This window comes from Argiope bruennichi, chromosome 7 (genome assembly GCF_947563725.1).
Source record: "Argiope bruennichi chromosome 7, qqArgBrue1.1, whole genome shotgun sequence".
In the NCBI taxonomy this organism is placed as follows: Eukaryota; Metazoa; Arthropoda; class Arachnida; order Araneae; family Araneidae; genus Argiope; species Argiope bruennichi.
This window is the reverse complement of record NC_079157.1, coordinates 90,635,778-90,905,370: the sequence shown is the minus strand read 5'-3', so window position 1 is coordinate 90,905,370 and position 269,593 is coordinate 90,635,778. Positions and strand designations below refer to the sequence as shown.

Genomic DNA, 269,593 nt, shown 5'->3' with positions numbered 1-269,593 from the left:
TTTTAAAATAATATTGGCAATTTCATGAGTTATTAAGAGTAGATATTTAGTTTGTAATCTATTCTAATTGAGCCTATCTCATGTAATTTTGCAGTTTGATATGAATTAAACAAAAAAATTAATGGAATTCGTATCATTATTAATTGTTGAATAGAGTGCCCAGTTTTTTACCTATTTTAAGTTGTACCTGTTTTTGTTCCATAGAAGAATAATTATTTTTGGCATAATCATCAATTATAAATGGTTATAGTTAATTTCATTTTTAGAAAGACCAATATTAAAAGAATGAGTGAAATATTAGAGAAATGAAATAAAACAAATTTCACTTTAACATTATTTTGCTCCAAACTTATGTTAATAATTTCTATTGAAATCAATTTACGTGGCCTGACAATATGTTGTCCAATGTGTAACTATATGCGGTGCTATATGATACTCCAAAATGTGTCTGCATCTAGTGCTATATTTATATTTTATTTACATTTATTATGTGCTGGATACACGGTCTAATTGTTTATTATTCTGATTATTACAATGAAAAAGAGAAAGACTATTTTTCTATAAATATATTTTTTAAAAGTCCACATTAATAGCCTATATTAAAAGTGACGTAGAATGTGAAAATTAAATAGGAAGCTTTTAATTACTTCACTTTTTATACTGTGTTCTTCGTGGTATAAAAGTTTTTCCTAGCATTCTGGTTACATATATTAATTATTTTTTTAAAAAACAATTAAACTGATTTAATAGATGATTTTGCAGAAATATGTTTATTGTATTAAGCATTCAGAATATCAGCACCGATGTCGATTATAATAATTCCAATGCTAACAAGGTAATTTACTGACAAAAATGCAAAGGGAGAACACTAATAAATAAATAAGCAGAATTTCAAAATTTATGAAAAAAAAATCCACTCCACACAAAATTAATCCGAATATATGAAAAATATATAAAATTATTTACTGTAGAAATCATTGAACAAAAAATGTATTCGTCAGTAAAAAAAAATGTTTTCATGTTATATGCAGCGTTTGCAAATTAGATTCTGGATTTAAATTGGTGAAGAATTTTTTTTCTGTCTTTTATATGAAAATAAAATGAATCCATGAAGAGATTTATTCTTATAAAAATCTTTGAAAATTCATCCTGTTTTTGAGCATTGCTACTAGACAGTTATCCAGCAATCATTTTTTAAAATTAATTTAATTATTCTTAACTGACGAATATGCACAAAATATTTTGAATAAGAATTATAGAAGTCAGTATTTATATAATTATGTCATTTAAAAAAAAATTATTGTTTGAAATGTTGAGCACTATTGTTAAATTTTCTATGAAATGCTATATATTTATTTTTATTATATTGAAGTATAGTTGCATGAATGAACAAAATGTATAAATAAATTACATTTGATTTTTCTGCTATGTTATTTTTGTATGAATGTAAAAATTGTTTGATTTATTTATAAATAAATTTTGTTATAAAAACTGCACAACTGCTTAATTTCTTCTTTGCATTTAGTTATGTATATACTAAAAATTGTGTCTGCTGATGTGCATTTGAACACCATAAATAGAAACAAAACAATTTTGGTTGATGTAATTAATTTAGGAGAAAAATTTATTTATCTGTACATTATAGTGCTCATCCAAAGAAAATATAGCATGAATTTTAAATTATTATGAATGACTGTACACACATTGTGACTTGTCTATTAAAAATATTGAACTTATTTATATGCATCTAAATTAATAATAAAATGTATTTAATTTTTTTTATAAAATTGTTATAGTCAAAGTAAAAAGAATAAAATAATGAAGCTAACATCATTGAATATATACTTTTTAAAGATGGCTGTTGTCCTACTATCCTGAAATAATAGCTAAGTGTGTGTGGGGGGGGGGATCGAATTTACGAAAACAAAAATGAAAAATTGTCAGTTAAAGAATGGTTCTTTTTGCATAGTTTAATGATATTTCCCCCTGATGTCATTTTAGCACATTTGATTGCAGAACATGTAGGCGTAATTATCCTTCATGGTACACTTTGTGTGGTATTCTTATCAAAATTTATGAAAAAGTTGATTAAAAATGCTCTTCATTTTTAGATTTTATTATTTTTTTTATTCCATTTACACTCTTTTCTTGAAAAAATGAGATCATTAATCTACCCTGCCTTTAAAAATATCCAATTAGATTGTGTCAGCATATTAAAGTTGTACTCTGTAAATTTTTATAAACACAACAGTTAATGCCAAAATACAAAAGTGATGCATGTAATTTTGTAAAACTAGAAGATGCGTCCATTTAGAAGGGCTATTCTATTAACAATATTTCGTATATGATTGACATAGATTAATTAATGGAAGTTGTAATAGGAAATATCATACACATTGGCAGAGTAATTTAAAAATTTTTAAAAATTCAGATCTAAATATATAATATTAGAAGTTTTGTTTCCTTCCTAGCGGATATTTTCTATCCATAATGGTTATTGCTATTGAAAATATTAGCAGTAACCATCCATTTGGAAAGCGATGGAAATATAAGAAGTCAGTAAAAATATAAAATAATAAAAATTGCTGATCAATTGACCTTTGCTGTTTATTCATGTTTAGGTTTATAACGTATACCGATAAATCAGTCAACTGAAACATTAAAAAAAGGAGCATTTCCATCTAAAAATAGATGCTGAATTTTTGCATTTGATTATATTGGAAAAAAAGACATGGGAATATTTTTATCTCCTTCCGTCGTTACAGACGGTGACGGAGGATTATATATACTGATACGGATTATATATACTTTCTGTATCATTTGTATCTTTTACACATTTTTAAACGACTAATATCTGTGGAATGTTTATAAAATTTTCTTTACAGTTTGAATACAATAAATACAACAAATGCGTATAATGAGCAATAATAATATTTTATTAAATTATGTATTTTAACAACAATTAACAGTATTTTTATATTGATATAACATTTTATGACAAATCAATCGTAATAATTTGCTTTTTATTAAATTTTTTATATAATAAAATCTTTTTATTAAATTTTATATTATATAAAATAAAATATTTTATTATTTTTGACTCCCGATTCACATATAATTAATCTCACATATAATCTTTTTGAATTTACATCAAGTAGGATTTGTTATTTTAAAAGGTGAGTATTTTTATCTTTAATGTTAGTAACGTTTAATGTAGTTAACGAGAAATGGTGCCAGTGGCGTAGTATAATTTCTTCGCCTCGGAGCGTAATTTTATTTTATTTATTTTGCCCCTTTCTCAGAACTGATTTTAAAAAATGGCATTGACACTCTAAGGGTTTGCTTCTATCAGGCTGGAAATATCTATATTTGCTTTGCCCCATACCCTCGTATATACGAAAACGACATATCTTCTGCTTAATATTTAACTTGTTGAATCGCTACCAAACTGATTCCAGAGTATTCGACACATTGTGCGAAATTATTGCGACGTCCCCCCCCCTCCTTCCCTCGCCGATATATACCGTATATTTTATCGTATCGGTTTAGTTTAGTTTAGTTATATTAACGTCCCGTTATAAAGCAACACTAGGGCTATTTTGGGACGGACCTCGTCATTTTGAACCGCGGTCAGATGACGAGGACGACACCTGAGTTCATGAAAAAAATATAATATTTCATTCAATTACGGTCTTATAACTGGAGAAAATTTTCAAATTTATGATTAATGATGAACACTAAATCATGAATTATAATAAATAAATAAGAACAATTTCATTTTCGCGAAGTTACAAAAGTAAATAATTTACTTAATATAAATCATTAATGAGTAGATTAAATAAAAAATGTAATAAAATATGAGACTAAACTAATCAATTTATGAAGCGAGGGGTCTCGTATCATAATGTGAATTATCCAGGATCACAAAGCACCTAAATCCGTTATAGCAGCCATTCAAAACTTTGGGTGGTAAAGAAAGTCGAGTTTTTATCGACTGCAAGAGGGCTTTATATCATGAGAATTCCTTTAGCATATTTATAGTACTGAAAATGAATAGTGAAGTCCTTTAATGCCTATATGTTTTGGCAAAACGATAGCGATCAGAAATGTAAACGATATAGTCATGGGTTTCCATCACGATGATGCGCCAATTCATAGACTCTTCATGGTATCTAACTTCGAGTCAAAACGTCGCATTTTGTAATTTTTACAATCCACTAATCTCCTTCATGTCATGTCGAATGATTTTTTTCCCTCTCTGATGAAGAATTTGCTTAAGAGACAACGATTCTCAAGTTCCGAGGTAGTACAGCGACAGATCCGGATTCAAAGTTTTGCTTGAACGATGACAAAAATGCACATTCGTTAAGGGTAATTACTTCGAATAAAGCACCATATAAATATATTCAATCTATACTAATTCTTCCGTCATAAAATTTAAGGAACTTTTTGAAAAAAGTGGTATTGATTCAAATTTTTTCAATAAATCTTTAGGTGACCTTAAAAGTGTTTTTTTTAATTTTTTTAAATCTAAATTATGCAAAAATTGGATATTTTGCAAGTAACTGTTATTGAAACTTTGCATAGGACATCTGTATGTGATACAAAATATTCTTTTATCATCAAGTAATATTATCAAAAGTATCGACCCGCCATTCACAATCACACTTACGTCACGTACATGGCGCGGTGACTCTCTTAGCCATTTCTATCGGCGTAATAGCGTCATTTTTGTATTTAAGGGGAAAATTCTTGCCAAATAACAGTATAGAATTTCCTTAGTTTCGCATTCCTGAAAGAACCACACACTCAAAATCTCTATCCCCATACTATCCATATTCCTGCCGAATATCCATCAAAAGCGGCAGCACTCATTTCAGATGAATGAAATTTTGGAGTCAATGCCACGCCACGCCATTTCTGACTGGTTTCTACATTTTCCCCCCCTAGAATTGTTTGATTTGCATGGTGCAGTGTTATTGTGAATAACCGACAAAAGAATAGATAGAATAAACATTGAAAAGCATTACAAGTAATAATCGCTTCATGTTGGGAATGAGTGATTCATTTAGTGAAATAAAAGAGAGTATTTAATTTTCAATTTCTGTTGTTTTGAAATTCACCAACTAGGGTCAAGAGTACATCTTAGCTACTCACGCATCACATTCTCTTGCACAACTCCTTTTTACAGAAAGGCACATTCACACATCTCACAGATAAAACAGATGACGAACAACCATGCCCGAGCTGGCGCTCAAACCCAGGACGCCCAGGTCACGGCGAAGACGAGCTACTCCAATGCCAGAACGCCGGCACATTTCAAATCTAGATTGTGGAAGACGAATTCCAAATAAATAAATAGTCCTAGAAGTTACCGATAAGGGAAATACTGGTGCTGTGGAAGTAAAGTTATGAATGAATTCATGAAACTCACAGAAAATAATCTTTTATTCATCAATATTTGGGCCTCCTAGACGACGTGCAACATTTTCAATATGCTGAAATTCTCTGATTACAACATATTTCATACGTTGCATGACGTTCTCTACTATTGCATGTAAATTGTCAGTTTCGATGCTCATAACAACCCGTCTTATGTTCTGTTTCAGGAAAGCAGGTTGGCTTAAGAGCAGCCACGGCATTACACTGTCTGGTGCGGAACAATTTTACCAGTTAAAACATGCTGAGATAAGATAAGGCCCATATTAAGCACACATCAACAGTCAAGAACACATCAGCAGTGAAGAAAGAACAGCTAACAGGTCATTTGCTCTTTCCTTTTTACAGTGAATGCATGTTGCTGCTGTCACGCAAGCACTAAGAATTTTAAATAAACCATCTCGATATGAAAATTTCCTCGTTTGTACGTGACAGCAGCGTCGATATTTCTCCTATCGGCAACTTTTTAAACTAATTTTTTTATTTCTTTTTCTGCAGAATTTCTTTCTTTTCCCATGCCTTCCATAATCTGTATATGAAATGTGATTTATATATATATATTACTCATAATATTTCAGGTTATCATATTACGGAATTATTAGCTTTTTAGATTTCCCTACATTGGGAGAAATAAATGCTAAATTAGCTTTCTTTATGGAGGGATGAAATGCTATTTTTATATTTTCTTTTTATCAGTAATTGAAAGCTTAGTGTAGTCAGGGGGACATTTTGAAGAAAACAATGGCTTTACACTTAATCTTCATTATTAACATACAATCTGAAGTATGTATATTAACCCGTTATATTCAACGTCCTATTTATAGACAATTACATTACACTTTCGCAGAGAAAGAAGGATTATTTGATAAGTTTCTTTTATTATTTGTTTAATAAGTTATATGTATACCCCCAAACTTCTAAATAGATTTTAACACACATATACCATTCATTAACCAGTTTTTGAAGACAAAATGTAGTCATTTTGAATTTCTTTTCTTTGATTTATTTTCAAGGCAACACGAGTAATTTAAAGTAATTTGTATGCACGCATTTCTGATATTTTACTGCTTTTTAAAAATCTTTTATTTTCTAATTATGAATTTTTTTAAAATGATCTTCCATCAGAAAACCAAACCAAAAGCTAGAAAAAGAAAAACAAAATAAATTAATGAATAAATTTTGCTTCTACACTTATTTTCATCACGGTACTTTTAATATAATTAAAGATAGGTTTATTGAAATCTATGCTTTTAATTAAGTCAGGTGTTAAGGGTTCAAATACATAATTGGAGATGATGAATTACCAACAGGAAAATGGTTGAAGTATGTTCGATAGGATTATCGCATGCTATCCAATCACTGAATAAATTATCATTAAGGTCTTGCCATTGAGAGAGATTTAATGCCAGAGAAATTTCATTCACATTTATTTTTAGTAAGAATCGTACTAGTTCATTAGAAGCATCGTAGAAAAATCGCAGCCTTAAACTATTCGTAGAATTAGTAGTCCAAGGCTGAGATTGAATACACAGGTTATCAATATTTTAGTATGTTCCATCCTTTATAATGATACATTCAAATAATCAATTTCTGACTGGTTTATATATTCTAAAACAATTAGAAAAAGATTATAAATCGACATTTTTCAAGACAGAGAGGAAAAAAATATCTCAGATTCCGATTGTAATCGAGCTGCAAATTCTTTAATAGAACCCAATATAATCGTCATGCTTATATTACATGGCATTGGTACTAATTTATTGGAACGTACGGAAGTAATGAATAATTTTTTTCTGTTCAAATAGAAATATTATTTAGTACGCACTTAAATACAAAGGAATTTTTGTTTGATTATTTGTTAATGTAAACTTATTTTTTAAATAAATTTTATAGTACCAAATGTACTATATTATGAATAATATAGTACATTTGAATATGAATAAAGTTCTTATGTACTTTATTATGAATAAGTATGTTTTATGATTTGTTTTTCATATTACAATACCGTCTTTTAATTTACAATTTGAATAAACATAAAAATATTCCTTTTTTTTTTTTGGAAGCATTTTAATTGTTCCAATTCTGCTTCCAATGTTCCTTTATGTGAGCTTCTCTTCATGACAAACAATTTATTTATTATTGTTTCATATATTTTACACAACCTTGCACATGCGCTTTCGCAATAAATTTGTGTTACAAAATTACTTATTTTCAACAGGCTCCAACAGTAAAATAGAGATTATTACAGCAATAACAGCAACAACAAAAAGGGTTTTAATTTATATCAGCACTATAAAAATAATTAGCAGTTTGTTTCCAATATCTTAATTAGCGAAATAAACGGAATTGCGTGATTTTAATATAGTTATATAATATAGGGTGTTCATTACTTATTGTCGGGGTTTCCGTACCTCATAACTTTCGAATAAAAAATATTACGCAAAAACCGATTACATATTCGTAAATTACAACTCAAAGAATTTTATTAATGATAGTAAAATGTAAAGCTTGCACAATTTGCACTTTGTAGGCATTCAGTTGAAGGCGGTTTTGGAGAACGTTCCATATCGTCGTATGTGCTCGGTCTTCCCGCTCCCTTTCGGTGTAGAACGCTACCAGTTTCCTGAAATTGTGTTAACCAGCGTCTGATAGAATTATCCGAAGGAAGATCTTTCTTGTACGTGGTCCTGAAGCGACGTTGAGTAGTTATGACTGATTTAGTTTCGAAAAACCACAATACACACATTGCTTTTTCTTGCACGGTCGCCATTTTTATTTATGACGTCATAATTACTCAGACTGCAAATGCGCTAAGATCGCATTGTTGCCACGTAAAATTCTTTGAGTTGTAATTTACGAATACGTAATCGGTTTTTGTGTAATATTTTTTATTCGAAAGTTATGAGGTACGGAAACCCCGACAATAATTAATGAACACCCTATATATTAATATAGAAAAATCATTTCCAAAATGGACTGCTTTTTCTATATTAATTTATAATAATTTCCAAGGCAACTTTGGTTTTTCTGCTATAAATATGACATTCCGTTAGTGGCAATATTTGATAGATAATTATGCTACGGTCTCTAAAAGGGAAAAAAAAAAATCTTCTTTTTATATGCGAACTTACCAAATATGTCAATCCGCACAATTTCTATAAAACGAGATTGATTGTTTATAGGGGAAAATCATTTTTTCAGGCAATTCAAAACGAATATTATTTGGCAAGCATTTTAACAATTGGCGAACGTTTTGCGAACCTGGCCGTTCCGTAAACTTAAGTCTAACAAATGATTGCTACTAGCGGAGGAATAGAGATTGATATACTATAAGGGATTTATTTTCTAAGATAGTATTCAAAAAATGTGTCTATAACTATTAAGAATTACCTCTTAATTATCTGAGAAAATTCTTTTTCATTGACTGGTAAAATGTTCACACAAAGCAGTAAAAAAAAATTGATAAAACAAAAAATCTTATGCTATCAAGATAGAATTATTCTTTTTATGTAAAAAATAAGCAATCATTTAAACGTATCTCCGAAAGATAAACATTTAGGCTTTTAAAATGCTCCAGTAATATATAAGTATGAAATATTTTTTTCATTTTAAAATTTGAGCCTTTGAAATATTTCTTCAAAAACAATTCTATAAACAGTCTCTTATATTGAATTTCTTCTTCAACATATTAACATACACGTACTTCTTTATAAAATTTTAAAATCTCATTTCTATAAGCAGTAATTCCTTGACACAAATGCTTAAACTCTTTCTTAAAAATCTCCAAAATCCCCACCTCCAAAATCGCCACCGCCAAAATCACCCCCAAAGTCGGCATCATAGTCAGCTCCATCAAACATACCACCCCCAGCATCTTCCATTGGGAGGTACTCTACAGGTTCTTCCATTGGGAGATACTCTACAGGCTCTTCTATTGGCAGATATTCTACCGGCTCTGCCACTGGAGCGTAGTCTGTAACATCTTCGGCTGGGATGTATTCCTCTGCCATTACGGGTGCTACTTCAGGAACATTTTGCTCAATAGTATTTTGTTCAATAGCTGTTTGTTCCACAGATGTGTTAGTAGTATTCTGAATATTATTGTTCATCGTTATAGTATCATTGTCATAATAGTTATTGATGTGAATATTAGTGTCTTGAACGTTAGGGCCATGCCCCCAACCTCCACCGGTACCCCACCCGCCAATGCCGTAATGATGATGGTGTGATCCCCAAGCGGTGCCTAATGCACCACCTAAGAGCATCCCCATGGCAAAATCTCCTCCTCCTCCACCGGCAATATAGCCCGGGCGATCTTGTTGGACAACTACTGTTGTGGGCCCACCACCTCCAGCAGCATATGGTTGTGGATAAGGACTGACCGAATTGTTGGCATAGTAAGGTGGTGGTCTGTAATTTGTTTGCTGAGGATACTGGCCAGGTAATCCTGTAAAAAGAATTTTTTGTGAGAAATAAGTGCAATGAAATACAAACAATTGAAAAATAAAATTGATTTAATTTGATGTAGAATATTTTGCTGATCCGATCTTCTTTGGAAATAAGTTTTACGAAAGCGAATTTATAGAAATATTAATAGGAAAAAGTGTTATCACAAAAATGTGTCGTCTGTGTAATTAAGAAAGTTGATTGGAATAATTTTTGCCAAAATGGAACACAAATTTCTTTAAGCAAACATGTATTTTTTTTTAATTCACACCAATACACAGCTTATGAACTCAAGCATGGTATTTTATGCACTGTCATTTGTTCCTACTTTTTTTCATCAAATATAATAAGAAATTCTCTAGTCTTAATTTTTTTAAACCTTTTTTGTTTTATTTTATGTTTTTAATATGCAATTATTATTCATATATTTTTTTACCTTTAATTTGTTCTATTTCAAATTTAAGAAGACTACTGTCAATTTTTACTGTTTTTGGGCCTGTTCCCTTGTGTTAAAATAGTAGCACAGTTGATATAAGTAATGCAATCCATGCAACTGTTTGTGATCCTTCGGCGCAGTAACTTAAAGCATTCACTTGGCTTTATCCTTAAAATATTTAAATAAAATTATTATAGCAAATTGCAACCAAACGAGTCTCTTTGAGAATAAAATAAAATATTTTGTTATGCATTTTAAAACAACGGAAAGACTTTTTTTCATCTCTCTTTTTTTAAAATATAAATACTAGGGTGATTCGCTCCCTGCTTGCTTGCACTCGTCAACCCCAATAATGTTCGATACTGTACCCAATGACAATATACTTTTGTCGATCGCCTTACTTCCACTTCAAAACTCAAAGTCCCACAATGAGAGCATTCTTTCATCATATCTCCAATATCTAAATATTGATCCATTTTTCCATAGTTTACCGCCAAAGTAGCAGCTTGGCGATCAGCTGTTCTCTTCTCAATTGATAGCTTGTAGCTCGACCTTTCTTCGTATTTTTTTGTATCTCATATCTCTGGACTCTCCTCTAAGGCTCAATGTTTACATAAAAATATTTACATGGTAACTAAACTACAGTTTTGTGTCAAATTTTAAGATAGTCGGTTGATAAAAAAAAAAAAAAAAAAAAAAAAAAAAGATGCTCGAAATGCGTATTCGGTTTTCTTCATTTTTATTATGCACGAAGCACATATGCAGGACTTTCAAAATAAAAATTTGAGCACTTATACTCAAGGCCAACAATTTTATGCTGAGAAAGGGGAGGGCGATGTAGAAAAAAAAACGAGATAAGACTTTTATTTAAGGGATAATAAAAAAGGTTCGGGGAGACTATTTCCACTATAAAATATAAACCTAAATGACTTTTAATATACAATGTATATGATGCCTTTTCCTACCTGCTGCCTGGGGCCTGTACTGGGGCGTCTGTTGCTGGTTTGGCGTGTACCGAGGCGGTGGTTGCTGGGGCTGATATTGAGGCGCTGCTTGGACAGGATTAAACTGTGGGTTTGATTGTCCAGGAGGATATGGTGATGTTGGTGCTTGTTCTTGGTTCGAATTTGGTGGAGCAGATGGAGCTGGCATTTGGGGTGGTGGTGGAATTTGAGGCGGAGCAGGTGGTGGTGGTAACTGAAATAAAGCTTATTTTACTACATGGGGAAATAACAAACATTACAAAATACGAGAATTATTGTTATTTTCAGATGTATGTGTTATTTTTAAAAGTTTCGTTTATTATTATTTTTGATGTAATTGACAATTTAAATATTTGTTTATCAAATTGTTTATTGTTTGACATAATTAGAATTTTCAAATTTTGATTAATAGTTTATAACTTTTAGACATAATGTATTCTTGTACATAAAATGCAATAATTTGAAATAGTAGGTAGATTAAAAAATAAGTGAATAATATAAAATGAATATTTCAGTCTGTAAGTGTGCAATCAACTGTATGAATACTCACAACGACAATAAACTGCCTTAATATTTTCTGATCTTATTATTATTAATACATTCAATTAAGTAAATATCAATTTCATACTCGTGGCTCTGGTAATAAACTTAAATTCTAGATCTCTTTATTATATATTACACATTAAAAATAGAAAGTAATTAAAATAAAGAACTGTATAAAGTGTTTTTAAAAATGTTTTCCTATATCAATTACTTTTTCCAAATGTCAACAAAGAGTAATGCGTTTTTAAATTAGTGAGCAATAATAGAAAATTCGAACTGCTAACCCTTGATCATTAATTCGTGTAGCTCCGAATCTAACATAAAATCGAACTTTAAACGAGAAAATAAAAATGTCATTCGTTCAAGCATAAATTCAAACACAAAAAAAAAGATAATTAAATGGGCATTGCTTGTATTTGTTATTGTTTTGAAATAAATACAAAATATTCTTTAACTTTCTCAAATTTTAGAAATAAAACTATATTATAATATAAAAGGATCTTTTAAAATTATTTCGTAGTATGCATTATACTTGTTCTGAGATCTTAAAATCATTTCCTGTTTTTATTCTGATAAAAAAAATCCATTAGTTAATTTCCTTAAGAAATTATTTCACTTGATTGAATATTTATGAGTAAACATAAACGTGGCTCATTGTTGGATTAACTTTATCAAATTGTTTGATCGGTTGCACGATATTATCCACAAAATGATCCTCAAATGAATATTATTTGTTTCAACAAACAATTTAGCTTCTATCACATGCAATATTTATTGAAAATTATTTTTTGTGAGTAATAGCAAACGATTTTTATTGAAAACGATTATATTGTTGTCTCTCTCTCTCTCTCTCTCTCTCTCTCTCTTTTTTGGACATGCTAAATTCTTTTTAGATCTTTTTTAATTGTATTATTTAAATAGTATATTGGGGTAACAGCAGGATAGTATTCTATTTGGCGATAAAATCGCCTTTATAAAAGTTAATCAGTTTAATATGCTTAAATTATAATAAATAAGTTTTATCGCATATTAAAGCAATTTAAGAGAATTTTATGGATTTATTTTTTATATTCTTACAAATATAAAAATTCATTTATTTGATTAATATTATAGATAAATTCCAGACTGCTGATTTTAAAATTTTAAAGGTAAGATTCTTTAAAACAATTAAAATGCATTATCTTTTACATCATATTTTTTATCATTAATTCTGTATTTTTTCCCTTTCGTTCTAAGCTATGTTTCTAAAAAGAAAAGTTGTAAAACTTTCTCAGTTAGCCTAATTATTTTTTTAGTTATTTAAAATTAGCATTAATATTTTATCGTTATTTCAAGTTAGCATTAATATTTTATATTCACAAAAATTATTCATTAAAACCATTTTGGAATTCAATAACAAAATTTTGCATTTTTTGAGCTAGTCATTAAGTAACAATTCAAATTGACTGTACGCAGAAAGCTACAAGCATCCACATTACATAGTGGATGACTTTATAGTGTTTTTATTGCGGTTAAAGTATAAAGAAACTGTTCCATAAATTTAAAAAAAATTTCCATTTAAATAGATTTTTATGAAACAAAGTTTGTGTTTCTGGTATTTAAAATTAATTCTAACTACTTCAAAGCTTCTTTTGAAAAACTTTAGAATCATGTTCATCAGGATTCTTTAGCTTAGCATAAGAATACTTTATTAGTTCTTCCTATACTGTCAATTTGATTTGTTTCAAACTATAGTAAATCATGAATTAAAACAAATGTTCTGGAAAAGGATGAAATATTTGCAAAATTGATCTTATTTGAAATATGTATTTCTAAAAGTACAACTCCCAATAGTAAACCAAAAGTACAACTTGTTTATCCAATTATAAAAAAGCTAAATATCGTTAAATCAATAGATATCAACCTTTAAATACAAATACCATGCAGATATTAGAAATTTATAGGTTAAAATGAATTGGCAGTAATAGTTATTATGAAAAATATATGGAATCATTTCATTTTTCATTATATTTTTTATTTCGCTTTTATTTAATTTTTCTCTACTTTCATATTCTGTAGTTTAATATTTTTACCTTTCAAGATATAAATTTAAATATTGGAATACTAATGGAGTGCTACCGCATATGTACCAATCTTATTCATTGCAAATATACAGGGTGGTAAGAATTAAAAAATCTTTATTGACAACACTAAAAAAAATAAATATATAAAAAAATATGCAAAATCTGTTGATCAAACACCAAAATGTATTTACCACAAACAAATTTGAATTTATTTTAAGGCAATTTTTAGTTAAAATGTTATTAATAAGAAGTTATAATAGGAAGTTTTTAGGATGAACTTACTGTGGAGGCGATAGCACCCATCCAGCTCCTGAAATAATACAAAAAAGTTCATATGATAAAATCAGAATTAAAGATTAAATTACATTTTTCTGAATAATAGAATACATTTTTCTGAATATATTTCCTATACAAATAAAAAGTAAAAAAAAAAAAAATTAAATAATATTCTTAAAAAGACTTTATGCCATTTCCTCAACAGAAAGAGTTCCTTTCTTATTGCATTGTGATTTGTATTCAAACAAAAAGAATAGTTTTTATTTTTTTATTACTAGGATCTTTATTATTTATCTTTCAATACGAAATGTTTATCATAATTCGTATTACAAAAAACACATCTGAAACTTATTCATTTATCCATTAATACTATGCATTTTATTCGATGTTAGGATTCTTATCCAAATAAAAAGAACCAACATAATATTTATAAGAAAAAAGTCGTTGCCACAACTATTCGGATATTTTTGTACATTTCGTGATATTTGCTTTCAGAGCAAATGTCTTGAAATAATATCTTCCTCACAAATTTCAAAGCTGCTTTTTTTAAACTTAACATCATGTTTTATTTATATGATTTTTATCTATTTTATCGTGTATTTTGAATAAATAATACGTGAGACGGTTTGAATGCTTTCTGAGAGCAGATTTAAAATAAAATTCCAGAGTAGTAGAGAATAGAATTCAGAGATTTGAGTAGTTTATGATTTCCCCATTCAAAATCTGTAACTTCTACACCGAATTTTGGAACACAAATTATTCATTTATCTTATTTTAGCATGTAAAAAGTCAAAGTTTCTTATTAACACAAAATCCTAGGTAATATTGCCATGCTATGTGAGGAAATAGAGTCAATCCAGCACTACATGCGTCGTATTCAAAAGAAATTAGAGGAAGACTCATTATGGATAGTGATTTTAACATAATATTACAATACTCTGGAAATTTAAAAATATTAAAAGAAATTACTGAAAAGATTTCTACACTTTTACTAACAGTTTAAAGATTCTTTGAACTTGTTTCTTATACAAAAGTTGGAAAGTCAATGAGCATACCAGCCAGGCATAAAATTCCCTGTTTATACATATTAGTTCTGTAGTAACGGAGTGACTGGCTGTAATAAATAAATAAATAAATATCGGAATGATGTCTTCTCGATATTGATCACATTGTAAAATACTGAAAAGTATTATGGAGATAGCCTACAATATCTTGTTCTAATGTGACAACTTTAAATACTGTTTGAAACTATTCGGATCTGCAAAAAGTGCAAAATCAACGATCTTACTTTGGGCTTCTATTTGCATTAAAAGTTTAACACATAATAAACAATTTTAACATAAAATTGGCAATAAGAAGATGGTATTATCAACTATTTCATTCTCATTCATGTCAGAAAGTCAAATTTGTATCTAGGTACCAAATACAGATAGACTCTTTTTGGAATGAAGAGAGCGAACTATTTTTCTAGCGTAGGAATATCTGTATGATTACGCTTCTGGCTCTTCGTTCCGAGGCATTCCTCCCGCGAACTGTTTAACATCATGCTGTGTGCGTAATTGTCAATACCTGTGTTCGTTTCTTTTCGTTTTCTATGTCTAATAAATGTGCTGTCGTCAAGAACCATGCTGAGATTTATTAAAAAGTAACAACAACTCTGAATACGGAATACTTACGTCACTTCCTCCTCATTCGGACATAGAAACCAGTACACCGTTTTTGTCCCCCTCACGCCGAAAGCAAGAAGCTCTTTGGGTTCATAGTGGTCAGGTAGGTCAGGTCGGTCCGGCACTTGGGATGTGTAGGTTCCAAAAGCGATCAGTTCGGGGGCGTCTTTGAGTACGACGCCACCTTTGGATTCTTGGCGAGATTTGTCCTCGTACCAGATAAAGGAACTATCATTGTACAGGACGGAGTGGACGTCTCTCCAGTTGCTTCCGAAGAAACGACCTGGGGAATGGAGTCAAGAGAAATATTATTCGGTCTTGAGATGCTAATGTTCATTAATAAATTCAAATTCTTGTTCTTTATGTCAGAGGTAATGCTCTCTGGTATAAATATTTCGTTCTATTGCATGTTGTAGCACAGCATGTGCGATCCTAAAATGAAGCTCACAAAAGAGTTAATGCTGATCCCACTGGACGACTACATCAAAGACTTTTCCGGAAAATTCTTTAACAAATTCGAACCCAACGAAAATACTTACAGTTAGAGAATAAGTGCAAAATGCTCATTGAAATGGAAAGTATGGCTACCCATACATTAGCAGTACCAAACAAACCGTCCCCCTGAAACATTCATAGTTAATCTTTGATTCCTCGCATTCATAATAACTACTTCAAAACAACGGCTTTGCTTTCATAACCTGATTTTCTCAATCCATTAAGCTGCCCTGGTACATTTCCCATGAATTTCCACTGATTCAGAGTTGATGTGCAAAGGCACTATAATTTCAGTCAGTCAATAGTATTTTATATATACTGTATACATTTGACATATAGCTCGTAATAATTAAATAATACGTTCGTAGTTAAATAGATACTAAGTACTGCTGAGTAATGTACATTTTATAGTCAAAGAAAAATATAGACTACATGTTTTGTTTAATTCCCATATCCGAAGTTAAATAATGCATTGACGTCTGTGCGGCAACAGCTGTCTTGAAGGCATCAACAAATATCAGTGTGACAAGTTTACGGCCTCTTCCAGTTTGAACTCCTAAGGTCCCCGTCGCTTCAAATTTCTTTATCATGGCCCGAATACCTTTAGCAGACATTGATCCACGTCATAGGTTCTTTACACGACGAAACTCACGAACTGCATTGATACATTCCCCTTGTTTTCGTAAAACAATTTCACCAATAACGCACGTTCAATTAAAGATACCGTCATCATTATAGCCGGAAACATCGACATAAAACATGACAACGTCTGCAAACGTTTCATACCTGTTTTTCATAAAGCTTTCTATTTTTCACAAGCATGCAAATCTCGACATTTTTATCCTAGAACTCACAAATTTTCCCGGTTTTACATTTTATTACTAATAACACTGGTTCTGGATTGTTAATATTGTTTCTGTATTCCATTTTGGTCGTTTATTGTGTTAAATTTAATATTTTTCTGGAAAAGGCGCCCTCAGGTGGACAGTTTGGAACTAAACTTTTTTTTTTCGAAATTCCGTGAGCGCATCTCGTATATAATCAATATATCCAATTTCGTTGCAATCCTTTCACCCGTTTGCGTTGTAGGATGCTGTTTATAGGGGAAGTTTAATTATAACCACCCTGTATATTATTACAAAAATATGATTGGAATGAACACATAATTGGACATGCTGAATACCTTAAAACTTTTTATTTTTCATACTTTCAAAGAAAAATGTTCCAATTTTTACCTAATATCACGATTTCTTTATTCTAGCAATGGCATGAAGTGTTTCGAGGACCGAAGGCACAAAGCAGGAAAGGGAGACCGAGAGAAAATAGTCCGAATTTATATAGTTTTAAAAAAGGATCTGCCGATTTTGATTCCGTGGGGGAAAATAATAGCTCGAGCAATTCAGAGGTCAAAGTTACAGTAAAGTCAGAGTTTGAATGATTAAAACATTATTTTTAAAACATATAATAGTTAGTAATTATATACACACAAAAAAAAACCTGCTCATAACATTAAAAACCATAAAATTCTTTTATATTTGCAATAATAGCTCTATGCGACTTTTCCTGTCTATATGTACACACAGAAAATGAGCACAGATGTGCCCACGTGAAATATGCGGAGTATCCTGATTTTGTCATCAACTGCAATTTTCTAAACGACGCATTAACTTGTTCATCAAATGATGAAATCAATGCGGATTGCAAAAGGAATTAAAGTATTTTTTTGCATATAATATAGGACCGTTAAATGAAATGAGACTGTCTTCCTTTCTATATGACTAATACTATAAAGATGGAAAAGTAAAGTAAATCTAAGATAAAAAATGAAATATAAAATAACTAAAAATGATAGAACAATAATATAAAAACAAAACTAAGTGCACAATATAACAAGGTTTAACAAAAATGAAAGTAAAGAAAAAACGAAAAAGAACTTAACGAATTTCCCGTGTGAGAGGAAAGTGGCTAGTGTGTCTGAACAGAATGAAATGTCTTTTGTATATATGTGTGTGTGTAAACACATTTTAACAGTGCTTGGCCGAAAAGGTGGAACCTTTGGAATTTTAACTCTGTTTTATTTCATCCCTTTAGGCATAATTTGTACAAGAAACAAACGATCCCAAAAGATGTGTCAGTCTACATCACGACACTAGAATGAAAGAAAATGAAATTTTTCCTTTCAGTATTTTTACTATAAGATTTTGATGTTTGATATAAGATTTTTTGTCACGTGTAGACTTAGGAAAGGGAACGTTAAGTATCTTTAAAAGAATGCTGGAAGCATTAAGAGTTTTTATCCCTTCACTCGGAGCGTGTAAAAATGCTGAAGTCTTCAATTTTCTATTGTGCATATAAAATTAATTAAATAAAAAAGTGGAAATTGGGTTAGGGAATAACCATAGTAAGTTCATTCTCTTATTTCCTGATCTAATTCCACTTTTGGTTAAATTAATTCCTTTGTAAAAATAATGCGCCATCAGTACTACATCAGTATCGAGTGAAAGTGATACTTCCGTTGCCCTTCTCAAGGTCAACACATGTTTTCAATTGGCGTGTGACCGGAAATCCCATGTTATATAAGGCTAGTGATCATTTGTTTCGGCCCTTTTGTCTCTTCTTTCTTACCTCTGCTTTTGTGCCGAGCTGCTTCTTCTTGTAAATAATCCATGTTTGCCTCCTGAGAGAGAATAAAACGAAATTAAAACTACAAAGTATCTTCACTGCTTCGAACCTGCATTCTGCTTCAACCAAAAAATGTTACATATATATATATATATATATATATATATATATATATATATATATATATATATATATATATATATATATATATATATATATATATATATATACATGTAGTATGAGCCCCTATGCTACTCCCCCTCTCTCGCCGCAGTTGGCAGTAGTGTTCCGACTAGACGGAGAAGCGAGGCAAACGGCAGAAGAGAGACGCTTGGAGTGAAAGTATGTGAGCGACGAATTTGAAGGATAACAACCATTCTATGTTTGCCTAAACTGCAACCAACCCTATACTTTTGTTCTTTTGTTTAATGTTTGTGTAGTCCTGTGTTCGTCTATTTAAATATGGAAAAGGCAAACGTGTAGTCTTCTTTCGATTGGAAACACGATCCTATATATATATATATATATATATATATATGCATACATACATACATATCAAATTTCATTCATCTAGCTCATTCCATTTTTTGGCTATCATGTTTGCAGAAAGACAAATACATAAGCAAACATAATTATGAGAAATATTTTCTTTTCCTTTGTATCGAGGGAGTAAGGAGAAACATCAAAATAATAATCGACTTTTTTTTACCATTACAATAATTTCTTTTATTTTTTATAAGTATAATTCGCAAACAAAAACATAACAAATATGGGTTTTGAAATCCACTACAACGTACTTGAAGATCCAGGAGTTCGCAAAAGTTATAAAAGTAATACAAAATTAATGCCTGATTCTATCTGAAAGTTGTTTAGCAACATGAAACAAGTGACAGAAAATTGGAGAGTTTTCTTTACTTTATCTGATGTTTATTGACAGGAATCTTTGAAAGCGGATCATTTCTTTTTAGGATTTCTAACTCGAAACAAAATTGACAGCTTCTTCTTTCAAAAGGCGGAGGGATAGAAACGCATTAAGTGAGGTTTTGATGCTTTTATCGGGAACAGTTACTTAGCGCAAACGATCAGTAAACAAATCGATCGATTTTCTGTTGCAGTTTTTCTTTTAAAAGAAAAAAGATAATGATGGCAAATTGTGAGTTAGGAGGTCATCAGTAGTTTTATAAAATAACAAATCAGAGTGCAATGAAATAGGATGCCCTTTCTAGAACATCGTAGAATATTCATTTGAATAATGTTAAACTTATTTTAATTCATGATATATATCCTAATGGCCTGATTTTTTTGTTATATGTACATTGTATACTTCTTATTTCCTCGTATATGCAGTTAGAGAAAGTATAGTAATTGTCAAAAAATTCGAACACAAAATTTTGAAAAATCTCGACGTTTTAGATCTCCTTGAGATCGAGGAACACATTTTTGGAAAATGTCCGTCTGTCTGTGACAAAGATAAATCAAAAATTCTTTGAATTAGAAATTTGGTATACGGTCATTATACCAAATTTGCCGATTTCTATCAAATTGTGTGTAAAATCTGTTTTGAGGAAGTCCTTTTGTCCGGTTGTTCGTATATAAGTTAACACGATAATTACTAAATGAATAGATATATACAGATAAAATTCGGTACATAGATTTAACTTCTATAACGTATATAGCTGACAAATTTGGAGCCAATTCCATCAACGGGTTGACTGTCTGTCGGTCTCTAATTTCAAACATGTCAATGTTATAACTCAAAGACGCAATGATTTAAATATATCAAATTTGACATCGGATTTTATGACTATAAATGCTATTTTGACTACAAATATGGGTCAAATTTTTGTTTCAATCAGTTGGGAAATACGCGTCTAAAACTCAAATTCGATTTTCAGATACCATTAACTAAAGCCATTGGTTAATCGCCAACAAACTCGCCAAGGATGGCACGATAGATTCAATAAAAAGGCTAAATTTCCGCCAAAATTATTTAACTATTATATGCCATGCTATGTAAGGCTTTCTCTGGTATGACAAATTTATTACAGAGTATGCGAGAAAATTTTAGGGAGACCACTCCCACTGGTTTTTAGGATAAGTTTTCAAAATTGGTGTCCAATGACTTGCTCCTACGATAGAATCCTATTTGTTCTTGGATCTTTTGGATTATTTTTTTTCTTCATTTCATATATTTTTTATCTATGCATGTGATATTCATCTTCAGATTAATATTCATTATTTGGCGCATCATAGCCATACGAAATACATTTGGAATCTTCTTAGCTAGTTTCGTAAAAGAAAAAATAATGGGTAACCCGACATAATGCCATATCGGAAAATAACTTTGCTGCACTTTTTCGGACATTTGCTCAGTTTTATTTCAATTCACGCCAAATTCAATTTTGATTGCCTTTGCAAAAGTTCCTTATTCTGCAATATCTAAATTCCTTCATCCTGATATTTTCTATGGCTTTCGACGCTATTTGCACAACATATAGAAATCCTTATTTTCGGAGTGTGGAAATCATTCTTTGCAAGTTGCAAATTTGATGGAATTCGCCCACTGTTGATTTCTATCACGAGATATTGCATTTCTGCAGCAATTTTTCTTCGGAGTAAAATTTCTATTATATCCTTTTTTAAAGTATGAAATCCAACTTTTTTTAAAGAAAAAACAAATATTGCTATATTTGAAAAGAATGAGATATTTTCATTTTTAAAGATTCAAATAAGAGTATTTTGTCTAATTACATTTAAATAGTTATTTAACAAAGACTATTAAAATTGGCGGAATCCTATTCAATAATTCATACAATAATTTTATTCATTAACTCAAAAGAAACAATAAGTGTATTGTATTGAATATTTAGCAAAAAAAAGGAATGTTGGGAATTAATCTAAATTATTTTCAAACAATATTCTTCAAAATAAAAAGCTTATTTTTTTTTTCTTAATTTTAAAAAGAAACTTAATTTTTTTTCGAAATAAATTGAAAAGCAGATTTTCCTAATAAAATTAGCCTGGACTAAAATATTTTGATAGATATTAATTAGAAATATTCAGTTCTTAAATTACTATGTCACAATAAATTAAAAACAAAAACAAAAAACAAATTCAGTACTTTAATTTAAAAATTTCAAACACGAATTATATATATTTAAGACTCAGAATACTGTATATTGTTAAAATATTTATTATTCTTTAAATCATAATTGAAACAAATGGTAAAAAAAAGCATATAAAATTTAATTTGAAATCTGTAGAAAAAGGATACTTACGCTTGTACCAAAGCATTGGTCCACTTTTTATTTCAAGTGCCATTTCTGTAAAAATAAACAATTAGAATGTAGTATTAATAAAAATTATGAAATTTTATGAAAAAACTTTTTGAATTATATCCCCACGCCGAAAAAAATCCATAAAAAAATACTAAAAGAGAAAAACCCTAATGCTGACAATGAAAATTAAAAATAGAGAACATTATATTAAAGTAAAACCAGCCCTTTCAATTTATTTTCTGAAAATGTGCACTTATATCTGCCTGAAAAAATAGCAAAAAATGATCAAGGGGAGTGATCAGCAGAAATGCATATAATAAGAGTTCATATATTGCAGAAAGTGAATGGCCTACGTACAGATGTACCAGGTGTATAATAATCCTCTTTCTATCTGTACTAATAATAAAGTAGAATATGTGTCTATATTTGTGTGCCTTCGTTCATGATTTAGAGCATAGGTTCCCAAAGTGGTCCAGGTGGACCCCCAGGGGTCCATAGGAGACCACACGGGGGTCCACGTAGACGTGAAAAGAAAACAGGGGTTCACAAGTTGTAAGTGGGGGTCCACGAAAAATTTTCTGGTTTTCATAATAAATAACAAACATTTTGGCTTGGATTTACCTATCAACGTAGGCAGGTAGCATCGGTAGGTACTCAAAAATATTCGCCACTCAGTTCAAACACAGAATTGAATAGAACAATAGATAATAGAACAAGTGTACACCACATGTCGAGACTTGCAAAGTGCTGCCCGTGCGCCCGCTCGTCCGGGATGCTTGTTTAGACTAGCAAAGGGATGAAATGCGACTTGCGCTGTGCTTGCAATCTACATTAGTATAAATACGAATGCCAAGAACAAAACGTTACTCATTTGTTTCCTGATATATTTAATGTCCTGACTAATTTTTTTTTACAGAAAAATCTATTCCATTTACAAACATTATTTCGGTGGCAGCAGATGGAGCTCCTGCCATGTTCGGGCGATATCGTGGGTTTATAAGCCATTTTAAAAGAATAATACCAGGACTAATTGCAATTCACTGTGTCATCCCCCGACAACACCTTGTAGCGAAAAATTTGAGTGATAGATTGCACCAATCGCTTCAATTTATGATTAACGCAGTTAATAAAATAAGAAGCAATGCTTTGAATACCCATTTATTTGCACTATTGTGCGATGAAAATGATGAAGATTTCCAACGACTGCTGTTACATACTGAAGTACGCTGGTTGTCGAAAGGTGCATGCTTATCAAGATTTTACTCACTTTTCAAATCAGTGATACAGAGTCTGGGAACTAAAGCGCCATATTTAAAAGTAAATCTGATCAAATATAAAACGGAAATTGCGTACTTAACAGATTTGTTCATAAAATTCAATGACGTTAACTTGCAGTTACAAGGGGACAAACTTAATTTAATAAAAACAAAGGGTGTCATTTCGGCTTTTCTTGGTAAATTGAAATTAATGGAGCAAAATATTAGTAGGCGCGAATTCTCCCAGTTTCCGCACTTGTCACAGATAGAATGTCTTGATGAGGATATTCAGACATACGCTCAACATTTAAATACCCTGCATGATGACTTCAAAAATAGATTTGAATATATTCTGACGATGGAAATTCCACCATGGATCATAACCCCATTTGATGAAACGGAAGAGGCGAATGTGTATTACAAGAGGAGCTACTTGAGCTCAGCACCAATGAGGAATTGAAGGTGAAATTTAAAAAAGGCTGTCAAACATTTTGGCTGCAGGCAGAAATCCCCGAAAAATATCCTGGGCTGTGGGAAATTGCGAGGAAATTTTGGATAGAGTTTCCCTCGTCATATCTTGTCGAAAGAAGTTTTAGTGCCATTACCAACCTGTTGACAAAAAAAGAGAACAGATTGAACATCACAGAACGGGGAAATTTGAGATTACTTCTTACAAAACTGAAGCCAAATATTGATAATTTGCTGTCAATTGATCAAGTACATCCGTCTCATTAAAAGTATGACTATTTTTTATTGTGGATTTCCACTTCAGAGTTCATTGTTGATTTTTTGTCAATTGTTGATTGTTTATAATAATAAATGTTTACAATTTTGTATAACCACAAGTATCATTTTTATAAATAGGACACAAGAAAATGTGCTACTTTTTTTTCTTCTCAACACCCCCAATTTAGGGTGATATTTTTTAGGAGTTTTGGGAATACAGTAGAAATGTAGCAGCAGGGGGTCTACGGAAAATAGTAAAACTTTGAAAGTGGTCCACGAGAAAAAAAAGTTTGTGAACCTCTGATTTAGAGCTTCCAAATTTGGTTCAGGTAAACTTTGGAGGGTGTAAATGCAACTCCGAGAGATTTTTTGAAATTTCAATCAAAATTTTGATTTAATTAAAAAATTTACCAGAGTTTAGCGTTTTTACGTAATAAAATTAGAGAATACTTTTTCACAAAACTAATTCTTACATCATTTCAAAATTTAAAAAGGTTTCCCTTTTAATATTATTTAGTCGTCAAGCCAATTTCTATTTAAAATTTTGATTTTTTTTTAAAATTTTGTATGATTTTCAACAATAGATTTGATTGCTACAATGATACTTACGTTTTTTCCATTTTTTTTCTCAAATATTCAATTGTGTTATTTTTTTTTCCTTTGTTGAAAATTAAAGAAGGACAATTTTTTGAACTATCAGTGCAATTTATAACAGAAGAAAATGAGTGTACTGTGAAAAGCAACATGCAATTAGAAGACAGATATGCTTTTAATGACACTTCAATATCATGGGATTTGATTCCATTAGGAAGTTTCGGTACACAATAAGCAGAACCGGTGGAAGGTTAATGAAATAAACGACTTTATATCTATTAAAATTTGATGCTTAGTTATATTTCGTTGAGGGAACAATGAATAGATTATACGTTAAATATTTAATTGAAATTAAACATTAGCAATATCTTGGAGAACCAATTGGTCACCAAAAACGGTTGGTATTAGTAGAAGGGGAGATATAAAGAAAGAGTTTTACCTTCTACCATTTGTATCCTTAAATCCATAGCGGCTGGCTCTATAGATATGAAAAAGTATAAGTTTCCGGGGTTTAGCGTTTTTACGTAATAAAAATTACCAAGAGTTTTCTTATAAGTAGTTTCATGCCTAAGTTAAAAAGCAATGTTTAAACCTCCTTTTAATTCCTAACTTCTAGTGAGGAATAAATGCATCTTTTCACAATTTTCAAATTTTTAAATTCTGTTGAGATATTTACTGCACATTATTATTAACCTCATGATTAATGGCCCTAATTTTATATGCAACATTACCTCGATTATCCGAGCTAAATGAGATTGTAATCCTCTTGGATAGTTGGAAACATAGCTAAAAGAAATTAAATTTTAAATAATGACAAGGTTATCTAAAAAATTTTAATTTGATAAGTCAAAGATAAGTCCTCAGATACTATCGCATATTATCATCTTAACTGTTAAATCTTTGTTTGGTTATAATACTTCTTACAAGAGAAAACAAGAATGTTATTGATTTCTGCTATTTCCTTCGCATTTTCCAGAAATTCTTTAGGAGCGTTCTCAAACGAAAACGTTTGACCTTTCGAAAAGACGGGAGTTCTGACCCCTTTAAAATGTCATTTTCTTCATGAAAGAGCATGAAATTTTCTCACAATACTGCTTAAGCGCCTAAAAATGGAACTGTGTTTTTATTTTTAATTCCCGCAAAGTGCACGAAGAGAAAATATTGTTAAAGTCAAAAAATTCAATCTCCAGATTTTGACGCATTTTCATATTTTAGATCTCCTTGAGCACGAAAAAAGGTTATGAATGAAAGGTTATGAAATTTTCGAGGTTATGAATGTCTGTCCGTCCATCTATTTGTAAACAAGAATTCAAAAACGCTTTGAACTAGACGGCTGAAATTAGGTATATCGATTTTAGGCCAAATTTGTAGTCTTATATCAAATTTTGAATGAAATCCAATTGGAGGAAATCTGTCCGAGTAAAACAAAATGTACGAAGCTAAATGTTGGCACCCTTAATGTAGATCCAAAATAAACCATCCGCCGGTTCATTATTTTGCATGCATGTAAAAGTGACCAGTCAAAACTCTCACTATTTATGTAAGTAAATTTTGGTTCACAGTTTCAGCATCTAAAATGTAAATTCTTATCAAATTTTGCAGCAAATCTGTTAAAGATATGAACATTTGTTGGTCCGTATTTTCTCATACTTCTAAACGTGATAACAGAAAAGAACAGTTAATGAAAGTCGGTGTGTGTTCCTTTGATTATAATTGTAATTCTATGACAAATTTTAGTTTTTTTTTCGGTAGGGAAAAAAGTCATCCAAAATAAAATTCTCTATTTTCTGGTATTTGTATATTAATCTCATGCCAAAGATTAATAGCCAAAAATCCGATACGAATACGTTCGGCTTACATCCAGTAGCAACAATGCAATTATTGTGTTAACCAATTCTAATAACATGCTAAACTAAGAGCATTCATGATTTTTTATTTAAATGACCAATTCATATGTAGGTAAGATTAAAAAATATTCATATGTAATCAGTATGTGATATGTATCAAAATATTTTCTCCAAAAAAATACGATTTTACAAAAAAAAAAAAAAAAAATGTCAAATGAAACTTAATCTTCCAGATACAGTTCTCAATCCATGCAAAAAAGTTTTCGACACTATCAGTAGGGGTGTAATCTATTAAAGGTTTGATATACCACCAGATGAAGTAATCAGGTGGGCAGGCAGAATTTCGAATGCCTTGAATTTTCCTGCGTACGGTAATGATGCTAGAGCGGCGCCACAGTGCACAGTGGAAGAAGAACACTTAGTATGAATACTTGAATTTTTTCTCCGTATTCGAGTGGGTCAGTCGCTGAATGCTGGTCGTTCAGAAAGGTGTTGTGTTCGTCGGATTTTTGATTTCTTTCAAGATGACTGAACCAGATTTTGTTGGATTAACACGGAATTCCAGTTGTCTCTCAACCTACTTACTCTCAAGATATGGCTCATTGCTGCTTCTGGTTGTTTCCGAAATTGAAGATGACATTGAAAGAATCTCATTGTGAGTAGAGACGAGATAATGCAGAACTCGAACACGGGGATGAACACCATTCCAAAGGAATCCAGGAGTGTTTTCGGCAGTAGAAGGATCAGTAGGTTAAGTGTACGAAGGCGCAAGGGACCTACTGTGAAGGGAATTAGGCTCCCAAATTCGTCACGTAAGTAATATATTTTTCCTGTGCAAAGGCCGGATGCCACGTGATTCTCAGCTTTCAAGTTTTTATCTCTCCCACTTTGTATATATTGGTACTGATACGCTTTGTATATATAAATTTTGCAAGATTTTGCATATGTATAAATATATATGCATTTAAAAAATTGAATTTTGCAAAGCAGATGTGATTTTAGGGTTTCAAAAATCATGATTAGAGAAACTAGGCAGAAAGTCATGTCCTGAAAACTACTGAAAATATTAAAATGAATACTAAAAAGAATCTACCTAAAAGGATTAAATTAAAATCTTTTATAATAAATACAAAAGGTGTTATAATAGATACAAATTATATAATAGATACAAATGGATGTAGATATCTAGTTACTTATGATCATCTAAGTGCTCGAGTTCAGATGTAATAGGGTTTAACTTTGAGTAACATTTTTTTCTGCATATTTAAATATATCCAAACTTTTCTGGAATTTTATAAACTTTTTACAGATATGAATGAATTATGCCATTTCATGTAGAGCAAACCAAACTTATCACGTGGCCGATTCGTTAGAAAAGATGTCATCCAACTGAAGCACTCACAGAATATTCGCGTAGCTTGTGATTATCTAAGTTATTATCAGACCTCTTTTGTTTAAATTATCCATTAAACCACCAAATTTTGTTACTTCTAAAATCTGTTTATTCCTCTGATTTCTTCCTATGTAACTTTTCTTAGCTCAAAAAAATCTGTTTTAGAAGCAACGATTCTCAAGTTCCAAAGCAGTGCATCATCGAAAGCTCTGAAGGTGACAGAAGGAAACTTATAAACTGCTTCTACAATTTTTTCTTGAAAAATGACAAAAAGTGCATATTTGTATAGATCGGTATAACTCAAGCAAATTGTTCTTAATATTATGAAGAAGAATCAGTAATAATAATCATAAATAATAAGTAAGAAGCGCCAAATAAACAGATTATACTCAGTGTTGAACGTAAAATTAATCCCGGAGATTTTTGAAGTTAATATAATCAGTAACTGATGAAGAATTCCTTTATCAAGCAAAAATAGATATATTCAACTTTATTTGAAGAAACCATATTTTCAGCATCGCAGAATTAAAAACTGCTTTTCAAGGTTTTTTTTTTTTTTTTTTTTTTGCTTAATAAAATGATTCTTGATTTTACAAACAAGAGTTAAGGAAACAGGAACAGTAAGTACCGCGTGATATATTACACGGCAGCACGAAATGCCATGAGGTGAGTTTAAAAATTATTAATCCGAGTCGTACGTGATTTGTTAACTAGGCGCTGTAAATTACATCGATTGTAACCATTTGAGGGCGTTCAAAGACCTTTTATCTCGAAAAAAAAGTAGATTTACGCCATTTTTTTCAAGAAATGCATCTACCGAATAAAAATTAAAGATCTGAAGAAAAAAAAAATACTTATATGCTGTTTAAAGCAAAAATCCTAGCTTGTCTGTTGATTATTGGCAACACTATTTAAAAAAAGAGCAAATGCTTCATTAATCTTTTACCTTCGATGGCAGCTATATTCGGAGAATCATTCATATCTTTTTATTAAAATACTAGCCGCCTTTGGCGACCAGCCGGTTCGCCAATCTTAATGTTCGTTAAAATTTTAATAATTAAATATTTTATGCAATTTCTACTTTAATAGCTTCTTCATCAAAATATTTTAAAACTTCAAATTTTGATTATCATATAATTCATTCATAATATTATAAAGGCCTTCAGTCATAACGTAATATGTATCTCTCTCATTTTCTGTTAGCACCCGTAGAATTTATGCTTTAAATTAAAGTGGAAAGAATTTATCTTCAATTAATAGAATAATATTTTTTACTGAAACAAAGCATTTTTTTATAATCTGATTACTGAAAATAGAGTCACTCAGCGTTTAAACTTTATGGGCACTAAAGAATATCTTTTTAAATTTATGTAATATCTCAAGAGTTGGTCAACAAAATTTTCTTAGATTCATTATGAGCAGATCGATTAATTAACAATGTTTAAATTTAAATGCATCAAACACTAAGAAAATAAAACGAATCGTTTAAAATAAACGGTTGAAAACGGTAGAATTTATGCTTTAAATTAAAGTGGAAAGAATTTATCTTCAATTAATATAATAATATTTTTTACTGAAACAAAGCATTTTTTTATAATCTGATTACTGAAAATAGAGTCACTCAGCGTTTAAATTTTATGGGCACTAAAGAATATCTTTTTTAATTTATGTAATATCTCAAGAGTTGGTCAACAAAATTTTCTTAGATTCATTATGAGCAGATCGATTCATTAACAATGTTTAAATTTAAATGCATCAAACACTAAGAAAATAAAACGAATCGTTTAAAATAAACGGTTGAAAACAGGTTTTAAAAAAACTACTTAAAAAACGATGTACTTAAAACTATAAGCATATACAAAAAATATATAACTAACATAAATACAATTTACTTACAAAAGCATGCAACTAACCCAAAAATAATTTAAATCATCCATTGATAACGTTGTCATGGCAACAATCAGAACAGAATGCGCATGCGTGAATTTTCTTCGCCGGTTACGTAACGCAAATACGTGATTTTTTCTACGCCAGTTGGGGTAACGCTATGCGGATTTGAAATTTTTAATTTCCTTTATTCTGTTTTATTTTAATTCAAAAGTACTTCAGAATGAATCTGAAAGATTGATTCATTAACAATGTTTAATTTTAAATGCATCAAACATTAAGAAAATAAACAGAACCGATTGAAATAATCCGCCGAAAAATTTTAACCCTAGCCTCATTACTGTTGGGAGAAAAAAAAACTGAAGCCTTTCTGGTTTGGCGCTGGGGATAATGGAAGATTTTTTTGGCGGAAAAGTTGGCGGTGGGGAAAATGGAAGATTTTTTTGGCGGGAAAGTTAGTTTTTAATTAATAATTAAAATTCTAATTAAAAATTCGAAAAAAGAAACCCCAGGTGCACATTCCCAACCTCCAAGGTATACATGTACCAAATTTGGTAGCTGTATGTCAAACGGTCTGGCCTGTAGAGCGCCAACACACACACACACACATACATTGAGCTTTATTATAAGTATAGATAATTTTGTGTATTTTTGTAAACAGTGCGTTGCTAGGGAAGGAATTATTTTCTTGCCTGTTAATAAGAAAAAGAAATATTTAAATAATTGTCAATAAAAACTTCATTAAAACTTAATTTTATACTTTTATACTTTACATTTTTGTAGTTTTTATAATTAAAAAAATGTTTCTAGGAACGGTTAGAGTTATCATGTATCAAAACTATCTTAAATGTAAAAAAAATCGTATAAATTATTGTCGCTAACAAAATCTTTTTTTCGTCTGCGTTTTCTTTTCTTATTAGAATAAAAAAAAAAATTGTTTCATCAAAAGTTTTAAAGTCAGCAATTGTACCAAACGATAGTTATAAACCGTAGAGTATTAATATTAAAAAAAATTAATTTTAGTTTTTAAAGAACGATACATTATTTAATTAGACAGTATGGAAAAAAGCGTTATTTTTATAGCGTAGAATATGAAGACAGTCGCTGTGAACATTAAATTTAAATCTTTATTGACCTTCAAAGAAGTAGTGAAGTTTAGAATGAAATTTCAAATAACAAGAAACTTCAAAACAATTATCAAATTCTGGAGACATTTTGCAGTAACAATAAGGTAAAAGAAATTTTTTTTAATAATCTTTTTTTCCTAACGTTTTTGTAATTTTAAATTCAATTTGATAAACAAATCTTGAATGCTGCCACATTGGTTTCTTGCTCAGTATTTGGCATGCGCAACTGTAATATAATTTTTAATGTAAAAAATTTAATTATATAATTAATTTTCAAGAAGCGTTTACTAAATACTATTTATATTTAATATTTCATAGTACTTGAGAAGAAAATGTCTTCAGTAATCTGATTTCTATATAGAATAAAAATGGAAATGTTTTGCTTTTATTTATGTATATTAAAGAATATATCAATTCAAACTTGCTTTTAGTTTATTTTTTCGAAAAAAAAGTAACAAAAAGTACAGATTAAAATTAAATAAATTTAAAGGAAATTCAAATCTCTAATCCGGAACATTATGGATTTATAACATTTTAGGCAAAATTCATTTGTCTATATAATATTTTAAAATAAATTACTATTAATTATAGCAACGAGAATGTACATACAATAAATGTATCTATTGTATATCAGTAATATCAATGAAAAATATTGTTGTAAAATGTACTTAAAATATTTTTATACATTTATTAAAATTAGAGAAAAAATTATATGGAAATAAAATTTTCAGCATTGAAAAGCTTAGGTCATAATTTCAAAATGGTTCAAAAATGGTTTTTATGTAAAATGTTCTCCAGTAATTAGGCATAGAAGTTCACAACTATTTCAAGTAATTTTTAATTAAAAAATCTATTTAAAATTTTATAAATCTATTTCTTGATAATAATTGGTAAATTGGTAATTAAAAATAAAATAATTTTATACATCGTGCAATTTCTGCTTAAAGAGGAATTTTTTTTTCCATAATTACCAAATTTTTATTTTTTGTTCTTATTAAAAATTTGAATTTAAGCTATTTCTAGAAACGTTCTTTTACACATTAAAATTTTTGGTACGAATCAAATCCAGAAATTTTAATTAATTTATTCCTTCATAAATCAATCGAATCAAATCCAGACATTTCAATTAATTTATGCCTTCATAAATCAATCAATTAGAAATCATACACACACATACAAGATTATTCGGAAGAAATCAAATTTTCATATTATTTTAATTTTCAATGCAGCTTTAAAATTTTATTAAGGGTCAAACATACAAATTTAAAAAACAATATCTTTTTAAAACCAACAATATTTACAAAAGAAAAAGAATCAATTTTAATACGATATCCAGTAAAGAAATTATTTTAATTTCAACTTTTTGTTATAATTCCATAATACGTCGAGTCAATTTTTGTCATTTTCTACGATTATTTTATACTGTCAGTTATATGTTGACTAGAACAAACATTTAATTGATTTACTCAATATATAATTGATCTAAAATTGTGATATCAAGACCACATACCAAATTTCATTTATTTAATTCATAGTGTTTTTGAGTTATACAGTAACTTAAACGCAATGATAGTTCTGTTCTTTAAACGACTATGATAAAGAAAAGCAATTTCAAAATAAATATAATTTACTATGTTCGTAGTATTTTTATTTTCTCATATATAAAGTATGCAAAGAGAAAGCATTGTAACCGTAAAAAAAATCCAGATTCGAAATCCGGAATCGCTATTTTTCAGATTTCCTTGAATCAGAAAAAACATATTTTTGGAACTACGTCTATCTGTCTATCTGTTGGCACGATAATTCAAAAATTCTTGAAGGTACATGAATGAAATTTGGTGTATATTTAGTTTAAACTTGTAGATTTCTATCAAATGTTGAGCGAAATTTATTCAGAGGAAGTCTGCCTTTCCGGTTATCCGAATATAATAAAAACTACAACAACTAAACGTTAAAAGCTAGATGGATACAATTTAGTACAGAGATTTAGCATGTAAAGTATAGACATCTATTAAATGTGAATCAAATCTTGAAGGATCTGACGCAATAATTCATAAACACAATGACTTAAATCAGTAAAATTCGATGGGTGATCTTGCGAACACAACTATCGTTGCATGTCACATTTTTCTTTCAATAGGTGAAGCATTCGAAGGTGAAGCCAAAGCATTCGAAATATGTATTTTGACGATAGATTCTGTAAAAATGCTAGATTAACGCCGAAATTTTATATATTGTAGCTGTTTGTATTCAATGGCATGCAAGGCATTAACAACCTTATTGAAGGCCAAGAATTTTATGACTGGAGTGATAAAATCTTTATTGGAAAGTATGCAAGAAAGTTTTGGGAAAACACTGATTAGGGCATTTACTTGCACTAGGATAAACTAATTAATAGACAGTAAGATCCAAAATTGTTGCATTGCTGCAATTCCAATGATAAAACAATGCGTTTTTTTTATCTTATTTTGTTTCTGTGTTAGTCATGTTCGCATGCAAAGTGATATACTTTTCTTTTGTCCAAATTTGTGTAAAAATTTACAATTTTGCAATGGATAAAAATTTCCAGTTTTGTTGATATTTATTAATCCAGATTTTTCTATTCTCGATTCATTGTATCCAAACGCATTGTTTAGGAAGACTCAGATATTATTCTAAAAAGGTTTTTTTTTTTTTCTTTTTCTTTTTTCATTTACGGTTAAAACACAGAAAACATTGAAATCACAGGGTCCATTTTTTTACTAATATTGCAGCATTTTCTAAATTTTGCACAGAAAAAAAAAAACTATTGTAATGTTCACAAACCGAAGAAGGGATGCGTTTTTTACCTCTCAAAAAATTAAATCATTTTTTCTTTCTCGTATACATAGTATAGAGAAAAATATAGTAGTCATAAAAAAAATCTAGCTCGAGATTTTGACAATTTTAAGACAGCCAAACAGCCAGACGACGTCTTTCTGTCTATACAGGGATAACTCAAAATCGCTTGGAGCTAGACGGTTGAAATTTGCTATACGATCTTTATACTAAATTTGTATATTTCTATCACAGTTTGAGCGAAATATGTTCAGAGGAATTCGGTCCATCCGGCGGTTCGAATATGTTAACATGATAATTACAAAACAAAGAAAGCTAGATGGATAAAATTCGGTGCACAAATTTGACATCTATAGTGAAGACACTGTCAAATTTTAAGCCAAATCCAGCTGCGAGGTGACTGTCTGCTGGTCTGAACTTTCAGAAAAAAAAAAAAAAAAAAAAAACGCAATAATTCAAATACACACTGATTTAAATATATCAAATTTGGTATAGAATTTTGTGACTACAAGTGCAATTTGGTGTCAAATCTTTGTTTGAATCGATTGAGAAAAACGCATCTAAAACACAAATTAGATTTTTGGATACTATTAACGTATGCAGGGATTAATGTCAATTAACTTAGCAAGAATGGCACGATAGTTCATTTAAAATGCTTTCAAGGTCAAAAGTTAATATTTCATAACTATTGTACGCTAATGTCAATTAAGTCGTTCTCTGGCATGACAAGTTTATTACAGAGTATGAGGGAAAGTTTTGGGGAAACCACTGCTATTGGTGGCAACTATCATTGAAAAATTGAGTCCAATTGAGTAAATATTTAGTATTTGACAAATATTAAAAGGAAAATGTAACGCTTCTACAATATAACCTCATCTAACTAAAAAATAAACTAAAAAGTCTTGACGTCAATGGAAATATAAAAATTCAAACTCCCAAAAAACAAGAGAAATATAGCTGCAATGGAACAAAATGCTGTTTGAATGAAAAGACTGATTCTCTCTTATTTTGTTTCGAGACAGTCAGATTTAATAAAGTATTTTATAAAAGAATCAGAACTTTCGCATCGAACCAAAATCCAAAATTCATGCATTGCGAATATTAAAGTACTTTTGAAATATATTTTACAGCGTCAGACAGCTATGAACAAATCAAAATTTCATTTTCGGATTGTTTGGTGGTTATTTGAAAGTCAAGGCATATTCAGAAATATCTGAAACCTCTGTCAATTCTATTGGACAATATATATTGAAAACCAGCTTTACATTTTGTTCCTATTGTTCTTTCTCCTACAGAATGGCACTTTTCTTTACATTTGTTCTTTATTCAGGGCATCGGCGGCCAAGTGATAAATGTATCGGCATCGGACTTTGAAGTTTCAGATTAGAAAACCGATTCCACTAAAGTTACATTATATATATGGACTTAGGGCACGCCGAATCTAAAGCCGAAATAGTTACTAAACATTCTCCTGTTAGTATGGCCCGTAATCTTGAAAAGATAGACGTCAGCAGAGGTATCATCCTCTTCATCTGACTTGGACTCAAAATTAGAAATTTCATCAGTCCAACTTAAAATGTTTTTGAGTTACATTTATAACTGAGAGACAGACATACATTTTCTGAAAATGTGTTTTTCGACCTTATGGAGATACAAAACGTAGAAATTCGTCAAAAGTTCAACTATTTTGGCGAACTTTTTCTATACTTTCGCATACGAGAAAGTAAATTTTTTTTAAAAAAATTGTTAATTTCTATCAAATTTCTGACGAAATTTATCTACAGGTATTTGTTTATTATATGTGTGTATGTAAAATTTATAATTTAACTAAATCTAACAAAACTGTCAGATAGATAAAATTTTAAATATGATTTCCCCTCCAACAAGAATTTTAATGAGATTTCGAACAAAACCTCTTAATGGACTGATTATATATTGATACGTCTGTCTACGCATATGTGAAAAAAAAAAAAAAAACTCAAAAACCTAACAAGTTGCAGTGAAGAATTTTAGCACACGGTCCCTCATAAAAATTGCATATCTGTATCTGATGGGCTAATCTGTATTAGCACAAAATGCCCAAAAATATTGTTATATCTTTAAGGTATTGAACGGCAATCGAAATATCGGATAACTTCGTTGAAACATCTTACAATATCTTTTGCTAATCGGCAATTCAACGCCGACGTCCTGACATAGGGTTAGCGCGTCTTCCCCGTGACCTGGGGGTTCTCGGTTTGAGTCGCGGTTCGGGCATGGTTGTTACTGTGTTCTTTCTGTGATGTGTGTGAATGTGCCCCCCTGTAAAAAGAGGTAGTGCAAGCGAATGTGTGTGTTTCATCTTCATGTGAGCTAGAAGTTAGACTTTTGCCCTCGGGTGCTCAGGGGTCTTTACTCTCAGAAGCTACTGCACCCCCTTTCCGTGGTAACGCGAACACGACATCATCATCGGCAATGCATTAATGGATAAACTGTCTCCCCGTTCATGTGAGAATAACGTTACTTTGAAACACAACGAGTTAAATAAAAGGAATTTAGTAAACGATTTTGTCAACAAAGGTCTGCATAAAACTTTGGGATTAATCGGACAATAGGAAGACATCGATTATTTTTCGTTCATCCTTTTCACTATACAATATATTTCAGATTAAACACAAAACATGCCTTATTGCGCAAGTGTATACAAAATAGAATATATTTCTTTCGATTTTTCATAATTGTTTAATTCTATAACTGTTCTAATGTGAGCCGTCTATCATTTAACAGCAAAAAAAAAAAAAAAATCAGTTACTAAAACTTTAATAGCTAATCAAATTTTTATTAAAAAAGATATAAAATGTTGCGGAAAATACATAACAGTAATTTGGTTAGTTTAAGTTGTTCAGCTGGATATCCTAAATAATCTCCTTTGCACTGGATATTTTACCGATTAAGAAAGGAGAGGGAGGGGGTCCAAACACCGGTTTTCGGCAGTGAAGTTAAATGAAAAGCTATTAAGATAAGACGAAAATTTTTAATTAATAAGTCGGAAGTGTTAAAAAAACTCTTAAAATGAGCTGTCAATGTCATGATAGCTTAATTAAGTTAGGAATAAATTGAATTAAGTGTAAATTTAGAAAAAAAAAATTTTAACATTTTTTTAAAGAGTAAAATTTTTGGAATAACGCTTATGTAGATGTGACTTAAAAGGAAATAATAGGTAAAAGTTTCAGCTCGATATTTGCATTATTTTTTGAAAAAATTCAGTTGTTGTTAAAACGAATCAGTATCATTCATTAAAAGATGTCAATAATAACTTTTTTATCAATCGAAATTCACAGATCATAAAATAATCCTACTCTAAAAGTGTTGTTCTCCATTATCGAATAGGTCAGGAAGCAAAAACGGTAAAAATTAAATTTGAAAAAAAAAGAAAAAAGAAAGAAAGGAGGAAATCTTACTTTGTATCAGTTGGTTCTCAAAAAATGGAAAATAGATGTGTTCAGAATGGTATGAGTCATTGAAAATGAGACAGCTTAAAGATAAGACTTCTAATACTATTATTAATATAATTCAAAAATATTTAAACAATTACAATTACAATTTTTACCTCTTTTTTCTAACTCTGCAACTAATCTAATTAAATTGCTATGCATGTTTCATCAACGTCAAATTGCAATTCAATTGGATTATAAGAAATTTTCCTAGTTGCAAAATATACCCAAAAATATTAAATACGCAGGAGGCGCAACAAAAGGCTAGAAACGAAACATAGCGTTTTCTTGAAGGATGCAAGTTCGAGTCTCAACTGCTTCCCTGCGCATAAAAGTTAGTGTATGATTTACCAGTCTTTAGTCATTGTTTTTCCACCGATGAGTTTGAAGGTTCGAATGCCGTGCCTTTGTTATCTGATTTTGGTTCTAAATGACGAAATGCACTCCAGCATAACACTTATATGCTGCTAACAGGCATGTTAATCTAATTAAATCAATTAAACTAAACTTTAGCTTCAATAAATATGATAAAACAACCAACATTATTACGATTTCACTAACTAACAAATAATTGCTACTTTATTCCGACAGTACTTTGAGAATCAATAAAAAAAAATTGTTTCGGAAATTGAATGAGTGCACTTTCACGTTTAACAAATGGAAAAAAAAAAATGTATAAAAGTGTTCCGTTATTCTTGATAGGTGTCATGGCATAAATATTAAGTAAAAGATCTGTATTTTTTTTTTTTTTTTTTGTCTTTGCAGAGTAATATAAAGGTAAATTAACCGAGACGTTTACTGTTCTTCGGCTGTGTGTACCATGGCAACATGAATTCGTTTAGGTCACTGCACGTGTTTCGCTTTTATTCACGATTCGTCTGAAAATTATTTCAGTTTACGAAGTAATGATAGCATTCATATCTTTTTAATAATAAGTTATGAATTCGTAGAAGATATGCTATTTCTATTTCAGTTCCATAGTTCCTATCTCGATTAAATGTTTCGTATTTTCATCCATCATTATTTACGGCTTGAATACTAACTAATTTCGAGACGGTCTAGAACAAGGGCTCCGAAATCCCAGGTCGCCATGATATATATATATATATATATATATATATATATATATATATATATAATGATATCTCTTAATCTAAATTAAATCCTAATTAATTTCCTAATTTTTATCTTAATGTAGCCCATATTAACGTAATCTAAAATGTTCTCTTATTTCCTGTTCTAATTCCACCTTTTTTATTTAATTAATGCTACATGCGTTCTGTAAAACACTTACTTCTGCATTTTCTCATGCTCCGAGTGAAGGCATAAAAAGAGATCCCTATTAAAATCTCATTGTAAAAATCACTGAAGAGAAAATTTCGTTCTCTTTTGCTCTTCTGGTCTTGTGTCCTGATTTAGATTGACATATTTCATCTTGAACATAAATTATGCCTCCCGGTATGGAATAAAGCAGAGTTTGAAAATTATCAAAAATCTTTCGAAATAACTCATATTATTCGGGTTTTTTTTAAAAAAATTCAATGTGTCGAGGATTGAAGAAAATCGATGTGGATTCGATTTCTGAAAAGTATATCGCAATGTTTAAAAGTCAGAGAATCCCTGCTATAGAACAATTCACGAATGGTGTATTAATTCAAAAATTTAATTTATAGTCCAATCGTACTGTTATAAAAATTGCGAAATGTGGAAAAATAAATAAAATTTATTGGCTTAATTTGTCCAGTTAAGGTATCCAAAATTGGCCTCTAAGTTTGTACCCAGATATGTTAAAGGATAAGGAGGCGGGGAAGTGGGAGTTTTAATTCCCGATATTTGGATTTAAATAAATAGTTAGTTGCTCTTAGAAGCAAAATGTAAACTAAAACAGTATTAGACATTATTAAATTCTATAAAATAAGTTGTAAGGCATAAATATTACTTAATTGTATCAGTGGTAAATTAAAATTTAGGCAAAATTTAGAAACAGATTTTTTTTTTTTAATTTCAGTGAAATTTTTCAAATTTTATTGAAATATATGTTATAGAAAGGGGAATAGCTTATAAAATTTTCAAATCAATATTTGCCTTATTTTTTAAAAAGAATTTTGTCAAAAAAACCAAGATTGTCGAAAAATACTTGTAAGCATTTTTTTTTTATTAATTGGAATCCGTAGAAAGGGGAAAAAACGATTCCAAAAAGAGTTGTTCTTTCGTTTCAAATGATGACTTAATAGTCAATTTAAAAAAAAAAAGTGGTGGAAATTAAATTTGAAAAAGTAAAAAGTCTCACTTTGTGGCGTTTGATTCTCGAAAAATCATTAAAGATGAGAATTAAGTAGCTCAGAAATCGAAAGTAACAGTTTTTGGGAAATAAACTCAGTGGTGATAACAAAATTAATGTTAACTTAGTAATTTTAATTATAATATCTGCAATATTTTTATTTACAATTTTTCCTCCAAAATTAATAGCTTTTTACATAAATGTGAAAAACCGGGATTAAAACTTCCAACCTCTATATCCAGTAATATCTCTAAATACAAACTTAAAAATTTGTTTTGGATAAATAATTCAGCAACTTGAGACAATAAAACTGCTATGAAATATTTTTTCTTAAAAAAAATATAATTCGACTGGACTATTAAACATCTTTCTTTAAAGATTATTTTTATTTGTTTCTGTGCTTGTAAAATTGATTGTTGTAATTCAAACGACCTTAAGTCGATCTGGCATGGTATTGTGGAGAAGAGACGACGACTCAGAAGTCGATCTCATCAGTTAGAAATGGGTGAAAAATATGGCATCAGTTTTCAAAAAATTAAGTAAACAATTATTAGCTTACTTGGAGAAACAAAATAGAAAATGAACAAACATTTGCGGATAACAGAGATACGACTTGCTACCATAATGTTGCTTAAAAATTTTATAGTTATCAAGTTATAAACAAAAGAAACAGGTTTTTCATTAAACCAACTTCTGCATAGCTAGGCCAATACGTTTTTCACAAAATTTTTATAAGCTGTTAATGGCAACGATATCTTCAATCATTCTAGATTTGATGAAAGCTATAGAAAATGTGTTTAAATATAAGAAGTATGTCGAAGAAACAAAATAAGACACTTTTTATATTTAAAGATAATTTTCTTATTATTGTCATTACTTTATAATTGATTAATATGATATTATTAATTTTAAAAACTTCAACAAGAACAGAAAAAAGAGCAATAGTGGGTTGTTCCAGACCCGTCTGTACAGATGCTATTTCTTAGCACACAATAAAAATATGGTTTCATTTCTTATATATCAACTCTTTCTGTACTTGTGTGTGTGTGTGTGTGTGTATATATATATAGATTCTAGATTTATTTATTTTATATTAAATGCACATATGCTTAATCAAATAGTTTATTCTAAAATTTCGGTGAAAACTTTTTGCATACTTTAGTATAAATAGCTTCTTCAGAGCATTATTTTTTAACTTTAAATTCTAATAGGCATTTATGTTGTATATTTCAAAAGTCTTATACCTTTCCTATCCATTGCTTCTATCTAATATTTTCTACCATCTCATTTAAAATTTTCTATATAATCTGAATTTTAAAAACTTTGACCAAGTATAACTTGATTACTGAATTTAGACATCTCAATAAAAATTATGCGAACATAAAATAAAATCATTCAACGTCGAGTTTTTTTATATACCAATATACTTCAAGGATAGCTTAATATCTTAGAGACTTTTATTTACTGATTTCATAAAAAAAAATCAGCGTAATGAAACACGAAATAAAAATTTCAGCCAAAAGAGAGATAATATACTTTTATATAATTGTAAAATATTTTTAAAAAATTTATAAAATTCAAAAAATTATACAATAATTAAATTGATATCATTGGAAATATAAATGTTTCAATTTTAAGATGGTGTAAAAATTATTCTTACCCGTTAATATTCTCAAAAATTAACGCTGTAATACTTTGAAATGTTATTTAGTTTTTAATCGCTTAAGTTACTTATTAAAATTTCAAAAATCTCTCATTGCTCATTCCCAAATTTCAGAGCATTTTTGTGCCAAATTTAGTAACTTTATGTTCAACATGACAGTATCGCAGATATTCGTTTTTATAATTCTTTCAAATAAATGTAAAATAATATATTTGCTTTAAATTACAATAATCAGGGAATTAACAATCGCTCTTATTTTAATTTTGTTACAATTGAATGTTATTTCCGAATGATTAGCAAATTAATGATAATTTATAATTTCCGCTCTGAGTTAACCTTTTCAGAGCATTTTTGTGCCAAATTTAGTAACTCTATGTTCAACATGACAGTATCGCAGATATTCCTTTTTATAATTCTTTTTATATATTTTATTGAATTAACCTTTTCAGAGCATTTTTGTGCCAAATTTAGTAACTCTATGTTCAACATTACAGTATCGCAGATATTCCTTTTTATAATTCTTTTTATTTATTTTATAATTTCAGAGCATTTTTGTTCCAAATTTATTGTAATTTATATTTCCGCTCTGAATTAACCTTTTTCTATTAATGATGTGATTTTGTAATGTTTAAAAAGAATTTAAAGTAGTGCTTTAAGATGAGGAAAATCTTTTTAAAAACTTCATTTTCCGGATATATCTATAAACAAACTTTTATGATTAGTACTATAACGATTATTATTACTTTCATTTTTCATGTAAGAAAATTTAACTAAAGTAGTAACAAATCTAAACACATTTTCCCGAAGATATTAAGAAAAGGCTTTTTAATTTTGAATAATTTATTCGATAATTTTATTAATTGTTCCAAAATTTATTTTTCTGTTTCCATTTTACGATAAAATTAAATTTTAAGTATAATTGTTTAATTTCGATTTACAAAGAATTTTCGAAAATAAATTTTAAAGAAACAAGTGATTGCGATAATACTGTAGATTGGTTTTATAAAATGAGATGAGGTTTTGTCAAAACATATATAGAGGGGATATATCTAGTAAAGGGATTTATCTAAGGAATTTTAGATAAATCTAAAGATAGTTGAAGGGATTTTAATGTAAAAATGTACTCCACAATTGGTTAATAGTAAGAAAAAAACCCAACAGTTTATAATACTATTAATTCCAACTAGGCCGATTAAACAAATTGCTGGCCCTCACTATTACCCAGAATATTTCTGAAAAAATAAATTTAAAAAAAATTACTGTCATATTCTTAACACACCTGGTGCTATTTCAACTCATTTAACAATAAAGCTTAAATATTATTTCAAATTTTTCCAAAAAAAGTCCGTAACCAGAAAAAAAAATTTCCCAAAAAAAAGAGAGAGAGAAAAGAGTTTCTGATGCAAATTTTTATTATTAAAGGTTTATATTCGAGCCGCATAATACTTTAAAATTATATTTAATCTTTAGCTTAATTTCTTTTCAATTTTAAACTTGGCTTTAATATGGTTAAATTTAAATTTAAAAATATTTATGACGAACTATTCGGTGATGGTGAATTTTCATATGACGTTTTGATAAATTTAGTATCAGAACTTCGAATAATTAATTTAAATTCAGAGAATGCAAAGATATGAATAAAAATTTAAATTCTTTTTATGAAATTTGATATTAAAAATAGCTTAATTTTTTCCTAATTAAAATATCTGATTCATATAAATACAGACGTTTTTAAATATATGATTATTGTATCCATTGTTTAAAATATTTAAAAATATCAAGTGTTTCATCATATCTACAGAGAAAAATTCTATTTTGCAGGTAATATGAAAAAAAAAACCTATCAGTTAATATTTTTTAAACATCATAAAATGTCTTAAGGACTTGATTAATTATAAATGTAAAGTCGATCTCAGCTATTGATTTTTTTCATTCAAATTCATTTGTATTATGTGTAAAATTTATAAATATTACACTTTAGAGGTATTATTATGAACATAAAATAAAACAAAAAACAGTTAATTTTTGGAATAGGCACACATTCTGAACTACATATTACCTAAACGAGAACAACTTTAGCAACCTAAACAAAAACTAATTAAAGAACAAGAATGCTTGAATGAAAAAGGACATCATGAACATGAATTAACCTTTTCTGTCATTTTGATTCAACAGAACAAAAATCATTGCCGTGAATAAGTAAAATATAGAACATATTCTATATATTTTCTTAATATGGATATGGATTATTTCACTTTTCTGAATATGCATTATCGTTGACATTTCTTATAAATCTTTACACCAGTCGCTGACATGAACACGTGAATTTGTCAACAGACAGGAAACGAAACATAACTTGCGCAGATTGAATGCGTGAATTATCTATTTTAATTCTAGAAAATAAAAGTTGTGACTGACCAAACAAATACTCACTGGACACCTGCACCGAATTCTCATCGCAACAACCCATTGTGACAGACTATCAGTCACGCAGGCAAATGAATCTTGATGCGAGGTCTTTTCATTACGAATCGACATACAGATCTGTTCTGATTCTGACGGTTGTGTGATCGCGGAGCGTTTTTTGCCGCGCATTCTTCCCGCCCTTTTTCAATCGATCCTTGATATCACGACCACCAATTCTGTAGGTGTGCTTCGGTCGATGGCTCGCTGGTGGCTATTCCGGTGGTGAATTGTTTAAATTCGCAGAAACAGAAGATTCAAGAAACAATTTTGATTATTAAAAAATGCAGGCAGTATATAATTGCGCGTTTTTCACTAATTACACGTCTCGATTCACTTTGTAGAGCACATTATTTCAAAATTAAAGAAAACGGAAAAAGAAACTATAAATTATGTTGAGAAAATGTTTTGGTAATTCTTATTTCTATATTTTATTATGCAAAATAATATAAGAAGTAGAATAAAAGCAATCTTAATCTACCATTTTGTTTAACTCTAGTAACTAGGCGTTCGGAATCAGAACAGCTCAGAGTTTTTACTCTTTTGCCCGAATTAAACTTAACGGATTACTTGTTTTTTACTTTCAAGTAAATAACTCGTATATTAAAAAGATTTGCTGGTTTGATTTCTTTTTTTTTTTTAATTAGCTTACAAAAAATTTTTCTTCCTAATTTTTTCACAGTTTTAGTTTTTTATACATTTTTCATAGTTTCATATATTTGTTCCAATATGATTAGTGTGAATCCTAATCCTCCCGAAGGAAAAGTAATAAAGCTACAGTAAAATAAATCATTTGTTATTCTTCATATCATCCAGCTTTTTTTTTTTTTTTTTGAAATTTTGTGACGAAATAAATTATTCTTTATATCGTTTCAATTTTTATTCTGAAATTTTTTTAGCAAAAAAATATTCTAATGTTCCTATGTTATTTTTATTTATTTATTAAAAATTTATACTTCATCAAAATATTCTTCACATCCTTTATTCTTGCATTTAACTTCTCAATTAAGGTTCCGGGTAATGTTCCCGAAAGTGTATTGATTTTATTATTAGTTTAAAGTTATGTTATTTTTTTCCGATTATGTTATACAACCAGATAAATTCAATTACAATCTGATAAGTTCTTATTATGTACAAAAGATACACATTTTATCTCTTACTTTGATTATTAGCTATTAGACAATTAGTGCTCGTTTTTTAAATTCACATTTTTTTTCTATCTTTCAACATTTATGACATATGCTTGATAATGAATTTTGTTATATTAAATTGATTAATACTAATAATAAGTAAATAAATAATTAGAAATATTTTTGTTTTATTTCTGCTGGCGTTTGCTTCAATTGATAAATGTAATTGGTTGCTTCAATTGTTGTAATTGGCATTTGCTTCAATTGATAATTGATAAATGTAAATATTGATAAATGTATCCATTGATTATGTAATAATCAATTGATAAATTAATTATTACATAAGCCAAGGATCGGAATTTTTTTAGAGGCTTATTCTTTTTGTTTTATAAAATACTTCATGAGTGATATCTAAAGGTAAACATTTACTCTGTAAATGCAACCACAAATAAAAATTATAAAATAGCGCTTTCTCTCAGTTCTATTCCGTTAACCAAAATGCCATTTTTCGAACTATTAACGAACTGCAGATATGATACTCATCCCAATGCGACAACACTTCTCTACATTTAGAAACATTAATTTAATATGCTTAATATACTTTTTGAACCGCATTACAATTTTAATTTAAAACTACACTATTTAACATAGATAGAGAGAACAAAACTTTCTGTTGACTTTCTCCAAGTCATATTTACCCCTTAACCGGTTTGCCTATAAACCATTGTTCCATCCATTTATTAGATTTTTACATTTAACTAACAACTAAGTCTTTCACAAACATTTTAATTTACCTCAAAAATTATTCGAATAGACAAGTATCTCAAATATTCTATGGATTCTCATTTAAACGATTCCCAAAATAGAAGGAGTACTCTAATTTGATAGCAGAAAAAATAAACCTATTAAGAGTTTAAAAACATATTAGAATTTTTTTTCCTTCAATTCTTTACCCATGAAAAAGCTTTCTTTGTAGAATTGAAGTCGACAGATAGTATAAATCTTCTTACTAAATTTTTTCCCAATAGTCATTTGTCCACAGACAATCTTTTTCTAATAAATTTTCGAATTTTACAATTCACGAACGTTCTGTGAATACCGGATATCAGGTGAAACATCAAATCTCTAATATCGATGCGGCCGAAAAAAAGATCTTGAAAGAATGGGATTATCGATGATGTATGAAAGACCTTAAATCATCCCAGGAGTAGATTAAGATTTTAACCTATCTCTGGTACGGTTTAAGATAACCTATCTCTGGGACAACACCTTTATAACAAAGTATGCGTGGAAGCTTTGGAGAAAACACTAGCATTTATTTTGCTTGTTACTTTCTTTCATAATATAATTTGATACCTTATGTCAAGATTTGAATTAAATATATTATTGAAATGAATTTATATACGAAATTAGATTGAATTTGTGTATTATTTTTTTCCTCTTTACTAATATTTAAGACTTGTACAATTTATATATATATGTTACGGCCAAAGCCCGAAATCGGCCAGATCGCGAATTGGCCGGCCAATTCGCGATCTGGCCAACGTTGCTGTAAACTTATCGGCCAATGTCCGATCTTTTCTTGATTTCGGGCTTTGGCCGGCCAATTCGCGAAATGGCTGGGGACGATCGGCCAAAGCAGAAAGAAAGGAATCAAGAGCACATTGTTTTACACCCTGTTAAAAATGAAGTATTTAAAAATGAGTACTTCTGTGTAGTGTTTTTTTTTTTTTTTTTTTAAGTACAATTGTTTCAGAAACGAGTTCAAATATAAGTGACACCTCTGAGTTAAAAATAAGCTTGTAATATATAAAAATATGATCTCGTGTTATTCTGTTCTCATATTAAAGCCATAATAGAAATTATTCAGTGAACGTATATACTTTAACAACGTGATAGCTTGAAGATTAGATTTGTGCCCTTCAAAATGAAAACATTATATCTTGAGCAAAGGCGTTGCGTATCGTGTATGAATACAAAGGCAAATTGAGTGTTCAGTTTTCAATTACCTTCAGTTTTCAATTTCAATGTCGAGAAACCCTGCAGAGGATTAGCGTATCTTCATTGAGACACTCGGTGAAGTGGTCTAAAATCGCCAGTTTTTATAGAAGAGTGATATTGAAATTTCATAAATCAGCCAGTTTTAGTGATTGATTTAGTTGGTTGGAGTTCAACAATTTTTATTAAAAATATTGGTGTCTCAAGAATATTTTGTTAAATATGATTCAAAGGGTAGAGGACCTATGTAAAAATTTAAAATTCCTGATTCATCGGAGCATTTATTGACTAAAGTTATATTAAATATAATTATTTAGTCAATTTAGACCATTTTGTTAACAAATGTATGACCCAAATTAGCTGATGGTAGCTGATTAGAATGATTATCCTAAGTATATTAAACTATGTTTGCCTTAAATTAAACTGTTTTATTGAATTAATAATATAGGTGTTGTCAAAGCTCATAGAAAACTTTTCCTCCTTTCACTTTTCAGAAAATATCTTATTTCATTTTTTTTTTTTCATTTTATACAGACACCTGCAAAAAATTACAATTTTGTTTATTAAATGTGCAATAATAGTTGATTTATTTTTTAATTTAAACTTCTATCAATGTGATGGCAACACGTTGATAAAAGCTATTTTTTTAATTTGACGTGCTCGTTCAGATTAAATTTTAGCATAATATAATCTAAGCATAATTTATAAATTAAGTTTTAAGCTTTAATTTAAGAAAGCTTTAATTTGATGCAAAAATCGATTTTGTGCTGTAATATTTTCTGGTTATAGCGACAAATCGCCGAAATTACGCTTAATTTTTAATTAAAATTCTAATTAAAATTTTAAAAAATCGCTCCACGGTGCATATTTTCGACCTCCAAGGTATATATATGACAAATTTGATAACTGTTTGTCAAACGGTTTGGAATGTAGAGCGCCAACACACACACACACACACACACACACACACGCGCGCGCGCGCGCGCACAAACATACATTGAGCTTTATTTATAAGTATAGATTATCACATCGGGCTTTGGCCAAGGATTCCCGGCCACTTCGCGAAATGGCCAGCCAAAGTAGAAAATACAACATTAATTGCAAGTATTTCGGACTTTGGCCAAACCTCTTGGCCAGTTCGCGAATTGGCCGGCCAGTTCGCGAATTGGCCGGCCAATTCGCGAACTGGCCGTATTTCGGGCTTTGGCCGTAACATATATATATATATATATATATACACACAAAAGTATTAGAATCAAGTTAATAGGAAAAACAAAAATCAAATAAAAATTAAACCAAAAAAATTATTAAAAAAATATTAAAAAAGAATCCGGCCTGAAGACTTTTTCAAGGGTCACCCTCAGGCAGGGATTCAAATAAAGGGATTTTTTCTGTGAGGACATACAGACATAAGTCTAATGATGATTCCTCGTGACCCGAAAATCCCCTGAAATTATGCTCAAGAGATATACCATTTTAACAGAAAGGAAATACAAAATAACAAATTAGAAAAAAATAACCACAAAGTAAAAATACAATAAAAACAATAACAATAAAAACAAAAACAGCATTAAAATTAAAATTAAAAACGAAAAGGCCAGAACATACCATCCAACAGTCAAAGAAACTTTAAACAATCGATTGTGATTTCCTGTTTTTAAAAAAGTTAACGGTAAATTATGTAAACAGAGGTAGGCACCCAGCGCCATCTATTGAGTGATCCAATATGCAAGTAAAGTTCTATTTTTATTTAAGCCAAAAGATTAATCCCAAACCATACCTTGTTTAATTAAAAAATTGACATTACAGTAATTTCTAGGAAAATCATTTTTAATTAAATTTTTAAGGAGGATATTTGATGCTTCAATATAAGAATTTTTATTATTGCAAACCCTTTTGATCCTGTTAACTTGTGAGAAAATTAGATTTTTGAAAATTTTAGAGTTTAGATTGGAATGGTAGTTACATAGTTTTGTTATTTTAAAGTTGAAATCATCCCTTTTATCGTATATACCAACTATTGTTTTATCATTAGCAATTTCGATTTTTAAATCCAGAAAGGTAGCCTCAAGTTGATTTTTATTTGTATCTTTTAGAATTAAATCTTTTGGATAGCAATTAGTAATAATATTAGTATTGTCGAAGTTAATCAAAAGTAGGTCATCAATATATCTCCACCCGTTTATTAAATTATATTTAATTATTTTTTTCTCATAGTAATGCAGGAAAATATTAGCTAAAGCACTTGAGAAAGCTGTCCCCATTGGAATGCCCTTGACTTGTTTATAAAAATTAATACCATTAAACACGTAATTTTCAGTAATATTAAAATTACATAACTATAAAAATAAAAATAGAACTTTACTATTTTGCAATAATAAAAATTCTTATATTGAAGCATCAAATATCCTCCTTAAAAATTTAATTAAAAATGATTTTCCTAGAAATTACTGTAATGTCAATTTTTTAATTAAACAAGGTATGGTTTGGAATTAATCTTTTGGCTTAAATAAAAATAGAACTTTACTTGCATATTGGATCACTCAATAGATGGCGCTGGGTGCCTACCTCTGTTTACATAATTTACCGTTAACTTTTTTAAAAACAGGAAATCACAATCGATTGTTTAAAGTTTCTTTGACTGTTGGATGGTATGTTCTGGCCTTTTCGTTTTTAATTTTAATTTTAATTTTAATGCTGTTTTTGTTTTTATTGTTATTGTTTTTATTGTATTTTTACTTTGTGGTTATTTTTTTCTAATTTGTTATTTTGTATTTCCTTTCTGTTAAAATGGTATATCTCTTGAGCATAATTTCAGGGGATTTTCGGATCACGAGGAATCATTATTAGACTTATGTCTGTATGTCCTCACAGAAAAAATCCCTTTATTTGAATCCCTGCCTGAGGGTGACCCTTGAAAAAGTCTTCAGGCCGGATTCTTTTTTAATATTTTTTAATATTTTTTTAATAATTTTTTTGGTTTAATTTTTATTTGATTTTTGTTTTTCCTATTAACTTGATTCTAATACTTTTGTATCAATTCATCTGTGTTTTAGAAGTAGCTGCAATTGCGCTCTCTAAATACTATGCAGTTCCTTTTTGGTTTTAGTTTAAATATGTAATAAATTTTAGTTGCGATTTCGAAACTGTTTTGTTTCGTTTTCATTTTAGTTTCGTTTTCAAACTTTTTCTTACTTTAGATTGGTTACTATATATATATATATATATATATATATATATATATATATATATATATAATGATATTTTAATTCTAATTTCAATTTAATTAATTTCTAAGATTTTATCTTAATTTAGCCCATAGTAACTTCATTCTAAAAAATATTCTCTCATTGCGTGATCCAATTCCACTTTCGGTTTAATTAATTCCTTTGTAAAAATAATGCGCCATCTGTATTACGTATCAAATGAAAGTGATACTTTCGTTGCCCTTGTCAGAGGTCAATACATGTATTCCATCGGCACGTGGCCGGAAATCCTATGTTAATATATATATATAGAGAGAGAGAGACAGAGAGAGAGAGTTTTCTATCTACATTATCATTGTTGCAACGGGAAACGAACAAACTTGATTTTTTTTCGTAGTTTCCTGTAATTCCTTTTTTTTTTATTTGCTTTTATTTTTTTATATGATGCATCTGTTCATTTCCGGTCTGGTGGCGCCAGAAGGGATCATTATTATATTGGTTTTTTCGGAATTAAATAGTTGTCGGTTAGAACTCCTAAAGAAGTGCTTGTATTTTAATAATCTGCATTAAAAATGTTGAAGAAAACGTCCTCACTGCTTTTGTCATGTGGTCAGTAGAGAAGTTATTGGATATTTTTTAGTGTAGGCAAGCTCTATTCCGGACTCTTTGATTCGAACTTTGTTCAGCAGAAAGGTATGTGGATTCTTTTTTGTTGATCAGTAGTAATTAAAGAACATTAAATCCGCAATAATCATTATTCGCATTCGTTAACTATACAAGATCAAATCATGGCTAAATTTGTCACGAATTTGTATTATTTATAACATATTTTGCTAATTTTACTTTAGTTATTAGATTCCTTTTTTTCGTAAGTTAGCTATTACTTTAGCCAACATTTTGAACAAATTTAATACCTAGATCAACGTACACATATATGATATATTCGAAGGGAAGACCGAACTTTACATTCAAATTTCCACCGTTTCTTTTATTTATTCTGGAATGTTTTTTAAAAAAAAAAACAATGTTTTCATGAAGCACTCTCTTTCCCAGTTTTTAATACAACATCAAAAGCCAAGTAATAACCATTTTTTTTTTTCCAATTAAAAAGTTATCTTCGCAAATTCTATCCTCATAGTCTAATGTAGAATTCCAAAAGATAAATATATGCACATGGCGTTATACAATGCGACATTTAATAACGCATTTATTAAGAACAATTGGGTTTATCATATGAAACTGTGATTTCATATGAATTTATTCTATTCCTATAAATCAAAACAGTAATTTCTCATAATACTAGAAATAACGAAATATAATATTTAACGCTTGTTTTTGTCTTAGAAAAAATATTATTCTATAAATTTGTAAAGTTAATATTACAATTGAAAATAAAATAATATAGTTAGATTAATTTTGTCTCAAAGTACCTTTCCTTACTTTTGTATAAAAAATTATAAATCCAAATCATATAAATTATAAAAGACTCGGAATTTAAGTAATTAAAATTCGTTGTATCATAATTTATTAATTAATGAAATACTATTAAATTAAATTTCTAAATATTTAAATTAATCGAAGCCTTGTTCGTTAATTAATCAAACAAAAAAATGCAATTTCATCAAAATAATTCGGAGTCAGAAAAAACAACTCTACTAAACCTTTAAGTTTCTGAAGTATCGCTCATAATTTATTTTTATTTACTCTCGAGACCGAAAAATAAGTCGAATGAATTTAATAGAAAAATAGCAGGCCACTGAACATTGTAGCGCCATCTATAAGACAAAACTTGCAATAAATTATGATAGCGATGCATTTTTATTGAAAAATGTATTGATGATAAAAAAAAATTATCAAGATCATCAAAATAATCTTAATTATTCTGGTAATTACTGGTTTCAAAAAATAAATAAAACTGCTTTTCGGGGGAAATAACCTTTATGGAAAAGAATATTAAATTTTTGTCAATCAATCTAGTAGAACTCGTATCTTTTATTCTACAAAAAGTATGCGCATGGTTCTATTCATCAAGTATCTTGCCTGGTGTAATGTGCGACTTTGAATGTCATTAGGCTGCCATCTATATTAGAAAATCTGCAATAAATTCTGATAGCGTATATTTTCATTGATAAAACTTCTCATCAGACGACATGAATTTGTGCAAACTTTTAAAATTTGTTGTTACACGTGATTATTGTTAATGTACATTAAAAAGGATAAGAGACATACATAGGTGTTCAAAATAATTACATTGATTGCAAATAATTTTATTTACAGTGGTAGGAAGAAAGAAAAAGTGAACATAATACAGAAAGAAGCCTACATTTTTTTTTGGGGGGGGGGATCATTAATAATTGTTACATATGAATTTCTTTGTCCATAGGCAACAATTGGAAGGTAGTTTATTTTCCTTCCACACATCACGAATTTGTTTTCAGACGCTTATGAGCATTTATAAATGTATGCATGATCTACATATTGCTATCTAAATTTCTGAAATTATTTCTTTTGTCTTCACGTATAATTGTAATACAATGTAACAAATACTAATTGCAATAACTACAAATAACTTTCTACAAATCCTTAAGTGAGTCAATCCCTTTCAACATGAGACATGCCAAATATTAACAGAAACTTTAATTACAAAATAAATATTTTTTTAAAAAGTAAATTTGAAGAATTTGTATCAAATTATAGAGTTAAATTAAGGTCTTAGACCTTATATTGTAGCAACCCATTATAAAATTAAATTAAAATTCTGTCATCAAATCAGAGAAGAAATAATCTCTTTTTCTTTCCTTAATTATATTCTTTAGTTCAATTACATCAAATGAAAACTAAAAAGGTAAATATTATAGGAAGACAAAAAATTTTATGAAATAGCAAAAATTAAAATGCACATATTGGTGATATTTTCCAATTAAAAAAAATCCAAGAAGACTATTAGGCATCTTTGATATTTAATACATAACAGCTTATATTCATTTGACACCTTAACTTAAAACACCGTTTGGGTGTTGTTGTTTTTTTGGCACTTATTTGATTTATAGTTTTTATATATTTCTTCCGAAAATAAATTTCCTCAAGCAAAATATTCATTTAAAAGATTAGTTTATGCAAAACCACAAGTTCTAATTCGAGACTTGATTGGATTCTGGATTCAAAAGTGACGAAGTAAATTGTCGAAGAGCCGACATCTTTTCCTTTCTAATATCTTATTAATGACAATCCATTGTTGGTAGCCAAGGCTAGTACATAAACACATGGTCTCAAGAACAAATAAAAATCCTCGCATCTTTAGCAATCAACAAATTGTATATTAATATACCTAGCTAAATGTGAACAATATGAATATAAAAAGTAAGAGTTTTTTTAATATCTTCATTGATTCTTCATTTAAATATCAAACATTTATTAATATATTTAAAATATACATGCAAAAATATAAATATACTCATAATGAAATTAATATTTGTTATTATAAAATGCTGATATAGTCTGGTTCTGATGAGTTGTTAGGCTTGTCGTAAAAAATGTGTGATATCAGATGAGATTACATTAGTAAGCCAAGAGACAATCATTAACCAAAATTCATTATATCTAACTGAAGATATATTCTTCATGGGGAATGAGAAAGAAATATGCTCTGCGTTCAATACAGTCGCATTTATTATAATATTAATTATCTACGAAACAGATGTCCATTTTATACTTCTTTCCCAACTTTTTAAAGGTCAACCGGCAAAGTCTCACAACACAACAATTCTGTGGATCTTTGCAAAATGCTTTAAACTGGAGCTCCGCTTCATAGTTATGTGAGAGAACATCATTTGTCGGATGTTTTAGGACTTTTTTTTAATACTAATTACATGGAATTCTTGTATATATTACTTTGATATGTCTAAAAATATTGTATTTAAAACATCATTCCTCATGGCACATATTTTAATTCGATTCATTTCTTTTATTACTCATACATACATGCAGGCTTAAATGAGTTGCTGGGAGGTCTATGACTTTTTGACATTAGAGTGGGTCGAAGTTGATTTTCAGCTGGTGGAAGTCCAACTGTTTGGCATTCTAGGGAATCTTGATGTAAATGAGCAAATTGATAGTCCTCAATATCGCACTTCGGTGCTTTGCTTCCTACATTACCTACCTATCGCATGGATTGCTAGGTGGCAGCCATCTTTTCCCATTTAGATTCGGCTTGGACAAATTTAAATCTTGTATCTCTCTATAATTCCAGTGAAATTGGATAATTGACAAGCTCCCTATTGTTGTAATGCCCATAAGCTTTTTTATTAAGATCGCCAAATTATAAAAGTGATTCTGTTTAAGGCATAAGTGTCAGTCTATGTAAAGAATCATCAGTTGCCCTTTCTTTTCCATGAAGATTATGGCTAATGAAAAAGCGCCTGATTGATGTGTCTCCCACAAGCTGTTGCATTAGAATCGCCAAGTGATAAAAATGATTTGTCTCAAGGTATAAATCAGTTTATGTAAAGAATGATGAGTTGCTCCTTCTCTATGAAGATTATAGCTGATGAACAAGTACCCGATCGTTGTGAATCCCATAAGCTGTTCCATTAGGAGCGCCATATGATAAACGGGATTTTGCTCAAGGTATAAATCCGTTTATGAAAAGAATCATGAGTTACTCATTCTTCTCTATGAAGATTATGGTCAATGAACAAGCGCCCGATTGTTTTGGTGCCCATAAGCTGTTGCATTAGAATCGCCAAGTGATAAAAATGATTTGTCTCAAGGTATAAATCAGTTTATGTAAAGAATGATGAGTTGCTCCTTCTCTATGAAGATTATAGCTGATGAACAAGTACCCGATCGTTGTGAATCCCATAAGCTGTTCCATTAGGAGCGCCATATGATAAACGGGATTTTGCTCAAGGTATAAATCCGTTTATGAAAAGAATCATGAGTTACTCATTCTTCTCTATGAAGATTATGGTCAATGAACAAGCGCCCGATTGTTTTGGTGCCCATAAGCTGTTGCATTAGAATCGCCAAGTGATAAAAATGATTTGTCTCAAGGTATAAATCAGTTTATGTAAAGAATGATGAGTTGCTCCTTCTCTATGAAGATTATAGCTGATGAACAAGTACCCGATCGTTGTGAATCCCATAAGCTGTTCCATTAGGAGCGCCATATGATAAACGGGATTTTGCTCAAGGTATAAATCAGTCTATGAAAAGAATCATGAGTTACTCATTCTTCTCTATGAAGATTATGGTCAATGAACAAGCGCCCGATTGTTTTGGTGCCCATAAGCTGTTCCATTAGGATCGCCAAGTGATAAAAATGATTTTGCGCAAGGCATAAGTCTGTCTATTTAAAGAATAATGAGTTGCTCCTTCTTCTCTATGAATATTCCAGAGTATATATGTAAAGAATAATGAGTTGCTCCTTCTCTATAAAGATTATAGTCAATGAATAAGCGCCCGATTATTGTGGCTCCCATAAGCTGTTGCGTTAGGATCGCCAAATGACAAAAGTGATTTTGAGCAAGGCATAAGTTTGTCTATGGAAAGATTAATGAGTTGCTCCTTCTTCTCTATGAAGATTAACATTCCAGAGGATCTATGTAAAGAATCATGAGTTGCTCCTGAAGATTATGGTCAATGAACAAGCCCCCAATTGTTGCTTATAAGCTATAGCATTATGATCGCCAAGTGATGAAAAGAATTTTGCTCTAGGCATAACTCAGTTTATGCAAGGAATGATGAATTGCTTCATTTTTCTCTATGAAGATTATGAGGAAAATTCTTTGTTCGTTTATATGATTTCAAACATAGTCGTAAGATTTGTGTCCTGTAATATGGTAATCAAAGTATGAAACATCCATGTATGATTTTCAAACTCTTTTAAATGATTTGTATAAGAGATGAAGCATTCACGCTGACTTTTCGTAACCTGTTTACGAAATGAAGATAATTTCCTTATAAAAAAGCACGACTAGATAAAGTATATTTACAATGGCCTCACAAACTTCCTGGTGACTTCCAACCTCCAAAAGCTTTTTCCAATTCAACAGCACATGCAATAGTCAAGGCATCATTATTTCTGCGACCAACAATCTGGATTCCATAAGGCAATCGACTTGAAGTATATCCAACAGGACACTGCGTTGATGGCAATCCCAGGACATTAAATATTGACGTATAGCAAGTACTTGGCAAGAAATAAAACATCTCTGTGTGGTAAGGTGCAGTCACGGGTAATGTAGGCATTAGGAGTACACTATTATCATCCAGAAGACTGTCGAATTCTTTGGCCCAACAATCCATCAATTCTTTATAGTGAGGTGCTTTACTCTTATCATAAAACATAGATAACTTTGACATATTCATGGCGATAAGTGGACCGTTGGAAAGAATAGATTTGCCAAAAAAGAACTTGACGAAATCTAATTTTTCATTGATGTGAGTTCCTTTTCCTGCAGTGAGCACAGCTTTCAGATCTTTCATGCCGTTCATTATGATATTAAGAACACATCTGCCTGCATCATATAAAGATGGCATGTTTATCTCTTTGGTTTTCACATCATATTTGCTCTTAAAGTATGTAATCGCCTGCAAAATATAAAAAATATTTTTAATAAGATTTTATTATGTGGTATAGTACCAATTGAAAAAATGCAAATCCATTAAAAATAGAATTTTGTGAAAGTTGGCATGAGATGATACTACTGCATAATCGACATCTAGGTGTTTCCTCATCTTCCGTATTCGTAAACGACACTCAATAACTGTGCAAATAGATAAATAAGTAAAATTAAAAAGTACATTTTCTATTAGAATGATAAGTCATTACCAAATTTTAGATTCACTTGGTAAAAAAGAGAAAGCCTGAACATTCATATATATTTATATTTTCTTGAATACAAAGTGTACAAAAAAAAATTGTTATCACCAAAAAATTCCAAACTTCAGGTTTCAACGATCTTGGATAAAGTCTTGAATGTTTTGAACAGCATTGGTAAACATTAGTTACGAAATATCAAACTTTGACAATTCTTTTTGACGATTTATACTTCGGAATGCAGTTAATACACAGGCACTCGGAAACCGAATTTGTATTCTAGACATCTTTTATCCTATCACTGCAATCGAAATTGGACACAGAAATATTATTATTGTCACAATTTCACATACAAAATTTCATTTACTTAAATCATTGCTCCCCCTTTTTTTTTTTTTTGATATCTCGTTTATATGCATGCGAAAGTACCGACCGGCAGGCAGTCCCTTAACAAAGTTGATTAAAAATCTGATAAAGAATCGACATTTAAGATCGTAAACTTGACTGCCACATTTTATTCATCTATCTGTTTTTATCTCGTTTTTATCAAGTTTGTCTGTACTCAGAAGCCGAACAGTCAGGTATCCTCACAATGGATTTGTGGTGAATAGCATATAAGCCAGTTAACAGCTACGCTACCCGAGCAATTGCTTTTATATCGTGGTCATGTTAGTGGATTGCGAACCACAAGGTCCCAGGTTCTATCCTCGCAGATCTCATTCTTCCACAGATTACATCCCAAATGTGATAGAAATCTACAACTATGGTGTAAAATCTATATAGCAAATTTTACTGTCCTGCTCAAAGTAGTTTTTAGCTTTTGTTTTTGGAGAGAGACATAATTACAAAAATGAGTGTTTCGTACTCAAGAAGGTCTAAAACATAAAAAATCGTCAAAATCTCGAGGTCAATTTTTTTTTTTTTTTTTTTTTTTTGACGATTACAACAGTTTCTCTTTACATGTTTCGCATACGAAAAAGAAAGAAATTTGAATTTATGCATTATGCAAGAGCACATTTAATGTGTGAATAAAAAAAAATTCAATCGTTAAATGTGCACTTGCCTCGATGGTTAATATTAGTTCAATGAAATCCTCAATGAATATAGCCAGAAAAAAAATATTTGGGCAAACCTCTCAAGGTTACCCTGAAACTTAGATGGAGTATTTATTGCTCAAACTATCTATAATTTTCTGCTTTTCGACATTTTCAAATTCACAGAATTTCATCAATTTTCATCATGATTTTGAAAAAAGTGAACCCTTCATCGTTTTTGCAGAGGCAGGAATTAAATCACTGAGGATAACTTGTAGTGAATAGCATATAAGCCAGTTAACAACTACGCTACCCGAGCAATTGCTTTTGTATTGCGGTTATGTTACTGGGCTGCGAACCACAAGGTCCCAGGTTCAATCCTCGCACATCCCAATCCGCCACAAACTCTTCGTACTGAACATTAACTGATGTTTATTCAAATTGAAAATGAGCATTCAATACAAAATTTAATGCAATGTGACCTATATAATAATGTATTTCATTAAATCAACATGGCGTTGAATTTTTAAAAAAATAAATCTGTGATGAAAGAATAAATCTCTCTTATAGATGTGTGCGGATTACTTCTTGTAATCTTTCTACATTCTCATATACGTAATATAGAGAAAATATAGTAATCGCCAAAAAATTCGAACTCGAGATTTTGACGAATTTCCATGTTCTAGACCTCTCTGAGTTCTGAAAACACATTTTTATAAAATGTCCGTTTTTATAAAATGTGACAAACATAATTCAAAAACGTTTTGAGCTAGATGGTTTAAATTTGGTATACAATCTTTACTCCAAATGTTTAGATTTCTATTAAATTTTGAGTTAAAATCCGTTGAAAGAAAATATGTCTGTCCGACTGTTCGAATATAAGTTAACATGATAATTACAAAAGGAAGAGAGCTACATAGATAAAATTCGGTACACAGATTTATCATCTATAGTATAGACATCTATCTAAGTTTGAACCCAATCTAACTGCCTGTCGGTCTGTACATCCAGAAACATGTAAACGCAATAATTCAAAAATGCAGTGACTTAAATATATCAAATTTGGTATGTATTTTGTGACTACAGGTGCAGTTTTGTGTCAAATTTTTATTTTAGTTAATTGAAAAAAAAAACGAGTTTAAAACACAAATTCGGTTTTAGGATATATCAACACATGCCCAGCATGAAATGAATCGCCATATAACTCGCCAAGAATGACAGGATAGATTAGGTAAAAATGCAATTAATATTTCGTAATTAGTATTCGCAATTAATATTTCTAGAATTAATATTTAGTTACTATTGTACGCCATTTCCATGTAAGGCATTCTCCGGCATGACAAGTTTATTATAGAGTATGAGACTATTCTCCCTGGTTTTAGTTGTTATTTTTCAGAAATACAGGATGTCTAATTTTAGCCCAATAATCAATTTCTTAACCGTTCGAAATAAGCATAAAATTCCATTTGGAAAAATTTTATTATATGTTGCTTCATTTTTTAAATGAATCCTTAAAAAATTTACGCTATTCTACTGATCGTATTAGTCATATTTAGTAAAATGTTCTTGACACACTAACATTTTAAACAAAGAAACGTATTTTAAAACCCTTATTTTAGGATCAAAACTTGCTGAGTTGTGAAGTTTCAAATATCACGATTTCAGATCATTTCGAAGATCACCTAGTTAACATACAAACTGTCCTAGATTGGTAGTTGATTGGTTTTAAAATGTTGAATTCTAATATTTTATAACCTGGTCAGTTTACTTTGCTGTTATTTTCTTAAATGATAGCTTGCTAAAAATATTTTACTAAACCGGACCAACAGAACAGAGAAACTGTATAAAAATTTAGTTTTAATTTTTTCAGATGTATTTTTACTTATTGAAACAAGAAAAAAAGTTAATTTTGCATGTCATTTAACAAATTTTCCAATAAGAACGCATATGTATGACTGATTCTAGTGGTTAAAAGACTTATTTAAAACTAGGTTATTAGACTTCAATTAGATTGAACTTCCGTATATTGCTTTCATATTTATATTTCTCGTACTCTATAAATTAGCATTTTAACCACACCTTATAGTTTAGAGTGTTTCATTTTATGTTCATATGCTATTCAGACATATCTTTACTGTGCCTTTATGTTGCAGTTTTTCATTTTACTATTTAAAAGTATATTTTAGAAATGATTCTAGAAGAAATTTTATGCAACATATTTGATGCAATTTTGTTCAATAACATATAAATAGACGTTAATACATTCTCTCTAAATACAATATATTTAATGACAGAGATCAGAAACAAAAAGAAGAATATGTGCCAAAAGCATACTCACATTTTCCAACCCTTGACTAATATCTTTATCAACAGGAACTATCATAGGGCCACGGATATTCTTCATGTAATAAATTTTCAAACTTCTAAAATCCGCCTTTAATAAAATAAGAAAATTTATTATTAACAAGAGCTAAATTGGATTAAATCATTTTAGAGTAATGTAGAGTGCCCAAACGGCCAATATGCAAATAAGAAAGAATTTCTAATTTTGTGGTACATGTAACAGAAAGAATTCGTAAAAAAATTTAATTAATTTTTTTTTAAATCATAACATTTTATGTATTTTAATTTTGTTTTTCTTAGAATTTTTATTTAAAGAATTTCAATTTAGAATTAGCGTATTTTTCATAGGCATGAAAATGAATGAGGCATTGTCGCTATATATATATAATTTTTTGAATTGTGAAATTTATATAAGTAAAGATTTTTACAAGTAAACAAAAAGCATCGTACATTAAGAGAATAATGCCTTCAATACCAATTCCCTTTTTTTTCTTTAATTCAAAAACAGTTACAAAACATTACATCCCTCAGAAAGAATGCTGTAAACGACCAGAATGAATGCTCATCTTCAGAAATGAACGGAATATGAGCAAGTTTTTGTATAATGTTGAAAGAAGATACACGTGCTGCCATCTATACGTTAGTAGAAGAAATAAAACATACGCTTTAAAAACACAGAATAAAACAATGGAGCACTAACTTTTTGTCCGAAATTGATTGGTACTCCACTTTCAGAAGACAACACTCTCATACTGACTATGAGATCCTCTGCATATCTGCACATTGGTCCCGTATATAAGTAATCAGCCATGCTTGGATCAGGTGCCGGATGGCAACCCAAATTTGGAACCAAACCTAAAGTTACAAAAAGTCAGTCACACTAGATAAGAAATACACAATTAAAATTTAGCTCAATATATACCAAAAGGGATTTATATGTGTTTATAATATGTTTCATTTTTTGTACTTCATACTTTGTATGAGCAAAAATTCCTGCCGATGCTCCTCTCCATATCAAAGAAAAGCGCATGCGCTCCTCCAATCAGAATAGCATCACTATGAGAAGAACATTTTGATGAGCCAGTTTGAGCCGACATATGAGAAAGTCAACATGTATTTAATAATTTCCAAAATAAAATTTTATTCATGATTAAATGAAATACAACAATCATACTTCGACTAACAAGCGCCTCTAGTAAGAAATGATTCGCACAATAAACAAAGCAAAATGTTAAAAAAAAATGACTCACTTAGCAAGCGATGTTTCATAAAACGAATGGCGAAAAGACACAGCGATGTCACACATATTGGTTTATATTTCTGATATCAGGTGTTATACGTCTCTTTGAAGAGATACTTATTTTTGTATGAGAGAAGCATAGGACGAACAGCGTTGTCGAACGCGACTCTGAGGGAATGCCTTTTAAGGAATAATTGAAAAGATTGTGTCTCAGACCAAAAGCTTGGGGCTAGAGATGGAAAGCAAGGACATCGATGAACTATAGTATGTATATAATATATAGTATGTATATAGCTATAGTATGTATATAGTGCATAGTATGTATAGTAGCTATAGTATGAGCTATAGTAATGTATCATTAGTTATAGCTACCAAAACATTTATGGAGCTGCATTCTCTGCTAAAGCAAAAAATTACGAATGAGATTTAAACAAAAGAGGGGGAGATAACAGCCTCAGCAGAGCAACAACATTTCCTTGAACTGAGAGAGATGTTAAAAGTATGGGAAATGATTGCAGCTCGCTCTAATCAGGAAGTAATACTATGTCTCATTTGCACCAAATTTTGAAGGAAAGCTAAAGACAAATGTCTTTAGACAACTTTCTAATAAAATAAAATATCCATTATAAATTATTAACTGCATAATTATAAATTTGTTTGGGTTTTTCTTTGGGAATGCAACGCATTGTCGATGAATTCCTATACATAGATTCCTATGGGGAAAAAATTGTTTTGCTAAAAGAGTATTTCACATTTCAAGTAAGATTTGGGAACAAATTATGTTCGTCAAATTATGTCCCACTATATTTAAGATACATTATCAAATGGTGGCATAATAAAAATTTTAATTATTTTTAAAACAACTAAACACATGTCCTTAATATTCCTCTTAAATCCTATTCAGAAATGTACCATATGTGAGTGGAAGAGATGGCAGATCCGAAACTCAGACAAGTCAAAACCATCAAAATATGGCAAAACATTTCGATATTAGATCGAGATTTTAATAAATGATCATTTCATGGAAATTACACACCATTGATACCTAAATCCTCCAAAGTCAGAATATTATTGGCAAACAAAATTTATATATCGACATATTGAATGCCAATGAAATCAAAATCACAATAGCATAAAATAAAACTATGAAAATTATTGATTTTGTACATTTTTTTTTCCTTGGTAGCAATGAAATCACCTGGAGAACTATAGATATAATGACAGTTCCTTCCGTTAGGGCTGAAATTATTTCAAAAGATTGTTTCTTCCGTTTTTAAACCTGCTTCGGTATTCTTCTTCATAAAAATTTCATTGACCAACAAAAATGAAAATAATAATAATAATAATAAAGGAAAGGAAGACAGAAAATGAATCCGTAAGTAAGAAATACTCATGCCGGGGCTGCTCGCAGATCAAGCCAGAAAGCTTCACAATTTGTTCCCTATGCAATAATTGAAGGCAAACACGAAATATTCCTTCTATTGAATTTAACAGTGACTGGGCCGTTTTGACTTGCAGACTAGATTTGACATACAACTAACTAGATGATGTTTCCTTTTAAATTTTTGTCTCACTCCCATGCATAGTCCGTCAATGCTATCTTCAGTGTGTTTCTTCGTTTCTTCCACGTTAGTTAATCTTTGATTCTGCTTTAATCTTTCCATTATTCTGGCGGAAACACATTAATTTTATTATTAATTTCTTATCATTTATTAAAAATCATTTACTGAAAAAAATAAGGCGATAATTTTATAAAATATAATGGAAAATCTTAGGCAATTTAGAGTTAAAGCTGTTTTTATAACTGTACTATTACTGTATTCACTTGGAAAATATTTTTTTTTTCAACTTTACTCACTTCTCTTCAGATAATCCGCCACCGTACAGACGATAAAATTCTACGCAAATGATGGAAAATGGAGCACATTCGCTGCAAACGATGTCATTAAAACTTAAATTATTTAAAAACAGTTTTTAAGATTCTTGATTTTCTAACTTAGCTATTTGTCAAATGAGTGAAGAAGTAAATATCCATCCCGCTTTCTGCTACGAATCAGCGACGAAAATCTCTGAATTCGCAAGATAAACAATTCATTAAATATAAATCAAGAGATGTATTATGAGCATTCTTGTTTGAAATTAAACAGAAATGTTTGAATAACATTCTCAAATAATTTGGGAAGAGATCAACGGAGTTAAAAATATCAGACGCGGGAATTTTTACTTTAATTTTCTAATATTTTTGGCGAAAATGTGAGTCTAAAATTCATTAAATTATATCTGAATTTGAAAACAAATTTCTTTCAAAGGGTAATTGTCTGTCATTTTTGATGAAGCACAGATTCTTATTCTACAATTTTTAGAAATGATACTACGGGCGAAAAATCATTAAAAACAGCACAAAATATTAAATAAGAATGTTCCACATTAATTTTTAAAAAATACTCTTCAAAGCGTTTTAAGACAGCATTACTAGTAGCTAAATGCCAAATTTTATAACCGAAAGCAATGGCGAATTTCCAGCTAAGCTACTGGAAAGGGCCGTTTGACTGAAAGGTGACTGTGGACAGGTCGAATTAAAAAAAAACTATATTTTTGTAATTACTAATTAATTTTAGCCTTATTTGTTAATAATATTAACATATGATAATATTAACATTGTATCAAGAATAATTCAGTCGATGGTAGTTTAAGTCATTTTTACTTATAAAAAAGATGGATTAAGATATTTTTGAAATTTAAATTATAATATTAATAAATTAGATAGGATAGAAGATAGGATTAATAAATGAGAAGGATAAATAACAAACACATTTTCATTGAATCAATAAAATAAAAAAAGTATTAATCTTAAAATAAATTTTAGTAACATGTTGAAAATATGCTGAAATGTGAAACGTGTTTGTAATTATACTAAATTGACCATCTTATGAAAAAAGGGAACTCATAATATGTATTGTCTTGAGTCGCAAATTATCTAAATCCGCCACTGGCTGTAAATGTGTCTAGATACCGTAAACTGTTACACACACAGAGACAGAAACACTTCTTTCGAAAATATTAATTATTATTTAATAGAAAATTAAATTGCATATTATTGCAATTTTATCAATTGATATTCATATTCAGTGCTGCAGAAATGTGATATAATTCATTTGTAATAAAACATGATGATTTAGTTCCTAAAATTATATGGGTAAATTGAAATTTAAAATAGTTTATATATATATATATATATATATATATATATATATATATATATATATATGTGTGTGTGTGTGTGTGTGTGTGTGTGTGTGTGTGTGTGTGTGTGTGTAATGATATTTTAATTTTCATTTCAATTTAATTAATTTACAAGATTTTATCTTAATTTAGCCCTTTAATACTTATAACTTCATTCTAAAAATATTCTCTTATTTCGTGATCCCATTCCACTTTCGGTTTAATTAATTCCTCTGTAAAACTAATGCGCCATCAGTACTACGTCTCAAATGAAAGTGATACTTCCGTTGCCCTTGTCAAAGGTCAACATATGTATTCCATCGGCGTGTGGCCGGAAATCCTATGTTATATAAGATTTGTGATCGTTTGGTTCGACCCTTTCTTTTTTCTTACTTCTGCTTTTGTGCCTCGCTGTGGTGGACGTGCCTTGTCCGCGCCTCTGCTTGTAAATAATTATGCTTTCACGAAATGGATATTAAAATTAATTTAAAAATATAACATGTCTCTTCAACGCCTTCGAACCTGCCTTCTGCTTCAACCAAAATAATGTTATATATATATTTTCAATTTTATCGGTATATATAAACCTTCAGTTTTATTTGTAAGTTGAAACGCAACAAAAAACTTCTCATGTTGAAGCATCATTGAATTGCACACAAAAAAATAGAAAGAAATGAAGGTGAATTGTAATATTATCCTTATTATTAATTCCTTATTTATAAAGTTGTATTATAATATGGGTATGGATGGATTTTTTTTTTCGTCTATACTTTAATCCATACTATTCTATTAGTATTTAAGAAAACTATTCTTATAATTTTGGTCTTACCCATGGTAGGCTTATGTCCAAACAACCCTGTGAAGTGGCATGGAACTCGGATACTCCCTAACAGATCATTTCCTAATCCAAGAGGAGAACCAGCAGCACTGATCAAGGCACTCTCTCCCCCTACAATAAAAAAAAGTAATATAAAATGAGCCTTTTTGTCGCCATTTCAACTTTTTATTGACAGGTCATAAACATGAAGAAGATTGGCTTGAGAACTTGAGTACCACGCTAAGTACTTTTGCTCAATTTTAATTGCTGATTTTTCATTACAAGATAGGTACGTCTCATTTGGAAAAAGAGATAAATGAAACAGAATTTCTTTTGGCAAATCGAAGGATGGGCGCAAGTTTAATTCAGTGCAATTAGTTATAAGCATGCTATTTATTTACTCGAAGAATCATCAGGTTCAAATCAGCAACTTTTCGTTCTCAAAGTCCAATTTCTACTAGGATATTACTGAATCTTCAGGTGAGCTAAGAGCAACAAAATTTAAATTAATATTTTTTTCTGTAGTAATGTTATTGATCCTTTACTTCTACAGAGTGGTAATTACGAAAAGAAAATTTCATTGCGACATTTGTTCGTTAGTATAAGGCAGTTTCTCGCCTAATTTGAATAATCTTTCTATTCTTAATAATTAAGGAGTTATAGAGAATTGGAAATTTCACCCGCCAATTTGTGCACCCTTTAAGCTGAATGCCTCGTCTACGAACTCATCCGAGAGTTTCATTTCCCAACCCTCGGCGATTGAAAACCAAGCAAGCGAACAAAATCGGTAAAGATTTGTAAAAATATCTTCCGGTGTCATGTCATAAGAAATATTCAGCCAGCTAGTACTCCTAAAGCCGGAGTTACATAATGTTACGACCACCTTTCAACATTGAGATATCTAGAAAATTTGTAGCATCTTCTGCCTACAAGATTCCAATGCCAAGCTTTGAGCATTCGCGTTGGAAGACGGCTGTTGGTCTTTTACAAGAAGGTGAAAAAAAAAACATTCATAGCAAGCCATTCGTTTTATGGATGTATGAAAACACGGCATGAGTGCCATGAATGAGATCTCGCTGTAACTAGATAATACCACAACTGCGATGCAGCAACTGCTTCTTCAGTAGAGCAGATGGATTTCTTTTAACCCCAAGTCAAAATGAAACAGTACAAATGGTTCATAACCCTAACGTCACCAAGAGAATTTTTTATAGGCACATTGGTTGATTCTGTAACGAATGTCATGCTTAGTAGTTAGTTCCTTAGCATTCACCTAGTAATTCAACTTGCAAATAATATAATTTTTTACAAGATATGTTCAATCTTGGAAATGTTTTGATAAATAAAGGTTGCTGTTATTTAACAAAGCTTTTAAAATGAATTAATCATACTGGAGCCGATGTCCTGACCTAGGGGTAGCGCGTCTTCCCAGTGATCTAGGCGTTTCGGGTTCGAATCCTGGTTCAGGCATGGTTGTTCTCTTCCTTGTGTTCTTTCTGTGAGGTGCGTGAATGAGCCCCACTGTAAAAAGGGGTTGTGCAAGTGAGTGTGTGTGTGCCATCTTCATTTGAGCCAGAAGTCAGACTTCTGCCCTCGAGTGCTCAGGGGTCTTTACCTTCAGAAGCTACTGTGCAAAAACTTGGCTTAAAATAGTCACACGACAAAAAAAAAATCATATTAGAAGTAACTGCATGTTTCCTAAAAAGATAGCACCGATGTCGTTTCTCTTCCGCAACTAAACATCTTAAATTAGTGAAAACTAACTTCTCGATAACATAACCAAAAGTTGATAGAAATTATTAAATAATTACTCACCGCTACTGCCTCCACTGGTTCTATTGGTGTCATAAGGATTGCATGTTGTCCCGTGTATAAGGTTGTTTGTCTCAAAATGCATGCCCATTTCGGCGCTGTTGGTCGTTGCTATGACAATGGCTCCAGCTTTCTTCATGAGGGCCACACTGGGAGAATCGTCTCCAGCTTTTAAATCGGCGAAAATCTTCGACGCACCAGTACATCGAAGCCCTGAAAAGATATTAGCTTATTAGAAGATTTCTTAAGATATGATTAGTTAACCCAAATGAGGTCCTATATTTTTCAGTTCCTTCTTCTTTTACTTATTAGCGTTGGGTTGTATCAACTTCATACTTTGTATAACCTGATACAGTCTGAGAGCATCAGACTTGATCACTAGACAGCCGACTCTAAATGGGTTAACAATTAACTAACAATTAATAACAATTAACAATTTTTACTGAAACCAAGCATTTTTTTCAAATGTGAGTTCTGAAAACAGAGTCGTTCAACATTTAAATCTTATGTGCACTACAGAATAATTTTCATAATTAATGTAATATTCCAAGAATTATTCAACAAAAATCTCTCGGATTCATCATAAAATTCAGTTTTGGGATTTACTTTCAAAAGAATTTAAATGAAGTCATTAACAATACTTCATTTTATTTCGGTCTATAAATATACTTAAAAAATTATGTAGTCTAAATTTTCTACAATCCTTTTGTCCTAAAGAATCATATTCTGTAAAATATTCTTGACACTTCAACTTTTAAATAAGTAAATGAACGTTTCTATCTTCTGTAATCAAATCTGATCAATATATGAAGTTTTGAATGTAACAGTTTAGAACAGTCAATATTTTCAAAATTTTAAGCATATCAATCTTGAGAAACTCTGGGCGCTGATTGAGGTATCATCTCTGAGACGGTCGATGAAGAATTCTAAAATTATCCATTTTTATTGAATAACTAGCCGCCTTTGGCGACCAGCCGGTTCGCCAATCTTAATGTTCGTTTAAATTTTAATAATTAAATAGGTTGAACCGGAGTTTAACCCCCTTCTTCGCCAAGTTGCGATAACGCACCAAAGCTGGCAATCTTTATTATGCACTATAATTGAACATCTGCTTCTTTGCTTTTGAACATTTCGCAAGGCCGTTGTTTGCGATTTTTAAAAATTTCGCCAAGCAGGGGATAAAACTCCGGTCGTACCATTAATAATTTTACGCAATTCCAACTTTAATAGATTCTTCAGCAAAATATTTTAAAACTTCAAATTTTTATAGTCATATAATTCACTCATAATATTATAAAGGCCTTCAGTTATAGTGTGATATGTATCTCTCTAATTTTCTGTTACCCCTCGTAGAAATTATGCTTTAAATTAAAGTATAAATGATTAATCTGCAATTAATATAATAATATTTTTTACTGAAACAAAGCATTTTTTTTTAATAATATGATTACTGATAATTGAGTCACTGAGCGGTTAAACTTTATGGTCACTAAAGAATATCTTTCTTAATTTATGTAATATCTCAAGAATTTGTCAACAAAAATTTCTCAGATTCATCATGAACAGATCGATTCATTAAAAATGTTTAATTTTAAATGCATGAAACACTAAGAAAATAAAATGAATCGTTTAAAATAATCGGTCGAAAACAGGTTTTAAAAAACTAAAAAAACGATGTATTTAAAACTATAAGCATATACAAAAAATATATAACTAACATAAATACACTTTAATTACAAAAGCATGCAACTAACCTAAAAATAATTGAAATCGTCCGTTGGTTGTCATGCCAACAATCAGAACACAGTGCGCATGCGTGAATTTTCTTCGCCAATTACGTTAACGCAAATGCGTGAATTTTTCTACGCCAGTTGGGGTAACGCTATGCAGATTATACATTTTTAATTTCTTTTATTCTGTGTTATTTTAATTCAAAAGTACTTCAGAATGAATCTGAAACATGGATTAATTAACAATGTTTAATTTTAAATGCATAAAACATTAAGAGAATAAACAGAATCTTTTGAAATAATCCGCCGAAAAATCTTAACCCTAGCCTCATTACTGTTGGGAGAAAAAAACAACTGATGCCTTGCTTATTTGGCGGTGGGGAAAATGGAAGATTTTTTTTACGGAAAAGTTGGCGGTGGGGAAAATGGAAGATTTTTTTGGCGGGAAAGTTAGTTTTTAATTAATAATTAAAATTCTAATTAAAATTTCAAAAAAAGGGACCCCAGGTGCACATTCCCTACCTCTAAGGTATACATGTACCAAATTTGATAGCTGTATGTCAAATGACCTGACCTGTAGAGCGCCAACACATACACACACACACACACACACATTGAGCTTTATTATAAGTATAGATGATATTCAAATATTCATAAATCAGTCAGTTTCAGTGACCTTTTTTTTTATTGCAGTGCAGCTCTTTTTATTAAAATACTATATAATTTAATTCTTTAAATATTAAATTAATTATCTTAAAAATATTAAATTAATTTTTTAAAAATATTTTACTATTTAAAATATTAACCCGTCAAGTCTATTTTGTTAAATATGATTCATAGATAGATCTGAATTAAAAGCTAAACATTTGTAATTTATTAGAGCATTTATTGACTCAAGTTACACATAATATAATTATCTACTTCAATTAAAAGCATTTTAATGCATGAATTTCTATTATTAAAGGTTTACAAATCTATTACAAAATGCCCCGAGTTGAAAGGATATATATTAAACTATGTTTGTTTTAAATAAGACTGATTTATTGAATTAATAATGTAGATATTACAAAAGATTATAGAAAACTTTGTCTTGCATTTATTTTTTAGAAAATTTTGTGTTTCTTACTTATTTAGTTTCATACAGGCACGTGCTAAAAATTACACTTTTCTAGATCTGTAGTAATATTTAACTTAATTTTTTATTTGATTTCTGTTAATGCGATGGCAACACATTGAGAAAAGCTAATTTTCCCCTATTAACGTGCTAGTGCAGATTAATTTTTATTTTTATTTTGCGCGAAATATATTGTTGAAAAATATGGTTAAAATGTTTCTTTAAAAATTCGTTAAAAATCGAAAGTTAATTTTTAGGTTAAAGCATCGGTATCACTAAAAAGATAATATTTTGAGCTTTAACTTGATGCAAAAATTATTTTTGTGCGATAATATTTTCGGAAGTTATGGCGAAAAAATGCCGAAATTTCATTTAATGTTTAATTAATTAAAATTCCAATTGAAAATTCAATGCGCACATTTCCAGCCTCTTAGGCATACAAGTGCCAAAGCTGTAGATCGAGCGGACTGGCCTGTAGACCGCCAACACCGAATGCCGAAATTTCACTTAATATTTAATTAATTAAAATTCCAATTAAAAATTCAATGGGCACATTTCCGGCCTCTTAGGCATACAAGTGCCAAAGCTGTAGATCGAACGGTCTGGCCTGTAGATCGCCAACACACACACATTCAGCTTTATTATAATTATGATAGATAGATGACTTCAGACTACCCGGCATCCATTTTTATAAACAATATAATAAAACTGATGTTCATTTTTATAAATATTTTAATAACTAGAACGAAAGATATAGAAACATGACCAGTTATACTCGATTAAGTTTTAGACCTTAACAATTTTATCATTCTTAGAATTTGTAATTTTTTATAATCTCAGAAAAATGAATTTTTTAATAATTAACATTTTTTAATTAATTAATTTTTTTATTAATCTGATTATGGTCCCTTCTCATCTTAGACGTATGCACCTTAGCACCTGCCTAGTTTTATCTAACTGGAAATCCATGTTAGAATAGGAATTCTGCTCCAGAGATTGTTAACCTTCTCATTACACTCCGACCTAAAAAGGCCCTGCAAGTATAATACTAATGGGCAGTTAGGGAGCCGGTTTCTGTTTTAAATGATTTGTGCAAGATGTGAAGCAAGCTATCACTAAATATGCCCTCACTTTACATCCAAATTCCTCGTTTAAAAAAGTACTCGGCCCCGAAATAGTCCATATGTATAGAACTTACACGGTCGGGTTAGTAGTTAGAGAATTAATATTAAAAATCCATTTATTTTATTAAAAAACTTAAATTAATTAAGAAAATTATAAAACAATCTCTCAGTTCCAAACACTGGTCCGATTTCATTAATTCTTGTTTCACATAAAAGCTCATGACCTCTAGATGATCAATGGTCACTTGAAAACATTTCGAAACTCAAGTAAAGAAAAAAATTCAAGGAAGTTGTGAATTACGAAATAAGGGAAATTTTTAAAAATCTAATATTAGGAAATAATGCAATTAAATTACCTTCACTTTTCAACTCTCCTTCGTTTTAAACAAGTGAATTTTCAAATGATCAACTCATTATCGTCCAATTAATCTATCTCGTACAGCGAAAGTTGTTCAGAGCTCAAGGTCATTAAGCAGTCAACGAAACCTTGCAGGACGTCTTTAATTGACGCTTTGTTCCAAATGAAAGAAGATATCAAATAAATGACAAGCTTTTTTTTTCTTTGATTTTTTTTTATTTTATAGTTTTCCTTGAGTATTATTTTCATGATATAGTTGCAACATTTTGTTTTTGATTCATTTGAATAATGAATTTAGAAAGCGACAGTCCGATGTAAACAGGGAAAATGTCAGCTGTAGACATATGCTCTGCCACGTGCTTTATTAGACGTAGTTATGCGAAAAAAAATCAATAAAAATTTCGCACTCTTTCTGGAACCCTATCTATCCGCGTGTAATAAATACGATACTGAAAATCGAACCCTGTTATTGCGTAGTAACATAATAAACAGGAAAAAAATGTAACGTAATATTTGAATTTGCGAGAAAATATTGTAATCGCCGTAAAATTCGACCTCGTGATCATTTGGATACCGAATCGATTTAGAATGTCAGAAAAGCAAAAAATTGGAATTATATCTGTTTGTCTACGAATACGATAATTTGAAAGCGAATTGAACTAATTGGATGAAATTTGATATGTGGTCTTACTCGAAATTTGTAGACTTTTATCAAATTTTGGACCGTATGAAATTACAAAAAGATTTTGCATCTCTCTGGCCATCGAGCATGATAAATAAAAACAAAAACTAAACATAAAAAGCTAGATGAATAAGATATCAATCATATTTTTATCATCAGGATCTTACGTTTGTATGAACCAAATCTGCTAAATGATTGAATGTCTGTATATTTGCCGATATATGAATGCAATAATTCAGCCAGGCGGCAGTTGCCTTCCCCAAAGCTTTCTCCCATACTCTCTAATAAACTTGTCGTGCCAGAAAAACGCCTTACGGGGCATCAGTGGACAATACTTATGAAACATTAAGTTTTCGCATGAATTTAGATTTGTTACTGAATCTATCGTCAAAATCTAGAATCTTGAAATCATTACAAATGCAAATCTTCTGACTTTTCACAGGTTACAATATTTTTCCTCTGTATACGTCGTATATGAGAAAGTTAAAAAGTGAACAATAACATATAATACATACCAAAAATTTTATAAGTAATTCGTGCATTGAAACATAATTATTAAAGGATCAATTAGCCTTCCGTAGATTAATTCTCAGAGGATAATAAATATTTCATTCTGCCATCGAATCATTACACCATGAAATTTGCGGAAAGAAAATGGCAAATACTTCATATTACTCTTTATGGCAGGCGTTTAAAAAGTTAAAATAAAAGAGACGTAACTCTTCGCCGAATTCTAAATTACATTTCCTTAAATTTCAAAAATATATAAGAAATGCCCATTATGCTGTATCAGGTGTGTATTTCTTTGGAAATATTTAAATGGGAGGAAAAATTTTTTAAATATATTTTAGAAACTTGCAGAACTAATTATGAATATTACAAACATGTCCACCAAAGCATCAATCATATTTTCTAAGTTTGGTTCGGCACAGTTGAGGATTATCTCTTTTTCTCATAAAACAATGGCTATATCATTATTTATATAGAAGGTGAAGGTTATTGGATACATTTTCTCCACTGCAGATAAGAAACGGGTTAAGAAGTATCCAAAACATTTCCTCGGAAATCTAAAAAGTGTTTCCTTAAGTCTCAACAATAGAGAACAAATATTCTTAATGCTGCATCAAATGATCATTTCTTTGATGCTATCTAATGTAATGACTACATAGAAGAAAAGACATTTGTGGACATGAAACACACTAACAGGTAACTGAGATCCGAGCAGATAAACATCGTTGAATTTATCTCTATAATAGAAATTATCCTTTTCTTCCTTTGCCATTTCTTCTTACTTCAGTTTCTGCTCAAAATAGTTTTATAATGACATTGAATAAATATCGATGTCAAATCGTATCGATGAAACTGAAATGGCCAATGGTAAAGAAGATAATTCATGAGCAAATTTATGAAGAAAAAAATCATGGATAAATTTACATAGTTTAGCGTTGAGCTAAATTAAAACACTCTTAGAAGTATTAACACTAAATTGAACAATTTATTAAAACAAAATAAAAAACTATAATTGAAGTAATATATTTATTAAAGCATAATAAATCAAAGCCGGCGTCTTGGCATAGGGGTAGCGCGTCTTCCCCGTGATCTGGGCGTCCCGGTTTGAGCATGGTTGTTCTTCCTGTTCTATGTGTGAATGTGCTCTCCTATAAAAAGGGGTTGTGCAAACGAATGAGTGATGCGTAAGTAGTCAAGTCGTACTCTTGGCCCTAGTTGGCTCTACGATAAAAACAACAGACGCTCCCCCTTAGGCTTAAATCGGCTGTCTGACTTCGAACAGCGGGCTTGTCCGTGGCAAGTGCCATAAGTAACAACAACAAGAAATCAAAATATTTAATTTTAAACAGAAAAGGGTTTAGATTTTCATCGAATATAATAAAAAAGAATGCAATTAAAAATGTTCGAATTAAATTAGAAGGACGGAATAAGGTGGATAGACAATATTTTAATATCATATTCGACTTTAACATTATAATAAAGTTGTCCCGAAATTGAAAATACTTGATTTAATTTACGAGATTTAAATGAATACATAAAAACAATTTATTGACATTTGATGTAAAATCAAAGAAAGGTATATTGCTATCTATAAAATCAAAATAATTATTTTTTAATGGAAAAGGTTTCGATTTTCATTAAACATGTTCCATTTATTTTTGAAGTATTGAATAACAGTGAAAAATATTTATTATTTATTTAATTTTTCATTGCTTTCTAATTAGATCTTAACATAACTCTAAAGTTATCCAAGAGTGAAAATTCTTAATTTAATTTGAATCGATTTACTAGGAATACATAAACTAGGCTAGATTGTATAAACATCATTTATAAAAAGTTTTGTTTTGTGAACATTTCTTAATTTTGAATCACATTTAGTTGTAGCAGACTATATTTAAACAGAATGTTCGACTTTCGATGTTGGATTTTACATGATTTTTTTTATTTGATTAGATTAAACGATTTGTATATTTACAAATAATAAGTCATTATTTTTGCAGAAGTAAATTATTTTTTTAAAAATACGCTACCGCCCTAATTTTACATGCACAGCAAACTAAAAGTGATATTTTCAAAGAAACGGAATCAATCATTTCATAAATTCTATGCACATGATAAAAACCAATGAGAGTAATATTTACAAAGGTGTCATTCAAATAAAAATTCTAACCCCTTCCCACCCACATAAAATTGCTGATCAAATGTTCTATGCTTCCAAGTAAAGTAATGAAACCGGATATAAACTCTGGACGCTTTTTAGAGATCGAATGATTTTAGAGAAAATTAAAACTTTAGTAACAAGACCAAATATGAAATTTCATTTATTTAAGCTATTACGTTTTCTAGTTATTTTTTTACGTGCATCTAAAATTGCAGACTGCAAGGGGGCCAATCCTTGGAAAGATTTGATTCAAAATTTGATAATAAACAGATGATGATAAAGCTGCATATCAAATTCCGTTTATTCAACTTTTGAGTCATCGTGTTCACGTGCAGGCGAAATTAATATTTGCAGACGGTCATCCTCTGGACTGATTTGATAGAAAATGTGACAAGGATATTATACACTTTAGATACTAAAACTATGTATAGAATTTTATCTATCTAGGTCCTCACATTCCTTAGTCATCATTTTCATTTGTACTCGCAGTTACTTTAACCATCTAGTCTACTTGTATTCTAAGCATATAATCTTCAACAGCATGGATTTCATTTCAAAATTCAGTTGAAATCTACAAGCTATTTTTTGTAAAGAATAAATCTCAAACTTCATTTGTCTCGCCCAAATGTTCAAAGTTCTCGCTTTCATGTTCAAAGTTAGGTAAAATTCCAAAAAAAAAAAAAAAAATGTATATGAAGCATAGAGAAAGGATTATAATCGTCAAAAAATTCGAACTCGGGATTTTAATGAATCTCCGAGTTTTAGATCTCCCTGTATTTCGAAAAACATTATTCTGTCTGCTGTCTGTGACAAAGATAATTCAAAAACGGTTTGAGCTTGACTAATGAAATATGGTATACCATCTTCAAATCAATTTTTTATATTTCTTTCAAATTTAAAGCAAAATCCGTTCATAGGAAATCTGTCTGTCCGGCTGTTCGAATATAAATTAATACGATAACTACAAAAAAAAAGAGAGTTACATGGATAAAATTCAGTAATCATATATAACATTCAAAATGTAGACTCCTATCTTATTTCAAGCCAAATCCAACGAGGTGTTGACTGTCTGTCGGTCTGTTCTTTTAGAAACATGTAAACGCGATAGCTGAAAAACGCAATGTTTTAACTTTATCAAATTTGGTATGTAATTTTGTGATCACAAGTGTAGTTTTGCATCAAATTTTTGTTCTAATCGATTTGGAAAAACACATCAAAAACAAAATTCGATTTTCGGATACTATTAACCACATGCCAGGGATCGTCAATAAAGTCGCCAAGGATGACAAGTTAGATGCAATAAAATTGCTAAATTCAATCCAAAGGTTAATATTTCTTAACTATTGTACGCCAATTCCATGTAAGGTGATCCCGAGGATAACGCCTTTGTTACAATATACGCAAGAAAGGTTTGGGAAGACTGCTTGTCATTCAGTGAGATCTGAAACTTGGAGAGTAGTCAAAAGCTTGAAATCGAATTTTCTGATTATTATAATACTTTCTATTCGTGTACACGAAAATAAATTTTTTTGGAAACCATGTTCAAATCACTTGTACTTACTAACTTTAAATCCAAGCAGCAAATCATATTTATAATGATTGCTTGCGTCTATTTTCTACTCTTTGTTCGTCCGAAACTAAAAACATAGCAAGAAACCTTTATTCAGAAAATTTACTCACTCAGAAATAATTTTCCTTGTAAACAATTACCTGTAAATTTTTCGCAATGTAAATTTTTCGAGTTGTTTCCAAACAGGATAACATTTAAACAAACTGTAGAACATTTCTACAGAAGTTTTATTTGGCTTTTCAATTCAAAGCCTCATAATGAAGCCTGTAATTGAAATTCAAAATCTGTATAATGAAATTCGTCATATGAAAGGAATTCATTTCTAAAGGACTCTTTCTATGTAATTAACTCACATATAGAACCATGCATTAAGCATTGCATTGATGATAATTGCATAGGTATACTTACTACATAATATTCTTATGCGTATACTTACTACAAGCTATATACAACTTTGATTTTCATACATTGGCAACGGACTCAGTGATGCAAAGTTCTTATTCGAAAAACGTCACCACATCTGTCATACAGAAATAATTCAATAACTTACGCACACTTACCTTTAACCAGAAGAAGGACTTTCACGGAGAAAGGAACACCTAAGAGAGGCTTCAGGTCTGCGAGCTGTTCTTTGGTGTATTGGCCAGAGGCAATGAGTGAATCTGCCATCCTCGCTTCCTCCATGGCGTCTAAAAAGCAGCGATCTACCGTCGCGTTGATGTACGGTTCGACTTCGAGGATTCTGTTTATGTAGGCTTGGACAACATCGACGGACTTAAGCTGAAAAGCAAGGGGGGATTCTTTTAGAATAGAATTTAACCCGTGGCTATTATCAGCTTTTATATTATGTTAATCCTTTCATGCATTCTATGTTAAAATACCGTCTAGTTAGAGAATGCTGTATAACTATGTAGCAAACTTTCAAATAAAAGTCCCCAGTTTTTCTAAAAAGAAAATTTGAAATTATTTCCAAAATCACATGTGCATATAAGTGAGAACAACAATTTATGTTGATGAAAAAGGGATTTCTATCATATTCAAAATTACTGATATTTATTTTGTGTGAATTTTGAAAGCAATCATTGTGAAAACTTCGAAGTATAAAGGATGACAGCAGAGAAGAGCATTTGCTCTTTAATCTTGTGTTTTTGAAACGCATTTTTATAAAAATTTATCTTTATTTATTACGGCCAACCTCAGCTTTGTTGTGGCTCATTTAGACTGAGCTAAGTATTTGAATTTGATATTATTAATGTAGTTAATAGAGATAAAGAATCTCACAATTTATTTATTTGGAATTAAAATCCTTCTAATTTCATTGCTTGTATACACGGCATATCAAAATTATCAAAATGTTGATCCTTCAGACCATGATGCTCAATTACTGCGCCGGCGTCCTGCCATAGAGGTAGCGCGGACGTCCTGGGTTCGAGTCCCGGTGTGGACGTGGTTGCTCTTCCGTTGTTCTATCTGTGAGATGTGTGAATGCGCCCTCCTGTAAAAAGGGGTTGTTCAAGCGACTGAGTGATGCGTGAGTAGCATAGTCGTACTCTCGGCTCTATTTGGCGCTACTAAAAAAATACGAGCCGCTCCCCAACCGGTTTAAATCGCCGTCTTCGTAACAGCGGGCTTTTCCATAGCAGGTTCCATAAGAAGCAACAACAAACAAACGTTACTGCACTAAAGTTGTGCCTTGAAATATCGCTAACATTTGTTAGATAATGTTATTCACAAGCCTTTCGGTGAAAATGAAATAGGAATATTTCAAATTCGCTTCCTCTGCTAGGAAAAGAGGCACTAGTACAGTAATGTAGATCTAGTGGATGAGAGTGGGTCTGTAAGACGTGACATCCGGGGTTCATAAAATATCGTAGCCAAAGCCATAACTGAGGACATCAAACTCTTTAGGTAACAGAAGATTAGGGTTGATATGTATTATGAGAATGCAATGACCAAACCACAAATTCATATGCCGAGACCCATTTTCAAATTGATATCGACTGACCTTATTCTCCTAGATTTCTGCCTATAAGATATGATGTCTGTGGTCAAAGTCATAACTAAAGCATTTCAAAATCTTTAGACGATAAAAGATAATAGAGCCATTACTTTATTGCTTCTTCAGAAACTTCATTAATTTCTTTCTAATTATGTCTTCCCGATTATTTAATAACTAAATCAGTCTTATATATTTTAGTAGATTTTAAAAAAATATCGTTGATATTTACTAGAGGCGTTATTCAAGTGCCTGTTAAACAATATGATGTAAAATAATTTCAAATGCACTTCCATTTTAAAGGAAAGAGGCATTAATATAATGATGCGGATTTGGTTGACATGCAAATAGAAAATAATAATGGACCATCCGCAGAATTCATACATGAAAAGTGATTCTCAGACACATACCTGACAGACCTTAACTGTCCTGGATTTTATCCTTAGAGATATGAAGTCCAGATAGGGTAATAATTAACGGGGGCCTTCGGGGCCCTAGGCAACAAATGACAACTCTTTATTATTTCTGCCAAACTTCAGCCACTTTACTTTAATTATGTCTCTCCATTTTCTTAATAATCAATTCAGTCTTATATATTTCAAACAAATGAAAAAAATTTCGCTTGTATATTTCAATCAAATGAAAAAAATTTAGATAACTATCTAGTAACATTCGTAATTGATCCTCTTTATTCAAAAAGATCATGGCACCAGAAGTTATTTGGCATTGTCTGATCTGATCAGCAATTGTCGCATTTGCAGATATGATTTTATTTATTTAGAAATAAACGTTATTACTAATTAGATAAAAGATTTCTGAGCTTCAAAAAGTGAAAATATAAATTTCGTTAATAAAGTTTAATTTTTAAATTTATTAAAATTAGAAAAATCGATATATCTTCCCTCTCAGTCGGGGCACTTTAAATTTGACACATTGAGGCAAAACACACAGGTCTGACAGGTAGTTATGACAGGTCTATTATGACAGGTAGATTTGACACAGGTCTGATAGTAGTTATGGTTCTGCCAGCAAGATGGTCTCGTTGTCATTTGAAGTGGCGGCATGAACTGGCGACATAATTGTACATTTTAAAAGGATCAATGAATTTATGCGTCAGTTTTCCAAAACCACAATGCGAAGAAAGTAAAGAATTTAGAACATCTAAAAAGTTTTTTTTTTCTTAATATTGCCATATTGAAGAAAGACAGTCGAATCTCCATGGCCGAATGGTCATGGCAGTGGTTTCATAATCAAGAGACCGAAGTTCGAATCCCGCTAGAAACAATTCTATTCGTAGTGTATTAAATATTTAATTCCTTGATTTCATATTTTAATTTATTTCATGTTCCAGAAGATACTGGACATTTCTTTAGTCTACCAGACAAGTGTTCTGGACTTTTCTTACTGTCTCCAGAAGAGTATTCTGGAACTTTCTCTGCTTGTATAAAAGCAGAGGATTTATCAGTCACTCAGTTCAGAGTTCAGTTAATAAATTGGTTTAGCTCTACCTCTTGTGTGTGCCATTCAGTTCTATACTATAGCATCTACGTGACAATATGACTAAAATTATGTTCCACAACTCTATTTGATTCTTAATTTGACACCTTGATTTGAAATGCAATTTTAAACTTCTGAATTTTTACTACTATTATATTTTCCTATACCACATATCATTATTTGGTCTTATGAATTATGGGACAGATTCATTCCAAGATCAGTCTCTGCTTGACTCAAAAATTCATAACCTATTTCACAACATTATTAGCTGTATTTTGGTGCTTATTAATTAGAGGTGAAGGATTAATGATTCATTGGCGATAATTTCGTTGGCGAAAGTACACAACAAACAAGCATCCATACAAAATAGTGATTGTTTGCTCAAGCGCACTCATATGGTTGTAGTACCAGTTTGGTTTTGGTGATACATTTGGCGAGTTTTGGCTCTTTCACAATTAATTAATTATGAGTATACGGCGCCAGATTAAGCGAGAAATGAATAAAAGATATGAAAAGTGCCATAACCGTTTGAGTTCTTTGAAATATTTCAAGTATTGTCAAAAGATGCTGAGGGCATGCCAAACTCGTCTCATTTTATGTGGAGAAATTCTCAAGCGGCGCGCGTGAAAATTATTGCTTTATTTATATTTAGAAAAATCAAGACACGACATTGTATCTTTAATACGCCATAGCAATGATTTCATAACTTCAGCGGAATCTAATTTATTTATACAATATCTTACAAATGGCGCAATATGATCCAAACTGACATTTCCTACTATACCCCTGTGGATACTTATCGGTTGCTACGGCGACCAAAAACGAGCCAAGAAAAAAATTCGCCAATTTAGCAATTTTAATCGTTAAACTATATCGCATGTGATTCGCACATTCAAAATTTTTCATAGTAAATAATTATGCAGTTTAGTGTGCTTTTATAATTTGGCGAATTTTTTTCTTGGCGCTTTTTGTTCGCCATTAAAGCCGAGCTGTGCCGCCTATGGAATAAAGAAACTAAATGTAGCAGTAATATCATATAAAAATCAAATGTCGTGGTTCTTTTCGACAGACATTATATAAAATAGTAACTTTAAATACGCTCTTTCATCAATAATAAAATTATTATTGATATTTATTAACATTTATGACCCTCTAACTTTATCGCCAAGATGGTTGCATTACGTATAATGAAGCGTGGCGCAAATTGAAAATCGCCAAGTAAACCGATGGTGGCAAGTATGCTGATAGTTTGCAGCTTTATGCATATTTCAAAAATATTACATTATTTACATTTTGGACACGCCACAAAGCATTTTTAAAGCACAGATAACTTATTTACTTACCTTGCCTTCTCTTATTTCTTCTGCTAATTTTGTGGCTGACTTTAAAAGTAAGGGATTCTCGACACTTGGCACAACTTTTCCTCTGCCACAATAAAATAGGACATAAATGCAATGTGCTATAAAGTGTACAATTCCCAAGCTTATTTTCCAAAACCAGTACCAAAATCTTTGCATTCTTGTCACCATTTTTGGATGTGGGGAATCCTCACAGAATCCTTCTAAAACCACCTGTTAAAGAATATTCAGCAGGATAAGTTTATTTCCACGGGTACGAAAACATATTTATTACAATAGCATCGACATGATAAATCTGCATAATAAAATGGCACAACCATCTTTATTGTGTATACATTTGCTATGAATGAAATCTAACAATTAAATGTGCATCTCTTTTCATTTACTTTTAATTAACATGACTTGCTTCACTTTTGTTTAGGCGAGATTTTATAATGGAGTGTTCGTCCCTTCTTGAAATGCTAGAATTTTGAAATTCTGTAAGTCATTTTAAAATACACCATTTTATTATTTTCACTGCCTAATTATTTTATTAATTTTAATTAAATTTTGATCCCGATCTTATAGTGAATCAGAGAAACAATTAATTGCAAGATTCCATAATATTTATCATAAATAATGAATTAGAAATGGAAGACTAAGTACTGGAAAATAATTAAAATTATTTTAAAAAATTGTTACTTTAAATATACTTTAAAAATTGTGTTTTTAAAAACTATCTTTATATATTTACGGAAAATTTTGTTTAATCTATATAATCCTTTATATACAAAATTAATCTTACAATTACGACAGATTGATTAAAAAAGAGTTTCTTGTTTTGAAATTATATACATGCATACTCAATGTTATAAGACAATCTAAATTAATATCACAAAATATCAACTTCAAAACAACTAAATTTGCAAATCATTCACAGACTTTCAAATTACTGTTTGATACAAAATATTTTATTTAAAACCTTTTTATAACAACAGCGAAATTAATCAAATTTCTTAATAAATTTTTTGCTATGACTACCGCTCAACGACTTCTATTGCAAATTTAATCACTTTTTAGTTAAGTTAAAAAGATTTTTACTCTGTCCATTTTAATCCCAAATTGAGGGAAAATGTATATCGTCATACATTAAAATGAATATTGCCAAGCAAAGAGATGATTATACTTTTTTACTGACTTGAAAAATAAAATCTCGTAATGACGAATATGTGTTTAAAATTAGAAGTTAAAGAAAATTGAAGAAGAGAAGAACCATTCGTAAGCAAATCCAATAAGAATTAAAAAAAACACAGAGACGTAAAAAGTTTTTGTGTTCGGAGTGGAATTTTCCGAACTACAGGAACAGAATCGTGAGGCCATTAGGACATGCACGGCACGTTCGTGGGAGAAAAAAAAAAGGACTCAAATTGGAAAATGAAGATGTGTTGCCATAATAAAAAAAATAAATAAATGTTTTAGAAAAACTGTTGAATTCGCCGGAAATGTCGAAGAATTTACTAACCGTCAAAATAAATATCCTTGGCGACGAAAATTGGCGAAACTGGTCTTCAGGAAAATTCATTACGTCCTTTGTAAAAGTTTTAAATGACGGATTTTATATTAATGTAAATATTTTTGATTTTCAAACATCTTAGAATAATATATTTTTACTTTTAAAAATTTGTATATATATGTATGTATATCTATACCAAAAAATTTTAATTTTAAAAATTGAAAATTTAGTTTTTAACATTTGATAAAAACACTAATATTTGCAGTTCATATAGTTTGAAATAATTTAAAATTATTTCGGTTAATAAACTGCATTCACAATTCTTTTTATTTTCTCGTATACGTAGCGTAGAGAAAGTATTGTAATCGTCGAAAAAAAATCGAATTCGAAATTTTGACCCATCTCCACGTTTAGTCTTCCCTGAGTTCGTAACACACAATCTTAGAAAACGTCCGTCTGTCTGTATACTAAGATAACTCACAAACGATTTGAACTTGATGAATAAAACTTGATATACAGTTTTTATATCAGAATTGTATATTTCTTTCAAATTTTGAGCAAAATCTGTTCAAAGGAAGTCTGTCTGACCGGCTGTTCGAATATAATTTAACACGATAACTACAAAATTAAAAGAACTAGATAGACGAAATTCGGTACACAGATTTAACCTTTATTGTGTTGACATCAATCAAATTCTATAAAGGATTGATCGTCTGTTGGTCTGTGCTTGCAGAAACATTTAAACGTAGTAACTCAAAAAAGCAATATCAAAAATATATCAAATTTGATGTGGTATTTGGTGCAAGTGTAATTTTGCATCAAATATTTGTTTCTATCGGTTTGGAAACACGATTCGGAAACACGAATTTGATTTTTGGATACTATTAACCGCCTTCCAGGGATTAATCGCCCAAAAAAAAAAAAACCCTTTCTAAGATGACACGATAGATTCATTAAAAATACTAAATTAACTGACATTGAGGTCAGTCTTTTTGTGACCCAGAAGAATCAAAACATTATTTAGAACATAAAATATTTATATGATTTCTTATATATTGAGTCCAACTTTTTTATGAGCAAAGAAAGTCTGATTATTGTGTTCAGAAAATTACTTTATGGTTTTGTTATTGAATTCTTTTTTTTTGTTGCTGTTGTTGATTTTTATCATAGTTTCCAAGTAAATTTCTGTCATTTTCAATTGATGCATTTATTTCGAATTATTTAGTATGTTATTAGAATTATTATAGTATAAATGATAATGCAACAATAAACGAAATGAAGAAAACATATAAAATGCTTCACAAAACCATGAAATGAACTGCCTCATGAATGTTGTCCGTGCGATATAGGAACAATTATTAGTCATATTAGCAAATCTTTACTACTTTGCTTCCGTATTGCGCTTAAATTCTTTTTTTTCTACCGTATTTCAAAATAAGTTATAGCCACTTATAATTCGTAAAATTATTTTACAGTTTACATCGCTTTTCATAATGCACCATAATAATCATTATGGAAAAATCTGATAATTTCTCTCAAATTCACTTCCGGATATAGTGTTTTTCAAATATAATCAAAATATTTAATTAAACTCAGTTGATTAATATACAGTTATTACGCCCGAAAACAATAAAGAAAAGTAATATTAGTTTTAGAATTCAGAAATCGTATAAAATTCCAAATCTGAAGTACATAAAAAATAAGAAGAAAAAAAAAACAGCGATTACAAAATTGCATCATCGCAAACCTTAAATAAACATAACGCAAATAAAAAGAAAAATTGCGTGAAAAAATAAAGAAAAAGCAGAAAAAATTAATTCTTTGTTCACAAGATATTGCCAAAACCAAAATTCCTTCTTTATAAACATAAAATAAATAAAAAGAAAAGTCGCGTGAAAAAATAAAAATAAAGCAGAAAAATTAGTTCTTTGTTTACAAAATATTGTAAAAATGTCATAACTCCTTTTAAATCAAATTTATTATGCTTAAATAAACATTTTAAATAAATTTAAAAAGTGATTTTTATTTATAAAGAATAAACTGCTTACCTGGTCCATTTTGGCTTACTGATCGTTTTAGAAATAAAACAATTTTTATTGAAAAGAAAAATGGCAAAAAATTAAAAACTTTGAGTCTACGTCCGTATCTTATGAAAAATCTTTAACTTATAAGACTTGAATTCCTCAAACATCCATCTGTAATGCAAATAAGGAAGCTTCTCCGGTAAATTAAAATCCACGATATAATTAATCCTTATAACAGATGAAAAATGACAAGAAAAAGCATGTTTCCTCACATATGCGGAATTCACATTTCATGGACACAGTATATCTTTTATGATCCGTATTGATTTCTACATAAATCTTTCTTTTTCCAATAAAGGAAAAGTTCATTTCTTCACCTTGAAACCAAGGTGTATCTTTCTCTTATTCAAAACCTCCTTATGATTATCTCATCTTTCTGTACTTATAATGAGACGAAAAAAATTCATTCCTAACAGGAAATTATTTATAATTATGTCATTAAATGAAAATCTAACATGTTCTGACAGAAGCGCGCATGCGCCCATAGAAGTTCTAAAACGTTGTCTCTTAAAGAATAAACTGAATTTAAAAGAACAGGACAGATTTTCTGATTATGTGATATCTTTTAATTCGATACGCTATGAAAGAACAAAGAAATAATGTATTGTAAGAGCGATAGATCTAAAACGTTTTCCTTCAAAGGACAATGAACAAAGTTTACAGTAATACAACGACTTTAAATTCGAATACGACAATATGATGTTATAGAAGTATATATGGTGAAATATTGCAATACAAATGCGACAGAAGCTCTAACGTGTTATCACCAAAATAATATTTGAATTTAAAATAGTGTAACAAATGTGAAGTGAATTTCTTCTTCTTATATTATATATATATATATATATATATATATATATATATATATATATATATATATATATATATATATATATATATATATATATATGTTACCGCTAATGTATATAATGCCGTTATTTCATAGAATACCTAGTTATTCCATGAAATAACTGATCGTGTCCGTTAAAGTGTGTAATATGTTATTCATTTGACACTTTAACTAGTTATTCTATGAAATAACTAGGTATTCTATAAATTAACTAATGAGAGACAGTTACAGTGTAAAATAAATAATCTATCTAAAATGAAATTAAACTAATGATGAACAATTAAAATGAAAAAGAAGCAATTTATCTAATTTATGCAGCGTATAAATGGTATTTATGTAAACGTACCATAAAATCATTTGTTACAACAAGGAATATTAAAATGACACTTGGAATTACAAAGAACATTATTTCTAAAACAAACAAACAAAAACATAAATGCAGTAGGGGTGGAAGGTAAATGTATTTGTCGTGCGAGATATATGATATAGATTATTTTACACTTTAACAGGCTGCAGATCGTTATTCTATGAAATAACTAGTTAAACCGTGAAATACAAGAGAGTTTTACACTTTAACGGACACGATCAGTTATTTCATGGAATAACTAGGTATTCTATAAAATAACGGATTCCATACTTTAACGGTAACATATATATATAGAAGCGGCCACGAAATGGCGCAGGTGGCGCTAGAGAGAACACTATGTCTATTGAATATTGAATGAGATTAGAGAGCGGGTGCTGGACTGTTCGAGTTGAATGGCTGTGAACTGTGGTAGCACGATGAGGTGCCTAAACCGTAATATGTACCAAAACTGTAAATATGTACAATAGAACCTATATTTAACCCTAGACACCGTTTTGTAGTGAGTCCTTTCAGAGGATGGACACATTCGCTCCCATACATAATTTTGGGTGATTGTAAATCCTAAAAATCTAAAATAATTTAATAAAAATCTAAATCAAAAAAACTAACTATAAACAACTTTTAAGAGTCACGTCGTCCTTGGATGATAAACAGGTAGGTGGTTGAAATACATTGATTAATTTTTCAAAAGTTTTTTTTTTTTTTTTTTTTTTTTTTTAGTAACTGTTCATTTCAGTCCTTGGTGTTGCTTGCTGTTTAATAATTTAATATCATACTCCCATGTTTGGTAAGTTTATCAAAACTTTTATCTATAAACAAGATTATCAAGAGGGTATATAAGAAGAGACATAACTTTAGTTTGAAATTGCAGTTCGATTCAAATAGACATTTCAATATGGCTTTTTTAATAGGATTTTTTGTCACCTTTACTTATAATTATTTTGATGATGGTGAAGAGCATCTTACAGAAGGGTATTTTGTAAACCTTTGGAATTTTTCTTCTTCTATTCTTACCTTTGATAATAGCTTCAGGAAGCAAACAATAGCCGACATGGAGAGAAATAATTTTAAAAATAAGTTCTCGAATGGATTAGGAGAATTTTTCAATGGAAGAAGTGTAGTAAATTATTTTCGAGCAAAGCTAATGCTTGCATATATGGAGATGGAGCAACAACTCGAACTGGCGGAAAGCGATGTATTCTGTATAGCGTGTGCAACTTTTAGAAATGAACAATTACTATTGGTAAGTGTAGTATTTATATTATGTTTTTTTTTGTTATTTTTAAATGGATTTTTATGTAAATATTAATTATTTATCCCACAATTTTGGGTGTACTACCGAATACATTTCAAGATGTACGTAACATGTGAGAGTCAATAAATAATTCAATAAAATTTTCAATTCAATTCAATAAAACTTTCAATTCAATTCAATAAAATTTTCAATTCAATTCAATAAAATTTTCAATTCAATTCAATAAAATTTTCAATTTAATTCAATAAAAAAATTCAGCATACTTCAAAAAGAGAGCAAATGCTAACCTAAAAGAATGACAATATAAAAATATTTTTAAAAAGTAGCGACTTTTTTTTAATTCATCATTTTTATTTTTGAAGTTAAACATTAGCTATAATTGCCACAATATACTGAAATTTTAATAAAATCCTTTAAACAGTAACTTACTTAATATAGAAAAATTAGACAATTTTCATACCTTAATCGAAATTAATGAAAGAAAAACCGGCATGAAATATTGGTAGTAAAAATAAAAACGATTTGAATTTCATTTACACCGATGAAAATATAGTTGTTATATTAAATTTAAATATTTTTGGAAGCACATTAAATATACAGCAGTTGTTGTAAAATTAAAGAATTTTACAACAAATAAATTTATATCATTAAAAAGATATATATATTTTTAATTTTAAGGTAATGTGAAATTATTTTTGCGAGGTAATATTTACGAAAGTTATCATAAAAACAATGTCAACATTTTGCTTAATTTTTAGTTAAAATTTTAAGAAGTCGTTCCGAAGTGCACATTCCTATCTTCCATACTATATATAACTGCAAAATTTTCAGCCCTAAGTCAAATGGAGTCTGTGAAGCTCCAATACTCGTATATACATTTACATTTTTCTTATTTTTTATAAGGAGATATAACCAAAATTAAAATTACAATTTCCTTGGCAGTCTGTAGTCTGATACGATTTTTTTTTGTTTGTTTTTTGTTTGTTTCAAAACAGCTACTTTTGAAAGAATAATGTCTAAAAATCTCGTTTTTTGCAGATAAAATCTAAAGGATCAAATAATTTTAAAAATACATTTAATATAATCAAAACACAACTACTACATAAATTTCAATACTTCATTTTATTGAATGTTAACTATTCCGATCGTAGACGAGTTGAAGATTATGATTTAAAATATTAACATGCTAAACCCCTTTTACTAAATATACTTTATAAAAAATTACCGGACAGAAGAACTGTATAATAATTTAAATTTCTTTAATTTTCAACAATGCATTTGCTCATTGAAATAATACAAAATATAAAATTATTTAATTTAAATCATTTTCCGAATTGGAACTAAATACCTATCTCTAACGAAAACTGTTCAGTCATGATTATATTTAAGAAAATAGATGAAAATGAACTACAGAATTCAATGTTTACAAACATGGAAAACGCGAAGTTAAATCAAAGGATGCAAAAATGTATCCATATAATCAGTTTGATATCTTTGTTTTAAAAATATTAAATCAGAGAATAATAAAAGCATAGAAATAAAAGTATATTCAGTTGCTCAAGAGAAAAAAAATGTAAACTTTTATTTACCACTAAAATTAATTGCAAATATGGTTTATGTTTAGTTGGTTTTTAACATGGGTGAAGAATATATTAATAAGCAGACGAATAACTTAATAGATAATATCTAATTAATATTTATCGGCAAAGAAAATTCTTACTATATGACTTACCCTTTCGTTCAATGGAACTAATGTTCTGAAGGTTTTTGGTAAAATAAATCCTTGTTTTGATAAGATAAATAATCTAACTTAAAATAAATAGCTTCTGATAAAAACATTTCTATTTTCATACTATCTATCGTTTTTATCTTGGTTTGTTATCAGTGGGTTAAAGTTTAGATTATGCTGTACAGAGAACGATTAGCATAACAAAAGAAAATAATTTTACTACGGCCATTATTTTCTCCCAAACAGACCAAATGGCAAAATAATTTCTTTAAAAATTGAGAAAAAAAAGAATTTTTTTCCCTTAGTAGTAATTATAATACATCAAATCGAAGTACAGAAAAAAAGAAAGAAAATAAATAAAAGAATAAATAAATAGGAAATATTATGAAAAGGATAAATAATAAAATGAATAATAAGTAAAATGAATAAAGAAAATAAAAATTTTAGTTTGAACCAATCTTTTTTTTTTTTTTTTCAGAACAAAGGAAATAAAAATTCCTCTCGGCAAGCTAGAAGGCAAAGGTAGATAGATTCCTTTGCATCTAAGTTACTATTTCAAATACCTTTCAATCTTTAGACAAAAACCAACAGGAATGGTCTTCCTAAAACAGTGTCAGTAACCCCCCCCCCTCCCCTCATCTTCCCGCAAAAAAATTTAGGACTTTGGATAAGATCGCGAATACTTTGTATGGCGTGGGTGAATGCGATGCAAAGGAAATACATATTACAGATTTTTGGCACGAATCTACCATTTTTACAAAACTTATTTTGATAATACGTGTCTTGGATGTCTTTATGCCGACCGATTTGCGCCAAAATTTGGCGCAGAACTACAATTGGAGTTAAAAGGAAACATAACGAATTTCATTGATTTAATTCATTACGCTTATGAATTGCCGCATTTACAAGAATGAGAAAGTATGGATCGACAAATAATCAACCGCTTTACAGAGTTGCAAATCTATATATTAGATGCTAAACTTGTGTACCAAACTTTAATTACCTATCTCCTTGTTTTTGTAATTAATGAGTCTATTTATACTCAAACAGCAGGACAGACAGACTTCCTCTGAAACGATTTTGCTCAACATTTGACAGAAATTTACAAATTTGGAGAAAAGACTGTATATGAAATTTCATTTATCTTTCAAGGTGTTTTTTAATCATCTTTGTCACAAACAGACTGACTGACAGACAGCCATATTGCCAAAAATATTTTTTCGGTCTTGTCAGGGAGACTTAAAACGAAGAATTGCATCAAAATCTCGAGTTAATTTTTTTTTTTTTTGGCAATTTCAATATCTTATCTATACTTCGTATGTGATAAAGTAGAAACGAAATATTACTTATTAAATCGACCATAGGTAATTTTTATCTTGCTGTCCAGCGATTCAATATTTTTTGTAAAATAAGTAATAAATATTAAAGTGTAAATATTATAAAAATAATATACAAATCTGGGCTTGTTTATATTATTGAAAAACTTTGAAGTTTATAACAAGCGTCAAAAGTTTGTATTAATCGTCAAGATCTGAAAGTTTATCGCTGAATTTTAAACATATATAAAGAAATTAACTATGATTTGCAAATTTTTTTTCAATTAAATATAAACAATAGCGTTTTATGATAGAAAGAACGGATTTATCGTTTGATTTTTCTTTGATATTGGATGTAAGAAATCTTTTGTTTTTCTTCATTGGAACTAAAGTCTTATGATTTGAACTTAGATCTTAAACAGAAATTTATAATTAGATTTTTAAAAATAATATATTCTTCGGCATTTGTGTATTACTTATATGCCATAGGTAAATTTCAAGCTTAACCGCATGTCATTTTCGAATATAGTCAATAGGCTAACATATCTTTGCCGATTTTTTTTGTCGAGTAATTAAATAATTAATAAAAGCACCCATATTTGGATTAAAGCCATAATGATTGTTTTCATTTTTATAATATTTTTCAGTAATTAGGTGCCCATTAAATCAAAGAGTATAAACAAAAGCTCCCGAATAGCGAGGTTCAATTTAAAAATGTATATATAAAGAACTAAAAATTACGCAACTTCTGGAAATTTTTAAGCTGATCGTTTTTACGTAATGTTGCAATAAATCTTTCTGCACTTTTATTTTTATTGAATTAGTTTTTTTTTTAGTTTAATCTTTACTCCACGAGCATTTAAACAATTTCAAACTATAGAAATTAAAAGAAACAGACACTTTATTTATTTATTTATTTTCCATAACTGACAGCATAAATTGTTGATGTTAAAAACAGTTAAAATTTTGACTTGAAAATCACTTTACAACCCTTAATTTTGAAGCAATTACAGCTATTTAAAATTTTAAAATACAAATGTTACTTGCCTTAAGACGGCACTACTAGGCTAATTTAATTAATTTCTTTTTATCTTAAGGATATTCAGTATTATAGCGAGATTAAAATTTCAATCCCACACTATTTCTACCCCCTTTGAGCTCGAACTCATCCAAGGTTTTTACATTTCTTACAACATATTCCAAACTAGTTCAAACAAATTACACCAGTTAACTTGGTCACGAGATAACATTGGCAAATCGTTACGAGTACACACATACAGTGGCTCAAACAATTGAGAGTACACTTTACTTTTCCTTGATAAATCCAACTTTCAAGATAAATGACACATTACCAAGAAATGTAAACATGCTTTTATTTTTACACATAACAAATGGTTTAATTTGAAGTAAAAATAAAGAACAATCAACGAAAAACTTCTAAACTGAAAAGTTTCAGAAGCATTTTAAATAAACATATGTAGATTTTTGTCTCAAAAAATTAAGAATACACCAATGAAATGTTTGTAATATCTCGCATAGAAAGAAAGTGTCAATATTTAATTGCATGTATTTTGGCTTTTATAATTTTTTTGGCTCTAAACGTCGTGGTAACGATTCTATCAATTTTTGGTGGTATCTGAAGATATTTTGCCCCATTCTTTTTGCAACACTTGTTTTAAATGGATTTCGTTTCTAATTTCGTGTTTTTGGACCACTGTTTCAAGTGTGGCTCACAGATATTCAATGACATTTATATCAGCGGACTGTGATAGTGTGTGTAACTGCTATTTACACTAAAAAAGACACCACATTTTGACGTTACGTAGCGCGTGTTTGCGGTCGTTGTCCTGCTGAAAAATAAAATTTCCATCTAAACACAAATTTTTAGCACTTTCCATCAGACGGCTGCGAAATATATCCAGGTAAACCATATGTTTTAATGTGCCATCTATAAGAATTGAACTTCCTACTCCGGAGGAAGCCGTACAACCACAAATCATGACGGTGTCACCATCATGTTTAACTGTAGGACTTAAATTTTTTGGATTCAAAGCGGTATTAAACTTTCACCATGTGGTGCGATGGCTGTCACTGCCATCAATGTTGAGTTTTCCTTTATCACTAAATATAACTTTCTTCCAAAAGTTATTTTTCTTCAATTGATGAGTTTTTGCAAACTTCATACGCTTTTTCTGAATTTGCAAGCTGATGAACGGATTCTCTCTTACAATTTCAGATATATTTATGACTTTTATATTCAGCTTGTCTAATTACTTTTCGCACAGTTTCAACAACTATACTTCTGCCTATGATTTGAGAAATTTCTACAGCAAGTTGGATGAATCATATGGTTGCAGCAATCTAAAGGAAATTGCTAGAAATTTGGGTTTAGATGGAAATTCCATTTTCCAGCAGTACAAAAACCCCAAACAAAATGCACGTAACGTCAAAATGTGGTGTCTTTTTCATTGTAAATAGCAATTACAAACACTACCACAGTCCACCGACATCAATGTCGTTGAATATTCTTGGACAACACTCGAAAAGGTGGTCCAAAAACACAAAAAAAGAAACAAAACCTGTTTAAAATAAGTGTTACAAGAAGAATGGGATAAAATATCTTCAGATACCACCAAAAATGGGTCGAATCGGTACCACGACGCTTAGAGGCCATTATAAAAGTCAAAAGACATGCAACTATATATTGGCATGCGAGATAACACAAAATGTTTCATTGATATATTCGCAATTTTTTGAGACAAAAATCTATGTAAGTTTATTTAAAATTCTTCTGAAACTTTTCAATCTAGAAATGTTTTGTTGATTGTTCTTTGTTTTTACTTTAAATTAAACCATTTGTTAAAAATAAAAACATGTTTGCACTTCTCGGTAATGTGTTATTTATATTGAAAGTCGGATTTATCAAGTAAAAGTAAGGTGTACTCTCAATTTTTTGAGCCACCGGACATTTGCTGAATATGATTGCAGAAATTTTTCCTCATGAGAACCACTGCAATAGGTAGTCTTCCTATAGAAATCTACCTATTGGTAGACAAGAACTGAAAGAAGAAAATGATAAAAAAAATTGTAATGTGAACAACAAAATAATAAATAAAAACAATGGAACAGAATACAGTGCTTAAAATTTTCAGAGCACAGTTCTCATTTGTCTGTTTAATCCAAGCGGAGGGGAGACTGTGCTTCAGAATCTAAGTACAAAAAAAAAAAAAAAAAAAGGCAGGAATGATTTTACATCGAAAGAAACTTTTAATAAGGAAAATGATAGCTCAAAGCAGAACACAAAGTATAAAACAAACAAAATGTAAACCGAAGTAGTAGGATGATAATTCAAAACAAAAGAACCGGAAGAAAAAAGCAATTTAACGACTAGTCAATTTTAATTTAAAAAAGGAATGCTAATTTAGAATTGAAATATAGAAAAAGAGAATTAGAATTTTGCTACGAACAAAATTTTTAACCGAAGTAGGAAAGACGATTTTTTCAGAAAAAAAAGAGTAAAAAAAGCGAAAGAATCCTTACATTGTACTTGATCCTTTTTTTTTTTTTAATTCTATATTCTTTTTTTTTCAATAAACCAATATATTTATTCGAAGAATTCTATGTAGTTTTATTCTCTTATTATAATTGTAACTTTTTTTTATTTTGATTGCATCAGCCTTTTAACCCTTTCTAGGGCCGTGGGAAGTATGCTTCCCACCAAATTTATCAATCTTTGTATGAAATTATGTAGGTTGGCATAAGTTCTGACAAATTTTTTTAGAAAGACACAAACTTAAATGCTTCAGTTCTTTATCTTACACAAAATGATATGTCTTGATTTGTTACTTAATTATTAATTAATCAAATTAAATTTATCTAATAAATTAAATGAATCCCTTTTCATATTCTAATTTCAAGCCTAAAAATATTTTAACATAATATGACTAGAAAAAAATGGTCCTTTAAAGGATTAAATTAGAAATTCATAATTTATGGGATTGTATTCCACCAGAACAAGTTAAAAGTCACCTTAAAAATAATATTCAGTTTCTAAACACTTGTATTCATTTGTCAGTTTGATCAAGTAATAAAAATTCTTGCAATGAATCAAAAGCACATCCAGATTTCGCAACAGCATTGTCCACAAAATGAAAGAGGTAAAAGAATTAATTTATCTTTTTCCTCTTTCCTTCCTATTTACTGTAACTCATTTCACTTTCATTCTGAAAGCGTGCAAGGCATATTAACGAGAGATTAATTCCTTTTCTTTGGTGAAATAATGCTCCGATTGCTTGCTGTAAAAGTCAATGTCAACATGGGAAAAAAAAAAGTGGGAAAAAGACATCAGAAAAAAATGACTAAATGTCATAAATGCTCGTCTATGCTTTTTGCGTAATTAATTGTGTCAGTGCCCTCTTGTACGCAAAAGGCCAACTCTCGATGACCTTGAAAGAGCGGAAACTTGGGCAACTGAACTCTAGCTGGCTACTGTTTCGGCCAACGCTATACAGATTGCTGTTGAATTAGTTTAATTCGATAATTTTCCATTCGTATTCGTCAGTAATTCACATTGTTTTAACCGATTCCTTGTAATTACGGTGAACATGAAAGTAAAATATCTTTCATAATTAAAATTTATGTTGATTGCTTGTATTTATTTTGTTTTGGTCGAAACTAAAAAATTTTTTCGTTTCTTAAATACAGTACACTCCCGAATATCCAGCCTAATGTGGTGGGAGGGCAGGCCGGAGTTCTATGAACTCATTTCTTTGCCCACCAGTACCCGAAGATAAAATTTTTACACCAAAACTCTCTGTTACAATAAGTATTTTCTCGCTTCTTATTGAGTACTAAGCCCTCCATTTATCTCAATGTGACCGCAGCCGCGGCCCTGTGTGAAACACAGAAGCATTTGCCGGTAACATGTCAAATTAAAATAGAAACGCTCTGTAGTGGTTGTTTATATACGTTTATATACTGCACTGCAAGAATTTAGTAGAGAAAAAGTAAGTTAAAGGATATAAACTGTTCACATTTAAAATGAATTCTGTACATTTCACTGTGGTAACTTAAAAAACATAAGGTATACCTCAAGAACAATTTACGAATCCTATATGTACTGTGCAGTTATAATCAGGAACAGCGACAATATTTGAGGTCCTTACACACTGACGAAACAATGAACAACGAGCAGAACGCTGCTCTTTTCCTGTCACAACTTGTATATTGCACAGCAGATGTCCGCTCCCAATGCCTTGGCAATGTTGCCTTGCCTTCCTCAATTAATTACGATAAAGAAAACTAGACCAGATAGTACGGAGGCCGGATAGTCACGAACCGGATACTTGGGAGTGTACTGCACATCTATAGAATGGAACTTCGTTTAACTAGCAGAATGAGTCGCTTCCGAATCTTCTTCGTTATGTGAAACACTCAGTAAACGAAATAGCTTCCCCCCCCCCATAGGAATCCATAAGAAATCGGACAGTGCGTTCCATTCGGTAAAAAGTACTCAGATAATAATGCATGCTTTTTCTGCAAGAAAGTTATTTTCAGACATTTGTCTTAGGCTGAGCTTCAAAATTTGGTGAAAATGAGACACAGCATCATACCGTTAAATGAATTTTAAGAGCGAATTATGCTGCCTTATCAAAATGCTGCTTTCAACATCTCCCTTATTCCACTGGAAGGTTGCTGCTCTATTTCATCTATTATTTCTTTCTTTCCTGACCAAATCTCCTCCGTAGCTTTTTGCTGTGACACAAAATGCAGCTCCATATACTCTTCGGTAGTTCTGGTGATGTTCTTCCACCATTTCATCGATGTCATTACTATCCATCTCTAGCCCCACAATACTGACCAGAAGCAAATTCTCATCAATTAGGGTTCCATAGCACTTACTCAAATCCCTCGGAGGAACGTTCTACAACGCTCTCCGGCCAAAAGTTTATATGGGTGTGTGTGTGTGTGTGTGTTCTTTTCAAACGAGGACTCAACATTCACTGGTACAAGCCTACCTAGAATGTGACGCCGCTGTGTCGTCTTTCAAATCATTCTGCAAAACATCTCTCCTTAAATGAGCCACTTTTTTATATTTTGTCTTTCTCATTATGCAAATTAGTCGTTATGTTAACTTCTTTTTGGGCGAGGTTTCACTGTATCGTGTACTTAATGGAGAATTTAATCATTTTACGACGCTAGATGATGCTCATTCTTAGACTCCTCTTTTGTAACTCGTCAATTTAGTTTCACAATTGCAGAACATTTTTAAATTAATCAATATAGTAATGATTTGTTTTTCTCAATATTTTTATGTTAATTGCTTTGTAGAAAATTTGTGGGGTTTTATTTATTTATTTTAAAATTATTTATATAAAATCGAAATAATAAAATTATTCACAAATTAAACAATTAGAAAATTAAATTTCAGTCAATGATTTTCTTACCTACAAATAGTAGCATTTAATTATTATAAATAATTATAAATATCTTTCTATATTATAGTTAAATTAATCTAAATAAATTTTTGAATAATTAAAGTTTGAATACATTTTTCAAAATAATTTCTTAAAATTGTTAAATAATATTGCAAATGATTCAGTATAAACGTACATTGTAATCCTGACATTGTGTAATTCATATTATTTCTTTTTTCAGAAATCCATTTATGCGGCAACTCGGATAAATATTTTTTTTATTGCCTACGGTGCCCTTCAGTACAGCAACCTAAGGCAGCTGCTTTGTTTGAAATCCGTCACTCGATGAGACAGATATATCAAATATTCTTGACACCATTACTAGAGATGCATAATCCACGATTTTTTGAATAACAAATAATTTTACTATTCTTATTTTTAAATATTTGTTATTTCAATCATATTACTAATTAAAAATTTTTACTTAGTATTAAATATAAAATTTATTAATTGTAATTAATACTTAATTTACTAATTTGAGTAACGTGTAATTGAATTCATTTATCTATTTCAACTTACTTCTTAAATTTGATTTTTTAAAAACTATTTATTTAATTTCTTTATTAGAGTAAACCATTTTCTGAAAAATTTGAATTAAATATATGTCATTTCTTTAAAATGTTTACTTTAGTTCTATATTCTACCAATAGATGGCGCCAGCATAAACAGAATATATGCAAAGTCATGTCACAAGCAATTAAAAATGATTTGTATGGAATAGTGCATCATCAAGTGCGAATATCGGAAAATCAAAGTCACTCTCATGAAGTGGAGCAGCGACTTCACACTTTCCAGTGAAGTCACCGCTCCGATAAATTTCAGTGATATGCAATTCAATTATACCATAATTCCAAGAATAACCGATCCGTTCACTTTTCAACCCATTCACAGATTTCTCCTTTTCTGTTTTGTTCGAGAGTTTCCATTGGATAGATCGAATCGATTGTTACTTTCCAGTGAAATCACCGCTTCAATAGTGATCCAAAATTGCAATCGAAATATCACCAGTAAGATCGTATCAAGGATTTGAACCATACCTCTCTTTGAAAAGTATTGATCACTGGTATTTGTGGCTTTATGATATTGGTTACGTAATAACCACTCGTAAAACTTACAAGGTCGAAGAAGAACACATAAAAGTTGTTTTTGTAACCACTGAAAATCATTTAGCCATGCTGGCAAAGAATCTTAAAAAATATTTTCTTGCTGACGACAAACTGATAGCAAGTTACGAGTGAGTTAGGGATCTATTTCATAAGACTCCTGAAGGGCTCTCAATTGATGAGGAAAAAAATTCATAGACTTCACGACAAGTGTCGAAACTAGAAGACAATTTAGTAATAAATCACTCCTTTAATTTTGGGCAGGAGTAGAGAATGATTTTAATTGCACTAAAAACAAGGTCATTTCGCATTCTATTACCATTCTCAACATCCTACCTTTGAGAAACTGGATTTTCTGCTGTGGCTACTTTGAAGACAAAATATAGATCTCGGCAGAACTGAGAGTGGCTATTTCTAATATTAAGCCTTCCTTCGAAAAACTTTGCTCTGCAAGACAGGCCCCAGGAAGTCACTAATAATTATTAAATTTATTTTAATTTAGTATGTTTTGATTAAGTAAGTGGTTTTACTTTAATAAGTTATTAAATATGTCGAAATGTATTTTGTTTTCTATGTTCATGTGTGTTTCCTTTCAGTCAGTTAATCAATTTTTTAAAATAATATTTTCTCTTGGATATTCTCGCGCCCCCCTAGGGGGGCGCGCCCCACAGGTTGAGAATCGCTGTGTTATACCAATGAGCATAAACATTTTGGGATGCACAGTATCTATTAATAAAAATTCGCCCTTTCAGAGCTGTCAACATTTTTTAACACAATATTCCGACATTTTTCCGATATCTTCATGACTTTATCGGCATTCAGAATAACGAACAAAATTGTGGCGATTTCGTAGAATATCTTGTGCTAATACAAAGTGTCCTGAAATAGACTGACGATTTTCAAAAATGAATGATGAGAAAACGGTTACGGTTAAAAAAAACAATTCTTGCAGCAATTCTTCGTATGACAGGGCATACATCCCCCCCCCACACACACACAGTTTTTAATTTTAGTTCAAAAAGTTGTCAATAGATGACGCGGTACATAGCAAGCAAGTAAATAAGGAATTAATTGAAAATCACATCACAATTTCTCAAAATCTATTATTAATTGAAAATCACATCACAATTTCTCAAAATCTATTATTAAATGAAAATCACATCACAATTCCTCAAAATCTATTATTAAATGAAAATCACAGAGTACAATATTTTCAAAATGTCCACCATCAACTAAAATCCCAAGTCGTAATCGGAGGCCGAAATCGATAAACATTTTCTGGAAAGTAGCTAATGAAATGGCTGTACATGCATCACTGATTATTTCTTCAAGTTCCTCAAGTGTTGCGGAAATTTTTCGGGTACACCGCATCCTTCAAGAGATCCCAAAGAAAGAAATCGCAAGAACTTAACTCTAGTAAATACGGTGGCCAATGGCCCTTTCCTGTGAAGTATAGATAATTTAAAGGAACTACATGGGTATCAAAATATTCCTCTAAGAAAAGAGAAATGTTGGCAGTACGGTGAAGTCTTTCGCCATCTTGCATAAACCAGGATGTCGCGGATGGTTCAACTAAAGTATTTTCACGAAATCATGCAAAATTTCAATAAACCATTTTGAAATCATGTAGAAAAAAGGATCCGATTACACCTCTACTGGACTACGACTCCCCACGTAGTCACTGTTTGAGAATAGAGTGATTTTGGGACGCACGCATGAGGGTTCCCAGTTCCCTAAATTCATCAGTTGTGTTTACTGACAATTCCATCGAGATTTAATGGGCTTTATCTGAAAACCATATAGAGTTCACATCAGTATTGACACCATTAGTCCAGCAATTCATTCACAAACTTGATCCTTTTCTCTATGGATAGGGTATGAAGCAATTTCTGTGTTTGAATTTTATACTGGAACAAGGATAAGCACTCACGCATTATTTTATGTGTCGCCGTTTTGCACACTTCACATGCGTCAGCAATTTTTTTTTTTTTTTTTTCTTTTTTTGATTTACTAGAGGAGCATGGAATTGTTCTTTCAACGACCTGCTTATTTGTTTCTTTAATAGCCTTACGGTCCAACTTTCTCATCTCCAATACTACCTCTTCGTTTGGACTTGTTCGTTGAACACTTCGTTCGATTTGGAATTTGCACTGAAAGTGTAAAATATCTTCAATAATTACTATGGGTGTGATATGAGAGAACACTTTAATTGCGAATATTTACATAGAAAGTTTCGAAAGCATATTTACAACGAGAAAATGAAGTTTGAATTAATTACATTGGATTGGAGTTGAGTTGCAACTGGTATTGCGCTTACAGAAAGAGTCTTCTCGTTGCAGTTATATTCTTTCCCAATCCTTTCCTCGAACGAATATTTCATTTTCAAAACTTTCCTACAGAATCTGCTGTTCTGCTCTCTACTACTCGTTTAGTCACAGAACACTTCTTTTAAATCAAAACAGTAATCTATCCCCTCTGAGGGTGATTTTGATGATTAGCATGCGAGAACGATAAACAAAAAAGAGCATCGCCATCTATCGACAAATGTTTGAACTAAAATCAGAAACTGTGGTAAGAAAAATTTATGACTTGACATGAATTTGTTGCAAGAATATTTTTTTTAACCTTAACCATTTTCCTATTATGAATTTTTGAAAATCAGCAATATATTTCAGGTCAACCTTGAAGAATATAGTCATAACTATTCATCAGAAAATTTTGAGACTTTGTAGATGACTTAAAAAAGAATGGAAAAATGGAAAGGAACTGGTTTGAAAATTTGAAGATCCGTTTTTCCTCTACTTACAAAATTCAAAAACTTGCAAAAGCAAATTCCTCTACAACTTTTACAGACGATAGTTTCCTTTCTCGTACAGGAGGTACAGACAACAATTTTGTTGTTCTTGTTTGTTTGTTTTTAATTTCAATTTCATTCTCTCAAATCCGTTAGTAATCGCTGGCCTTTTAGAAAACCGTTCACTACCCGAAGATCTCTAACAGCACCTGAAGCTGTAACGGCTTTTTGATCAAAACTGTTGTTATCACGTTTGTTTATTAAATTAGAAATGTAAAATAAAAATGCGTTAGCCATCTACCAAAAAATGTAAAGACAGTTATATATTCTATTGTAAAATTTTGCTGTAGAGTTTCCTAAAAAAAATTCTGCGAACAAGTAATCCATTCATGTATACTGTTACAAAAATTTTCTACAACAAAATGCCGTCGATCAATCGTAATAACGTAACGCATTTAATCGCTATAGTTCAGTAGCTTGCTTGCTGTCTAATCCTCCAGTTTCTTTACTTGTCGGCGACACCGACTCCTCTCACACACAACTTCTGACGATCCACACAACTTCTCCGCAGCCTCAGAGTGCCTGTCTTTTATAGTTCCGTGAGGCGGGGCTAGAATCTTCCAGACCAATCAGAGGGTATCTGAGTGTATCTTGGTTCCTACTGGATGGATCGTGAAACTTCTCGAACTTATTATCCATTTAGTCACCAAATTCATCGCCAAGTCGCCAAATAATCGCCAAGCTCTGAGTTTATTGACGCGGCACCCGCTCAGCACGCACAGGACAGATCGTACAACGGTCTTTCTTACGATGACACTCATCGTGCTGGGAAGAAAAATTACAGGTTTGTAACATTGCTCCCCTCTTCAAAGACTGACTTCCCGGCAGTCCCACTTCAATCCAAAAGCTGGCGTAGGCTTCCGAACGATGTGATGATGATGATGTGTTAGGCGACTTCCGCATTTTTGAAGATGACATCATTTACTAATTTGGCGGCGACTAAAGATCCATCCGAACCTTCTCAATCCTTTTGACTCGGGCCTCGGATTGTACACCCAGACTTGATTCCGCTCCTTAAAATGAAGGATGTCCCATGGAGCCAAACATCGTATTGCAACGGATTTCTCCGGAACGAATTCTCGCCAGGATGGTCGTTTGGTCACTTTGATCTTCCTCCATCGAGTCAACCGAATATCAGGATTGTCCAAAAGTGCCTTCCGGAGTCTGCCTGATAGCCAGGGATTCACCTTCGTCGCCAGATCTTCCACGGGAATATTTTCGCTTATTTCCAGTTCATTCTCGACGCTAGAGAATTATCCACTGCTCTCAACACAGGATCTTCCAAACAGCGCATCTGCCCCTGAGGGAAGGGCTTCTCTGCGACGACATAAGTTTTCCGGATACACAGAAGATTTCTCGACTCCTACTTGTATCACACTCCTATACAAGTCCACAGCGTAGCCGAATTCTTGAAGGAAATTGAGGCCGATACTGCAGGGATCAGCGATTCCAGACACGTAGTCTTCATTCGTGTCATTATGCCAGGAGATATCAAGAGGCTTGCAGAAAGGTTGTCCCTTTACACTCTGGGACGAATCCAATCCAAACGGGGTCGCATTAACTCCCGCATCCATTGGCATTGAGCACGGGTCGACACGAACAAATCCGTCCAAACAGAGTTCATCTTCTCCATCCCCAAGCGTTTGCTCCTTCAATTCCACTTCAGGGGACTCATTCGGAGAAGCCTGTTTCAGCTCTGCCATTACTTGACACTCTCCTTGTTCGTGTCTCTCCTTATTGAACTCCAGTTCATCCTCAGGATCGCCAGGCTTCTTTTCGATGACAACAGTCCATATTCTATTTCCGGTCTTTTTTTCTTCCATTTGGCTCTCGTTGTTTCCTTCAATTTCTTCTGTAATATCTTGGACGTCTTCGATTTTATTACTTTTATCTTCTAAAATTTATTTCTTTAATTCATTCTTTATTTCTTCATATCCGGCTTTTAATTCCTCTTGTCCTTTCTTCAACTCTGCCATCATGGCAAGTAGCTCTGCGAATTTTGCATCCATACCTTTGGTCTAAGTCATACACAGGAAAATCTAAATAACCCCACTCCTGACACCAAATGTTACAAAAAATTTTCTACAACAAAATACCGTCGATCAATCGTAATAACGTAACGCATTTAATCGCTATAGTTCAGTAGCTTGCTTGCTGTCTAATCCTCCAGTTTCTTTACTTGTCGGCGACACCGACTCCTCTCACACACAACTTCTGACGATCCACACAACTTCTCCGCAGCCTCAGAGTGCCTGTCTTTTATAGTTCCGTGAGGCGGGGCTAGAATCTTCCAGACCAATCAGAGGGTATCTGAGTGTATCTTGGTTCCTACTGGATGGATCGTGAAACTTCTCGAACTTATTATCCATTTAGTCACCAAATTCATCGCCAAGTCGCCAAATAATCGCCAAGCTCTGAGTTTATTGACGCGGCACCCGCTCAGCACGCACAGGACAGATCGTACAACGGTCTTTCTTACGATGACACTCATCGTGCTGGGAAGAAAAATTACAGGTTTGTAACATTGCTCCCCTCTTCAAAGACTGACTTCCCGGCAGTCCCACTTCAATCCAAAAGCTGGCGTAGGCTTCCGAATGATGTGATGATGATGATGTGTTAGGCGACTTCCGCATTTTTGAAGATGACATCATTTACTAATTTGGCGGCGACTAAAGATCCATCCGAACCTTCTCAATCCTTTTGACTCGGGCCTCGGATTGTACACCCAGACTTGATTCCGCTCCTTAAAATGAAGGATGTCCCATGGAGCCAAACATCGTATTGCAACGGATTTCTCCGGAACGAATTCTCGCCAGGATGGTCGTTTGGTCACTTTGATCTTCCTCCATCGAGTCAACCGAATATCAGGATTGTCCAAAAGTGCCTTCCGGAGTCTGCCTGATAGCCAGGGATTCACCTTCGTCGCCAGATCTTCCACGGGAATATTTTCGCTTATTTCCAGTTCATTCTCGACGCTGGAGAATTATCCACTGCTCTCAACACAGGATCTTCCAAACAGCGCATCTGCCCCTGAGGGAAGGGCTTCTCTGCGACGACATAAGTTTTCCGGATACACAGAAGATTTCTCGACTCCTACTTGTATCACACTCCTATACAAGTCCACAGCGTAGCCGAATTCTTGAAGGAAATTGAGGCCGATACTGCAGGGATCAGCGATTCCAGACACGTAGTCTTCATTCGTGTCATTATGCCAGGAGATATCAAGAGGCTTGCAGAAAGGTTGTCCCTTTACACTCTGGGACGAATCCAATCCAAACGGGGTCGCATTAACTCCCGCATCCATTGGCATTGAGCACGGGTCGACACGAACAAATCCGTCCAAACAGAGTTCATCTTCTCCATCCCCAAGCGTTTGCTCCTTCAATTCCACTTCAGGGGACTCATTCGGAGAAGCCTGTTTCAGCTCTGCCATTACTTGACACTCTCCTTGTTCGTGTCTCTCCTTATTGAACTCCAGTTCATCCTCAGGATCGCCAGGCTTCTTTTCGATGACAACAGTCCATATTCTATCTCCGGTCTTTTTTTCTTCCATTTGGCTCTCGTTGTTTCCTTCAATTTCTTCTGTAATATCTTGGACGTCTTCGATTTTATTACTTTTATCTTCTAAAATTTATTTCTTTAATTCATTCTTTATTTCTTCATATCCGGCTTTTAATTCCTCTTGTCCTTTCTTCAACTCTGCCATCATGGCAAGTAGCTCTGCGAATTTTGCATCCATACCTTTGGTCTAAGTCATACACAGGAAAATCTAAATAACCCCACTCCTGACACCAAATGTTACAAAAAATTTTCTACAACAAAATACCGTCGATCAATCGTAATAACGTAACGCATTTAATCGCTATAGTTCAGTAGCTTGCTTGCTGTCTAATCCTCCAGTTTCTTTACTTGTCGGCGACACCGACTCCTCTCACACACAACTTCTGACGATCCACACAACTTCTCCGCAGCCTCTTAGTGCCTGTCTTTTATAGTTCCGGGAGGCGGGGCTAGAATCTTCCAGACCAATCAGAAGGTATTTGAGTGTATCTTGTTTCCTGCTGGATGGATCGTGAAAGTTCTCAAACTTTCCGGTATTATCCATTTAGTCGCCAAATTTATCGCCAAATCGCCAAATAATCGCCAAGCTCTAAGTTCATTGACGCGGCGCCCTCTCAGCACACACAGGGCAGATCGTACAACGGTCTTTCTCACGGTGACATTCGTCGTGCTGGGAAGCAAAATTACAGTTTTCTAACATTACGTAGGATCACCTGCGTTTGTATTCTACTATTCTGAATTTAAACAGTATGAACCCATGCAATTACGTGTATTAACGATGCTAAAATAAAATTGAAACTGAAATGATGACAATAATACAAACAGAAAGCAAAATACAGGGTATTCCAAAAATGACAGATGGACTTTGAAAATCAGTAAAAAAAAAAAAAGTCGGAATGCGATAAAAATGCCTCGTTTGCGGACGTTGAGTGGTGATGTATTGAGTTATTATTAGTAGTAGCTGTTGTCTTAATGGACCTGTACCCTATTTTGAATAGCGCCACAACAGCTGTACGAAGGTTGAAGGTTCAGCGTCCGAGGTCACCAATGAAGAGGTGAGGGACGAGCGAGGATAGAACCTGGGATCTTTTGGTTAGCAGTCCAGTAACGATCTGATTTTACCAAAACAGCTGTTCGAGTAGAAGCGCTGTTATTGGCTTATATGCAATTCACCACACAGGGAATTTTAAATTTTAAAACTGTTACGATAACAAGGAAATGGTTCGTGCTCAGAGTTTATCCTTTTGCCAAAATAGTACTTGATCACTGTATCTGTTTTTTGACAAATGTCCTAACAACATTTATCAAGGAGTATATCTTCGTAATGGAATAAAACAATTACAAAATGTTATATTTCTTGAAACGGTTGGAACTACACTTAGGACAAAAAAAAACCTATTAATTAATTAACAGAGATCAATTATTTTATAATGAATAGAAAAATTGTCAAATTGTTTTTCATAAGAAATAGTACTTCTATGGACACAATCGTCATTCATTATAATTGAACTTTACATTAAAACATTATTTTGTTTTCAATGATTTTATGATTCTTGTAAATCACTTACTATTATTATAAATGCAGAAAAGAATTGTAAAATGTACGATTAAAATTTTGTATTTTTTATGATGGCAATAGTTATAATTAAAGTTTGTCACAATTAAAATTTGTTCAGTTAAATCTTTAAATTCTCAACTCAAATTATTTAAATATCAAGTTCTGTTTAAAAAATTAAATTTTGAGTAGGTTTCAAATTTCATATAAATGAAAAGATATTTTATATATAAAAATGTTTAATATTAATGGAAATATTTATAAACAATTCATTTATTTTTAATTCATTCACTTTATAAAAAAACTACTTAGAAATTGCTTTATTTGCTGGTTGGACAAACGCTAACAATCACGCTGCGACAAAACAGCTGCAAATGATTAATAAATGCTATGGGGAAAAAATTTGTAGGTCATCTCAAAATTGATTGGTTCTTGTTTTCTGATTTATATAAGGGAGCAACCTACAATATACTGCAAATATATTTACAACTCGTCTCCAACTAAATTTCCGAAATCGTGCCTTCCCTTTTTAAATCATCTCATCCTATATTTCCATTTTAATATTTTATACACACAAGATTCTCACGGTTTCTTCTTTTTCAGTGATCTAACGATAGATGGCGCTATCGCCGACTTTGCCTCCTGTATTAGTTGATGGAAGCTTTGAGTGAAATCTTAACTAAAACCAAAGGTTCGAAACTGCATATTGGAAAAGTCGTCTTTAAACCTAGCAAGACAATCTTGTTCGAAACACCAGTATGATTAACTCTTTATATTTCACAATTTTATTTCACTACAAATCAATTAATTTCTTCCACTGAGTACTTTGAGTAATGTTTTAATTATTGCCACTATTAATAAAAATAAGGGGGTTTATAAAAAATTTAAACGGCTTCATTAGTGTATTCTATTAAGTGTATAAGAAAGAAGAAGATATGGAAGAAGGAAGAAAGTAGAACGAAGACTTGAACAGTCTTGTAAGTGCGTTCTATTTCTTACTTTTTTCCATATTTTCTAATATTTTTATGCACGTATAATACATAAGAATATACCGAAATGGCCGGAATACCCTAGTTGGTAGGGCATTGGATTCGAATCCCTTGGTTGTGAGATCAAACCGCCGGCCGAAGTCTCACTTTACAAGGTGGCTGTTGCATGTATAATTCTGTCTTAATCGTAGTGTCCTCAAGTTGAAACAATACCACTGGGGTGGGTCTCTCGACAATGGTGATCGTTCTCTGATTGAAGTCTAATTTACACCCTTTTAATGAAGTTCGCCCCGCGAGATTGATGCGTTAGTAGTGAAGAAGCACTCTCGGTCCTAGAGGACGCTACAGAAACAAGAGACGCTTGAAACCGCCGTGAATTTGCAGTTAGATACCTCCTCTCATTTAAGATTTTGAAAAAACGATCACAGTATCCCTTGTTTCAATATGAAAAATTATTTCTACATGAAAATTTAATTCCTTACCAATAATAGAAAAAACTATATTTTAATAAATAAAATGTTTTAACGTGATTTTTTTTTTTTTACTTCGCTTTCTTCATAGCAATAAAATTTCTTGAACGTGTATTCTGTTCACACAATAAATATGATTTAATGGGAGTTTAATAGGTGGCAAAGAAAGAAAATCACAGGTTTCACTGGATTTTCAAAAAAACGATCGCAGCGCCTCTTGTCGCAGCTTTCAGATCGGCAAATCGAAATAAACAAATATTACTCGTGTTGAGTTTTGTTCTGTATGCATGTTAAGTATAATATTATATATTTTGCATTCTAAATGGCATTTTAATTTAATTTATTTTATTTTTGATTATTAATTTTAGCTGAGATATTTTATTTTAGTTTCCCCCTCTTTGTACTGTTTTTACTTTTTTTTTTTTAGAACCAGTAAGATGGATGTTAGGTATATGAAAAATCTACATAGAGGAAACCGAAATGTTCTGTTTGTGAAGGTTCTGAATGAGTATCATTTAGGGTAACTTCACATAAGAGCTAATATGTTTGGAAATCAATAAATTTTTATTTATTTATAATTTAGAATAGAGAAAATTAATTTCAGTGGTATATAAGTTAATTTTAGAATATATGTTTCTTTTTCACAGGAAGAATGTATAAGTTTCGAATCATTATGCCATTTTAATTTTTCTTTATTATAATTGCTTTTATAATAAATATCTGGAAAACTGAGCTTCGTTCGGCAGGTTTATTTCATTTTATTATTATTATTATTATTTTGTAAAATCGTGTTTTTTTGGAGAAAATGTTTAGATATGAATCGCATACTGATTACATATGCATATATTTCAATCTTTCCTACCTGCTTATTTAAATAAAATGTCCTTCTGACGCTAGATTAAAAAAATAAAAATCCATATTATATAATATTTTCAAAAAGTTAAAATTTATTAACACTATATGTGCATTTTCTTTCTTTTTCTTAAAAAAAAATATTAAATTAAGAATTTAATTAATTTCAAATTCAAAATTTCAATAACTTTTATCCTTTTAAGTATAGATTAGTTTTCCAAAAATGTGGTGAAAATTTGAATTCTTAATAATAAATTCGGAATTAATTTTCTAAAGACCGCTACGTTCGCGTAGTGGACTTTTTAAAGTTTTAAAACAATCAATTACCAGAAGTTAAGACTGTTTTATTTCAGTTTGAAATTCAATTTTCACTCTCTTTTATTTGATAAATCGTTTATTCTGTTTGAAATTGAAAAGCAAGTTTTTTAGGATAATTTTTTTAACTCCACGAATTCTAACTGATAATAAAATATAATAGGTATTTTTAGACGTTCCTGATTTTAATCAACGGAGTCGAATCATTAAATATTTAAATAAATAAAACTAATGCAGATATTGATAGAAAATTTTTACCAGTTATACTCTTCTCACGTTCTTTATACGTTCACGGTTTTTAGTAAAATTACATATTTCGCACAAATTTATTTTAAAAAAATGAAAAGTGTACATTCAAATTACACATATTTAATTTTTTTTTCTTCATTTAACTAAGCTATCTTTAAATTTTATAGTTCATCGTACAGATATTTTCAATTATTTTAATTTTTAAAAAATGAAAAATATTTTTCCAAATTATCCTGTTTTTATAATTTTTTTTCTTGATCTAATTAAGCTATCATTAAGTTTTATTGATCATTGAAGAGATATTTTTGATACATACAACTTTTTACTTTAAGTTTTCCCTTTGCAATGAATACATGTGATGAAAAAAAAATCTGTGTTTATTCTTCCCTTCGTTCACTTCTTAATCGGTTTGCATATCCAAATGAAAATTTGAAGATCCACTGTTAACCTGCTTAGAAACTTAAACCAATAATATTGGTTATATATAGATATTGCAGTCTTTTACTATTTTTCATCACATTTATACCGGATCATTTGTTTTTAATAATGTTTCCAAGAGAGAATTTCATTTAATGTTATTTACAGAGGAAACCACATCCTTTATATTTTAGTTTTTATTCATTCTGATCTGGTGAATCTGATGTCAATTCTTCGATAGAAGATTTATTGAAAAAAAAATGTAGATCCAATTTTTGAATTTTCGCGGGAATATCTATTTCATTTTATGACTTAAAAATTTTAAATATTGCACTTTGAAACTACATTACATCATGTGTTCTGTAAATTTATTTATTACCTTAAAGATTTAAATTTAATTTCACTTTTTATATTTCTGTATTTTAATTTGATATTCTAGCAAGAATTGGTGATTATTTATCTTATGTTTTTATTTCACTTTTTTAATTATCGCAGGATTTTTGTATTTTTGCTTCGTACATTTTACTTATTTCAACCAAATATAAGCCGCGGTGGCCTGATGGTGAAATGTCGGATTCCGAACTGGAGGATTTCACGTTCGAGACCCGCTTCCACCGAAAGACTACAGTGAAAGCGGGACTAGTGCACGTTAAATTCGTCGGGACCAAGCGTCCTCCCACTGGTGTGATGTGGAAGTTTTGAGAGGGGAGTGCCAGCTCAGGTGTCGTCCCTTGCATCTGACCGCGGTTCAAAATGTCTGTGGTTCAGTCGCTATAGACGGATACATAAGAGCAAAAATTGGCTCACATGTGGATATGCCAAAATTTAATACAAAAAAAAAACAATTTACTGTGTGCAATGAAGTAGAAGAAAAGATTTTGAACTGTAGCATTTGTAATCATTAAGGATACAAAAGTAAGAAACAAAATTTAAAATGCAATATATTTTTTTATTATTATTACATTTTACAATTAAGAATATTTCAAGTTGTAGTGCTCATATATGTATTTAAAGCCATCTTTTGTAACATCATATCCACGAAAAATTCATAAAATTCTTTTCATCAAAGTTTATAATTTTTCAATTTTTTACAAACTTTTAATTTCTTTTCGAGACTTCAAGATGTTATAATATTGCAACCAAATTTATTTTTTTTTAATCTAAAAGGCATTTTTTTCTCTCTATTACCAAACTGAAATCGAAAAAATAAATTTAAAGGCGCATTTTAAAATTTGTCAGTGTTTTCAATTTTTTTCAAATTTCAAGCTCTTTGCAGCACCTTAAGATGTTGCAATATTGCAACGAAATTTTCAATTATTCTTTATGGACCTAAAAGGCAACTTTTCTCCACTATTCCCAAACAAAAATCGAAGAAGAAAAAATTAAGCCGTTTTCGTTCTACCCTAATGTACAAGCATTAATTTTAAAATTATTTCATGAGTCTTACCCATTACCAATAATAATATAGAACTGTATATCTATACTTATATAAAGCTCAATGTGTGTGTGTGTGTGTTGGCGCTCTACAGCCCAGACCGTTTGATCTACAGCTACCAAATTTGGTACATGTATACCTTGCAGGTCGAGAATAGGCACCTGTGGTCCCTTTTTTTTGAATTTTTAATTAGAATTTTAATTATTAATTAAAAACTAACTTTCCCGCCAAAAAAATCCTTTAATTTTCCCCGCCGCCAAATGAGTAAAGCTTCAGTTTTTTTTCTCCACTCTAATGAGGCTAGGCTTAAGATTTTTCGGCCGATTATTTCAATCGATTCTGTTTATTTTCTTAATGTTTGATGCATTCAAAATTAAACATTGTTAATGAATCGATCTGTTCATGATGAATCTGAGAAAATTTTGTTGACAAATTCTTGAAATATTATATAAATTAAGAAAAACATTCTTTAGTGCCCATAAAGTTTAAACACTCAATGACTCTGTTATCAGTAATCATATTATAAAAAATGCTTTGTTTCAGTAAAAAATATTATTATATTAATTGCAGATTAATTCTTTCCACTTTAATTTAAAGTATAAATTCTACGGGAGCTAACAGAAAATGAGAGAGATACATATTACGTAAGGCCTTTATAATATTATGAGTGAATTATATGACTATTAAAATGTGAAGTTTTAAAATATTTTGATGAAGAATCTATTAAAGTAGGAATTGCGTAAAATATTTAATTATTAAAATTTAAACGAACATTAAGATTGACGAACCGGCTGGTCGCCGAAGGCGGCTAATGCAAAATAAACACTAACAAAGTCGTATTGTGCCTATCATTTGGAAAAAGACGCATTTTAGTACAGGGAGAGTGGTTCCATTTGAGAGTTAAATCGATTTGTGAAAGCGATGACTGAAAATAACTGAGTAAAACGCTAGGAATATTTGTATATTGTATTTGATCCTAATATCAAAACTGTCGGAATGCGTTAAATTTTTGAATAACATTCGCCAATGAGAAGTTTGTCTGTTCTATCAGTCATGTAAGCTCTAAAATGCAAGTGAGAGCGGGAAAATGTGACACATAGTTTTACTGAAAAGATTTATTTCAAATTTTTAACGAAATATCTCAGTGCGTTGACTACCTTCCTATTTGTTTATTTTTACTTTCTCGTATACGTAGCATAGAATAAGAATAGTAATCGTCAAAAAAAAAAAAAAAAATCGGACTCGAGATTTTGAAAAATCTCCACGTTTTAGACCTTCCTGAAGAAGAAAAATACATTTCTGAAAACTGTCCGTCTTTCTGTCTGTGACAAAGATAACTCAAAAACGCTTTGAGCTAGATGGTTGAAATTTGGTATACAATCTTTATACCAAAGTTCTATCAAATTTTGTATAAAATCCTTTCAGAGGAAGACCGTCTGTTCGGCTGTTCGAATATAAGCTAACACGATAACTACAAAACGAAGAAAGCTAGATAGACAGATAAGATTCGGTACACAGATTTAACATCCATAGTGTAGACACCTATCAAATTTTGAGCCAAATCTAAATGAAGGTTGACCATCTGTCGGTCTGTACTTTCACAAACATGTAAACGCGATAATTCAAAAATGCGGTGGCATAAATATATCAAATTTGGTAAGGAATTTTGTGAATACAAGTGAAGTTTTGTGACAAATCTATGCTTCAGTCGATTGAGAAATAACGTTTCTAAAGTACAATTTCGTTTTTCGGATGCTCTTAATTGCATGTCAATAATTAACCGCCAAAAATTCGCCAAGGATGACACGGCAGATTCAGTAAAAAATGCTAAATTCATGCCAAAAGTAAATATTTCGTAACTATTGTATACCAGTCTCATGCAAGGCTTTCTCTGGGTTAACACCTTTATTAAAGAATATGCGAGAAAGTTTTGGGGAGACCACTTCTGCTGAATGAATCCAATACTATAAAATCGCAGCAAGCCAGAAGATTAAATTTATCGCCATTTTTATATTTTGATTAATAACATTGCAAATTTGCGTAAACTGATATTCAACTCTTCACAATATTTTTAATATGAATACAAAATATGCCGCAATTACTAAGCATATGAGAAAATCGTGTTTTCCTCCCCGTGTTTTTCTTGGAATGACATGGCAGCTTTTTACATTTTGTTGCATTTATCGCTAGATTCTTTATTAAAGGTAGGATAAAGCATTTTAAAGAATAAGAATTAAAAAAAAAAACTAGTTAGCCTTCTAGACTAATTGGTTAGGGAAAAATAGCTGCCGATAGTGGTTTAACTATCCAGGTAATTGCGCAGTTTATTTTTTATGTATCGCTGATTTTGAAATTAATTTCACTCTTTTAAATCCTTTTATTCAAGGTCATAAAGAAGGAAAGCATGTAAAGATAACTTTGGTGTAGGTGTTCAAAAGAAATTCGAAATGATTATTAATGTCTAATTTTTTAACAAAATTTTCAAGGTCACATCTTAGAATAAAAGTATGAAACGAGATGACCTTGCTCTTCGAGGAAGAAAAATAGGAAAAGTACTTGCTTTGAAGATATTACAAAATGGTGTTAGGCAAGGCTTACTGGCCATTTCCATTTATAAAGTATTCTACAAGAATAGAAAAACTATTTTCATCAAATGTATATTTTGCCAAAGAATTATTTTATTTATTCAAAGTAAATGCACACTATCTAGTAGAATTCAAGTTCCAAAGTTTATGGCACAAAATGAACAACATACGAACAAAAATAGTAAACAGTGAAATTTTTAAAAAAATATACAGTACACTCTCGAGTATCCGGCTTAACGTGGAGGAAGGGCAGACCGGATAGCAAAACAGCCGGATAGGCCGGAATTCTGTGAACATATTTCTTTGCCTACCAATACCAGAAGACAAAGTTTTTATCCCAAAATTCACTGTTATAATATGTATTTTCTCACTTCTTATTGAGTACTAAGCCCTCCATTTTTCTCAGTGTGAGCGCAGCCGCGACCCGGTGAATATAGAAGCAGTTACCGGTAGCCTGTCGAGTTAAAATAAAAGGCTCTATACTGGTAGTTTATATATGTTTAAATACTGCACTGCACGTTTCAAGTATTTAATAGAGAAAAAGTAATTTTAAGTATATAAACTGTTCACATTTTAGCACACATTCTGTAATGCCTTACTTTAAAATGCAGGAAACATAAACAAAACTTTAAAGTAAATCGTAGGCCTGATTCTTAAGAAAATTGACACAAACATTTTATTTTTCACTGATAAATGATGCCACAGGTATGAAATGGCAACCTTAAGATAAGAGTCAAAACTTAGTTTTTAGTTTTTGAAAAATTCCTTAATAGATTATTTAATAGACGTGCTTAATAGAACCCTTGCCTTTCTCATTTAATTACAATAAAAGAAAACTAGGCCGGATAATATGAAAGTCGGATAGTCGAGAACCGGATAATCGGGAGTGTACTGTATTGGGAATATAAAAATGTGTAACCGTCAATCTTCAAACGTTAAAAACACATTAAAAATATAGAAGTTGTAAATATTTGCTTATTTAAAATTATTAACTAATCTCTAGGAACCAACCTCAATGCGTGACTACCCTTAGTATCGAAATATATTGCAAAATAAAACTTGAACGCAGCCCTCACTCCAGCTTTAAAAACTAGTTCGATTTCACCCCTTTGCAAACATAGCTACTACTAAGTATGCTCTATGTTTATTGTGCAATCATAATTTCTATCTCTAGAAATAATAAAAATGAATGTATAGATCTCTGTATATATGTTGTTTCTTAAGGCACTTGTCATAGATAAGCCCGCTTACGAAGTCAGCGATTCTGTATATATGTATATTGCGTTCTACGGGACATACAGTAAGAATTAAAGCTACTAAATTTGACATAGAAATATACACATCGAAATTATTTTTTTCGAAATTTTATTTAATTTTACTTAATTAAAAATTAAACGAAATTTTGACTGTTTTCCGGAATAATCCCAAAAATATTAGAGTACAGAAACGATTCTTACACTATTTCAAAATTTTAAAAAATTGTCTTTTTAATAATATCAGTTTGATAGCCGCTCAAATTTTATTTGATTTTCGGCAACGTTTTAAAAACATTATTTTATCTGATTTCTAAAAATAAATTACATCATTTATTCGAAATACAAACCTTATTCATCAAATATTTAATCATATGATTTTCTTCCATTGTTGAAATCTAAGGAAGAATTCTGTTTAATATATGTGCAGTTTAGGAGATGGAAAGAATAAGTGAATACCAGAAAGCTATGAGATAAATGAAATGGATAATTACGTTTTTATAAGCTATGATGTCATGGGACTGGTCTCCATTAAGAAGGTTCAGGTGCAATAATTTGATTGAATCATGGTCACGCAATAACGTCTAAATGATTTAACTTTTTTTAAAAATACAACCTATATTTCCGGCGAATCAACTAGTTGCCAAAGGCGACTAGTTTAAGATAAAAACTTTTTTTTTTTTTACAGAGCTGTAATGCAACAAATCTGATTAACATGATTTAATTAATACCATTAAATGGTCGGCTAGCATTTGATTGGCAAGACAATAAAAAAAATTAAGTTTTTGAGAATACTCAATAAAAGTTTTATAAAATTATGTAACGAAAATTTTTCTATATATGCAGGGCCAAATTTGTTTCTAATTTATTAAGAATTTCTGTTAACATTCATTTCTTATTATTAGTAATTTGAATATAATTTTAGTACAAGTGATGAAATATATTATTTCGTAATATGCAGATGAATAATATATTATGATAGGAAATTCCCGGTTTCTTAATCACGAATTCATTTTTTAATTATAAAACTCTTCTAATCGATACTGATTGTGTGCATGAGTGTGTATTGGTGCTCTACAGGAGGCCATGTCATTTGGCCTATAACTATTGTATTTGTCATATGTATATCTCAAAAATGCCCACTTTAGAGGGGATTTTTTGAAATTTTTAATGGAATTTTAATTAATTAAAAATTAAGCCGAATGTTGGAGTTTTCCCACGATAACTTTCGAAAATATTATGGCAAAAAAATACTACTTAAAATTTTTTTAACTTATCTGTTCTTTACGCCAATTTAATAGTCGTGCGAAATTTTGCTGAGGTTTGGTAATTTTTTAAAAAATAACTTTTTCCATGATTTGAAAAAATAAGTTACATTGTCACCCTATGATCAAATCTTTTTCATTGTTTCATCAATTATTTGATTGCGTGAATTTTTTTCCATTGTTGAAAGCTAAAGAACAAGGTTTAATATCTGTGTTGTTTATCAGATGAATAAAAAAAGATGAAGTTACAGTATGGCGCAAACCCCCCGGGGGGCACCTCGAAATGAGGATAAGATGCTTCCGACATGGTCGTTGGATCTCGCCAGCCTGGAGGGGTACACTAATAGGTGGGGGATCTGACTCCTCCCATCCATGACGGGACGTACTTCCTTCGGGGAGGGTTGTACCGTGGCCGGTGACGGCCCTTAGGACTCAACCACAGTTCCCGCCAATGTTGCTGTTGCGGCGGTACGATCATTCAGTTTTATGGTTTAAATCCGTGTGCCTTCGTGGAGGGTCGGAGAGTTAGATGGCTGACTTACAGTATCGCGAAATTCAAAAGATAATGAATCGGATATTTAAGTTTTTAACAGAACCCTGATATCATGGGATTGACCTCTATTAGAAAAGTTCATGTACGCATAAAACCGAGCGTATGTCAAAAACAATTAAAATAATACAGGTTTAATGTATGATAATTTGGAGGAAGCATGGAAATGAAGTTATATCTTCACAATTAAAAAAAAAATTAAATATAACTAATATTCCCAGCGAGCCGGGTTGTCACCAAAGATGAATAGTTTTAAATAAAAAGAAAAGTTCTATGGCGGCTCAAACTGAATGAGTTATAAAAAATTGAGTATTACTATCTTGCATCGATTTTAGACCACCCTATCGGCCATCTCAAAGAATCCAAAGGCCAATCAACGCCCAGAGTTCACCAAGACTGGTTGTCCTAAGCTTATGAAAATACTAATTTTTCTGAAATTGTAATATTTAAAATTTCATAATTCATCAGATTTGATCGCAAATGAGGTAAACGTTTTTATTTATTTATTTAAAAGTTGATAATAAATTGAAGTGTCAAAAATATTTCCTTCGATTGCATAAAATTTAGACCATAATTTTTTGAAGTATATTGATCCAAGCAAAATTAAATATTGTTATTTACATCATTTAATTTCTTTAGAAAATAAAAATAAAGAAATTGAATTTTATGAAGAATCAGAGAAATTGTTATTGAATTAATTATCTTTGAGATATCGCATAAATTATGCAAATTATTTAGTAACGTACATAAGGCTTCAATAAAAACTCTTTTATTTCTTGCATTCACATTTAAAAAAGCATGTTTAATTTCAACATGAAAAAATGAAAAAAAGAATGTATTAATTGAAATTTAATCACTTCTGCTTTTAAAAAAATCCAAATTTTACGAAATCTGATAGAAAATTAGAGAAATAATAATACAATGTAAAAAAGGGCTTAAAGCTTCTATAATTGTATAAGTTCTGTAAAAATTTGAAGCTCAAAAATATTTTTCTGGAGAAATTATTAAGTGACCAAGTTATTCAAAATGGTTAATTGAAAATTTTAACAAAATTCAATCTTGGCGACAAATGTGGTCGCCAAAGGCGATTAGTAAATAATAATACAATACCTAACAATTATGTAACTGTAGTGCACATAAGACTTCGAAGGAAAACGATTCTGTTTTCTGCATTGGTATCTTTTAAAAATATGCTTGATTTCAGCAAAAAATATGTTTATTGAAATTTAATCACTTTACTTTAAAAAGTTCAAATTTTACTAGAGCTAACAGAAAATTAGAGATATAATAGTGCAATTAAAAGAAGGGCTTAAGTCTTCTGTAATTGTAAGGCTTCTATAACTATTGAAATATGAAGCTTAAAAATATTTTGCTGAAGAAACTATTAAGAGATCAAGTTACACAAAATGGTTAATTGAAAACTTTATTGAAATTCAATCTCGGCTATTCATGTGATCGCTAAAGGCGGCTGTAAATACTAATATAATACCTAACAATTCTTAGCAGCTAGATAAACATTTGTTTTATAAGTTGTCGTACGAATCACACATAATGATATTTGTACATTTTCCAAATATTTAAAATGTACTCACCGTGTCCGTGCCTGACATTTTAAACACAAGTAGATTTCTTGGTGCAACACACACTTGCGAACAGCAGAAACATATACTTCGAAACTCAACTCAAATATACTAAAAAGTTAGAATAAACTTTAAACCGGGATGTACGAATAACGCTCCTGGCTTGAATTTCCCTTGACTTATTTCAACCAGGGTTAGAAACGGACGACAAGGTTTAATATCAGATTTCAAAATTTCAAACCACATTTTTCACAAATTACAGCAGCGAGGGTCGAATTTGCATTTGGAGACAAGTTTCACTTTCTTTTCGGCATAAAAATTCTGGACGAGTTATTATTATTATTATTTTTTTTTCCAATCTCAGCGTCTGCTTTGTAAGTCATGAACAGTGTTCGAGTACGTGACCGGAATCGCCATATTGATAACAATTATGACAATGACGCCTTTTCAAGGTTAACATTAAGAGCAAAATGATTATTCGTTTATTCTTTGGATGAAAAGGAAGAAATTATATTCGTGAAATAAGATATCTTTTTTTTTTTGTTAATTGTTATATGTGTAATTTTTGAAGAAAAAGTTTGACTACTTAGAGTATTAAAGAGAAGAGAGAAATTACATAAAGTATATAAAAGGCCTAGCTGTTAACATTCATATCAGTAATTAACTGTCCATTTTTATAATCCTTCAGAAATAATACCAATTTCAAAGGACCATTTTTCAATTTTAATAGTTTTAAGCAAGTTTTTTTGGGGGAAAATTCATGCTAAGGCGTCATTGGATTGAAAATAACGATTTTGGAACATATTGTGAAAAAAAAAAAAAACTATTTGTAGATCTGATTTTTATTTGACCAAAACCGTTTCCTTCTTTTTTTTTTTTTTTTTTTTTGTTGTTCCTTAATGTATTATGAAAGAAATATTACAAGTAAATAGATCTTTGTATGAAGCAAAACGTATGGTTACATGTTCATTCCAAATGTAAACCAGCGGGAGTGTTCAAACCAAAATCTTCTCGCTTAACACTCTGTAATGAAAGTGTTAAATCAGAGAATACCTTACATGGCATTGGCACATAATAACTAGAAAATATTAACCTGTGGCGTGAATATAGCTTTTTCACTGCATGTCGTGTCATCTATGGCGAGTTATTTGGCGATTCATCTCTAGCATGCGGTTAATAGTAACGAAACTGTGTTTTAGACGCGTTTTCCCCAACCGCTTGCAGCAAAAATTTGACATAGGACTATACTTGTAGTCCCAAAAGCACATAACCAAATTTTATATATTTAAATTTTTGCGTTTTTAAATGATCGCGTTTGCTTATTTCTGAAAATACAGACCGCCAAACAGTCAATCAATAGTTGAATAACCCATTCAGAATAAGTCTGTTTAACCAACGAAACCGTTGTGGTACATGTCAATTCGATATCTACAAAAGAACTAGTTAAATAAAATTTCGTACATGAATTTAGAATTTACAATGTAGATATTTATCAAATTTTGTATCATATCTGTCGAAAAATTGTCTGTTTGTCAGTCATGCCCTTTTGCATGCTATGTAAAACGTGATAAATAAAAAAAAACTAGTCCAACGAGTTAATTAAATGAAATTTAGTATGAGCTCTTGAGACTACAATTGTAATTCTATGTCAAATTATGGGTTGAATCGGTCGAAAAACAAGATTCTAAAATACATGTCTGAATTTTTGATTCCTGTGAATTAACCACATGCTAACGATTGATTGCTCCACATCAAAGATCGCATGCTAGATTTAATAAAAACACTATTCAGATTGACATCACAGACCATGACCCATACTAAGCAATTAATACCCAAGTACTGTTTTTTGTTTATTTACTACTAGCCGCCTTTGGCGACCAGCCGGTTCGCCAATCTTAATGCTCATTTTATGTGCTCATTTAATAATGCTCATTTAAATATTTTATGTGATTCCTACTTTAATAGCTTCTTCATTAAAATATTTCAAAATTTGAAATTTCAATTCATTCATAATATTATAAAGGTCTTCAGTCATCACTCATAATAATATAAAGGCCTTCAGTCATAACGTAATATGTATCTCTCTAATTTTCTGTTAGCTCCCGTAGAATTTATGCTTTACATTAAATTAAAGTGTAAATGATTAATCTGCAATTAATATAATAATATTTTTTACTGAAACAAAGCATTTTTTTTTTATAATATGATTACTGATAATAGAGTCACTGAGCGTTTAAACTTTATGGGCACTAAAGAATATCTTTCTTAATTTATGTATTATCTCAAGAATTTGTCAACAAAATATGCGAGAAAAATTTAGGGAAGATCAAAAAACAATTTTAAAAATTATTAAAAAAAATTATAAAATGATAGAGTAATAATTTAAAATCTCATCGCGACCTAACAGCTTAGGATCGATAATTTTCTTTATTTAAAAGTATTTTATATCTATACAATTATTTATTAAATTTTGAAAAATTGATAAAAATGGATCATTACAATAAAATGAAATTGTAAGTAGTAATTAATTTTAAGTAAGTAAGTAAGTAAATAAATTACCTTTGTAAGGTAATTTTAAATTTAAGATGGTATGAAAATATTTCTTATGGGATCATTTGTTCCAAAGTTACTGAGGAAGAATGGTAAAATTTCAGTTCATTTCTAATTAAGAAAATATTTAATTAACTTTTGTTTTTTGAAGGGTTAGTAGTATTTTCCCCTCCCTTAACTATTTATTAGGCAAACTTTGGTTGAATTTGGCCAAGTTATTAAGAAGGAGATGTAGAAAATATTAGTTTTGTAACCGTAAGGGCGCCAAAATTTAAATTCTGTCAGGGAAGACGATTAAAGTCAATAAATTATGCCAATTAAATTAAAATACATTTAATGAAATAAAAGGACATGATTTACAAAGGGGCAAAACTATTTGGAACTACAACATTTAATTTCAAATATAAATTTAAATTATACTCAGGGCAACGTCATGTTTACCGCTTGCTTCCAAGACTTGAACTGGCTGTTTATTGCAGCAGCCGCTAGAGGATCAAGGAAAACAGTTACGGTTACAGTTTTATTTAATTAAGATTGATAAAAATCTAGAATAAATTATGCCACGATTAACAACAATTTGGAGTTACAATGACATAATTGAAAATTGACTGAACATGAAAAATATTTCAATATTTGATATATCACAAAAAAACCCGCATTTTCGTTACCTATAGAAGTAAAATTTACTTATGAAGTGAAAGTCTATTTATCAATCAATTTTATACTTATTTTTAAACATCATCCTAAAATATTAGAATATATGCCAGTCTAGAGGAATTGTTATCTCAGATCTGCTTGTCACAGTAGTAGCAGAGAATCTTAAACAAAATGGTAATATGCTTAAGAAATTTAACACACACACATTGTTTGCAATATACTTTAGTCATAAATATATATTAATATTAGAGTTTTGTTTTCTTGCGATCTTCTCTATCCATAATATCCAAAAAAAAAATTAAAATCTCTCAAATCAAATTTTAAAAAATCAAAACTTCTCTCTAAAATTAAATTGGAACAAATTGTGATCTACTAATAGAAAATTATGCAATATTGATTATAAAATTTAAAGAATTGTTGAAAGAAACTATTAGCAATGACTTTCAATCTGGTCCATAAGAGGAGAATATAATGAATGAGCATAAATATAAATTTATGAAGATTTTAAACCTTAGTTCATTGACCTTTGCTATTAATTCATGCTTACGCTTATTCAAACATTTATAAATCAGTAAATTTAGTCCTATGAGCCCTGACCGCCCGATATCGCCTCGTTCGATAGGGGCCTGACTCAGGTGCTTTGGCACTGTTAAATGAGTTTAAGGGGTGAAAGGTATTTATCGACGGACGCTGATTTAGTTAAACGTTAAAAAAAACCTATTTGAGTTAAGATTTGCGCATCAGTTAATAATGCCAAAGAACAGGGCTATGTTTAACTCCACCCAGCGTTACAGGCGGCGATGGCTGATTATATAAATATTTCAATAATTTGAAATTACTTCTCTTTTAAATAATTAAAAAACAATAATTTTTATATCTTGAAAAAGTAAATAGTATTTTAAAGAAAAGTATTAGGATGTCCCATAAGTTCCTTTCCTATTTCTAATATGAAATGAATACACAATATTTACTGTTTAAGATATTATTTATTTTGTTATATAAGAACCCTCTTGCTCTATTACCTTCTTCCATCTCTCAGGAAACTTCGTTATGCCTTCTTTCCAAAATTGTGTTTTGGACAAGAAATAATCCTCGAGGTGCGCTTTTATTTCGCTGATGGATTTAAAGCGCTTATCGCGAAGATAATTTTTTTAAGGACAGAAAGAAGTAATAATTAGATGGAGCAAGATCTGAAGAATAGGCAGCACGTGGTAAAACATCCCAATCAAACTGATGAAAAACGCCTCGTCAATTCATTAATTCTGGCCTTTTTTTTTTTGCTATGGTAACTTTTAGTTGATCCAGTTGATGACCGTATTTCGTAGAATATATTGTTTCACCTTGAGGGAGGAGGTCGTTGAAAATTACGCCTTTCCAATCCCACCAAATGGACAAAAGAACTTTTGGGGGGTGTAGTAGAGCTGTGGTACAACTGAAACCGATGACATAGACGGTTAATAGATAAACCTGCATGTTTGCTTAAGCAGAGCCAGATAAGGTAATTCATAGCGCGAGGAGAAAGAAACTTTTGGGACACCCTAATAAATCCTTAGAGAGATTAAGACTAAATTTCTTAACACCCAATTATTAAAGACCCTCGACGAAAAGACGATTTTTTTTTCTTCCCTTCTCAAATACATTGGTAAAAAACTAAGCCATAATTATTATCCAATACTTTCTCTGGAGCAAAGACATAATCAGAGAGACTATTAAGACAACGGCCTTGAGTTGTAATATTTTGAGTTTTGTCTGCGGTTTTGCCATGCCCTGAAGACATTTATGGTGAGAATTACGTAAAAATCTTAGAATTTATTAGAAATATACAGCAAAGGGTTGGAATCACTTTCGAAAAAAAATGTACAAAGAATTCGTCGGGAACGAGAAATTGACATCTCTTCATCGATTCTAGAATTCCGGAATTCTAATTCATAGCAACAAAAGCAACTTACAAGGTATGCGAAGTGCTGTTTTTGCAGAATTTTTTCACTCTTATTCAAGCATTAAATATATCATCCATTATCAACGTCCAAAAGTTGATCGTTGGTGAGAGTATCAACAAGCAAAAGATTTTAACAAGCCATTAGATAAACTAAAAAATATGATACAGTTTCCAAATTACAAGCGCAATTTGGATATTGTAATTCTTAAAGGCGATACATTACCAATTATGGTAACGCTAATTGTATTATAAATCATTACTTTGACTAGTTTTCTACTGTTTGAAATGAATTGGGCGAGATTGGCGAAAATTATGCATCTTTATTTTTACAAAGCAATTCCAGGATTTGTTTTACAACATACAATAAACACAATATATTTTCTTTACGGGAAAGTATGCGCTTAATAGTTACTTTCACAAATGAAAATATTATAGAATTTTGTTTCGGAACATCATTTTTACTAACAAAGCAGCTGGGATTATTTTTATCCCTAATTCAGCTTAATGATGGTAATAAAGCTGCACTACAAATTTCATATAATTTAAATCGAAGAACTAAAACTGATTCACTTAGTGGAATGATATGAATTGAAAATGTGCGAATATATTACACCAAAACACATTCTTTGCAAAACGCAAAAACTCAACAAAAATACCTTTCTCCCCAACCAAAGAAAAAAAAAATGTTTTCAAAATGAGAAAAGTAGGATCTGGTCTTTCGTTTTGGAGAATTTTAAAGTCTTTTGACTAACGAAACCATTTTTTTCTATTAAATTAAATTTTTTGTTTCACTTTCCTCAAAACATTTTTTTTCTCATAATAATACTTACCAATAAGATGGTGTTAAAAAAGAACTAATAGAGATATTTATAAAAGCTTCAGTCTATGTTTCAGATAATATGGTGGTTTAAATGTATATTAAAGAGCCTTTTAACATATCATAAATAATGATAACAATACCAAATCGTCAGAGCAGCTGGTCCTGCCAATAACAATGTAACAAATAAGTGAAATGGAGTTTTTATAAGAACTTCTCTTCTTACTTGTATAGGTTACCTCATTGGCGACAAATGCAACATGTACATCGAAGTAGATTTCAAATAATGGGGCCAAGAAATAAAAGTTTTGCTGATGAAGAAATACTTTTTCATTTATGGATGTTTTAATAAAAAAAATAAGCTGCAAATTATTAGAACGAAATGCCTATTTACACATATTCATCCCTGATATTATTTGCATTTTAAAACTTTTCTTAGGCTTTGAATCATTTTGTAGATCATTATGCTCGATATTTTTAAGCAAAGAAAATTGGGATTCTATTTTACAATCTGGTGTGTTAATATTTTTCTTTAAATCTCATTAAAATGTATTGCAAATTCCCTTTTTCTTAAAAAATCATATTTATAAAAAAACACTTTTTGAATTTCTCTTTTGTATCTGGGATTGTAAATACATTTCGAATAAATAAAAAGTTATTTAAAAATAATCAAATTTTAAATAAACGTAATGGATACCTTAAAACAATACATTAATAACAAAGAAAATTAGTCTTAGATATAATAAAGCCTATCTATTAGTGCCTACTTAAGCAAAGAATTGAGTATTCAAAAGAATTATTGAAAAAAATTGTATCAATAAGGCTCCAGTTACTAACTTCAAATTATTTTATATTTGTTTAAACTTGTTCGTATATAAAAATCAAAATATAGCGGAAAACGAAACTGCTCAGAAAATTCAAATTTGAGATGTTGTTGGTTTTGTGCCATAATTGTGATCTGTGTCAGAATTTTGGCGACACATGCCATTTATCCATCTGTTCGTCTAATAATGAAAATAATGTTTGGAAATCCAAAAAATTATTTGAATGAAATTTAATTAATGTTTTTATCACCAGAATTATAGATATTAATCAAATTCTGAACAAGTAACACCCCTTGCTTCAGTTTCCAAAATTATGTAAAAAGAAGAAATATTTCCATTTTTTGCAAACGATCAAGAATATTTCTTTTTCTTTCATACAAAATTGCAGAAAATGAAACTATTTCTTCTTTTTACATTTTGAATTGTGGCAAGAGATGTTATTTAAGAGATAATACGAGACATGTATTTTAACACATTTCATTTTATAGATATAAAAGTTGCTGTCTAATTAATAGAACACTATAATCTGAAAACTGTATCATGTAAATATACATATTACCAAATTTTCTTTTTCACAATATTTCAAAGAAATCAAGGGAATCGATTGTCTCTGTATTTCTTAATAAAGAGCCAACTATTTATTTTTACTGTCATTTCTGTTTCTAAATTATTAAACAAATTATTATTTTCATATTGAAATAACATGTATTACATTGTGTATTTAGGAGAAGAGGAATTGTTGCCAGGCACTTAAAACAATAGGCTGATGATAAAAGAAAAATGCCATAAAATATAATTTATCTTTTAAAACTTTTCCATAAACAAAAAAATAGTTTAATAATATCAGGATTTTCCTTATGGCTCAACTAATTTGTAGTTAATTTCTCGAATATTGTTTCTAATATTGTCATGTTGTCTCTCTTGTCTTTTTTATAAAAAAAAATTCTTTTTAATGCATAGAGTAAACTTCAATTATAAGAGAAATTGTGAAAACAAGGTAATTACATATAACGCACTAAGTGCCCGAAAAGAGAGACTATTAATCAAACTTTAGATTGTGAAGATCATTATGATCCGTGCAGTGGAAGCAAGATGACGTCTGTTTTCGGTAATATTTCTTTAATGATTACATATCACATAAAACAAAGACAAGACATTAACATCCGCACCTCTTATAAACAGCATTTCCACATTTTAATAACAATCGCAGAGCACTATGAGATGCGTACCTAATTAGGTATCGCCATCTATTATCCAAAAGAGAAGATAAATGAATGCAACTGCTACAAGATCAATTTTTATTTACAGTAAGAGACCTGAGCATGAATTAATGCTTAATAAACAGCAGATTTTCCTACTTAGAATTCTGTTGATATACATTTACAAAAAAAAAATTATTTTGCACGTTTTTTACAAAAAAAAAGTTTACTGTATGTGTATTAAAGCGCCGCTCTTTTATTTGTAACTGGCTGATCTACCCAACATTGCTTGAGATTAAAATATCTTCTTTTCTAATATTTTTAATTAAAAACTAGCTTTGTATAAACTATTATGATAAAGAAAATCATTTTATGGTTTGAAACTTTTTTTTTAATTCATACGGGAATATCATTTGAAGCAGACGATTTTTTTAAAAACCGCGCATAGGTATTTTTCTCTTTAAGCTACTATTATTTACTTTATTTAAATTTTCTTCACAAATGCTGAAGAATAAAAAATTATTAGACGTTTTGAGACAATTAATTTTGTTGTTTTTCCTCAATAAAAAATAGGAAAAATAAATTAAATCAGTTGTCACTCCCGATGTAAAGTGTTGACGGTCTACTTTAAAATTTTTCTTTTAATACTTTTATAGAATTAATCCGAAATACCGAATATACAGAAAATATAAATACCCAAAAATATTTAAAAAAATAAAGTAAAATTATCAATAAAAAAATAATAATAACAATAGAGTACATCAATACCATTGTAAAATAATGGAATATTTCTTAAATTTTCGCATTTCAAAATCATCTGGATCTATTCAGTTATACATTGGAATTTCTTGAGAAATAATTATATGGAAATAATATTGGTATTGTGAAAAAGGCAGAACATGAATATAAAAATAGTATACAAATATTTTTTCTCAGATAATTAGTTCCGAAGTCACTACGATAAACAAGGCAAATTTTCAGTTGATTTCAATTTATTAAATATTTAATCAATTTTCACATTTGGAAATGTTGACATTATTCTTTAAATTGTTTTATATAATAAAAGTGCAACGTGTTTAGTTGAATTTCACTTAGGTGTTTAAGAGGAGATTCAGAACATAGACACAATCACTTTTTATTTACATTCAGATTGAAATTTTCTTTTCAACGATTTTAGATTAAGAGTCACGGATTATCTAGAAATATTGAATTTAAGAAACATTTATTATTTGAGATATTGCGGTAAAACTAAACTGTATTCACAAATTTACTTATGAACTGAAAGTTTACTTATCAATTGATTTTTATATTTAACCTTAGTAATCATCTGCAAATTTACATCGATAATTAACAATTTGTGTTTTAAATAACTAAAAAAAATTTCGGATTTCGAAAAAAATTTAAATAGAATTTTTAAATATATCAAATCTTACTTGAAAATTTTGGGCACAGATTATTTAACTCCGCATCAGTTAGTTATATGACGCGTGATGAAATATATCAATTGCAAATCTGAGTGAACGAATAAATTAAAGTACCTCTTGACAAATGCGAAAAACTTCCTTTTAAATATTACGAAATATCCCGACTCCAAGTTTCGCATTTTAAGATAATGAAGTACTTTTCTTTGTTAAAGAAATTTATGAAAAAGACAATAGGTCTTACAATGAATGAATTTCAAAAAATTTTTAGAAACTTGATCAAGTTTTCCAGTTGGGTGAAAATTATAAATTGCACGATGTAATGTGTGCATAATATAAAAACCGCTCTATAGAGAAAATGATTTGGTCTAGAGCAAATTTAATATTATTTAATTATTTACTTAGCACCTACTGTCTTTTCATTGGATAATACGTGCCTGTTAATTTTTAGAATTTTAATAATTTTCTTAATTAAGAAAAGGTATTAATAATTTTCCTTATTAACTTCAGTTCATATTTGTATTATTGCCCTCCCCCCTTTATATATATATATATATATATATATATATATATATATATATATATATATATATATATATAAAAGCATGTTTAAATATTACAGAATTATTCATTTAATAATATAGATATTTTAAAAGTTCGCAGAAACCTTTTCCTTGCTTTCTTATCCATCCTTCTACAAAATATCATGTTTCTTGTTTATTTCTTATTTTACAGACACTTTCTGAAAATAACGCTTTTCTAGGTTTAGTTTGCGTTTAGAGTTAGCTTAATCTTTTAAACTGAGCTTTTTGTCACCGTGATGGCAACACATTGATAAAAGCTAATTTTCCCATGCTCGTGAAATTTAAATTTCATTTTTATTTTGTGTGAAATAAACTATTGAAAAATATGTTCAAAATATATTTTTTTTTAAATTGCTTAAAAATAGAAATTTATGTTAAAAATCGATATTATTGTAAAGACAATTTTTTAAATTTTAAGATGACATGAAAATCAATTTCGAAACAATACTTTTGGATGTTACCACGTTAGAAAATGCCAAAAAATACATATTTCCAGCCTCAAAAATATATAGGTAGCTTGTGGAACACCAACATATGCACTCATACGCACATTCATCTTTATTATAAATAAAGCTTAATTAAAATTTAAAAAAGCTGTCACTCCGAGGTACATTCTTATCTCTAAGATATACATGTGCCAAATTTGGTATATGTAGGTCAAATGGCCTGGCCTGTAGAGCGCTCACACACACATTCATTTTCATTATTAAAGATTCAGATAATTCAAAATTTTACTAGTAATAAAGATGTGTGTGTATATGTTTTGGCGCTCTATACCCTAGACTACTTGATATAGAGCCATCAAACTTGGTATTATATATATGTGTGTGTGTGTGTGTGTGTGCGTGTGTGTGTGTGTGCGTGTGTGTGTAATGAAATTTTAAACTCTAATTTCAATTTAATTAATTTCCAAGGTTTAATCTTAATTAGCTCATAGTAACTTCATTCTAAAATATTGTCTTATTTCCTGATCCAATTCCATTTTCAATTCATAATTAATTCAAGAGAAGCTTTGTAAAATTGCTGAATCGGCTTAAAGCCTAACTTTCCCACACTCCGAGTGAAGGGACAAAATACCACTGACGTGACAAATTCTTTATTTAAAAGATCCCTGTGTTTCTCTTGCCTCGTCGGGGCGTGTAGCGAAAATCCCTATCGAAATCTCATTATATTTAAGCACTGTGAAGAAATATTTTTCCTATCAATATCTCATGTTGTATAAGACCAGGGATAAAATTTTCATGAGTTTTTCCTCATTTCGCTCTGTGTCGTTCTGTGTTGTGTGTGTGTTCGTCGCTTCTGCTTGTACATGATGCGTGCCTCCCCGGGATGAAATAAAACGACGTCACGAAATCGGAAGTATCTTCACTGTCCTCGAAACTGCATTCTGCTTCACATAAAATAATGATTACATATATATATGTGTACTTTGAAGGTTGTGAATGTGCACCAAGAGCGAGGTTCCTTTTTGAAATTCTAATTAGAATTTAAATTTATCAAAAATTAACGAAATTTCGGCGTTTTTCCGCGATAACATCCGAAAATATTACAATACAAAAATGATTTTAATTCAAATAAAAAAAAAGTTATCTTTTCAATGATACCAATTTAATAGTTCTAAAAAATCTACTAATCTTTAGCAGTTTTTAAAAATAGTTTTTGCCTCATTTCCAACAATAGATTAACACTGCTGGCCTAAAATTCAAGCCACTTATCATTATTTTATCAAATATTGAATCGCAGGATTTTCTACTAATGTTGAAAGCTAAAAAGAAAAGATTCTTTTTTTATATCTGTTTAGATTACAAAAATGAATAAAAAAGAGGAACTGCAGTATCGCGAATTTTAGGTAATAAATGAAATGAACATTTATGTTTTTCTCATAATGCTATGATGTTATACATCCATAAAGATGTGCGCAATTAGGTCATGTGCACAATGAACAGAGCATAAGTCAATTAAAGTAATAGCGATTTAATACCTGGCAGTTTGATGGTATCATGGGCACGAAAGTACATCTAAATGATTTATGTAAAATTAAATATAACGAATATCCTTAATGTATCAGCTTATTTTAAAATAAGCCTATTTCTTTAAAAAATTATTATTAACTTTCCAAAATTCTGACAAAAATAGAGATGCTCTAAAAGATTTAAATCATCGTAGTTAATCCCCACTCTCAAAAAAAGTGAGGTAAAAGGGAATAAGGATTTTAGTTTATAAAAAATGGTTAATTATCTTTGTTGTTTGCCGAAGCTACGTACTAACCGAATGATATTGGAGATTTGGAAGCGTTAACAGGACGCTCTTTCCTGACAAAAAATAGATAAATCTGTTATCTTTAATCCAAAATGTACTGCATGAAAATCGTTACATTTTATAGCTAGTAGTAAAATATCAAAAATTAGAAGTTTGAATTTCCCAACAATTATTACCCATTCTCTTAGTTTACTTTGTATACGACAAAGTAAAAATGAAATAACTGTTTTTAGTCATTGATAAAGTTACTAAAGAAATAGAAAGAACGTTAGAAGCTATAATAGTATGTTCCGTAGCTACAACCAAAGTCGCAATGACAGCAATCTATTTAGAATTAAATGTCACTTCTTTCTTTCACCAAAAAGAATGGATTTTACTAGAATGAAATAAAACACAAGCGAATCGATGAAAAAATTGTTACTTTCAGATAAATAATTTATCTTTACACAGCGAACTCCAGATTATCTACGGAATCGAGCGGCACTGCAAACGTAAATAATCAGCAATTTCAGCGTCAAGAATCATAAATCAACACTAAAGTATTTTTGAAATTTTTTTCCTTTACTGTAGAAACAATGAGGATTTAATAGATTTTATATTTTTGCATTTTTATTTTTTAGCTTACTTTTTTATTTAAAAAAATGACTGGTAATTCGTTTTTTAATTTTTGTTAAATTATTTATGGTCAAAGTTTTTATTCAAAATTTTATGATTAACAATCCCGAATAATTAGCAAAGTAATACCACCCGTAGATAATCAAAAATTAGCTGTGTTTTCAAAATAAATGAAAAAATATTACTAAAAGGCTGAAACTTACTTTTTCCCCATAAGCAGAAATCCGCCTTCAAAGATGGCAAGTGAACATCTGCTTTCCGTTATTGTTTTGCTGACGATTCCGAATGAATAACTTTAAAAAGAATAAATCTGCTTTAATCGGCAATTGCATTAAATTTCTCTTTCCGTGAGTTTTCGTTGTTTTTGTAACCTCCATGACCTTGGTATCGTTTCACAACTCGAAGACTATGAAACCGCGGATAGGGTTACACATGAGTGACAATAACATGAGAAAAGATTTCCTTCCGCCAAAGATTGGAATATGATAAATAAAAATGTCGACAGCATTTTCTTTTGTTCTATAATAGTCTTTGATGAGAAATGTATCACATTGTCCACACATTTATCAGAATGTTTATCCTATTTCTGTCCGAAATATTCATTGCCAAAATTACTTTTGTTTTCCTTTTTTCGATTCCTTCGATATATGATATCAGATGAGTAATATGCTTTTAGAGTTGTTTAGCGTTAAATGATTTTGTTCATCATAATAAGGGAATTATTTTTACTTCTTCTGTATGCCCACATTTTCTAGAAAACATTTGGATTTCAAAAAAGTGGGATTGTTTTAACCTTATTAGGTAGATTCCTAAAGAAAGATTACCTATTGTAATAGTTCTCATGATAAGTATATATATATATATATATATATATATATATATATATATATATATATATATATATATATATATATATATATATATATATATATATATATATATACACAGTAGACTCCCGATTATCCGGGGCCTGCCGCAATAAGTTTTTTTTTTTTTTTTGCTTCCAAGCAAAGAGAAAATGCTTCCAAAGCAAGAAGCAAACACATATGACTGATTTCTTCAAAAAGGTGTAGTTTTACAGTTATGCTTTTGTAATTACATAATGTATTACAGTATTAAAACAGTACATATGTATTCATTTTTCTGTGCATCCTTGGCGCCTCTCGTAAGTACAAAGCACTTTTCTGTTTTCATTAACAAAATGCATTTTAGGTTAGTTTTGAGCGATATACTAAAATATTAAGCGTTAGTTAAACATTTCCTGCTGTTTATTTTACGTTTTATTGTACATAAAACGATTTTTCAAAGTTGGAATGACTGTTTTCTCTTTTGTATACCCGTTTTTAGCTTTTTTCGGGTTATCCGCGTCGGCCGCGCCACCCAATTCCGCGGATAATCGGGAGTGTACTGTATATATATATATATATATATATATATATATATATATATATATATATATATATATATATATATATATATATATATATATATATATATATATATATATATATATAATATGAACAAGATAAATAAATTCATTTTATTTGGATTCTAACTGGCGTAAAATATTTTGGTAGAAAGTAAAAATTTCGGATGAGTTCGTGAATGGCTATCTATCTCAAAGTTGCTTGAAATGATGGTGGGTTTAAATTTTTTTTTCGCTATAACTTTTTTAATATTAAAGTTAAAAATTAACCAAATATATACCACCAGTGATCTCGGGTCAGCTTTTTAAAAAATTTCTGGTAGAATTTCAATAATTATTAAACAGAATTTTGAGGTTTTTAAGTGATATCTTCCGAAAATATTCTATCACAAAAATAGTTTCTTCATAATTTCAAACTTCAAAAAAAAAAAATCTATTTTTTTTACTGATATCGTTTTTATAATCGTGCAAATTATCTCTGATTTTTGGCACATTTTAAGACTATATATATATATATATTGCTTAATTTCAAACAATAGATTACATTGTTGGCATGAAATTCAAACCATTTTCATTGTTCTATCAAATATTTAATGGCAAGATTTTCTTCCATTGTTAAAAGCCAAGAAGGATTCTGTTTTGTATATATGGAGTTTGCGAGTCAAATAAAAAGGGAATTTGCAGTACCACGAAACTGAGAAGAGAAATGGTGCTAAACAGTTACATTTTTAACAGGGTTATGATGCCCTGGGACTTGCCTACCTTGGAAAAGTTTACGTTCACAATTAACAAAACATAAGTATGACTATTAAAATAACATGGTCTTAAATGCTTAGCAATTTGACGAAATCACGGACATGAAATTTAATCTAAGTGATTTAACAGAAATGAAATGTAATAAATTTCCCCTGTGAAGAAACTGGCTGCCAATGGCGTTTAGTAGTATGATAAAATTGAGCATAATATTTTACTTACAGTGGCTCAAAAAATTGAGAGTACACCTTACTTTTACTTGATAAATCCGACTTTCAATATAAATAACACATTACCGAGAAGTGAAAACATGTTTTTATTTTTACCCATAACAAATGGTTTAATTTAGAGTAAAAATAAAGAAAAATCAACGAAAAATTCCTAAATAGAAAAATTTTAGTAGCATTTTAAATAAACATACTCAGATTTTTGCCTCAAAAAATTGAGAATACACCAATGAAATTTTTGCAATATCTCGCATAGAAACAAAGTGTCACTGTTAAGTTGCATATCTTTTGGCTCTCATAATAGCCTCTAAACGTCATGGTACCAATTCGACCCATTTTTGGCGGTATCTGAAGATATTTTATCCCATTCTTCTTGCAACACTTGTTTTAAATGGGTTTTGTTTTTAATTTTGTGTTTTCGAACCACTTTTTCGAGTATGGCCCACGAATATTTTATGGCATTGATGTCAGGGTACTGTGGTAATGTGTGTAACTGCTATTTACAATGAAAAAGACACCCCATTTTGACGTTACGAGCATTCTGTTTAGGGTCGTTGCCCTGCTTGAAAATGGAATTTCCATCTAAACCCAAATTTTTAACACTTTCCTTTCGATTGCAGCGACTGTATGGTTCTTCCAATATTCTGCAGAAACTTCTCGAATCATAGGCAAAAGTTTAAGTGTTAAAACTGTGGAAAACTGTAGACAAGCTGGATATAAAAGTCACATTGTTAGAGAGAAACCGTTCATCAGCTTGCAAATTCAGATAAAGCACTTAAAATTTGCAAAAACTCATCAATTGAAAACCAATAACTTTTGAAAGAAAGTTATATTTACTAATGAAAGGAAACTCAACATTTCTGGCAGTGACAGCCATCGTACTGTATTGAGAGAGCCTAATACTGCTTTGCATCCAAAAAATTTACGTCCTACAGGTAAATATGGTGGTGACTAAATCGTGATTTCAGGTTGCATGGCTTCATCACAGGTAGGAAATTTAATTCTTATAGAAGACATTATAAATCATATGGTTTACTTGAATATATTTCGCAGTAATCAAAAGGAAAGTGCTAAAAATTTGGGTTTAGATGGGAATTCCATTTTCTAACAGAACAATGATACCAAACAGAATGCTCGTAACGTCCAAATGGGGTGTCTTTTTCATTGTAAATAGCAGTTACACACATTACCACAGTACCCTGACATCAATGCCATAAAATATTCGTGGGCCATACTCGAAAAAGTGGTTCGAAAACACAAAATTAAAAACAAAACCCATTTAAAACAAGTGTTGCAAGAAGAATGGGATAAAATATCTTCAGATACCGCCAAAAATGGGTCGAATCGGTACCATGACGTTTAGAGGCTATTATGAGAGCCAAAAGATATGCAACTTAACAGTGACACTTTGTTTCTATGCGAGATATTGCAAAAATTTCATTGGTGTATTCTCAATTTTTTGAGGCAAAAATCTGAGTATGTTTATTTAAAATGCTTCTAAAAATTTTCAATTTAGGAGTTTTCAGCTGATTTTTCTTCATTTTTACTCTAAATTAAACCATTTGTTATGGATAAAAATAAAAACGTGTTTGCTCTTCTCGGTAATGGGTTATTTATATTGAAAGTTGGATTCATCAAATAAAAGTAAGGTGTACTCTCAATTTTTTGAGCCACTGTATATTTCGATTGCAAAATATTTTTGTAAATGCAGCTCTTGTTTACTATCATAGAATAGTGATCAGAATAGAATGTTGGAAAATAACAGCTTTGCTTTGAAAATTTTATCCAGAAGATTTTATTATATTTCTTGAAAACCACACATGGCAAAGTCCATCATTTATAAGCACCTCGTTATATTTTGGGGTTATCCTTTTTATATGCACATCGATAGATCGACAGAAAATATTATAAAAATTATTATTTGCTGACCGGGTGTAATCGGTATTATCAAAAATTCGAAACCGAATTTTACGATATCAACAAAATAAATTCTCTGTACATGCTTTGCACACGAGAAGGTAAAAGTAGCTAGATACAGGTAGGAAAATATTTTGGCAACAATTGAATGGAATTAAAACCAAAATGGCGTCTGGATTAATCGAATTATTTTCTACTTCATAACGATATACAAATAAAAATACTTTGAGAATTAAATAGATATGAATGAGTATTCTTACATTTTTTTTTTGAAGTTTACTCAACATGTTTAAGTTTCAAACTTTCATTGCCACATTGTTTTTTTCCTCGCGTCATTTTATTTCTGTTAAATCGTCATTGTTTCCAAACATCATGTGTTTACACCAAACGATATTTATTAAGCAAAATAAGGAAATTCGTTACGTATACAGAAAATATTTACACTTTTAGCTCCAAACGATATTTATTAAACAAAATAAGGAAATTCTCTACGCATGTAGAAAATATTTATACTTTTTACTAATGGTGTTTATTTTAAATTTCGAAATCAGTGTAATACAAAGTAAGAATCAATTTGGCAAATGAAATATACACTGAAATAATGGAATTATTTTCAATTTTATCTATGTTTTATATTATGTTCTTAAATGAGCTAATGTGTATTGTAATTTAATAAACATTAACATTTTTTTTAAATATTACTTAATAGGTTTACTTACACAATTTTTAATAATGAATTATTTTTCATATATTTCTATATTCATGTGTTAAAATGTTAACTAAACTAAACGTTATTAGGCAAAATGTATTAAAGAAATTTTCTATACAAATAGAAAGTGTTTATTCTAAAAATGGCTATGCTTTAAAATTTAAAAAAAAATGATTGCACAAAGATCGGAAGGCATTTGATAGCAAATGAAGAAAATAATAAATGAGAAATCGTCTGCAAAAATATAATTATGCTATTCAATAAATTTGTATATTAAATGAGTTTTCTCTGGGAAAAGCTATATAATCGCTGTTTCCTAAATAGAAAATTTGCTTTCCAGCAGTTTAAAAACATAACCTCACAGCATTAAACAAATGAAATAAAATTCAATGGAAAATAATCGTCAAACCATAACATTAGCAATGTAATGCTAGATTATTGTATGCTAGAACGAAATTAATAAATTGACAGAAAATCCTGAATAAATGTAGAAATAAAAATTTCGACGGAATATTAGATATTTTGAGTTAAAAATAAATTTTCAGAAGCATTTTTAAAAACATAATTTTATTAGTTTTCAAAAAGCATTTTTTAAATTTTAAACTGAGGCATTTTAATTCGTGTTTTTACTTTTACCAATCCCCAAAAATATTTCTGTGAAAACCACATTTACCTTCGCTTACTGCATTGAGGATATGGTGCATTTTAACATAACTATTGGGATAAAATTATTGTTGAATTTCATCGATTTGCTTTTGATGCTTTTATTTATATTACTGGAGCACAAAATTAAAGCCGTGGTTTCTTTTTCTTGAATTTGTAAATATTAAGAGAGAAATTCAACTATCAAATGAAATTATTAAGAGTTGAAAGATATACAAAGAAAATCCTAAAGGCAAATTAGTTAGATTTATTAATAAAAATTTATTGTATATAATCTTATAAAATTACTATAAAAAAGATTATATACATATAAATATATAGTTTTGTAATTTAATCAAAATCTTAAATTCATTTCCTTTTTATAATTTCCATTTAATGAAATCATAATAAAATTTCTTCATCTTAAAAAGGGTCGTTTTTATTTTATGAAGAGACGATAAAGAATTATTCAGCAGGAAAATGAAACTAAGCAAATTACACAAAAGTAAGAAGAGAGATAAATTCTAAATTTTTTAATATTGTAATATGCTTGCAGTTACATACTGTATAATCAATATTTGAAAAGTATGGTAAAATTTTCTCTAAAATAATTAATATACGTTTAAAATCTACTTTGATGGGGCTTTTGTATTTGTCGCCAATACGTTAGCGCAAACAATCAAGTGAAGTTATTTTTCTTGCAGCCTTTCGGTTAACCTCGTTTTGGCGTTGAGTTGTACGCCTACTATACGAATGAAAAAAAAAATGCAAATTTAAAATGATGTACAGTTGATTATTGATTGAAAAATTAAAGTAAAATGAGAATTATATTTCTTTTAAGTAAAATTATTTTAATTAATGATTATTTTTATTAAAAGAATTTTGAAAAAAAAAGTATTATTTTCTTTTTCGTTTATTAATTTGATTTTTGAAATTATTATTTAATTAAAAATCGTTTTCTCTCCAGCTTTTTGAAAATTTTTAAATATTGTAAAATTTAAATTACTATTTAAATTTTACACAATTTTTCATTTTCATAGAAAGTCTTCATCTCAATGGTATTCTTAGGAATTTTCTATTTCTTCTTTAAAAAAAGTGTGAGTTGGTTAAGGAGCTGATGATGACAGGGAAAATACCACTATTAGTGAAGCAACAGGTGGGTGATGTTCATTTTCTTCTTTCTTTTTCTATCTGTTCTTTTCTATTTATAATTACTTTCTCGTATACGAAATATGCAAAGAGAAAATAATGTAATCATCAAAAAAATTGGAGCACGAATTTTTAGTCCAAACCCAGTTTAATTTGCCCTCCGAGTTTGTCGCCAAATTAGTAACCCCAAAAAAAGCAAGCGGAATTATTTTTCTAGTAACCCTAATACTGATTTTGTTTACAATTTTTTTCTCTTTTTGAGTTGTACATCTACAGCAGCAATTCTATGAGAATAGAAAATTAAAAATAATCGACAATAAACATCCATTAAAGGATTTAATTAAATTACGTTTTATAAATCAAAGTATTACTACTGTTAATAAAATCATTGTTACTTTTAAAATGAACTATGAACAGATAACATTTATCCTTTTGTAATTCTTACCGAATTATTTTATTCTATTTAAAATCGTCTGTTTAAGAATTTTTTGAGACCAGAAAATAAAAAAAATAAAAACATCTGCTCGATCATTTTGAATTCGTTTGTCTTTATTTCAAAGTTTCTTATTTCGATATTATTTTATCATTTTAACGTACTTCTTCGCTATTTGTTGTTCAGTTCGTATGTTTCCCATAATTATTAGGTAAATCTATGAGTATTCAATAATACGATGGCTATGATTGGAATAATTAGAAATAATATGACCACAGATATTAGGAAGGATATTGCATTTGAAGATTCGAAAGCAGCATTTTGAAATATGCATGGTGTCGATGGAACGATGTTTGCATCACTGCAAAGTTCCGATGTTGTTGTTTTTTAATGGAAATTTGTAAATCGTTCCTTGCTCAAATGAAGAATTAGTTATACTGAGTAAGAGTATTTATTCCTTCAAATTTCTTTTTTAAGAAAAGCACCAGTCTCTAGTAGCGAAGCTACTAAGAACAAATGCTTTCATTTTCCCTTGTGTTGTTCTTGTTATTTTCAAAATCCTTAAGTTGAATGAGCTAACGAAGCTACTAGATTCTGGCTTTCGCTACTGCGAAGCCTTAGGATGTTTCTGTCTACCTATAAACATGAAGCCTCAAAAACGTTCGAGCTAAAATGATCAAATATGATATTTGGACTTTATAATAAATTTGCATGCTTGTTCATCCGATCTATCATATTTGTTTATCCGTCTGTCCTATTTGTCTATTTTTAGACAATCTGCCTATCAGCTGTCCGAATATTAGTTAATACAATAATTACAAAATCAGAAGGCCGAGATAGCCTGGTTGGTACAGCGTTGGGTTTGCGTCCCTTAGGTTGCGAGTTCGAACCCCGCGTGCTTGGTGACTGACGCTCGTATAAATCTGTCGTGGTCACAAAGTCCTCCATGTCGAGAGTAATACCACTGGGGGTACTGGATTAGGGGTGATCGTTCTCTGATTCAGGTCTAAATTACTATATGTGGATGCGTGAAGGAAATGCGTGAATGAAGTTCGCCCAGTAAAAAAGGTTGTGACGTGTATGTAGCTAAGTCGTTCTCTTAGCCCTAGATGACGCTACTGTAAAAACAAGAGACGCTCCCTCACCGGCTTAAAATCGCTGTCTTCGTAACAGCGGGCTTGTCCATGGCAAGTGCCATAAGAAACAACAAAATCAAGCTGGTAGAATAAAATATGTTCTACACATTTAGTATTTAAGATATAGTTGCGCAGTATAGCCAGATATGGCTCTTGCGCCAATAAACCAAACACACAAGCTTAAGATATAGTTACTTATCAAAGTTTGCATAAAATTCTACAAGGCATTGACCATCTGTCGTTCTATGTGCACTCATGCGTGTAAACGCAATTAATCAAAAGCGCAGTGATTTAGGTAATTGAAATTTGGCATGTGGTTTATAACTAAAATTGCAGTATTGTGTCAAACTTTGGCCTAAATTGGTAGAAAAATGGCGTCCAGAATGCATATTCGGTTTTCTTCATTGTACTTTGAAGAAAAAACGGTCATGTACGAGACTCTAATAATAAAAATGAGAGGATTCGTGACCTTTTCGAATATCCAAATTTTCATGCAAGAGTACTGTATCTTTATTATGCAATATGAGAGAAGGTTTTCGAGAGACCACTTATGCTGACTTAATTTACTACAACAGCGCAAAATTTACAATGACATTTATTTTGAATATATTTTTTATGCTTTTCACTGCTGTTGATATATCATTGGATAAGCTTGCTGATACCCTCAGAGAACCAATGGCGGTGGTCTTCTCCAAACTTTCTCATTTTCTTTTTCTCTAATAAAGAAGTCTCAAAGATTAATAGATGGTTGACGCTTGACTCTCCTGATTAATAGATGGTTGACGCTTTGTTGGATTTAGTTCAAAATTAGATAGAGATAAATTTGATGCTATGAACTATTTACCAAATTTCATTTAACCAAATCGCTTCGTTTTAGAACGATCTCGTTAAAGTTCAGAACGTCAAACTGTAATTTCATTGAAAGATTTGGAACAAAATTTGATAAAGCTCTGCACTTCAGAAATTAAAATTGATTACCAATTTTTTTTAACTCTAATCGTGTTTACATATATATATCAGTACAGAACAATAAACGATTAACCCACTAACGGAATTGATCCAAATCTTGTTACATATCTAATCTCTAGGTACTAAAACTGTGTTTTAAATGTTTTACGACAAACTGTTTACGCACTGTAATTATCGTTTTCATTTATACTCCGACAGTCACCCAATTATACAGACAATGAATTGACTTCTTTTAAAGAATGATTGAATTCAGCAAAATGTGTTACATATCTAATGTATCGATGCTAAAACTGAGTTCTAAACGTTTTACATCAAGCTCTATAGGCACTGTAGTTAGTTTTCCTTTTAACTTATACTAAGACAGTCAGCGAAACATAGAATGAATCACTCATTTGCAGTGAATCGATTTCTTTCAAAGAATGATTGAAATCTTCAAATTTTATTATCTAATCTCAAGATGCTAAAACTGTGTTTTAAATGTTTTTCATCAAGCTGTTTACTCAACATATTTATCGTTTTCACTTATACTCCGATGCTCAGCCAACCATATAAATTTCCAGTGAATCGATTTCTTTCAAAGAATGAAAGAAACCTCCAAATTTTGTATTAGCACAGCTTATCAAATTTTAAAAAATTTACCCCAAAGCGTTATTATTATGTGTTATTGTGTTTACAATCAAACATAATTCCGAAAATGCATTTTTCAGACAATTAGAACTGAAGCGTGAAGATTTGTGAGACATTCGAAGTGGAATACTTTTCCGATTTATAATCTTTTCTTTTCTTCGTATAAGAGAAAATAAAAATATGCATAAGTATTTGACTTTATCTTGAAGAATGAAAGATCTAAAAGGGAAGTTGTGTCAATCACTGATGGATTGAAATTACAAAGGATATCAGAAAAATAACTATATATATTTTTTAAACATTCTAAAGGAATAATAAGATATAATCATCTGATTTTTACTTTCTTGCATACGAAGTATGCAAAGAGAGAAACATTGTAACAAATTCGAATTCGAGATTTTGTGGAAATTCCATGCTTCACACCTACCTGAGTTCGAAAAACAAATTTTTAGAATTATATCTCTCTGTCACTTTGTCTGTCTGTGAGAACAATTACGCAAAAAAAAAAAAAAAAAAAAAAAAAAAAAAAAAAGACCCACTTTGAGATGGTTGAAATTTGATATTTGAACTTGTATCAAACTAACGCAATCCATTCAGAGAAAATCTGTGTGTCCATTTGTCCAAACGATAACTACAAAAAGAAGAGAGCTAGATACATAAAATTTGGTGCGCAAATTTAGGGTTTAAAATGCAAACATGTTTTAAATTTGAAACCAATCTGTCAAGTGTTTGACTGCCTTTTGGTTCTATCTTTTTACGTCGCAAAATCTAGAGGTCCAAATATTTTTTGACTGTAATAAATTCACCATTTTAATAAAAGAGGGACTTCATAATATTACGCCATTGAAATCTGTGTGTCCATTTGTCCAAACGATAACTATAAAATGAAGAGAGCTAGATACATAAAATTTGGTCTGCAAATTTATGATTTAAAACGCAAGCATGTTTTTAATTTGGAACCAATCTGTCAAGTGTTTGACCGTTTTTTGGTTCTATCTTTTTACATCGCAAAATCTCAAGGTCCAAATTTTTTTGACTGTAATAAATTCACCATTTTAATAAAAGAGGGACTTCATAATATTACGCCATTGAAATCTGTGTGTCCATTTGTCCAAACGATAACTATAAAATGAAGAGAGCTAGATACATAAAAATTGGTCTGCAAATTTATGATTTAAAACGCAAGCATGTTTTTAATTTGGAACCAATCTGTCTAGTGTTTGACTAGTGGGACTTCATAATCTTACACCATTGATTTGAATCGCCAGATGTCTATATCTGACTTCTTTACCTAATCAGTAAGCCACACGATATGTTACAATATTGACAAAAGAATGCATCAATCTTTTTCTCAGGTTACACAATCGGTTGCTGAATATTCCTATTTCACGAAAACAGTTGATTAAACATTTCGCTGTTTTGACGCATAAGATATCATCGCTATTTGAACAAATTTACAACATCGTGACTTCTTGCATATGAATAGTATTTAATATAAAGTGGCGAGAAAATAATACGAGGTATTTAACTTTGATTCCAAGGGGTCTTTTGAGGCGATGTAATCATCTTTGTTCCAACCATTTTGATTATTAAAAATAAATCATTCAATTTTTGCCATCAACTATACTATGGTAGTAACATGCATCATATGGTTCAAATCAACAACAGAAATCACAAATTTTAATTTGAAAATGTCCATCTTGATTCGATCTTTCAAGTATTTCGACAGATGCATTCTTTAAATAGCATACACAACTAAAAACGCATCTATTCAATATTGATTTGTTGAATTCCCTCCCACAAGAATTTCCCATATTCCTCACGCTCTCACGAATAGAGTAAAATACTGCTATCATCGCAAAACATCTATTTTATTGTTGCTAATCATTACTCAGAGAAAATGTCAATAAATTATATCTGCCTGTATGGATCTGATTGCAAACCGAAGAACCGATTGCAAGAACCGAAAGACTGCTAGAGCAGGAATATCAAACTCTAATATTAACGTAGGTCCAAAAAGTCTGTGTGGGCCTTAAAAAAAGATATTTCATTATTTTATATGTGTTGCTCTATTTCAAAAATATAGGGCAACCATCGAGAGTGGTATCTTCGAAGCTTTCTTGCAAGTTCTTAAATAAAGGTCTTATTTTCCTTTTTCCGCATAAAATCGTGGACCTTGGCTAAGGCCGCGAATTCATTATATGGCATTAGTGAAAACTCGCTATCAATAAATCTAGCATTTTTACTTAATCTATCACGAGAATATGTATTTTATGCGCATTTTTGCATATCATTTGAAACAAATCTACAGGTTATAATCACAAGATAACATACAGAATTTCATTAAGTGATTATGTTTTTGAGTCATCGCGTTGACATGCATGCGAAATTAAAGACAGACACAAGGCCAACCTTTTGATAGATTTGGTTCAAAATTTGATATCCATATTTTGGATGCTATATTTGTGTTCCAAATTTTATCTACTAGCTCTTTGCATTTTGTACTTATCGAGTTCACTTGCACTTGAACAGCCGGACAGACAGAAATCTCGAAATTTGTATCTGACAGTAACTCTATATACAAACTTCAATCATCTAGGCTCAAAGTGTTTTTGAGTTATGTTCTCAGACATACAGACATAATGCCAAATTGATTTTGGATTCAGAAAAGTCTAAAATGTGAAGATTCGCCAAAATCCCAAATTCGAAATTTTTGACGACTACAATACTTTTTCTATATTTCGCACAGGAGAAAAAAAATAATATATTCTGTCAATATATTCTTCCGAATACTTTGCACCTGTTCTCTGCTCTTATTTTTGCTAATTTGAGAGATGTCTTGTTCTCAGTCATTATTCTGTAAACTAAACCCATTGATTCAGTGATTCCAAGTCTTCTAATACCATATTGCATTTAGTAAGTGAAAACAATTCCTCGCAACTATTTCCACACGCAAAAATGTCTTACATTTCTGGAATGGCAAAGATTATATTACTATCAGTTCCAAAAGTAATTCGCTGTTATAAGAGAGATAATGATGCATCCATATAATATGATTAGTAATTGTTTATTCGTAAACATTGTAGTCATATTTTTAATAATTAAAGAAAATTCAAAATTTTGTAAAATAAGCAATGAAATTTTTAATAAAATTATAATTAAATAGATTTTTTTTTATTTAACAGTGTTTTTCTTGCTGTGCTTCAAAGATGTTCGTGGCGAGCTGCATGCGATACCTTGTGCTAGAGGGATTAAATTTAACATGCGTTCTGTACATTAGAATTGTAGATATGTCAGATTTTTGACTAAATTATCACTGGGAAGAATTTCTTAATCTTTGTCCATGTCCATCTATATATGATAGCATGACATGCGACAATGGTCAACCCAAAACTTCTTCGCATATTCCCAAGTAAAAATATAATATAAATATCTCTATAAATCGAAGCTAATCTTTGTAATATACCAACTGATAAACTGCAACAAGGCGGTCACTAACAATTCATAAAGTTCCCCAAATTGAAAAAAAAAAAATTATTATTTGGGGATCAGGTATCCCTATCGGTTAAGAGTAACAAGTGCTGGCGTTCTTGCATAGGGGTAGCGCGTCTTCCCCGTGATCTGGGCGTCCTGGGTTCGAGTCCCGGTTTGTGCATGGTTGTTCTTCCGTTGTTCTATCTGTGAGATGAGTGAATGTGCCCTCCTGTGAAAAGGGGTTGTGCAAGCGAATGAGTGATGCGTGAGTAGCAAAGTCGTACTCTTGGCCCTAGTTGGCGCTACTAAAAAAACAAGAGACACTCCTACACCGGCTTAAAATCGCTGTCTTCGTAACAGCGGGCTTGTCCGTGGCAAGTGCCATAAGAAACAACAATAACAAGAGTCACAAGTTTCACCGATTTGCGATTTAAAATTGTGAAATAAGTTAAAATCTCTTCTAAATTCGAAACACTAGGACTCGCTCTCAAGCTTAGAGTGCCAATTCCCTCTATATATCTAATCTAATCTGATAAGATGCAATTAGGAGACCACTAATAACCTATAATGTCTCACAGTTTGAAAAAATATATATATAAATAATCGTGGACAAGTGTCTCTATAGTTTAAGAGTACCAAGTACCCCCTATGTGAGATTCAAAATTGCGAAACTCTTTAAATCCTATTCTAAAATCGAAACATAAAGGCACTATTTCACGATTAAATGGCAAATCTTTCTATATATCTAATTTAAACACACCAATGTACCGTCTGATAGAATGCTAGAAGAAAGTCAACAAAAATATCTGTTAATGTTTCACAATTTGAAAAGAAAACATCATCAAGGCTCAAGTATTCCTATAGGATTATGATTCCAAACATCTCCTATATGTGATTTAAAAATTTCAAATTCATTAAATATGGTGCTTGAAAGTTTAGTAACTTTACTCAATATGGTACTTCAAAGTTTAGTAACTTTACTCAATATAGTGCTTGAAAGTTTAGTAACTTTACTCAATATAGTGCTTGAAAGTTTAGTAACTTTACTCAATATAGTGCTTGAATGTTTAGTAACTTTACTCAATATGGTGCTTGAAAGCTTAGTAACTTTACTCAATATGGTGCAAAAGTTTGCAAATTTAATAAATCAGCGGCAGCAAAAAAATGAATAAAATAACTAAATAGATGACACTTAGTATCGAATATCGAAAAAATGAGAGTTACTGATTTCAAGTAAAATAGATTCTAGAATTTAAAAGGAAATTTTTGTGCTTGAAAGATTCCATCTTTATATCACCTAATTGTTCGAATCTGATATATCTTTCCTCTTATCAATGTTCCAACTCTCGTGTTTCACATTGTTTATGACATATATACGGAAGAGATGTACAAACGATAGATACCTGACGATTTTAATAGATGAATGGATAGGATAAGCCTTTTACAAGGTTGTTGGTAATGCATTGTAGCACACACTCAGAACACAAATAATGAGATATGTGGTTTAAAAACCGTCATCATTGAATTAGGATCTCCATATACCCCCATTAACTTTAGTTTCGTTTTAACTTGGTGAAAATCTTCGAGTTGGTAATTATAGAGAAAGATAATTCCACGAAAATGTGTTTAATGAATATTGAATTAATATTAAATTGTTTTTTGAAACTTTTTTACTTTTGTTTCTTCACGTTCTACTTTGCTTTGCATATGTTGTTATCTTTTTTCTTATATAATTTTTCGTATTCTTTGTGCGTTATAATAGTTACTTATAAAATCGTCATCGCACCGTTCTGTCGATTGCGTTCGGATAAAAATGGGTCAAAAACGAATTAAAAAAACTCATAATTAACAATAGGATTAATATCCATTAATTTATAATGGTAATTCTGTTTTGGAATCACATTGCACAGCTTGAAATTTGACTATGTGAAATTTTTATTCTGAAAAGAGTTTATATGTGACTTTTTAAAGAATGTCGCTTTTTTTTTTCAGTTTTGATGGAAATAATAGTCAGTGTGTATGCTTTTCCCTGTGCCCTGAACTGCATTGTGATTTGTACATCACTCAATTTATGTGGAAGAAAAGACAAAATTGTACAACGGATAAAATTTGTCTGTTGTTAAAATCCACCTAATTTACAGAAGAAATCCATGAAGATAAGGTATGATTTTTAAATATTATTTTTAATATATTTAAGATTTCCACATAGATAACATAATTTCCTCCCAATTTAAAAGCAAAGTTTTGTTTAATGATTTGAGATCAGTTTTTAGTAGCGTCAATGATATGTATATTTGTTTTAAATAAGAATTAGAAATATTCTGAAATACCTCTTGATAATTAAAATTATTTCATCTAAAAAATGTAATGAATTTTGGATACATTAAGTTCTTTATTTACCATTATTATAGATGCAATTAACTTCTATATTATTATCTAAAATTTCTAATGCTTGGACATCGTTTTCCAAATAAAGTTCAAATTCAGCTTGTTGTGAATAAATTAGCATCATATTGTTTAATCTTCGAACGAGTATTTATGTTCTTAATATAATACGTTATTTTAAAGCACTGAATGTAAATTAATATTTTCAGCTTTAAATTATTTTTAGTAATTCTGTAAAATGTCGCTAACGTAAAATTTTGTTAAAAAAATTATTTTCCCAATGAAATTTTGGCGTACACGTGTGATAGTTTACATAAGACCCATTAGCAGAATCAATTAGAGCGTCATACTAATAATTGACATTTGTAAGTGGTGACTAAAAATGATAAATTATGTTAATTTTAGAGTTTTTTTCAACAAATATAGCGTTTATCGAAGTTATAATCAATTATTGTTATTTGTCATACTGTCTCACACAATAACATACAAATGCACATATGCACGCGCATATAGAATATTTGGAAAAAGATTGCATAAGATTAAATTAATTGCCTCATTCATATTTTGCCGAAATATTATATCTATTTTCATTGATTATATTTGATTTTATTGATTTCATAAATATCATTCACAAGCTTTTGTTAATTTGCTTTCTGCAACCATTTTTACTTTTATTAGAGTAAAAGAAAAACCTTTAATATTAAGCATTGTAATTAAACACTCTTTTAAAGTGAAAGCAATTTCTTTAACTGTTTGTCCTTTTTTATCATGTGAGAACGTGATGTTGTTTTGGTTAAGGATTTTGAAGCCCGAGATCGCGTAGGCAATGAATATTGCAGCTCGAAATCGCTTAGGCTTTGGATAAATCATAAATGGCAATTTTCATCATCATCTTATAATCGCATCTATTTTTTTAACCTGCTTTTACCAGTATTGCGTTATTATTATTATGTATGCTTCTCTGAAAGCAGATGCATTTTTAAAATGTTGCCCTGCTTTTACCAGCATTGCTTTATTATTACGTATGCTTCTTTGACAGCAGATGCGTTTTTAAAAAGTTGACATAGAACTATGACGTCATAGCTGTTATTTCATCTCAAAATCGGTCGAGCTCCAAACTTTGCCATATATATATATATACATATATATATATATATAGAGAGAGAGAGAGATGGATATAGAAGTCTCCTGATTGTTTCAAACCGGTTTAAACTGGTTTACCGATTTAAATTAATTAAGATAAATAATGACAAAAAATAATAATGTTCTCACATGATAACTTGAAATTTGCGATCATAGATTTCATTTTAATTTTTCTCTAGTTTTGTATATTTGTTTTTATTTTTATTTTGTCTTATATCTTAGCACTTTTGAAATTTTAATGAGTTCCTTTAAAATATCATCTGTCCTTTTTTCCCCCTATTTCTTAACTTGCATTATTATGTTTTCATAGTTTTTTTAGCTTGTATTATTATGTTTTTATGGTTTCCTTTGCTTGTATTATTTTGATTTAAATTTATATTATTATAGTTTTTATTGCATTATTATGTGCCACATGGCGGAAATAAAATCATCATTTATACCAGAATTTTAAATTAATAATTTATTAGCGATTATTAATTAGTTTTAAGTTCTTAGAAACTCTTAATACTTTAAAACCTGCTGGACATTAAAAAATATAAATATTGTTTGCTTTTTTTATGTAAACAAATGAAACCAATAAACACAACTAGGAACCGAGGGTATTGTGACCTGGCTTATGAAATTTAGAAAATTCAACAATATAAATATGTGCTGAATTTATTTTACGATAATGAATTTTTGGATAAATACATTTTTGATGAATAACATACACACACACACACAAAAAAAAAAATCATAAATATAGAGAATCATTCTTGTGTTGTAACCTCTACGTTTAGAACCCAATAGTGAAATGGGCAATTTCGCTAAATTAGAAATGGCGAAGCAAAACAATAAAGCGAAGTTATATTCATTCACAAAATAATGTAACTAATAAATGAAAATAAAGATCAGCTTTATTACAAATATTTATTTATTTTTCTGATGAATATAATAGCAAATATCGGAAATTAACTAACGTAAGTATCTGACGATTTCATTTTTTTCTACTTTATTCTATAGGTAAATATATTTTGATGTTCAAACTTATTAAACATTGCTTTTTTTTTTCCGAACTTCTAAAATATATTGGAGATGTTTTAACGAAATTTGCTACGGATTCAAACTGATTTAAACAGAAAAAAAGTATGTGCCATACAACAGTCAGGTGCTCATTCCTGATTTGAATATTCAAATGAAGATTAACGAAAAGATGAAATATTCATTTCCAGATAACGACTGATGATGCAGTTGAAGGTTACATTTCGCAAGCCCAAGTTATAGAGCTTTGTGTGAATGGTACGGCAGAACGTTGTGAACTCATTTGGTGACTCTGGTAACTGCAGCTAAGAACAATTTGAAGAGACAAATATTGGTGGAAATTTCCTTTACTGTCAAATGCCATATTTTGTATAAAAAGTAGGTAGTACTCTCAAGAAAAATAAAATGTTGTACTTTATTGCTACGATACTCCATAATATTGCAAATGCTGTACTGAGCCCCAAAAGAATAGTTCAATTTATTTACGCAATGAAGAGTTTAGAAAATGTATGGAAACTATTCCGACATTAGATCTATATTTAACACGCACTTTTATGTTGTACTTCAAAATTGTAATTCTAGTTAGTTTTGTTTTTTCATCATTTTTATCGTAAACTAATGCTTAGTTTACAATAATAATTATCTTAATAAAAAACTTATATAATTTAATTAATAATATAATTTAATTAATAAGATATATAATTATCTTAATAAAAATTATCTTAATAAAATAATAGGAACTTATAATAATTAATCTTAAAAGAGATAAGTATCTGAATTTTTACTATTGAAATTTTAAGCTGTTAATTCTTAAGTTTTTAAAACCTTCAATCGAATCATTATTATTAAAATTACTAAATTGTTTTACTATTTGGATAACAGTCTAACCCTTTAAAGGGCCATTTTTTTCTAGTCATATTATGTTAAAATATTTTTAGGCTTGAAATTGGAATAAGAAAAGGGATTCATTTAACTTATTAGATAAATTTAATTTGATTAATTAATTTGGTTAATTAATAATTAAGTAACAAATCAAGACGCATCATTTTGTGTAAGATAAAGAACTGAAGTATCTAAGTTTCTGTCTTTCTAAAAAATTTGTCAGAATTGATGCCAACCTACATAATTTCATACAAAGATTGATAAATTTGGTGGGAAGCATACCTCCCATGGTCTTAGAAAGGGTTAAAGCTTCTACTTCAGTTATTTGCTAATAGATGGCGCCAAACAAAACCTGGAATCTTGCTGTTCCGTTCTATTATCATCAATTAAGGCCTTAAAATAGTACATTACACCTGCCAAACGCAAGAATATTTAAAAATTGCTTAAAAAATTTACACATTGCAATTTTCTTATAGGCTGATCTAAATTATTTAACAAATTACCAGAAATTTTCTTATTTATTCCATACAAAGCAATGCTCATTTTATTCTCGAGAGTAAAAATTGAAATTTGATTTTTTTCTTTTTCTTTATTTATTATTTTTAGCCTTTCATTCTTGTTGCTGACGTCATTCCAGAACTAGACAAATTATTTAAAAAAAAAAAAAACGTGAAATTGTACACTATTTGATTTCTAATAGCCTATTGTCTCATTCTGTGGCAAGACTCCTCAATTTGATTCAATATTACATGTACGTTATTAATCAATGCGTCTCCACAATGTTGGTGATAATATCAAATACGAATTTCTGTTTCTTTAAGTGATAGCCTTTCACGTGCTAGCGAAATAAATAGACTGAACAGGTCAACCTTTGATGAATTATATGCAAAATTTAATGCAAGTCTGGAATTCTAATGGCAAATCTAAATTATTAATTTAATTCTTCTAGTTATTTGCGATTTTGAATCGCCATGTTCATGTGAACATGGGCAGACGCTCAGAAATAGGGGATTTCTTTCAAATTTTGATTTAAAAATAAATATAGGTAAAAGGTCAAACACCAAATTTCATGCCTATAGCTAAACCAGAACATATTTTTTAGTTTTTGCTTTTTCCGCTTTCATTTGACTGGAATAATACATGTAGAAATGAATGCAAAAAATTTTACAGTAAATAAAGATCGTAGTAAACTATTAATGATAAATAAATAAATGCTAACAGATTTGACTTTTGATAATTTGTGAGATTTTAATGCAATGCGAAATAATTTATATATACATACATAAGTAAACTATCGCCAAATTAGAATATTTTTTCTTATGATACTTCGCCAAATGTGATTCAGGCAGTTATAAAAAAAACAAAAGACGAATGTTTCTTTTGTGAAACTTCGGGAAATTTTTTTCTGGTTCGTGATTGTTTCATGAGCGTTTCATAGCTTTAGCATAACTCTTTCTCAAAAAAAATATATATATAACATTTAATATAATTTTGAAGATTTATGTTCTGAATTTGGAGTATCATCTACTTGATAATTAAATTTTTATTTGAATTTATTAAGATGAGTATATTTATGTTGAATAAATTTATTAAATTTAGCAGGAATCTTGTCAGTCATTTTATAAAGAAAAGAATTTTAAAGAAAAAGTATTTAAACAGTTCCAATGAGACATGCATTAAACGAACCAATTATATGCTGGGAAAAAAATATATTCGTCAAGGTTTAAAATTTGAATAATGCTGTGCATGGTGAAGCAATAACTGTTATCCTTTTAATGAAATTGATAGATTATTTGTTCAATAAAATTTCAATAGATGAAAAGTTGTTAGAACAAGAAATCAAACGCTATGAACTAGTTATACAGCTGTCTGAACTGAAAATACTGATCTTGTGAACTTTTAATTGAAGTATTCAGACTAAACAAAGATAGAAAACTAAACTTCCTAAACTTCTCAAAAGCAGTTAAAGTTAATTCTGCACATATACAATTTCAATTACAAATACAGTTCCGGACTCCTATAAACTATAGAAATTGCAAATATATCATGTTAAAATTTTTTAATTGGGAAAATAAAATCATTGGAATATTTTGAATTGATTTTAGAAAACGCATTAAAAATAATTTTCAAACTATTTAAAATAAAAAGAGAAGAAAAAAGCGCAAAAATGCATTTTGTCAAAAAGAGTTGCAAGTGAAATTCGAGCTGCCAACCTAGAAAATTTTTCAAAATGTCGTGCCATTTGAGTCGTTTCATAGGGATCTTAAAAATCTTCATTCACATTGAATTTAGTCGAATTAGCATTTTCCCTAAATACAAAATGAATTGAACAGTAGAAAGTCCTGTGCGTGTGCGAGATTCGCAAATCTATAAATTTAGAAAATGCCATTATATTTTTTTAGTAAATTTCGAATTTAGAAAATAAAACCAATAAAAATTTTGGAGCAATTTTCGACAACATATTATGAATAACTTTTAAAAAAAGTAAAGAAAAAGAAAAATATTAATCTACTGGTAATCAGATATGAATCGACGATTGGGAGAATTCAGTTAAATATCCCCCTACTGTAACCGCTCTTCGAACAAAAGGAAAATTGTTTGTTTGACTAAGGGATTTTGTATAACATCCATAATATTTCAGGACAGGAGATTTCTGTTCTAAAAAAGGAATATTCATTCATGTTATATCACGTTTCCATTTTATCGTTGCTTTCCTGTAACATATTGTTAAGGAAAATATCCATATCGGTTTAGAGGGATGTATGGTGAAAAATCAATAGGCTCAAAAGAAGATAAAGAAACTTTGTTGCGCTCGAAAACAAACAAACAAAAAAAACATAGCAGTAAAACGCATTCGAAACGTACACAAGAAGAACACTTGCAATAAACAACAGCAAATAATCAGCATATCTCTATTGAAGAACCTCGACAGTTCTAAGCACTCAAAGAGAACGTAATGCAACTACTTTTAAATTGTCTTATTATTGACTCCCTTAATCTCTGTCTCTCGATTTTTTTTTAATTGCCGTGACAGGATATAGAAACTTCTGGAAGGTTATCGTATCTCCTTCCCAAATCGAAGTCATCAAACTTCCAACAATTTTAGAAATTTCCATTTTTGTCGCCAAGGCCGGGGGTCTTAGACTCTGCATCATTGAGAGGCATTGCTATATTTGTCAAACTATCTTCTTTACCAACAAACTTAAGTATGAAGGCAATATTACAAATTGTAACAATATTAGCCTCTTATGTTCGTTTATTTTAAAAGATCTGAAAAGTCGACTTGTGGAGAAAATATAATTTTCTTAATTCTTATGAAATAATAATTTCATAAACTTTTAAACAAGAATTTTTTTTTTGAACTTTATATATTTTTTCAGATTATAAAAAATATTTCTTTAATTTTTCAAAACACTTTCGGTTTTTTTAAATGATACATTTTTAATTCACATGCATGTTTTCAACACATTTCATACAAAAGTTCAAAAATTTAAGTATTTTATAATTTATTTTCAAAAACTTCCTCCCGAATATAATTATATACTATCTTCTTTACCAAGAAACTTAAGTATGAAGGCAATATTACAAATTGTAACAATATTAGCCTCTTATGTTCGTTTATTTTAAAAGATCTGAATAGTCGACTTGTGGAGAAAATATAATTTTCTTAATTCTTATGAAATAATAATTTCATAAACTTTTAAACAAGAATTTTTTTTTTTGAACTTTATATATTTTTTCAGATTATAAAAAAATATTTCTTTTATTTTTCAAAACACTGTCGGTTTTTTCAATGATGCATTTTTAATTCACATGCATGTTTTCAACACATTTCACACAAAAGTTCAAAAATTTAAGTATTTTATAATTCATTTTTAAAAACTTCCTCCCGAATATACTACTGCATCCATCGAAAAATATCGGATTTTCATTGTAGGTATATTTCAATTTTTTTTTCTCCCTTAATGTGTTTGTCATCTTTTTTTTAATACGATTATTCATAAAACTTCACACTTTTCACTATTAATGTTTATGGCTGTGGTTAACTCTTATTTTAATTACGGACTTCACTCCGATAAAAAAAAATCTTCTTTTCAAAAATTTTATCAAATTCTAGAATTTATTACAGAGTACTTCGATCAAAACTTCAAAGGGAAATAAAGTATCAACTACTAAATTACAATTCAAATACAAATTCATAACAACAGTGGTCTATCATACAGTGACATATTTCAAAGTTAGTTTTTGTTAAACTTTTTGTTCGAAAAGTTATTGTATTAATATGAAGATATACGAAATAAAGTTACCAAAAGATAATTTATTACATATTTTGAGCATTTGAAAAATAATATCATAGCACAAAGCATTTCACATAATTTGTAAACTGTACATAAAGAACTGTAACTGTATATAAAATATTTCATAATATTTTTAAGTTGATGCCTATTATGACAAACAGTGAAATGATTCTAAAAAAAAGTCTTCCTAAAAATATTTTTTAATACTGTTAGGCGCTGTGTACCCACAGATTTCAATGTTCTTTTTTGTATGCAATGTCTGAATCTATATATCTTATCTCTGCTGTTACACATCTAAAATATAAATTTATTTTTTATATAAGTAAAATTTCATTTAACAGAACTCATAAAATTATTTTTTTATTTATTAAAATTCCATCTTTAAAAAATACTTTAACTTCTGGATTGCGTTTCTGACACCCACCAGTAAATAAATTGTCTTAAACTTATGCTCAAACAAATCTTTAGTTTAGGTTCCAATTCTATCTCTGCCTTTTTTTTTCCCATAATTTTAGCGCCAATGGCCTCGTTTTTCATCAGTGATTATGGCTCTGAATCGTTAACAGTGAGATCTAAAAACTGTAAATCTCATCTTTAATCCTACACTTTTAATAGTAAATGGAGTAATGGGAGATCTTTTCACAAAAATTTAAAATTTTTCAATTCTCTATAAAATAATATCAGTTTATTTAACATTATATATGCATGTAATGATATTTTTAAATCTGATTTAAAACATAATTAATTTCCAAATTTTAATCAATTTATCCCATATTAACTCCATTCGAAAATCTCTTATTTCCTGATCCGATTCCTATATTTTTAATTTAATTAATGCTACACGTGCTCTTTAAAACTGCTAGTCTCAGCATTTTCTCACGATCCGAATGAAGAGATAAAAATCCTTAATGCTTATAACATTCTTTTAATGATACCTAAAATTCCCTATCCTAAATCGACACGTGTCAAGCAAATCTCTATCAAAATCTCATAGTAAAAATCACTGAAGAGACACATTTTGGTCTCTTTCGCTCTTGTATCGTGATGTAGACTGGGTTATCTCTTACCGCTTTTTATCTGCATAAATTATACCACTCTGAATAAAATAAATCGGAAGTTTTAAAATTTCAAAAGTTTTTTTTTTTCTATTTGATCACGCAATTGCTTAAATATGTTTGCATACATTATTTTATTTTAACAAGGTTAAGAAAGCATCCACCTGATTTCGTTCAATACTTCTAATTGCAAAAATTGTTCTTTAAAGAGACCATCATAGTATTAGGTAAAAATACTAGAATTTGTTGCTACGGTTTTAGAAAGAAAAAATAATATTTCTGAAGAAAATTCACCTAAATTGGAAAATTTACCTCATATAGCAATTATAAATGCGCAGAATTTAAAATATATAAAGCAAAAATTATACTGGAAATAAAGCTTTCTGTTTTGAAAGCGTCGGCCTGGAGTATCGGAAATTGAGTTCCCATTTTTTGCTAGCAATCACTAAAGTCGAATTTGTTTTAATTTCCAATAATATCTCTTTAATGTAGGTGTTCTCAAACTTTGAAACAATGCGACCTAATTTTTAGAAATCGAATCAATAGTTATTTTTGAGTGTTATTTCTGAAAGTGGCTTTGTGGGCCAAAAAATAATTTTTATGAAGGAAATAAAATTATTATTTAAAATAATAAATATTTACGCACATGATAACAAACTAAATACACACATGATAATGCACCGCTTCGAAATTAATGTGTATGAAAATTGAAATCAACGTCCAAAGTGAAAAGGAGTTTCTAAATAGATGAGTGTTGACCGAGGTATTGCATGGACACTTAACCTTAAATAAAGCAGCTGAAACCGCGGCCAAAGTAACTAATATATTGTGCAAGAAAAAGTATGTTCTCTGTTTTCATTGTTAGCTTGTTAAAAGATCATGTTTTTTATTTGTTTCTGGTCATTTAACATGATTGCTTTTTTACCTATTGCGCTATTTTTGTCATATTTCTCCCATGTGGTTTTAATGAAAATTTTGTCTATCCGATAATTTAGCAAAGTTTGGTGTGTGTATATATATATATATGCACATTTAAGATCTTGTTGCAACAAACTAAAAATTGAGTCGAGACCTACCAATTGATCGCGACCACAGTTTGAGAATCTTTGCTCCATGAAAATAGCTAAAAGAGCACAAAACCATTGGGAATTGATTTCATGTGGGAAAAGAATATGCAGGGCGATCGATAAAGTTCTTTTAAACACATAAATTCAAAACAGCGCTTCGTATTGTCATAAAAGTGAATTCCTGTAGTAAAGTGACAATGCTGAATTTATTATGACAAATTATAGAGCCCCCTAGCTAGAAATAAGCGTTACAAAAATAACTCAAAAAATAAAAGCGATCGGTAAAGAAGTCAGATTAAAAAATGTACGCTATATACCATAGTAAAAACATAGGAGAATTTTTCTTGGTGTTATCTGTCACAATGGATTAGATATTTGCGATTAAAATTAGTAACTTTTCCTGACATGGAAAAGAGCTCGTCCAAAAATGGTAAAATGCATTATTATGTATTATCTTGCAGTTTTTTTAAGTTAAGCAAACGAGAGTACATTTTTCAATTTTAGGGAAAACTCTTTTTCATGTCACGGAAAGTTCATAAATTTAATGGCAAATATCACCACCCATTTCACGAGTAACGCCATGGAATTTTTTTTTCGTTGTTTCTATTATGGTATAACATATATTTTTCTAACTGGACTCTTTGGCCGATCCACTTTATTTTTTTTAGTTTTTTTGTAACTTCTTTATTTGTAGCTTATCTCAATAAATTCAGCATAGTCACTTTACTATATGTACACTGCTTTTCTGGGTATACGAAACGCAGTTTTGAATCACCCTGTTTACTCGTGAAATCCGAGAGAACTTTTACGCCTAATGAAGGGTTAAACAGTGCCTGGAGACTTCCATCCCCCGAATGCTTTCTCTAATTCAACGGCGCATGCTATAGTCAGAGCATCGTTATTTTTACAACCAGCAATCTGAATGCCATACGGCAGTCCTTGTTCATCAAATCCTATTGGGCACTGAGTAGATGGTAATCCAGTGATGTTAAAAATCGCATTATAAAATACAGAAGGGAATAAACACAATATTGTAGACTTGTAAGGAGCTGTGACTGGAAAAGTTGGCATTAGGAGAACAGTATCATCGTCCAGATGACTTTCCAGTTCAGTTATCCACTTTTGAACCATAGAGTCAAAGTAGGGTACCAGATCTTTCCTGTTCCAAAAAGGCAAATATCCGAAATTGAAAACGATGAGCGGCATCAGGCTCAAGGTGGACATCCCAAAAAAGTATTTCACGAAGTCTAATTTTACATCAAAGTTAAGACCTCTGCCGCAAGTGAGGACGTCTGTTATGTTCTTGTCCTTCGCGGAAAAAAGCAATCTGTTGGCAACACATCTATTGGCATCGAGTAGAGACGGCATCTGAATTTCTTTGGCTTTTATATTGTAATTTTTTTCAAAATAGCATACAGCCTGAAAGATAAATGTTGAAATTAATATCATTTTTTATGTTATATATTTTTTTTATTCTTTTGATTACTTAAATACTAAAGAAGGAAGTTTTTATACTAAATTTCATTTCCGATTCGGTTTGAATCATGAAGTTCTTGATGTATTTGTATATTGTCCATTTAAATAATATGTTTTAATATTTTCATAGCTTAATTAACATTTAGTCAATCAATTTTGAGCTAGATGGACCATTTACGAACTCATCCGAGATTTTTACATTTCTAACTACATGTTGTAAGACAGTGAAAATCCAAACAAAATTACTCTAATTATCCCATTTACAAAATCCCATGAGCAATATATATATATATATATATATATATATGTGTGTGTGTGTGTGTGTGTGTGTGTGTGTGTGTGTGTGTGTGTGTGTGTGTGTGTGTGTGTGAGTGTGTAATGATATTTTAATATCTAATTTAATCTAAATTAATTTCCTAACATTTTTGCCTGATTCGGCCCATGTCAGGACATTCTAAAGTGTTCTCTCGTTTCTTCATACCATTCCACGTATGAAACTGTGTAAAAATTACTGCGCAAATAGTTCTACGTATCAAGTGAAAATGATTCCTCAGTTGCCCTTGTCAAGGGTCAACACGAGTATTCAATTGCCACGTGGCCGGAAATCCCATGTTATATAATGATAGTAATCATTTGTTTCGTGCTATCCCTTCCTTACTTCTGCTTTTGTGCCGCACTGTGGCGGACGTGCCTTGTCCGCGTCTCTGCTTGTAAATAATTATGCTTTCCCGGAATGTATATTAAAGAGAATTAAAAAATCCGAAGCGTCTTCTATGTCTTCAAACCTGCCTTATATATATATATATATATATATATATATATATATATATATATATATATATATATATATATATATATATATATATATATATATATATATATATATATATATATATATATATATATATATATAGAGGTATGTTAACTCTGACTCGAAAAACAGGCCTCTACTAATCGGATTATACATCAAATTAAATATCTCTCACGGGTCCTAGGGGAAAGCCCGGTTGAGATTAATGCGTAGAGATGGCTCATATTAAGAGAATCGCACACTAATTTAACATAAACAAATTTAATGAACTGGACGAAAGGCTGGTCCGCTTTACATCGATGAACGCTAGTACAGTACCGAACACAGTTCTTAGAGCGGGAATCAGATAGCTTCTTATTGGCTGTTGAGAGACGACGCGAGCGCCGTTAGGATGACACTCCGTACCGCGAACGCCGCTAGGATGACGCTTCGTATCGCCAACGCCGCCAGGGGGACGCTCCGTACACTACAATCGGCCATCCTGATGATCTTGACGTCCTCGTCAATCTGAGAAAGAATCTGAAAAACTCAAAAAAAGAAAATTTTAGATTTTTGCAAAAATTTTAGATTTTGTAAAGTAGATGCTTTATGCAGTTGTAGACCAAGGCTTCATATAATCTGCTGCTGTAGAAGTATGGTTGGGGCCTTCGTGGATTCCCACTTTCTCCACTAAGTACCTCTCGTGTGGCTTCTTCGCTGTGATGCGATAGGGACCATGGAACTTCGGGCGAAGCTTCAAACCACTGCCGAATTGGGTCCTCTGTATGGCCACTAAGTCACCTGGATTATATTGAGTAGCTTTCTTCCTGCGCTTGTTGTAGGCTCTTTTATTCTCTTCTGAAGGCGCAAGATATTCTGTCGCGCTTCTTCGCGAATGTCCTCGCGATTGCCGATGACCATTTGCTCATATTCTTTCTGTAGGATATCGAGAATTTTCTGGTCATTTTTATGCCTCATTTGCACACCGATCATGAGTTCGAAAGGAGTAAATTTTGTACTCCGTGGAGCAGTAGAGTTAAATACACGTTGTGCTGCTTGAACATGAGTGTACCATTTCGTGGGATCATTGATGGAAAGTTTGGCAAGCAGGGGGATAAGAGTTCCATGAACCCTTTCCACTTGTCCATTTCCTCGAGGTATTCCTGTGGTGATTTGAATGTGATTAATATTTTGATTCGCCCAATAGTTTGTAAATTCCTTGGAGGTAAATGCGGAACCTTTATCCGTGATGATGCGCATAGGATTTCCGAACACTGCTTCCTGCAATTGCAGTTTCGTAATTGCATCATTTGCAGTTACACTTTTAACAGGATATAACCAAACAAACTTTGAGAATGCATCAATTATAGTGAGAATATGATTATAATTTTTATTATTTGACACTAAGGATCCAATAAAGTCAACATGGTAAGTACTTAGAGGAAAGTTTTCCTTCGGAATAGGATGTAAGAACCCTTCAGGTTTACCACGCTTCCGGTTGACTAGGATGCATTCGACACAGTTCTGTATTACCGATTCAATACTTTTTTGCATATTCGGGAAAAAATAGTCACGTTCGTTAATGTTTTTAGTTTTTTCCACGGCGAAGTGCCCTTTTGAATGCGCGTTCTTAATTATTTCGTGTTTCATTAGTTCAGGTATTACAAGCAAACGACGGTTGTCCTGACATTTATACAGAATGTTATTTTGTACCACAAAATCAACTTGGTTGTTATCTTTACATAATTCTTTCAATTTTTTTATGTATTCATCTGACATCTGTGCCACTTGCACTCGCGCTGTTAAATCATCACAAAGTGCAGTCATAACTGTTGGGTATCTACTAAGTGAATCAACGTGACGCATTTGACTACCTGAGCGATGTACTATCTCATAATCAAAATCTTCGAGGAATAAAACCCAACGCGCTATTTTAGGAATTAATTCTTTTTTAGTAATAGTCTGTTTGAACGCAGAGCAGTCAGTGACAATTTTAATTTTAGTTCCTAAAACGTAAATACGGAATTTCGTTAATGCTTTAATAACAGCTAAAACTTCTAGTTCATAGCTCGATAAATTTTCTTCCTGAGGTGTTGTTTTTTTACTCATATAAGCTATGGGATGTAAATTATCATCGTCGTCAGCTTGAAGAAGGATTCCACAGTAACCTAATTTGGAAGCATCTGTATGGAGTTCCAGTTAGTAACCTGGTTTGTACAGATGTAAAACTGGATCTTGCGATAATGCTCTTTTAAGGGTCTCAAACGCTTTTATTTGAGAGGGACCGAATTCAAATTTTACACCATTTCTAAGTAAATCGCTTAGAGGTCTAGCTATTAAAGCATAATCTTTAATGTACTTCCGAAAATATCCCGTTAAACCCAAGAAACTTTGGATTTGTTTTTCATTACGTGGTTGTGGAAAATTTAGTACGGCTGAAGTTTTTTTAGTTGATGGCCTAATTTGTCCATTTTCGATTACTTGACCAAGAAAGTTAATTTTTTTCTTTCAGAAACTGACACTTTTTTAGATTTAACTGTAGGCCAAATTCAGAGGCTATGTGTAAAACGCGTTCCAATTTTTGAATACCTTCAGAAATGGTTTGAGAGGGGATGATAATATCCTCCAAGTAAACAATTAAAGTTCCGTCACGTATTAATTCTTGAAAAATTACTTGAATGTAACTTTGAAACATAGCAGGTGCATTCGTAAGTGCGAAACAACATTTTTTAAACTGGAATAATCCTTCATGGCTAATAAAAGCCGTGTACTTCCTGCTGCCAGGAGTTAAATCAATATGAAAGTAAGCATTTTTGAGATCTAATGTGGAGAAAATTTTGCCTGAGTGTAACTCATCAAAAATATCTTCTATATTTGGTAGAGGAAATTTATCTTTGATTGTTTTTTTGTTCAAAGAACGGAAATCAATACACAATCTGGGTTCGGGATTTTTGCGTTTCACTAAGACAATTGGAGACGCATAATCATAATAGCTTTTTTCAATGATACCCTGGGCAAGCCATTCCTCGATTTGTTTTGTAGCTTGTTGTTTTTCTATGGGAGCAAGTCTACGAACTGGTGAGGTCACAGGGATGTCATCAGTTAAAATAATAGACATTTGCAAATCTGTAGTACGGATTTTATTTGGAGAGTAATTTGAAATTAAATTAATTACACGATCTTTCAATTTTTTATCAGATAAATACCCTATATCAAAATCATTTTCAGAATAAACATTTAAAACATTTGTGCATACTTCCTTCACTAACCATTCAGAATTCACAGAAAAACTTTTTTCAAAACAAGTATCAGTTATTAAATTAACATCAACAGATTTATCTTTATTCAAAGATTCATCACTCTGTAAATAAAATTCAGAGTCAGCATTTATTTTCGAACCATTAAAAATACTTTTATTTTCATTTAGAAGAGAAGTTGAATTATTATCATTTTTATTGGGAAAAGTATTTTTAAGATCTAAATAGCTATTAGATGGCAAAATGCATTCAAAAAGAAATATTAGTATCAGCAGCTGCTAAAACTCTTTTCACTTCTGATTTTTTATCAACATGACTAATATCTATCGCCACTAACGGAAGACTGACAATTGAACTGTTCGCTAATTTAATTTTTGTGCTACGGCCTACATAATTTAATATCTTTACATAATTAGGATTAATAATCATTAATACGCTTCCGCTATCAACCAAAGCTTTAATAGGAACGTCGTTTACAATAATATCTACGTATTCCAATTCAGCGATTAACTCTTGTGGAATTTCATTTGATTTAAACATGGAGTTTACAGGCTTTGAGTTATGGGATCTTCCCTGATTGTTATGTTGTCTAGCATCAACATTTTGGGGACAGAATTTTATTAAATGCGATGTACAATTACATTTAAAACAAGTTTTCCTATCAATATTTCCATCGTGTACATGATCATTATTTTGGCGGGAATTATTGACGCGCGGCCTTGAGCTGTAGTCATGTGTATATCTACTCTCTTCCCAAAACAAACTTTTATTTCTTGCGCGAAAGTAAATGTCTATTTCTTTTGCTAACATCAGCGGTTTTAACCAGTCGGAGCCTTGTTTGATCAAAATGTGCTCGGATGTGTCCTTGTCAAGAGTGCTGGTTAATTTATCGGTTACAATTAGTTCACAAAGGGTCGCGAAATCTTTCACTTTTCTTAGTTCCAAATAATATTCTAAATTCGCTTTTAATCTTGAGACGAATTGCACGTGATTTTCCCCTTTAAATCTTTTGGAGGCTTGAAAGTTATCCCAACATTCTTTAGCAGATGGTTGGAATTCTCTTAACACTATTCTTTTGATTTCGTCATAATCTTTTATTTCGCTTTCGTTCGCGTATAACAAAACATGTCGGCATTTCTCGCCTAACAAATTTAAAAGGACTTCGGCTTTGTATTCAGTTTTAACCTGTTTTGTTTCGAAAGCACGTTCCAAAATATTGAAAAACAAATTGAAATTTTCTGATTTAGTTGGTATTGGCATTGTCAATGTGCGGATGCTTTTAATTATTTGTTCGATGGACTCCGCATGATTTTCTTGAGGATTGTCCGTTAGGACTACTTATTCCAGTCGGTTGAACGTTTCTCATACTTTCTTCATGAGCTAAAGTTAGTTTTAATTTTTCTAATTCAAACTGTCTTTCCTTTTCACGCGCTTGTTCTGCCTCTTCACGCGCTCGTTCGGTGTCTATTTTTCCGCGTTCCTCTACAGTTGAAATGATAATGTCTTTAAAAAATTCCAAATCATCTTTAGCCGCTTGGCTATTTTCTATAATTCGTTTAAGCTGCAGAATATTTGTTTTTTCCGGAACTACCTCACCTATTGCTTCAGCGACAATAATTAAATCTTTCTTTTTTGTATTTTTAAACATTTTGAATATGCCTTTAATTTTTCCTAATAACAAATGCTAATATAATAACGATAATAATAATAATGCTAATATTTCTTCAAAACAGAAATTTCTAAAGTAAACACATTCAAACAGTTTCTTTTTCTTGAAAAAGTCATTCACAAATATACAAATCTTAAAATAAATGCTTGCAAGATTCTTTAATCAAAATGATACAGAAAATTCTCCTACCTGTTCTTCAATTATATCCGTTGAGAAAATATGCAGGAACTTCCAATTTGTCGGCCACTGCCGAAGCGAAGATTTTCTTGAAAAATTTGACGACCACTGCCGAACCGAAGATTTTTTTGAAATATTTTGTCGGCCACTGCCGATCCGAAGATTTTCTTGAAATATTTTGTCGCCCACTGCCGATCCGAAGATAATTCGACGAAAACTAATGGTGAAATTTCCAGATTCTTACAGGATCGAAGATTATTTTTCTATTTCCGAGGTCATTGCACTCCGGACCGAGTCCCCACATGTAGAGGTATGTTAACTCTGGCTCGAAAAACAAGCCTCTACTAATCGGATTAAACATCAAATTAAATATCTCTCACGGGCCCTAGGGGAAAGCCCGGTTGAGATGAATGCGTAGAGATGGCTCATATTAAGAGAATCGCACACTAATTTAACATAAACAAATTTAATGAACTGGACGAACGGCTGGGCCGCTTTACATCGAGGGACGCTAGTACAGTACCGAACACAGTTCTTAGAGCGGGAATCAGATAGCTTCTTATTGGCTGTTGAGAGACGACGCGAGCGCCGTTAGGATGACACTCCGTACCGCGAACGCCGCTAAGATGACGCTTCGTACACTACATATATATATATATATATTTGGTTGAATAGAATGCAGGTTCGAAGCAGTGAAGAGACTTCCTAGTTTTAGGGTTTAAAATATCATTACATATATATATATATATATATATATATATATATAGGGAGAGATAGAGAGAGAGAGACCATGATCCATGAAGAACTGAAGAAATTTTCCCGAAGTTTTTTTCAATCCTATAGGAATCTAATTGACATTCAACTAAAGATTCCATAATATTCATAAAAATAAATATTAAATGAGATGTTTCCATACCATTTTATTCTAGGACAAAGAAGTAAACTTCTTAAGAAAATGTTTTGGAATGAAATGCATTAAAATATAGAAACTTTATGGAAAGGCTAGGATCAAAGTTCATTCGATTTTCTAATTTTAGGAAATCATATATCTTTAAAGAATTTCTCAATCTAAATGAAATTTTTATATTCATTATTTATAAGCATATAAGCACATTGCATTTGGTGCTTTTACAAAAAGAAGAAAATGACATATCGTAGTTTATAAACACAGTCCGGCGGGTGTACGGTGAAATTATTTATTTAGTCGGATAATTTCGATAAATTATTTAACTAATAATGTATCTAATTCAAACTAATATTGTATCTTATACATCCTGTAACAATAATTAGTATAATAATGAAATTTTTGTTTCTTGAATTGTAGCACCCAGTTAGAACAAATCAATCCACATATACTGAAGCAACTCAAAATCTGGCGATAAAAGTGCCTTCCTAGAACATGACTTCTTCAAAACCTAAAATGCATCATTTTTCCTGTGTATATGACACTTTCTTGGAAATAACTTTATTTCTGTTTTTATTTGATGACTTACGCAAAAAAAATTTAAAATTTATTTTTTATGAAATTTTCAGATTTTATTTGTGTGAAATAGTTTCCATACAATGGGAAAATAGTCTTACCCTTTTCAATCCCGCAATAATTTCTTCCTCAACAGAAAGTGCTAAGTAACTTCGAGTGTTTGTCATGTAGCAGATCTTCAGCTTGCTAAAATCTACCTGTAGAAAAAAAAAAAAACCTTGAACATTTTTTAATGTCGAGTCAAAATTTGATCAACGAAATATTATTACTTTTTCGGTAACATTTTTACTTCTTCGTTAACCAGTTAACGTTTTTGACGACTAAACTCGTCATGAAAAAAAAAAAATTATTATATTTATAATTAATTATTCATTATATATATATATATATATATATATATATATATATATATATATATATATATATATATATATATATATATATAAATTCTAATTTCAATTTAATTAATTTCCAAGATTTTATATTAATTTAGCCCATGGTAACTTCATTCTAAAATAACTTCTGTAAATGATTACAAATTTTTTAAAAAAATAGTAAAAAAGAGGAGATTCCATTCGACTTGCTTTTTATTCTTTGTCCTTTTGTTTTTATTCAGTAGAATCGCTTTCCCGGGGAAGACATCGGCTATTTTCAATATGACCTCCATTTTCTTGGACTAGGCACCGTATGTACGCTCTACAGCTGAATGCAACATTTCAGGAGGCATGTTCATATCAGTTCGTGTTATGTTTTCCTTTAAAACTGATAAGTGCGAGACTGCACCAAGATAAACCTTCGATTTTAAATAACCCCACAGAAAAAAATTCACATGGGGTTAAATCCGGGAAGAGAGGTGGTCATACAACACGAAAACAGCGACTAATGACTCTTTCTTCTGTAAAGTGACGGTTCAACAGTTGCTGTATGGATGTATCAATATGTCGTTTTGCTTCATCCTGCATAAAAACAATTTTATCTAAGCATTGCCTTTGCTGAAGTTGGGGGATAACAAAACTACTCAGCGTATCATGATATCTTTGAGCGTTTACGGAACAGCTCTGCGGTTCTGCTTGGGTAATAGTCTCAAAAAAGTATGGTCCGATGATAAAATCTACTGTAAAACCACACCAAACTGTTACTTTTTGAGAATGAAGTGGGATTTCTTGAAATGCATGGGGTTGTTCAGATGCCCAAATACTAGAATTCTGTGTGTTAAGAGTCCCATTCAAATAAAATTGGGCCTAATCACTGCAGAGAATTGTCCAAGGCCACGCCTCGTCGACCTCCAACCTGGCAAGAAATGCCAAAGCAAAGATTAATCGAAGATCATAATCTGTAGGTTTTCATTCATGCAAAAGGCTAATTTTGTATGGTTAAAATTGAAGAATTTTTCTTAAAACTTTTCATACTGTTGAAGCACTAACATCCAGTTGTCGGCAACTCCACTTGTGCTGCAATTACCAGCAATGCTTGTTTGATTTTTTTTCTACGATTGCAGTCGCAACATCTGTGATCGTATCCTCCGATACCGGTTTCCGTCCTCTACCAGGCCGAGTTGCGAGAGAACCTGTTTTTTCAAATTTTTTAATGCTTGCTTTCACTGCGTTTATTGATAGAGGTCTACGTAAATTGTTTCGACTTCTAAATTCGCTAAGAGCGGCAGCTACATTGATTGATTAAGATAAAAGAGCTTCACAAGTAATGCACGCTGTGCTAAAGTGAGACGCATTTTGCAAATCAACTGATACTTGAAATGATTTTGAATGCCCCGTTTCTTTTTTATAACTCAAAATACTGAAGCTGGTGTCGACTACGTAATCGGGATTTTGCATTTTGCAATTTTTCCCCGTGTTTTATGCAAAATTTTAGCTGTTTTAAAGTGTAAAGCGCCACATTTCCCCCTATCAGTAATTTTTGGAATTTTTTTTTTTTTTTTTTTTTTTTTTTTTGCGGATTTCTTTTTCCCATGTCATCAATAGTCTCCTTACAAAATTTGGTGGCTTTGCGGCTGATAGTTCTAACTACAGAAGTCTCTGAGTACCGTCAGTTAAAAAAAAAACCACTCTGTATTTTTATATGTTTGATGTTGCGTGACATGCCCATGTTATGCCACGGGCAACGCCGTGCGGGTACTGCTAGTTCTTAATAAAAGTGCTTTAAGATTGCTTTCTATCGATTATGTGAAAATAAAAATATACCACCTGAGTCACCATTTATACTTTTCTTTATGTTTCCGCTACTGCTTGTCCATCTCAAATTGAATAGAAATTTCGAGCTATTAAGGCCTTTCGAAAATTTAATTCAAGAAAAATAAAAATTATATTCTACTCACTTTCTTCCCAAATGTCGCCTTCACTGTCTCGTTTTGACAAAGTATCCTCATACTGGTTATTAAATCCTCTGCGTACCGGCACATTGGACCAGTATGTACGTATTTAAGAGTGTCATGTTTAAAGGGCTCCGAGTCAAATCTTGTGGGAGGCACTGAACCATCATTCGATACCAGCCCTTTAATAAAGAAATACAAATTATATTTACTGTGAAAAAGTATTCGAAAATTGTAACCTGCATAGTCAAAATATTATTTCTATAAGTTCGAATAGTGTGAGAATTCCAAGATCATTTTCGATGACGGGACGTACTTCCTTCGGGGAGGGTTGTACCGTGGCCGGTGGCGGCCCTTAGGACTCAACCACAGTTCCCGCCAATGTTGCTGTTGCGGCGGTCCGATCATTCAGTTTTTATGGTTTAAATCCGTGTGCCTTCGTGGCGGGTCGGAGAGTTAGATGGCTGACTTTCCATGCACGAGAACAAAGTGGAATTGTCTCTCCCATACGAATAATTAGTTGTGAATTACCTTTCATTTGTAGATTTCAGCTCTGTTCCCCAAAATGCCTAAGATAACTCACTTTCTGTTAATTAGTATAATTACATGTAAAATAAAGACTAAAGCGTTATCTTGCGATGATGATACCAATTGGAAATTCAAATTTCCAATTTTTTAGTTTAGAATTTTCAACTAAAAAAAGTAAAAATATTTATTTTTCAGAATTATTGTTTACTCATAACTACACCAATAAAGAAATAGAACTGTATATTTTGGAGGCCTCGAAATTAAGCTATCAGTACTTTTTTAAAATGTTAGTAGTAAGTATAAGAAATAATGATGTATAGAGATTCCAAATCCGAGTTAATGAAAACTTGAAACAAATATTGTCTATTATATGTATAGATACGCTGGATTGAAATAGCTTACCGATTTATGGAAATTCCTAGATAACAATGGTTAATTTAAGTGTGAATATTAATGATAAAATAAAGATATATGGAGAATTCAATATTTTAATCAAATGCAATTTTCCAAGAATTAACATGGCACCTACACGACAAGTTTGCGCCTTGTGTTCTAGATAATTTCTTCTCAAAAATTCTAAAAAAAAAAAGGATTGGCTGTCAGGAATTGATTTTTCTTCTAATAAAAAAATCTTCTCAATTCGCCCTCAGATTCAATCAGGCAATAAAGACTTCTTGTGTACAGCCGACCAGTCCACAACCACTGAACGAAGCAGTATCGAAAGGAATCGTTGTGGCTGACTGCTATTTGATGAAATAGAAATTGGTTGTGGTGGTTGCTGTTTGTGTCTTATTGATGAGCTCTGCTCTAGAATTCTGGAACAAATTTAACTTTAGTAGATCAACTTCCCTTCTCTAGATGTTTCCTGCGTGGCCTCTGTTGTTGTTGTTTCTTATGGCACTTGCCACAGGCAAGCCCGCTGTTCGAAGACAGCCGATTTAAGCCTAAGGGGGAGCGCCTCTTGTTTTTATCGTAGAGCCAACTTTGACCAAAAGTACGACTTTGCCAGTCACGCATCGCTCATTCGCTTGCACAACCCCTTTTTACAGGAGGGCACATTCACACATCTCACAGATAGAACAGGAACAACAACCATGCCCAAACCGGGACTCGAACCGGGGGACGCCTAGATCACTGGGAAGATGCGCTACGCCTATGCCAGGACGCCGGCTGCATGGCCTCTGGCTAGGTCGGGGTATTGCTTGTATGTTCCCTTCTCTAGAGTTAAAGTTCAACTGCCCTGCAATATCGTCTAGCTACTCATGGTATTACGTCAAAAGAGGTCAAGCACCATCTCGTGAAGACTCATTTACCACATTTGATATGGATAGCATGTGCCCGAAAAGGAAAGATTAATTTTTAAATAAATTTTCTTAAGATTATAAAGGAGTTAATATAATCCCACTTGGTATGGCAAAATTAATCATGTGTCCAAGGCAAGATTCACTGATAAAAGAAAAATATTTCTTCTTCATTATTGTATGCTCCCTTGTTGTGTATCAATATTGTTACAAAATTTTCTTCTACAAATACCGTCAATCAATCGTAATAACGCAGCGCATTTAATCGTTAGTTCAGCAGTTTGCTTGGTCTCTCATCCTCATCCTTGCTTTTTTTTTATAGTCTTCCCACAGAAAGTGATGTCATTTACAGGAAGTGGCGTAATCTTGGGAAAGTCCCAGAATTTTCTCCAAGTTTCAAGGAAAAACTGGTCTCGGTGATATAATGTTGGGACCATCTGGAGTTTTCTAGAAGATTCCTTTCGTCGCCAAGGTCGCCACATTTCTCGCCAAGGTCGGCATGTCAGGGATACGGTTTGATCACTTCGTAATATGTTGTTAATTACTGATTGCCAGTCTGTCTTGATACCTTTACTGGAAGGTATATTCAGATCTGAAGTGAGCTGGCTGAAGGATTTGATACAAAGTTTGTTAGGAATTTACGCTTTAGATGCTAAAATTGCTTATTAAGTTTTATTTAGGTTGTTTTTCACAATTTGTAGTTATTGTACTAAATTTCACAAGCATAAACAGTCAGAAAGCTTTCTATGTGAATGGATTTCGTTCAAAATTTAATAGGAATCTCTAGATTTGATGCAAAATCTGTATATCAAATTTCAAAGCGTTTTTAAATTATTTTGCTCACTGGCGGACAGAGCAAAGTCATAATTTGAAAAACAGTTATTCTCTAATTTAGTTCATTAAAATCTCGAGATCGAATTTTTGTCGATTATGATATTTTCTCTTTATGTGATTCATATACGAGATATGTGGACGCGATGACCTGGTGGTAAGGTTTCGGCTTTGGAACCGGAGTTCAATCAAGTTTCAAACCCGATTCCACTGTATAAGCTGGTTTGATGCACGTTAAATCCGTCCGGGCTTCCACCCTCTTGTGTTGTGCAGAAATCTGGAGAATGGGGTTGTTTTCGTCATCTGACCGCGGTTCAAAATGACGATGTCCATCCTAAAATAGCCCTATTGTTGCTTTAAAAACGGGACGTTAGTATAACTGAACTAAACTGTATGCGGGAATTAAAACGATTTAAAAATCTTTGAATTATCGTAAAAGTTTCTAAATATTGAAAAACAAAATTAAAACTCAAAATAATTTGGAAAAGTTATATCAACCTCGACTTGTACGATAGGCATAAAATCGAAAAATGAAATCCCTATGCGCATGCCACTATAAACATTTTCCTTTTTTTAATCGAAGCATTAAATGTTTTTATCTTTTTCACAAAATATTTCTGTTTGAGATACTTTAAAATCTAAAACATCTTTCAAATTCCTACTGAACTTAATACAATCTTTGTGTTTATCGTACCTCTCGTTCCTTTGTGCGCGAATATTCCCGTGAAGTGGGCCGGTACTCGGAGGCTACCAACCAGGTCGTTGCCTATTCCAAGCACAGACGCACCCGCACTGATCAAAGCACTTTCCCCTCCTGAAACAAAAACAAATACCAACTTTAAATACCTAAGAAAAATATTAATATTATTTTTTATATATCACAATTATAGAACACACTTTTAAATTCTTCTGGCTTTATTTCTATATAATTAAATCCATTTAGCTATTCTCATGAGCAAAATTCACTCAAAAATGATATTTGTTATCTATATCAGTAGGTGAATTGACAAAGAGTATGGAGCATTCATAAATATTGTTCGTAATCCACATATTTTCATTTCAGGATCTAGAGACTAGCACTTTTCGACGTTTGTGCTTCGCTAAGGAGTGGTGTTCAGAAAAAGGAGCAGTTATTATGCCTCCTAATTCTGTGAATGCTCTGAGTTCATCATGTTACTAAATTTAAACATCTCTTCCCTTCAACTTTCCTCTCACTCCTTTTTTTTTTTTTTTTTTTTTTTTGACGAAATGAACGTCCCCGATGCACGCGCAAAAGTCACGGAGGGTTTCCGAATTTGAGAATGAAAAGTAGATTGACAATTCAATAATGTAGAACCTCTTTTTCCCCTTGAGCAGAGAGCGCCCCCTTGTGGCGTTTTACAGAAGCCCTTTGTAGCGTTTACAGACAAGCAGTTGAACGGGAGACCTGCATCCTGAGGTCGACTTTTTCCTATGCGCAACCCTTGCGCTAACGCCGAATGCTTTCGGTTGGAGACGGTGGAATCCCTCCACCATTCTGTTTACTTTAACCTAATTGTCTATGTGTGTTTGTAAATTTTGTAGTGTAGCTGCGTTTGTATAGATTAAAAATATTATATTTAAAACCGGGCGCTTCATTAGAAAATCGCAACACACTCACTATAATAATGAAAATAATACATTCGAAAACGATATTCGTCACTCAAATAAATGCGTGACCAATTAACGTATCTAATGCATTCAAGCATGATATTCGTTATCTATCATGTTGTTCGGAAAGTAATTCCGTTTTTTTTTTTTTTTCCTCCAACAAATGATTGAATTTAATTTTTCACAGCCAACTTCAAACTAAAGCTCCAAAATCATTATATATTTTGGATTCTGATAGAGCAAGGTTTACTTGTGGGAAAGTTCGACTGATTTTACGCAGTAGTTTTTGGTTGGTGCCCTTTCCAATACAAAAAGTGAAAAGCAGCATTTTCGGCATATTTAATTTTTTTACTATCGAATGGGTGAAAATGTTGTCCAAGCAAGAAAAAAATTATCTGATGTGTGTGGTGAAGATCTATTAACCGAATGATATTGCCAAAACTGGTTTTCAACATTTTGGTTCTTCAATTTTGATTTTGAAGATGCACCACCTTCTGGAAGGCCAGTTGAAGCTGATGAAGACACAATAAAGGCATTCATTGGTGAAAACAACTCCCGAATAACAACTCGTGAGATCTCAGAGAGATAAAATGTATTGAATTTGGTAGTTCATGATCATTTGATATCTTAAGTTTAATCTCAAAGCTCGACATATGAGTTCCTCAGTTTCTTTCGGAAATAAATTTGTGTCACTGCGTTGAAGTCTGTGAATTGCTTCTCAAATGTTAAGAAAACACATTTTTGAAGCGCATCATCACTTTTTTTAATCCATGATCTCGCTCATGAGATCATGGGCTAAAGGAGATGAACCGGCTCAAATAACTTCGAAAACCGATATTCTTAAAAAAAAAAAGTGTTGCTATCTGTTTGTGTCAAAGAATAGGTTTTTCAAGCCTCTACTGGACAACACAATGATAAATTCTGAAGTGTACTGTGATCAGCTCTAAAAATTGAATGATTCACTTAAACAGAAAAGGCGCAGTGTTCCACCAAGATAATGCGAGCTTTCTTACAAGTTTACTCGCCAAAAGCTTTTACAACTTAGATGGGATACACTGCCACACCCACTATATTCTCCAGATCTGGTACCGCCTTATTATTATTTAAAAAACTAGATTATTCATTCACTTATATATAACAACCTAATATATAAGGAGGTGAATTGACAAAGAGAATGGATTATTCATAAACATTTTTGTTGTAAATCTGCTGAATTTTGACAATTTTTAAAAAATATTATGCTGCCCAGTTTCTGTTGCTCAGAAGATCAAACCGTTTTCATTTTTTCTTCAACTGCCTGATCCCGTGATTTTCTAGAAGAGCTAGATAGGTAAGATTTAACCTACAAACATAGTCTTTAAAATGTAGATTCAAATCGGAAAAATCCATCAAGAATTTAACTATTTATCTATCTGAACTTCTACACCCATATAAACACGATAATTTAAAAACTTAACGATTTTGATTATAAAAATGCAGATCCCAATCCAATTAACTTAAAAATCCTTAATTTAACTCAGAAACACGATGAGTTAAATAAATGAAAATATGTATGCTTCCTTGGGCCTACAATTGTAGTTATATGTCACATTTTACCAAAGCAAAACATAGTCTTTAAAATGTAGATTTAAATCTGTGTTCTAATTGGAAAAATCCATCAAGAATTTAACCATTTGTCTATCTGAACTTCTACACCAGCGGTTCTTAACCTATGGGTCGCGACCCAAAATTGGGTCGCGAAGCATATTTCTTGGGTCGCGCTGAGTCGAACCAAAAAAGTTAGTAATACACCAAATTTCAGACATTTTAGAAATGACAACTTGAATAAATATCAACAACCGAAAATGAATGTGATTAACAAGATCAAAAAATATCAGCTGATTAAAAAGCGAGAGCAAAAAAAGTACGTGTGATGATAATAACGGTGAGAACTAAAGGGAGCAGAGTTGGCGAGGGCGTACAAAAGAAGCGCGCCAAATATCTTAATTTACTTGTTGAAGACAATAATATTGATATCACAGATTTTGAAATACAGAAAATTATTATTAATCATTTAGAAAAACTAATAGCAGACTTTGATCGATATTTCCCTGCAGACAATGTTTTCAAATATAATTGGGTTCGAATGCCATTTCATTTTGATGTAAGTGATTTGCATGAGGAATTTGTTAATATTAATCAATTTCAAGAACAATTAATAGAAATACAAAGTGACCAAGCACTTCGATACAATTTCTACAAAAACACTGAATCTTGATTTGCTTCCTAGTTAAAATTAAAAACCGAAAAGCCAATAATTGTTAAAGAAGCCCTAAAAGTATTATTGCTCTTTTCAACAACATATATGTGTGAGGCTGGTTTTTCGGCTCTGTGTGTAATCAAAAACAATTACCGGAACAAGTTAAATCCTGAAATAGATATAAGGTGCTCCTTGACAAGCATTCAACCGAGGTTTGAAGATCTTTCAAAATGTATTCAAGCACAAGGTTCTCATTAAATCTGTATGACTTGCATTTAAAATTTAAAAGACTTAACATATGTTTTGATATTTCTTTTTTTTAGGACTAAGTTAAAATGTCAATTATTTTCAAAAAGTTATAAATATATTTTAATTTGGTCAATAAAAATTATTAAAAACACTTGATTATTAATTAAATTTCCCTTGGATCGAAAAATACTTTTGTTTATCTTTATTATTAAAAAAATAAATAAAAAATTTGTAAGTTAAAAAAAATTATCATCGTAGGAATGAAGATTTTTTAAAAAAACGATCTAAAATAAAGCAATGAAAAAATTATGACTTTTTCTCAAATATTTCTCAAATTTGGGTCGCGGCTTAAAAAGGTTAAGAACCACTGTTCTACACCCATGTAAACACGATAATTTAAAAACTTAACAATTTTGATTATAAAAATGTAGATTCCAATCCAATTAACTCAGAAATTCTTAATTTAACTCAGAAATACGATGAGTTAAATAAATGAAAATGTGTATGCTTCCTTGGGTCCACAATTGTAGTTATATGTCAAATTTTACCAAAGCAAAGCATAGTCTTTAAAATGTATATTTAAATCTATATTCAAATTGGAAAAATCCATCAAGAATTTAACCATTTGTCTATCTGAACTTCTACACCCATGTAAACACGATAATTTAAAAACTTAACAATTTTGATTATAAAAATTTAGATCCCAATCCAATTAACTCAGAAATTCTTAATTTAACTCAGAAATACGATGAGTTAAATAAATGAAAATGTGTATGCTTCCTTGGGTCCACAATTGTAGTCATATGTCAAATTTTACCAAAGCAAAGCATAGTCTTTAAAATGTAGATTTAAATCTATATTCAAATTGGAAAAATCCATCAAGAATTTAACCATTTGTCTATCTGAACTTCTACACCCATGTAAACACGATAATTTAAAAACTTAACAATTTTGATTATAAAAATGTAGATTCCAATCCAATTAACTCAGAAATTCTTAATTTAACTCAGAAACACGATGAGTTAAATAAATGAAAATGTGCATGCTTCCTTGGGCCCACAATTGTAGTTATATGTCAAATTTTACCAAAGCAAAACATAGTCTTTAAAATGTAGATTTAAATCTGTGTTCTAATTGGAAAAATCCATCAAGAATTTAACCATTTGTCTATCTGAACTTCTACACCCATGTAAACACGATAATTTAAAAACTTAACAATTTTGATTATAAAAATGTAGATTCCAATCCAATTAACTCAGAAATTCTTAATTTAACTCAGAAACACGATGAGTTAAATAAATGAAAATGTGCATGCTTCCTTGGGCCCACAATTGTAGTTATATGTCAAATTTTACCAAAGCAAAACATAGTCTTTAAAATGTAGATTTAAATCTGTGTTCTAATTGGAAAAATCCATCAAGAATTTAACCATTTGTCTATCTGAACTTCTACACCCATGTAAACACGATAATTTAAAAACTTAACAATTTTGATTATAAAAATGTAGATTCCAATCCAATTAACTCAGAAATTCTTAATTTAACTCAGAAATACGATGAATTAAATAAATGAAAATGTGTATGCTACCTTGGGTCCACAATTGTAGTTATATGTCAAATTTCACCAAAGCAAAGCATAGTCTTTAAAATGTAGATTTAAATCTATATTCAAATTGGAAAAATCCATCAAGAATTTAACCATTTGTCTATCTGAACTTCTACACCCATGTAAACACGATAATTTAAAAACTTAACAATTTTGATTATAAAAATGTAGATTCCAATCCAATTAACTCAGAAATTCTTAATTTAACTCAGAAACACGATGAGTTAAATAAATGAAAATGTGCATGCTTCCTTGGGCCCACAATTGTAGTTATATGTCAAATTGTGGTTTCAATAGGTCCAAAAATAGACGTCCAACATATATTAGATTTTCTGGAACTTGAATATTTTTCGCATACCAGCTATTAATTGTCAAACATCGCTCACTAAAAGGCAACTATTGTTGGCAAATATCATGAGATTAATAGACAGACAGACAGTCAAACCCTCATAGCATTTGGTTAAAGATTTGGCACGTAGGTACTCTAATGTGGAACTCAATGACACACTCAAGAAGTAGCTAAACTAATTTATTAATTCAACTCAGAACACAGTGACTGACAGATCTTCTGCTTTTATACTAGCAGGGAAAGTTCCGGAATACTTTTCTGGAGACAGTAAGAAAAGTCCAGAACACTTGTCTGGTAAACTAAAGAAATAAATGTCCAGAACCTTCTGGAGCATGAAATCAAGGAATTAAATATTTACACAGACTGTGAATCGCATTGCCTCTAGCGGGATTCGAACTTACGATCTCTTGATTAAAAGACCTGTGCTATAACCATTCGGCCATAGAGAGACGACTGCCTCTTTTCAATGCAGCAATATCATGAGATTAACTGACCGACAGACAGTCAACACCGCATTGCATTTGGTTCAAAATTTGATAGGTTTCTACACTATAGATGTTAAAGCTATGTACCGCATTTCATCCACCTAGGTGTAGTAGCTATCATGTTAAATTATATTCGAACAATCGGACAGACAGAATTCCTCGGAACGGATTTCACTCAAACTTTGATAGAAATCTACACATTTAATGCAAAGACCGTATACAAAATTTCATCTATCTAGCTCATAACATGTTTGGGTTATCATTGTCACAGACAGACTGAGAGAAAGACATTTTCAAAAAATGTGTCTATCGAACAGGGAGGTCTAAAATGTGGAGATTCATCAAAATCTTGAGTCCGAATTTTTTGACGATTTGAACACAAAAATTATAATTAAATTTTCTGGTGGCTATCTTAAGATATCTCAGCATATGGAAAGGAATCATATTTACCGCTACTTCCACCACATGTCCTGTTCGTGTCGTAAGGATTGCTGGTGGTGCCGTACACTTTATTCGTCGTTTCAAGGTCCATGGCGAATTCGGGCACGTTACTAGTGGCGATCACAATAGCCCCTGCCTTTTTCATGGCCGCAACGGTAGCTGCATCTTCAGGGGCTATTTCATTTAGAAAAAGGTTAGAAGCCGCTGTACAAGATAGACCTGTTAGAAAAGAATAAATGTGTACAAACATAATTATTGTATAACTTTTAGATGTTATGATTGCATGGTAGATGCAGAAGAAATAAATTAATATGTTAATTAAGCAACTTTCAGTGACCTTGATTTAGCATTTAGTTAATTAACCTTGACTTAACATTCAATTAGCCTTGGCTTATCATTTATTTAAGTAAAGGTAAATTCAATGCTATAAGAGGAACAATAAAATGCCCCAATTAATTGTTCTGAGTAAGAAATTTAAAAGCAAGGAATGAATTTTGTACATGCGTTGCCTCCTACAAGTCAGAATATTTTTGAGCTGGATTATCAAGCTTGATTCATATTTATTTTGAAAAGTAGGAATGTCCATCTTAGAATGATTTAAATAAATTAAAAATTAAGCAAAATTTTCACGTCTTTCTGCTAAAATTTCAAGGATATGATAATACAAAGACTATTTATACATTATCTTAAAATTCAAAAAATTATCTTTTCATTTCTAGTAATTTTCTTGTCGTATAATTCTTACTTAATTTCCATGAAAAGTTTTAATCAAGTCATTTCATTGTTGAAATGTAATTTAGAACTTTTCATTGTTCCTGTTTCCTGTTCTACTTGATATTTTTTATTTTTTTATGATCAAGATATTAGTCTAGTCAAATTACATTTTAACATGATAAAAATATAGAGCAGAAATATTATAGGTTTAAATTGTTGAGTCGATTACCCAAAGAGGCTTCAAAGTTTGCATTTGGATATATCACCATTGTTTGTTTACAGGAAACCAACAAGACGTTCCATGACTTCCTGGCGCCATCTATTGGCCATCATATAAAGTATCAGATTTCCATCATCCAAAACGATATATAGGATATAGGATTCTATTAAAATATTACCTCAAAGCTATTATATATATATATATATATATATATATATATATATATATATATATATATATATATATTTACTTGAAAAATTTGAATTCAATTTTACAAGAATTTTATGTTTTTTAATTCTATAAATTTAAACTTTGTTTTTATTTTAATTTTAATTCTAATTAAACAATTATAAAATGGTCTCAAAATATTATTATTTGGTTAGAAATTTTAAAATATGATTTGTAAATAATAATATCTTACAACTCTACAATAAATAATTTTTGTTAATAATAAAGGAGAAGTGTGTGTGCGTGCGCGTGTGTGTGTAACTGCTGTTTCAGCAGATTACTTTAGAAAATAGTATCAAACTTTTCCTGTGTAATAAAATAAAGATAAAACTACCTATCCTGCCTAAAAAGTATTACATTACTCATAAGGCCTCTACATGTGAAGAAAACGATATTACATTGACATTTACTTACCAGCCCCTATATCAAGAGAATGATAATGTAGGCCTAGATATTTTCGCTTCCTGACCGTAAAGAGATTTAGTGAAATATTACAGCTTAATAATTTTGCAAAATATTGGTAAATTTTTTAATCCGAATTTTTGTTGCGAACCAGCTCTAGAAATATGCAAAAATACGAATATTACTAATTCTTAATTATACGAATACGAATATACTTAATTATACGAATACGAATATACTTAATTATACGAATATGCTTAATTATACGAATACGAATATTCTTAATTATACGAATATGAATATACTTAATTATACGAATACGAATATTCTTAATTATACGAATATGAATATACTTAATTATACTAATTCTTAATCAGGCTTTATTTTTCTGCTATAAATTATTTATATTTTTCTTACAAGATCTTAATAATTATATTCAGAAGCATTGAAATTACACCATTGAAAAAACTGAATAAATTCCTTAAATTCTTTTTATGAAAAAATTCTGAAATTTGACTATATCATTTGATTCTAACATATTTGAAAAAAAAAAAATGTTGAAAGTAAGTTGTCCAATTAATTTATGGTTGGGAGGTGCAATTGTTTTTCAACACAAATTCCCTATGCTTCAGTAAGAGAGCTCTCGAAATTGGGGGGGGGGGGGAATCAACGTAGAAAAATAGTGAGGCTATAAAAAATATTACTGTTTATTAAGTGTGTTCTATAGAAACTTGCTTTGATTGAAAGAAGGCCTACATGCCTAATTCGAGAATTTTAATTTGTATTTATCTATGACTTAATTTTTTTTTTGTGCTCCTTTGAATTTTCTATTATTAAGATGTTAAAATGGAACCTGCAATTCTATTTTATGTTGCTTGATTCTATATCAAGACTGAAAACTGTTGGGGGTTTTTTTTCCCTTCTTTTTTTTTTTATTATTATTATTTCTGAAATGTCTCTAAATATGTCCAAACATTTTATACTTTAGTGTTTTTGAATAAATAACTTACTGAGACTCTTCACTCACTCCAGAGTTTCATTGTTTTACAACGTATTCAAGTAGTACAATTTACCTTTTACACGTAATACGCATTTGATTGTAACTGGTATTCCAAGCAGTGGTTTAGTTTCCGCAAGCTGCTCCTTGGTGTATTTTCCAGAATCAACAAGTGAATCTGCTTCTCTTGCTTCTTTCAGAGCCACCTCAAAGCAGCGTTCTACTGTTGCGTTGATGTAGGGGTCGACTTCCAAGATCCTGTCAATATAAGCTTCTACTACATCCTCACTCTTTAGCTGAAATAAAAATGCTTATATATATATATATATATATATATATATATATATATATATATATATATATATATATATATATATATATATAAGCAAAGATGCGGACATTTCGAGTCTGCCACAACTCAGAGCAAAAGCGGAAGTGGGGAAGAAGGGAAGAAATAAATTATCCCTCGCCTTATATAACCTATGATTTTGATAGGCAAAATATTTCTCCACAGTGCTAATATATTATTAAGATTCTGATAGGGATTTCTGACACATGTCAATCACGTGTAAGGGAAACACAGGGATCTTTTAAAAAGAATGTGCTTACTGGACATTTTTACCCCTTCACGCTGAGCGTGTGAAAGTTTCGGCGTTTAGCTGACTAAGCAATTTTATGAAGCTTCTCTTGAATTAATTAAGTAGAGAAAGTGGAATTGGATCACGAAATAAGAGAATATTTTAGAATGAAGTTACTAGGGGCTAAATTAGGATAAAATCTTGGAAATTAAGTTGAAATTAAAGTTTAAAATATCATTATATATATATATATATATATATATATATATATATATATATATATATAATTTCATACTAACTGTTATGAATACTACTATGCCATACATAACTGTTACATAACATAAATTTTTTAAGAAAATTCTATTATTTATAGCATTTTTTAAACTAAAAAACGCGTGCACGTGTGTGTTTAATATTGAAAATTAGAGTTTGTTTATCTATTGAATATACAAGAAGAAGTGAAATCAACATGAAGCATTATTCATTTACGTTATTATAATGTAATTTCATTTAGGGTAACTAAATGCTTTTAAAAATAAGTATAATAGTATATTTCAATTTATAGTTTAGTCAAAAATTCCAGAAACTACAAGAATCTTGGCCTATAGCTCTATTAAGACTCAGGTTCCACTGATCTTTCTAGAAGCTTCTTTATCCTTTCATGGAAATTATAAATAAACGGGAGACAGATCTGATGTCATTCAGTATTGAATAAGCTGAGAGCAGCATATGATTCGAGAGACGTAATTAGTTAAGTGAAATCTCTCTATGGCGATTTTTCTATAAACACTATGCTGAACGGTTGCTTATTTTCGACTTGCGGCATCTGTGCTGCTGTTTATTGCAAGTGATGTTTTGTGTACGCTTTAATTGTGTTTTGCTGTTGTGGATTCGCGCTTTTATGGAGAATAAAAGTTTATTATTGATCCTGTCCGATTCTGTTTACTGTACACCCACTGATCTTGACTTTGATTTTCGGAAAATTTCCGTAGCAATATTTAGCAGATTTAAATGAATTATATCAAGTGAAGATGATTTTGGTGGCGTTTTCTTTTATTCCAAAATTTAAAAAGTGTAAAAAAAATTCAAAGAGGTGTTGAATTCTTGAACCTTTAATAATTTTTCAGTGAAACCACTTACAAAAAAAAACGCACGATTTAAAGAAATAATAAAATAAAAGTTCAAATATCTTTCAAATTTATCATTTTTAATAAATTTCTGGAATACGTGAAAAGATAAAAACAGTCCTACCTTGCCTTCACGAATTTCTTCTGCTAATGTGGTAGCAGATTTCATCAAAAGAGGATTTTTAACAGGTGGCACAACCTTTCCTTTTCTTCCACGCAAGATGAACACAACAAAAGACACAATCCAATTCAAAAAACTGATAATGGCATAAATGAACCAATATACAATGATTTTCTTTCCTATAAAGATGGATTTTGAAGTCATCTAGAAAAAAATAATTAGAACATCTCTTTAAAATATGTTTCCTTAAAAATAAGAAATGTACTCAATTTTTTTATAGAGAAATTTCAGGTTGTAAAATTTTATTTCAAAGAAAACCAACTATACACTCCCTTCAGAAGAAGAATTTCCTACAGCTTTTGGAGACAAATTTGAAGTTACGGAATTTCATTTCAAAAGAATACAGTGTCTTAAGAATTTCATACAGCTTTTTTGTATAAACTACAAATCGTGGAATTCCAGCCCAAAAGTAAACTAAATTAGGGATGACGAATATTTTCAGAGCGGTTATTACGTAACCAATATCAAAAAGTCACAAATACAAGTGATCAATACTTTTCAAAGATGGGTGTGATTCAAATCCTTGATACGATCTTACTGGTGATATTTCGATTACAAGTTTTGGATCACGATAGAAAGTAACAATCGATATCACTGAAATTTGCCGGAGCGGTGACTTCACTGGAAAGTAACAATCGATACGATCTGTCCAATGGAAGCTCTCGAAAGAAATCTGTGATCGGATTGAAAAGTGAATGGACCTGTTATTGGAATTATCGTATCGTATCATTGAATTGCATATCACTGAAATTTATCGGAGCGGTGATTTCACCGGAAAGTGCGAGGCTTCACTGGAAAGTGCGAAGTCACCGCTCCACTTTATGGGAGTGACCGATATTCGTATTTGATGATGTACTGTTCCATACAGATCATTTTTAATTGCTCGTGACATGATTGACTTTGATTACATGTACTCTGTTTACTGCTGGCGCCATCTATTAGTAGAATATAGGACTAAAGTAAACATTTTAAAGAAATGACATATATTTTTAACTCATCTTTTCCAGAAAATGGTTCACTCTAATAAATAAATTAAATAAATAGTTTTGAGAAAAAAAATTTTAAAAAGTAAGCTGAAACATATAAATTAATTCAACGTTAATTAAATTAGTAAATTAAGTATTAATTACAATTAATAAATTTTATATTTAATATTAAGTAATAATTTTTAATTAATAATATGATTGAAATAGCAGATATTTGGAACGCATATTTAAAAATAACAATAGCAATATTATTTGTTATTCAAAAAATCGTGGATTATGCATCTCTAAACTAAACTCCTTTCAGAACAAAGGTTTTTCATGAGTTTTTTTTTTTTCCCGCCTATAGATTACATGTAGAGTTGCATCCGAAAGAAAAGTTACAAACTCGCTTTCAAGACAAAAATTTCAGTTTATTTTTATAGTTTAATTTCTAATTCTAATATAAAGAGTTTTTGCGGGAGTGTGCCGGAGGTTGCAGGTGTTAGTAGGTTACTCTTAGTAATTTTGTTTGAAGTGCATTAGATACTGTACTGGAGAGAATTGTTAAATTTAAAGAATGCTTTCAAAAATGTGTTAATGAATTATCAGTAGTATGTTGTTTGCTTTCCTTCAGGTATTACAGTACTGTGCAAATTAATTGGGACAAACACAAAAATTTTCCCAAATGTTGTTTAATTAGTATAGGTTAACTTACATGCACAGTATAGCAATCTAATACAAAATATGTCCTCCTCTAGCTTGAATGAGATCCTGTACACGGTTTTGGATTCCACTAAATTAGAACATAAATTTTTGATCTCGTCATCACGAAACCAAACTTTTATAGCATTCTCAATCATTGTTTTCTTTGTTCAGCAGTCCATTTTACTGGGACAAAATTTTTACTTTACCAAATTTTCGCTGGGATTTACATCAGGAGAATTACCAGGCCAATCCAAAACCATTATTTTCTGTTTTTGAAAACAATTCGTTGTTAGCTTAGAAGGATGGCATGGAGCAAGATCTTGTTGAAAGATACCAACACTACCATCGAACGTTTGCATCATAGGCACAATTTTACTTTCTATTATAGAAATGTATTGTTTAGAGTTCATCATCTCTTCAACTAGTACTAAGCTGACCTGTCTTTGAGAAGTAAAATAACCGTAAAACATCTAAGATGTTGTTCCCTGGTGAGTTCTCCACCACTTCGCCTGACAAATCTTGGTCGAAACCCTTGCACAAGAAAATGCGTTTTATCGCTGAATACAACCTTCTTCCAATCTTGTGCAGTCCAGAATTGATATTTCCTATCCCAATCCAAATATTTTTTTCTTCATTGCAGGTGTTAATAACTGTTTTCCGATTTGTTTTCTTGCAAATCTCCCAGCTTCACTAAGTCTTCGTCGAACTGTAGATGAATCCACACTCACACCAGTAGCTAATAATTCTCTCTGAATATCTCAACTTGTTTTGAAAGGATGCATTGTACTATTTCGTACAAGAAATTTGTCTGTTCGAAGTGTGGTCTTGCGTTTGCGTCCACATTTACTCTTTCATTTTGGAGACACTGCCCCAAAATTCTTTTGCTGATTAATAATCCTAGAAACACTGGATTTTCCAACTCCAATTACTGCAGCAATATCCCTCACAGCCATAGAAGTATGCTGACTAAGGGTAACAATTCTAGTCCTTTTCCTGGGAGTGATATCCATTTTTTTAATGCACGTCAGAAGGAGACAATTCACACAAGCGACCACTTTTTACAGCAACTGAAGGGAAAAAATTTCGACATGTCATGATCACGTGGTCAAACCGGTTTAGATAGTCAAGGGCAGTCACACGTTCTAAGAAAATGCAGTTGAAAACGGTTTGAGACAGAAAATCCCCGAGAAAGGAACAATTTTCTTTAAAAATCTGTTTGTCCCAATTAATTTGCACAGTATTGTATATTGGAAGAAACTATTAATCTAATATAGAGAATGATTACATAATTATATTGGTGAATTTCTGCCAGTAATCTTGTTTGCAATCATTCAGATGTAGTACTGGAGGAAATTACCATTGCAATATAGACAGTAATTACAGAATTGTATTAGTGAATTCCTGCCAGTAATCTTGTTTGCAATCATTCAGATGTAGTACTGGAGGAAATTACCATTGCAATATAGACAGTAATTACAGAATTGTATTAGTGAATTCCTGCCAGTAATCTTGTTTGCAATCATTCAGATGTAGTACTGGAGGAAATTACCATTGCAATATAGACAGTAATTACAGAATTGTATTAGTGAATTTCTGCCAGTAATCTTGTTTGCAATCATTCAGATGTAGTACTGGAGGAAATTACCATTGCAATATAGACAGTAATTACAGAATTGTATTAGTGAATTCCTGCCAGTAATCTTGTTTGCAATCATTCAGATGTAGTACTGGAGGAAATTACCATTGCAATATAGACAGTAATTACAGAATTGTATTAGTGAATTCCTGCCAGTAATCTTGTTTGCAATCATTCAGATGTAGTACTGGAGGAAATTACCATTGCAATATAGACAGTAATTACAGAATTGTATTAGTGAATTTCTGCCAGTAATCTTGTTTGCAATCATTCAGATGTAGTACTGGAGGAAATTACCATTGCAATATAGACAGTAATTACAGAATTGTATTAGTGAATTCCTGCCAGTAATCTTGTTTGCAATCATTCAGATGTAGTACTGGAGGAAATTACCATTGCAATATAGACAGTAATTACAGAATTGTATTAGTGAATTTCTGCCAGTAATCTTGTTTGCAATCATTCAGATGTAGTACTGGAGGAAATTACCATTGCAATATAGACAGTAATTACAGAATTGTATTAGTGAATTTCTGCCAGTAATCTTGTTTGCAATCATTCAGATGTAGTACTGGAGGAAATTACCATTGCAATATAGACAGTAATTACAGAATTTTATTAGTGAATTCCTGCCAGTAATCTTGTTTGCAATCATTCAGATGTAGTACTGGAGGAAATTACCATTGCAATATAGACAGTAATTACAGAATTGTATTAGTGAATTCCTGCTAGTAATCTTGTCAACATTCATTCAGAGGTTGCACTGGAGGAAATAACCATTTTAATATAGAGAGTAATTGCATTAATTAATTCCTGTTAATAGTCCTGTTTATTTTCCTTCAGATGTTATATTGAAGGAAAATACTGTTCTAATACAGAGAATAATTACAGATGTATATTAATAAATAAATAATTGTTTGCAGTCGATTAGATTTTATCTTGAAAGCAATCGTTAATCTAATTCAAAGAAAGCTTGTAAAAATGTTTTAGCAAAAGTATATTGGATATTCCAAAATAAGTATTCTAATTTTGATTCAGTATTGTATTTAAACTTTGCTTTTGAATTTTGCTTCATTCATTTGTTTCAAAGTTTTAAATTAATTTTTAGATACGATGTATATATTTCGATAGTGCAATTTTGAGACCATGTAAAAAAATTTTTAACTAAGCAAACTTGAATTTAAAAAAAAAAGCCTTTTGAGCAGGGGAAATGAAATATTTTTTTTTCTTAACAAAAATTACATTTTAAAATAATTCAATACTTTTATCATAAAGAATACTTATTCATGCGGGAACATTATGTTAATTTTATTAATTAATTTTTGGAAACGATTTTTCCGATGTGCATTCTTTACAAATGAGCATGTGGCATTAACAGACTATAAAATCATATATCATTTATGATATGACTTTAAATAGGCTTATGTTATAAATATAGTGACGTGAAGAGGATCTTGAGATTAATATACTTCGATAGCATAAAAAATGTTTTAAATAAATACATTTCTTAAACAACATAATACAATTGTTTGTATTTAATTATATCATTTATGATATGATTTTAAATATTTTTATGTTATAAATATAGTGACCTGAAGAGGATCCTGGGATTAATATACTTCGATAGCATAAAAAATGTTTTTAATGAATACATTTCTTAAACAACATAATACAATTGTTTGTATTTAATTATATTCAAATTCTTACGTTGGCATTTTTACAAAAAATCGCCTATCAAATGCGTTAACAAAAATGTCCCAATAAATGATGTGTTAATATATAGATAAAAATGCTTTTATAAAATAATTTTTTAATGTTCAAACTTTAATTTTCGAGATATTGTTTGCGACTAGCTCAGGCATTGCAGCGCTTACAGGCGATAACTATGGCAAATCAGCCTGATTTCGTTGATTTCACATATATATTTTAAAGAGATAAAATTGTAAAGAAACTTACCTACGGCATTTCTCTAGATTTCAAAGCATAAAATATACATTTGATCTACTATTCTACAAAATTAGTAAATAATCTTTTATAATAATTTATAATTTTTTTAATCCTAAGAAAGATTTTAATTGTTAGCAACTTATAATAATTACAATTTATTAATTTTTTTCACTAAAAGTTTGGACGTCAAAACAAATTTGTAAAAGCATAAAATTCTGACTTCAAGTGTGCTAGAATTGTATTCTCGTTTATAAAATATTTTAATTTTGAATGAATATCCAAAAATTATTTTGCTATGATTACAATGCATCGATGAATTTTATTAGACTAAAAACTAGTTTTTAAAACTTTTTTATTATTATTTATTTATTGTTATTATTGTTTTTATAATAATAGAAAGCTTTTATCTGTATTCCTCCTTTATAATGAATAGGTCATATATTTCATAATTCTCGGTTACTATTATTATGATATCTAAAAACTGACATTTCTCAAATTCATTTCTTGATATAATCACCTTTGTAAAATCAGTTTTTAGGTGAATTAATACATAAATTGATGTTTAAAGCCGTCAAAATTATTGAAATATTTTGTTATCTTAGGATACAATTACTATACAAAATTTCAAAAATCAAAATACACGAGTAAGTTAGGCAGAAAAATCGATTTCAATATTTCATCTTACGAATATGAAACATTAAAATTTAAATAAAAGCATTTAGTAACAAGAAAAAAAAATTATCAGTAAACAACTTTAAAAAGAAAGCATTCATGTTTTTTTGTGATATTTCTTTTTTTTTATGAGATTTTATCTGGCATTTAATTTAAAAGTTGAAGAACCATATTTTAAGCATTAAAAATCAGCAGCTCTATTTTAATAAATTAATTCCAGCAAATTTTAGACATATATTAAAATTCCAATACTTACTGTTAGAATATACAAAGCCCGACCTAATCTTCCGTCTCGATGCCACCAGTGTGAAATTTAATTTCTCTAACACAATATTTTTTCATCCGAGAATTCTCTATACCCGCCTACATATAGCGGTACTGTTTCAGATTCACTAATAAGCTTCAGACTAATGATCAAAACATGTCATTAATTAACGATTTTTCCGCCATGCTATTTTTATATAGGGAAAGATTACTCTATTTGCAGTTAAACCCAGCATGGGCCCTTCAACAATTAAAGTTTAGGAGTGGGACTTTGATCTTCCCATTCCAATCAGATATTTTTTATAGATTGTAATTTAATTCTTTATAATTTATTTAAGGGCCGGGATAGCCTGGTTGGTAGAGCGTTGGATTCGCATTCCTTAGGTTGCGAGTTCGAACCCCGCCGGGCGAAGTCTTCCTTTACAAGTCGGCTGTTATGTAGAATTCTGTCGTAACAATAGTGTCCTCAAGTCGAAACAATACAACTATGGTCTCTCGACCAATGATGATCGCTCTCTGATTCAAGTCTAATTTACACCCTGTTAATGAAGTTCGCCCTGCGAGATTGATGCGTGAGTAGCAAAGAAACACTCTCGGCCATAGATCACTCTACAGAAACAAGAGACGTTTGAAATCGCTGTCTTCTTTCAGCGGGCTTGTCTATGATAAGTGCCATATAAGCAACAACAGAATTTGCAGTTAGATACCTAATCTCGTTTAAGATTTTGAAAAAACGATCACAGTATCCCTTGTTTCAACATGAAAATTTAATTCCTTACCAATAATAAAACAAACTATATTTTAAATAAATAAAATGTTTTAATGTGATTTTTTTTACTTCGCTTTCATCATAGCTATAAAATTCCTGCGTGCTTGATGGCTGACGCACGTATAAATCCGTCGTGGTCGCAAAATCCTCCATGTCGAGAGAAATACCGTTGGAGGTACTGGATCAGGGGTGATCGTTTTCTGATTCAGGTTTAAATTACGGTCTGTGGATGAGTGAATGAAGTCACAACCCCTTAAAAAAGGGTTGTGACGTGTGTGTAGGAGCTAAGTCGTTCTCTTGGCCCCAGATGGCGCTACTATAAAAACAAGAGACGCTCCCCCTCCGGCTTAAAATCGCTGTCTTCGTAACAGCGGGCTTGTGCCATAAGTAACAACAACGTAATTCATATAAATAAATTAACTGAATTATTTCTAATTTAATGAATTTTTAATTACGTTCACGTATACGTAGTATAAAAATCGACAAAACTTCGAACTTCAGGTTTCGACGAATCTCCATGTTTTAAACTTCTCTGAGTTTGAAAAACACACTTTTGGAAAATGCCCATCCATTTCCAAATGTCCATACGTCTGTCTATGACAAAGATAACTCAAAAACGCTTTGATCTAGCCGGATGAAATTTGGTATACGGTTTTTATATCAAATTTGTAGATTTCTATCAAATTTTGAGTAAAATCGTTTAGAGGAAGTCTGTATGTCCTCTGCCCAAATACAAAAATGAAGAGAAGAAGATAGATAAAATTCTATATACAAATTTAATATTTATATTGTAGCTACCTAACAAATTTTGAGACAAAACCAACAGCGGATTGACTGCCTGTCAGTCTGCACTTTCAGAAAGGTGTTAACGTGACAACACAAAAACGCAATGACTGAAATATATAAAATTTGGCATGGGATTTTTATGACTACAAATGCAGTTTTGCGTTAAAATTCTGCTGGAATCTGTTGGAAAAGCGCGTCTGAAACACAAATTGGATTTTCTGATACTATTAACTGCATGCCAGGGCTTAATCGAAAAAAAGTCCCGAAGGATGGCACGATAGATTCTATAATAATGCTGAACTCTTGCCAAAAGTTAGTCTCTTTTCAAAGTCAAAGACTAAACTTTAAAAACTTAAAAGTCAAAAGATTAAACTCTATATCTCTCGGTCATCCACTTCTACAAGAAGTGAAGAAGATATACCGTCTTCTATATTTGAAAAACATTAGAATTTTGCTTTCCTGGATCCGTTCGCACATGGGTATTTCTGGAAATGAAATCGCAGATACAGCAGCTAAGTCAGCGAGCGTCATTTTGCCCCAACGTATTTCTTATAAAGATATGCGTACAGCTATTATTCATTGGTGCTATCGCCAATGGCAAAATCAATGGGACATGGAAACTAACAACAAGCTTCACTCTATTAAACCACAATTGGCCAACTGGTCTTCAAAACTAAGCAGAAAATATGATGTAATTTTATCCCGACTACGCATTGGTCACACTCGCTTGACACATAGATTTTTACTTTTTGCAAAGCCACCGCCAGTTTGTTTTAATTGTGGAGGCATTTTAACAATCCGACACATTTTAATAGAATGCGCAAGTTTTACCGATCTTCGTTGGAAGCATTTTAAGTCCAACAATTTTACCTTAGATTTTTTATTGGGTGAGTCGCATCATCCAAACGTTTTTTCGTACATGAAAGATGTTGGTATCATCCATGAAATTTAACTTACAGTTTTAATACCTTCTATCCTTAACTTTTGACTAGTTTGAACCCTGTCAGTTGCACTTCTTGTAAAGATAAACTACTTTTTATCTTGCTGTGAAAATTTTAAGTTGCTTCGGCGCAGCATATTCTGCAACAGGATCTTGCACCAGAAATCTAAATCTAAATCTAAATCTAAACCAAAATTTAGTATTTCTTAACTATTGTACGTCAATGACAAGGGAGACGCTTTCTTGGATATCAACTTTATTAGAGAGTATGCGAGAAAGTTTTCGGGAGACAACACCCACTGGTTTTTAAGTTGCATATACCATAGCTACATTAATCAAAAAGCATTTAATATCAATTCGAGTAATGAATAATGGTTCCAGTATCTCACGTTCGAAAAATTTTGTGTTGAAAGTATTTTTCAATAAGATGTTTTTAACAATGACCATTTTTAGCATGATTTAAATTTTATAATGCAAAGCTTGTCATCAAAGAAAAAAATTGAACCTCAGTGACTACCAAAAATAATCATAAAAACTATTAAACGATATTACATTTCAGTTTGCTGAAATTAAGAACGTCTCTGTTCTTTAAATCATTAGAAAGCAAAAAAATTAAACTAATCTGAAAACGCAACGCGTTTGGCTCCTCTTCCTCTAGTTATACGGTCTTTATCTATTTTTCTAACTAGTCGAGCGACTTTTGGCCAATGAAACGTTTTTTAACCTAATCGGCTGAAATTTGGTGTATAGAATTATTACCAAATTGCATATATTTGTCAAATAAGCTCATTCTCAGCAATTCTGCCTATCTGGCTGTTCGAGTACAAGTCGACTTGATGGCTACGAAACTCAAAGAATAAGGTGCGTAAAATTTAATGAACAGATTTAGCAACTAAAATATAGATATTGTTACGAATCTGTGATGTGGCTTCCCAGCATAGTTGGTTCCATAGGAGGTCCCAGAGCTTGGCGACTTTGGCGCCAAAATAGATTATACCCGAAACATCGATAATTTTCCCGATCCGTCCAGTAGGAGCTGAGTTACGCCTCAGACGTTCCTGCTTGGTTGAGAGGTTTCTAGCCCCGCCTCCTGAGACCTATAAAAGGAGCTGCAGCAGCCGGGGAGTGGGAGTAATTGAGTAGAGTAGTCGGAATCGACGGTACAGAACTGGCCTTCCAGAGGAAAGCAGAGCAGCGACGGAGTAACGCTAGTGCTGAACTAAGCTGTGCGCTACTGTCTGCAGTAGAGTCTGGTTGTATGCTGCACGTCTCGGCTGAAGATAATCGTCTTTTGTGCTGTATATAGTTGTCGTCTTTGTGCTGTCCTGTGTGTCTTCGTGTAAATAAACATCGTTGTTTTATTTTCTACTGCCTCCTGCTGATTGAGTGTTCTCCACACCATATAACTTCCACTATCTAAACGAACCCCGGGAAATTTCGTAACAATACTTATCAAAATTTGAACCAAATCCGACAAATGGTTGACTGTCTGTTGGTCTATCCTTTCTCGTACATGTAAACACACTAACTCCTGATCGCAATGATAGAAGTCAATAAAAATCAGTCATTTTGTGACTGAAACTGCAGTTTTGTTTCCAGTTTTGATAATCGGTCGTCGAAAAAAAGGCTTCAAAATTCAGATTCTCGCAATAAATTCAGTAAAAATGCTATATTCCAAAGATTTATGATCTCTCAGGGACTCACCTTTTTCAGGTGAGTACGGGTGTCCCAACCCCGAGGTACCCAGGGATCTTTACTCTCTTCATGCTTACTCTCCTCTATGCCTATTTAAATATCCTTGTGGATGGCACATCCTGTCCTAAATTGGACCTTGTGCCAGAAAACCTTAACTATACCATACCATACCAAAGATTTATGTGCTGTAACTATCATTCACCAGTGACATGCAAAGTATTAGTACCCAAGGTCCCAATTTTATTGTAGAGCATGCGAGAAAGTTTCGGGGAGACCCACTGGTTCTTGTTTGCTTTAGTTTTCAGGAATATAAAGCAAAGGTCAACCCATTTGAAGAGAACCTATTTGTTGAAAAACACAAGAATACAAAAAAAATCCTCTTGTTTTGATATTTTAATTACATCCTCATGTAGGATGCAAAAAACCTATACCTATTTGATGGTGCTATAGGTCCTATACATATTTGATGCTGAATATATAACTATCAAGCACAAAAATTCAGCATCAAAAGGAAAGATACATTATCAATCTACCATTCCTCAAAATAAACAACAATATCTACTGAAGCATTTAATATGTTTAAGTATTAATGAGCATTTAATGTTCGAATTCGAAAGAAATGATGGGAGGGGGTGAACTGTCATTCGCTATGACTCATCTGTAAGACATAATAGCTTACGTGATGTAGAGTCTTTACCGTAATGTGAAATAAATGTGCTTTTTTACGTATGGAAACTTAAATACATCAGAGTTCTCCAAAAATGTGATTTTTTAAAGGAAAGCATAACGATTATTTGCATAATGAGGAAAAAGTCAATGCTAGGTATCGTATTTTCGTCATTGAGCTGGTTTCATAAGAAAGGAATATAAAGATTATAGAAGTAAAAAAAAACTGAAAATTTCACATTTTCTGCTCTACTACACCCGTATTGAAATAAGAAATGGATCATCCATAGTTTTGAAAAGCTTTTCGATTTAAGGGCATTCGATAGTTGAAGTATAGGAATATTAATATTACACTAATTAAAATTCCATATAAGGGAGAAAAAGCATGTGCTTAGCTGATAAAAACGACATTTCCTGTATTTAAATTTATCAGGAAAACTAAAACATCAGTCCCTCAGCCTTAACCACCAGTCCGATTTTGCCAATTTATAATTCGGATCATCGATAAAGATTCATTTTCAAGATGTTGCAAATTAAAATTTTGGCAGAGTTCCCAGCCTTAACAAATGACCCGATTTCCCCAATTTTCAGAACCTGCTCACCAATAAGAATGGTCTATATTTAAAGCCTAAGTTTAACTTTAAAAAATGCGTTCTTTTGTTGTAATAAGAGGTAATGGGTTGATATAAGTTACTAATTATATCTTGGTCGACTTACGTAACCAATTACATCTTGATTGACGTAAGAAAATTAATATTATTGACATGATTAGTGAACCGTTGATTATCGATCAGTAAGGAACCTTGTTTGTTTGTTTGTTTCTTATGGCACTTGCCACTGACAAGCCCGCTGTTACGAAGACAGCGATTTAAGCCTGAGGGGAACGTCTCTTATTTTTTATAGCAGCGCCAACTAGGGCCAAGAGTACGACTTTGCCACTCACGCATCATTCATTCGCTTGCACAACCCCTTTTTACAGGAGGGCACATTCACACATCTCACAGATAGAACAACAGAAGAACAACCACGCCCAAACCGGGACTCGAACCCGGGACGCCCAGATCACGGGGAAGACGCGCTACCCCTATGCCAGGACGCCGGCAGTAAGGAACCTACTTCCTATAATGATCGGAAATGATTAACAGTGGAAAATTATCATGGATAAAGTTCGAAAATTATCCGTTACATTGGTAGCCTGTCAGAGCATTTTGGACTCGATTCTAAATGTTTGAAATGCTACTTTAAAGATGATCATTCGGCAAACTAAGACGTGATGAAAGTAGCATTGAATAAGGTTACAGTTAATTCAGATGAATATCTTAATTCAATACCTCATAAACTATGATGAAATTAATGATGAAAATAAAACGTTCCGTCTTAGAGACGCCTTTTCCCAATTCTAGCTTGGTTGTCATGGAAACGGCGCATGCGCATTTTTTCTAGAACTTAGATACGATTTTTTATTATTAACTATTCAGATTCGTTATGTCTAATTGGAGATGTAACGGTGAAAGATGTATCTTTGTGTTCGTGTTGGTTTTCGTGTTCGTCAATGATACCGTTGATTTTTGATAGTTAGAAAATAGATTTTAGTTGTTAGATCGTAGGTAATTAAAACCACTGAACCACATAACAAAATGGCGCGATTGTATTTAGAATTATTAGGTGAAAGCTCTGGCGCCATAGATATCAACATGAAATAAAAAAGGGAAAATTAGGATTAATCTAATAAATATGTTATTTTTAAAGAAAGGAAAATTGGGACAAATCTGATAAATATGTTATTTTTAAAGATGGCCTTATGACATTAAATTTCCGTTTAATGACTTAATTGGAAAATTTGGTGATCATTATGAGATAGCTTATAATAGAATGTACAATTTAAATTTTAAAAAATTTAAGGAAAATCTTTTAATTTACCGAATGTATAAAGAAGTTTGTTTAAAAATTAGCGATTATCTTAAAGAGGAAATAGATGAAGAATTTTGAATAATTTAGGACAATTATTATATTATTTGTTTCATTCAATTGCCATACAGATACATCACGAGAAAGTTGCGCGTGATCATTGCTACTGTTCGTTCTCGAATAAGGAAACCCTCCGCGTCTTTGCGCATGTGTCAGGAGGAGTTTATTTCATCAAAAAAGGAGATGAGAGGGAAAATGAAAGGAGGAGAAGTTTACATTTAGCAACAGAGTAAATTAAGATTACCCGCGGTATTAGAAGGCGCAATAACATTTTTCTGCGTACCTCCCCTTAGTGAAGTACAATCATAGAAAAGTGCTAGTCTAGGGATCCTGAAATGAGCAGTATTAGTGAACATTCTATAAAAGATCCTTTAAAAAATCATTAATTTGTTTTGTTTGTTTGTTTTTTTTGCAGTGCCGAATCTCAATCTAGTTCAGTTTAAATATATTAACGTCTCGTTTTAAAGCAACACTCATGCTATCTTGAGACCGAGCTCGTAATTTTGAGCCGCGGTCAGGTGATGAAAACACCTGAAATTTCCACACCACACCAGTGGGGGGCTGTTCGGCCCCGATGGATTTAGCGTGCCCCAGATCCGGTTACATGACGGTGGTATCGGGGTCTCGAACCTGAAACCCTCCGGCCACCAGGCCATCGCAGCCCTAAATCTCAATCCAGAGCTATTAGAAAGAGTTATGAATATTATATTGCATATAGTAGCAGATATGGAGCAGGCATGTTATTTTCTCGTATACAAAGTTTACAAGGGAAAAATATAGTAATTAAAAAAAATCGCCTTGAAATTTTAAAGAATCTTTACATTTCAAACCTCAATGAATCCGAAAAACACATTTTTGGAATTATGTCTATCTGTCTGTGAACACAATAACTCAAAAACGATTTAGTCTAGACAAATGAGACTTGATAAATGATCTGAACATCAAATTTATAGATTTCTGTCACATTTTGAGAGGAATCCATTTATAAAAATTTTCTATGGTTCACTGTCTGATTCCATGATAATTAAATAACATAAACAATGAAGAAAATAAAATTTTGTATTAAATCTGTTTAGAAATGATAGCTAAAGCACTTGAGAAAGCTGTTCCCATTGGAATGGCCTTAACTTGTTTATAAAAATTAATTCCATTAAAAACGTAATTTTCAATAATATTAAAATTACATAACTCTAGCCAGTTATTTTTAGGAATATTTTTGTTATTTTTGCTTATTAGGGGATGTATTCTTCTAATTTATTGTTGTGTATTTTCCTTTCTGTTAAAATGGTATATATCTCTTGGGCCTAATTTCAGGGGATTTTCGGGTCACGAGGAATCATTATTAGACTATCTAGTCTGTATTCTTTCACAGAAAAAATCCTTTTTTTTGAATCCCAGCCTGAGGGTGACCCTTGAAAAAGTCTTCGGGCGGGATTCTTTTTTATTTGGTTTAATTTGATTTTTCTATTAACTTGATTTTTATTACTTTTGTCTTTATTCATCTGTGTTTTAGAAGTAGCTGCATTTGCGCTCTCTAAATACTACGGTGTTTTTACTGTTCCTTTTTTGGTTTTAGTTTGAATTAGGAATAATTTTTAGTTGAGATTCCGAAACAATTTCGTTTCGTTTTCAAAATATTTCTTACTTTAGATTGGTTACTTATATATATATATATATATATATATATATATATATATATATATATATATATATATATATATATATATATATATATATATATATATATATATATATATATATATATATATATATATATACCCACTCTTTTAATCTAAGTCATTATCGGATACGAAATCCAACTTCCGTTTTGTCTTTTAACAAATACAGGTTTCTTTTGTGTTTAAGCTATATAGTTTATATAAATTTACGAAAACCCTAATCATAAATAAGTGGGGGGAAATCAGTGAGCTTAGATCTGCAATTTTTTTTTTATTTATTTTATGTTTACACTGATGCATTATAGTCTTCTTTCATGGTTCAAGCAAAAATTTATTGCCAATATTTTCTTTCGGCATTTTTTTAAAAAATCTGTATTTGACATGTCATTTTTTTTTTCTGTTAGTGGTTCAGTATTTGTTTCAATCCTATTTTTTGTGATTAGTTTCGATTTGGATCTTCGTGAGCATTAAGGATAGATAAGCACTTATTGCAAGGAAACAAAGCTTCTAATGTGATTATATTTTTACATTTAAAATGAACTGTAATTATTTTTTTCTATTTCTTAAGTACTTTGCCAATGTGTACGATATTTTCCCCTACAATTTTCGTTAGTTAAATGATGATTGTCATATCTGAAATATTGATAACGATATTTTAAAAAAATCGTCTAGACGGGCTTATCTTCTAGTGCCAAGAGGAATTTCCTGAAGAGCATGAATTAATAAAGAAATACATGTACTGACAGTTATATCGGTAGTTGCAGATAGTTACATTGTAGTCATGGAGATAGAACGATATGAAAATTTTTATGCTAAAACACAAGGTTCAATAACAGGAAGTGGAGGACTAATTCAGGATCATTACAATAGGAAAGGGAGAAAGGAAAATTTTGAATATTATCTCTTCAGTAAATAGTAGTTACAAAGTTCTACAGTGATCGATTTCCGCGTCTTCCAAAACGACCAACTCACTCCTCAGTGGCTCGGCAAACTGAACGAAAAGAATCCTATCTTTCAGGCCGAGCTGCTGACCATTAAGGAAGTATGCAAATGGAATAGTAAATTCGATCACATTGCTAAAATATGGAGCGATAGTGAGCCCAGTTTAAAAGAGATTTACTCCTTTTCCACCTCAAGCCCAATTGTGCAGGAAATTCAAGCCATTGCACTCTGCCAGCCTTTTTATTCAGTTAGTATGGGTTAAAGCATACCTGGGCCATAACGGCACGAGGCTTCAAATTCCTTAGCCAGGCCCTTCCGGTCCTTCCTTAACAGGCCATTTCTACTGGTCCGCCCGTTCAATATCCAGCTCCGAGTAGCCGCCTTAAAAGTATACTAAATAAATTGAGTCTACAGCGATGGTAAGAAGAATGGGACAATGGCTCAACTGTCAGAAACATTTATTATTTCCAAAGTCTCCTTTAACCTATCATCTTGGAAAAGGCTAGATATTATCTTTACAACTGGACATGGCCCTTTTCCTTCGTACTTCAAGCGATTTAATATTAAGTATCGGACAACTGTGGCTGCCGTGAAGAAGGCGATGATGATGATGTCGTGTCCGCGTTACCACGGAATAGGGGTGCAGTAGCTTCTGAGGGTAAAGACCCCTGAGCACCTGAGGGCAGAAGTCTGACTTCTAGCTCATATGATGATGAAACTCACACATTCGCTTGCACAACCCCTTTTTATAGGGGGGGGGGCACATTCACACACCTCACAGATAGATGAAGAACAACCATGCCCGAACCGGGATTCGAACCCTGGACGCCCAGATCACTGGGAAGATTCGCTACCCCTATGTAAGGACGCCGGCGAAATAGGCAATCCACTTCATTATACCATTAGCTGCCCTCTCACCACATCTCTCCATCTTAACAAATCCACCCACGACCTCGAACGAATCTGGTGGATCAACGCTATGGGAAACAAGATGTCTAAAGTCAAAATTAGAAATCTTGCGCGGTTCTTGGAGAATCTGTCAGCCTTGAACAGAAAGAACGAAACCAAGAATAAATTTTCATCTCGTACCTCAATCAAGCCCTCCTCCAAGAAATATTAACTTCAACAGAATTCTTCAACTCGTACTCCCCACCGAACACTTCCTTTTATCATCATTATATTGCATATAGTTATTTTTTTGCGTACCGTATGTAAACTGTACATTTATTTTTCTTCTTACTAAATCTTCCCACGTATATCCTTTCAACTGACAGGGAATCATAGAGATTCTAAGTTCGTGGATATTCTGTGTCGAAAGAAAGAAAGTGATAGATTTCCAAGTAAATAGACGAGGCAGCTGGGCTGAAGGGAGTCACAGGATGATAAAAAATTTTTTAGTCTAGTTGCCAAATAAGTGAATTTATTTTTAAATCAGCAATCGTGGTCTCTCCAAAACTTTCTCGCATACATTTTAATGCATATTTTGTACCAGATAATGCCTTGCATAACATTAGCATACAATAGATACAGCATATTATTTTTTTGCATGAAGTTAGCATTTTTACTGAAGCGTGTTATTCTTGGCGAGTTATTTGGCGATTCATTCCTGGGATGTGATTAATAGTGTCTGAACCTCGAATTTGTATTTTGAAATGGATGCCAAATTTCATATATTTAAGTCAGTGCGTCTTTGAGTTATCGCGTTTTCGTGTTTCTGACAGTATAAACCGACAGGCGGATTGGCGGACTTATTGATGGATTTGGCTCAAAATTTGGCGGATGTTTACATTATAGATGTTAAATCTATGTATCAAATTTTATGCATCTCACTCGTTTCATAATCATCGTTTTAACTTGTATTCATATAGCCGGACAGACTGACTTCCTCTGAACAGATTTTACTCAAAATTTGACAGAAATCTGCACATTTTGTGTAAAGACCATATACGAAATTTCAACTATATGGCTCAAGGCGTTTTTAAGTTATCTTTGTCACAGACAGACAGACGAATATTTTTCAAAAATGTGTGTTTCGACCTTTCAACCTTTTTTACTATTACCATACTTATTCTATTCTAAGTATATGAGAAGATAAAAAATGCGAAATTTTTAGAATTAAAAATATTCGCATTATAACGTATTTGCTTTGAATTATTAAAATCGCCATCATATATAAAGTATAATTAATTACTGATTTATATTGAAATATTAATTCATCTATTTACCTGATAGTTTTATTTTCACTTATGGATCGTAATGTAGCATTAAACTAAACATTTTTAACCTTAAACTTTTTTATACATCAGTTCCCTATAATATGCTAAAATGATTTAATGGCTACATATGTAAAAAAGAAAAAAAAATTCACACAACCGTTTTATTTTTGGAAGATGTAACATATCCGATAACATAACTTTACTTTTTTTTGTTTGCGGCTCAAGAAGAGAAAATTCGATGTATATCTTATGTTTCAACCGCGATTTCTCTGAGGTTCAGTAAGTGAAAACCTTAATTCTTTCAAAAAAACTCCTCCTCCTATTTCTGAACGTTTTTTGGATGGGTTCGGAACTGGATGTATGAAAATCATATATAAAATAATAAATGCCTTAATACTAAAAAATTATCGAATTACTATCTATACATACTATAGAATGAAGTCTCCTGTATGTCTGAAAGAGAAAAATTTGAGAAATATTTATTTGAAATTGGAGATATTTGTACCATTTTGAAGGGCATTTATTGAGGAAAGTTTTAGCATATTAAAATCATACCAAAATAAAAAAAAGGAATTTTATAATTGCGATTTTAATTATTTTCTTACTACGATTCGCGCATGCGTAAAACAGCAGTATCTGTGCCTTGCACTTATCCGCGCATGTGCGAAAACCTCAAACTGCGCATTCGCAAATAGCAAAAGCTGTGGTATGCCGATGCGATACATTTCTATATAGTATGTGCTAAATTTGGAACACTAGATCAAATGGTCTTGCCTGTAACGTGCTAACATATGCAGACACATGCGCGCAGAAATAAATACATATTCATAATAAGTTTTAGGTAACTTAGGCCGTATCTGACTCCAGTACCCAATTTCTATTAAAGGTATTGTTCTTAAATACCATGGCATAAATATTTAACTCCTTTAATGGCAAAACAACAATCGTTAAAAATGTAACTTAAGAAATGAAGATAAATGGAGATGGTCAATTAGAAAAAAAATAACTTTCGAATCAAGATCACATAAATTGATTCTATTCTTGAAGCTGTAGAAGTTAGTTCCAGAAAGAACTGCAATTGCGAACCATGAGAGGAAGAATCATAGGAAACAATAAGAAACTGAATCTGAACCTCGAAATGGAACGAAAACTGGAATTGAAACCGCAAAAATACTGAAGACATCAGCGGTTATATTGCTGGATCAGGTACGACGTCACTTGATTTTACTTCTTTCTAAAGAATACATTCTCTCACGGTCGCAGAAAGTACAAATAAAAAAAGCATCTGTTGCATTGTAGAATGACTTCACTTTTTCCAAAAAAAGAAAGAAAGAAAGTAAAAAGAAAATAATTCTTGACTACCAGAATACATTTACATTTTTACAGAATACATTTACATTTTGTTAAATAATCGTTTGAGTTTCGATAGAAATAAATACAATGCATTAAAGATGAAAAATGATTCGCTTAAACGACAGAAAGAATTAAATATTTTTTACAATACGAAATACAAGAATTTTGTAAGAATTGAATCAGTTCGTATGATTTAATAAATGTATTCTATGTATTTAACATCTATTGCAGATAATATTTTTCTATTTCTATTGTATTTCTATTGACATCTATTTCGCATTGTAAAATGATTTCACTTTTTCAAACAAAAAGAAAAAAAAGAAAAGAAAAGAAGAATGAAAGAAAAAAGAAAATAATTCTTAACTGCCAGAATACATTTACATTTTTTAAAATAATCGTTTGGGTTTTGATAGAAATAAATACAATGCAATAAAAATGAAAAATGATTCGCTTAAACGACCGAAAGAATTAAATATTTTTTACAATACGAAATACAAGAATTTTGGAAGAATTGAATCAGTTCGTATGATTTAATAAATGTATTCTATGTATTTAACATCTGTTGCAGATAATGTACTTAACATCTATTGCTATGTATTTAACATCTATTGCAGATAGCAGATAACGTTAGAACTAAAGAACGAGGAATTTATTTTAACAAATCTTTGAAAAAAGAAATAAAAAAAATTAAAAGAGAGGTTTATTATTACAGTAATAGATAAATCGGCAGATAATTTCGGTATAATCTGTAAATATTAATGAATATAACTCTAATTCGACTTACAAATTAAATAGTACCGGGAAAAAGGAATTGGATAAAAGGATGCTAGCTTTCACCAAAAAAAACTAAAATTAAGACTTGCTCTTTAAACTATCCTTACTTGTTCCCAACAGTAAAATTTCATAAAAAAAACCCAGTAAAATTTAGATTTGTAACTTGTAGCACCGGCAGTGGCAATTACTATACAGGAAAACATTTCTTTGAATACTTGAAAATTATCCTAGATAAAATTAAAGATGAGGATAACTTTATAACCAATAGTCACAAAGATATTTTGGATTTTCTAAAAGATAACAATATTACTACTTATGATTTTGAAAACTTGTACACTAATCTACCTCATGAAAAATTAATAGATATCTGTACTATTATATATGACGAATATTTAAATAGAGATATTATTACAAAAAGTAATTGGCTAGAGTTATGTAAATTTAATATTAAAGAAAACTATGTTTTTAACGGAATTAATTTTTATAAACAAGTAAAGGGAATTCCAATGGGAACAGCTTTTTCAAGTGCTTCACCAATATTTTTCTACATTATTATGAGAAAGAAACAATTAAACACAATTTTTAAAGGTCTGGAGATATATTGATGACTTAATTTTGTTAAACTTGGATAATCCTAATGTTGTTATTAATGTTACCCAAAAGATTTAGTTTTAACTCAAACAAACGAAAATCAACTTAAAGCTAACTATTTAGATTTAAATATAGAAATTTCTAATGGAAAAACTTTAATAGGTATTTATGATAAAAGGAATGAATTTAACTTTAAAATAATTAAACTTAGTAATTACCATTCTAATTTAAACTCTAAAATTTTCAAAAATTTGATATTCTCACAACTTAACAGGATTAAAAAAATTTGTGATAGTAACATTTCTTATATTTTAGCAACAAACAATCTCATTCAATACTTAACTACTAATAAATTTCCAAAAAGCTTTTGAAATATAGAGGTTTTAATAAGAGAAAGTTTGCCTAATTTCTGAATTCCTCTTGTTTATTCACTTTGAATTTTAACTCAACAGATGACGCTTCAATTATTATGACGACGCATTATGACGATACGTGGTAGCTGTATATAGCTTTAAACGCGGAAAAGTTAAATTTAGTTTAATTTAACGAAGTGCAATTGCACTAACAAGCTTTTTTGCCTCACACTGTCTTTTGGAATTGTACTTTCAATTGGTGAGTGTTTTACTTTATTATATAAATGAATTTTGTTCTATTTTCATGGTCTTTTGTTGTTTGATTTGTTGTGTTCTTACTTGGATTTTAAAACATTTTGAAATGATTTTACTTGTTATTGTTTAATTATCTTTAATTTTGTTAAACTAATTTTATCTCCAAAACCGCAATTTCCTGGTATTTTCAGGTCAGGAGGGGTCAGTTTGTTGGACGAAAGTCAGACCCCTTACAGAAAAAAAAAATCCCTTGTTTGAATCCTTTCTTGAGGATAACTCTTGAGAAAGTCTTCAGGCCAGATTCATTATATCTTTCTTTTTGATTCTTTGGCTGTAAACTTAATATTTATTTCTAATAATTCTTCTAATTTGGTTAGCATCTATTGTATGTTATTTGACTTCGAACTTTGTGTTGACTGTCATGTCATTTCCTTTTCATTTCTGAGAAATGCTCTTCTAAATAAAAAAAAGTTACCCATGCCAACTCAAATTTTAAATGTACTAACCGTAACGTTAAAAATATTTCTTTTGTTGATTGAAATAATTATCAATATTTTTATATATATTTTCCTCTACAATTTTTTTCTTATTCATATACTAAAGTTTTAATATAGCGATACTAGAGAATACTTTGCATGGCATTGGCCTGCAATAGTTACAAAACTTTAACTTTTGTCGTGAATTTAGCATTCTTACTGAATCTATCGAGTGATCCTTGGCGAATTTTTTTGGCGATTAATCCCTGGCATGCAGTTAATAACATCCGAAAACCTAATTTCTATTTTAGACGCGTTTTTCCCAACCTATTGAAATAAAAATTGTACACAAAACTGCACTTGTCACAAAATCCCATACCAAATTTAATATACTTAACTCTTTGCGTTTTTGAGTTATCGCGTTTATAGGTTTCTGAAAGTACAGACCGACAGACAGTTAACCTCTCATTGGATTTGGCCCCAAATTTGATTGATGTCTACATTACAGGTATTAAATGTATATGCCGAAATTTATTCATAGAGTCCTCGTCATTTTGTAATTATCATGTTATATTCGAACAGCGACGGACTTCTCTGATAGGATATTGCTCAAAATTTGATAGAAATGGTGTAAAGACCGTGTACCAAATTTCATCCGTCTAGCTAAAAGCGTTGTTGAGTTACCTTTGTCACAGACGGACATTTTCCAAAAATGTGCTTTTCGAATTTGTCGAGGTCTAAAATCTGGAGATTCGATAAAATCACGAGTTCCAATTTTTTGACGATTATTATATTTTTTCTATACAACGCATGCGAGAAAGTAAAAAAAAAAAAAAAAAAAAAAACTTCATGTGTTTCAAAAATTTGGCTAGATTATTTTTTTTTCTTTTGTCCTTTTTGAACTCCCTCTTGAAGAATTCTTCCGTCCAACTTTTATTTTCACAGAATATTGTCGACTTAATGACTAGCAAGGGTAAATAAGTCGGAAGGGAAAAGAGCAAAAGTACAACGTATTTATTATCTGTACTTTTTTTTAATCTTTTCTTGCTTTTTTTTATAATTTTATAATAATTATTTCATTTTTTTCGAAGTTGACGGTGAATCCGATTAAATGCTATTAACTATGAAAGTAAATCAAAATGAAAAAATCGCAGTCAAAACAATAGAATAATTACAATTCATGTTTCTTTATCTCTCTGTACATGCTTTTTTATAATATGATATTAACTAACTAATTCGTTAATTCCGAATTTGGCTATAGATCTAGAGGTGTGATTTTGACAATGGTTCATTTTTTAAATATTATTCTTTCCTCTTCTTTCTTTTCACTTTTTCTATTTTTTCGTCTTTCAAACATATTTATTCTCATCTTACAATTTTCAGTTTCTCTCTCTCTCTCTCTCTCTCTCTCTCTCTCTCTCTCTGTGTGTGTGTGTGTGTGTGTGTGTGTGTGTGTGTGTGTGTGTGTGATTATTTTTGCCATGTGAACCTGTGCAATTTTGTGCCTTAAAAGTTCTTGCTTCCAATAAATTTTTGTCAAATTCTGTTACACAGAAAAATAACAGAATCTCATGTACTAGATACAGATCAATATTCCTTAAAAAAATTATTTTAAACAATTAAATTTTGTCACTAACAGACTAGTGAGATCTAAGAAAAACCATCAGCCTCGGGTGTTCTGATTTGTGTTTTAGTTCATGCTCACGACAGTGCTTAAATAACCTTAAAGTTACAGTTGCAGGACACGGAGCGTTGTTATACGTTATATAAAATAATGCATTGCTTATACTTCTTTATCGCTTTCTGCTTTTTATATACTTTTTAATTAATTCATTATTTCCAAATTTGATTAGGAGTTAAAATGAATAATTTTACTAATAAAGTGCCAGAAAAACAATAGAATAATGTATTATTTATATTTCTTTATGTCTTCTTACTCTTTTAATAATTGATAGATCCTTTTTATCTTATAAGTTATTTGCTCCCAGTTTGTTAGCTCTAGGTTTAGTGGTTTGTCCCGTTAAAACCCGACATAAACATCCACTTACACATAAAAACTGTCTTTTATATGCATAGATAATATGATTATGTATATAAAATCATTGACATTATTAGTGTTGGGATTCCTGGCGTAACCCTAATTACATGTAACCCTTTAGTGCCTTCGCACTGGTGACGTCAGGAAAAAATTTCCCATGATCCCACAGAGTAAGAGATGGGTGTTGAGGTTTGAATTTGGGTTGATGAAATGTGTATGATGGAACCAAAGATGATTGTGTGTTTTATAAAGAATTAGTGAACGTAAAATGAAATATGTAAATATTTGTATATAATTATCTGTGCCTGTGTCCCCGTCCTGCAAATAAAAGTGATGATAAAATTGAGAATACTTGGATTAATGATTTCGATGTTTATGTGATCTAATTCACCTTGGAATACCTCGATTCTGTCTCATTTAGAAGATCCCGGAAAGACAATGTAAGAGTGAATTTTTTCTTACATTTCGTTAAATTTGAATTTGGGGCCTTGAAATCCCAAAAATTGGAGTAACTTAATTAGTAATTTTTCCTTTAACTTTATGCAAAATATATATCTTAATATAAATTGACTATGCTATTTGAGATGTGAATAAAAAACTATTCCACTGGTATTTTGGTCATCGAAGTAGGTTTTTTATTAATAAAAAAAGGGAATACTTACAATAGCCGTAATATTTAAAGTATTTGCTAGAAAAGCCGAATGCGTCGAAAACACGTGAATCACAATAAAATTCTGTGCATGTTTTGAACGTAGTTATGCAGTTGGAATCTAATCACAAAATATTTGCTTAAAAGAAAAGAAAAAAATATTTTTACAGATCATTGCAGAAACAAAATTCTAGTCCTGCATTTTTCCAAAATATGTTTTTATGTCAGACCACTGTCGAAAAATAAACAGATTGCAACTAGCTCCACAAGGATTGCAATCGTAAACACTGAATACACAAAATGATGGCTAATTCCGATTCGATAAGTGAAATAAGATTATAAATGATAAGCGTGCAAAAAAAGTTCGAACATAAACTTTACATTAAAATGCCGAACGAGCAATGCTCTATAATGTGCTAAATGTGAGAAAGACCCGATAATCATCAAAATAGCTCAAAGATTTTGCTAATGTGAAATCTTTATAGGCTTATGTAAGAGTTTATTTCGATTTACACTTTTGGTATCAAACCTTTTACCATTTTTATGCCTCAATCATTTATATTTCATAAAAGTATTCACCGTCTCGGTTTTGGTACTTAAATGATTTCTACTATGCTGTCTCAATTATCTATATTTTATAAAAGCATTTATCCTCTCCTTGAAATATTTGCACTTTTAGACCTCAATTATCTATATTATATAATAACATTTAGCCCAAGAGGCGCTCCCCCTTAGGCTTAAATCGGCTGTCTTCGAACAGCGGGCTTGTCCGTGGCAAGTGCCATAAGTAACAACAACAACATATAGCCTTAATTATCTATATTTATCCTCTTGGTTTTGATACTAAATGTTTACCACTTTTAAACCTCAATTATCTATATTTCATAAAAGTCAATTTATATTAATTCATAAAATAATTTATAAATTATTTATATTAATTCATCAATATTATTCATAAAAGTATATTTCATAAAAGTCAATTATCTATATTTCATAAAAGCATTCACCGTCTCGCTTTTGGTACTTAAATGTTTACCATTTTGTGGTCTCTCAATTATCTATATTTTATAAAAGCATTTATCCTCTTGGTTTTTGGTACTTGAATTTTACCACTTTTAACCCTCAATTATCGATATTTTATAAAAGCTTTTATTCTCTCATTTAAATATTTCCACTTTTAGACCTCAATTATCTAAATTATATAAGAACATTTAGCCTTTTTCTTTTGGAAGTTAAATGTTTACCACTCTTAAACCTCAATTATCTAGATTTCATAAAAGTCAATTATCTATATTTCATTAAAGTCAATTATCTATATTTCATAAAAGCATTTATCCTCTCGGTTTTAGTACTTAAACGTTTACCAGTTTTGGACCTCAATTATCTATATTTTAATAAAGCAATTATTCTCTCGGTTTTGTTACTTAAATGTTTGCCATTTTTAGACCTTAATTACCTAGATTTTTTAAAAACACTTACCTTAAATAGGAACAGCTAAAGTCTATCCAAATTTGTCAGTTTTTTTAACAATGATTCCTTACTAAGTTCCTTAACTAAGCAAGGAATGTTTCTTGGGAAGAATTGTAAGGAATCAAACATTGTTAAAAAAAATTGGTTAAGGAACGTTATCATTAAGATTAAATCATTGGTTACTTTCCTTAACCAATGATTTTACAGATTAAGGATTGAAAAAAATTTAACAATGGGTTTTTTTTATCAATTGTTTTAAGAAATTTAACTATCTTATCAATTGTTTTCAAGTTTTAATCGCCACTTTTGTTTTTAACTTATTGAACAAAGGCTTTTGGTAGTCAAGTGTTTTCAAAAAGCCTATTTATTCAAATATTAGTAAAAAAAATACTTTTTTTTCCTTAAATCAACTTATAGATTCACTTTTAGACTCAAATTTTATGTTGCATTTCGAAATCTGGGAAAAAATGGGATAATTTTGTTTATCTAGAAATTTGTCTTTTCTCAAATTTTTGTGTATTTTTTTCAAATGGAAGGTTTTCCGTGTTTATGTTATTCAAGTCTCCTTTGGCGACTAGCTGGTTTGCCATGAAAAATGCTGTTTAAAATTTTCTATTAAATATGTATGTATTTTGGTCTCTAAATAGCTTCTCAAGCAAAATATATTTAAGATTCAAATTTCGTTAATAACATAACTTATATTATTATAAAAATCTAACGATATTTTTTTCATTATACTATATATATATATATATATATATATATATATATATATATATATATATATATATATATATATATATATATATATATATATAATTTGCTTACAGATGCCAGATTAAATTTGAATTTTTCAAGATTTAAATTTGAATTTTTCAAATGGAAGAAATAAAATTTCAATAAATACGAAAACATTTTTTAAAAATATAAATACAGAAAATCAAATCTTTCACTACCACAGAATATTTTATAAATATAATTTATGCAATATTTCTAAAAGTTATTCAATGAAAATTTCTCTGGTTTATCATAAAAGAAAAATGCGATACTCGAACAAGTTTTTTTCATGTCAAATTATGGAGTGCTTTTTGGCGTTCTTTATTTGCAGTTCATAATGAAAGATTGCTTAGATTATCTGGAAAGGCATATTTTTCTATTTTATAATTGATGAAAAAAGTACTTTTTTACAAAATCAAGCCAGGTGTAAAAGGCTCATAAATAGAAGTACAACTGTGGGAAAGATCATGTGCAGGTTGAAGGTTCGAACTCGCAACATTAGGGTTCATAGCCGAGTAACAAAGCCACTAGACAAAAGTGTACACTCTTCTCCGGAAGTTGTTAACTGGCTTATAATGTTACCACCACAATCATAACAGCAGAGATGAATCTGACAGTGCAGTTTCTTTAAATAAAATACATCTGACGAACATGATGAAAGTTGAAGGTTAACATAGTCTAGAAAATTTATGGCATGGTTCTTCAAAACAAAAGTTTGAAATGTTTGTTGCAATAAAATTGTTAAGAAAAAAGCGTGCAAAGAATTTTCTTGGAAAACTCAGTCAATTATGAAAAAGGGAAGTTTGAGATATCAACGTACGAATGAAAAAGGAAAAAGTCTTTTACTTCTTAAACGTGTATAATGAAATTTCATTGAATGTAAACTATATTTTACAATTAATTAAGCCTTCGTACAATGAAAATCGTGGCCGTGGTGACTTGGTGATAAGGTTCAGTTTCGGAATCGGATGGTTTCAGGTTCGAGACCTGTTTTCACCGAAGAACCGTCGTGTAAGCGGGTCTGGGGTACGTTAAATCCGTCAGGGCTAAATGTCCTTTCACTTGTGGGGTGTGGAAGCTTGGAGGAGGGATTGCCAGCTCATGTGTCGTCCTCGTCGTCTGTTCTCGGTTCAAAATTACGAAGTCCGTTTCAAAATAGTTCTGGTGTTGCTTTAAAACGGGACATTAATGTAAATAAACCAAACTACAACGATAATCGTGGAAAATTTATTTTCTTCTGAAACTCGGTTTATTTTTTGAGGTTTAGTAAACATTTAAATTCATGTGTTTCAAATATTTTTGCGCGCGTTTCTTCATAATAAAGGGTTAATGTTAATGTATAAAGAATTTTCATAGTTGAAAAAATGTTTTTTTCCGCTTATTTTTGCTAGGTTTCCACTGATATTTTAACACAAATTTTACTGCGTTAAAATCAGTGAAAAGAGGTCAAGTTGTCTCTTTCCCTGATAAATTTTGTCGACTTCATTTTTTAACTTATAAATGTATATTTGAATTGTCATGTTATCATAGAATGTTAGACTAACGATCGAAACTAAGGGTTTATGATGGTTTAGAAATAGTTTTACTCAAGTCGTTGAGAAAAAAAGAAGAAAAATATGGCTAAGTGGTCATAGTTTTCGGTACACTTTCGCTTTTTGTATTTAAATATTTACCACTTTTATGTAATACTGTTATAAAACTACTTATCCTTTTGCTTTTGACACTTAAACGTTTACCACTTTCAGGCTTAAATTATCTAAATTTTAAGAAAACATCTTTTTTTTCGCCTTTAGTGCTTCAACATTTACTATTTTTAAACTTTTAGTATCTCTATTGTATAAAAATACCAATTTCTTCGTTCTTCGTACGTTAATGTTTATCGATTTTCGATTTTCCCTTTCTACATTTTATAAGAGCACTTATCCTTTCACTTTTGGTGTTTAAATATCTATCATTTTTCGATGTTAATTATCTATATTTTACAAACGCATTACTCTTCCGCTTTTGGTACTTGAATATTTACTACTTTTAGAACTCAGTTATCTATATATTATATTTAAAAAAAAATACTTACCTTTTCAATAGGCACTTGAACTATTACAGCTTTTAGTCCTCAAATATTTGTATACTATAAAACTATTTATTTTATAAGGAAAATGCTCAATTTAAGATCAGGTATCTAATTTGCATACGCTGATAGGAAGTGTTAAAGGGCGCAGAAAATTGAGAAATGACAATTATTGTCTTAATCTTCGCCGAGTGGAACAAAAGCTGCTGATTAGGAAATCGACCTATGAAACCATCGATAACCCGAATAACTGGATGTGACAAAATAGATAAATCTCTATTTTATTGATAAATGAATTTAGAATCATGCATAGATAGCCTAAATAATATCATTATGTCATGATATGTAAAATTCTATTTTGTTGATAAATGAATTGAGAATCACATTTCTATTAGTATGAAAAAAAGAATTATGAATTACGAAATTCATAGGTATAACAGACGAAATAGTGAGAGAATTTATAAAAATTTATTTTAAATTTCGACTTTTTTTTCTTGGTTTGTTACTATTGCATTTGAATTTCAAGTTATAGCTATTTTAATCTTAATATTCTACTGGATGGCTATAAAATAACCGACTTGTTCTTGACTTTTTGTGATTGACAGTTGATATGTGCTTAATTTGGATCCTATTTTACGTCAACATGCTTTACTGGTAAAATTGTTTTACGCTAGACAATGTAATCACATTTCATATACTGATTATGGAGGGCGTGGAAAAAGAAATTCTGCGAAAAAAGAAATAAAAAAATTAGTTTAAAAAGTTGCCGATAGGAGAAATATCGACGCTGCTGTCACGTACGAACGAGGAAATTTTCATATCGAGATGGTTTATTTAAAATTCTGAGTGCTTGCGTGGCAACAGCAACATGCATTCATTGTAAAAGTGGAAGAGCAAACGACCTGTTAGCTGTTCGTTCTTCACTGTTGATGTGTCCTTGACTGTTGTTCGTGATTGATTGTTGATGTGTGCTTAATATGGGCCTTATCTTATCTCGGCATGTTTTACTGGTAAAATTGTTCTGCACCAGACAGTGTAATGCCGTGGCTGCTCTTAAGCTCACCTGCTTTCTTGAAACAGAAGATAAGACGGGCTGTTATGAACATCGAAACTGACAATTTACATGCTTCAGTAGAGAACGTCATGCAACGTATGAAATATGTTGTAATCAGAGAAGGTCAGCATGTTGAAAATGTTGCACGTCATCCAGGTGACCCAAATGATGATGAATAAGAGATTATTTTCTGTGAATTTCATGAATTCATTCTTAACTGTACGAAACAGCGCTAGTATTCCCCCTATCAAAAACTTTTGGTACTGTTATTTTTTCCTGAATAATTCCTCTTTCCCTGTCTTCCACAGTCTGTATATGATATGTGGCTTCATTTCGTTCAATCCTTTTATCTGAAGATACCACCAAACAGGGAAAGTTATTTTATGACCACCTTGTAATTCTTCCAGGATTTTTCAGTTTCATGCCATTTAGGAATCGCAAAGTATTAATATAGTCAAAGTCAGGTGCCTAGACGTGACCCTTGATAAACTCATCAAGCTTCACTTATTTTTATTCCTTATTTGCCTTAATTATTGCTTATTTATATTAGTTTTTTGTCTTCCATTTATGATAATTCTCTTTTAGCGGTAAGTGAATGCGCTAGGATAGAACCATGGGAGACCTTGTGATTAGCATTCCAGTTACTTAACAATTATACCAAAACGTTCATTCGGGTAGAAGGGTTGTTAACTGGCTTATATGCTATTCACCACAGACTCTCCCTCCAGTGAGTCGGAGGTGAGACGAACGATATGATGTTGAATGGTGATGTATGTTGGCTGTTGTCTAATGGGCCTCTACTCAGTTTGAGTAGCGCCAAGCGTTATGGCGAGCGTTTGTGGTTGCTGATGCGCCAAGTGTGTCTGACGACTTTGGGTTGCTGCGTCAAGTGAGTCTGACGACTTTGGTTGCGAGTAGATGGCGCCACAATAGTTGAACGAAGGTTGGAGGTTCATTGTCCGAGTTCACCAATTTAGCGGTAAGTGAATGCGCTAGGATAGAACCTGGGACCTTGTGGTTCGCAGTCCAGTAACTAAACCATTATACCAAAACGATCGTTCGGGTAGAAGAGTTGTTAACTGGCTTATATGCTATTCACCACACTCTTTTAAATAGTTTCATTGTAATGTTAAACACAACGGCATTTTGTGCGCTCTAAATGTAAAGTATTTTTAATAGGTTCAGAGATTTAAAGATATTACTTTTTTTCATTAACTTTGCCTCGAATTGTTTGTTGCCTTTTTCTGAAAGCATTATATATCTCATTCTGTATACGATGCCAAAGAAATTAGCAACCGGAGAGGGGAGTTAATGTGCGGCAGCTGAATTTTCGTCGTCTTTGGAAATACCGCTCACCAAGGGAACCTTAGAGTGTTGAAACAGGTGGTAGAAATTTTTTCTTGGTGGCATTATGCAACTCTATGGCATGTCTCGACTTCATTAAGCATCACAACAATTGCTGCAGAGGTCTCACTGGAAAATGTTTTCTCTCTCGTCTATAGCCTCGACCTAGCACCCTGTGATTACATTTCTCCCCTGTGAAAAGTTCCTGGCTGTGTAGTATTTTCCCAGCGACAACAATATTCAGATGCTGTCATTTGTTGCCTCCTTTCTTTCAGACGCAAATTTTTTCGACGCTGGTTTTCAGAATTTATTCTCACGTTATGTTCTTATGTGAAAGATTACTGAAAGAGTTATTGTTATTAAAGTTAATCTATACCCGTTTATTCTAAGGAAGTCAGAGATACATTTAAAAAAAATTATTAATTAATTTAGAATTTTGAAATTTTTTTCATGAGTTACTGTTTAACTAATAAACAAAATTACAACATATTTTTTTAAAAAAATTAATTTTAAATTTAATTTTTTAAAGAAAATGGGGGTGATTTTACATCGCTAAAACTCAAAATATTCTTGGTCAAATTTCAAAATTTATTTAAAAAATCAAACACAAATATATGAGCTCTAATTTTATATTAACAATTTAAAAAATAAAAAATATTTGAATGAATTTTTTTTTTAATTCTAAGATACTTTTTTTTAAAGAAGTCATATTTTTTTAAATAAATATTTTTTCAAATTTACTGAATCAGAATTAATGTAAAATGTATAAAAAAAGATATATTCCAAATTTCACTTCTTAATCTTTATCGGTTCTTGATTTATAACAATCCGAATGCAAGAAATCTTGGAAAAAATGCATCATGGAGAAAAACGCATTTAAAGTTTGACCACCTTTCCAACAAACTATCTGAAGCTATTAATACTGCTACGTTCAGTGGTTGCGAGGTGGTCGGCTGTACACAAGAAGAAGACTATCTAAAGTTAGTGTTTGAAAAATAGGCATCATTTTAGCGACAGCATTTTCTCGCAGAGAAATTTTAATGGCTGTCTTATGAACAGTGGGTTTTTGTTTCAGCGAAATGGCTCAATTAAAGAAGCACCAAGATTCAGGCTCAGTAGGGCATGTTATATGTTTTGGTTTGGAGTTAATGTAGCTGTAGTGTTGGAGAATCGCATAAATATCCCTCTTTATCTCCTCTGCATTTTTTTTATTTCTAACTATGGAGTTGCGTTAAAATCTGGTAATTTCTTATAGCTGTATCACGTACTTCCGGGCTTCCACCACCGAGCATCCGTGCTTCCACCACCGAGCATCCGTGCTTCTTTCCACCGTGCGTTGTCCTCCCTCTGGTGAGATGTGGAAGTTTGAAGAAGGGCTGCCAGCGCAGGTGTCATCCTCATCATCTGACCGTGGTTCAAAAGTACGTAGTTTATTCCAAAATAGCCCTAGTGTGGCTTTAAAATGGAATGTTAATATAACTAAATTAAACTAAACTAAATTCACTGAGTGTTACGCCAGTTCTTTTTTCATCGTCTACTAGTGTACATAGAGCATGGCAACAGCTGTCTGTGCTATATTTTCAAAACAGCACATCACAAAAATATTTATATGTCTCATTCTAATTAAGATAGAAACATAATTCAAACGTCACTTTAAGCAGAAAGAAAAAAATATTTTTAAACAAAATTATGGCGATTTTTGTATTCCGGATCTCTTTAACTCCCTAGAAGAGCCAAATATTAAATTTAAGCAAGAAACAACAAGTTATAGTTGTTTTGAAATTTATTTATTAAGCAAAAGAACTTATGAAAACGCTACCAAAATCCAATATTAAAATATATTGCATTTTTCAAATGATAAAACAATTTTTAACACTGCTATAATGAAATATCAGTGTTAATTACATCACATTAATAATTTACATACAATTAATTTACACCACATACAAACTGGCTATCAAATGTGGAACTCTATTTTAAAAACTCTGTAAGCCTAAAATAACTAGACTTACTCTAGAAATGATTCCAACCTTAGGATTTTAATTGATGCGAAAATAAATTTTTAAAAAGTTACAATATTCTCCATCAGTTGTACTATTGATGATGTCTGTACATGCAAATGCCCTAATCATTTAGTCGCAGAATTTACAGAAATCAAAATTATATCAAACTTGCCCTTTCTTGCCAGCTAAATAAATCACTTGGGATATTGATTATGTTTAATTTTATTTGAATCACTTAGAGTTAATTCCATGTCCATGGTTACGTCAAATTTTATAATTAAAGTGGTTATTTTAATTGTCTTGCATAGTTTTGTTCATTTGGAACATGAACATTCCTAATGGAGACCAGTCCCATGACGTCATAGTGGTATTGAAAACGCAGTAATCCAATTCATCTTTCATCTAACTTTCGCGGTATTTCAAATTCAGTTTTTATTCCCCTTGTAAACTGCACAAATATTAAACAGAATTTTTCTTCCTTAGCTTTCAAATGTGGAAAGTCAATCATCTAACTCTCCGACCCGCCACGAAGGCACACGGATTTAACCATAAAACTGAATGACCGGACCGCTGCAACAGCAACATTGGCGGGAACTGTGGTTGAATCCTAAGGGCCGTCACCGGCCACGGTACAACTCTACCCGAAGGAAATACGTCCCGTCATCGATGGGAGGAGTCAGATCCCCCACCTATTAGTGTACCCTCCAGGGTGGCGAGATCCAACCACCATGCCGGAAGCATCTCATCCTCATTTCGAGGTGCCCCCCGGGGGTCTTTTCAAATGTGGAAAAAAAACCAGCGATCAAATATCAAATAAAATGGTGAACAGGTTTTGAATTTCAAATTAACAACATAATCTATTGTTTGAAATTAGGCAAAAAAATATTTTCTAAAAAAATACCAAAATTCAGGAAAATTGTGCACTCTTAATTGACATTTTAAAAAAGAAAATTATTTTTCTTTTAAACAGCGTACAATTCCTTTTTGAGTAAAAATTAAAAATTCATTTTTCACAATATTTTTGGAAATTAACGAGGGGAAACAAAAAGAAATCGACTTAATTTTTAATTAATTAAAATTTCAAACAAATTTTTCCCAGGTCCACAGTTCTGCTCTCTAACGTATAAATATGCAAATTTGATGTTTGTAAATCAATCGGTCTACTCTGTAGAGCGCCAACATACACACATATTCAAGCACATACACTTACAGACATTCATCTCTAATTTTAATAAAGATTAGTTCAATAAAAAATTTTATGGACCACATTCTTCTAGTAAAAGTGAACAAAATTATTTTTGGAAATGAGATTTATTCAAAAAATTAATTTATTTATCTTATTAGAAAATAATTAATTTGATTAACGAATTAATTTTGATTAATCAATAATTAACTAGAATAATCACGATCTTTTTTCATACGTTGAAATAAAAAAAAAATGAAACATCTAGGTTTTTGTTATGTTTCTATGGCACACAACATTTGCAAAATAATAACAATAATTCATTAAAAATTAATTTGATTGCTAAAATCACAACATGCCATCGAACAGTTTATAGCCTGGTTGGTAGAGCGTCGGATTCGCGTCCCTTTGGTTGCGAGTTTGAACCCCGCCGGCCGAAGATTCCCCGTGTGCTTGGTGGCTGACGCGCGTTAAATCTGTGGTGGTCACAAAGTCCTCCATGTCGAGCGTAATACCACTGGGGGGTACTGAATCAGGGGTGATCGTTCTCTGATTCAAGTCTAAATTACGATCTGTGTTTGAGTGAATGAAGTCCGCCCCGTAAAAAGGGTTGTGACGTGTGTGTAGCTAAAGTCGTTCTCTTGGCCCTAGATGGCGCTACTATAGAAACAAGAGGCGCTCCCCCCCCCTCCCCAGGCTTAAATCCGCTGTCTTCGAACAGCGGGCTTGCCAATGGCAAGTGCCATAAGAAACAACATTAATTAATTTCATTAACTAAATTTGATTCTGTGATTAATTAAAAATTAATTTGATTGCTAAAAATCACATCATGCAATCAAACAGTTTATTAACAGTTTTGTGGCTTAAAAATAATTGTGAGATAAAAGTTCTAAGCAAAGTTCATGATGAACATTTAAAAACTGATGCATCTGAAGGTAAGTATAACTGTCACAATGTTAACAATTAACACAATTTCCATCCGCCAAATGCTCTTTCCAACTCGACAGCACATGCAATGGTCAAAGGATCATTGTTTTGGCAACCAACAGCTTGTATACCACACGGTAATCCTTGTTTGGTGAGACCCAATGTACAATGTGTGGCTGGCATCCCAAGAATATTGAACAATGATAGATAACAGGCACTGAGGAGCAGAGGATAGGTTTCTAAATGGTACGGTGCAGTAAAAGGAAGAGTCGGCATCAAAAGAACACTATCTTCGTCTAGAAGTGCTTTGAATTCGCCCATCCAATTTTCGATCATATTTTGATAGTAGGAACTTTGGCTTTCTTTGTAAATTAGAGAATTTTCCCCAGAGTTGAAGTTAAGGAAAGTTCTGCAACGTATCTTGGATTTCCCGAAAAGAGACTTCATAAATTCCATTCTTTCATTTAGTCCAAATTCTTTGCGTCCAATCGTCGACTTTTTTATATCTCTAAATAAAGGTTGTAACACACTAAGTGTGCATTTGTTGATGTCGAATAGGTAGGGCATCTTGACTTCTTTTGGCTTTATGTTGTATTGTTTCTCAAAATAAGAAACAGCCTGAAAAAAATACATATTTATGAAGTCCCATAATGATGAGTAAAAATGTTATACTAATAATGAATTTATTTTAAACAGCAAAGAAAATCGTTTAGTTATGCAATGTCTATTCCAAATTTTTTCACGACTTTTTAATTTTTTTCTCCATCCAAATGAAACTAGTAATATAGTAATATTTGAGATAAATAGGTTAGGGTAGTTATCTAGGCACTATTTACAAACTATTTAAAGAATGAGATATTATTAAATTTATAGCAATACAAAGATTTAAATGGGCAGGACATTTGATAAAATTTGTGTTGGGATAAAGCTTGCAGACTATTTTTCTCGCGTAGGAATATCTGTGTGATTACGCATCTGGCGCTTCGTTCCGGCACCATTCCTCCCGCGAACTGCTTAACTTGATGCTGTGTGCGTAGTTGTCAATACCTGTGTTCTTTTCTTTTCGTTTTTTATGTCTAATAAATGCGCTGTCTTCAAGACCCATGCTGAGATTTATTGAAAAGTAACAGCAGATAACAATAGAACCCTAAAAATATCTTTTGGGTTAAACGATCCGGTACTCGAAAAAAATTGAGATCAAAATTTAGATGGATTGTCTACCTCCTGAAACAAAGACTTGAAAAATTGTTAAAGAGATAAATTAAAAAATCTTGGCCAAGAACAGGGAAGTATGGAATGGAATTCTGAAAAAGGGCAGGGTTCATCCAGAACTGTTGCGCCAATGAAGAAAAATAAGAAAATATCTCGGTATCTTTTGCCGCAGGTACCTCGACAAAATAGTTCAAACCTTAAAAGTCCCAAAAAGAAAATTCTCGATTTTATTAATATATCAATATATTAATATAAAAAAACTTGCATATCAAGAATATGGGAAATGTTATGTAAAAAGTTCTTTACGTTTCGTGTTCCATGATTTTTCACTAAATTTTTAATTTATCAGTCTTTTGGACATTCAGAATGTAATTTTAGACGTGTTTTCTTTTGCTTTGGGGGTTGATTATTTTAACTCGTCGCATTACCGTGCAGCTGTCACCTTTCCAAAATGAAAGCACTATATTAAAATGCTATATTCGATTTTGCTTTCTCGTTTTTCAGGTACAAATTTATTTACAATTGTCACAAGGTTTTGTGATGTTACTTGCGTAAACAATGGTAACTTTGAAAGAAACAGTGACCATACTTGTCACCCCAATGCCCACTGCTTGTTTGCTACCCCAATGCTGGCGTCCTGGCATAGAGGTAGCGCGTCTTCCCCGTGATCTGGGTTCGAGTCTCGGTTTGGGCATGGTTGTTCTTTCGTTGTTCTATCTGTGAGATGTGTGAATGTGACCTCCTGTAAAAAGGGGTTGTGCAAGCGAATGAGTGATGCGTGAGTAGCAAAGTCGTACTCTTGGCCCTAGTTGGCGCTACTATAAAAGCAAGAGACGCTCCCCATCGGCTTAAATCGCTGTCTTCGTAACAGCGGGCTTGTACATGGCAAGTGTCATAAGAAACAATAAACAACAACTGTTTGTTTCATAGCAAAAGACAGTTCGGACAGAAAGAATTTATTTTCTTCAGAAATTTCATGAGATTTAGAGTAAGTGTTCAGAACTAAATGCAACACACACGGTTATTCAAAACATTTCCACCGATTTTAAATGGCTATAATTTCTTTGGAAACAGGAACAGTGAATTTCCATCCAAACGATGAGTCCACACTTTCAATCTCAGCACCGAAATCGCCTATTTTTATTTTATTTAAAAGCTCATGGGGTTTAGTAACTTCATCAGTGATTACCTGTTCTTCTTTCTCTTCCATTTTCTAGAGATATCTCAGAAATCTCAACCTTGAATATACTTTTCAGCAACTTGAACCAACCTCGATAACTGGACCAATTCCGCCATTTAATTTTGTCATTTCGTCAGAATTTTCTATGTTTATTGTGCAAGTGTAATTGCAAACAACGCTTTCTTTGGGTGTGATAAGGTATAGTTCATGTGGATTAAAGCGGTAATGTATTTATATCTTATATATTATTACATTATTTCTACTATAGTGATAAGTAATATCATAGTTAAAACAAAACTGATACTTTGTTAAAAACAATTTGTGGATTTTTACCTTTTTTAAAGCATCTGCAATGTCTTCCTCTACAGGTGCAACCAAAGGGCTTTGTATTTCTGTTAAGTAATAAATTTTCACCCTCTTGAAGTCAACCTGCAGGGAAAAAAAGAACTTTAAAAAAATACCTCTCATTCAAACACGCATTTGAATATAATTCACGTTTAAGAAATTCTTGTCCATGCAACGCGATTTAAAATTTAGCTTGTAAATTAATAGGCGAAATGGAAATTACAAAGCCTAGCCAGAATCTCTTAAGAATGTATTATAATACTTAATATATAATCGTTTAGAAATATATACAAGGAACGTAAAAATGAATTTAATAATATATAATGTAATATATAATATAATATTTCCCGTATAAGATAGAGAATGTCTGAAGATGTAGAAATGACAATCCATTGGCGTCTTCAAATTATTTATTTGACGATAATATTCATTTGAAGAGTATATACAGAAACCCCATTTTCTTAGCAGAAAATTCTTACCTTTCGCTGTTTCCTAAATGTTAATTAGTTGTAGTGTATCTTAGAATGGAATATCTTCCTATGGAATGGGGTTTATAGAATGGCCATTGGAATGAACCTGAGTTTTCAACTTTCTGTTTTGGAAGCTACAGTCATTCATTTAAATTTCAGACACTTCTGTAGAGTGCAAGTAACACAGCAAAATCTCCGCAGAATAGAGGGGAGAGGTAAAGCATGAGTACGCAGATGAGAAGTCACCAGATAAATAAGTAGGGGTTAGTTTCCTCTGAGGTTATAAGAAATATGATGGAGTTATACTGACTCTATTCCAATGACAGTGTGTTTCTCCTACAATAAATCTCTGTGTCGTGACCGATGGGGATCATTTAAGTAAAAGAACACAGTTTTTTCTTACTATCATCTAGTAAACCAAGCGCTGTGGGGGAAGGTGGTTATTTTTTCTTTTATAATTAACCATTGGGTTTTTTTTAGTTCATTTCGTATACACCAGGAGATATGTGAATTTCCTTCTTCAACTGTCGGCTTCCTGGCATAGGGGTAGCGGATCTGGGCGTTCCGCGATCGAGTCCCGGTTTGGGCATGGTTGTTCTTCCTTCTCTATCTGTGAGATGTGTGAATGTACCCTCCTGTAAATAGGGGTTGTGCAAGCGAATGAGTGACGTGTGAGTAGTCAAGTCGTACTCTTGGCCTAAGTTGGCTCTACAATAAAAACAAGAGGCGCTCCTCCTTAGGCTTAAATCGGTTGTTTTTGAACAGCGGGCTTGTCCGTGGCAAGTGCCATAAGAAACAACAACATTTTTCAACTAAAAGTCTACACACGTGGGGTTTGGAATCACTCTGAAGTAGAGATGCATAATCCACGATTTTTTGAATAACAAATAATATTGCTATTGTTATTTTTAAATATGCGTTCCAAATATCTGTTATTTCAATCATATTATTAATTAAAGATTATTACTTAATATTAAATATAAAATTTATTAATTGTAATTAATACTTAATTTACTAATTTAATTAACGTGTGATTGAATTAATTTATCTCTCTCAGCTTACTTCTTAATTTTTTTTTCTCAAAACTATTTATTTAATTTATTTATTAGAGTGAACCATTTTCTGGAAAAGATGAGTTAAAAATATATGTCATTTTTTAAAATGTTTACTTTAGTCCTATATTCTACCAATAGATGGCGCCAGCAGTAAACAGAGTACATGTAATCAAAGTCAATCATGTCACGAGCAATTAAAAATGATCTGTATAGAATAGCGCATCATCAAATACGAATATCGGTCACTCCCATAAAGTGGAGCGTTGACTTCGCACTTTCCGGAGAAATCACCGCTCAGATAAATTTCAGTGATATGCAATTCAATGATACGATACGATAATTCCAATAACCGGTCCGTTCACTTTTCAATCCAATCACAGATTTCTTTCTAGAGCTTCCATTGGACAGATCGTATCGATTGTTAATCTCCAGTGAAGTCACCGCTCCGGCAAATTTCAGTGATATCATATCGATTGTTACTTTCTATCGTGATCCAAAACCTGTAATCGAAATATCATCAGTAAGATCGTATCAAGGATTTGAATCACACCCCTCTTTGAAAAGTATTGATCACTGGTATTTGTGACTTTTTGATATTGGTTACGTAATAACCGCTCTGAAAATATTCGTCATCCCTACTCTGAAGATGCACATTACTTTCACAGTTCTTGTCTTCTGCCCCACTGTAATATTTCTGAATAAATATAAAGGTACACTAAGATAAGTTTAGATAAGTATAAAACTTACGGGATGATCGAACTTCATTCTCACTTCATTGTCTAATGCCAGAACTTTCATACTGATTATAAGATCTTCTGCATACCGGCACATTGGACCAGTTGTTATGTATTTGTTAAGTTCAGGATTACAGCATTCTTCAGGATCGCCTAATAACCCGAAAGGAAAAGCGCCACGATTGGATACTAACCCTGGTTTTAAAAAAAAGATGTTAGCAAGAATATATATTAATAAAATTTTTAATATTATTAATTACAGATTTATTATTATTCTTTGATAAAAATTGAGAAAATAATTGTGAAGGTTGCGATTTCAATAGTGGCAACCATACAATTACTAGGTTGTGTTTTTCCATGTAATCGTCAGCTTTGAGTGGAAATAGTTTCTGGTATTGTGGAAATAGTAGAGAAGCAATGATTTTTCAATGCAATTATTATAATATTACAATGTTGAGGTGCCTTATAGCCTTTCAATTCAGGTCTAAATTTTTTCAAATCACAGGGGAATCGTAGTGAAATGATATTAGCTTTGTTCATGGCCTAGAAAGAAAGGCAACACATTAAGAATCTCTAGAACAATTCGGTGATTCTTCTTATGATTCCAGTACAGCTATTTCCAAGGTAGTTGTAGAGGTTTGGTATGCGCGAGGATAGAACCTGGGACCTTGTGGTTCGCAGTCAAGTAACTAAACTAATATACCAAAACTATCGTTCAGGTAGAAGAGTTGTTAACTGTCTTATATGCTATTCACAACAGTACTCTTCCTCCAGTGAGTCGGAGGCGAAACGAACGATATGGCTGTTGAGTGGTGATGTATTGAGTTATTAGCTGTTGTCTAAATGGGACGGTACCCAGTTGAATAGCGCCAAGCGTTATGGCGAGCGTGTGTGGGCGCTGATGCGCCAAGTGTGTCTGGCGACTTTGGGTTGCTGCGTCAAGTGTTGCGGGTAGAGGGCACCACAACAGCTGTATGAAGGTTGAAGGTTCAACGTCTGAGGTCACCAATTTGGCGGATTGAGATGAGTGAGGATAGAACCTAGGACCTTGTGGTTCGCTGTCTAGTAACTAAACCATTATACCGAAACGATCGCCAAGAATAACCGGTCCGTTCACTTGTCAAGCCATTCACAGATTTCTCCTTTTCTGTTTTGTTCGAGAGCTTCCATTGGACAGATCGCATCGATTGTTGCTTTCTATCGTGATCCCTCGTTGCTTTCTATCGTGATCTGTAATCGAAATATCACCAGTAAGATCGTATCAAGGATTTGAATCACACCTTTCTTTGAAAAATATTGATCACTGGTATTTGTGACTTTATGATATTGGTTACTTAATAACCGCTCTTAAAATATTCGTCATCCCTAGTTTTTGAACAGTCGTCGCCACGATCCAACATTTGGCTTTAGACAGTTTGTAACACCGTATGATAGAACTACGAACTACCAATATCTCCGTTCGAACTTCCGCGTTGGAAAATATTCCGGTGGTTCTCGATGGTTACAAATCCGAGTCAAAAATAAGTTTCGTACATTTGTAGCAAGTCAATCGTTTGCGTTAATGTACGACAGAGGTATGTGTCATTTTGATATCAGATAAATAATCTCTTTTACATCTCATTTATTGAAGTTCTAATTGCAACAAGACCGTACAATCACTGTAACAGCAACTACTGCAATTTTTCCTTTTGTCTTCAACTGGCCTACTCAAAAAGTCAAATGTTGGATCCAGTTTAATTGGATCAAATATTCACCATATCGTGTAGTAGAGACATTTGTCTCTGCATCTGACGAATCATTTGAAAAAAAAAAATGTTGGATCTAACTTTTGCATCAAGGTTAGACGCATCTTGTAATGCCGGCTTAAGCTTAAACGGTCATTCCGACCCATCACTAAGTCACATGAATAAATATGATTGACCGCACCGCCGCAACAGCAACACTGGCGGGAACTATGCTTGAGTTCACCACCGGCAACGATATAACACTTCCCATAGGAGGCACGTTCTGTCAACAATAAAAGGTAGCCGATCCCTATCATTTCTATACCTACCCGGGTGGCGAGAGCCAACTAGCAGCTTCTCGTTCTCATTTCTGACGCGCCCCCCCGGTGGGATTAAGCTTGCTGGTATATTCTGAGTATCTTCTAGAATAATTTAAACAGGATATTAAAATATAAAATATTTAACAAAAAAATTGAAAAAAACATAATTAACAATTTACTGCATTCCTTGCAGATGGCAGAGCCACAAACAAATTTACAAACATAAGTACAACTGGACAACCAGACATAGCAATTGCTGGAATAACCAAGTGTAATAATTTACTTGAACATCAAGCAAATCTGAGCGTAGAATTGTTGAATTGTGGATATTTATCTTTTATTAGGTCATCATATTAGTTTGCCCTCCTTGCCTACAATGACATGTCTAACCTAAGTATCGAAATACAGAATATTTTATTCTTAAAATCCACCTTTGAGTCAAGGTATCAATTGCACAAGTTAATTTTGAGTGATTTATGTTTTGATATGAAATGAAATAACGATAAAAGTCATAAATAGGATTTGTCGTTTTTTTCAAAATGTATTCAGTTTTTCTAGAGCCTTTTTCATAACTTTAGAACTAGGAAGACTCGGTACCAGACCATCCAAAGGCGAAAAATATCAAGTTCTTGAGATAAATTTTCATTTTGCAGTCATTTTAATTCTGCAATTCATTATATATTAATACCATATAATATAAGAAGAAAAAGAAACTCATTCACTAGCTTATTATAAACCGTTGCAACCGTTTTAGGGAAATTCATTCACTAATAGTTTAAATCTGTGTTTTCAAATATTAAAGGTCGACTTTATCACCAGGATAAATCTTAGTTATTTTCCTCATGGTATTTTAATATGGCATAGATTGTTTAAAATTATACATTTGAATTGTAATAAATAAATTACAATTTGAATAATAAAAAACAATATCTACCAAATCAGAATTGATTAGAGACATTGTTTGTAGTCTTCCCTTTGAAAAAAACTTTTGATCCTATCAGACAGTTTGTTCTTTTGTAAAACTTATTTTCAATTAATGACAGCACAAATTATCCAGTTTTTTTGCTATAACACGACAGCTTCATATAACGCAGGAAGAATTCAAAGCACCATAGCATTAAAAAAGGTTGCCTTCAGAGATATGAATTGTGATTCTTAAATGTGAATATATGGAATTGGGTGAGAAAAAAAACATCGGGGAAAAAAAAACTTTCTCGCATACTTTTTAATAACGATGTTATCTCAGTGAGCGCCTTGTATGACATTAACGTACAATAGTTACAAAATATTAACCTTTGGCATGAATTTACCATTTTTCTGAATTTGCCATGTGATCCTTGGCTAGTATTTTGGCGACTAATCCCTGGCATGTGGTCAAAAGTACCCAAAAAATCGAATTTGGTTGTAGAAAGCGTTCTTTCCAATTGATTGGAAAAAAATTTTGAAATAAAACTCCATTTAAAGTCCCAAACTCACGTACCAGATTTGATAAGTTTAAGACACGGCGTTTTTGAGTTATTGCCTTTAAATATTTTTGAAAGTTCAGATCGACAACAGTCAACCCCTTGTTGGATTTCGCTCAAAATCTGGTAGGTGTCTGTACTAAAGATGTTAAATCTGTGCACCGAATTTCATCTATCTAGCTCTCTTCGTTTTCTAGTTATCGTGCTAGTTTGTAATCGGGCAGCAGGACAGAAAAACTTCCTTTGAACGGACAGACCGTATACCAAATTTCATCCACCTATCTCAAAGCATTTTTTTAGTTATCTTTGTCACAGACAGACGGACATTTTCCAGTGTTTCTAAAACGTGGAGATTCGTCAAATTCTCGAGTTCGAATTTTTTGACGATTTTTATACTTTCTCTATACATTTATAATAAAGTAATAAGAGAAATTCTAGAAATAAATTCCTGTTGCTTTACCTAATAGCTCTGAAGCAAAAATTATTGCAACAATTTTTCTTAACTTCGGAGAAACAATCTAAAAATAGAATTTAATATATACTGAAATAGTCTAAAACATCGAAATTCATAAAAATTTCGAGCTTGAATTTTGACGATTATAATATTTTATATCATTTATAAGAGGAAATAGAAGATAGCTACCTTTCGATGGCTTGTGCGAGAAAATGCCCGTGAAATGAGCTGGAATTCTGAGACTTCCGGCAAGATCATTACCTAATCCAAGCAAAGAACCTCCGGCGCTGATCAAGGCAGCCTCGCCACCTAAAATAGTCAATACACAGAAATTCAGTACAAAAAATAGACTTGCTCTTCTGCAAGAAATGACAATTTTTTGATAAAAATGATGAATAATTTATCATCAGTGATCATCTTGGAAAGTCAGCCATCTAACTCTCCGACCCGTCACGAAGGCACACGGATTTAAACCATAAAAACTGAATGACCGGACCGCCGCAACAGCGACATTGGCGGGAACTGCGGTTGAGTCGTAAGGGCCGTCACCGGCCAAGGTACAACCCTCCCCGTAGGAAGTACGTCCCGTCATCGATGGGAGGAGTCAGATCCCCCACTTATTAGTGTACCCTCCAAGGTGACGAGATCCAATCACCATGCCGGAAACATCTCATCCTCATTTCGAGGTGCCCCCCCCCGGGGGTTTGATTATCTTAGGAAAAAAAAGTCTGGGAATTTGTTCTTTCAAAATAGATACGTTTCTGTACTTTTAAACACATTTTACAGGTCAGTCAGAACCCAGGCTCAAATTTCGAAGTGACCTTTCCCATTCCTAAATCTCCATTAAAATTCGTTGAACCGAAATCTAAGATAGTTCATATAACTTCCCGTCATCTGTAATGGTCAAATTGATCCTCTCGAATAAGTGCATGAATTTTTTCGCCATTTTCGTCCGTCCGGAAAGAAGTCCAGAACCATAATTACCATCAATACTCATTTCACTTCTTTTGAAATGAGAAAATCATTCGCACACTTGAGTAGCACCAGTAGCGCAGTTCTGTTACACTGTACTCAATATCACAACAGGATAAAATAAAATTTCTCAGCGGCACGCTGGACTCTTAACCCTTTAAAGGGCCATTTTTTCTAGTCATATTATGTTAAAATATTTTTAGGCTTGAAATTAGAATAAGAAAAGGGATTCATTTAGCTTATTAGATAAATTTAATTTGATTAATTCATTAATTTGGTTAATTAATAATTAAGCAACAAATCAAGACACATCATTTTGTCTGAGATAAAGAACTGAAGCATCTAAGTTTCTGACTTACTAAAAAATGTGTCAGAACTTATGCCAACCTACATAATTTCATACAAAGATTGATAAATTTGGTGGGAAGCATACTTCCCACGGCCCTAGAAAGGGTTAAATCAGTTATGCAAAACCAGTTGTCTTCCCAAAAATGTCTCACTTATTCTCTAATGAAGATGTTATCCAAAAGAACGCTTAGAATGTCATTGGAATACTATAGTTACTAAATATTAACCTTTGGCGTAAATTTAACATTTTTACTGAATCGATCGTGTCATCCTTGGCGAGTTACTTGGCGATAAATCCCTGGCATGCGGTTAATAGTATCCGAAAATCGAATTTGTGTTTTAGACGCGTTCTTTCCAACCGATTGAAACAAGATTTTGACATAAAACTATATTTAAAGTCACAAAATCAAGTATTAAATTTGATATATTTAAGTCACTGCATTTTTAAGTTATCACAATTACAAGCCGTTAGTTTTGGCTCAAATTTGACAGGTTTCTACATTATAGATGTTAAATTTGTGTACCGAATCTTACCTATTTAGCTCTTTTCGTTTTGTATTTATTATGTTAACTCTTATTCGAACAGCCGGGCAGACGGACTTCCTCTGGGTGGAATTGACTCAAATTGTGATAGAAATCTGTAAATTTGGTGTAAAGACTATATATCAAATTCTATCCATTTATCTCAAGGTATTTTTGAGTTATCTCTATCATAAACGATCAAATGGATGGGCATAATACCAAAAATGTGTACATATCAAATTCTATCCATTTATCTCAAGGTATTTTTGAGTTATCTCTATCATAAACGATCAAATGGATGGGCATAATACCAAAAATGTGTACATATCAAATTCTATCCATTTATCTCAAGGTATTTTTGAGTTATCTCTATCATAAACAATCGTATGGATGGGCGTAATACCAAAAATTGGTTTTTCGAATTCAGGGAGATCTAAAACTTGGAAATTCGTCAAAATCCGGGCTCAAATTTTTTGACGATTACGATACTTAATCTTCGTATACAAAAAAGTAAAAATCGGATTTTCGATTTTTTTTTTTTTTACCGTTATCTTATAAATATAGATGATCAAAATAAACTACTTGCCACTGCTTCCACCGCATGTTCTGTTGGTGTCATAGGGATTGCAGGTCGTTCCGTAAAACTTATTACCACTCTCCATATCTATACCTAGTTCTGGAACGTTAGTCGTCGTAGTCACGATAGCTCCAGCTTCTTTCAGTGCTGCAACAGTAGGTGCGTCTTCAATCGCTCTGAGGTCTGCGAAGAGAAGGCATCCACAAGTGTATGGCATGTCTGTTGGTATGAAATAGCGAATATATTATTAATAAAGTTGAAATTAAGAGGTAATATAAGCATTGCAGACAATAACGATAATTTTATTGCAAAATATTTCATTGATTAATAAAAAAGACAATGATAAATGTATTCAGATATCTGTATTTGATTCATTTCATTTAAAATTTGATTTCATACAAGAAGCGCCATCTAGTAATTAATTTGCGAAAAGTGAATTTCAAGATTCTATAATAATTATAATAACGGAAAAATAAAATATCTAAAAAAATATTTTAAAAAATTCTTAAAAATCAATAGTATTAGCGATCTTAAAAGTAACCCAGCGATAGTGATCCTTTCAAAACTTTCTTTTATGTTCCCTGGTCAAAGTGCTACCCCTCCTCCCTTCTCTTGAAATCTTTAAATTTAGGCTCTAGCAAGATCTGGAAAGTTATGAGTTATGAATGTACAGATGGACAAGCCATTGATAGATTTTATTCAAAATTTGATAAATATATAAACTTTAGGTACTAAAACTATATCTAATTTGTAACATTTTTGAGTCCCCGTGATTACATGTATGCGAAGGTACCTACCAACAAAAGATTAAACCTTTGGAAAATTTGTTAACTTTTTTTAACTGCACTTTAGATGCTAAATACATGTTTTAAATTCCATTTATCTAAGCCATTGCAGATATGAGTTCGTGGTTTTAATGCACGCAAAGGAACACATAGACAGACAGGCAGGTAATTGATGGATTAGGTTAAAAATTTGATATGAATATACATTTTAAATGTTAAATCTGTGTACAATTTTTTTCTTTCTTTCTAGTATACAAAATTTGTTAGAAATCTATGAAATTAACTATTTTCATGTACTAAATTTCATCTGCATACTCAAAAAGTTCTTGGTTATTCACGCGTGTTCGCAAATTGTACAGACTACGACTATGGCAAAGAATACCGACGTGCTCTGATTGGTTTAAGCCTTGGCATCTTTTTGACAATGTTTTGCACTCAGAAGTGTAGTTTTCGCTTATTTGGCTCAAACCTTGTACCGTTCATTAGTTTTATGGAATATGCGAATGAATATCAACACGATCTAATTTTTATTAATATAATTGTTTTCTCTAAATATGACTAGTAATACTACTAATACTAATTAATAATAATAATTACAAATATTACTAATAATACTAGTAATAAATTTAACTATTGTTGTTTATGCACAGAGTATAAAAACTAAATGAAAGTAATTACTCAACATATGATGCAGCCATTAAATAATTCTTATTTTTATGCGATTTTCGTGCCTTCATTAGATAATTTATGCAGTCATTGAAACTTGTTGCTGAACGTTTGTTACTTTCCCATCAACTACATATGGCGAGATGATTACTTAATGCCCAAAACGTATAAATATGTCAGCTTTAACGGAATATGTGATTTCGTAGCTAATTTTTTTTAGTTATATCAAAATAATATTAAGAAGAAACACATACAAAAATTATTTTTAATAAATTGTAATTTTTATATTTCCTGAATTTAGGTTTCAGGATTTGATCTTTTTCGCTGTATATGTGTTCCAGATTAATATTACATATAAACTGTAAAAAATAGGGGGGAGGGGATAAATTCACATATTTTATTTATTTTTATAAAAATATATTTCGGTATGGCATCTTTTTGGCAAAACATTGCCAAAAAGATGCCAAGATTTAAACCAATCAGAGCACGTCGGTATCCTTTGCCATAGACTTAGTCTGTACAATTTGCGAACTCGCGTTATTCACAGACAAAAGGGCAGATATAATGCCAAAGAAAGTCTAAAATTCAAAGAATCACTAAAAACTCGCGAGTGAATTTCTTTTCTCTCTTTCTTTTTATACTTCGCATAGAAGGAAGTGAAAATTAAATTTTTGGAAGTCAAAAGAAGAGGAACGTGAAAGCGCAAGCCACAGAACTTAACTTAACCACAGAACTTACTCTTAAAGCGAGATACGATGAATATCATAAAGAAAGAAAATTCTAAACATTCTTTTAAAAATAAAAATATATTATAAATATTCTACTTTCCTTAGAGTAAGTATTTCATTGTTTCGTGCTTTTACAATTTTGTTTCGATCTAAATATTTTTTTATTAAAAAATTTATATATTTCAGCATATTAAGTAAATGCGTGTTTATTTATATTAAACATATTTTAAAAAATTAATAATAAAAAAGAGAATATACTGTAACCGTCAAAAAATTCGAAAGCGAGATTTCGACAAATCTCCCGTTTCAGACTTCTCTGAGTCCGAAAAACACATTTTTGGAATTATACATGTTTGTCTCTGAACACAATAACTCAAAAATGGTTTGAGCTGGATGAATGAAATTTGGTATACATCTAAACCAAAAACAGTTACACCGTTCCCCCCTTAACTAAATTGAATTATCGGAACATTGTGACAGCATAGACTGAAACTCTGGTTAAGTTCTAAAAATAATTACTAACCACAGTACAACCCCTCCATAGGAAGCACGTCCCGTCATTGGCAGGAGATGGTCAACCCCCCACCATTTCTGTGCTCACCAGGGAGGCGAGTACCAACCACCATGTCGGAAAATTCTCATCCCTTCCCGCCAAAACACTCGCCAAGAATTACACGATAGATTAGATAAAATTGCTATTGTTACGAATCTGTAACGCTGCTTCCCAGCATAGTTGGTTCCACCATCGGAAAGAATGTTTTACAGTCATCTGTATTGGACGGAGTCCGGTGTCGCGTCGGAGGTTCCAGAGCTCGGTGACAAACTTGGCGACCATTTGGTGACTTTGGCGCCAAAATAGATTATACCCGAAACATCAAGAATTTTCCCGATCCGTCCAGTAGGAACTGAGATACGCCTCGAACGTTCCTGATTGGTTGAGAGGCTTCTAGCCCACCTCCTGAGACCTATAAAAGGAGGCGGCCGCAGCTGCTAGGGCAGAGTAGTCGTAATCGACGGTGAAGAACTGGTCTTCCAGGGATAAGCGGAGCAGCGACGGAGTCAAGCTAGTGCTGAACTAAGCTGTGCGCTACTCTCTGCAGTAGAGTCTTGTTGTATGCTGCACGTCACGGCTGAAGATAATCGTCTTCTGTGCTGTATATAGTTGTCGTCTTTGTGCTGTCCTGTGTGTCTTCGTGTAAATAAACGTCGTTGTTTCATTTTCTACTGCCGCCAGCTGATTGAGTGTTCTCCACACCATATAACTCCCACTATCCAAACGAACCCCGGAAATTTCATAACACTATATTTACGCCAATATTAATATTTCGTAACTATTGTACGTCAATACCATCCAACGCATTCTCTGAGATAACACTTTTAGAGGATACGAGAAAATTTTGATGAGACCAATCCCACTAGCTATATAATTAAATCAGTATACTTTCCTTCTCTCATATAAAAATGTCAATGTTTATTTAAGCTAAAAAGAAGGATGCATAAATTTTGTAAGCATATAAATACTCTCAGCTATAAAAACTTATACTTACTTTTAACATGAAGTAAACACTTGATAGAAACTGGAATTCCCAATAGAGGTTTTTCAATAGACAATTGTTCCTTCGTGTACTTTCCAGACGCAACAAGCGCGTCTACTTCTCTCGCCTTCATTAAAGCATCCTCAAAGCAACGCTCTGCCGTTGCGTTGATGTAGGGTTCGACTTCCAGTATCCTGTCTATGTAGGCTTGGATAACATCTTTACTTTTGCACTTCAAAAGGAAAAGATATTTTATTTATGCAATACCCATATAGCATAAAATTTACTTAGAATGAATAAAAATAAGCTCTCTCTCTCAATTTTTAACTTCTAATATGAAGTTTCTTGCCACCATGAACAGAAAAGAAGACTTTAACTAATTCTTTCTTAGAATTTTAAACTTTTTGAAAAAAAAATCTGAATGGAAATATAGAATAGAATTGGCTTCTTCCTTTTAATTAATTTAGACCTACAGATGGCGCTACTATTTTATCGTTTGGTTCCTTACTTTTACGTCACAAGGAATCGAAAGAATATCGTTTGGTGTTTTCGATTATTTTTTTCAGTTTTTAATTATCGCATTTTTGTAATTCGAAGTTTATGTTTACTATTTAATGACTTTTCTAGCTTTGTAGCCACACTTTTTCTATTTCACATTGTTATAAATTGGGTTTCTCAAAAAAAAATCTGTAAAAGAAAAAAAAATGGAAAGATGGTCTTCGATAAACGATATGTTAAGGGAAAATTTTAAAAATATCCTTCCATATAAGATACATAAATGGATTATTTGATAATAAAGCTTATGTAAGAGATGCACATTCGGAGAATTTTGGAAATAGGCTTTCGTATCAAGTGCAATTTTAAAGATTAATCTTCAGGTTTGATCGAATTTTTACATTTGTAGCTACACCAACTGCTTTATCGAGAATAATAGTTGCACTTCCGATTATTTCACATATACTTCCCATGCATAATTCGATCTCAGTAAATTATTTTTAAATATCAAATTGTGATAGATATTTAAGCCGCCTTGTTTATTTTCTGTCAAGTCTTATGACGTCACATTTGCATGCAAACGTCACTGCTCACGTCATGTAACATCTAAAAAATGTTTTCTAAGGAAAAAACTTTAATTTCTTATTATTTATATAAAATGCGTAGTTGATTCTAACATTTTAAAATAACACGGCGCATTTTACTTGTATTATAAACATATCTAATTGCATTTTAAAGGAATTTAAATACTTTAATAATAAAATAAAAGAATTGCTATTATAATGTTGCAGCGTAACGAATATAATACTTAATATCTTAGCTTTGTTAAGATATTAAGGTTCCACGCAAAAACCAATGAAATGGAAAAAGAAGTTTTTAATAATATTAATAAAAGTTAATGAAAAACTAGAAAAAAATTTAATTCCTTGATTTTCAGCAACGAATAAAAATACACGATAAAATATTTGGGGAAATAATTAAAAGTGTTTTAATAAACATTGTATAAAAATATCTTTAAAAAATATCAAAATTACATGATTTTTAAATGGTTATCACTAAAAAATATTTTAAGAGGGTGTAGAAATTATGATTACGTGTAATATTATTAAATAATTGACGAAAGGCCTCAAAATATTGCTTGATTTTTAATTGATTAAAATTTTGAAAAATCTTTTCAATATGCACATTTCAGCTCTCTTAAGTATATCTCTACAACATTGGTAACTCTAACTCCAACGATCCATTTTGCAGACTACTGGCACACAGGCAAGTATGAATTCGCATGTATTACGACGGTAACTCAGATACGGTAACCTTTCTCGCTTTTAAGCATGCTCTAGGAGGTACTGTTTTCACTAAAATAGGGTGTGAGAAGAAAATTGGGGGAGGAGATGCTTACGTTCTATTTAACAATATAATTTATCCCAATTATCAGCGGAATTAGGTAGAGAATCAACTTCGGTTAACCCACAAAATTTAACTAGCCCTCAAAATTTAACAATGAATACAAGGTTGGTTGATAGGGCATTGGACTCGCATCCCTCGAGTAATGAGACCGAGGACTCTCCATGTATAAGGTGACTGGTGCACGTATAAATCTGTCGTGTTCAAAAGTCCTCCAAGTCCAGACAATACTATTGAGAGTACTGGTTCAGAGATGATCGTCCTCCGTTTCAGGTCTAAATTACGATCTGTGAATGAGATGCATGAATGAAATCCACCCCTTAAAAAGGATTGTGAAGCATGAGTAGCTAAGTCGTACTCTTAGCCCTAGATGGCGCTACTGAAACAAGAGACGCTAAAAACCTCTTCTTAAAATCGTTGACTTTGTCAGCGGGCTTGCCTGACAAGTGCCATAAGTAACAACAACAATAAATACACAAATTTCGAATTAAGATGACACGTCGGTGTTCAAAACAGCAAAGGGGGGAATTGAAAGAAGATGCATCTAAAAGGCGAAAGTCAAGGTCTAACAAAAAAAAGACCTGAAATGCGACCATCTTACGCAGAGGTTCCCAAACTTTTTTTTCTTGGACCACTTTTAAAGTTTTACTATTTTCGGTAGCCCCCCTGCTGCTTCATTTCTACTGTATTCCCAAAACTCCTAAAAAATATCACCCTAAATTGGGGGTGTTAAGAAGAAGAAAAAGTAGCACATTTTCTTGTGTCCTATTTATTAAAATAATACTTGTGGTTATACAAAATTATAAACATTTATTATTGCAAATAATCAACAATTGACAAAAAATCAACAATGAACTCTGAAATGTAAATCAACAATAAAAAATAGCCATACTTTTAATGAGACGGATGTACTTGATGAATTGACAGCAAATTATCAATATTTGGCTTCAGTTTTGTAAGAAGTAATCTCAAATCTCCCCGTTCTGTGATGTTCAATCTGCTCCTTTTTTTTTTTTTTTTTTTTTTTTTTTTTTTGCTAACAGGTTGGTAACGGCACTATAACTTCTTTCGACTAGATATGACGAGGGAAACGCTATCAAAAATTTTCTCGCAATTTCCCACAGCCCAGGACATTTTTCGGGGATTTCTGCCTGCAGCCAAAATGTTTGATAGCCTTTTTTTAAATTTCACCATCAGTTCCTCGTTGGTGCTGAGCTCAAGTAGCTCCTCTCGTAATACCACATTCGCCTCTTCCGTTTCATCAAATGGGGTTATGATCCATGGTGGTATTTCCATCGTCAGAATATCTATTTTTGAAGTCATCATGCAGGGTATTTAAATGTTGTTATTTAATTGTCGATTCACTCACAGTCATACTTTTATGTTCAAAATCCCGGAAACAAATGAGTAACGTTTTGTTCTTGGCATTCGTATTAATACTAATGTAGATTGCAAGAACAGCGCAAGTCGCATTTCATCCCTTTGCAGCTCTAAACAAGCATCCCGGACGAGCGGGCGCACGGGCGGTACTTTGCAAGTCTCGACATGTGGTGTACACTTGTACTATTATCTATTGTTCCATTCAATTGTGTGTTTCAACTCAGTCTCGAATATTTTTGAGTACCTACCTAGTGAATGATGCTACCTACCTACGTTGATAGGTAAATCCAAGGCAAAATTTTTGTTCTTTATTATGAAAACCAGAAAGATTTTCGTGGACCTCCACTTACAACTTATGAATCCCTGTTTTCTTTTCACGTCTACGTGGACCCCCGTGCGGTCTCCTATGGACCACTCCACCTGGACCACTTTGGGAACCTATGATCTAACGTATCTATGTATCCCTGAAGGATAAAATCATCTCAAAGTGATAATCCGGAGTTTTTGAAATGAACAATAGTATAGATAATTCATTCGTGGATCCTGATATTTGTCAAAAACAACAAGACGTGAGAGAACAATAAATAATAGAATAACATTTTTATAAAGAAGAAACAAGTCAAGTTAAAAATAAATGATTAAAATGCACGATTTTTACGTAAGACACCATCATTTCATAATGAGGCAACCTTGTCCGGACAGGAAAGATCAGCTGGAATATATCAATAACAAAGAAATGAATATAAAATTTAACTTATAACAAAAAGATATAACTGCAAATATTAATTAATTTAATCAATATACAGATGTATTATTTTTTTCTGTCAAATAGAGAAAGGAAAGAGTTATTTATAACGATATATTTAGCGACCCTTTAATGACATTAATTTTTTTTCTTGCTATTGTAATGTCAGTTACTAGTCAGAAGTTAATGTTATTTATTATATTATCCCTAATTAAGTCGATATTTTCATAATTGTATCAAATGAATCATTAGCTCCAAAATTAATTGAGATCACTATTCTTGATATGATTCATATGAATTGGTTCCTTTAAAATGATAATCAACTAAGTGATGCAAAATGGACAACTATACAAAGTGGACACCAATTTAGTCACAGGCGCAAAATAGTAGGTACTTGTTTTCATTCACGACCTCCAGCTTTAATTGGCTGTTATCAGACTGCGTCAAGGGCACCAACATAATGGGTTTACTTGGCGCTTTTCATAATAGGATAAGATCGCCAAGTTTCATTATACATAAGATGTCAAGATGGTTGTATTCCTGGGTTTACTTTGCAATTTTCAGGTGATGATGTTATGAATGCCAAGATAACGAATTTCCGTAGTGATTTTCATATTAAACCAAGATCGCCAACACCAATTTGACAACCGCCAAGTCAGTTGTATTTTTTGGCGATTTATAACCAAGTAATGAATATTGGAATGAAAGCTATCATATTCTTTCTTCAGGATTACTATATTGACCTTTTGTGAGACATATTTCGGAAATTTGACCTTTTATTTTTTCCAAGGGCTTGGTCCTTGGGAATATTTATTTTACTTTAAGTTTATTTTTTGATTGATTTTCGCTTACAGAAGTTAAAAAAACATATATGTAATAATTATTCCTAATTTTTTTCTTAAAAAAGTGGCATCAGATTTTAGAGAAGGGCAAAAATAAAGTGTAACTCACTGAAAATAAAGATAATAATTTACATAAAATAAAATCCTTACGTCAGTTAATTAGCTAACAAACGTTTTAATATTAAAGAAATTGAGAAAACATTAAAAAAAAAAAAAAAAAAAAAAAAACAATATTTTTAACAAAATGAAGTTTTCGCTGAATACCATTTAAATTAAGATATGTACAATTCAATTTTAAAACATTTATAATAATTGGAAATTCCAAATGTGAAATTATTTTTATTTGTATCATTGTTAAGAATTTATTTAGTTAGTTTATTATTACTATTATTATCATGCTTACTTGATTATTTATTTTATTTTGGGTATTTATTGTTTTATTAACTATTTATTATATTTACTAAATAATTTTTGATTTTCTTATATGCAAAGATAAAATAATATAATCTTTAAAAAAACGAACTTTTTGGCGAATCATCATCTTCCAGATTTCTCCCAATTCTGAAAATTTGTTTTTGGAATTATCTGAATATGATGACTCTAACTCTTTTCAGCTAGACAAATGAAACTAACGAATGTCTGAAAACAGAAGATTATGTACAAGAAAATATAACGAATTCCAGCTGCATTTAATTTTCAGATTGGCTAAATGCCTAAATTCTACTTCTTTGTATGACTGATGGATTATAGGAATTGCTTAGCATTCCTCTGGCATATTAAATCACTAGCTTTCTATTTAGCAGGTGAGACAGCTGCTTGAAATTGTGATTTTAAGTATAGTTTTGTGACTTACGATGAAGTTTTAAATACAGTTTCATGATTTAGAAAGATTACAACATATATATTGACATCATATTCGAAAAAAACACGTGAGAAAAAAATAAGTTACAATTCTCGACATCATAAAAAGTGCAGAAATATTAAACATCCTTTTTGCTTTAAAAAAATCTTTTTTACTTAATTTTTAGCAATGAAAAAAAATAACGTACTTTAAATATTCGATGAAATAATATAATCATTTTAAATTTAATTTCAGTAACTGAAAAATATTGTTAAAATTTGTGCAGAACAAAAAAATTTAAGTTGCCAAAATTCAGGTGAAAAAAATAACACGACAGCATTTATTATTGATATCATTAATCAGATAGTTTGTTGAATTATAAAATGGAGTTGAAATCATTCTTAACTTCGTATTATTTCATCCGTGAGATATGATTTGTACAAGGAAAAAGCGATGATAAAAAGATTACGAGATTCCGATAGGGATTTTTTGACTTAGGAAAGGGAACCTTATGTACTTTTATAAAACGTGCATAGGCGCAAGGATTTTTTATCCTTTCACTTGTGACGTGGGAAAACAAAGAAAAAAGAACTTTTAGAGCGCGTGTTAGCAGTAATTAAATAAATAAATGGGGTTTGGAACAGGAAATAAGAGAAAATATTAGAATAAAGTAATATGCATTAATTTAAAATCAAAATTAGAAAATTTATTAAGATTTAAATTGAATAAAAAAATATCATGACAGATATATAGAGAGAGATATATACAGATAAATAGATATAGATATAGAGATATAATTTCTATTTAATGCTTATGATTTTACCTTTTCATCTTCTTTTCTTATACAGTGGACGACACTTAAGTGGTAGCATTTAATGTTATCTTTCGCATTTATTCTCTTAATATTATCTAGATACAATGGTTCCGAAACGACATATTCAAGTGTATCCAAAAAATATTCGTTTAATGTGGTCACTACATCGCTTAATATTTTAGGTTTGAAATAGAGAATTGAACGATTCTTTATTTTATACCAGCTTTAACAATTGGTGTACCGAAAATTTAGTATTGACAATTTTTATATTTTCCCTACGATATGTATACAGGAAATTAAAAATGGATTTGAATGTGAAATACAAAATTGAAATTTCTAATAGATATGAAAATTTTCCAAAAATGGATCAAAGCTAGCAGCTGAAAATATCAGAGTCTCTTCTTTCCAAAATTTTGTAAAAGAGTGATTTTTTTTTTTTTTTTTTGAGAGCAAAACCAAGTAATAAATGTTAATAATTCTGACGGAAACGAATATGATTTTTAAAAAAAATCCACCAATAAATGCCAAAATATATCAAATGATATTTGAGACATACAGCATCGTTCAGCAAGTTTTTAAAACGAATATAAGTACGAACAATGTATAAATAAACTGTTATGAAATTATAATCGGTAAGCAACAATTAATGAATTCTTTCATTGTTATTTTTTAAATAAATTATAAATAGCCCTCATATAAATAATGTTGCTTCTCCTTGATGTGATAAAAATATATTCGATCATTGTTATTAATCAATTAATGTTATTAAAATCCTTAACTTCAGAAGTAAACACGTAAAAGAGTTAGCTCTTTGTGGTTTTTTATTTATGGTGCAATCAGAATATATCAGGAATAACTAAGAATTTACTAGTAGTTATTGTAATACAATCTGATATGTTTTGAAAATCGTCTTTTCCACTCACTAAATAATTATTTCAATGGAAAAATGAACAGAACAGAATATACAAGTTGCTGAACAAAAAAAAAATGTATTTACTTTTATACTTTTTGTTTAACTTGACTATTTTCAGATTTTTTGAGATTAATTTTATTATAGATTTCTCTAACTTAAGAATATACTAGAATAGGGTGAAGAAGAGCTCCAAAATATTTAAATATTGCAACTTTCTTTTTAGATATCAAATCTATAGCTCACAACTCCATCCTCGATATATAATGAATTTTTGCTGAGACGAACAATACTCGTTTACTCTGAAAGAGATTTCATGGTCTAAAAATGCACTTTAGTTAAAAAAAAAAATACATTATTAAACAGGGTTTTATAATAAAACAAATATATTATTAACTATAATTCTACAAAAAAAAAATTCTAATGGCCACAAAATAATTGTTTGCTTCATGAAAATTTTAAACCAATTCGAGTCAATTTTCTGAAAAATAGTGGAAAGGAATATACATATTCATGATCTCGTCATGCCTTATGAAACATTGATTCGCGATCCATAAATTAGGGAATCGCTGCACTAAAGTTATGAAATTACAAACAGTTATATGTTTCCGTAGTTAATACAATATGTTAATATTTTCAATAAATATTTTAACTTAATAATCCATTAATGATTCCATATTTGAGTTGACATCTGACTCTGAACTTGAAAAATAAATTGATATCAATATTTTGTAATTAAGTAAATGAATTATTATATATATTAAGACCTCAAAAGTAGGAAACAATAAAAATACAAAATAACTTTTATTATAATACTATACAGCAAAAAATAATTTTGTTTTGTTTTTTAATCGGAAAAGGGTAATCAAAATATATAATAAAAGTAACTATGAAAATAATATTATAAAAAAAATGAGTCATGATAAATATGATAGGGAATAAGATTTCTAAAATGTCATTAAAAATTAAAATATATAGTTAATGTTATTCAATTTCGATTTATTTGGAACATTTATATCAGTTCTTCATATCTTTATGATTTGATTTTAACCATCGTGTTTCTGTTTTTAAAAAAACTCATTTTTGAATTTGTACGAAAATAAAAATTCGCTTCAAAACCTTCAATATTTTTATTATTTTCTTCCTAATATCAAGACAAGATTATTTTTTGGAAAGGTGTGTTAAAAAACTGTTCAAACACCAAAAAATAAAAATAATAAATTTAATAAAATTTTCTAGATTTAAAATAATATAAAATTTATTTTATCAGTTCTAATTCATACTAATAAAAGTGTAATTCATTTATTTTTCATTTTTGGAATTTGTTCTAACATTAACCCACCATTTTTTTTTTTTTTTTTGGTGAAACCAAAAATAAAAATGATTAAATATCAGAAAAGATTTTTAACAGAACCTATTTTGTTGGGGCAAAAATAAATAAATAATAAACTTTTATTTTATCAAAAAACAAGAAATTATGTGTGCTTAATTTAAATCGTTTTCAAGAAAAAAGATGATTTTTGCAAAACTTACTTTTCCCTCTCGTATCTCCCGGGCCAATTTCGTAGCAGATTTTAGAAGTAGAGGATTCTTCACTGGTGGCACAACTTTTCCTTTACCTCCATACCAGATGAACAAAGAATAATGTAGAACAAAACGTGCAAAGGTCAGTATTAGATGCAGCATCCTAAATATAATAACAGATATCAGAATTAAAAAAAAAATTTGGTTAATGTCCTGAAAAATATGACAGCTTCAGAATAAAATACAAATAATTTTAACAAGCTACAAATATTTTATAATGACCCGATTTATGATGTCCGTTCTTTAAATGTTGTAATCCTGACAATCTTTATGGCAACCCTAAACCGGTTGTTAAACTTTTCAGGCCATTCAAGACAGCAGATACTTGGCGCGCTTCTGAAAGATTGGGATGCTTGGCGAAAACTGGGCATTATATTTAAGTCTAACTGCTTCCGTGTGGCATTGTTTCCGCTTTTAGAAATCATAGTGTAAACTCTCGTACGTGCTACAGCTGCTGGCTTTTATGAATGTGTAATGACATAGAATGGTTAATAATGGTTTTAATTGCGATTTTTTTTTGAGGGGGGGGCAAATTTTAAAACAAAATATGTTAGAAAAGGATAGGAAAAAATAAATATTTTTGGCTGCTTTTGCACTTTTTTTTTTTTTTTTTTTTTTTACTTTTTCGTATACACAGTATAGAAATAATGTAGTAATCGTCAAAAAATTCGAACTCAAGATTTTGATGAACCAACAATTTTTTAATCTCCCTGAGTTTGAAAAACATATTTTTAGAAAAATGTACGTCTATCTGCCTGTCTGTGACAAAGATAAATCAAAAACGCTTTCATCTAGATGAATGAATCTTGGTATACAGTCTTTACACCAAATTTGTTCTATCAAAGAGAAGATTTCTATCAAAGTTTGAGTAAACAGTGTGAGCACTTGAGTTCGTCCCTCCGTCTAATAATTACAAATACTTTCAGAAACATATAAACGCGATAGTTCGAAAACTCAATGACTTAAATGTATCAAATTTGGTACAGGATTTTGAGACTGCAATTGCAGTTTTACGTCAAATCTTTGTTCCAATCGGTTGATAAAAACGTGTCTAAAGCACAAATTCGGTTTTTGGATACTATTAACTGCATGCCAGGGAACATTTGCCAAATTACTCGCCAAGGATAACACGATAGATTCAGTAAAGATGCTAAATTCACACCAAACGTTAATATCTGGTAATTATTGTACGCCAGTGGCAAGTCATTCTCTGGCATGACATGTTTATTCTCCGTTGCTAGGCAACGGTTAAAGATTCGTTTCTCGTACAGAGTGACCATTGCCGTTGGTTAATCTTAATATATATAAATTACGTGTCACGTTGTTTGTCCGCGATGGACTCCTAAACTACTTAACCGATTTTAATAAAATTTGCACACCCTGTGCAGTTTGATCTAACTTAAAAGATAGGATAGCCCTTTTTTTGAATTTTTAATTAGAATTTTAATTATGAATTAAAAACTAACTTTCCCGCCAAAAAAATCTTTTCATTTTCCCCACCGCCAAATGAGTAAGGCTTCAGTTTTTTTCCCAACAGTCATGAGGCTAAGCTTAAGATTTTTCGACTGATTATTTGAAACGATTCTATTTATTATCTTAATGTTTGATGCATTTAAAATTAAACATTGTTAATTAATCGATCTTTCAGATTCATTCTTAAGTACTTTTGAATTAAAATAAAACAGAATGAAGGAAATTAAAAATGTCTAATCTGCATAACGTTACCCCAACTGGCGGAGAAAACTCGCGCATTTGCGTTACCATAACTGGCGTTGAAAATTCACGCATGCGCATTGTGTTCTGATTGTTGACATGACAACCATTATCAACGGATGATTTAAATTATTTTTAGGTTAGTTGCATGTTTTTGTAATTAAGTTGTATTTATGTTAGTTATATATTTTTTGTATACGCTTATAATTTTAAGTACATCGTTTTTTTTAGTTTTTTTTAACCTGTTTTCAACCGATTATTTTAAACGATTCGTTTTATTTTCTTACCGTTTGATGCATTTAAAATTAAACATTGTTAATTAATCTTTCTGGTCATAATGAATCTGAGAATATTTTGTTTACAAATTCTTGAAATATTACATAAATTAGGAAAGATATTCTTTAGTGCCCATAAAGTTTAAATGCTCAGTGACTCTATTTTCAGTAATCGTATTATAAAAAAAAAATTTTGTTTCAGTAAAAAATATTATTATATTAATTGCAGATGAATCCTTTCCACTTTAATTTATAGTATAAATTAACTAACTAACTAGAACTAACTAACTAACAAGGAACTAACAGAAAATTAGAGAGATACATATTACGTTATGACTGAAGGCGTTGATAATATTATGAGAGAATTATATGACTATCAAAATTTGAAGTTTTAAAATATTTTGATGAAGAAGCTATTAAAGTAGGAATTGCATAAAATATTTAATTATTAAAATTTTAACGAACATTAAGATTGGCGAACCAGCTGGTCGCCAAAGGCGGCTAGTATTTTAGTAAAACTTTAAATTTTTATTTGAAACTTGTAATGCTGCTTAATCTGGAAGGCGACAAATGCATCATGATTTTTTTTTAAATCAATTTCAAAGCTTTTCCCAAAAATCTTTCAAATTATTTCACAGTATTACTCTGAGATGTGCTCTGTTTTATGCCAACATATTCATCTTTCACAATAAATTCAAAATAATTTTACCTTAGGAAAGTAAGTATGAATTTGAATTTTTCATTCACTTTTTATAAGTTTTCGCTGCAGCGATATTTGAAAACTTCGCTCACACTATAATAACATTAGGGATAAATTTTCTATTCTGTTTGTGTTACCAGAACTTCTGTACGTCATTCGGCTTCCGACAAAATGTTTTGTTATTGGAAATCTTTAAAATTTTGGCATTGTTCTTGAAAATGTTAATAAGCATTTAAACCTTTTCATTTTTGTGTAGATAGTTCGGCTTGATGACGTTATGAAAATACCAAATTTGGATGGTGAGAGGTATTGTAATTTTAGATACTTATGTAAAATATGAATCAAATTTGTATGAATGATTTACAATAATTGCTTTGTAACAACTTTCAGATTTAAATACAAATGTCGCAATTAGAAAAGTTAATATTCTCCGGTGAATATCGAAGAATGTTTTTTCAATTAATTAATATAATGTTTTTTTTTTTCTTTTCTTTTAGATGGTTATGGGTTTTGTTTCGATGTTTGTTGTCTAGATATAAAATACATCTGTTATATTGAATATTCATTTCTTTTTTTCTTTTTTTTTCAGATTACTCTGTAAAAAAAAAAAAAAAAAAAAAAAAAACTAATTTTCTGTAGCGTAATTCGGATTATACTTTTTCATGAGGAATCAATTATTACATAAAAAGCGATGAAAGTTTCAGATCTTTATTGTACATCTTATTCGATATTTATCTTTTGATGAACATTATTGAAATGACTGGACGAAGATGGAAGGGTGGGGGAAATGGAGGATTTAATACTTTTAACTACTGAATTACCCTTTCAATGTTCGATCATTTTTTTTTATTGACTAAACTACAAGAAATTTACTATATGATACACTGGTTATTTAGTATATTTGAAGCGCAACAAACTCCATAAGTGGATTTAAAATAAAAATTATGGAAAAAGCAGCAATTTAAAAAAAAAAAAAAATGCAATCTCTTCATAAATATTTTTTGCGCCACTGACTATTTTGGAAAGTCAATGTTATTTAAAATCATGATTTTTTTTATTTAATGCTTTTAATATTAAAACAGATTTCTTTATAAAATTAATTTTAAAAAATTTTAATTTTTAAAAAAATTTAAAAACTAATTTTTTTAATTAATTTTATTTCTTAGTCTGTTTGTTTTTTTTAAATTACACTGATTTTTTATAATTGCAGTTACATACGTTTCAATGTTATTTTGTATCTTGAGATGCTTTTTTCTCAAATTCTAATCTCTGATGGAATTTTCTTACGAAAAACCTCATAAACTAAAATTTAATGCATATTTTTTTTATTCAAGTTTGGTATAACAATTTCTTAATATATTCTTCTGAACTAGAGAATAAGTAATATATTCATTTAGAAATATTTTATAGTTGTTTTAATGCTTCACAATGTGAAATGTGTGTGTGTCATTTAAAACTCTTTTTTTTTTTTTTTTTTTTTTTTAAGTTTTCTGCGGCATTTTCAATATTTTTGTTGTAAAATTAATCGCGGAAGTAAATTTTAATTCATAATCTTTGCTCAAATTTATTCGTTATTTTTAAAAATCGGCAAAATTAAAATTCTTATCTTACTAAAAACAAATTTATTTTCAGAGGATATGACGAAAAGAATCAAATGATAAACGTTGCCATATGTTTATATAAGTTGCGAAAATATTTCATAAAAATTCGCAAACGATTTCTAGAATATACATATTTTAAATAAAACATTCTGGATACTTTTTTATCATAGTAATCAACTTCTTTTACAAGGCAAAAATGCGTTGAATTACAAAGTAAACTTTTTTAATTCGAAGCATATAATATAGGAAAAAAGCTACATAAAATGCATTTAAATTAGTTTATAGAGACTGTGTAATGCATTAAGTGTAATGCGGAAACATAATTGAAAGCTGCTACAACAAAGAACTTGATTTAAATCTTGTATCTTTCTAACATAATTAGCAAACACTTCAGTATTTCTCGATTGTTCAATTATCCGATGCAATATTTTTAACTGTCTACGTATCTTATGACTTTTTTAGTATTTTAATGCGAATCAGAACATTATAACGAAAACTATTTTTAATATTTTTGTTCTTACATATTTCTGAAGCAAAAAAAAAAACGCAAATGTATGATATTTTTATCAGTTTTGAAACATATAAAAATACAGGGTGTTTATAAAGTCCCGGACTCATTTTGATGTTTAATAACTCGTAAAATAATAAAGATATAAACAAACTTATGGCATTTATTGATGGAATAACTCATATATTTTCCTTTTCAGGTTTGAATATTTTTACTTTTGTAAATATCGTCTGCGCGTGTGGTTATTTTCAGATAATTTCATTTTCCAGTCTAAATATCTGTACTTTTCTAAATATTGTCTGCTTATTAATTGCATTTTTCTCTCTTTTGTTTTTGGCAACTATTGCAATGTTATGTTTACTTTTGATGTGTTTGTTCTATGTAGTACTTTTGTATGTGATGTTTTATTCGAGCGGATATTAAGGAGAATGCGTACACCACAAGAGAAAGCACAGATTTTATGGTGGTTCATAGAAATGAAATCGATAGTGCAAGCACAGAGAAATTTCAGAAGAATTTACCAAAAAGATCCTCCATCCAAAAACAGCATCTTGCGGTGGAAAAAGAATTTTCTAAAAATTGGAAGTATCGAAGATAAGAAACGTTCCAGACGTCCTTGCACAAGCGATTTTGATGTTGAGCGTGTCAGAGAGACATTTTTACACAATCCTAGAATATCTGTGAGATCAGCGGCAACAGAATTGGATATGCCAATTTCGACGGTGTACAAGGTTATTAAGAAAAAATTAAGACTGCATGCATACAAAGTTCAAATTGTTCAAGTTTTGGAACCGAACGATAGGCCTAGGAGGATGGCCTTTGCAACAGATATGCTAAGGAGGATAGAAGATGCTGCTGATTTTCTGAAGAGCATAATGTTCTCCGATGAAGCATCCTTTCATGTTTCTGGCATTGTTAATCGCCATAAAGTGCGCAAATGGCTCTGTGGATGCCGACATGCTTGTCGCTACCTGGCGTGAAATTGACTATCGACTTGATATTCTCCGTGCGACGAAGGGGGCACACGTGGAAGTTCATTGACAAGGGTCATGAAACTTTTTGAGTCTATTTAACCATTTATGTTATTAATTTAAATCTATCTTTATTATTTTATGAATTATTAAACATCAAAATGGGTCCGGGACTTTATAAACACCCTGTATATTTCATTAAAAATAATAAAGTGATGTCCTATGAAAGATAAATTAGGTATAATTATCAGAATGATTAATGTAATAGTCTTTTCCATGATTTTATTCTTTGATATTTTAAATATAGATTTAGACGTTAGATTAATTATAGTTATTAGAAAGCATAACAACGAACAAACATTAATAAAGAGGAAAAAATTATAACTCCTAAATATCTCTTTTCTTTCATTATGAAACTATTTTTTTGATTACAAATTCCTTAATTTTAAATATGCTTTTATTTTGAATCTTTCTCTTTTGTAGAAATAATTATATTAGAGAGTTGTTCGCTAAAACTGCTTCATCTTTCATCAAAAACTTCACTGAATTTTAATTGGTCTTTTTAAAATCTTTGTAAAATGGAAATTTTGTAATCAGTTTTTGTTCATTTATTGATATATCTGAGTTCTGAAATTATTTGCAGATTATAATACAATAATTTAATATATTCAGATTTTAATTCTCAATCAATCGGTTAGTTACAAACTCCTTATTTTTTAATATGTTTTTATTTAGCATATGTCATTTTTATTGAAAAACTTTTTTTGAGAAGCTGTTCTCTAAAACATCTTTATCTCTCATCACAAACTATAACGAGTTTTTTGTAGGTTAGCCACTAAAATATTCCTAAAAAGGAAATTTTGTATTCTGTTTGTCTTTCACTGCTTGATGTATCGGAGTTCTGAAAATATGTTTCCAATATAATTTTATGTGTTCAGAGTTTAACTCTAAATTAGTCAATTAACTTTAATTAAATTTGGTAATCCATATAAAACAAGCCAAATAGTAGCATCTGATAAAAAAATTATTTATTATAAGATTCCATAATGACACAGAACAACAAATTTCGGCGAAATTCGTTTCTTTGAGATTAAAATAATCATTTATAATTGCTTCTGAAATGCTGAACACGAATCGGCTATGAAAATTTGAAGTTCCAATGTTTTTTTAGTGTGAAACAAAGACCTAAGAAAAGCATTAACTTATTTACTGCATGTTAAGAGGTTGTTTAGATTGTCGTTTATGCATTTTTTTGGTGTCATTTATAAAAATTTTCCAATAATAAGCAATCTATCAAGCATTGCAATAAAACAATTTCCATGGTATCTTTTTTTTTAATTACTATTATTATTTGCAATATCCCGTTGAAAATGTTCACCATGGTAATCGCTAGCCTGGTTAAATGATACTGCAGAAGATGCAAGTTTAGATACATAATAAAATCAAATTTCTTGTATGAAAACATGTCCATTATTAATTTCTTTCAACTTTAAACTGCTTGTGGCAACTACGAAACGAAATCAGTCACTGCTTCTAATAACTTCAATTCTCTGAATAACTCTGCTTTGGTCTTGGCCAGTCCCATGTCTCTGCCAAGGTTAATTAATTATTTTTTGTAGTAGAATGTGTAGTGTAGGTGTGATAGATGTCGTCATTACATCTATCACATCAATTTGCGTGTGTTTTACTTTTTGACCCTTCCTAGCTGTTTGCATTTTTATTAATATATGGTTTAGAACGCTGTAATTCTTTATTCTTTGCAGTTCTTTTTTTTAATGTTTTTTTTTTTAATTTGCTTTGTAGTTTGTGTACCTTGTGTGTTTTTGATTAAGGCACTCTGTAAATGGAATTCGATCTCTGTAATGTGCTTATTTCAAATCTATACTTATATAACGCTCAATGTGTGTGTGTCAGAGGCGGCGTTAGCAGGGGGGCAATTGCCCCCCTGTCAGCAACCGCTTGCCCCCCCCCGTCGGCGAGAAATTGAGAGTTTCGTCGGCAAAATTTTTCACTACTTCAAAATGGTTATGGAAAAGCACACATTCTCGAATATGAAAATTTAAAAACCATCTTAAAATTAATATGTTGTAAACAATTAAGTAACTGTTAAAGAGGTTTGATTATGTTTGGTAAAATAATCAATAGGATGGCAGGTCAATAAGATGCCGCATTTTGCGGACGATTTTTGATCGCCTGACTATGAACACAATTTGATCGATGTAGAAGTTAATTTCACACATTTGCAGACTTTTGACTGAAATGTCGTTCATCAAGCTTCTAATTAGCATTACTTTTGGTAGTATATCCGACAGGGTGAATAAGTTATCTCATTCTGCCGACTATGAAATGAATACGATGGAAGTTCGCTAATTTTCAGACATCTTATGTAAATGTTCATTCGGCTAAAAATTTGCATTACTTTTGGCAGAATAACCGACAACGTGTCAAGTGAGTAAGAAGTCACATTTTTGCCGATTTATATTTGTCTTTCGGCTAAGATGTTATCATAAGTTATGAGAAAAAAAATTTTTATCGAGTACTGCGATTATTTGCAAGTGGAATTATTAAGGAAAAATACTTTTATATTTCACAAGATATAGGGCCGGCATCCTGGCACAGGGGTAGCACGTCTTCCCCGTGACCTGGACGCCCTGGGTTCGAGTCCCGGATCGGGCGTGGTTGTTCTTCATCTGTTCTGCCTGTGAGATGCGTGAATGTGCCCCATCTAAAAAGGGGTTGTACAAGCGAATGTGATGCGTGAGTAGCTAAGACATACTCTTGACCCTAGTTAGCGCTACTAAAACAAGAGACACTCCCTTGGCTTAAAATCGCTTCGTCAGCGAGCTTGTCCATGGCAAGTGCCATTATAAACATGAATAGGGCGATAGTTTTCCCTAATTCAGAATTCAATGAATCATTTTATGAGATTTTAGATTATAAAATGAATCATTTTTTTTATCTAATTGTTATTTCTTCAGCGATGAATTGGTTAATTTATTTTATTTTACTTCACTGAGAATTCTCTGATTAAAATCTAGTTTATGTTTAAACTAAATTTAATAAACACGCTTTTCTCTCGATACTCTTGTATTTTATGCATGCTAAGAAGAGTTAGGTTGCTGTAGCCAGGTTATGTGAATTCATTATAAATTACTGGAATAAGTAAATTGTATTGTAGTAAATTATTTAACAGTAAAATATCTTTTTTATGCAATCTAATTTACTGGCTACAATTATTAAAGAAATATTACCGACTGAAAATGACGACAAAAAATAAATATATATGTTATGGTAGCTTTTTAGCTACGCTAAGAGCTTATCCAAGTATGTACTAAATTTATTAAATAAATTACTACCTAAATTCTTAAGATTCTGCATTCAGTATTATAACTATGTAATCGGAAAAAGTATTTTTAAAAAAACTTCTTTTTCATTTTTTTATAAATACTCTTTGCAGTAAAATCTATATAATTTCTGGTGCTTCTAAATTTTTAATAGACTTTAAATAAAGATATCTTGATAAAATGAGAATGTCTTGATTAAAATATTTATTCATAGAATATTCATATATGATATATTAATACTTTGACATACGAATTTACTTAACTGGTATATCTTATTAAGGACAATTATTATTATTTTAATTCCTAAAATAATTTAACATTTGAGGCATTGATGAGTTTTCAAGTGATTTTTGCATTTTAAATTACTCAATACTTTCACTTAATTGTAGATTAAAAATTTAGTAATTCGATGCGCGATCCAGACTCGTCATTGTATACGAAGTGGTTAAGAAAAACCAAAGCATGCAACTGAAGGGATAAAAATAATTTTTTACAGGAATATTAGCTTGCAATAGCTTCGAGGGAAACAAGTACTTAACCACAAGAACACGTGCCTAAAAATGAAGATAGAGGAGTTCATATTCTAGATCTAAATGTTTTTTAATAAAACGCTTTGTCTTTTTAAGTCTGATAGCTTTTTAGCATATACATAATACATGGGAAACCTAATACTTAAGCCGCTCATTTTTCAATCTTACATAAAATAGTTAAGTTTGTACATATCTTTACAAAATATTTTCCCCAACTTTCTTAAGAAACATCATTGTATCTTTTCTGCATTCTATATCGTTCGTGTCCGAATTATCGGTTTCGAAATATATCTGAATTCCCTCTCGTTGTTGCAATTCTTATAAAAATTATTTTAAGTAGGAGACTATACAAAGGAGGGGGAGAAAATCGGATTTTGGCGAAAACACTGCATATTCCTTTTTATTTATCATGCTGAATTTCTAAAAAATTTCTTTTATAAAACTTTTTGAATATAATTCTACATTCATTTTAAATAGCTTCCACGATGAGAACATGTATTTGTTTAATTTGCAATGACACCTCATTCTACCTCAGCCTGTGTTTCTATCTATATACTACAATCTAGAATAAATGTAATTGTATTTTTTCCAAAATTAGATCTTAGTGCAAATAAATCTCAAGAATCTCATAAAAATATAGATTCAAATATTGACAATTTTTTAAAAGCCAGTAAAAAAAAAAAAAAAAAACATGAGATTTTTTTTTTTTTTTTTTTTTTTTTTTGCAAATATCTTTGTAAATTTTTATCAATGAAAGAAAGGTCAGTATCTCAATAAAAAAGAAGCTAAAAAAATACTTAATTTCTTTTAATTAAATGTAAAAATTAATAATTATGAGTTACTTTCTAACCAAATCAGGGAAATTGTGATTGCCCCCCTGTCGGATAAGTCTTGCCCCCCCGTCGGCAAGACTCTACCGCCGCATCTGGTGTGTGTGTGTGTGTGTGTGTGTGTGTGTGTGTGTGTGTGTGTGTGTGTGTGTGTGTGTGTGTGTGTGTGCGCGTGTGTGTTGGCGCTCTACAGGCCAGACCATTTGACCTACAGCTACCAAATTTGGTACATGTATACCTTAGAGGTCGGAAATGTGCACCTGGGGTCCCTTTTTTTTAAATTTTTAATTAGAATTTGAATTATTAATTAAAAACTAACTTTCCCACCAAAAAATATTTTCATTTTCCCCAACGCCAAATGAGTAAGGCTTCAGTTTTTTTTCCCAACAGTAATGAGGCTAGGGTTAATATTTTTCGACCGATTATTTCAAACGATTCTGCTTATTTTCTTAATGTTTTATGCATTTAAAATTATACATTGTTAATGAATCTATCTTTCAGATTCATTCTGAAGTACTTTTGAATTAAAATAACGCAGAATAAAGAAAATAAAAATGTCTAATCTGCATAGCGTTACCCCAACTGGCGTAGAAAAATTCACGCATTTGCGTTACCGTAACTGACGTTGAAAATTCACTCATGCGCATTGTGTTCTGATTGTTGACAATATTATCAACGGATGATTCTTGATTTAAATTATTTTTAGGTTAGTTGCATACTTTTGTAATTAAATTTTATTTATGTTAGTTATATATTTTTTGTATATGCTTATAGTTTTAAGTACATTGTTTTTTAAGTAGTTTTTTAAACCTGTTTTTGACCGATTATTTTAAACGATTCATTTTATTTTCTTAGTGTTCGATGCATTTAAAATTAAACATTGTTAATGAATCGATCGGTTCATGATGAATCTGAGACAATTTTGTTGACAAATTCTTGAGATATAACATAAATTAAGAAAGATATTCTTTAGTGACCATAAAGTTTAAACGCTCAGTGACTCTATTATCAGTAATCATATTATTAAAAAAAATGCTTTGTTTCGGTAAAAAATATTATTATATAATTTAGATTAATTCTTTCCACTTTAATTTAAAGCATAAATTCTACGGGAGCTAACAGAAAATTTGGGAGATACATATTACGTTATGACGGAAGGCCTTTATAATATTATGAGTGAATTATATGACTATCAAAATTTGAAGTTTTAAAATATTTTGATGGAGAATCTATTAAAGTAGGAATTGCGTAAAATATTTAATCATTAAAATTTAAACGAACATTAAGATTAGCGAACCGGCTGGTCACCAAAGGCGGCTAGTAAATAAATAAATCACTAAATTTAGAAGATTGTAGAGCAGCATCCTAAACAACTGATTCCATATCTCCCACTTTGTCCAAGAAAGATTAATCTTGAGTTTTTAAGATGGTAAATCTTTCATCAAGGGGAATAGCAGCAGCAGATGGTATAGTTTATTCGAGTACAGAACTAACTTCTTTTTTAATTTGTCGTATATAAAGAGAAAGCATTTTAATTGAAAAAAGATAACTCAAAAATGCAAAGATTTTTCTGGATGAACATTGATACAAAGATTTATCACGCGAATTGTAAGTATGCAATAAATTTTGAACCAAACATGTCCAACGGATGATCAGTTGTTACATCCTTATGTACAAAGTACATAAAAAGAAAGTACTGCAATCTTCAAAAAATTTGTATTCAAGATTTTGACGAATTTTCGCTCTTCTGGTATCTCTGAACTATCCGCAAGCTATGTTTCTAATTCTACTTAATCAGGTGTGTGTGTGTGTGTGTGTGTGTGTGTGTGTGTGTGTGTGTGTGTGTGTGTGTGTGTGTGTGTGTGTGTGTGTGTGTGTGTGTGTGTGTGTGTGCGTGTGTGTGTGTGTGTGTGTGCGTGTGTGTGTGCGTGTGTGTGTGCGTGTGTGTGCGCGTGCGTGCGTGTGTGTGTGCGTGCGTGTGTAAACACCTCACATATATTAATTATAGGAGAAGTGCATGTTAATACATTTCTTCTTACAAAAGTGTTTACAATTTACAAGTTAATTTAATCTATTAGTTATTGTCTACCAACGGATTCTAAAACTATCCGCGTTTTTGTGCATACGTTACGATGGGTAGGGGTGAGAGGAAAGAGTGAAGGAGGAAATGTTTGCATTTAACTATAAAGTAAATTCCGGAAATGGCACACATCTTTCTGCGTCTCCTCCCTTAGTGAGATAGAACCGTCGAAAAGTGGTCGTCTTTTGGATGAGGAAACCGATTGCCTCCTTATGACCTAAATGAGAAACAAATAGCATTTTTGCCATCATTTTTGAGTTCAACGCCCCAAAATTACTTACAAATGATAATTTTCGTGCCTGAGAAAAATGTGTTTCTTATTCAGAGCAAATATAATTTTGCATTATAAAATATTTTAACTACAAAATGTGGAAAGTAATTATAAATAAAATCAAAAGCCTGATAAAAATGCACATTTTTTATTTGTAAACTTAAAGTAAAAAAAAAAATGCTAATAAAAAATCTTGAAGTCAAAAAATAAAATAATAAAAACTTGAGGATTAGAAAAGAAGACTAAACCACAATGGATTTCAATGCAAAGAAAAATTTTTAAAAATTATTAAAATATATCATTATTTTTATTAAAATTTTAAATTATTCAAAGTTTTTCTGATAGAACCTAGCGATTTTAAGATTTCTTTTTTTCCCTTCAAACCTGCAGATTTTTTACACAAAAAATAAAATTTTCTATCCTACAGTTAACTAGTAAACCCGAAGGGGAAGGGGGGGAGGGAGTTTATATATTTTTATTTTTGTTAATATTCACTTTTATTAATTATAAACACTTTAGCATTTATTACACACTGACAGACACACATGTTTGATTTCAGAACTCATATTTTCGAAATCGGTAAGTCCCAAAATGTAGATATTAATTAAAATTTCAAATTCTAATGTTTTGACCATTACAATATTTTATTTTATTATTTTTTTTTTTGTATATTTTATATGTAAGAAAGTAAAAACAAATTTTTGATGAAATTTAGATTTATCCCGAAAAGTTTAACATAAAAAAGAACTAATGCAATAATTGGTAAAGTCCAAACTTTCTAGATGGCACAAGTATCAAAATTAAAGAAATATCCGATATCCAAATCTTAGTATTTTATGAAATGAAAAAATTTCATACAACCTAACTAAAATAAATAAACAGATTTTAAATAAAAGTTAACAAATAATGTCGTTTGAGGCCTTCATGCAACCAAAAATATTATTTTGCATATACTTACCTGTCCATTGTGAACTCCATTGTGAAGAAATTATTCTTTGAATGAATTTCAGTTGTCGAGCACAACAAGTTTACTTCTATAAACTAAATGCAAAAAAGATAATTATACATTTTTATCCTGTTAATCATCAGGGAAAGAAAGGAAGTTCACAATATCGACCTTTCTTATTTTTATTATTTATTTATTTCGACATTTTCCTGATAAAAGACTTTCCTTCACGTTGCCTAACAGAATTCTTTTTCATAATCTTATCGCAATTTAGAAGCTGTTTTAGAAAATGATATACATGTAAGAGATTTATTGATCCGATATTTATCACACCTCAGTGTTTGATTTTTCTTTAAATTGATCACTGATAAATTATTTTTAAATGATTAGTGATTCCTTAAAAATCGAACAAAATTCGTTTAAGTGAAATCTGTCTGTCCGTATGAATGAACAAAATTCAAATATCTCCATTAGAGAAATTTAGTATATCATTTTAACACAAGAATTATAAATATGTATCAATTTTAAATCAAGGTGGCAGATTTGAAAATAGACGCATTGATTTTCGGTCGATTTCTCTATTAACGTGTATATGAATGTCATTATTTAAAAAACGGAAATAATTCTTCCTAAAATTTTCACTCGCCCTCTCTAATAAATTTGTTATCTCCCTTTCACTCCTATTAAAAATTGTGAACTTTGGGCAAAGCCGTGAAATTAAGAACACTCAGATTTTTATTTTCAGAGTCCTGTACACGAGCTCTTTGTGTTTTTCATTCTGTGGCGAAATGAACCGAATATGAATGTTGGACGTCTTTTTCTTTCGAGTGACAAAACATAAAACGTCAATTTTGGTAATAAAATTTCACTTATGTTACGAAATTCCTTCCGCAAGATGGCGTTGCGTTGAAACTTTTCATAATGTGATTTTTTTCCCCTCTCCTCATGTAAGCAGTACATAGTAGAGCTATGAGTTGAATGTAGTAGCTAACGTGGTAAACCAACTACCACTTTTCTTTTTTTTTTGCCGCTGAATTAAATATTGTTAAAACAACTCGTATCACATCTCATTACAATCCTACATTGTCTAAAATCATTTATCTAAATTTTTGAGTTATCGCGTTTTTACATGCGTTCGATTGTACAAACAGACAGATAGTGCATCAGCTGACGGATTTGATTTTCAATTTGTTTCAGATCTACGTCTTAGAGGCTAAATCTGTACAGATTTTATTCATCTAGCTCTTTTATAGTAATCGAATTCACTTTATTTAGAAAGCCGAACAGACAAATTTCCTGAAAATGAATTTCAACTCGAAATTCGGCAAAATTCAACAAATTTAATGTAAAGACAACAAACGGAATTTCATATCTCAAAGTGTTTTTGAATTGTCGAGTTGACAAACAGACAAAATTCTAAAATTGTGTTCTTCGGAATAGGGAAGGTTTGAAAGAGATTTGTATCGATCATTCTAATTCTCTCGGAGAGAGCACGCCAAAGTATTCCCGCCTCTCAAAGAGCGCGGAGGAATACATGCAGAGTAACTCCCAGTGACGAAAGTGCGTGATGTTGTGTGTGAAATAGATATATTTTTGATATAAAATGGAGAGAGATTGCTTCCAAACCCTTAAATGGAGTCAGATCGTAACAAATAATATTATGGATTAATCAGTACTCTTCAGATTCATTAATTCTCTCTCAGATTAAAATTTTTTGAGAATTGCAATATTTTCTCTTTGAAAATCAGATCGGTGAAATGCAAAATATCCTTTATAAATGAATCCGCAATTTTGTAATGCTCCGTATGTAAGATAGTAAAAATTTTATTTTATTTAATATTTACAAATTTAATATTATAGTCTTTGTTAGAAGCATTTGTAATTCAATTTGTATTTCTTTTTCTTTCGAAAAATTTTTTATTGAAAATCATTTATGAATTTTATTAATTTAATTCAAAGTTTTTTTTTTTTCTGGAAGTAGCAAAACATAGGAAGGATTTGAGCAATGAAGATTAAAAAAATATTTGCTCAAATCTTAGTAGATATTCTAATTTTTATATTATTACTATTTTATCGATCTATTTATATACGAATTTTATCTTACAGCATTAAATGTTAAGAGATAATAAAGTTTTTAGGAGAATATCATTATGGATGATATTTTGGGAATAATCGCTGGATTGCGGTTAACACAAAAGCGCCGAAGCTCTATTTTTTAATTAAATTTGAATTCGTTTAATTTAGTGTAACTAATTTAAACCTCAATTCTGAAACATATCCGCAAAGTTTTTTTTTTTTTAATTTTATAAATGTATTAATAATATGAACAAAAAATTTAAATCCTATTAAAATTCAGATAATTAAAAATAAGATGTATTTAAAATAATGAAAACAATCCAGAAATGGATATAATTTTGTGGGTTTTTTTCCAGGAATTAATTAAAATGTATTAGAATAATAGACAGTATTTGTAAAAAAAAAATTAAATAGGAAAATCAAGGAACTAAAGAAAGAATTAGAACTACTGAAGAAATTTGAGTTTAAACTATTCCAATTAGCTGTCACTGCAAATAAAATCTTGCTAGCAATTTTTGAGAAAAGAAAAATTTCGTGGTGATTTTTAAGAATCTGGAGATATTGACAATGACAATTTTTTGTGGAGGGAGGATTAATAACATTAAATAAAATTGTTCTAACACTGCGACTTAGGCTTTAGTAGTTCCTATAATAAATTATTAGGCAAATTTCTTTTATTAATCCCAAGATTTATATTTTGTGTGTTCATTTAATTTTGATTAATTTATTTGTATTTCAAGATTTGTATTTTCATCGGTGATTGTAACTTGAATGGAATCTGAAAAGCCTGTTTATTCCTATTATTTTCAAATTAAAGTTTAATAACCAAAAATTCGTACAATTTCCCTTATTTTGGTGCATCAATTGTTATAGTCTAAAGAGGGGAGGGGACAGCATTTGTTTATTAAAAATTACATACGATATATTTAAAATATTTCTCTGCTAAATTTTTTTTATTCACTCAACAGTTATACCTTTATTAAGATTACAGATTTTCATATAACGTATTTCCATTTTAATTATTTGTTTTTAATATCACTATCGATAACGACTATTGCATATATTATGTAATATGGTATGTGTTGGCTACAGAATTAGCAGATGATGAAAATAGTAATATATAGTAATATCATCAATACGAAAATCATTTTTTTGAATCTATGAATAAAAAGTCGATTTTGGGGAATATGAATAATGCATTCTACATGAAGTAGAATCGACGTTTTCTTTAAGTGGCAAATTTACGGTACCAAATTCATTTACACACACACAAATCCTTTTCTAATTTATTTCAAGTTTTATTAAATATTTTGCAAAAACAGTGGCTGGAAAAATAAAATTTGACTTTTTTTAACGAAATAATTGTATTTATCCAAACATTGTCCATGTAGAGATGGTGCCTGATCAAAATGCTTATCAAGAAAAGAAATCCCGATAGATCGAAGCTCTCCTTTTCCATGTTTTTGCTTATTGCACGAACTTACGATAAAAATGGTGCATAAAAATATGAAACATCCAAAGCACAGAAATTCGTGCGAATCACAATAATAGTACGATCCTATTTTTTAGTACAGTAAGAAGGAAACGCCCGAGTGTATTGTCACTTCGCTTTGTTTACTTTTGGCGATTATCCTTGGCCTCTATCCAAACATTCCTTGTCAGTTTTTCATGATCGGTAGAAAGGAAAACAGTTTTCTGTGGGTACGATCATTCGCTAGTAATCGGATAGTTGCGGTTCTAAACCAATAGAATTTTCTGTACTGTTCTTGAAGAATTATAAAAAATTGTTTCTTTTTCAATCCGAGGAATGCTATACATTACCAAGGCTAGAAGTTCGCGTACCAAACTGCAAGAATACACAATTTTGAAAACTTGCAACTTAGGTGCTTTTAATAAAGTAACTAAACCTAAGGAGAAATGTCGTTAGCAAAAAAGCTTTGAATATTAAACCCTAAAATGTCATTATTCCGACATTATCGAATTCATACAAAAGGAAAAGTTTTCTGATGTAACGTGTATAACTAAATATTTGCCCATAACTCTATTCTAAAAAAACATTTACGCGCTCATAATACGAAATCTTACTTATGTCATATGTGCAATAAAGCATTTTTTGACAATCTGATATTACATCTTCATGTGAAATCATGTTTGTGTCATATATGCAATAAATATGTTACGCACGCAGAGTGGCGGTTTAACTAAACATATGCTTACTCATACAAAAATAAAAATCGTATGTGTAGCGTTTGTGGTCAAGGAATTTCTGGAAAAGAGAAGTCATTTGCAAAAAGTTCATTTGTTGTTAGATAAGCCACTTCATGTATGTAAGTATGTGACAAAGTATTTTCTCAAGAGAATATCTTAAAAATGCATTCCCTTATTCATATTGAAAACATACGTATATGAAATATGTAATCATATATATGTTGCTAAATATCATTTGATTATGCATATATTTTCTCATGCAGAAAAAGATGCCTGTTCATGAAACATAGGCAAAAGAAATTTATGCTAAAATATTAATTAAAATCTCACATCATAACTCATACAATCGAAAGGCCTTATTCTTGCAAGTTTTGTAGTAATGATTTTGCTAGAAAGGCTTGCTTAATGGCTTACTTAATCATTCATATAAAAGAGAAAGCATATATTTGTGATATATGTAAGTAAGCACTTCATTGTTCATACCTTCTAAAGGTGCATAAAGGCATTCATACAGATACAAAACCTTATATATTGCACATGTATCAGAGGATTTATTAAATGTACATATAAAATCTCATACAGATAAAAAGTCTAAATTTATGTATGTTTGCAATATGTAATAAAGTATTTATTTTTCGAGATTATCTGATTCTACATAAATATATACATACAGCGAAAAACCTTATTTATATGAAATATGTAACCGAAAATTTGCATGAAAGAAAGTTTTGGAACTGCATTTGCCCACTCATACAAATGAAAAATTTTATGCTTGTGAGATTTGTAACAATGCATTCATTAATAGGAAGTATTTGGAATTCATTTGCAACATCATAAAAGTGAAAAGCTTTATGTATGTTGCTTGTATGTATGTATTTGCTGATGATATGACGATTCTCATCCAAGGTTTCATCCTCCAAAATTTGCCATTCACAAATTGCTAGGTGCATTAATAATAATTGAAAAAGAAAAAAAGTATTCTATGTAATGGATAATTCTTCTAGTTTATGATATACAAAAATAACACAAACTCTATATATATATCCCGCTTTACTCTTTGAAGTTAATGAAATTAATTTAAAAACATTTCATTCTGTATACTTTAATGTAGCATTACTAGATTAACGAATGAATATATCTAGTTATGTATTTGAATGAATTAATTAAAATTAATAAATGAAAACCATATGAATAAAAACCAGTAAAAATTGCATTTTGCATATATTTCAAAATAAATTACAATGATTTTATTGACCAAATTATGATACAAAAGTTTTAAAAAAATTCTTGAATTAACAAGAATTTGAAGTTTTAATTTCCAATTCAACTGATTCCAATTCAACAACTTCCAAGGATATAATAGTTTATCTTTCTTTTCAGGCTATATCCAGTCTTCCCTTTAGATTTGCATCATAAGTATTTAAAATTTTCTTTTGATGTTATTGGTAATTTTCCTGGGATAATACACAGTCATATTCAATTTTATACCAGTCATCATATTCAATGTCTTTTAATTATTAAAGAGATATTTTGTTATTAGATGATATCAAAACCTTGTTTTCAACATTAATGCAGTGATATTTTTTGATGCCTTGTAATTATAATGAATTGTTCCAAACATTTTCTATATTAAGTGCTGTTTTTTTTTTTTTTTTTTCATGGATATTTGCTTTAGTGATTTCCTGGGTATAAATATTGACTCCAGCTATGTTGGCAATTTTAATAATCTGCAGCATTAGCTACTAAACATTTACATTTTTTTTTTTTTTTTTGATCAAATACTTGGCTTTTTAAATTCCTCCCAATCCCATGAAGTGGACCCTTCTCAAGAGATGCAACAAAATTATTCCATGTGATATTTGTAGGATTTGAAAAATGATTTTTTTTCTCCAAAACATTTGGTGATCCACCCACAAATCTGTTCTTAAACTTAGATGAAGAATCATCTGACCAGATTTTAACTGTTCTGTTTTACTAAGGATGGTACTTGTTGATAGTAACAGCAACCAAAAAGTGCCAAGAAAAAATTTCGCCAATTTGGCGATTTTAATTGCCAGCATGTGATTCACAGGTGATTTTATCTATATTTATGCACATTTTTATTATATATATATATATGCACTTGAGTGTGTTTTTATAATTTGGTGAAATTTTTTCTTGGTGCTTTTTGGTCACCGTTAAAATTGACTCACACCCTTGGGATATTAACTATTAAATGTGAAATATAGCATGCTACTATTTCTTTTGAATGATTTTGGAAGTCAGGCATTAATGTAGCAGGATAAATTCATCCAAAATAGCAGTAAAAATACTTACCTGATTTTGTTGCCAATATGCAATTTGGATTTCATTTTGAAAAACACATGCAAAATTCTGGGACAAATATATTTGAATCATACTTAACTTTCTGGAATATTCATAGTAACTGATGGAATAGGTCTTTCTTCTAATATTTCCATTTTACATTTACTTCATCTGTATCTGATTAGGGATATATCTTATAAATACTTTAAGTATTATCACACCTAACAATTTCGAAAAGGAAACTTACAAATTATTTCTTCTGGAAAATGATATGACTGAGCAGGAATGTCTTCATTATATTGATGCAGTGCATTTATAGTTTTGATAAAATTTCTTATGATACACACATAAGCAAACATTATGAGGCAGTTTGAGCAAACTGCCTCATAAAATGCTTTGGCAACATTAAAAGACATAATTAAGAGGTTTAAATGCATTAAAAGGAATTCGCTTTTTCCAACTAATTCTGATGGATTATTAATTTGAACAGCTCAAATAGCTGTCTCATAGAATGTACAGGATATTGAGCGTGTTTTGTAAGTATTTTTTTTCTTTTTTTTTTTTCATTTTCTTATTTATATTTTTTCCAAGAGCTAATATCTTCCGTTTCATAAAATCCTTGAATTTTATTTATAGTATTTTGGGATTAGAATTTCCTTAAGTGGAATTGTCTACACATTGCAAACTTTTATCCTGTCTATGTTGCAATTATTGCTAAAAAAAATTTCTTGTAACTACTTCTTTTTAATGAAGTAAAATGGACAAACCTCATTTTGCTTTGGACAATGCCTTTCCTAATGCACTCGCACTTTTTTATATGTATTCTATGATTTTTTTTTTTACTTGATTGCTTTTAATTTTTAAGAAGTCAGAATTTAACTACCTTTTTCCTTTAGCATTTCCATTTTTCAGTTCATTTTAAATTGCTTGCAGCATTTTTTTTCAGCTTTTATCTTCCTGTATTTCATCATCTGAAGACAGTGCTTCTGTTTTTATGCCTCATTTTTACTTTCTTGCTTATATATATATATAAATTCCTCATCGGCCCCAAAAATGCCATTAAGAATGCTTACTGTACAACACTAGGCGTGACTTAAGTTACAAAATAAATATTTTTAAAAATAAGATTCTTATTTAATTATTTAAAAAATAAAATCGGCTAGTCTATTCTTTTTAGGTACTATAAATAAGTAGGGGTGCAATAACATTTTTTTTTTTTTTTTTATAGCTATAGATAATTATAAATAATAAAAAAAAACTTTTGTGACTAACATTATAATGTTTTTATTCATTTATAAAAATTAGCCTCTTTCATTTATTTTAAATGCAAATTCTACGACAGTATTTTTGTATTTGCTTTAATTGGATAAATCTTTAAAAAATATATATATAATTATTCAGTAGAAACATGCTAACTAAACTTTGTAAAATATATACTTTTAAAATTGGTCCAAAGCACATAAAAAAAAGCATCAGGGCATGCGCACTTGAAACAGGTCTTCATATGAAAAGGAAATACTTAACAAGGTGTTTCCAAATTCTAATTTGTAAACATCAGTCTATACAAAACACAGTTGATAGTTTTTTTTTTTATTATTATTTTATATGTTATGTGGAATTACTTGCATTTTAAAATGTAACTAGTTATTTCATAGAAATATTATGCTTAATGTTAAATTGTAAAATAATTGGAATGATGTAAAATTATGTGTTATCTTTTGGTATTAATTGGTTCATATTTAAATTATTAATTTTTGTTACATTTAAAATGTATACATGAACATTTATAAAAAATATACAAGATAAAAAACATAGTGAAAGAAAGTTTTAATCTCTACAGAATAATTATGAAATTTATTTACTAATAAATATTATTGAAATTTTATTTGAGTTATCTGTTATTAGTTAATTTACAGAATAATTAGTTGATATATGAAATTGGTAACTTTTACTGTTTTTATAAGTCAGCTATTTAAAAAAGACTGATTGAATTATATTCTTTAGCAGTAATATGTAGCATATCATATATAGATGTACTTTCTGCTGTAAAATACTGATAAAGTTAATATCCTTATTTCACATTTAACCACTTGCTGTAATTAGGGTTGCATGTATTTGTTGTGACTCCATTTATTGCAACGTTTTAGAAAAATAATTTTATTTACATTTTAACTAAAGAAATTAAACATTCGATTTTTACTAAGGGGTTTACCGAGGCAGTATGTAAGAGCATTCCGAAGAGTAGGAGAGAATAGCATTTTTAGATAGCGGGTGTCAATTATGTCACACACAGCTTTGACCGAGCCTGTAGTTTACAGATATCTGATATGTATATGATTCATAATAGATATATGTGATTTATGATAGGTATATATGATTTATGAAAAGCATTCACCACACACTTAAATGTTTAATTTTCTTTTTCTATCTAATGACACAAATAAGATTATACCTTCTGTTTTGAGAATGTTATTGTTTTGATCTAGCTAAGATTTCATAGAGCACTCAAGATATTTATGAATTCTGTATAATTTTTGTGTATTAAATTTTAATATTTTAGCATTACTCAAATTCAGTTTAAAATCTTCAAATAATGATAATTGATTGCATGCATAGCATGTATACAAATGGGGGATTCGGTAGGTAATTAATTTTTTTCCTAGTGACCTTGGTTTTTCCAAAACATTAATATGTTTTAAAATTATTTGATATTCAGCATTTTTTGTTGAATAAATTATCGTAAAAATTAGTTAAAAGGAATTATTGCATATAAAAAAAAATATGGGCTCAAATCGCAGCAGTTAATTGTAAAAGCAAATGTGCCTTTATTTGTTACTGCTCTGTGTGGCAGCCTATTTAATCTAGAGTTAATAAATTTTGCAGCATTTTCATAGGTAAGAATAACTTTTTTTTAAATTTTATTAATTAAATTCATGTAGCATTTTTCTATTTTTCATTGATAATTTCCAGAAATATTATGACACAAATGTTACTTTTACTCTTACTTAATTTTTTTACAATTAAGTTGTTAATTGCAATTAGTAATTAAACTGTACCATTTTTCTCCTGAATTAAAAAGCATATGTTTATGCAATATTTGCAACAATGCTTCTCATTGTTTATTGAAATTTAAACCTTTTTCATTGTTTCCACAAATATTTATTGCATTTCTATCTTCCATTTTTTAAAGGTTGAGGAATAAAGGTTTTTTTTTTTTTTTTTTTCACTTTTGTTTGTTTTGGCCTTCTAATGTAGTATGCTTAAAGATTATACTGGCTATTCTTGAATTTCTTTTATTTGCTTGTTTCAGTCATCTTAACAAGTTATTAGCTGTTCTCATGAAATACAACTTGGCACATTATTTTAATGTTGAAATTAACTACAGCTTTTAAATGAAAATTAAGATGCCGTAATAGTTAATGTGTAATTGCAGTTAGAGCACATGGATAGTTGTATTAGCTTGCAAATATGGCATCATTTGACTTAATAGTATTAGCTAAACTGCATTCATTATACAAAATACCTGTTCTGCATAATATCTTTAAAATATCGCAAATGTCTATCAAAACTTCTTAATAAAAGTACTTTCTTGAGGAAAACACAAATATCAAATTATGCATAAGAAATTTGCATATGTTTAATAACTGTGCAGTGTAAATTCGAATTCATTTTATATATTTTTTGAAACCCTGAAGTTCTGTAAAGTTTTCTGAGCCTGCCAAAAATATTCACACATTACCAGCTGATATTTCTTTACTGACTGAAAATGATAGTAATTTGATACAATAGAATTGAACGTGTATCTTAGAGAAGATAAAAATTTCACTGCAACTTTGGTAAGAGACAGTTACATATGACATCTTTAAAAGTGTTTTGATGTCTGTTTCATTTAAAACATTATACAGTAAAAAACTCATTTAATCAAGCACCCATCATTTATAATAAATAAAACTGCATCCTTTCAATTGTAGACTGGACCATTATTGAATTTATTTTAGTTATATTAAATTTATTTTTATTATAAATTTTTGCTATAAAATATCAAAACCTTAAAGATTTTAAAAACTGTTAAAATATTATATTCTCTTTTGTTTCATTTCAGGCTCGTTATCTTTATTTACTTCCACAGGGAAAACTATTACTGCTTTCTTACTTAACATATGCAAGAAAGTGATATGTCATAGTGTAGCAGTGCTATATAGTCGCTTGGGAAGGAAAGGGAAAAAAATAAAAGCTTTTAGCTGTATTATCTTTATTTCAATATCAAAAAGGAATCAAGGAACACCATACATGATGATTGGTTTAATTTTGCAATTTGACAGATAATTATATTTTTTTATAATTCATCAATAAGTGTTGCATAATCATTCATTGGAAACATTAATACTGTTTTAAAATACCAAAAAATTACAATAATTATACTGATGTCAGAAAAGTACAGGTCTATTCTTTATTTAGTTATGATGAAATTTTACGGACCAATATCAAAAGCATGACAATAAAGAAATGGTTTATTAGACTGAAGAAGTAGGAAGATGCTTTACATAATTTATTTTATTATTAAAAAATGATCTTTAATTATAAAATTTATTAAAAAAGAATTGAATCATTTTTGTTTCAAAACTAATGTCCTATTTTAAATAGTATATGTGCAGGAAGAAAGTTTTAAAATTAATATATTAATATATGTAGTTTGGATAGGTTTGTAATGCACAAAACTCACTTTCTTATTTCTGTCTGATAAAACTGAGATGAAAAAGCAAAAAAAAAAAGTGAATTTATAATCTAAAAGTGGCTTAGTGATAGGTTCCTAAATAATCAAATTGAACTATGACTCATAAAATCATTCTTTTATCAGAATCATTAGAAATGAAAATGAAAATTCATGCAAGATGTATACATGAATTTAAAATATATATATCATGTATTTCAATATTTTGGAACTTATGATTATTTCTTGTCTCATTTTACAGCTGCAGCAGCCTTAAAACAACAGATGCTCAAAGAGAAGAGCTAGCCAAGAAATTTGGCCGCTTGTGACTGGGATAGCTGTAGAATATAAATGAAAGAGTACAGAATATCCCTGATTGTACAAAATAATTTTTATATTTAAAAAAAAATTGGATATATAAATGAATTTCATATCCATATATGCTTTATTCAGTTTATACATCTTATGCTTAAGATAATTTTTTAAAAAACATAACTTAGAATGTACAATTTTATAAACTAATTCATATTATTCAATAATCAAATGACATAATTGAATTTTTCTTTAAAAGATAATGATTTCGAGGTCTTTTTTCTTTCTATACAGTATAAAAATATTTTTAAGCTGTTAATGCCTTATCTATACACAGTTGCTCATTCTTTTCAATGTTTGGACCAATTTTTCCTTCAGATATGTCATCCATATATCCTATTTTTTTAATTCAAATCTCTTTGATATGGAATCAATATTTATTTATATATATATTGAAAAATTTGTTCATGTTTTTCTTGTAAAAATTATAATTTTTAAGGACATCAGATCAAAATTAGTTCTAGTTGAAATGTATTTATTGTTAAGAGAATGAAATTTTTCTGATAATTATTTAATACAATTGAGTACTTTTCTTAGTTCTCTTATTTTAGTTTTAAAAAAACATTTTTGATTAATGCATTAAAATTTTTAATCTTCTTAATTGAATTTGAATAGAACTTTACAGTCATAAACAAAGACTTCAAAAATCTTTAATATGTGTTTTTAATAGGTGTATTATAAAAATGGGGGAAGAAATTCAGTCAACCTTTAATTTCCGATGAACTTACCCTATTATATTCTTATTTAAGGCTTGTAATAAATAGATTCAGAGTTAATTCAGAGGTTTCATAAATAGATTCAGTGAACAATTTGAGTTATTCTGCTTATTTTTTTGGAAATTTCAGGGTTTTTACAGTAGAATAATTGAAAAATTAAGGAATATTACTTAAATTCTTTTTCCCCCCACAAAAAATGCTAAGTATCACTTTTTTTTTTTTTTTTTTTTTGAATAAATGGTAGAAAAAGAATCTAAATTATTAACACAGAAGACAATATACATAGAAACTACATTGTAAATAATATAGGGTAACATATTAACTAATTGAATAATATTGAGAAACTATGTTCTATAATATAGAAAAACTATATTGTACAATATAAGAAAACTGAATGGTGTAATATGGGGTGTAATGTAGCAGGCCACCATGCGGTGCACTCTGGTTAATACTAAATCTGCTACTGCTTTTCCTCCTTCCTGGTGTCTATTCTAAAGTTTAGAAATGTTGGAAGGCTAGAGATGTAACGGTGTCATAGCAAATCTTCTGGGATTTGTAATAAATTAACATTGCTTAATATAGAAAAATTACATTGAATAGTATTGGGAAATTATGTTATATTATATAAAATGATTGTATTGCTCAATATAGGAAATTATATTGTATAATATCGGAAAGCAATATTGTATAATATTGAAACCTAACGTTGAACAACACATTTTACACTGCTTTCATATTGTAAAATATCGTTTTTTTTTTTTTTTTAATTTTATTATATCAAACATTATAACAAAGGTAATTTCATAATATAACGTGTTACTAGGGTATGCTGAAAAATTAGTTTACTTCTGGCAATAATTTATTTTTGACTTAATCTTGGATTGTGTTATATAACAATTTTACCATTTTTAATCAGTAAATATCACGGAAAAGACTCCCTTCAACATTTGATCACAGATATTGTAAAAGGTACACAATATATGTTCATAATAATTATTCCCACTTAATATAAAAAATCCTCCAATACTTTTTACACTCTGTAAAACAATGGGAGAGAGTATTTAGCTATCATGATGCGGCACAAACCGTTTGAATGAACTTTTATGCAGATACAGTACGATATAAGGTGCAAATGTACGTCTAATACCGACATTTTAAAGCATTTCACTTGTAATTAAGCAAAAATGAACTCAAATTTTAACATTTTCTTTTCAATTATAAATTTATAACATATGACCACATGAAGACGTTTCTGTATTGTCTATTCTCATAACATCGATATGGTTCACGTGCGATTTTTTTTTCTACTTATTTCTAATTTTAAGATTCTAACTAGATTTTTAAACTGGCCAAATTGTTTACTCTGAATATCGACAATTAATACAGAGAACGTAATTATTATCAAATATTAATTAAAAGTATTAATTTGATAAAAATTAAATTTATAAGAAAATGATTTATGTATTTCTAATCATGCTCTAAAATTAGTATTAAATAATTACAGTTAACAAGAAATGACATCTCTTTAATTCGTGAATGTAATCAAATTTAACAAAATAATTTAGTGTAATTAATTTCACAGCAAATAAATAAATTACAAAATCATTCATATCACGCACAAGAATAACACTGTTACGAAATTTCCGGGGTTCGTTTGGATAGTGGAAGTTATATGGTGTGGAGAACGCTCAATCAGCAGGCGGCAGTAGAAAAAGAAACAACGAAATTTATTTACACGAAGACACACAGGACACCACAAAAACGACAACTATATACAGCATAGAAGACGATTATCTTCATCCGAGACGTGCAGCATACACAGCAGAATACAACAAGACTCTACTGCAGACAGTAGCGCACAGCTTAGTTCAGCACTAGCTTGACTCCGTCGCTTCTCTGCTAATCCCTGGAAGACCAGTTCTTCACCGTCGATTCCGACTCCGGCAGCTGAGGCTGCCTCCTTTTATAGGTCTCAGGAGGAGGGGCTAGAAGCCACTCAACCAATCAGGAGCGTTCGAGGCGTATCTCGGTTCCTGCTGTACGGCTCGGGAACATTCTCGAGGTATAATCTCTTTTGGCACCAAAGTCGCCAAGCTCCGGTACCTCCAATGCGACACCCGTACTCCGTCCAATGCAGATGACTGTAACACATTCTTTCTTATGATGGGACCAACTATGCTGGAGAGCCGCATCACAGATTCGTAACAATATGATATTTTGAAAAATGATCTGAATAGGGCACTAACATTTCAAAATATTTAAAGGGAAAAAAACAGATAAAAGCCTTTAACCTTCGTACAGCTGTTGTGGTACCATCTACCCTCAACCAAAGTCGTCAGACTCACGTGACGCAGAAACCCAAAGTCGTCAGACACACTTGGCGCATCAGCACCCACAAAAACGCTCGCCATAACGTTTGGCGCTACTCAAATAGGGTACAGGCCCATTAAGACAACAGCTACTAAATATATCACCACTCAACGCCATATCGTTCGTCTCACCTCCGACTCACTGGAGGCAGAGTACTGTGGTGAATAGCATATAATCCAGTTAACAACTCTTCTACCCGAACAGCTGTTTTGGTGAAATTCTTAAGTTACTGGACTGCTAAC

At 30.7% G+C, this 269,593-nt stretch overlaps 4 protein-coding genes and 2 long non-coding RNA genes across 13 annotated transcripts; 2 read left to right on the top strand and 4 right to left on the bottom strand.

Annotated features, from left to right (window-relative positions):
- Nucleotides 1–9,021: 9,021 nt before the first annotated feature.
- On the bottom strand, nt 9,022–43,855 carry LOC129976326 (uncharacterized). 2 transcript variants are annotated; one of them, XM_056089832.1, is made up of 6 exons: nt 43,731–43,855; nt 22,249–22,293; nt 15,863–16,136; nt 14,193–14,220; nt 11,287–11,518; nt 9,022–9,886 (listed from the first exon to the last, which is right to left on the bottom strand). In XM_056089832.1, exons 1-6 carry the CDS (start codon nt 43,780–43,782, stop codon nt 9,213–9,215), a joined length of 1,305 nt encoding a protein of 434 aa, XP_055945807.1. In that variant the 5' UTR covers nt 43,783–43,855; the 3' UTR covers nt 9,022–9,212. The 2 variants fall into 2 exon arrangements, with proteins under 2 accessions (XP_055945807.1, XP_055945808.1); XM_056089833.1 differs by having other exon boundaries at nt 43,746–43,855.
- Nucleotides 43,856–53,002: 9,147 nt separating this feature from the next.
- LOC129976181 (fatty-acid amide hydrolase 2-A-like) lies at nt 53,003–131,295 on the bottom strand. 4 transcript variants are annotated; one of them, XM_056089620.1, is made up of 8 exons: nt 131,168–131,295; nt 81,483–81,710; nt 77,207–77,426; nt 67,401–67,610; nt 65,598–65,717; nt 61,007–61,161; nt 60,302–60,397; nt 53,003–56,700 (listed from the first exon to the last, which is right to left on the bottom strand). In XM_056089620.1, the coding sequence occupies exons 2-8, from the start codon at nt 81,666–81,668 to the stop codon at nt 56,110–56,112; spliced, it is 1,578 nt and encodes a 525-aa protein (XP_055945595.1). In that variant the 5' UTR covers nt 81,669–81,710; nt 131,168–131,295; the 3' UTR covers nt 53,003–56,109. The 4 variants fall into 4 exon arrangements, with proteins under 4 accessions (XP_055945595.1, XP_055945596.1, XP_055945592.1 ...); XM_056089621.1 differs by lacking the exon at nt 131,168–131,295 and adding an exon at nt 127,519–127,558; XM_056089617.1 differs by lacking the exon at nt 131,168–131,295 and adding an exon at nt 118,112–118,320.
- A 14,621-nt stretch (nt 131,296–145,916) lies between these two features.
- Nucleotides 145,917–149,412, top strand: LOC129976182 (uncharacterized). The gene is made up of 3 exons (XR_008785097.1): nt 145,917–146,306; nt 146,419–146,587; nt 149,166–149,412. It is a non-coding gene; the product is annotated as an uncharacterized LOC129976182 (long non-coding RNA).
- A 4,742-nt stretch (nt 149,413–154,154) lies between these two features.
- Nucleotides 154,155–210,363, bottom strand: LOC129975733 (fatty-acid amide hydrolase 2-A-like). 3 transcript variants are annotated; one of them, XM_056088918.1, is made up of 8 exons: nt 210,216–210,363; nt 181,499–181,699; nt 179,746–179,965; nt 177,118–177,327; nt 170,806–170,925; nt 167,458–167,633; nt 165,227–165,322; nt 154,155–157,695 (listed from the first exon to the last, which is right to left on the bottom strand). In XM_056088918.1, the coding sequence occupies exons 2-8, from the start codon at nt 181,697–181,699 to the stop codon at nt 157,099–157,101; spliced, it is 1,620 nt and encodes a 539-aa protein (XP_055944893.1). In that variant the 5' UTR covers nt 210,216–210,363; the 3' UTR covers nt 154,155–157,098. The 3 variants fall into 3 exon arrangements, with proteins under 3 accessions (XP_055944893.1, XP_055944895.1, XP_055944894.1); XM_056088920.1 differs by lacking the exon at nt 210,216–210,363 and adding an exon at nt 207,374–207,490; XM_056088919.1 differs by lacking the exon at nt 210,216–210,363 and adding an exon at nt 187,737–187,833.
- LOC129975734 (uncharacterized) lies at nt 202,616–215,233 on the top strand. Its single transcript, XR_008785045.1, has 3 exons — nt 202,616–202,735; nt 213,863–214,028; nt 215,094–215,233. It is a non-coding gene; the product is annotated as an uncharacterized LOC129975734 (long non-coding RNA).
- On the bottom strand, nt 214,379–261,290 carry LOC129975732 (fatty-acid amide hydrolase 2-B-like). Of its 2 annotated transcripts, XM_056088916.1 has the most exons (9): nt 261,195–261,290; nt 254,607–254,689; nt 240,775–240,928; nt 231,823–232,042; nt 228,106–228,315; nt 225,867–225,986; nt 221,730–221,911; nt 219,446–219,541; nt 214,379–217,338 (listed from the first exon to the last, which is right to left on the bottom strand). In XM_056088916.1, the coding sequence occupies exons 1-9, from the start codon at nt 261,273–261,275 to the stop codon at nt 216,757–216,759; spliced, it is 1,728 nt and encodes a 575-aa protein (XP_055944891.1). In that variant the 5' UTR covers nt 261,276–261,290; the 3' UTR covers nt 214,379–216,756. The 2 variants fall into 2 exon arrangements, with proteins under 2 accessions (XP_055944891.1, XP_055944892.1); XM_056088917.1 differs by lacking the exons at nt 254,607–254,689; nt 261,195–261,290 and adding an exon at nt 241,048–241,100.
- Nucleotides 261,291–269,593: the final 8,303 nt, after the last annotated feature.

Bases quoted from the DNA above. Each gene is read 5' to 3' on its own strand.
- LOC129975732 (XM_056088916.1), bottom strand. From the start codon at position 261,275: ATGATTCAAATATATTTGTCCCAGAATTTTGCATGTGTTTTTCAAAAT. The intron at 228,316-231,822 runs GTAAGTATAAGT...TCATACCAACAG, and splicing joins GTGTTTACTTCATGTTAAAA to ACATGCCATACACTTGTGGA. The intron at 219,542-221,729 runs GTAAGTTTTATA...TTTTCCCTGCAG, and splicing joins GAATGAAGTTCGATCATCCC to GTTGACTTCAAGAGGGTGAA.
- LOC129976326 (XM_056089832.1), bottom strand. From the start codon at position 43,782: ATGGGTTGTTGCGATGAGAATTCGGTGCAGGTGTCCAGTGAGTATTTG. The intron at 16,137-22,248 runs GTAAGTATCCTT...TCCATTCCCCAG, and splicing joins ACCAATGCTTTGGTACAAGC to GTCGTTTCTTCGGAAGCAAC. The intron at 9,887-11,286 runs GTAGGAAAAGGC...TTCTTTTTACAG, and splicing joins GTACAGGCCCCAGGCAGCAG to GATTACCTGGCCAGTATCCT.
- LOC129975733 (XM_056088918.1), bottom strand. From the start codon at position 181,699: ATGACTTCAAAATCCATCTTTATAGGAAAGAAAATCATTGTATATTGG. The intron at 167,634-170,805 runs GTACGATAAACA...TCTTTATTAAAG, and splicing joins CGCGCACAAAGGAACGAGAG to GGCTGGTATCGAATGATGGT. The intron at 157,696-165,226 runs GTAAGACTATTT...TTTATCTTTCAG, and splicing joins TTATTGCGGGATTGAAAAGG to GCTGTATGCTATTTTGAAAA.
- LOC129976181 (XM_056089617.1), bottom strand. The intron at 77,427-81,482 runs GTAAGTAAATAA...CTTGCTTTTCAG, and splicing joins AAGAAATAAGAGAAGGCAAG to CTTAAGTCCGTCGATGTTGT. The intron at 61,162-65,597 runs GTAAGACCAAAA...TTGTAACTTTAG, and splicing joins TGGACATAAGCCTACCATGG to GTTTGGTTCCAAATTTGGGT.